This window comes from Xenopus laevis, chromosome 4S (genome assembly GCF_017654675.1).
Source record: "Xenopus laevis strain J_2021 chromosome 4S, Xenopus_laevis_v10.1, whole genome shotgun sequence".
NCBI classification, from domain to species: domain Eukaryota; kingdom Metazoa; phylum Chordata; class Amphibia; order Anura; family Pipidae; genus Xenopus; species Xenopus laevis.
In genome coordinates, this window is record NC_054378.1 from 66,995,212 (window position 1) to 67,208,543 (window position 213,332).

Here is a 213,332-nt window from a genome sequence, read left to right on the forward strand (position 1 = left end):
AGCATATTTATTAAACAGAGACATAAGAACCAGCAACTGCTGGCCAGCAAGACGTATCAATGGCCCTTCAGGGCTCCAGTTTTACTGGGTTATGGTGGGCAGATACAATAAAATGGCAGTGTACAGTAACTTTAGATCATGTACACACTGCCAGTTTTCATTTTGATTCTTAGCCTTTATTTTTTGATTTATAAAAGAAAAGAGAATTTGAAGGAGTATTCTGTTCTCTGGTATATTAAATGCCATTACTGCCTACTTTACAACACAACTACACTAGAGAAAAGGTAATCCAGGTTATCATACAGGCAAAACAGAATCTGGTATAAAATCTTTGGTAGAAAAGCAACATGCTTTTTTTTTTTTTTTTTTTTTTTTTAGGGCTTTGCTTTTAAGGGGTTTTAATAACAACAGCACTGTCTACCTGAAACACAAGTATGAAACAGGTTTCCTTTTCTTTTGAAAAAAAATGAAAAATCAATAAATCTTATTGTGACAAGGGGAATAGCTATTTAAACCCCTTACATTGTTTAACTACATTAGTTGTATTTCTTTATAGATCCCTCCAAAGGGATCGATAGAATTTAGCACTGATATCATTTAATTTGAATTAATTAATGATGTTTAAAAATGAAAATGTGTATAATTTGTACTTCCAGTATTGAGCACATTGATGTACTTGAATGCAATGTTACAGGGTGTATGTACACACTTTTGTATTTATTATATTAGATTTGTGCATTGTGTGAAGTGCATGTATTTTTTCAATAAAACATCCAAAGACCAGGATTGTGTTTTTTTCCTGTAATCTAGATTTAATTCTCAAGACAACCATAAGTACCATAGTAAATGAAAGTATTGTTTCAACACACCCCCTAAAAATACATATTTTAGAAAGACTGAAAAGCCAAAAAAGGAGTGGATTTCTTTTATTGTAAGGATGGAAGGAATGGGACCTATATGCAAAAGGGGATTTATGGTATCTTATTAAAGTGATACCAACACATTCCTATAAAAATCCATAGAAGATGTCATATTTCTGGGGGAGTTTAGAGATGAATTTATTTTTCTGTTGTAGGGACCCATAGGATCAGTACCCTCCCTATGGCTTTAAATTCCTACACTTCATTACTCTCCTTGTTACTAGGTTAAAAGCCAAAGAGTTAATCCCATGTAGTATTGAAACAAAACCCCACGCTTTGGGTGTGGATTATTAACTCTTTTTAATGTATCAATAAAACCAAGATTTTTAAGACCCAAAGTTGCCTGGTGCTCCGTGAGAAATTACAAGTTGCTACATATGTTGTCGTTGGCGTTCACAGAGGCATTGGTCACATGGTAGCACAGGGATTCCAGTCGACTCCTAGTGAGGAAGAGGATGAGTGAGTACTCTCCCCTATGTGTTGTTCTACAGCCAGTGCCATGCACAGGATATCAAGTTCAAGAAATGGCGCTGCAGAAATTTCAGTATGGTGTTGTCCCAGTAAGCATGATGTAACTTAGAGCATCTCAACCTCTTCAAGTTTTGAAACTTAACCCATGTACTGTGTTAGTAAGTTTACACAATGCCCTTTCATGTTCTTTAGCTATTGTTTTCCTTTAGAAAGTATTATGTGAACACGGTACAATTTGTGCTAAGTGAGTTCCTGTTTCTCTACTCCATGTACTTTTCCCCTTGGTCGTGACAGGATTCTGGAAATGTTCAGTTTCCTGTGGAACTCAAAGAAAGGACTGCAAATCCTGTATGGAACACTCTTTCTAGCCGTGCATCTGCACAATACAGGAGAACACCTGTAACATGCTGTAAGGCCAGGATATCTTTTTCCAATATGAGAAATGTTCACATTCACAAGACTGGGAAATTGTCTATTCTCCCCAACATTAATTTGTATTAAAAGAGAGGGTAGTGAAACTTTGTTATGAAGGTTGTCTATAGAAGTGCCCTCTGCTGCTGACAATGGTTTGCATTCAAAAACTTGAACAAATAACAGTGAGAAACAAGTGTCTAAAAATGAAGTCCTTTGTTTATATTATGTTTGATTCCATATAATCTGCCAAAAATTAAGATGAAATTCCAGATGAATACACACCCTTTGCATATCCAAATTTCAGCAAGTACAAAAATCATCTAGAAACATTTGCCAGCTTCCATGATCCTGTACTATAAAGATTTAAGGCATTGAGTTTAGATTTGATTTGACTTTGGATTCGGCCAAATCCTAGCACATTTCAGATAAATCCCAAGGCTCTTCTTGATTCAGGGCATCCCAAGTTGTTTCCCAGTGGGAGGTGAAATCTATTGATTGCTTCTATGTCGGGTAAACTATCAATTGACATGGGATCTTGAACTTACTGTATGTGGTGTCATCTATGAAAAAACATCTGTCTGTTCTGTTCTGATTTGTCTGTTTTCATCCGATTTTCAAGTTTTTTTTGGATTCTTCATCCGATTTTCAAGATGTTTTACCCGAAAACTCAGATTTCTTATGCTTTTTGCCCGAAAACTCCGCAAATGTTGGACTATTGCACGTAACCCAGCACACATAAAAAAATCATTGGGCCTTCTCCCATTGACTTATATGCAACCTTGACAGGTCTGAGATGCTGGATTTTCAGATTCAGACTTTTCCATCCTCAGGGTTTAATAAATTCTGAAATTTTTTTGTGATTTTTGCATTCAGAGTTTAGTAAATAACCCCCTAAATGACTTGCAAACTGACTCATTCTCTTTTTATTTCCATTTTATACAGTGTCCCGACTATTTTTAAAAACATAGTTATGAGTAGAAATGCAGTTTGCAGATCAGACGCAGATTGTTATATTTTTTACATAGAATGCAGCATTTTACCAATAATTTCAGCATAAATGTGGCCACAGTGCAATTGGGTCCAACGCATCAATATGCAAGCAATCATGCATGCATGGTTTTACATTGGATGCAATTGTGCTGAACATTTCTGCTGTCAGGATTGCATCAACGCTCCACATTAAAATGACATCTGCTGGTGCAAGTGCAATACATCAACAGACACAGTCTACTGTGAGAACCCTAAAGCTACAGTCACCATCACAGTAGTTCTAGAATTCCCCAGCATTTCTAGCTCCATCTGCACAATTAGGTACAGGAGGTGGGATGGATGAAGTGGCACTGAACACAACTATGTGGAAATGCAAGGAGCAACTTTGGACTCAAATATTTTTAAGAATGGAATTGCAAGGGGCAGATTTATGCACAGGCTAACCTAGGCTATAGCCTAGTGGCCCATCTAGCTTTTTTCAATTATTATTTTTCTTTTTTTTAATATTTCTTTATATTTGTACTGCTGGGTCTGGTCAGGCACACCAGCTGGGAGAAGAAGGCAGGCAAGACGTGTGCATGTGACCGGATGTATGCAGATTCAGTGATGTCACTGGCACACACCAAACCCAACCTGGTATAGAATGCTCGGGTGCACACAAGTCTGAATCTGCATGCATCAGGCTCCAGTGGTACTTAGAAGGTGTAGCTTAGAAAGGGGGCTGTGTGTATGTAGCTTAGAGGCCCCTAATGTCATTAATCCGCCACTGGGAATTGTGCAACAACAACTGTGTCCATTCTTATTATTGTGCTTGTTATAACGGAGATGTAGCTTATTCAGCCTCAGAATTTCAGAAAACACTATAGTTGATGCTGAGTAGCCCTGCTAAAAAATTGAGCCCTAGTGCCACAGTACTATGCACAAGAAGTTTTTATTATTCATAGTTACAGGGAAAGCTATTTGCTTTACAGGTTATTGCAGTGTTATTGCAGGCCACAGGTAGCTGCATTAGCTTTACAAGCTATGAATATTCACAGGCACAGCTGCATTTGATTGAACATTATTATTAATAATAATCAATACTAAAGTAAGTAGGATTTGCTGCACACTATTATTCACAGCTAAAAGATGTAGCATTTTCTGGGTAGGCTTTTAGTAACCACGGCAGGAAGTTATATTTGCCCTGCAGACTTTTAATATTCACAGTTTCAGGACACTATATTTTCCTTTTGCAAAATCGTATTAAGAAGCACAATGGTCAATACAATTTAGATGAGAGCACAGCACTGGTAAATGTATTCTTCTTTGTACAAAATAAGTTGTCATGTCTCCTTAGCATCACTGTGCTGCACATATATATTAAAATTCATTAATTTGACTGATTACTCTCTGTTCTTTAATTACAGAATTGTCACTTTGCAGGATGTGGTGTTGGAGTCACATTCTTCCCATGATAGTCTGATACTCCTTCTGGTGAGCAGATAACTATAGGGACACTTCATACTCCTTATCATAAAAGCTACAACATGGGGGGGTTAGAGAAGAAACAAAATAACTCCATATTAGCATAAAAAATAATAGGATGGATGCACCTGTTATACTCCTCATAAGTATGACTATTGGGTGCTATTTCCTAGCTCTTAGAGGATGCATTGTCTTAGAACCGCCATTGTTTTTCAGGGCACTATATATATATATTGGTGAACCATGAAAAACCTGTGTTAAATGAGAAAAACTTAAAATCAGGGGATGTAATTCTGTATTATCCTGAGAGAACCTAAAGTGCCCCCAGCCAGAGAATCTATGTAATGTCTGTTACTTCCTTTATCCAATCATGAGCAGTTATTATTTTCCTAGCGTGATATATATATATATATATATATATATATATATATATATATATATATATATATATATAAATAAATGTAAATGAATCTTGTGACTGTGAGCTAGAAATATACATTCACATCTGTACTTTTGTAGCCCTGAAGGTGGCACTCAAGCCTCATATTTTGTCTCTTGCTGATAACAGCATAAGTGTAGAACGCACGCAGTTCAGGGTGCGGTTCAGGGTGCGGTCTAAATGAGCCACCAGAGCAATGCACAGCACTATAATTCTGTTTGATATTTAGCATTTTATATTCATGTGCTTTTCTAGCTAGAAACATAGCATCTATGAAACAAGCTGATATCTTTTCAATCACATGTTTCATTTTACCTTTTATCTCTGTTGTTAGGAAAAATGATTTTGCCCACTTTTGACATTTTCTCCATGGCTTCCTATTAAAAAATTCAATGTATTAGCATTAAGGGGCAGATTTATCAAGGGTCGAATTAGTGTAAAAAACGTTGAAATTTGATCATCGAATTGCATTACTTCGATATTCGAAGTCAAAGTTGTTTTTTATCGAATTTGCCCATATTCGGTAGAAGTAAAATCGTTCAATCGTAAGATGAAATCCTTCGAATCGATAGATCTGAACGGTTTAATCAATCGAACGATTTTACTTCGACTTCTAAAAACGTAGCCAAATATTGGCTATGGGTTCTAGGAGGTCCCCATAGGCTAACATAGCAATTCGGCAGGTTTAAGGTGGCAAAGTGTTGAAGTCAAACTTTTTTAAAGAGACAGTACTTCGATTTTCGAAGTCAAACTTTTTTACTTCGAATCAAAGTCGAATTTAGGCCTATTCGATGTCGAAGTACCCAAAAAATATTTCGAAATTCGAAGTTTTTAACTTCGAAAATTCACTTTGACCCTTACTAAATCTGCCCCCTAACTGTATATCATATACTTACAGGCATACTTATGTGTGAATCCTCGTATATGTACATTTATGGCAATACGTAGCACAGCATGTTCTGATTTTCTTAAAGTATAGTACCTCTTGCTATTACACATTATCTGCCCTGGCATAAGCATACACAAACAGATGTTGTAATTAGATGCTATGGGATTTTGTTGATAGGACAGGTTTAAAAATGTTGATCATGTTTAGTTAATAGATAATGTCTGTTCATATACAGACAGTCTGAAGATGATGATAGAACTTAAGTGGCAAAGGAAGCTGTTCCCGACTTGTTTCCAACTGCCATGGAATGATAACATTTTTAAGATAGCACTTGATTCAGCTGCACTTGATGGGGGGTGGTGTCAGCAGCAAAATAAGACCATGCTGTGCCCCCCACCAAAAAGAAAAAATGTAGAGGGGCCTGATGCGCATGACATCTACCACTCTGCTTATTTATACTATAGTTCCCAGGGACACCCAGCGACTGCAGCGTCTGCTTACGCTATAGTTATGTAACTGCGTGGTGTATAGGCAACCTCATTCCTGCCGCATACCTTGTCCATCATTCAGAGGTGAAAGGTACAAAGCACAGGACATGTAGCCCACATCAGGGCCATGTAAGGACAGAGTTGAGCTGCTCCTCCTGGCACTGATCTCTGCACAGAACACCAGGGGCACAATTGCTCATCCCCCAGGGTAGGAAATTACCCCTTATATGGTAAATAGTAGTAAGGGGATAGCAGGTACTAGGTGACGATATGGATTTTCCACAGGCATTTTGACACCAAAATCCACCTCATCTACATGCAGACAATGCTTCCAAGTGCAAGCAGAGCAGGAGCAGTGGGGGGAGCAGATTCTCGCCTGCATTTCTCCACAGGCCATGATCTGCAATTGTGTGGCCTTTAACTTTGAGCTGACCTCCTCTGTCGCCAGTTTACATATCCTTTAGGGAACACCTCACTGGAATCCATCAGGTATTATTGTCTTCTTTATGTTTAGATACCACAATATCTTGTCAGGTATGGCTACCTTTAGTCTAATTTGATTAACTGACTCAGTAAATGTCTCATATAGACGAATAAATAAGGCCCCGAATGTCCTATGACATGTAGTGCCTGTAGTGGCATGAAATACTTAAGACAGTACAATGTTTGGCTGAAATAAACAAACTTAATGCCACTGGGAAATTTTCTTTATTATATCTATTCTATACATATTTGTTACCATTAACTCAAAGAAGAATATCAAATCTTTGCAAAGGTATTGTTGCCAGTTCTGCACTTAAAAGTTCAGTTCCTGAGAATATTGGAGCCAAATGATTGTTGATGATGTGTGGTTTCACACAAAACCTGCGGGTTAACCACTGATTGGGTGGGTTAAGGTTGCTATTTGGCCAACCCTTGATTGTTAGTGTTGGGTGCGGGTCAGACCCCTTCACTGCTCCAAAAGATTCCCAGTCCTGGAACCACATGCAGAAATAGTGGACAGAGCAGGAAAACACAGGTATGGGTTGGACATCGGTCCGTGGGTTAGGGTCAGATGTGGGTCAAGGTTTTGTGGGTTAGGGTCGGATGTGGGTTAGGGTCGGATGTGGGTTAAGGTTTTGCGGGTATTGGTCAGTAGGGATGTAGCGAACGTCGGAAAAAAAGTTCGCGAACATATTCGCGAACTTGCGCAAAAACGCGAGCGGTTCGCGAACGGTTCGCGAACCCCATAGACTTCAATGGGAAGGCGAACTTTAACATCTAGAAAAGACATTTCTGGCCAGAAAAATGATTTTAAAGTTGTTTAAAGGGTGCAACGACCTGGACAGTGGCATGCCAGAGGGGGATCAAGGGCAAAAATGTATCTGAAAAATCTGCCTGTGTGTGCTTGGAAGAGATAGTGTAGGGGGAGAGCTGTTAGTGATTTCAGGGACAGATGATAGTAAGTTTGCTGGCTAGTAATCTGCTTGATACTGCTCTGTATTGGAGGGACAGAAGTCTGCAGGGATTTGAGGGACATTTTAGCTTAGGTAGCTTTGCTGGCTAGTAATCTACTGTTCTCTTTAAACAACTGCCATACGTTGACCTTGTAGGCATTGTTTGCCCAGTTTTTTTGGACGCAGCCACTGAAGCACAGTTGCCAGAAAAAATATGCCATATAAATGCTGAAAATAGTCATTTTTCGCCATACGTTGACCTTGTAGACATTGTTTGCCCAGTTTTTTTGGACGCAGCCACTGAAGCACAGTTGCCAGAAAAATTATGCCATATAAATGCTGAAAATATAAATTTTTTTGGTTGCAGCCACTGAAGCACAGAGGCCAGAAAAATTATGCCATATAAATGCAGAAAATATGCATTTTTTTGGTCGCAGCCACTGAAGCACAGTTGACAGAAAAATTATGCCATATAAATGCTGAAAATATAAACTTTTTTGGTTGCAGCCACTGAAGCACAGAGGCCAGAAAAATTATGCCATATAAATGCAGAAAACATGCATTTTTTTGGTCGCAGCCACTGAAGCACAGTTGACAGAAAAATTATGCCATATAAATGCTGAAAATATAAATTTTTTTGGTTGCAGCCACTGAAGCACAGAGGCCAGAAAAATTATGCCATATAAATGCAGAAAATATGCATTTTTTTGGTCGCAGCCACTGAAGCACAGTTGCCAGAAAAAATATGCCATATAAATGCTGAAAATAGTCATTTTTTGCCATATACGTTGAGTCAACGTATGGCAAAAAATGACTATTTTCAGCATTTATATGGCATATTTTTTCTGGCCTCTGTGCTTCAGTGGCTGCGGCCAAAAAAACTGGGCAAACAATGCCTACAAGGTCAACGTCGTTGACCTTGTAGGCATTGTTTGCCCAGTTTTTTTGGCCGCAGCCACTGAAGCACAGAGGCCAGAAAAAATATGCCATATAAATGCTGAAAATAGTCATTTTTTTGGTCGCAGCCACTGAAGCACAGTTGCCAGAAAAATTATGCCATATAAATGCTGAAAACATAAATTTTTTTGGTTGCAGCCACTGAAGCACAGAGGCCAGAAAAATTATGCCATATAAATGCAGAAAATATGCATTTTTTTGGTTGCAGCCACTGAAGCACAGAGGCCAGAAAAATTATGCCATATAAATGCAGAAAATATGCATTTTTTTGGATGCAGCCACTGAAGCACAGTTGCCAGAAAAAATATGCCATATAAATGCTGAAAATAGTCATTTTTTGCCATACGTTGACCTTGTAGACATTGTTTGCCCAGTTTTTTTGGTTGCAGCCACTGAAGCACAGAGGCCAGAAAAAATTAAACCAGTAGGGTTTGCACCCTAGTTTGTAACGGTGGCGGAGGGAGGAGGAGGACGCTAAAGGACAGCTGTGTGTGGAGTCATGAGGCTTGAAGAGAAGGACAGCTGCATAGAAGTCAGAACAAGTCTTCCGGCGTGCAGTAACCCTCCGAGATCCACCCCTCATTCATTTTAATAAAGGTCAGGTAATCGACACTTTTGTGACCTAGGCGAGTTCTCTTCTCAGTTACAATCCCTCCTGCTGCACTGAAGGTCCTTTCTGAGAGCACACTTGAGGCTGGGCAAGACAAGAGGTTCATGGCAAATTGTGACAGCTCTGGCCACAGATCAAGCCTGCGCACCCAGTAGTCCAGGGGTTCATCGCTCCTCAGAGTGTCGATATCTGCAGTTAATGCCAGGTAGTCCGCTACCTGCCGGTCGAGGCGTTCTTTGAGGGTGGATCCAGAAGGGTTGTGGCGCTGCCTTGGACAGAAAAACATTTGCATGTCTGACGTTACAGACTGGCCAAAGGGCTTTGTCCTTGCAGGTGTGCTCGTGGCAGGATTACTGGCACCTCTGCCCCTGGAATGTTGATGAGTTCCTGAAGTGACATCACCCTTAAAAGCATTGTACAACATGTTTTGCAGGCTGGTTTGTAAATGCCGCATCTTTTCGGACTTGTGGTATGTTGGTAACATTTCTGACACTTTATGCTTGTACCGAGGGTCTAGTAGCGTTGCGACCCAGTACAGGTCCTTCTCCTTAAGCCTCTTGATACGGGGGTCCTTCAACAGGCATGACAGCATGAAAGACCCCATTCTCACAAGGTTGGATGCAGAGCTATCCATCTCCGCTTCCTCATTATCAAGGACTGCATCATCCACGGTCTCCTCCCCCCAGCCACGTACAAGACCAGGGGTCCCCAAAAGGTCACCACTAGCCCCCTGGGAAGCCTGCTCCTGTTGGTCCTCCTCCTCCTCCTCCACAAAGCCACCTTCCTCCTCTGACTCCACTTCTGGCACCTCTCCCTGCGTTGCAGCAGGTGCCTGGGTTCGTTCTGGTGATTCCGACCAGAAATCGTGCGCTTCCAGCTCCTCGTCACGCTGGTCTACAGCCTCATCTGTCACTCGTCGCACGGCACGCTCCAGGAAGAAAGCGAAGGGTATTAGGTCGCTGATGGTGCCTTCGGTGCGACTGACCATATTTGTCACCTCTTCAAAAGGTCGCATGAGCCTGCAGGCATCGCGCATAAGCACCCAGTAACGGGGGAAAAAAATCCCCAGCTGTGCAGATCCAGTCCTACCACCCAGTTCAAAAAGGTACTCGTTGACGGCCCTTTGTTGTTGCAGCAGACGTTCCAACATAAGGAGCGTTGAATTCCAGCGAGTCTGGCTGTCAGAAATCAAACGCCTGACTGGCATGTTGTAGCGCTGCTGAATGTCAGCAAGGCGTGCCATGGCTGTGTAGGAACGTCTGAAATGGGCCGACACCTTTCTGGACTGGGTGAGAACGTCCTGGAATCCTGGGTACTTGGAGACAAAACGTTGGACTATTAAATTTAACACATGTGCCATGCAGGGCACATGTGTTAAATTGCCTAGTCTCAACGCTGCCAACAGATTGCTTCCATTGTCACACACCACTTTTCCGATCTGCAGTTGGTGTGGGGTCAGCCACCGATCGGCCTGTGACTGCAGAGATGACAGGAGTACAGATCCGGTATGGTTTTTGCTTTCCAGGCACGTCATCCCCGAGACAGCGTGACAACGGCGTACCGGGCACGTCGAATAGCCTAGGGGGAGCTGGGGGTGCACAGGTGTGGAGGAGGAGAAGGAGGACCCAGCAGCAGAGTAAGAAGAAGAAGAAGACGAGGTAGAGAGCGATGGAGGAGTAGAGGTGGTGGCAGAACCGCGTGCAATCCGTGGCGGTGACACCAACTCCACTGTTGTTGTTGAGCTACCCATTCCCTGCTTCCCAGCCATTACCAAGTTCACCCAGTGGGCAGTGTAGGTGACATACCTGCCCTGACCATGCTTGGAGGACCATGCGTCAGTAGTCATATGGACCTTTGGCCCAACACTAAGTGACAGAGATGCGGTAACTTGGCTCTGCACATGTTGGTACAGGTGTGGTATTCCCTTTTTAGAAAAAAAATTGCGGCTGGGTACCTTCCACTGCGGTGTCCCAATTGCTACAAATTTGCGGAAGGCCTCAGAGTCCACCAGCTGGTATGGTAAAAGCTGGCGGGCTAAGAGTGCAGACAAGCCAGCTGTCAGACGCCGGGCAAGGGGGTGACAGTCAGACATTGGCTTCTTACGCTCAAACATGGCCTTCACAGAAACTTGGCTGGTGGCAGATGACTGGGAATGGGAACAGGTGGTCAAGGTGGAAGGCGGAGTGGAGGGTGGTTCAGACGGGTCAAGGAGAGCAGAGGTAGAGCAGTAAGATGCTGGACCAGAAGGAGTGTGGCTTTTAGTTTGCCTGTTGCCTTTGAGGTGTTGCTCCCAAAGTGCTTTGTGCTTGCCGCTCATGTGCCTTCGCATAGAAGTTGTACCTATGTGGCTGTTGGGCTTACCAAGGCTCAGTTTCTGACTGCACTCATTGCAAATTACAATGCTTTTGTCAGAGGCACACACATTAAAAAAATCCCACACTGCTGACTTTTTGGAAGTGTGCGATCTGGCGGTAACAGTAGAAGTTGGCGGAGTTGGCGGTATTGGCGGCAATGGCGGGTGCGTTGGCCGGCTGAACACAGGTGCCGATACATGTTGTTGCCCTGCTGATCCCTGCGGGCTGTCCTCCCTGCTTCTTCTAAGTCTTATTCTCCTACTGCCTCTCTGACTCTCCGTCTCTCCATCTGAACTACCCTCCTCTTGCTCTCTTCTACTAGGCACCCACAAAACATCAATCTCCTCATCATCATTCTCCTCAGATGCATCAATTTCTTCTGACACATCACAGAAGGAAGCAGCAGCGGGGACCTCCTCCTCATCACTCATTATGTCCATCTCTATCGTGTTCTCTGCCAGAATTAAATCTGGTGTAAGGTCCTCATCTCCTTCATCTTCTTCTGGCAATAATGGTTGCGCATTACTCAGTTCAAGAAACTCATTGGAAAATAACTCCTCTGACCCCAGTGAAGAAGGGGCACCGGTGGTGGAGGAAGTGTTACGTGGGGTGGCCATAGCAGTGGAGGATGAGGAGGATGTTGTGGTAAAGTTAGAAACGGTAGAGGATGGGGTGTGCTGTGTAAGCCAGTCAACTACCTCTTCAGCATTTTGGGAGTTCAGGGTCATTGGCTTTTTAAAACTGGGCAATTTGCTAGGGCCACAGGATTGCATAGCAGCACGGCCCCTAGCACGGCCTCTGCGTGGCGGCCTGCCTTTGCCTGGCATTATTTTTAAAAAAACAACAACAACAACAAAAACTCAGTTGGTTTTTCTGGAAACGATAATACACACAGCTAGATGGCGGGTTGAAGAAAACACTGTGCAAATAATGCCTACAAAGTCAACGTATACACTACTACAGCGGTGGATACGGATTACGTAAAATATATGAATGCTGCTTGAAAAAAAGTAACTCAAGTGGTTTTTCTAGAGACGATAATATTATCAATATTTAGACAAAATGTGAACAAGGTCACACAGCTCGATGGCGGGTTGAAGAAAACAGTGTGCAAATAATGCCTACAAGGTCAACGTATACACTACTACAGCGGTGGATACGGATTACGTAAAATATCTGAATGCTGCTTGAAAAAAAGTAACTCAAGTGGTTTTTCTAGAGACGATAATATTATCAATATTTAGACAAAATGTGAACAAGCTCACACAGCTCGATGGCGGGTTGAAGAAAACAGTGTGCAAATAATGCCTACAAGGTCAACGTATACACTACTACAGCGGTGGATACGGATTACGTAAAATATATGAATGCTGCTTGAAAAAAGTGACTCCGGTGTTTTTTCTGGAGACGGTAATATTATGGATATTTAGACAGAATGGGAACAAGGTCACACAGCTCGATGGCGGGTTGAAGAAAACAGTGTGCAAATAATGCCTACAAGGCCAACGTATACACTACTACAGCGGTGGATACGGATTACGTAAAATATATGAATGCTGCTTGAAAAAAGTGACTCCGGTGTTTTTTCTGGAGACGGTAATATTATGGATATTTAGACAGAATGGGAACAAGGTCACACAGCTCGATGGCGGGTTGAAGAAAACAGTGTGCAAATAATGCCTACAAGGCCAACGTATACACTACTACAGCGGTGGATACGGATTACGTAAAATATATGAATGCTGCTTGAAAAAAGTGACTCCGGTGTTTTTTCTGGAGACGGTAATATTATGGATATTTAGACAGAATGGGAACAAGGTCACACAGCTCGATGGCGGGTTGAAGAAAACAGTGTGCAAATAATGCCTACAAGGTCAACGTATACACTACTACAGCGGTGGATACGGATTACGTAAAATATATGAATGCTGCTTGAAAAAAAGTAACTCAAGTGGTTTTTCTAGAGACGATAATATTATCAATATTTAGACAAAATGTGAACAAGCTCACACAGCTCGATGGCGGGTTGAAGAAAACACTGTGCAAATAATGCCTACAAGGCCAACGTATACACTACTACAGCGGTGGATACGGATTACGTAAAATATATGAATGCTGCTTGAAAAAAGTGACTCCGGTGTTTTTTCTGGAGACGGTAATATTATGGATATTTAGACAGAATGGGAACAAGGTCACACAGCTCGATGGCGGGTTGAAGAAAACAGTGTGCAAATAATGCCTACAAGGTCAACGTATACACTACTACAGCGGTGGATACGGATTACGTAAAATATATGAATGCTGCTTGAAAAAAAGTAACTCAAGTGGTTTTTCTAGAGACGATAATATTATCAATATTTAGACAAAATGTGAACAAGCTCACACAGCTCGATGGCGGGTTGAAGAAAACAGTGTGCAAATAATGCCTACAAGGCCAACGTATACACTACTACAGCGGTGGATACGGATTACGTAAAATATATGAATGCTGCTTGAAAAAAGTGACTCCGGTGTTTTTTCTGGAGACGGTAATATTATGGATATTTAGACAGAATGGGAACAAGGTCACACAGCTCGATGGCGGGTTTGAAGAAAACAGTGTGCAAATAATGCCTACAAGGCCAACGTATACACTACTACAGCGGTGGATACGGATTACGTAAAATATATGAATGCTGCTTGAAAAAAGTGACTCCGGTGTTTTTTCTGGAGACGGTAATATTATGGATATTTAGACAGAATGGGAACAAGGTCACACAGCTCGATGGCGGGTTGAAGAAAACAGTGTGCAAATAATGCCTACAAGGCCAACGTATACACTACTACAGCGGTGGATACGGATTACGTAAAATATATTATGGCTGCTTGAAAAAAGTGACTCCGGTGTTTTTTCTGGAGACGGTAATATTATGGATATTTAGACAGAATGGGAACAAGGTCACACAGCTCGATGGCGGGTTGAAGAAAACAGTGTGCAAATAATGCCTACAGGGCAAATAATGCCTAAAAGGTCAACTTATACACTACTACAGCGGTAGTAAAATAAAAAAAAGTAAAATAAAAAAAAAATGAATATTAAAAAAAAAAAATTAAAGTTGGTGCTGCTGAACTACTAGGAGCAGCAGATTAGCACACCAGTCCCACTCCCCAACACTGCTAGACTAATAGCACTGGGCTCTTATAGTAGTAGTAGTAGTAGTAGTAGTAAAACAACAAAAAAATAAATAAAAGCAGTCCTTACAAGGACTACTGTTATTGCAGCAGTCAGCAGATGAGATCAGAAGCAGGACAGCTGCCCACTGCAGCTACATACAGAGCACTGCAGTAGAAGGTAGATTACTAGCCAGCAAAGCTACCTAAGCTTAAATGTCCCTCAAACCCCTGCAGACTTCTGTCCCTCCAATAACAGAGCAGTATCAAAACGATTACTAGCCAGCAAACTTTCAACTGTCCCTGAAATCACTAACAGGCAGCAGCTCTCTCCCTACACTATCTCTTCAGCACACACAGGCAGAGTGAAAAAACGCTGCAGGGCTTCGGTTTTTATAGGGAAGGGGAGTGGTCCAGGGGAGAGCTTCCTGATTGGCTGCCATGTACCTGCTGGTCTGGGGTGAGAGGGCAAAAAAAAGCGCCAACAATGGCGAACCCAAAATGGCGAACGTCGCGCGACGTTCGCGAACTTCCGGCGAGCGCGAACACCCGATGTTCGCGCGAACAAGTTCACCGGCGAACAGTTCGCGACATCTCTATTGGTCAGGTGGGGAATAAGGTTTTGTGGATACGGGTGAGGTGGAGGTTACATTTTTGTGGGTAAGAGTTGGGTGTGGGTTGAGTTTTTCCTGACTGCACATCACTACACCCCGTGGCTGCAGTTTTATAAAAAGTTTCTTATGTTGAAATTTTCTTGGAGCCTAAATGATCCCAACTGATTGATTGGGTTTTGTTTCCTGCTGTGTTGTAATGGAATGCCTTAAATGATGGCATTCAAGCAAAATAAACAAAAATATGTACAATCGTAAATATACACATCATTATGTGTAATGGATAAATTCAGTGTGTAAAATCCTGATATAAGGTAAATACATTTTGTTTATTTTGCAACTGTTTACACCATTTTCTTACACTGCTTTATAAAAAAAAGCCCCTAACTGTCACTGTATAGAACTCTGCAAGGAAAGCCTGGAGAAGAAAATGGCAATGTGGCTCTCTTATGGTAGTAAAATGGTTAGTCCAAATTCCCCTTTCTTTGCTGATTCTAGAAACACTCGTTCTCCTCCGATTACACTCCGAGGACCTTTCCTTCAGATAAAGTTGAATTAGCGCTAAAAAGCTTAACGTGAAGGCAGAATGTAGAGGAGCATCAGACGTCACTACCAAGCACCCGGAAGAGAAACATGAGGTTGGGAAGCAACGCTGGTCGGGGCCGGATCACTGCGAGTGCGGGTGGACATTGGACTGGCGGCTTTATACTATACTATTATACTAAAGGGTTTTATACTATATTCTTTTGCTCCATATTTAAGCCACAACTGAGGATGGGAGATACAGACAAGGATTGATCTAATAGATGGGCACTTTTTTTCATTTAAACGTCTGTGAGTACCCAAAACAACCACAGTTTGTGATTTGAATTTTCCACATATCCGAGTCACTTGAGTCTGCCGTACATGCTATCTCTGTACAATTGAGAGTTTTGGAAAGCGGGCTTAGAAATATACTACACTATATACTACTATTTGCTGTACTGCTTACTCCTCTTAAGCTTTTTAGCTCTGATTCAACTTTATCTGAAGGAAAACTCTTATGGTAGTACCAAGGGCCAGAACTCAGTGCCCTTTATTACCCTCCTTTACTGTGCAATGATAAATATTGAACATAAGAAAACCAGTTATAAAAAGAGCCCTTAAACAGTTGGCCTTTGTTGTATATTGGGCCAACTGAATTCTTTGTGCACTCATCAGCTGCTTTTATTTCAAAACTCACCACATCTTTTTTTTTTTCAATAAATGTTAATGTCAAATACTGTATGTCTGAGTGTGCTAATTTTTGTTGTTATGGATCCACCATTGTGCATGACGCCATGCTTGTGACAGCTCATTAAACAAAAAGCACTCTATTAACTCCCACATACAGGTTAAACATTACATTCTGAATAGAAGTACATTGTCAACAGAATTTAGAATACTCTTTCATACAAAGCAATCATTCTTCATAAAAAACCCTCAATATTCTTTCTCGCCCTTTTTTTAAACATTTCTTTTCTTCTTTTGCACAAAGGTTGCACTATAAATAAACCCTAACATTTTAGCCTTTCTTTAGACTGGGCAAGCAGAAAGTGAAGGGTCACGGAAGAGCCAAACTCAGCCAATGGGCATTGTGCATAAAAGAGTCCATTTAAGATCCGGCACTCATTTTTGTAACACAATGGTTTAAACAGAAACACTTAAATAAACAGTGACCCATGCTAAGAAATGCCATTTGCTACTTGCTTATGGAGACAACAACCTAATTATTTAATTCTAAAATTATCCCTGCTGATTCATCTACAGAGCTAAGTGGCATTTGAGGGAACTGTTAAACATTAGCATACAGCGTTCCAAGTTTACTTCATGTTTGGAGTGGATTTAGCTCAAAATAGTTGTTTGTAATGAATCAGCAGACACATATTTTTGGCCATGTTTTTGTACATTATCAGTTTAAATACTTTCCACATCTGCAGGGCTACTCAACCAACAGTACTTTTTGTTACATAAATATTAATTAACAAAATCATCTTGTTTTGTATGTGCCAACTGATTTCAGCATAATTCACCATTAAAGGAGTTAGATGTATGAAAACATCTCTATTTCTATGCCTATTCATGTAGTTTATTATTAAACCTTATATAATATAAACTTCTGTACTAAAAGTGGTCATAATGCAAAAATTCGGTTTACTTGAATTCAACCTGATGGCATGAGCACTGGAGCATGAAAGGACTGCTTAGAGTTGAAATTGGACAAACCATTCTTTAATACCAATATTTAGTTCTCTGCAAATCTCTGCATCTATGGTAAGTTATTCACTAACTAACCATGGCTAATATGCTCATGATATATCATTTTGTCTTTAGGTGTACTGGACTTCAATCACCTTTACTATTTTTTCTGCAACAACCAATATGCAATAAATTTTTATTTGATGGTTTAATAAAAGTAAAATAATGGTAGTGTCTGGTTGGTTGGTTACTTTAGTCCATGTCAGTAAATGAGAAGTAATTTAAACATATAGGGTGTTATTTACTAAACTCTGAATGCAAAATCACGAACATTTTGTGATTTTTTCTATAAAATCCGGCTTTTAAAAAAATCACAAATTTTTCGGAATTTTTGGAAAAGTCCAAATCTAAAAATCCGGCATCTCAGACCTGTCGAGGTTGCATATAAGTCAATGGGAGAAGTCCCAATGATTTTTTGATGTGCGCTGGGTTTTTGGCATGACCCCGAAGTTTTCTGAGTTTTTGGGCAAAATTCAGAGTTCTCCGGTTAAAAATTAGAAAAAATCGTGAAAATCTGATGAAAAATCCAAAAAAAAATTCAAAAATCTGATTTTTCAGATTTTTTCCCGCAAACAAAATTTTCAGGAAAGTGTATTAATAAATAAGCCCAAAAACCCATGCGGATTTGGTAAGAGTTTTTTTCAGATAAATTCGGACTTTGATCAATAACCCCCATAGTCTAAAATGGCAGCTTACTAGTAATGGTTATGTTCATTGCACCAAATGCACAAAGGTTTTAGAGTATCCCTTTCACTCTACATGTATATATTTACATTGGTTTCCATAGATATAAGCTTGTAAATATTTGTATCTGAAGGGATTTAAAAAAATCCCCCATTATTGATGAAGAAATACAAAACATATTTGCTTTTGTCAGAGAAGGATTATGTTTTGAATATCACATGGTCACATCTGGGATGCATTTTGGATCCATGCTGTTCTATAAATGTAAAATGTTTAAAATGTACAGTTTTACAATGTCAAGGGAATATTGTATGTTTGAATGTAACATGTTGTTACAATTTTAACCATTTTAACCCTGCTGGCAAACATCAAATTTATGGCACCTACTGTACATAAAAGTAGAATCATGCCAGCGCCATAGGTGGTGCACCACATGTCCACTGACAACACACGGACGGGTATTTCAAAGGCTTGGCAGTACATAAATCTATGTTCATTTTACTCAAAGGGAAAACTTTACACAGATAAGCTGTGATTATAGAAATTGTCCCATTCACAATGTATCTTCCATTATTATTTTTATATGATTATACATAGGAATCAATGATTTATTAAATTGGTTCTTTGCGCGAAAAAAGAGTTAGGTAACTTTTTTTGTACAATCTTGTTTTAAAATAAGTACAAAGTTAACAGAAATGGTAATATATTAAGGGGTAGATTTATCAAAGGTCGAAGTTAAAATTCGAATGAAAAAAATTGGCTAATTTTTGTGTACTTCGACAAGGGAATAGTCCAAATTCAATTTGAATTTGAAAAAAATTAGAAAATTCGAATTTTAAAATTTATCATGTATTGTCTCTTTAAAGATTTGACTTTCTAAAACCTACCGAATTGCTGTTTTAGCCTATGGAGGACCTCCTAAAAGCTATTTGGAGTCAATTGGTGGACATTGAAAAATCTAAGGTTTTTTTTTTTTTGGAAAATCCGTACGATTTGAATTTGATCGAAAATTTACCTATTCGTTCGAAAATGGACCTATTCGGCCAAAAAAACTTTGATTTAATTTCGGTTGGTCTTTTTGAATTTCTCAGATTCAAAAATCGACCCTTGATAAATCTGCCCCTTAGGCATAGTCTTTAAAAATTCAGTGCTTACTGTAAGTATGATTTTTGAAAGCAGTCCAAAGTTTTCTAAATGGGCATTTTAAGCAGAATGAAGATATTTTCAGCTCCTTCTTACTGAAGTAAAATTATAGGAAAGTGGTTGGCAAGCTCTACATAGGCTGGCAGATTTAATTTGGTAGTCTGATTTTTACCATCAGAATTTTTATTCCATTTAAAATCAAAACAACTTGTTGCACATCATACGTATCCTGTATGGATGCAGTTTTGTATTTTAAGTAGCATTGTTTTTTCCCCATAATCCTAGTGTCTTTATGTGTCTGGCAAATTAGCATTTACCACTAGAGTGGAAATTAATTAATTCCAAAAAACCCCTGAGTTTTCAGGTTGAAAATCTGAAAAAATTTGCATGATATCAGATGATTTTTAAAAATGTTTGAAGGTTTTCCAAAACTTGACGTTTTCTGGATAATGTATTGGGAAATAACGGGAAATAACTTGTGTCGGAGTATTTTTCAGAAAATAATGGGTTAAATTCAGATTTTGATAAATAACCCCCTTAATGTAGACATGTTTCCAATGAAAAAAAACTAAGCATGTGGGAACACAATGATTGAGAAAGAATGACTTGTTTATATAGTGCAAGTATTAATATATCTTTGCTATTTTGGGAGGGAGGGGAACATGCTTTTGGGATTTCATATTGTGTTCTCACATGAATCTGAAAGATTTATCAGCTGTTCCAGACAAGGTTTAAGAAACATAGGTTTAATTGCAGAGAGTCTGCCTTACATCTTTCATGAATGTACTAGTCCACCACTAATACCCCTACTACTACTAATCATCCCAGCTTTCTATTATAACTGCCCATGCTCATTTTATATCTGCACAAAAATTCAGACTGGAATCTTAAACAGCTAAGTAATGCTTGGGAAATATTTCACTGATAACCTTAGCAAGAGCTCAAGCTGAATAAACAGGTTTCCCCAAATAATGGATGTTTTCAACAAGGAGTTTGAGGCATAACATGGGAAGTTTGAACAGGTAATGTTTTTATAGAACAACCCACAACAAACACACAGTATATCTGAGATTTTCAGGAATATGCAAAGGAAAAGGTCATCAGACCTGCTTCTTGATAATTAACAGGGAGCATCAATGATGGATCTCTGTGGGTGCAGACTTAGGAGCAGATTGATTAAGGGTTGAAGTGAAAGTTAGAATTTTTGAGTTTTTTTAAGTGGAATTCGACTAGGAAATAGTTAAAATTCGATTTAAGTTTTTTAAAAAAAAAAAAATTGAATTTGAATTTTGAAATTTATTGTGTACTGGCTCTTTAAGAATTTCAAATTCAACTATTTGCCACCTTAAACCTGCTGAATTGCTGTTTAACCTATGGGGGATGTCCTGGGATAATTTTGGAGTTGTTTGCAGCCTTTCTAAAAATCATTTGAGTTTGCAGGTCGATCCCATTCACCAGAGTTTGACAAATTAAAATATTTTGATAGATTTCAATTGGTCGTTTTTTCTAATTTCAAGTTCACAAGAGTTTATGATAGATTTTACAAACTCTCATGAACTCTAAATTCGACCCTTGATAAATCTGCCCCTTAATGTGGCACACATGCAGGTTTCATTTTACACACACAAAGGGGCCAATTTATTAACATTTATATATTTTTTCACAATTCTAACTTTTTAGTGCTAAAAATTTTGTATGTGTAGAATGGCTTTAAAATTTTCAATTTATTAAGCGTAAAAACTACTTCATGTAAAAGCTGTCGAGGTCATGTAGAAGTCATTGGGAGTCTTTAGCAAATTGTCAACTATTTAGTTACTTTGAAGTGTTTTTATTTTAAAAGCACAAAATAGTGAGCGCAAACAAGAATTTTGAGGTTTTTGTATTCTTTTTGAGATTCATTTCTGCATTATTTTCCCTCGAGCTAGTTCTTTTAATAAATAAGTAGACATTCGTACTTTTTTAAACTGTGAATTTAGTCAAGTTTGAAAAAACCTCTAAAACAACACAAATTAAGATTTTGATAAATAGGCCTCACATAGTGTAATATGTCCATGTATGCAATGACACTAATAACTAAAAGCTATTATCATTAAATGGTTTAATTTCTTTGAAACAGTGGACAGTTTTATGCTATATATTTAGGGGTCTATATACTATATATATAAAGCCTCATTTTTTTTCTGGTTGAGTTTTTTAGGGGGGATTTCAGGGAGATGTATTATGCTCCAAAGCATACTCAGCTAAAACCTGTCAAAATCGTGTAAGAGTAAATGGCAGATGTCCCTTTAACATTTGGAACATGTTTCTTGCCTTCATAAAAAGGGCATTAACTCAAGGTATGAAAACATAATTATGCCTCTTTATAGATCCCTGGTAAGGCCTCATCTGGAGTATGCAGTTCAGTTTTGGACTCCAGTCCTTAAGAGGGATATAAATGAGCTGGAGAGAGTGCAGAGACGTGCAATTAAACTGGTTAGAGGGACGGAAGACTTAAATTATGAGGGTAGACTGTCAAGGTTGGGGTTGTTTTCTCTAGAAAAAAGACGCTTGAGAGGGGACATGATTACACTTTACAAGTACATTAGAGGACATTATAGACAAATGGCAGGGGACCTTTTTACCCATAAAGAGAATCACCGCACCAGAGGCCACCCCTTTAGACTAGAAGAAAAGAACTTTCATTTGAAGCAACGTAGGGGGTTCTTCACAGTCAGGACAGTGAGGTTGTGGAATGCACTGCCGGGTGATGATGTGATGGCTGATTCAGTTAATGCCTTTAAAAATGGCTTGGATGATTTTTTGGACAGACAGAATATCAAAGGCTTTTGTGATAATAAACTCTATAGTTATTATAGATATGGGTATATATAATTTGTGTGAAAGTAGGGAGGGGTGTGTGTATGGGTGCTGGGTTTCATTTGGAGGGGTTGAACTTGATGGACTTTGGTCTTTTTTTCAACCCGATTTAACTGTGCAACTATGTAACTATGATCTTCAAGGGTTTTGGACTGGTTTTCGATAATCCAAAAACGTTGCCGTTTTCTGGTGACAAGTCAAAAAAAGTCACGCAATTTGATTTGACGCATGATTTTGACTCCACTTTTTGTTCATGCTGTTTTGTTTGTATTTATTGGTAAATTAAGGCCATTCGGGTTTGGGAGCTTGGTCAAATTTGTTTTTTATATAGTGAGAAAAAGTTGAGTTTTAGTAAATACTGCCCTTAATGTTAAAGGATATATTCTCCTTTTAATAAGTAATGTACTAAAAAGTCTAAAACTTTTCGATGTCTCGATTATTACCCTACAGCAACCAATCAACATAGCCAAACGAAGGGCACCAACATGTTGTTATTTGCTTTAAATGTGTTCACATTGACATCTGAGGCATATAATAACATGCCAGTGTGAAAACCCAAGGAAAAGATTCAATTTGAGGAGATCCAAATTCAGTTCCGTTTTTTTCCCCATACACTTCGACAGAGTTTTCACATGATAAGCCATGAGATAATTATTTCTGAATTAAATTGCATCTCAAATTGAACCTTACCCATGACTTTTCACGTGATAAACTTTTTTCTTAATGAAAAAATTGGAACTAAATTTGGAGAAAAGTTTTTCTCCTTGAATTGAATCTCATCCATGAGCTTTTACGTGATAAACCATGACATACATTTTTCTCAATTAATTGATTTTGGCCCAATGTAGGAAAACAAGGAGAATAAGGATATATTCAACTCTATGATGTTGGTTTATTAACATTCAAACTTTGGATTTTGCTCTAAAACTCATATTATAACTTGAAATCAAGTATTTTTTAAGCTAAGAAAACTTTAAAAACTCAAAAGTAAAGCTTTTCATCTTAAAGCTTGCAAGGTCATGTAGAAGACAGTGGGAAATGTCCTAGGCAAGTTTTTTTGGATCTTGTAAACAAATTCAAGATATTCAAGTTTTTCCATGATTTAATCTATTGTTTTTTTTTTTTTAATAAATATGGCAACATTCGTGTTTTTCTAAATAGTGGGTTAATTTATATGGAAAAAAGCCTCTAAAATGACATAAATCCAAAATTTGATATATATATAGGGCCCTAAACAATTCCATTAGACCAGTGATCCCCAACCAGTGGCTTGTGAGCAACATGTTGCTCTCCAACCCTTTGGATGTTGCTTCCAGTGACCTCAAACCAAGTGCTTATTTTTGAATTACTGACTTGGAGGCAAGTTTTTGTAGAATAAAAACCAAACCACATATTCTTCCAAACAGAGCCTCAAGTAGGTTGACAGTCCATATAGGGACTACCAAATGGCCAATCACAGCACTTTTTTGACACCCCAAGAACATTTTTCATGCTAGCGTTGTTCCCCAACTCCTTTAGCATCTGAATGTTGCTAACGGGTTCAAAGGGTACGGGATCCCTGGATTAGACAAATCCAGAGGAATAAATAACATGTGCCTTTATAAACAAACAGCAATTTAAATTGCAGTTATCTCATGCTATTATGGCTTTATTGTATTTGTATCAGTATAAGGTTAACATTTAACACTTTATATTCGATTACATTATATTCTAAACATTCCATATAAAATTACCATATTTCAAAGAGAGTGCTGATGCTTTGGTCCTTAATGCACTAATGGATTTGTTCAAGTGCAATACACAACAGGATCTCTATGTACTGTCCTGTTCTGTTCAAAGATCTGAGTACATTTTGATACTTGTAAAGATGCCTAGGGGCTCACTGTTTAATCTCCACAGGATTATATGGATAGACTGTATGGATTTTATGCAGTGATTTGTCAGTGGTAATCTTTATTTATTGCAGTCTAGTTCTTTTGTCAGACACTCTGGTGTGATGATTCAATAAGGCATCCACAAAATAATCCCTATCTATTCCAAACACAGAGCAGGAGCTGCATTCCACCCTTCTCCTCTGTATAAATATTTAATCAGGACACGTAGCGCTTTAATCAGCATTAAGTACCAGTATCTCCACCACTTAGTGGTGAGTTAAAAAGAAGATATTTTTTATGGGTTGAGGGTTTATGCTTCCATCTGCTCCTAATGTAAACAGTAAATGGAGCATCTCTTGTTTTTTCATAGAAGTAAGCGTCAGGACAATTGAAATCTCCAAAATACTTAACCCAAGGTTACGGTCACAACACTGGAACAGGTGCCAAATAGTCTGGATACTTAGGGTTTACAGTTCCAACATATATACACATAACTGAGCCCCCTGCAGAGAACATTTGTCATTACTGGATTAACGCTTCATTTGTATGTCCTAATTAATACTGTTGCAGAAATTGTATATTCCCTGTATCCCTGTATCACCAACAGCTGACTTACTGCTCTGTCTCAGTTTAAACTGTTGCTGCTTTGCGCACTAACATTGGTAATGAAGTTCAGCTATTATTTTTGTTCAAAATCGCTATGAATTATCTGTGTTCTCGTCTGCAGTTATGGAACCACTCCATTCACTTGTGTGGTTATCAGATTTGGATCTAGCAGGGTGGATACTGTTATACTAGGCAACTGCATACAGAGGGTAACTCACCTTACCATACACAGGCAGATTTAAGCAGCACATTCAGACAGAATCTGGCTTTCCAAAGGGCAATATGGGGCCTTCCAAAGGGCAAGCACAAATGATAAATGGCCAAAAATTGACCAGATACAGGGTAGGACTGGGTGGGGGCTCTAGGCCTGGAGGGGCTGCTGCCTCAGATCCCCCTCTGCCCCTCCTTCCCACCGTGCACTGCGTTTTTGCCACAACCAGAATAAAGGAAGAGGTGCAGGGCCTGGATCTGGGCCAGTGTCCAGACGGCCCAGTCCTGACCATATATACTGTAGATTTGGCAGGTATACAAAATTAATTTGCCACATAAGCAGATCTTTCAATGGCCAGCTTAAGTCTCTGATACCATTTAAATGGAATGAATATTTTACTTTGCATAGATTGAGGTTTATTTTGTCTAAGGAGCCACAATCACCTAAAATGCATAACTACAAATATATTTCCTAACCAAAGTTGTGTGGTGATTTCCAGTGACCACAGTTACCAGTCTATCTCCAATTGGGCTTTAGCCCAACATTCCTACTCTAGAATTTGAATGCAAAGAATATGAACCTTTATTTTCTCACTTTAAATACAGTGCAAGGCATTATCATTATTGTCCTTTGGGAAGCAGCCGCAGCAGTTGCTTTATCAGAGTAAAAGAATTATATTCCATTTTAATCATTGGAACAAAACAAATTTCTTCAATTACAACACAAGCAGAATGTAAGATGAGTGAAAGAAAAGTTTGTGATGAAATGTGGCAATCATTAGATATGGAACTGCATGCTTTCTGCAAACAAACTTTATTACTATCAAATGAGTTTGGGAAATCTGCGTTTCTCATTTGCATTTACAGTAGAACCCCCATTTTACATCCCCTGATTTTAAGTTTTCCCTCATTTTACGTTGTTTTTTTGTGGTCCCACCTACAGTATATTTTATGCATAATACATTTCCTGGATTTTACACCATTTTTTTCTGGTCCCCTGAAAAACGTAAAATGGGGGTTCTACTGTATTTATATAGTTGTTGTTACTCCATCCTATATAAAGATTTTTGTAAACTAGTAGTTTTTCTTTTTGTGAGATATTATTCTGTATGTAGGGATACCATATAAAGTTTTTATCTCACTATAAAGTGCATTTTTGTTGGGGATGCTGGAAACTTCTGTGTTGATCGCTGATCCTTTTTTATGCCTTAAAGACCAAGTGGGTAATGTAATATAAGTTATGCCTTTGAGCAAACAAAATTTTCTTTGTGCAGATTTAATATACCTTATTATGGTTTGTGCCAGTGTGCAGTGAATCTAATAATAGTTCTTACAAAAAAAGTAAAAAAGTTATGTTTGCTCCAAAACAACACCTTTAAACACTTCTTAAAAGTGTGCCATTAAAATTTTCAATGCAAGTAAAGTTTGAGGAAGAATATTACATTGCAAAATGTTACTTTTTCTTATCTGTACAATTTGTTTTTCTCTTACGATTTTATTACATCCCTCCGCAAAAGTATTGTGAAAGTCTTATAATACTGGGCCCATGAACATTTAGTGCTTTATTTATCAAAATCTGAATTTTTCTGATAATTTTATAAAAAAAGTCAGAGCAAACTAGAATCCACAATTTGACCTTATTTATTATTAAAAAAGCACGGTTTAATCGGATCATGGAAAAACTCAATAAAATCGAGTGAAAGTCTGAAACAAATTTTTTCCTGAATCGCTAGTTTTTTTTGGGGCTTTTTCCCTGAAAAGCCTGACTTTTTTGGATTTTTGCCAGAAAAGTCCGAAATATACGGGCTTATTCCAGCGCAGACCACAATAACTTCCAAATAGTATAGGGACCTCTCCCATTGACTTATATACAACCTTGGCAGGTCTGAGATCCCGGGTTCTCGGATTTGGACTTTTTCTATCCTCAGGTATAATAAATCTAGAAAAATTTGATTTTTTAAAAAAAATTTGATTTTATAGTAAAAAAAACTCAAAATTTTCGAGTTTTTGACATTTGGACTTAAATAAATAACCCCCTTAATGTTATCAAATTCTTTCTCTTTCCTGACATAAAGAGACCATTCATTTTTCATGAACTCTTTATTCATTGTATTGATGTTCAATTTTAATTTAAATTCAGGGCATACTGCCACAGTCACCCATGTAACCCCTACAGATCTTACTATGAGTATGAGGTTAGAGGTATATTGCCCTTCCACCTTGGATTTTTACTGACCCTTAACTACTATGTAGGTGTGTCTAAATTTAGGTACAGTGTTGGATTCCCTATGCTGCTGGGTGGCACATCATGGAATCATGCTTAGTGAACATCAAGCTAACCTGAAGTCTGCACATACACACAGGGCCTTTGACAGATTGTACATTTTATGTGAAGCTATTAATATGTTTTTATAGTTTGATACATCTATGGAAAAAATGTCTACTTATTTAAACATAGTGATCATATAATCCTCTATGGAATTGTTCAGTGTAAAAATAAAAACTGGGTAAATGGATAGGCTGTGCAAAATAAAAAATATTTGTAATATAGTTAGTTAGTCAAAAATGTAATGTATAAAGGCTGGAGTGACTGGATGTCTAACATAATAGCCAGAACACTACTTCCTGTTTTTCAGCTCTCTTGGTTTCCACTGATTGGATACCAGGCAGTAACCAATCAGTGACCAGAGGGGGGGGTTCATATGGGTCATAAATGTTGCTTTTGAATCTGAGCTGAATGCTGAGGATCGATTGCAAACTCACTAAATCCTTATGTCCCATGTGGCCCCTTCAAGTCACTGACTAACTCAGATTCCGACAGCTGCAAAGCAGGAAGTAGTGTTCTGTTTTATTAGACATCCAGTCACTCCAGCCTTTATACATTACATTTTTGGCTAACTATATTAGAAACATTTTTTTTTATTTTGCACATCTATTTACCCAGTTTTTATTTTTACACTGAACTGTTCCTTTAAGAACCTCTCTTCTGGATCCATCCCAACATGGCCAGTCTTTGATCATAGCTGAGATTTTCTAAATACTTGCATACTTCATTACATTTTTTTGTAATTACAGGAATATCATGCAACTGCTAAAAGTCTATCCCAGAGTACCTAGATGGATTGCTACATTTAAATGTTTTTTTAAAAATTATGAATATATATAATGGTCTTTCTGGGAAATTATGAGGTGATGGTCCAGAGAGTCACTACGTATTTTCATCACAACCCTGAAAATATAATATAAGCCAAACCCACATCTGCCCATCCTTCTAAATTGTTTTGTCATAGAGCTCAGTCCATAAATAAATACTAATAATGCTAATTAATTACACCTTTTCTTTTATTTGAGTGCCCAAATAATTATGGAGATGTGACCTGAGTAAATCAGAGCAAAATATCATGCCAAGCTTCTAAACACACAAATGTTAAGTGAGGCTGCTTGTTATTCTTACAGTCCTTTAATATACAGTATACCCAGAGGACAGGATCAGCCCCCATTTAGCAAATAATGGTCATTAAACATTAATATACTAAGATGCAGTTTTAAGACAATCATGAACAGTCAACAAACAAGAACCTTATAGTACTGGTTCTATTTATTGTGGAAATTTCTTGTGAAAAATAAATCGTCATTATATTTTCACTATTGTTAGTTATGTTTTTCTTGGATACCTTTGCTTGGTAACCCTTAACAAATATTTTGGTGGCATGCTTTATATTTTGGTAGGGTTTGAAAGAGAAACACGGCATTCTCTATGTATTTTGGAAAGAAAAATATTCTCTGAGAAAGTAAAAACAATTAACTAAGTAAAGGCTTCTTGTAGTTCTCTGAAACACAGCTATTTATTTTAATCCTGAGTTATATATGACCCAGGTGACCATATAAAAACATATGCCAAGTCCTCTGTTGATTCTATCAAGGCCACAAGATTTACAACTGTAGGTTTTTAGAAGCAACATTAGCTTTTTCCCTCTACTGACTGTAAAAACATATATTGTGTGAATGACACAATGTTACAGGAGCATTCTACAAAGAACTAGTAAATCCAAGGCCAAAATAATGTAAAATACGCTTAAGTTAAACACTAATTACTGCTACAGTTTGGCTGTGCTGTGAACTAAGAAACAATCCTATCTGCATCAATCTAACAGACATCAGGGGTTCAACATGCTATAATGGAGTAGCATCATTCTGTGACAATATTGGGCCCGATTTATTAACATTGCTTTTTTCAAGATGTTCTGTGAAGTTTTCTTTTTTAAAACACAAAATTGTCACTAAACCACAAAAACCTATGATGTAAGGTACGCCATCTAAAAGATGTTGAGGTCATGTAGAAGTCAATAAGAACTGCCCTTCAAATATTTATTTATTTTGAAGTTTTCTTTACTTGTAAAAGCACGAAAAGTAAGCATAGATTTTGAGGTTTTCGTATTCCTTTTTGGATTTTGGTTTTTATTCACTTGTGCTTTTTTTTATATTAAAATCTTTTAATAAGTAAGCAGACATTTGTCATGGTTGAAAAAAATGCTACAGATAAATAGGCCTCAGAGTGTCCCTAGCAGTAATGAGCCTTTCTGTCCTAATGCATACATTTCTGGTAGTGCTTTTACTACTGGGTCTCAGTGTCCTTAGAACTTAGAACTCAGGAACAACATGTTCTGGTTTTGGCTTGGTTAAATAGGGGGTTCATTTTAGGATGATTAGATTCAAATGCTTTTTTTGGTTTCAATGATGTGTTTGATCAAATATTTATATTATAAATAAAATAGAATATTTATATTATATTATGATGAGCCTGATTTTACACGTAGCATTATTATCAAGGCTGCAGAAGGAGCACACAGCCGGAAGTCATGGCACACAAAGAAGGAGTGGTGACTTAGGGCAACAACATTGCTTAGAAGACATCAATTAAAACAAAGTTCCTTCTGCACAAAAAATAGATCCTAGGGGAAAAATATTAGCACCTTTAATATGTCCTTTACAACGTTACACATTGAAGAATGAAGACAGGAAGTCACAATATCTGTTATTTGTTAAGTTTATTATTTTGTAAATAACCATGTTACAAACAACAGGTAGTGTAAAAGAAAAGCTTTGTTAAAGCCTTACAGGATTTTTAAAGGAAAACTATACCCACAAAATAAATACTTAACCAACAGATAGTTTACATCATATTAAGTGGCATTTTAAAGAATCTTAAAAAACTGGAATATATTTTTAAGTACATATTGCCCTTTTTCATCTTTTCTCTTGTGCCCCATTTTATGATTTTCTCTGCGCTCCCCCAGAAATACTGCAGCTCAAACTGGAACAGGAAGAAGTGTGGAAGCAAAAGACAGAACTTTGTCTGTTCATGTGCTCATGTGATCTAACATGTTTGGTATGTTTGTGTGCACCATAAATTGTAGGATCCCAGGGGGTGGTCCTTATTTCTTAAAATGGCAATTTTCTATTAAGGATTACCCAATGGCACATATTACTAAAAAAGGAAATTATCTTGAAATTTTTTTTTTACATGAAGCAGGGTTATACATATGACATTTTTTTTTTCAAATTTGCTTACATTTGCCTGTAAATTTCCATGTGCTAGAAGAATTTGAATGCATGTGAATGACAACACAGCTTTGAGGAGGCTGGTAATATCTGTACGACAATATTCTGGAGTATAACCAACAAGAAAAAAGTCAGCTTTTGCAAAAAAATCGTGTACAGGTATGGGATCCGTTAGCTGGAAACCCGTTATCGAAAGCTCTGAATTACAGAAAGGCCGTCTCCCATAGAAATAATAAAAATTCTAAAAAAGTATTTCTTTATTCTCTGTAATAATAAAGCAGTACCTTGTACTTGATTACTAAACTAAGATATAGTTAATCCTTATTAGAGGCAAAAACCATCCTATTGGGTTTATTTAATGTTCACATGATAGTAGAAATAAGGTATGAAGATCCAAATTACGTAAAGATCTGTTATCTGGAAAGCCCCAGGTCCCAAGCATTTTGGTCCCATACCTGTACAAATCTACTATGCATATTTTCCAATAGGTGTGAGCAAATGTTTTTATTTATACATTACAATTCCTAAAATTGTAGTAATATATGTGTCTTGTACATATCCCCCAAACAATATTTTAGGCAATATTTTTTCTATAAGGTTTTTATATGTACTTCCTACAGATACTGCATGAAACCACTAGTGAAACCAAGATGAAGCATGAAGGAGGTCAGTTAATAGAGCTATGCAGGGTCCAGTATCAAGTGTGGGGTTCAGCAGATCTTTTTTAATCCACAACTCTTCTGTCATCTGAGAGGTAAACAGAAGACACCATAATTTCAGGTATGGGTTTTAGCACACTCTTCATGAAAATAGCTACTAATTTACATTTTTCCCCTTAAAAATGTACTCCTAGTCACATTTATTCTCAGGTTATGACTTGCTGGCTGAATAGCTAAATAGTTTAAACAGTAAAGTTTCTTATACAATTTGGCTGTTCAGTGAAGCTATGAGTTGAAGTTTAATATCAGAAGAATATCTGGTCTCTTATTGTACCTATAATAGCTCAGTGCAGATCACTTATGTAAGCATCCCCTGCTCAACTGGGGTGTGCAGATTTTGCACACTTTTATCAAATACAGTGACATGCAGTGTTTTGGATTTGGTGCCCAGTGTAATGAAGAGGCGAATAATGCATGCAACGCCGTTCCTGGGGCTGCTGCCACCTGAGGCAGCAGCCCAGAAGCCGCCCTCCCTCTATTGCTCCGCGCTTAAAAATCAGCATGAGAGCGGGTCAATAGGGGTCAGCAACGCTAGTGCATTGAGCGCAATTGCGCTCTTTGCACTAGCAGAGCCGAATTTCCAGGTTAAAACCCGGAAAATCAGCTCTTAAAGTTACAAGAGGCAGCTTTTTGCCACTCTCTGCCGCCTGAGGCAGACTCACCTTGCCTCATGGTAGGAGCGGCCCTTAGTGCATGGCACTGAGCATTATGTTAAGATGTGATGTATAATCTTTTTAAAGTGCTGCAGAATATGTTGGTGATATGTAAATAAAGGTTAACAATAACAATATTACATTAATACCAAACAATCCAAAGTTAACTGTTGCCTGATTCCCAGCTTTTCAACAATATCAATGGCTCAAACATCTTAGTGGTCCCATGACATAGTATTTTCTTGGTTCAAGCTTGCAGTTCTTTAGGGTTGCTAATGTTGTACTAGCTTCATCCTTTAACCCCTGTGCTTCCATCATTTAGACGGGTAGCAGTTGCATCAACAGCTTAAACACAACTTGCCTGTGTCTCCATGAAACCTCTTTTCTCATTCTGAAAGCAGTGTAAGTGGCTAATCACTACTGTATATCAGTGGAACCTGCAAGCACATAACCAGCAACTGCAAACCAGGTTCATCTGGCAGGATATTATCAGCAGACTGTAACTGTGCCAGAAGACCTCATGATGTTTACAAGAGAAGTGTCCTATTTAGTGTGTTCCACATAAAGCAATCCACACTGTGGGCAACTTCTTTTTCACTGACTGAAAGTTGCCTTGTGTCTTTCAAATGTGAGTCATACCCACAGTCTAGACATTTCTATTGACATTGTTAAAGGAATTGTTCAGTGTGAAAATAAAATCTGTGTAAATATAAAGGCTGTGCAAAAATGTTTCTAATATAGTTAGTTAGCCAAAATGTAATATATAAAGGCTGGAGTGAACAGATGTCTAATAAAACAGCCAGAATCCAACTGCTTTTCAGCTATAACTCTGAGCTAGTCAGCGACTTGAAGGGGGGCCACATGGTACATTTCTGTTCAGTGAGTTTGTAATTGACCCTCAGCATTCAGCTCAGATTCAAAAGCAACAGATATGACCCATGTGGCCCCCCTCAAGTGTCTGATTGGTTACTGCCTGGCCTGGTAACCAGGGTAACCAGTCAGTGTAAACCAAGAGAGCTGAAAAGCAGGAAGTAGTGTTCAGACTGACATGTTATACATCAAATCACTCCAGCCTTTATACATTACATTTATGGCTAACTAACTATATTAGAAACATTTTTTATTTTGCACAGCCTATCTATTTACCCAGTTTTTATTTTTACACTGAACAATTCCTTTAATACAAAAAAATAACAATTAATGCACAGCAAATGCTATTTTTTTATGGGGGTGGCTTTGGCGTTTAACTTTGTATGGACCACAATAGTACAGGGCAAATGATAAATACATCTGCTCTCAGTTATATGTGAAACTATAAATGATTTAAACATTTTGTCTAAATTACCTATGAAAGGAAACCTAAAATCAAGGCTATTAGGGATCTCAAGCTGAAAAGTGTTCTACGTTACCCTAAAGTAACCCCAGCATCATATCACTAAATCAAAACAAGTGACAAAGTCGCAGGCAAATAATGCACTACTGTTTAGTGGACTATTGCTCATGATAGTGTTTTTCCCTGGCAAGCACACTTCTCTTAAAATTCATTTTCCCCAAACTCTTTACATTTTATTGCAAACTGTTTCAGCTTTCCAGCTATTAAATTTTAAGTGGTCAGCACTATGCTGGTTTATTAGTAGGAGAACAGGCAATTGTGGTCCAGTTTTGTTGACTTGTGATTTTACCAACTTGTAATTTGCTGACTGATGAAATAGATACAAATGTCTTGTAGGGAGTCTCCCTCTTATTTGTTTGATCCAACACAAACTTTATACCACTTCAGACTAAAAGCTGACTGAGGTTACTTGAAGTCAAAAGCCTGAGAAGTCCAGCTCTTTTCATAGTCTGCATTGCAAGAAAATGGCAAGGATAAAGATTGTGTTACTTAGAAATTGGTTTGCATGCAAAATCTAAGCATCTTCTAAGATAATTTCACTTGCTTCTTTCAATTATTGCAGGTTATGAAAATAAAAAAGCTTTTTTTTTTTATATGTAAGACATAATATGTGTAATATACAAGATATATAATATGTAATATGTATTATATAACATGCATTGTATAACATTTAATATGTAAGACAGTGATCCCCGACCCCAACCAGTGCTCGTGAGCAACATGTTGCTCACTAACAACTTGGATGTTGCTCCCAGTGGTCTCAAAGTAGGTGCCTATTTTTGAATTCCAGGCTTGGAAGCAATGGTTGGTTGCATAAAAAACAGGTTTACTGCCAAACAGAGCCTCCTATAGGCTGCTAGTCCACATAGAGGATGCCAAATGGCCAATCACTGCACTTATGTGGCACCCCAGGAATATTTTCATGCTTGTGTTGCTCCCCAACACTTTTTACATTTGATTGTGGCTCACAGGTGAAAAAAGGTTGGGAATCCTTGATGTAAGATGTAACATATGTTATAACTTTTTTTTTTATAAATGTACATGTATGTTGTTGTTTGTATAGCATTACTTATGTACTTAGCTCAGCACATTCAAACAATACATAAGTACAACATTTTGGGAAACATTACAAAAACATGACATAAATAACCATATGCAATACAATATATGTGATCAATTACTTTAGGGTCGTAGGACCATGTAAAAAGTGGAAAAAAAGGCTGGAAAAAAAACTAGGTAGGCCTCAACTCTCATGGACCCTGATGACCCTGACCCACTCTCTGTCTGACTCCCCATTGCTATCCCTTACCTCTCCCCGATACCGCCATGAAAAAGCACAAAGTATGTATGGGGAGAGGAGAGCTTGTGACACTGACATATGGAACTGAAGTTGGATCCGAAGATGAGTGGAAGGCAAGGTGCAAAATGCAAAAAAACAGGTGCACCCTGAAATTTGTTTTGCACTTTGCATTATACATTACACTCAGGTTGTATTACTGCAGATAGGTAAGTTTTAATTCAGTACAACAAGCAGAGTGCAGACAGATTTTGCACATGCACTCTAAGCAGGAGTGTCTATCTATCTTTTTATCGATCTATCTATCTCTCTGTCTGACCCACAAACCCTTAACCCACACCCTACCATAACCCACAAAATGTTGCCATTGTAGGACCCATACCAGCGTCATCTCACTCTGTTCACTACTTCTGTGTGTGTCTCTGGGTCCTAGACACAAAATCACCTGGTGCAGTGGAGGAATGTACTTCCCCAGCCTGACCAGCACCCAACCCTAATCCACAATGGTTGACCAAATTTCAACCCCAACCAGTGGTCAACCCACAGGTCACTGTAGGTTTCGGTCAACCAACACATCATTACAGATATGGGATCCGTTATCTGGAAACTTGTTATTTAGTTCTGAATTACAAGAAGGCCATCTCTAATAGAGCCCATTTTAAGCAAATAATTCAAACATTTCTGTAATAATGCATGAATCATTATTGGTAGCAAAACATTTCTATAGGGTTTAATTAGTTTTGAAAGTATATTTATCAGGTGATCCAAATGAAAGAAATATCCCTAATCTAGAAAACCCCATGTCTCAGGCCAGGGGCGTTTCAGGACTTCTTGCCGTCCTGAGGCAGTCTTTCTGATTCCGTCCTCACACCCAGAGCATACTATTTCCAGCACCAGAGTGGGTTTAGGGAGGCCGCATCGCTAGTGCGGAGAGCTCAATTAGAGTGCTCCCACAACCCCCCTGTTTTGATATTGTATATTTAGCCGGAAGCTGTGGCATAGCTTCAGTGGTTGTAGCACCCCATACCCCCTCTTTAAACTAGTGGTGATCCTATGCTTTTAAAATTGGGCGTTTGTTTTGGGAATATCTCTCCTTTAAAAGCCTGATTGCTGGCTGGGGAGGATTTAGCCCTCAGTGAAAAAACAGCATTCAATGGACATTGATTACAGGTAATGCTAGAATGCACATATAAAATAAAATAAGTTAGGGACCGCCATTTGGGGTTTACCTTGACGTGGTATGGTGGCTTATCAATTTTATGATCATAACTTTGTAACAAAATAACCCCTATTTGGGTACATATGCAATAGCATTTATTGTACTTATATATATATATATATATATATACTTTAAAGCCTTTAGAGTGCTCCCACAACCCCCCTGTTTTGATATTATATATATATATATATATATATATATATATATATATATATATATATATATATATATATATATATATATATATATACGGCCAGGGTAGGTTATTACAGATGCCTTATTCTGGTAAACCTCAGGTCTTAAGCATTCTGGGTAACAAGTCCTATACTTGTACAAACTAGCCTAATGCAGATATGGATTTTCATTCAAATGTTTACAGTGCATCGTACCTTTGTAATATCCATCTATATAGCTCAAGGGCAGTTTCTTAAAGTTGATAGCATTAAATGAGACTCCTTGCTTTTCCCATGGTGATCTTTATGTGGCATGTTCATGAGCTGGAACTGATTGAACTAATTAACTAATTAAACTAATGGAACACATTTGTATAATGTTGCCTCTGAATCAATAGCAAAGTATTATTTATGAATTTACTTTACAGTAAAAATTGTTTTGCAGTGCAGAGTGCACACATACATATATATTTACTTGTTTTAAGGGAACCAAACAAATGTGTACTATTATGTTTCCTGATCACAAATACATATATTTTATTATCTGTCAGAAAACCCTCTACATAACATATTTGATCTTACAGTGCTACTGCTTAAACAGTGGCTTGAAACTACTACCTGTTTGTGTTTTTATTTGCTGCAGTTGTCAACGGGAGAACCAAGGCAATTCAAGCTCTGTTGCGAATAATGTTAAGTGAAAAATAAAAATGTGATTCTTAACAAAGTTTACCTCAAAACTCATAAATTACCCAAAATACCTGTAGGCTTTTTTGGCCTTGTGTCCAAGGCTGCCAATTTTTGGCCTAGTTACTGGGGAGGCTTGGTCTTATATCACTGGGATGGCAGCCATTTCAAAACAGCCCAAAATGGAGCTGTAACAAAACTGCAATGATACAGTCCCCATATTTTAGCAGATAAATACCAAAAGATGATATTTGCATAGCTATTCACTTGTAGAATTTTGGTTCCTTAAATCTACTAAAAATCATTTAAACATGAAATAAACCCAATAGGACTGTTTTTCCTGCAATAAGGATTAATTATATTTTGGTTAGGATCAAGTACAAGGTGCTGTTTTATTACTGCAGAGAAAAGGGAAGTCTTTTTTTTATTTTAATTATTTCGTTAAAATTGAGTCTATGGGAGATGAACTTCCAGTAATTCTGAGCTTTGTGGATAATGAATTTCCAGATAACAGATATATAACTGTAATGTATAAAGCATGATTTTTTTTCTGTATGTCAATAGCACAGCATCAGCAAAAGAAGACATCTATATTATTGGTGCTGAGCACATGATGGCAGAGACATATATAATAGAAAATAGAAAACAATATAGCAAGAGAAACTGTATGGACCAGATGTGTGGCATGAGCAAGTAAAGCCTAGCCTGGCATGTACCAGATTCACAATAAAATGCACAAAAAAAATCTTCGAGGAAATCCTCTGCCACTCCATAAAGCATTACTACAGTTGGATGGACAAAGCAGTTATAGTGCTGCACTACCTATTCTATACAGACTAGCTATCTAAAACGTACACTTACTCCGGGATCTACAAGAGGAATTTAGACTGTTTTATATGGGATGGTAATTCCAGTCTAGAACAGAAGGAAATCTGTTTGGATTACACATTTAAGTTGTAATGAAATTGAAGACATAGGAAACAAAAGATATATTTGTGGCAGACCTTTACACTAAGGTGCACCTGTTTAATTTCTTTAGTACATTTTGTAGAGGCAGCTCCCGCTGGAAAATAGCATGAGCATAATGAGTCAGTAAATCAAATGCTAGCGGCAGTGGTAGGTGTTGTTAACAGGAGCTTGGATGACCTCCGGTTATAGCTCTCTTGTGGCCAGTGCAACTACTGAAGTATATGAGTGTGACTGATTCAGGCTTAGAATTAAATGTTTATTTTAATTTACTTTTTTTTTTACAATCTGCAATGTGAAAGCGTCTGGAATTATATTTGTATTGCTGGGACAGTTCTTTAGATTGCTAAGCTTCCCTATTGGTGGTGCTGTTAGTGCTCGTTTCTGTCTTTTTTAATACAGGAACATGATCCAAGAATGTACTCACATGGAAAAGTTACGATTCTGCACATACTGTTTGTAACCACATAATAATACATTAAAATATTCATTGGACAATCACAAGCATGTTTCAGCATAACTTAATTCTAAACATCTGCATGAATAAAGGTTTATAGCTTTCTCTAACTCTTGACATGCTTATGATAAAGATGTTGAGAAAGCACATTCTGATAGGTGGTACAAACACAATTTTATTAGATAAGGTAAAACCATATATCCTAGTTGTTGCAAATGCAGGACACTGTTAAAATCATCAATCCTTAAACCTATAGGCACCAGATTGCAGTACAGATGATGATATTTCAAAACATTTGTGTCTACCTATAATGTGGTGCATGCTGCATGCCTAGGACTGGATAAATGCAATACTCATTGGCACAAGGGAGCCTTGTTATTATATTGAGACTATGCAATATTCCATATGCACCAGAGGCACACCTCTCATTGAAAACTGTGCCTCTTATAGCACTATACACTTGGGGGCCCATTTACTTAGCTCGAGTGAAGGAATAGAATAAAAAAAACTTCGAATTTCGAATGTTTTTTTTTGGCTACTTCGACCATCGAATTGGCTACTTTGATGTTCGACTACAACTTCAAATCGAACAATTCGAACTAAAAATCGTTCGACTATTCGACCGAAGTACTGTCTCTTTAATAAAAACTTCGACCCCCTACTTCGCCACCTAAAACCTACCGAAGTGCAATGTTAGCCTATGGGGAATTATTTGGGGTAAATCCTTCGACTTCGATATTCAAAGTCGAAGGATTTACATTCGGCAGTCAAATATCGAGGGTAATTAACCCTCGATATTCGACCCTATGTAAATCTGCCCCTTGGCATCTAGCACCTATTTATAATGGAGGAGCAAACAGCGTCTCACAGTGCTAGGTGTTGGGGTGCAACATCAGAGTGACTGTTTTCTGCACCTTGTTAAATGAGCCCAAACATGTTTAGGTAGAAAATAACTACAGAGTAAGCTTAACTTTATAGAAGTAAAATCTCTAGATGCACAGGCACCAAGAATTGCAACTCCGACTAGCACAGACTCCACCTCCTTAGACAACACCACAGGCAAGCCCCTGGTAGCGCAGATTTAAAGGTGAATGAAAAATATCCCTGTATGCCAGTACCCTTAAGGAAATTTCCAAAATAAACTGGCATATCCTCAAAGACAAGTCACTGAAAAAACTTTTAATTTCCTTTATATCTTTTAGCTTCTTTATCTTTAAGACACACATTTTTTGCTGTATTGAATTAAATACATTGTTGTAATGGTTTACATAACCTTCTCCTGTATCCCTCAGAATGGGTTTAGCCACTGTCAACTAAAACATATTTTGGTTCCACTGCTGCATTGTCAACAAATCATCCAATAAAATCTGTGATTATTTCATGATTGATCATTATTAGGCACAAGAAAATAAAAGATCAAGCAAATACAATACAACACATCCTTAGTTCTTCTTCATCGAACTGTACAACTACTGAAAACATAAAATAGTCAAGTCTAAAAACACTGTATTTTTTGCAAAGATGCTGCCCCTGAAAGTTTTTGACATAAGATTATTCGGTTGGGTTTATGTAGAAAAGGCACATAAACATTATCTGAACTTCTAGAAATAATTATAAATGTGTTTTCTACACAAACATACCTAATTCTACAGATTGAAAGAAAACTATGATACCTGTACGAGTAATTTCACAAAGTCCCTTAGACACACACTTTAATGCAACCACTCCCTCACCTTGTCCCATTGTAAAATCATGGATTCTGAGATTTAGGGGGTTATTTATCAAAGTCCGAATTTATCTCAATATTTTCTGCTACAAACTCTGATGTTTTTTACGCTTATTTATTATTACATTTTCCCAAAAATTTGCTTTGCCAGAAAAAAATTTGATTTTCACAAATTTTTCAGACTTTTTCATCCGATTTTCATGATTTTTTCGTAATTTTCACCTGAAAACTCTGAAAACTTTGGGGTATTGCCCGAAAACCCAGCGCACATCAAAAAATCATTGGGACTTCTCCCATTGACTTACAGTATATGCAACCTCGACAGGTCTGAGATGCCGGATTTTCAGATTCGGACTTTTCCATCCTCCAGTCCGATTTTATTTAAAAAAAATCACAAATTTTTTGTGTTTTTTGCATTCGGAGTTTAGTAAATAACCCCCTTAAACTCCCTTAGCTTTCCATAATGGCTTTTGCATGGGTCTTCAAGTCCAATCCATTCATTCAAAAAACACAGGTTATGGTGTGGTTGTATTACATTGTGCAATTAAGAGATATTACTCATACAATCTGTGGCATCAGGCATGTTTCTGTAGAATAAAATACATTTATATTTATTTCTGGAAGTTCAGATAGAATTTATGTACTCTTTCAAAATAAACCCAGGTGAATGAGCTCATGTCAAAAAAGTGGGCATATTTTCCTTTAAATGCTTGAAAAATAAATACATGGGGCATTACAGCCATGTAGTGAGGTACCTAAGGACATAGTTTCCTTGTAGGGGGTGACAAGTAGCCATCCATAGGACAAGGTTGGTAGTGCAGATAATTGTAAGAGCAGAACTCTTCTTTCTGCTTATCCCATGTCCTTGGCTTCATTGTTCCCCTGTATTTCCTTGCTAAATTTTTTTTTATTGCTAAATCCTTTTGTCTTCTCTAATAATATAGCTCACAGTTTTAAAAGTAAAGAACGATAGTGGAAGGGATATTTAATAAAAATTTGAAAATATGAGCAATCGTCTACATTCTCTTGGCGACCCTGAGACCTTTGACAAAATGTTTAATTTGCCTTCATAATTTTTCATGGCAATTTAAAACTTTAATCTCTGCAGAGCTTTAAAATAGTGATGGGCGAAACGGCGAAAAAAGTTTCTATGTCGGCGTCAGTTTTTTTGACACCCGCAAATTTTTGCGGCGGTTTCGCGAATTGCGGGAATTCCCGCCTGCCGAATAAATTCGCCCATCACTACTTAAAAACTAGTACTGTATAGGAATAATAACTTGGTCGTCTCTAACCCTGTGTTATAATATGCCCCCAATGAGCTTTCTGTGATTAGTTAACCCATTCATTTGTTATATTTTGATGCACTGGGTATCTGATTTCAGATTATGAAATAAATAACATAGTGTAACAGTAAATCAAATCACAAGAGAAATCAAGACAAAAGAATGTCAGTGGTTCAGTACCTAATGCACAGAAATAGACCAAACAGAAAAAACGAGGGAATCCCAGGCTGTAAAAATACATATTTGACTTAGTTAATCATTGAGAATTATCCTGTTAAACCACAATAGCTTAATGTTTTATCTAGGTATCCTAGCAAACAGAAATATTTCCACATCTCAATACAAATTCCACTGGTGAGAGCTGAACAGATTCCATGAACTCTTGACTTCTGTAAGGGAACATAATCTTGCAATGTTATTCATCTTAACTGCTTGTCTGCTAGATGGTCAGTTTACACATCAGATCCTAGTAAAGTAACAAAATAAGAATAGTGCAAAGACATGGATTATGAGGGAAAAGCTCATAAGGATATGATATTCCTTATATGAGGATACCCATTATTCAGAAGGCCTAGAAATGCGGTAATGCCATTTACCTATTAAAAGAAGCAACTCTTCATTTTTGAATAACTGCTTTTTCTCTCAAATAATAGAAAAGCTAGCATGTATCCATATTGGTGGCAAAACCATCCAATTTTTTTTACTGTTTAAAGGACATGTAAACAATTCAAACAAATTAATGTAAAATTGCTCAAGTTTTTAATTCAAATTATTCTTTGTAATTTTCAAGATATTAGTCTTTTTAAAGAGAATAGTCATCTAACATTTATTGTATTAGGAAATATTTTTTTCCTGAATGTAGATAGTCGGCTGAAATACCCAGCACGTGGAGCTATTGTTCCAAATTCATCATATTAGTGGTTTAATATTACTAATATTTTACAAAAGATTTAAAAAAAATATGTTAATTGAAATATCTAAAATGAAGAAAAGCATGCAGAGTGCATAATTCATTTACAATATAGCTTTGGGAAAAGGTAACGGTACAGCAACTTTCCAATAAATATTTTTACAATTTATTTTCTATTTTAAAGTTATATTGTAATTGCACATGTTGCACATGTAATTGCTACCAGTATCTTTGTTCCACTGTACTATTGAAACAGTGCAGCAGTAATTAGCTCCCCCCCGGCCAAGACTCCATTACCTACAACACCTTTAAAAAGAACTCCAGCTTCATTGTGGCAGCTCTGTCCAATGCAAGAACTCAGTGCAAGGGGTGCACTGCTGATGCCTGGGCAAGTTGCAAAGTATGAAAAACATGGTGGCCCGCACCTTTTGTTCGGCCATTTTCAGGCAATGGTTGGCTGGACAAAGTACATGCAATCACAAGCAAAGCTAGCATTTTCTTTTTAGATCAGGATCTTTCATACCATCTATCTGCAGTCACTCGGCTTTTATGATAAAATAAGTTCCAGCCTCAACCACTGTGATATTTGTGTGCTGTACTGAAAATGATATAGCTTGTTATTTTATTAATGCACTAATCTTACATGTAGGGGGTTATTTACTAAGCTCCGAATACCCGAAATCCAAAAAGTTTGTGATTTTTTTTATTATAATAGGCTTTTAAAAAAATCACAAATTTTTCAGAATTTTTTAAACCCCAAAGGGCTAAAAAGCCTGAATATAAAAACACGGCATCTCAAACCTGCGAGGTTGCATAAAAGTCAATGGGAACAGTCCCATTGATTTTTGGTTGTGTCGGGGGTTTCGGGCAATTTCACGATGTTTTCGGAGCTTTCGGGTGAAAATTCATGAAAATTCACGAAAAAATCGTAAAGAAACCTGAGTTTTTCCTGCAAAATTTCGGGGAAATGTAATAATAAATAAGCGTTAAAAACCCAAGCGGCTTAGATCGGAGTTTGTAGCAGCTGATAACCCCCGTAATGCATCTGTACAAAGAGGGGGTTCTTACTTAGTCCACCACTAAGATGCAATGTGCTGATGTGATGACCTGCAGTCTGCATTGTTTCCAGGATGTGCCTTGTTCCCAACTGGAGAAACAATTAGAATAGTACTGTAACTATACTCAAAAGAGGCATACTACAAATTAACTTTTGCTCTCTCTCTCTCTCTCTCTCTCTCTCTCTCTCTCTCTCTCTCTCTCTATCTCTCACCCACACATAGGAAGCGCACGGGGAATGGTTTTTAGGACATAAGTATCTTGCAAAAGCTTTCTAGATATACATAGAAAACCACAGCAATCACAAAATGCTCAGAGGAAAACACGTGTGTCACATTGCATAGAAATTATGACTTTACGCTTTATTTATCCTGTGACAATGCAAATTCTGTTTTCTTTTAACTTATATTTACTGCAACTGTAAAATTAAACCTTCTTAACATTTGTTTCTTTGAAATTAGAGCTAACTTCAACTATCAAATAATCCTGTTTACTGCTAGAAAAGAATTCCGGGGACTTAAGAAAATTTCACCAAGATGCCCTAAGGTTCTCAGGTTGAGTTCTGCAATTCAATACACTGGCATATGCTTGCAATCAATATTGCTGATGGAAGCCATGATTCCAAATATTATAACACAGTGCATTTTGCCCATAATCTGATAGCTGATAACAATCATTTAGCCTTCCAAATATGTTCTTTAATTACTTGATATTAGATGTCAGATTTTATTCTGATTCATGTTTGTTATATCGTGGTATACTATTTCCTCCAACCCTCTAATCAAATTAATTATAGAAACAGAGGATTGTCTCTTTGCAGCATTATTATAGTTATTTAGGCAATATCCTGTTTTTGACTGAAAAGCAATCATTTAATCAATAGGACTTAAGAGATACAAGCGTTTGGCAATAGATTATTTTTTAGAATTTAGCCATTATGGCTAGTGGCGTTAGAGGGGATGTAAATCAATAGTTCAGATGTTTTATGAATTTACAAAATAAATTCAAGAGTGTGGTTGACAATGAGTCCTACTCCACTCCCTTAAATTGGTTGTTTGTCAACCCAAAACTTTTAGGACTTTTTTAGAGACTTAAAACCTAACTTTATTCTACACATTAAAACCAAAAGCGATCATTTCAAAACAACCACCACCTTTATAGGATTTTGTTTACAGAAGTAACTATTTTTTGCCTACTAAAACATTTTTTTTTTTTTTTCATTCCCATAGCTTAGTGCAAGCTGTAATGCAGTGACAAACGTAACACAATAATATTCCAGTTTATGAAAAGTAAATTAATTTACTGCAATGGCTTGTATTGTGGCCAAGTAAAGAATAGCCAGATCATCCAAGATTTTAGACAAAGTTAGTCCAACAACCTGCAGGGTTAAACTTAAGTTTTAATTATATACTGTAGCATCTTTGTATGGGCAATGGTTACATTTTTTCCCTGGTTGTACAGCTCTGCGAAGTGTGGTAAATTAAGGATAATCAGATGATGTACTACCCCATTTTAATTTAAGGAAATAAATAAGAAAGAGTATACTGTATAAGCCATCACAAAAAAGGAAGTGAATGTTACTTCTCAAGAAATGTACTTTTATTAACATAGGTCCTAAACTGTACCATTGCAATAAACCATAGCAACCAAACATTTGCTTTATTGCCTAACTGACGCTGTTTTTTTTAATGGATTATTGGTCTAGTGCAATATATTACTTACTGCCAATTTTAATAAGATGAATAGACTTTAATGGAATCTCTGGCTCCATTGAGAGCAAACACAAAGACCATATATAACTTAAAATGATAAACACCCCCAGTTAAAAACTATATCCCCCAAATGAATACATAAGCAACAAATAGTTGATATCATATTAAGTGGTATATTAAAGAATGTTACCAATCTGGAATATATATATAAAGTACATATTACCCTTTCACATCTTTTCCTTTCAGCACCCATTTTATGATATTCTCTGTGCTGCCACAGAGATCATCTGACTAGAAATACTGCAACTCTAAGGGGCACATTTACTAAGGGTCGAATTTCGAAGTGGTAAAACTTCGTAGAACATTGTAGAAATTCGGTAGCCTAGGTTTTTTTTTTTGAGTGGATTTAGGCGTTTTCGATCGAATTCAAATCGTTCAATCGAACGCAGAAATCGTTCGTATCGAACGATTTGAACTATTTAATCGATTGAACGATTTTCAAAAAAAGAACTTTGACTTCTAAAAACTTAGCCAAATACTGGCTACAGGTTCTAGGAGGTCCCCATAGGCTAACATAGCAATTCGGCAGGTTTAAGGTGGTGAAGTGTTGAAGTCGAAGTTTTTTAAAGAGTTTTTAAAGTACTTCGATTTTCGAATGGTCGAATATTCAAAGTTTTTTCCATTCGTATCTAATTTTGGCCTATTCGATGGTCAAAGTACCCATAAATTACTTCGAAATTCGAAGTTTTTGAATTCGAAAATTCACTTAGAATTCACTTCGACCCTTGGTAAATGTGCCCCTAACTGTTACAGGAAGAATTGTGGGAGAAAAACACAGAACTTTGTTGGTTAATTGGCTCATGTGGCCTAACATGTAAGGTTTGTTTGGATTGTTTGTGTGCACTGTGACTCATAGGATCCCAGGGGGCATACCTTAGTTCTTAAAATGTTTTATAGTAAGGATTACCCAACGGCACATACTATTAAAAATGATATTATGAAAAATGTTTTTTTTACATGAAGCAGGGTTTACATATGAGCTGTTTTATGCAATATTTTTATAAAGACCTACATTGTTCTGGCGTATAATGCCTTTAAAAAATCTGGACCAGGTACAGCACCCCGATAGCTCAAATAAGGTAGAGATAGGCATGATAACAATGAAAAACTATAGAGTGATAAAAAAAGAAAGTGTTAACCCCTTCTTTTACTTCTTCAGCTTCTGAGGATACTTCATGTATTTTATGTTGTTTGTGGTGGGTTCATGACCCAACAGTCATCATTGTATTAGTGTAGACCCTCTTCCACATACAACAAACTGCTAGATCATAGCACCTTAATCTTTTTTTGCCAAACACTGGACAATATTTTCCCAGCACTATATAAATCTCTGAGCTTTCTTATAAACTGATATGTCAGTATAATTTGCACGGCTATAATAAATGCTCATAACAAACCTCTCCAAAGCATTGAAGCTGCTGGTATTTGTACAAGGTAAAATACAGTTAATAGTGCTGTTCACTTCAACGTCACATATATATTTCTCTTTTGTATTACAGACACATTTCCATTGCTACCCTGTTTCTTACCATGCCTTTCATTGTGAGATCTGCCAAGGGAGAGTTTCCATGGAAATCTGGCCAAACATGTAAATCAACGGCTAAAAACCCCACAGGCCCAGACTTCTTAATTTGATCCAGGTGATTGTATAAGTATGTATATATATGTTGGCCCCTGGAAATATAACATAAAAAAGATTTATCCTCTAGGATGTAAACATTTGTACATCTGTGTTGGAAAAGAAAATTCATCAAAAGATGCAATTACCAAGTTCCAAGCAAAAACACAGATCATTTTCATTAGCGATCAGTAGGACATCAGCAGCACATGCTCATAAAAGGGCGAAGAGTTATCATTGCACAACTATTTTCATGGATCTTAGAAAGAGCTGTGAATAGTTTTAAAGTGAAACAACTACAGTTGCTGAATCATTATATATATATATCCAAAAAAACAAAAATGCACCAGGTGCTGCCACAATATCGAGTATCCAACAGTCCACAAGTAGTTCGCAGTGCACACTGGAATTTGAAAAAACGTAATTTATTTATCAAATTTAAAAGAGAATTAAACACGCATCGACGTTTCGGTGCGGGCCTTGGACCGTTATCAAGATATATATATATATATATATATATATATATATATATATATATATATATATATATATATATATATATATATATATATATATATATATATATATAGTGAATAAAGTACACTTTATTGTAAAATATTATAAGTCACCGAGGAGTTCAATGACATGTCATGGAACTCCAAGGTTACTTCTAATATCCTCATATTTTCCAACAAGGGGTACTTTATTCATTATAATACACAAGTTTTAGTGAGTCATGTGTCAAAAATGACATCACTACTCACCGTTTATAACTGATGACATCACTACTCACCGTTTATAAGGATATAATTTACAGGATATTCATGGCTTTTGTGTATTATATAGTGAATAAAGTACCCCCTCTTTTGTAAAACATAAGGATATTATGTTACCGAGGAGTTTCATGACCATATAAAAAAACGAGACCGAAGGCCGAGTGTTTTTATACAGGTCATGGAACTCCAAGGTAACTTCTAATATCCTCAAATTTTACAACTGGGTGTACTTTATTTATTATAATACACACATTACAATGAGTCATGTGACTGAAATGACATCAGAACTCACCGTTTATAAGGATATCATTTACAAGTTATTCATGGCTTTTGTGTATTATAAGCATATATGCACAGTGGAATAAAATTTTCATTACTATTATATATATATATATATATACTGTAAATATATATATATATATATATATATATATATATATATATATATATATATATATATATACTTATTTTCTTTCAAACCATGAGTGCCAAATAGTTTATTAAAAGATCCAAATATAAAAATTACGAAACTAATCAGAATATTAATATGAAAACCTCAAAATCCTTGCTCAATTACAAATGAAAAAAAACCAAAAGCTCTAAACGCTCAAATTAAAGAAAAATGTTACAATTTGATAAGGATAACTCCCCTTGACCTTAAAAGCTTTTAAATGGTGAATTAGCATTATTCCTGATTTTAACAGAGGAAAAATAGTTGAATTTCGAATGGTTTTTTTGGCTACTTCGACCATCGAATGGGCTACTTCGACCTTCGACTACGACCTTCGACTTGGAATCGAAAATAAATCGTTCGACTATTCGACCATTCGATAGTCGAAGTACTGTCTCTTTAAAAAATTCTTCGACCCCCTAGTTCGCTACCTAAAACCTACCGAGGCCAATGTTAGCCTATGGTGAAGGTCCCCATAGGCTTCCTATCAATTTTCTGATCGAAGGAATATCCTTCGATCGATGGATTAAAATCCTAATTAACCCTCGATATTCGACCCTAGGCAAATGTGTCCCTTAATAATTCATGTGGAAAAGAAAAATAATTGAGTGTTTGTAATTGGGTCCCATGAAATGCATATAACTTGTCCATACAGAAATTATTCATCACTCAAATTATTCCCTACCCCAGTGAAATTTAGAATGCAGACACATTTCATAGTAGCTGAGGAAGAGGCAAACTTGCATGAAATGCAACAAGATATTTCTGCACTGCATTTGTGATGCAATCCCACATTTTATCCTGAATAGTGTGATGAATAAGGACTGTCCATCTGTATATCATCTTTTGAGGGAGTTTTCATCAGAAGCTATTATATATGCCGGCAAAGAAATTAGTCCAGCACCCACTGTTTAGGATAAAACGGCCTTTATTGGACCAAGGGCATTACAGCAACGTTTCAGACCAACTGGTCTTTTATCAAGCTGATAAAAGACCAGTTGGTTTGAAACGTTGCTGTAATGCCCTTGGTCCAATAAAGGCCGTTTTATCCTAAACAATGGGTGCTGGACTAATTTCTTTGCCAGTATTGCCAGTGGAAAGTGGCCATTGGAGGACGTGCACCCAGCCAAAGAAGTGAGTGGAAGTTGTGCTGACTACTAATCTGCCGCTATTATATATGCCAACATGTTTTTGGTGTGTGGGAGGAAACTGGAGTACCTTGAAGAAACCCACACAACAGACCCCAAATGAAAGTGTATTTGCTGCAACCTAGGATTTGGTGGCAGGCTGGGACCCTCTCTAGGTAGAAATATATACAAACAGGTTCATTTTGCTTAAGAAGAGTTTGATTTTAGTGTTGTGTGATTGTGACTAGGGCCTTAGAATATGAGGGTCTGATTTGAATATGTAGCCTGAACCATGCAGTCTTTTCATGTTAATACACTGGCCGGTATTGAAAACCCTAGTGTTTAAACTTTTTTTCTAACCATCAAAATTCCATTACCGTCTATAATTACGGAAGTTTGCAGGCAGTTTTGTAGGGCAGTAAGTACTTATTTTATTATTGTGGATAGTAAGAAATTGGGAAACAAATTGTCTTGTATTGTTAGGCCCCGATGGTTTAAAGGGAACACAGATTGCAATAAAGGGTTTATGGACTGTACTTTAGTAAGGGTCTTATGAAATCTAATTTCAAACATGTCTTTTTAACAGCTCTATAAAATCGCAATAACAATTGACCAACCATTGTCTAATTTAAAGCAAAATTCTGAAATTCATTTAGCTGCACATGTACATAGAACCACACACTAATGAAATCCCTAAAGGAATCTGGCATATGCTCACCACATTGACTTCTGACCTCCCAGCAGCTGTATATTTATTCTTTGAATTCAGCCATTTAGCTACATGTTTTTTCAATTATAATTTAACATGTGTACTCTGCTAAAGTATATCACTCAGAATGAACTCCACTTGGAAGGCATTAAAATAATTAATTCACATCACTAGTCACATCATTTTAAACTTTATGCCTTCTTGGAATTGAGTTGTGGTAATTTAAAATGTTAAACAATAGTTTTTTCATATTTTCTTCTTATGGTACTCTCCTTTCAGCTTCTCTATAATCACTTATTTATGCAAACATATTTATTCATATATATCTAACTTAATGGGACTGTACGGCATAATGGATTATCGGCAGTCGATATTAACTAAATAAATCATACAGAATCTGCCTACCAGCTTGTACTAATTGTAATGTTTCAGGTATATATCAGCATTCAAAGTATATGTCAGTATTAATGTTATGTATTGTGGCTATGATAGTGTCTACAACAGAAAAACTGCCTACATAATAGCCAAAATAATTTCAAAAGGATGATTCATATTTCTGAATACAATATATTAAAATAACATAATACACTATAATACTTCTGTTTCTCATGTGTCTGATTCAGAGAGAAGCAGTTTGTAGCCTTGGTAATACTTACAGTCATAATACTAGGTAATGCTACAGCCTATCACTGAAAAATAAAAATTGATTTAATTGTAAAAAAAAGCAAAGGTGGAGGGGTGACAATTTATTAGCCAACCTGGGGCATTATTATTCTTTCACATTTAGGGGGTTATTTATCAAGGTATGAATTCATCTCAACATCGGCTGCTACAAACTCCGATCTAACCCGCACGGGTTTTCCACGCTTATTTATTATTACATTTTTCCGAAAATTTCCTTTGCGGGAAAAGCTCAGAATTTCAAGATTTTTTCGTGAATTTTCCCGAAAACTCAGAATTTTTCTGAGTTTTCCTCCGAAAGCTCCGAAAACATTGTGAAATTGCCCGAAACCCCCGACACAACCAAAAATCAATGGGACTGTTGCCATTGACTTTTATGCAACCTCGACAGGTTTGAGATGCCGTGGTTTTATATTCAGGCTTTTAGCACTCGGGGTTTAATAAATTTCGAAATACTCGTGATTTTTCTTAAGCCTATTATAACACAAACAAATCCCTAATTTTTCAGATTTTGGGGAATTTCGGGCAGAGCTTAGTAAATTACCCCCTTACTTTAGTTATCAATTAACTGTACTGCACGTGCACAAAGCATGGGGCAAATGCAAGGGATCTTTAGGGGGTGCCATTTGGGATTGGCACACCCTAGTCATTAAGCCTTTCCTTCGCCATTAACTGGGAGGTGTGACAAAAATAGACTATCAGAAGATCTGCATGAAGTAGCATTCCATCATGCACAGGTATTGCAAAAATATGTTACCGGTAATTTTTAATATGTTAATAAATATTCATTTATCTCAAGGACAAAGCAGAGGTAGGGAAAGAGCACTTGAGAAAGGAGGTTGTACCTCCGAAACGTTGTGTGTGGATCTACACACATTTGCCAAAGTGTGTGCCATCTGATTTTCTACTATACATGAAATACAGTAGGTCAGTAAATCTTCCAGTTGTACAAGTCATAAGGCCTCATAGTAACAGTACAATAACTTGACATGAGACACAATTTTAATGCATTGTACTGTTCACTCATTCAATCAGCTTGTCCTGTTTTCCATGTCCATGTTTTTCTTCCTATACTTGGCAGTCTGTAAGACAAACAATGCCAACATAACAGAGGCAGTACAGGTATGTGATCCGTTATTGTGAAAGCCTCTATCCAGAAAGACCCGACTTAGGGTGGCCATACACATAGAGATCCACTCGTTTGGCGTTGTTGCCAAACAAGTGGATCTCTCCCCAATATCGCCTTGATGTGGGCGATATCGGATTGATCCAATCGTGGGCCCTAGGGCCAATGATCGGATCATGAAGCAAGGAGTATGGGTGATCGGATCGCGGGACTGCATCAATGAACATATGCCACTCCCTCTTTGTAAGACACACCCCCACTCATCACTCCCCATTTTACAAATACACCCTCAGTGAATATATTAATGAATGTAGTGTCGATTCCATGTACAATACCCCAGAATTCATAGTAGGATGGCATAAAGACAATTCCATGTACAATACCCCCAGAATTCATAGTAGGATGGCATAGAGGCAATTCCATTTACAATACCCCCAGAATTCATAGTAGGATGGCATAGAGGCAATTCCATGTACAGTACCCCCAGAATTCATAGTAGGATGTCATAGAGGTAATTCCATGTACAGTACCCACAGAATTCATAGTAGGATGGCATAGAGATAATTCCATGTACAGTACCCCCAGAATTCATAGTAGGATGGCATAGAGGTAATTCCATGTACAATACCCCCAGAATTCATAGTAAGATGGCATTGAGGCAATTCCATGTACAGTACCCCGAGAATTCATAGTAGGATGGCATAGAGGTAATTCCATGTACAATACCCCCAGAATTCATAGTAGGATGGCATTGAGGCAATTCCATGTAAAGTACCCCGAGAAATCATAGTAGGATGGCATAGAGGTGATTCCATGTACAATACCCCCAGAATTCATAGTAAGATGATATCTGCTGCCTGCAGCCTGATTGCTCTCTCCTGCGCCCCTGCCTGTAGAATTATGCAGTGCTGGGACCTGGTAAGCTGCTTCACTTGGATTTTTATATTTTCTGCAGACGGGACGCTTCATGGGGCAATTTCTAACGACGACAAAGTCCTGAAACGGGGCCTGTCCCAGTGAAACGGGGGCGAATGGTAAGCTTAATATGAATCCTTAAAGAGTCATTACAGATCTTCTTTTCTTTCTTACGAGATTTTTTAATAACCTTGATTTCCTAACCTTGAACCTATAGCAAGCAATAAGATGATTGCTTTTAAACAGGTGACCAGTACATGCTACTTGCTGATTGGTTGATATAGGATACTGTTCCTGGTAAACTTAGTGACTTTTATTACATACTGTAACCCCTAAGTCTCTTAAATGCTTTAGGTGCTGTGGTGGTAGAGATACAGCATTTAGCTTTTGTGAATTTTGTAATCGCCCTAGGCAGAATACTTTGCGGTGCCATGCGAAATACATTTTTCTTTTTACTTTTTTTTTGTTTTGATTTCCTTTGATTGATTCCTTTGATTCTTTAGTATCTGAATCTATTCAAAAGCTTTCAATGAGTAACAGACAAAGGTGATTAGCAGCAAAGACATATCGGCAGATCTTTATTTTGCTGCAGATGTACGAACATTTCTGGCATTTTATCATTACAGTTATGGCAAATTAAAACTGCTTCCAGTAGGCAAAGGCATAGCAAGGAAAATGAAGTACTGACCTGGCTTTAGCTTCATTTTCTAATTCAATAAAAGCACTGTGGCCGTGTACAGTATGATCAATCTTAAAGAAACAGGCAAATGAACTGCCTATCCATTTACACAGTTTTTATTTTCACACAAACTGTTCCTTTATGATATAGTATAAGAATCCACGGACTCCAGAATCAAAGTAGATTTAAGGGATTATTTATAAAAGTTTAATTTTTCACTAGAAAACGCTAAAATAGAGTTTTATTATTCCCAGATGCTGCAAAAAGCCAGAATCTGAAAATCTGCCATCTAAGACCTGTCGAGGTCCTGTATAAGCAAATGGAAGAGGCACCTATCTCAAATAGGTGCCTCTCCCATTTTCTTGCCAGAAAATCCAACTTTTTCTGGGTTTTCAGGTAAAAACTCTACAAACTTTTGGGAAAAAAGCTCGAAAAATTTGAGCAATTTGTGAAAAAGGCAGAAAAATTTGAGCAATTCCGGTGTTTGCTTGTTTTTATCAAGTTTTTCCATGATTCGATTAAATAAAGTTTTTTATTAATAAATACGCTAAAATCAGGCATGTGAGTTTGGTCATGGTTTTTTTAAATAAAATATGAGAGAAATTCGGATATTAGTAAATAACCCCTGTACTTAAATGTAAACCCAAACTTGTAAAACAACTTAATTGTAAAACTAAGTTGTTTAACAAAGCAATACATGTGTTGCATTGCTTTCTTTGTTGAATAAAATATTGACACTGTCAAGTCTAAGATATGCTTTGTTCAAATTTTGAAAATTTGGCCAGCGGAGAGCACTTTTCTTTGGAGTCTGTGGGATAATATGAATAAGCACAGATATTGCACCTATCTAAGATGTCCATACACAGGCAGGCATTTGCCTTTGTCAGTGTTGAATGGCTCAGAAGCCTATTGGCCTTGTATGAGTCCAAAAAGTTCCCTTGTTTGGTGGATATATACTCTTTATACATGATTCAACAGTTAAATACATACATGAAGGAACAATACAATTGGGAGATTTTTTCATGTGAAGACGATACATCCTCACCAATCCGATACCAATGAAACCATTTTTAAAAATATGGTACTATATATTTTTCATTTATAGTTGCAATGTACAGTAAACCAATACATGACATATCTTAAGGATTAAAATTGAAGCACATAATTTGCTTGTGATTAATAAAAAATATATTTTGTTTTAAAATGTGTTTTCAAAAGTAAAACACTTTTGGAGAATACAGTACCTAAATTAGGGAGAGTGTATTTTAATTATTTATTAGAATTCTTACTGGTAAACAAACCTTTATAGGTTTTATGAAGCTGTTCCAAAAGTTGAAGGCATTTATAATTGAAAAAGGTCAGTTGGGCATCATGTTTTATGCTTTGAAAATCGAGGCCCACCGGGGCTGCTGTCTCTGAGCCCCCTGCCACTTGACCTGCCACGGTGCCACGATTGCGCATGCGCACTGGGGTTTTTTTTTCCTGCGATTGTGCAAGCACACTGTTTTTTTTTCCAGCGATTGTGAATGCACACAGTTTCTTTGCCGCGATTGCACATGTGGGCATGGACAATTTTTTTGCCGCAACATGAAGATCATATTGCAGGGATCGTGTTTGGCCCGGTGGAGCCCACTGGGTTTTTTCTCGTTGTCCTGCCGGCTCAGTCCGACCCTGAGTCCAAATATTTCAAAGCCTGTCAGAAGTTGTGTAAAACTAGAAACTATTTGATACACCTGTATATATTGGCAAAGTATTGTTATCCATGTAGAAGTCAATGGCAGATTGCAGTTTTCTGCAACAAATCTGAAAAATTCGAATTTTTTTCACAATTTTATAAAAATAAATTTCCCGCACAATAAACTTTTTGGAAAACTTTAAGAAATAGGGGGCGGGTTGGGTGGGGTGGGATTCCGTGTGGATTTGGTTGGAGTTGATTTCAGATTTATTAATCAATTTTCACGACAATTTCTTTTATGGCAAAAGACTCGATAAAACCGTAAAAACATCTGAATCCTATGTTTTTTTGCCCGAAAACCAAGATAACTTTGGATTATTGTAAGAAATCCAGCACAGATCAGGATATCATCAAAATGTCAATGGGACATCTGCTATTGACTTCTACATGAACTCGGCAGGTCTCAGTTAGAGTACTTTTTTATTCTAACTTTTAACACCATTGGAGTTTAATAGTGTTCTGTGAAAAGGAATTGTATCCAAGTTTAAGTCAACGCAAACATGAAATTAGTATTTGCCTCCTGTAGAGGAGCAGTAACAGGAACTGGAATTTGCGTCTTCTAGTAAAATCTTTGCCCCCTATTCCCAAGTGCCATATTGTTCAAATGCCCTATAATTGGGGCTGCTTCTATTTGATATACCGTAGAAAATGTTAGCTCATTGGAACAATGAATGCCAAGTTCTTATTTTTTTTTATATATTTAAAGGAAACTTGAAATCCAAAATAAGAAATAATGTATTTTTAAGTATAATACCTTGCCAAAAAGTTTCATGTGGTATCTGCAATAAAAGCTAAAGAAGTACACTTAGTCAAAGCCACGTGCTTAGCCGGAATAACATCCAGCAATCCTAATGTGTCCACTGACCTTTTCCAGTTACAATATCTGACTCACTGCTGGACAGAAAGGATCAATCTCAAGCTGTGCGGGAACCTAAATGAGGGTTTCATTTCATACAGTAACAATTCAATTTCAGCATATCAATTAGCTTGCAATCCTGTGCTAGGTCTCGAGTTCTCTCTAAATTGGCTAGAAACATGTTGTACAGTATATATATCATTTAAAAGCAGATGATTATTCAGTTACAATGATATCCTTGTAATAAACTGTATAACTTTGGAAGACATTTCTTTTTAAGATGCTGACATGAATTCCTGGGTGTACCTTTCCTTATTTATTAGCAGTTTAAATTTTCACTTAACTGTTTATTTGCCTCAAAAAGAAGTCCAGAAGTGAGCCTATACATGCACTTGGTTTCCCCTTACTTAGTACCAAAGTCACTGTTCACATTCAAACGCCCCTTTTAACTTATATCAAAACCATGTGTTTAAAGTCCCATTCTGAGCATTTTGGAGTCTGATATTTTTGGAGTTCACTGACAATGTAAATAAGAGTATTGCATTTAAGTTTCTATTGAAGTTATGTTTTACATAGTAAGTTAGGTTGAGAAAAGACACACGTCCATCAAGTTCAACCTTTTAACTTTTTTTTAACCTGCCTAACTGCTAGTTGATTCAGTGGAAGGCAAAAAACCCATCTGAAGCCTCTCCAATTTGCCTCAGAGGGGGGAAAAAATCCTTCCTGACTCCAAAATGGCAATAGGACTAGTCCCTGGATCAACTTGTACTATGAGCTATCTCCCATAACCCTGTATTCCCTCACTTGCTAAAAAGCTATCCAACCCCTTCTTAAAGCTTTCTAATGTATCAGCCTGTTCAACTGATTCAGGGAGAGAATTCCGCATCTTCACAGCTCTCACTGTAAAAAACCCCTTCCGAATATTTAGGCAGAACCTCTTTTCTTCTAATCGGAATGGGTGACCTTGTGTCAGCTGGAAAGACCTACTAGTAAATAAAGCATTAGAGAGATTATTATAACACCCCCTTATATATTTATACATAGTTATCATATCACCCTTTTAAGGTGGCCAGTCTTTCCTCATAGTTAAGATTTTCCATACCTTTTACCAGCTTAGTTCCCTTCTCTGTACCCTCACTACTACAATAATGTCGTGTTTGAGCACTGGAGACCAAAAATCGTATATTCTAGATGGGGCCTTACAAGTGCTCTATAAAGTGGAAGAATTACCCCTTCCTGCCGTGAATCTATGCCCCTTCATGCTGCTGACTGGCATTGCTTGCTGCAGCCAAGTTTATCATCTACAAGGACTCAAAGGTCCTTTTCCATAATGGATTTGCCTAGTGCAGTCCCATTAAGGGTATAAGTGGCTTGGATATTTTTACATCCCAGCTGCATGACTTTACATTTATCAACATTGAATCTCATTTGCCACTTAGCTGCCCAGATTGCCAGTTTGTCAAGATCATGTTGCAAGGATGCCACATCCTGGATGGAATTAATTGGGCTGGATAGTTTTGTGTTATTTGCAAACACTGATAAATTACTTACAACACCTTCCCCTAAGTCATTAATGAACAAGTTAAATAAAAGTGGACCCAATACTGAGCCCTGGGGGACCCCACTAAGAACCTTACTCCAAGTAGAGAATGTCCCATTAACAACCACCCTCTGTACCCGATCCTGTAGCCAGTTTCCAATCCAGGTGCAAATGACTAAATTAAGCCCAACAGACCTTAGTTTAGAAAGCAGTCATTTGTGGGGCACGGTATCAAATGCTTTGGCAAAATCCAAATAGATCACATCTATTGTTCCACCACTATCCAGCATCTTACTTACCTCATCATAAAAAGCAATCAAATGTGTCTGACATGACCTATCCTTCATAATGCCATGCTGATTGCTGCTCACAATGCCATTTTGTGCTAGACGTATATGTTTTTCCACTTTTGTCACATGAAACTAACCTGTTTTGAGGCAACAAAAGCACTTAGCATGTCAAGTGTGGAAAGATACTTTTTAACCTGTAAGTTGGCCAAACATGGACTATTGGACCCAATTTGCAGTCAACCAAACACATTTTATTGCAATTTTGTTTCTGCCACTAGCTAATGTTATCTACACCAGATGCCCTTTTATATGTTATCAAATATTATTAATATATATATTATAAATATTGGGAAAACATCCCAAAAGAAAACACCATTTGTTCATGGTCTTGCCCTTGCCCGCAACTTCTCCAGACATGTGCTATGCAGCATATGAAATGTGCTTGGTTTCTTAGAGATTTGAGTCTTAGGGTGGTAATCTAATAAAAGTTTGCTAACATTTTATTAACGTAATCATAATTTGCTGTTCAAATGTTTGAAAGGAAACATTTAATTGGTTTACAGTTAGTAAGGTTAGGTAGTTTGATGTCTTTAATGATATCACTCTCTTTGATGGCCCTTTCATATATGGGCTCATTTAATTTTCCCCAGGATACAAGTGCTAGCGCCAGGGCCACCATTAGAAATCACAGGGCCCCGTACAACAACATTTTTGGGGACCCTGGGCCCTGCCCACACTCGCGCCCAAGCCCCACCCCATATCCCGCCCACTCCACATCCCAGTTAAAAGACCACAGAGACATCAGCGCTAAAAAAGTAACCACCCCACACACAAGTTATAAAAAGCTATTGATGGTCAGGGCTCCCTTATAAGTTAAATAAAATTGGGGCCCCAAAAAATATTTTTTAATTTAAAAAAAAAAACATTGGTGGCAGGGGCACCCTTACAAGTTACAAAAAAAATTGGGACCCCAAAAATTTTTTTCTTCGGGTCTTTTGGCCGCTTCAGGACTTTAATTTCGGCTGTTTTCTTGACTTCGGGTCTTTTTTCCACTTCAGGACTTCAATTTCGGCTGTTTTCGTGACTTCGGGTCTTTTCGCCACTTCGGGACTTCGGCTTCGGCTGTTCGGCTGTTCGGCACTTTTACATCCGGCAACCTGCGAAATGGCCGCACGGCTCGGGCGCTCGTAAGGGGGGCCCAGCTCTTTCAAAAATGCAGCACTGCCAGGCCCCCCTTCAGGCCCGGGACACTTGTCCCCCCTGTCCCCCCCTGATGGCAGCCCTGGCTAGCTCCCTAATGAATGCAAGAGTACATTCATTAGTGCTTAGTGCCCATCTAACAAGCATTTTTGCCCCAGGGATTGCTACATCTAGGATTGCTAAATCTAGGATTGAAAATATATCTCAAGCTGTACCCTATCTGAATGGTGCACAAGTTAGTGGAGAGGTAGGGAGCAGGAGAGGGGATGTCCATGTGCCAACCTACTCTGACCTTGCATGAATATAGAACAAAGGTTTCTTCTAGTTGTAAATTAGATATATTCAAATCTTAAAATGTTTCTTTAAAAAGTTGAAAAAAATTGTAAAAATAAAACAATGCTTTTTTGCAAATGTTAGGGAGAATAACTATTGCCATGAAAAGATGCCTGTTCCAAACTAATTGATAATATAAATAATTCACATTACTTTATTTAAGAAATGTTTTTGCATTCTTTAGTACTGCACAGTTGCTTTCTGTTAAACGAGAATTGAGTCATTGGTTTCTCAGTCTTAATTAGCCAATCAAGATTATAGCAACACTAACTAAATACATTTTAATTATCATTGTACCTGGAACAAGTGCTGACAGTTCCATTATTTCACATGCAGTAAACAGGCACCTATCCAATATGGCAAACTTGGTATGGGATTTTATTTCAAATACTTCCCAGGAAGGATCTTTGCAAACACAAGACTCCTCACAATCAACACCCCTTCCTGTTTATTGTTTTATAAATTCCTCCTGACAGTTGGCTGTTTTCATTTGCCAAAACCACAACAAGAGGGCCCAAGGTTTTTCACATGGAGCATTCACTCTCTGCATTTCTCCAGAAATCACACAAAGGTGGTTTTGTTGCTGCCTAACTGGAGTTTTGTGTACCTGAAATGTAAAAGTATTCAAATACCAGCCTGACCACACAGGCTTCCCATGCTCTGAATTCAGTTAGAAATGCAAATTCCTTATAGTTTTCTATAGTTTTCAGCAAAAGAACTGAACATATTACTTCAAAAACAAAGAGTCAGCAAATTCCACAGAGTTGCACAAGAGACGTGTAACTACTGTACATCAAACATACAGACTACATACAAATAATGAGGGCCATGCTCATTAGAGAGTACAATCTGAAAGAAAAAGGATGAGATGCATGGTGTGATATATTTAATAGTTATATCATTTAAAACAGTGAAAAAAAGCTTCATAAGACCTTCACATAGCTTAAAGAAGATTTAATAAATGTAACAAATCCAGGAACAGATTTATCTTAAAATATTATGTCTACATACAGCTTCAACTTGTCAACAAACACAAACCAATGACAAACAGATCTGTACATGAACAGAATTTTCTAAACCAGGATAGAAGTTTGCTTCCAATAGAACCAGTGGATCTAGCCCAAACCATGGAAAACCATTATTCTCACTCTACTTAACTTTGTGGCTGGTATTACACATTCCAGCAGTTTGCATTCTCTTGCCAAACCAAGACTTTTCTGCCAGACTGCCTTCATTTTGTACCTAAGTTTCTAGAAAGAAAATAATTGTTCACAGTCCATTAGTATGGGTAGAATTGACCCTCAAAGACATGTAAGCTTCATGATCTAATGATTTCAACAAATCAGCTAAGTGTGCAAATACTTTTCTGAATTTTCAATGCCTATACTATGATTGAGACATGTAGTATTTTACAGGTTATTCATGGCATCTCCGTAGTATAAGTAGATATGAATTTTAACAGGCAACATGGAAACATGGATGATGAATGATGGTTGCTTTTAGGCTAGCAGCTGTAAGACAGACCCTCTAGGAGAGGAAAGCAATCATTCTCTATTATGTTACTTATTATCAGTCCAGCATATAAGTAAAAACACACCAGGCAAGTTTTAACTTTTTTTTTTTTTTTTTAATAAACCTCCAAAACAGCTAATATATTTATGAAGCTAAATGATGATTGATAGTTTCGCTTCCCTGGAGGCTTTGCTGTAACTGCCAACTGTATGTTAGCTTCTAAAGCTTCTTTCAATTTTCCACTTTCCTTGTTGAGTGGACTTGTCTTGTTTCCAGTCTTGACTGCATATAATGTAGAAATGTGAAAAATGTATATATGATTCATTAAAATTAATTTGTCCTCTTATTTTTCTTTACTTGTCTTTTATTTTTTTCTTTTGTCATTTCCTTTCCTTCTCCTTTCTCTTATGTGTTATGCAGTTCTTCTTTTTTTTTTTTTATTGATCTATACTACTCTTTATACTACAAAGATTTGATACATGTTTATTTATCATGTCGTCTGCCATGTATGCTATTCAGTTTAGACTTAGCAACATCACTGTTAGTAAAAGAGATGTACTCATTACTGTCTATGTTTGTGAGATGACTGAGACGATGTTAACGGATATGTTGTAATGCACGATTTCCTCAATAAAAACTATTGAAAAAAAAAATTAATTTGTATCCAATAAAAAAACAGGAAACTGCAACTAAAGTTGTTAAAGACACTTCAGTGTAGTCTGTTCCAAATTAACTTGATTTCTTTATCAATACATTTTATGACAGTAAAAGAGAGGGTTACAATATATTACTCTTACTGGTAGCCAACCCACAACTTAGAATTAGCTTTGCACAAAATGAATGATTTCCCATACATAATTTTTTGGGATATATTGTTATAAACACAGCTTTTAAAAGCACAATCAGACTTTTTGGCTGAAGAAATGTCGGTTTAGTCCAAAGCAAATGGCTCACCTGCAATATATGCCATCCTGCTTAAGCTATTCTCAACTGATTTAAACTGCTAATTCTTCCCACTGCTTCAAGCCGATGTAATTTTTTTAATAATCAATTATATTTTAATGCTTTCTTTTTTTTATTATAGTATTTTTTATTTTATTTTAAATGTTTACTTCCAAGAGAGGGTCCCGACAGAATTTGGCGATTGGAATTTTGTTTACATGCAATACAGGAAGGCAGCTGCCACTTCTTTATTCTCTTTTTATCTTCTTAAATGAGCATTAACAGCAAAAAGCCTCTTCTAATTTTAAATAATAAATTAAGCCAAAATCAATTGACTGGTGATTTGTCTTGATTCCATGGTTCCTTATCCAAGTGATAACCTGGTAGTTATCAAACCAAAGACGTTTTTTAACTCATTGGACAAGCACTACTGTTCGTATTTCATCATCAGACTAATTAGAATGCTTGTGAATTTAGAAAAAGTTATTTATACTTTATAAATACTATTTAAGTAAAGACTAAAGCTCCCCATAGACGCGCCGATTCTTCTTGCCGAATGACCGATTTTAGGGAAGTCCGACCAATCCTTTGAAATGATCGTGCGGTTAGATGGTCAATTCGTACGATCGTACGATCGTTCCGAGAAAATCGTGGTCTCACGATGCGGATCTGATCTTTTAAAAATCTCAACATCTATGGCCAGCTTAAGCAGTACAAAACTAAAGGTGCCCATACACTGAGAGATCCGCTCGTTTGGCGATGTCGTCAAACGAGCGGATCTCTCCCCGATATGCCCACCTTGAGGTGGGCAATATCGGGCTGATCCGATCGTGGGCCCTAGGGCCAACGATCGGATCCTAATGAATAGCAATGGGCGGTCGGATCGCGGGGCCGCATCAACGAATAGATGAGGCCGTGATCCGACGGGATTTTTTGTCCCATCCGATCGAGATCTGCCCGACTTTCGGCCACATCTCGATAGGTGAAGCCCATCGGGGGGCCCCATACACGGGCCAATAAGCTGCCGACGCGGTCTGTCGGCAGCTTTTATCGGCCCATGTATGGCCACCACAGTACTGCCATCAGTAAAGTTAACAGCCTTGCTGGTAGTAAATATTGTTTGGTTTTGAAATACTGTTAATTATTTAAATATTAGCGATGAGCAAATTTTTTTACCACAAATTGAATTCGCATTGAAATCCTACATTTCGCTATTTGCAAAACTTTTATCAAAACTGTCGCCAAGACAAAAATGTCACAGAGAAAAAAAATTCGCCATAAGAAAAATCACACAAAAAGTCTGAGACAAAAAGGTCACCCAGACAAAAAAGGCACCTGACGGAAAAATGGCCATTGACTTTAGTGCATTTGGAATGAAATTTGCGTCCATAAATAATTGTTGTGCCTAAAAAAAATTTGTTGCCTATTGACTTCAATGTGTTTTGCAAATTTTTTGCCATTTTGTGATTTTTTTGGGACAGATTCGCTCATTGCTAATAAATACTGTTAATAAATTAAGTGATTTGAATGCACTGCGTATAAAAATGAAGCCTGAAATAGCTATACAGGTCTTGAAGTGCAATGCAAAATTCATTTGACTTTCATAATGGTCTACTGAATAAGTTATGGACTTTTGTGTGCCAAGCCTCATTTTGAAAGTTTTAGACATTTAAGGACCAATTTATCAAAGGTTGCATTTAAGTGGTTTTTGAAACCACGACTAAACGATCCGAATATAAAAAGTACAAATGAAAAAAAGTGCTGAACGATGCACTAAAAAATATGAATACCTTAAAAACCTCTAAAATTGAGTTTTTCACAAAATTCTTAATGGTTGAATAGTTGAAAGATTTTTACTTCGAATCGTTCGAATCAAAGTCGAATGGTCGAATATAGCCTATTCGATGGTCGAAGTACCCAAAAATTTACTTTGAAATTCGAACCATCACTCGAGCTTAGTAAATCTGCCCCTAAATAAATCTCTAATTTTTGGAACTTGTTTTTTAAAATGTGATAACCAAGAATTTTTAGAGATTCATGGAAAAATTGAAATTCAGTTATTAGTAAATGACCCCTTAGCCTCTGTTACATGGGACAAAGGATTTTCTTAAAAATGAATTATTTGTTTGCACGTTTATTTTGTACCATGATGAATGCAGGATTATTTCCCTTGAGAACTTGATGCATTGGTGATCATAAAGAAAAGTAAGTTTTTACTTTTACACTTGATATTTTACTAGCCCCCTATAGTTACGCCACAACAATCTGGGAGGTTTAATCTCAGTAAAGCAATTTGTAGGTAAAATTAGTCCTGATATAAATTCGTAGTTTCGTATTTTATGAAATGAAAGTAAGTGTAGGAAGAACCAGATCATGGATAACTTTGATGCTGTTTTCCAGGTACAGTATCACATTGAATGAAGAATTAATAAAAGCAAAGCTGTAGAAACATGTAATGTTTACAGAGCCTGTTTCTCCGTATGCATGGACTTTATTGAATGCAGAAGAGCCACTGATTATTGAGTCTGTAATGGAATTTAAGATTAACATTACTTAAATGTTGATTGACTGTCTGTGGGTTATATTACGGTTTACTAAAGCCACATCAAATATTACATGGATAAAGATGTGTTTTCTGCATGACATGATTCATCATGAGATTACTCATTACTGATTTGTAAAATACATGTAATTACAATTAGAAAAGAACTAAAACTGACACGCTTACGAGTTTGGATCATGTCTAGAGACTCTCCAAAACAGAAGTACCATTCTTTAAGATGCAGTTAAAAAAAGTAAATGAAATCTATTTAAACTGAAAAGAAATTAGCAAGAAATTTGATATGTGTCACACTGCATGGAACACAATGTGATGTGTTTGGAAAATGCTGTAATAAATTGTGCATATGAAGATGTACGAAAGTAGCAGCAGGTGTTTAAACAAAGCGAAAGACAAATTAGGCTGGGAAAATCAAGCAACGGCAAATTATAGTATATTTACACGCTCCCACTATTGCAAGGAAAGACATGTTTTAGGAACAGGCACACAGTTTGCTTCAGGTCTGCTAACTATTACTAGATTTGTGCTTTCAAACAGTAGGCAGATATTAGATCTGCTGACTGGGTTCTGTGGGTTACTAAAACTTAAGAAAACAATTGTTTATGCCCATTAACCCCTTTATATTGGAAAAAATGAAGAGAAGAGCTCTAACACCACTAAACTGCAGTGGGTTTTTAAATGGGATCTTGATGTTATGCTACTCAGCGAGCACTTTTAAAATCCACATTCATTTTTGTTTTTAGTGGTTTAGAGATATTAGCAGTTTAAGGCAGTTCTAGACTGCTTATAGCAGACTTCAACTCAACAACTCTCGTTGAAGCGTCAGCGACCCTATCTATGCATTTTGTATGTTCAGGTATTAATTAACCCTTGGGTTGCTCACTGTAAGGTGAGCCTAAAACCTGGTATTACAATAAACAATATCACGGCTTAATCAGTCAAGTATAACAGATGCATTGGAGAATAAATCAGAGTCATTATAGGTACAAATTTCATTTATTGGCTAATGTCACCTCTTATTCCCACAGAGCAAATTCTCATCAGGGACTCCATATTTTATAGAATTAACCGAGGTTCTTCTAGCCTTGTTGGTAAACTTTGTTAAGCTTATTTTGTCATTTTTAATGACAAAGCATTTAACCCAGCATTTGTTCTGGCTGCAAACAACATCAGTATTGAATTGCAAACTGCTGACTAATGCTGGAATGAGCAAGTTTGAGCAAGGGAAAGCTTAAAACTGAATAGAGGCTTCATTAGGGATGGCATTTGGCCCAAGGTTTGCATTTTGTATAGATGAACACTTCTCATAAAATCAGTTGCCATTTACAATCATAAACTGTGTAACTTACTTTAAATGGTTCTTGATCACGGTTGATCTTTTTTCCCACTATGATTAAAGCAGCGTGATCTTCACGCAAATATTTTCTCTGCATATTATTATCAGAGAAATACAATTATAACATAGGAAGAAATAACAAACCCCTGACTAAACGTTATACATAACACTCATTAACAACCTGCAGCCCTTAGGTCTTGCTAAATTCCAACTATTGCATCGCATCTCATTATTCATGTATTGAATGCAATTACATACTGTCAACTTAAATGTTCATGATTTAAATCAGTCCAGCAGGTATTGCAGAAATACTACTTCTATCATCCTTCGACTGTAGCTAGTATTCTTTCCTCATATATCATGAATATGAAGTTAAACTGCTGCTTGAGGCTGTAGGACGGTGGAGTCATATTGCTTGTAAATGTTTGTATTGTTTTTTTCCTTTTACACTTCTGAGTTCTGTGGTCACATTAAAGTCTGTCGAGTCTAGTGCCTTTACATTTTCATGGGCTTTTTTTTAACTTCTTAGGTGGAGCATTCCTAAATTCCAAGTTACAACTGTATCAAATTCACACTACATATGCATAACAATTAACAACATGCAGGCATGGAATCTGTTATCAGGAAACCAGTTATCCAGAAAGCTCCAAATTATGGGAATGCCATCTCCCATAGATTCTATTTTAATCAAAATTCAAATGCTTAAAAACTATAATTGTTTTCTGTAATAAGAAAACAGTATCTTGTACTTGGTACTAAATAAGATTTAATTAATCCTTATTGGAGGCAAAACAATCCTATTGGGTTTTATGTTTAAAGATTTAAGGTATGAAGATCAAAATTTCAGAAATATATCTTTATCCAGGTTCCGAGCATTCTGGATAACAGGTTCCATTCCTGTACCACAATGTTTTTATAATTTGCTTCTGATATCTTGGTCCAATATGCATATTAAATATTAAAACATGTTATAAATAAACTAAGCAGTCGTTTACCCAAAGCAATAATGGATGCCATGTCTAAAGAATACCTACCCCCATTACATAAAGATGTTCCACAAATCAGGGCTAATCTGGATGTGATTGGATGATGGTCCCCTTTTAGGCCATATTCCTTCAGGCTGGCTCCAATCACAACTTAAGTCAAAATATATGCAATAAAAGCAATAACCATTAAAACTAGCTCACAAAAGAAGTCAATTAATGTACCGTAATAGATTTTCTTGATAAATGATTCTTCCAAAGCAGATACTATCCCACAACACTTAGGGGCCGATTCATCTAGGGTCGAATATCGAGGGTTAATTAACCCTCGATATTCGACTAGGAACTAAAATCCTTCGACTTCGAATATCGAAGTCGAAGGATTTAGCGCAAATGCTACGATCGAACGATCGAAGGATTATTCCTTCGATCGAAGGATTATTCCTTCGATCGAAGGATTATTCCTTCGATCGAACGATTAAATCCTTCGAATCGAACGATTCGAAGGATTTAAATCCAACGATCGAAGGAATATCCTTCGATCAAAAAAGTTAGCCAAGCCTATGGGGACCTTCCCCATAGGCTAACATTGACTTCGGTAGCTTTTAGCTGCCGAAGTAGGGGGTCGAAGTTTTTTTTAAAGAGGCAGTACTTCGACTATCGAATGGTTGAATAGTCGAACGATTTTTACTTCGAATCCTTCGATTCTAAGTCGTAGTCGTAGTCGAAGGTCGAAGTAGCCCATTCGATGGTCGAAGTAGCCCAAAAAACACTTCGAAATTCGAAGTTTTTTTACTTCAAATCCTTCACTCAAGCTTGATGAATCGGCCCCTTATTAGTTCAGGCTGTACATATAGATATTCAGGCAATAAATAAATAGCCAAGATTGTGATGTAAGCGGCGTAACCAGTTATTATTTATAAAGTATTTGCACTTCAATTAAAAAATGGTCCCATAATGAAGTACTGTAGTGCTGCTGTTTTTTTGGATATGTTAATTATCAGTATGGAGCATGCGGCTACAGTAGTGGGCTTATGAAAACTGCTGCCAACAGGAGCATATAATAAGGCTTTTTGGAAAGAGAACCTATGTGCCCCTGCAGTGATGATTTAAACTGTTATTCTGGTCAAACTTGTACGAATATAACCACAATTTGTGCTCTTTGTGATGAACTTAAATACTGGTGCTAAATCCGTTGCTCTAGAGTCCATAAATTATTATGTAAAGAATTTTTAACATATAGCACTCAGATCCAGCAAATGTGCTTATAATTTTTTTGTGATGCAAACACATGAAGTTTTGGGGGTATCCTACCCCTTTCATTAATTAAGCCAATAAGTACACACTCTGTAAACTGCATTCATAGTTCAAATATAATAATACTGCTAAAATAGTACAAACAGAAACAGTGAAATACCCATCAGTGTCATAAAGAAAGCAGAATAGTGCTGCTAAAGGAGTCCCATATTATATTCTAGTCAGTCTGGACCATGTGGCAATTCCAAGGTTCCCATAGTAGGTTGGATCAATAGCTGCAAGGAACTTGGATAAAGTTTTTTTTCCATTTTTTTGTGGCGGAGTCCTTGTAATTGAGCATTTAAAAACAACCAAGCAGGCCTAATTCTTCAGTGGAATTAATGGGAAGATGTTACAGCACCTTTAGGTACAAGTGCAAAGCTATTATCACCAACCAAGCTCTATGCTGTAATATTATATTCTGCCCTTACAATAGCAGATTTAAATTTAATGAGAACAGCTGTATAAGCATTGCCTTTTATAACCAGCAATTAATTTACAGAGCCAGTTGTTTAACAGCTGTGGTCAAAAATGCCTGATTAACTGCCCCACATGCCTAAAATACAGCTGCAAGCAACCACTTTATATTAACTAAGGATCCAGTGTGTACCTGCAGCCACAGCTACGGCACTAGTTCTCGTCTTTATGTTATTGGAAAATGATTGTAATTTAGGCATTTCCTTAGGCTGTCATCACCTTCTCAGCCAGAGCAGACCTCTAATGTTCTACAGGTCCCTCTGGATTTCATTTCCAAAAAGAAAGCCATAGTTTAAGCGAATTCCGATGTACCTTTTAACTGCTTTTACATTTTTATAAAAGGTGTAACATTTCACAATTCCAATCAGCTGTACTTAAATAACTGCAATAAATTCAATATCTTTCATGTTAAAAAACGGATTTCTAAGGAGCATGTTAGATTTTTTTAAACAGCAACACTGTGCACAATGTCCATGTTGTGTACAACATGGAACCTTTGAAATGCAACCTTTAAATAAAGCCAAGGATGGTGTCATAGCAGCAATGAAATATGGTTGTACCAATGTACTGAAATACAAAAATCAGTTATTCTATTTGTTTTTATATTCATTGCTAATAACAGTTTTTGAATTTGTGAATCTGGGGACATTTTTATCTCAATCAGTGCCGACCCTCACGAATGCCAGTGCTAGAGTGTTGAGAGCTAGTTTTTTTAATAGAATCCCTAGACTATTTTCATATACAAATTTAGTTAATGACACCTGCAGACGTCCTTTTAATAATGTATATTTTAAATTTGACAATATGTGGTCTAAAGATGAAAATATATATAAATGTATAAGTGGAGGCTTAAAGGTCAGATTAGTCAGATTAATTAGTTAATTAGTCAGATCAATGGTGCGCTAAAAAATACGAACCCCTCGAAAAATTTCAGACTTTTCCGAAAACCTCTAGAAGTCGGAATTCATTTAAAGAAGTTCAATAAGATCAGCAAAGCTCCCATTGTCTTTTATTGCACCTCAAGAACTTTGACTTTTTACCATAGAGGTTTTTGTGGTTTTTAGAAATATAGGAAAACCACACATTTTTTGAGATTCGTGGAAAATAATCTCAGTTGTTAGTAAATGGGCCCCTTATTGTATATATGTGTATGCATCCTGTATGTGTTAAGAAAGAGAGACAGAGAGTCCATATAGCCCCCTCTCCTCATATTATCAATCTTGTGTATGGGAAGAGGAATAGTTTTTAAAAAAAAGGCCAGAAACACTGTTCTATTTTGTAAACCATGTATTCATATATATATGCAAAGTCTAGATCTAATCTATGTGTCTTTCCTCTCTCCATCATCCATACATCTATCATCTGTGGAAAGAACAGGAGTTGATATGAGTGGTATATACTACAGGTATGGAATCTGTTATCCGGAAACCCGCTATTTAGAAAGCTCCGAATTACAGAAAGGCTGTCTCCCATAGACTCAATTTTATCCAAATAATCCAAGTTTTTAGAAACTGGCGTAACTGGGGGGTCCAGGGAACAGGTAGTGGGCAGGAGGGCAGGTGCCAGGTAGGGAGCCCTGTGCGTTACCCCTTCCGAGGATTTTTTTCCAGAGGGGCCCGGCACACAGTAGTTAAACCACTGATCTATAAGCTGGATGTCTTCAAACACAACATAACTAATATTACAGTTGGGGGGATGCAACTTTTGATAGACTTCACTGTAAAGACTTATTAAAGGAGCATTCTTCAGACTTGAGGTCATGAATTTTTTTTTTAGAACAATCTACTAGATTAATTAGATCACAAAAGATCACAAAAGAAATCAGTTAATGTAATACATTTGCTCCATAAATTTGTTCCAAAACAGATACTATTCCACATCACTTATTAAATATCAATTTGGATCTATAAACAATATATGTCTGTATAACGAACCTATACATCCTTCCATCTAGCCATCTTTCCATCCATCCATCTATTTGTCTGTAGTCAATGGTAAGTAAAGTATGGCCTTTCATTATTGATGAAGTTAGTTGTTTTTAATCACAAAAATAATAATATTACAGTAGGGGGATACAGCTTTTGTATACAGATAGACTTCTCTCTAGAGACTTATTTATTAAAGGTCAGATTTTAGAGGTGTTTGAAACCACAACTAAACACAAACTCTAAAACCATGATTGTCATTGAATTTATAAAATGATCCGAATAAAGTAAGATATTAAAAATACAAATCCCTTGAAAACTTTGAATGTGAAAGTTCAAACTAATTTAAAGAGGTTCAATAGGATCAGTGCAGCTCCCATTGATTTCTATAGGACATCGACAAATTTTACTTGGCAAAGTTTTGCCTTAGAAGTTTATACACTAGGGGAGATAATAATAATGCTATGTAAATGAAATTTGCTGCAGAAATGGTTTAATAAGCTGTGTAAAATAAATGGTGAAGGTGTGTGTAATTTTACGCCATGCGAAAACCCGAATTGAAACTATTAATTTATATTGCTTCTGGCAGAAGTCACATAAGAATTAACCTGCAAAAATTTTACTCCGTGCCTTTGCGATGTGTGGTGTATTATGTTTTTTTAGACAGAATAATAAATAATTAATAAATCCCTTAATAAAGCTTACATTTTTTAGAGGTTTTTTTTTGGAGATATAGGAAAACTACACATTTTTCAGGATTCGTGGGAAAAAAATTAAATTGTTTGTAAATGGGCCCCATCAGGTCATGAAAAATCTATTTAGATGATAGCAGCTAGCTAACATAAAGAAATTGGAGTCCTTGGAAAGGGCTGGGGGCCATAACAACATCTTGAAGGGCCACATCCATCCCAGCGGCCTTCAGTTGGCAACCCTGCTCCAGTCTAATAAAAATATGTATTTGCAATTGAGTAAACTTACTATGGGAGCTGGGGTATTTTTATTTTTGGGGACAAAATTAGTGCATCCACTGAGAGACACTGGCGATCTAAGACAATTTATGTCATCCTCTGCATCCTTGCATGACATCTCCTTAGCAAATCTCTTGGAAAGGATGTAACTTAACTCTCATTTGTTTGGTGTTCCTATAAAGTACAGTATTTACATACCTAAACCTCTCGCATGGGCATCAATGAGTGAAACAGCCACTGGAAGTCCTTCTGGAAGGCCAAGGTCTTTGGCAGCGGTGGCAGTTAGACAATTCCCTGTGGAAGCTCTGTGAGACATGACTTGGTTTCCTGGGCAGACAGTCTGTTGATTAACAGACGATATACAGAAGGCTTCTGAAATGTTGCATTCACATTTTCAGATCTACATCAGTCATCTCTATATGCTTAACAATTTCAGGACCTGCACATTTTGCTGTATAATATGTATAACCTTTGACTACTGAGCAGTAGGCAAATAAAATATTAAAATATAACTGTCCATTAGCCAAGGTATCAGTATCCCAACACTACCCATTTATTCTTTATCTTGTACAGTATGCATACATGTATGTACCCTTAGATGTTTTCCTTACCCTGCATATAAGCCAATATAACTTGATCAAATTGGGGTCTGGATGTGGGCCTTATCTTTTCAAGAACTTCATGTCCAGTATTTCTTTGCGTGATTTGTAATGTGGCCTAGTGGACAAACCCCATGCTTAATGCTTAGGAAACACCCCAATCCGTGGCATATTTTAAAATCAATACAAATAATAAAGGCTATCTGTAAAATAAATGTTTCAAACATCCAGTTTGGTGTTTTCTCTAAGAATATATGGTATATGGATTGCAAGGAACTAGCATGTTGAAAAGAAAAGATTGCAGTATGCATCTAATTTAAATGGGAATTAACCATATAGAGTGTAGTCTTAGTATGTGCCTAGTTTCAATGTGAGATGGCAACATCTTTTTAAAATACATATGGTGCCTGTGTTTTTTAAATGACTCAAAATTCCCCATTAAATAGGGAGGCTTATGAAAAATGTAACATGAAGGGCTGTTCTTAGGGTCTCTCGGTACATTGTTAAAACGAGCCACCTACTGTATGAACAAAAATGCTGAAGTTCAACATTAGTACTAACACTGCAGCTTTATAAACTGGAACATTATTATACTGTTTTCTTTGCATAAAATAAAATGCTCCCTTTTATAAAATATGCCCTTAATGTACTGCAGCAGAGATTGTAATGTGGTCTTCCTGTTTTATTGGTAAAACAATCCCAGTTATGGTTCCCTATGCTAGAAAATTTCCTAAAACCGAGTCACTTCTATTTCTAATGCCACAATGGAATGTAGTAGGGCTTAGCAACCCCAGCAATAACAATGGACTAACACTTCACCATTAAAGTACCTTGAGGAGCCGCCCTATTTGCAAAAAACTTTTTAGCAATGAAGATCTGTGCCTCTGAAGATGCCCTGTTAGACCCACATTTTTTGTTGATTCACTGCATATGCTCTGCGCTCTGCGCTCCACTGCATCAGTTACGTGAGCTCAGTGATTGATTCATAATATACAACAAATACACAAAATGTAAAAATCATAATAAAAGGCTGATTCATCATTAATTCATATTCACAGTACATGGCAGCTCAGTGCCTTAAAGTAAAATAATCATTCCATTAGCATTAGCTTTTATGACAGGCAAAGCTCTTTCTAATTAATGGTTTCAGCTGACCCCTAAGCCTATATTCCCAACAGCTGCCCAGGACATACTGAGCATGTGCAGTGTCACTGACATTCATAAGATGGCCTGACAAGATGGTGAGCTCCTGTGGACAACTTTAAAGGTCTAGCTCATTACTGTTATAGAGCTGCTATATCTCTCTGTTGTGCAGTAAGTTCACTATATAATATACAGAACTTTATAGACTTTAGTTCTACTAAAACATCCCTGTAAAGAAGCCTGGCGTCTATTTGACTAATATGTGAAACAATTTAGTAAATGTTTTCATGAAGTAGCAATGTTTGTTTTGTTTTACTGTACATGTTACGTTTCAGCTTTCATAACATTCATACTCAAATCTACAGTATAGCAGAAGCAACCACATGCTGAGGAAGCTCAGGCTAGACCTCAGAGATGGCTTGGCAAATCACCCAGGCTCTCTTGTCACTACATCTCCATGCCAATACTCAGCCTTAAAAAACAATCTATAACAGTGAAAGGTCTCAATTCAGTTCTATGTGCTTATTTTGATCTTTCAAACCAAATTAAATGTCTGAAAAATAGGTTTGCTATTTACTTTAACATTAGTCCAGAAATTACCAATACTAGAGGTATTTTCCAATTTAGAGGTATTAAACTACATTTATTATTATAAGTGAAGCTTAGAAATTGCTGTCAAAACATTTACAACTTCTTGACAAATTGCTTGTCATGTACCTTGTATTTGTCAAGAAGAAGCAACTGCTTGATGAATATAAGGCACTGGGCAGCAAATACTGAGGCAAAATACCTCAACGCAATCAATATATTCCCTGAACCTTAAGGGACAACTTACCTTTTATAGGAGACAAATTACTAGATTTCCCTCCTGCCTGCAAACCATATAATATTTAGAGACAATATTTCTGAAAGTTATAATTTTTTTTAAGATTTAATCATTGGTGGTTAATAATAAAGAATACTCTATATAAAGAAACAAAAGTACATCTTGATAATTCACATACAGTAAAAGCAAGGAGACATGGTGGCTCAGCAAGGCAACAATGCTAGCTACTCTCCCACTGCCTTAAGTTCGAGTTTGACTAATGAAACATCTGCTTGGAATTTGTATATTTTCTCTTTTTATAGGATTCCTCTTGGTTTTACACTACAAAAACAAACAAAATGGGCCTGAACCTGTGAAAGGGAGCCTAGATTGTCCTTTTCACTTGTGCAGAAACTTGTGAATTATAGCCAATCTATGCAAAGAGCTGTCTACTATATTGATGTGAGCAACAATTTAACTATTTTTTCCAAATGAATTCAAAGGGCGTCCGAATAATTTTGACGCGTGACAATTATTTTTTTTTTGACATGACAGATTTTTTGGCGACGACGCAGTTTTAGACACAGCTGCAGAAATTTATTAGCTGCTGGCAAAATGTGGAAATTCACCGCAAATCGATGCCTGCCAAATTTATTCGCCCATCACTATTCATTAGGATCTTTCCCAATCATTGGCAAAAGTCTTACAGATGACTGAAATGTAATAGAGGTCATACGCAAATTGGATCACCAGACTTGACAATCTGGTAGACTACTCCATAGGCAAGGATTTTGGGGTATGGAAAATAGATTACTAATAACAGTGTTATCAGTAAGAAATTAAAACTATACACCCAAAATGAATACAGATAGTTTACACTGACCTAAAACTGTCATTGTAACTCTGACTTACCTATGCAGAGTTACACAGACAGGCTCATGGGCCCCATCTTTGGATCCACTTTTTTCTGTTATAAATTATGGAGCTTTTCAGCAAATGGGCAGTTGCCACTATTACAGACTGGTCCTAAGTGCACATGCACCAAAAAGCTCAAGTGACGGTGGTGATTTTACAAAGGAATCAAAAGATACCAAAGATGACGCCTATGCACTCCACTTCACAACTTTGCATCAATAGGTCAGCGTTACTGCCAGGGACACTTTTTCTAGTAAGACTATATGGGGAGGAATCAGGAAGGGGGGTCAATGGAGGGTAGTACATGGGGGATTTTAACTTTAGGGCGGTTTCGTTCTCCTTTAAGTAAATATTGCCCTTTTACATATTTTCCCTTGAGTCATTTTGTGACGGTCTTTGTGGTCCCTCGGAGGTCACCTGACCAGAAATACTGCAGCTCTAACTGTAACAGGAAGAAGTGTGGGAGCAAAAGACAGAACTTTGTCAGTTTATTGGTTCATGTGACCTAACATTTATGGTTTGTTTGTATTGTTTGTGTGCACCATGAATCATAAGACCCCAGGGGTGGCCCTTAATTCTATTTAGGATTACCCAATAATAAAATATATTTTTATGGAAATGGTTTATTTTGATGAAGCATGGTTTTACGCATGAGCCATTTTATGCAATATATTTTTTTTATAGAGGGCCTACATTGTTTGGGGTATATTTTTCCTTTAAGAGGTTAATAAATACGTTTGTGATCAATAACTATATCAGTACCACTTGCACAAACAGTAAACATATTTAGTAACATGTTGAATACTGTATTTGCCTTAGCCTAATCACCTGTTATTGGTTTTGATTGGTCTAGTGCTCTTAGAATAATGCAAGCATACAGTATGTATAGTTGCTTGATTTGGCTTTCTGAATTATAGCAAATTTTCTCTATGGGAGAGTTTTTTTCATTTTGTAGCCAGGGATATGAAATACTGAGGTGTTTTTGTTGCTTAGAGTTGAGTAAAAATGTTTATAATATCCCATTTATAGCCCAAAAAGTGGGTTACTAATTGCACTATTTCATACACATGTACTCTGACCAATAGAATCAGGGGAACCACAAGATTTGATTTTACTTCTTTACTGAAACCCTTTAGAATATCTAAAACATGCTTGAATTTCAAATATTAAGTAAACTTTTTGGGTATTCCAGATTTTAATACAAAACCAAAATGAAAATTCATCAGACATATAGCAGATAACACATTTCGATAAGCTATTATTATGCTGGGCGGTATATAACTGAACCAGTGCTCTAACTTAGGGCTTAGAGTTTAAAGGAAAACAATACCCCTCAAACAATGTAGGTCTCAATAAAAAGATATTGCATAAAACAGCTCTTATGTAAAACCCTGCTTCATGTAAATAAACCATTTTCATAATAATATACTTTTTTTAGTAGTCTGTGCCATTGGGTAATCATAAATAGAAAATTGCCATTTTAAAAAATAAGGGCAGCCCCTTGGGATTGTATGATTCACGGTGCAAAGAAACAAACCAAACAAACTATACATGTTAGGTCACATGAACCAATGAACAGACAGAGTTATGTCTTTTGCTTCCACGTGTCAGGTGATCTCTGAAGCAGCAAAGAGACCATCACCAAATGGGGGTTCAAGGCAAGAGATGTAAAAGGGCAATATTTACTTAACCATATATATTCCAGTTGGATAAGATTATTTAATATGCCACTTCATTTTATATAAACTATCTGTTGCCCAAGTATTCGTTTTGGGGCTATAGTTTTCCTTTAAAGAAGTTGTTTCAATAGTGTTGGCTAGATTATAAACTTCATGAGGTCTATGAAATGTATTTATTTTCTTTTAAGAAAGAGAAAGAGAGAGAACAAAGCATCTAAAATAATCCTTCCTTCCCCATGAAAAAACAAACTGCAGTTTAGCACTCAGCATATTTTTTTGATGTCCTAAAATGATGAATTACACTTGGTGTAACAGAAGGGTCAGACTGTCTCAAGCAGTTGGGAACCAGATGTTTTTCTATAAATCATGTTCGTACAGTCTGTTCAACTGTTCAGAAGGGATATAAGGATATGTACTAATATAACCTGTCCAAGGCTGTACTGAAATATAATATCAAAGGGAAGTCCATCTATTCTTAGCAACACAGCACTTAAGCATAAGTTGAGCATTTCTCAATTGCATTTATTTGTTGAGAATTATTTAATTTTCCATTCCGCCTCACTCCAATGCTTTACTTGATAATGTAAAAGTGAACATTCAGTTTGTTTTCAATATCTTTGTGCTCGTCCCCTACAGTTAATCCTTCTTACAAACCCATTAATAGAAAAAATGAATTAGATAAATTATTTTAAAAACAAATAACATAAATAATAAAGACCAAATAAGGCAGTGTTTAGATTGCTTGTTTGCAACGTGGCTCAATGGTTAGCACTGATGGGGTCCTAAGTTCAATTCCAAACTGAGCCCTGTCCTTACTATGTCTGTGTGGGTTTACCCTGGGTAGTCTCCATCTTCATACAGGCAGGCTCGATGGCTTCTGATGATACTGGAACTAATGTGCACGACAGTGATAGGGAAACCAGTTTAATTGGGACACTAACTAATGTTAGATAAAGACAAATTCTAGTTAACCAGAATACCTCTAGAACCTGTTAAGGTAAATATCTTGTTTTTAAAACATCTACATGTAAGTGTAGTTCTCTCTTTTTTATTAAAATTAATCTGTAAAATACAACTATACCATGCAAACAATGAAAGTGTGATTTAAATTCTTTGTTCCAAAATGTGCATTTTGTACAAGTTAACCTGTCCTCTGGGAGTTATACTGGGTAAGCAATTGCACTTGGAGGATTTAAAATCTTTTTTAGACTTTAATGCTTTAAGCTAAATGTTTCACTTCATTGTATATTTTCACTGTATGGAGAGACAACGTCTCTCTAGGGATTCTCAAGTACATTTAGCAGTGCAGGAAGCAGATGTTTTTTATTTGATATGCAAAGCTCTGTTGAAATTGTCGAATGCAGTTGTTACCACTATATTAGTACAAATGTTAGAAATGTATAAGCGGCAATGAATACTTACCTGTATCTGCCTAACAATTTAAGGTAATGCAATCCTTGCAGCGTTGGCTGGTATGTGAGGCATTATATATATAGTACAGATATACAGTATATGAGTAAAGAGATAATTCTAAAAAAGTAAGCTGGTGCTGTTGAGACCTTCAATTGAAACATTTATTCATACCTTCCACAATCCCCAACAGGTCCTAAAAATTCATTGATAGTATATAAAAACTCTCCCTCTTCAATAGTAGAATTCTTTTGAATTGTCTCTTATTTTACAAATGAGCATCTTGCAGGATTTAAAAAGATGGCCATGAAGGGTTCGCTTCATTTAGTTAAATAAGGCTTGCCTATTGTCTGTAAGGAATGCAGTATATAGTGGTCTGTGGGATACTCTACTTTAGCTTTTGGTTAATTGTGTTATTTGAGAGATTATTTTGAGATTTTAGCAAAACTATAGAGGAATTCCAATTCGGAATCACATTACTATTCAAATGATAAACAAAGGTCTGGTGTAGAGAGGTGCCCATTGCTCAAGGGCTTCTTTTATCTTTTTCTCCCTCTAACCCACTTGGCCCCCTCCCTCAGGAATTTCCTTTGGTTGTTGGCTATTGCACATGCTCAGTACTTCTCCTCTCAGATTACTAAACATGCCCTCCATGCTGGCAGCCAATTAAAAGATGGCGTTTAGGGATGTAGCGAACTGTTCTGCTGCGAACTAGTTCGCGCGAACTTCGACCGTTCGCGTCCGCCGAATGTTCGCGAACGTTTGGGAACGTTCGCATTTTGAGTTCGCGTTTGATTCGAATACAAGTCGTTCGACCATTCGACCATTCGAATTCCTTCGACCGCTAAAAATCGAACGATTTCCATTCGTTCGAACGATTGTAAGCATTCGATCGAATGAAAAGCATTCGATCGAATAGCTTCGATCGTTCGATTCGAATGAAAATCCTTCGATCGAATGATTAAAATCCTTCGATCGTTCGAATCGAACGATTTTAGCGGGTGTTCGAAGTTCGCGAACTGTCCGCGAACGTTCGCATTTTTTGCCGGTGTTCGCGAACGGCGTTCGCGAACACCAAATCGGCAGTTCGCTACATCCCTAATGGCGTTGCTGGTTTCCTCAGAAACCCTGCTCTAGCATATGTACTCTAGGGTTTACATGTCTTTTAAGCATCAAACTAAATATTACATAATGCAAGGCTCTAAATGGCCATATAACTGGTTTAATCTCTTAGTATGTGTATAGCTAAACTGAATGTACTTTGGGGATGGCAGTATTCTGAAAAGATGTAATGATGTAGGTTGCTTATTAGATTTCTAGCTGATTTCATTTGAATACAAAATAATTTTTGCTTTAAAGTCAGAACAGATTGATGTACTGCCCCTTTAACAAACCAGTGCAGGCACATATTGTAAACAACAGAGATATAATTTAAGGCCAAAATATTAAGAACCAACTCTCCCAGGGCCCATGTTGTCTGCAATAATAGAAGGAGTGCAACGCTGCATGGCTAACATTTGTTTTACTGAGTTTCAAAGAAAAATGTATGCTTCTTCATAACAAAGCTGAACGGGCAATAGGGGAATATCAGATATGGAGAAATGGAGCGGTCAGCATGTATTTTCATTGATTTTACTTTTCATAATTTGATAATTGCAACCTGAACCCTACAGAGACTCAAGCTTATGTGCCCACATGAGCAAACTGCTTTCTGAGATGTTAAATGGAATTCTCAGTAAATCATTTATTGTTAAAACATTAAATTAATTTTGCTCAGTAGTAAATATGCATAAATGTACATTTTAACAGGTGTGTGGTTAGATGTCTGGATTGGACAAATGGAGCAGGATTAAATCAAACACACTTTCCTCATGTAATTTTTTGGTGCTATTTACTTAATTTTGCCTGGAATTCAGAAACTGTAACTAAGCTGCTTAGTGACTTTCCACCCTTTAGTGAAGGGTGGTGTAAAAACATTTGAAACTGGAATTAATGGGAGTGATCTTGCAGTAGTGCTAGAGCCTCTTCCAGCCCATCCCTCATGAACACAGTTCTGCCAAACAATGATGCAGAATAATGACGCACTGCAGTTATTGTATCATTAAATGACAGACAAGTCAAGTGTCACTCACATAGAATATTGCCAAATATTGTTGCAAGGTGGGCGCAAAGGATTGAGCATTGAATACCCCCAGTAATGGTTGTTTTAAGGAAAATATTGAGATATTTACAGTCAACAAGCTCAGAAAAAGTGCAAAGTGCTGACAGAAATGCATGTTTTCCCAGCAAGCAGAGACTGCACAGCTGGAAGGCATTTAACAGAAGTTCCCAACATTTTGCTGCTGCTGCAACTTTCTTTCCAAGCCATCTGCACTGAATATAAACATGTAGCCATACATTTAGTGGAATACAAATAATAATATTTATATATATCCTTGAAAAAGGTCCCAATTGGGACCGAAATGTCGGGCATTGATACCATGCAACAATAAATAATTTAATTTTTATAACAGGGAGTGCTGGCCTGAGAATAATGTGTATAAATAAATATATATATATATATATATATATATATATATATATATATATATATGGTGCAGTGGTGCACACCGTTAAATTTTGTGAAACCCGGGTGCCAGTAAGGTAGGTTTTATATATATATATATATATATATATATATATATATATATATATATATATATATATATAGAATAACGTCACTCTCAGGATTTGTATAACAAAAAAATATTTTTGTTATTTTATTACACAAATCCTGAGAGTGCTGTTATTTTATATATAATACACAAAAGCCATAAATATCTTGTAAATTATATCCTTATAAACAGTGAGTTCTGAAGTCATCAGTTATAAACTGTGAGTTCTGATGTAATTTCTGTCACATGACTTACTGAAACTTAGTGTATTATAATAATACAGTTGCAAAATATGAGGATATTAGAAGTTACCTCGGAGTTCCATGACCTGTATACGAAACTCCTCGGTAACTTATAATATCCTTATAATAATATCCTTATATTTTACAAGAGGGGGTACTTTATTCACTATATACTTTATTCACTATATAATATACACTCGATTTTTTCTAGCTAATTTATTGATAAATAGGGAAAAAATGTGGATGGGAGTTTTTTCTAGCTAATTTATTGATGAATAGGGAAAAAATGTGGATGGGAGTGTGGTCAAAGTGGTTTTAGTAAAATAAATATATAAATAAGTAACCCCCTATATGTTTTTGTTTTTTAATTGTTACTATGCACCCAGCACTCGGGGAGGTCCATTTATCAACATTATCATTTTAGTACTTTTAGAAACCACAAATACAGTAAACTCACTTTTTTTAAAACCAGGAATGCTGTGATTTACTAAAAGATCCAATTATATAAAGCATGAATAAAAAAAACGATAAACGATGCACTAAAACCCTTATTTTTTTAGAACAATTACTAGCAAAAAAAATCAGAAAACCCCTAAAAGTAAGGATTAATTAAAAATGGTCCAATAGGATCAGCACAGCTCCCACCGACTTCCATGAGACTTCAACAGCTTTTACTAGGCGCAGTTTTTCTTCGTTTATACACGAGAAAAATCAAAATAAGAGTTTTATCAGAATTCAATTTTTTTAGAGATCTGCCAAAAATAGAAAGGCAAATGTTAGTAAATAGATTTCTTAGTGTCCATATGCATTGGTCTTTGCACTTCAAATTGGAGTGCTGTATTCATAAGGAGTGTGAAAGCATGTAGGCATTCCTTATACCACCCCTCTAACTTCAGGAAGTGGCCAGAACAAATTACTCCCCCACACCTTTTCTGCTATATATTCTGTATGATGACTGAAGCATTTTGGTAACCCAATGGTTATGTCTGGACCCAGACACAATTAAAATATATGTAGCCTTTATAATTTACTGTACATTTCTGTTTTATTGATTTATATATATTATTCTGGAAAAGACTGCAATATGTTGCTATCTCTTGTTAATATGGTCTGAAAAGCACAATTTCATCTGTAACAAAATATATGATTTTATTTCCTGTATTTCCTGTAAGAGGGTAAAATATATTAAGGAAACTGCCTGCACACTTGGTATCTATATCATTATTTTGTCTTCCTAAATCATTTGATATAACATGACCCCTATTTTTGTGGTAGTCTACAGAAATCATAAGAGACATACATTTCCAGAAAAACTATTTTAATAATGTAAATAATGTAAAACATATTGATTTTGCTTATGTCCTTTTAAATAAGACCAGTGTAAGGGGCTACTTCATCAGGACTACACATTATACTCATGACTACATACATATTGTCTCTAAAACATTTTCCCTGCAGAAGATCGAATATGTACCCTTTATAAGGTGTTTGATTGATAAGCCAGTTCAATGACTACAGAATTTAAATAACAAATTCCAAAGATATTGTTTTACAAAACATAACGTTTTAACAACACAATCAGTTTGACCACAGTCTGCCCCTGTTGGTTTTCCCAACCTTGAGTATAACGTTGGATCAAACCCATATTTCCTTTTCAGAATACCAGATTATTAAAGTAGAGTTGACTATATAAGGAATTGAATTCAAAACTTCTGCATTACAAAATCTTAAATAAATCACAATGAAACAGGTTGCAGAGCATGGTTGCGCCAAAACCAGTGCAGTCTGTAGCAGCAAATTAGGAATAACATCTTTAACTATGTTTTTTTTATTAATGTGTAAGGTTATAGTGAATTGATTGACACCATTACTCTAACTAGTAGCCTTACCCCTATATGTGCTCCAGATAAGACCTGTTATTGTCAGGGGGTGAGCAGCAGTGTGGAGGCAGGGTACAATATAACTGTAAGCAGTATATCTATCAAAAACAGGCATCAGTGATTCTTGAAACATTAACCAGAACTGATTTATTTAGAACAATGATACAGAGCACAGTCATTGAGTAATCAGAACATACTCATAATACAAATCATTAGCAGAGGCTTGAAAGTGGAATATAAGTCCACCCAGAGCTTCTCTTCTAACTCCAGGGGCACCTCTTATGTGGAACCCTAATCCATACAACCTCTCACTAGGTTCCCGATTAGGCAACAATGCCCGTGGAAATCTAATCTCTACTAATAATCTTTGGTGGAGCCAAGAGCTGCTCATATAGGTAGACCTAAGCCTGGCTGGCTCTCCTAGAAAGATCTGTAACATGGTCTAGCTGCCCTTTACTAAACCTTGCACTGCTAATGAATCCTCAGTGAATCCCATCCACTTGGGGGCAGCCTCTGGCAAAAGTCTCTAGATTCACATGGCTTACCCTTTTATATGAAAGCTCACTGTCACCTAGTGGACAAATTTGGGAAAGCTAAGGGTTGTGCTTTGACCCAGCAAGGAGAGAACTACTCTCTCAATAGACTAAGTGACCCTTTAGTTGCCAAACCCTAGGGGAATGCAGAATAAATGAGGACTCCATTTATCAGTCTGCTACAAATGTTAACTTTTAAATAAATAAGGTAAAAAATCCTTAATCTTTTACTGTTTTTTTTTTTTTACAGAATTAACATCATCTCTTTCTAATCTTAATATCTGGATTAACTCTATTTGCTAAGAGCATGTTAAACAGGATTCATTTCAACAGAAGATTTTTTTTTTCTTGTCGGTTATACTTTATGGTCTATTTTCTACCATAATCTTTACTTTATGGTCTATTTTCTACCATAATCTTTGTATTGCAGTTAGTGGTACAACTCAGAATAACTAATTGTATAATAACATTTTATTTATTTAGTACTAAGATATTGCATACATAGGAGGAGCAATTGTAATGTAGCTGTACGTTTTTGGAATCTAGGAGATGCCAATGTATCCAAAGGAAACATACACAAACCTAAAGAAACAGGCTTACTGAAAATATTGAGAGTTCTGGTAGAAAAAAAATTCTCAGGGTTGTTCAATTTCAATAAATGTGTTTTTTCTTTTTTAATTTTAAACCTTGAATACAGTCTTCATTTTTATGCTGCTGTACTTAGGAGTGCTCCTATCTTGCTGCATACCAAATGTGTCTGCAGCAGATAAGAGCACAAAGTAAATCACATTCTTAGTTGAGCTTCTAGACGGTTCAGGGGGGGACATCATTAGGGTAATATAATTTCTAGGAATGTAATAATTATATATTTTCAATCTGAAATACCATTTGTGGTTCCAAAATATTGTCTAACTTAATAGCCCCAAACATATGAAAGATCGAACAAGGTAGCCAAGAAACGAGGTCATTATCAACTGGGAAACCATTCTGAAAACTCCATTATGTAAACTTTGTTGGAATACATCTGCCAAAAGAAGTTAAAATAGCCAAGAAAAACTTTGGAGAAAATGTAATAAAGAGTATGATTCATAGAATGCAGAAAATGAAGATCATAAAAATGTACATTGATTTTAAATGTAGGTGTTAATTTGGAGTATATATATTTTTACTTTATGTTTCTTTTAATGTTAACTTCCACAAAGCAGTACGTGGAATTGCAACTGCTCCCAATGATGTCATTTTTAAAATGAATTAGTGTACATAGGAATTACTTGAAAAACATAATTGGGAGCTGACCCACATACTGGTATGCTACAGTTCCATCTGTTGGGATACTGCAGATGCAGATGCACTCCACCGTAACACATTGTAACAAATACCAGGGCATAAAGAATATTTTATCATTGGGCAATTTTAAAGCAAGCAAAGCATGTACACATATAAGAAGTCATCTTTTCATGGCCTGATTCCACAAAATGCATTTTTTTAACTTCTCAGCTATGTTGTGTCTTTAATTTCAGTCCTTGGCTCAATTTCATGAATGTATTATTACTGTCTCTTCCCATTAGGCTTAGACTACAATTCTAGTTCATAAAAAAACAGGGAAACATTGTACTGGTGTTACAAAAAACAAAACACTACTGGCATTAAATGCTCACAGCCTGTGGCAAAGAAAACTAAAACTAAAAGGGAATTCCCACCCTCTGTCCTGATTCACGGATCCTAATTATGTAACCAGATATTATTACACGTATGGAAAATTACACCAGAAGCAAAATAGAGCCCATGTTTGCAAATCATGATGTGCAAAATTGTTACTACCATCATGTGAAGTGTCACATATCATAACAAACTCACTACAGGTATGAGACCTGTTATCTAGAATGCTTGGGACCGGGGGCTTTCCAGATAATGGATCTTTCAGTAATTTGGATCTTCATAACTTAAAGGCGAAGGAAAGTGTTCTTGCACTTGGGGGTGCCAAATGTTAGGCACCCAAGTGATTTATTGACTTACCTGAAACCCCAGGCCGGTGCTCCTATCAGCAGCTGCGCAGTAGAGAAAAGCTGAACTTTAACAAAAAAAGTCAGCTATTTTGTTCTACTGCGCATGCGTCTGCCCCAGGAAATTTGAAGAAAGAAGAAACTGGAAGAGGATCACTCTGTGGTGCTCGCTGGAATAACCCCGGGCCGGTGCAGTTTTCTGCTGATAGGAGCACTGGCCTGGGGTTTCAGGTAAGTTAATACAATCACTTGGGGGTGCCTAACATTTGGCACCCCCAAGTGCAAGAAAACTTTCCTTCTCTTTTAACACTACTAGAAAATCACGTAACATGAAATAAACTCAATAGGCTGGTTCTGCTTCCAATAAGGATTAATAATGTATTGGTTTGAATCAAGTACAAGGTACTGTTTTATTATTACAGAGAAAAAGGGAATCATTTTTAAAAATGTGGATTATTTGGATAAAATGTAGTCTATGGTCCAATCCACAATTCAGAGCTTTCTGGATAACAGGTTTCCCATACCTGTACTCAAAACATTTACCATCATATAGCAATACTAGCCCAAACAGGGAAAAGACTGAATCCATTAACAATTGTCAATAGCTGAGTTTGTCCACTGAGTGGATACCTCTATTCAAAACATTTCATTGTAGTACTAACAGCTGCTTCCCTCAGTCTCAACACCAGGCAACCCTACTGGTTAATATTAAGTCATGTCAGCAATTCAATAAAGATTTATTATGCAATAGGGTATAACATTGGGCCCAGATGACCTACACAATCTTAGTTAAAGTGGCAAGGGATTTGGGGAACTGTGCTGAGTTGAAGGGAACAATCCTCTTCTTCCAACTCTCAGCACTAAGCTAAAAAAATATGAAGATTTTGTGCACATCACACGGTAGCCGTGCCCACCCGCAGTAGCAGCACTCCAGTTAAATCTTCTTTAAAAAACCTTTATTTGAACATTGGCTATGACCAAGCAATATGCAGACCACCAGGTCTTTTATTAAGCACTTAGAAATTGAGTGTCAGAAACATCTATACACAAGCTGCCTCTAGCACCCTATGTTGTATAAAAAATGACAACATTATTTGTAAGTGGGATGGACATGTGAATAATATATACACAGCTTAGCCATAGAGCAATTTGCTAAGCAAAAGTGCAAGTTCTGTACTCAACATAACAACCAGAAGATGGACCATGTGTAGAGACAACTAAAGGTCTATTGCAGACCCTTTATGTTGGATGCAGGCACTGTTCCTACTTGCATTCTTCTGTCTAACTGGAGTGTGATCTTGTCTGTATCTGTGTCCATTATGCAAAGGAAAATACCCATTAGGTATTAGGAACAATTCACCAAAAGCTTAAACAGGTACTAGAAAGTCCGTGTATGCTATTAGATCTAATTTAAAATATTATAATTCCTGATGATTTTATTTTTAATTTCTTAATTTTGATTTCCGACCCCCTACTATTGACTTCCCAACTACTGTCTATCCAATTTACTTCCAAATTGCTGCCAAATAGTATGGAATGTAGTTACTATACATATAGTCCTTCCTGTCTGCTAGAAAAGTCTATTTTATGAATTCAAGGAATATAAAAACTGCCATTGTCACTATACAACCCCCTATTGGGTGATCTATTCATTAGTACTAGGTTCAAACAATTAGGTCAGCCTAATCATCATTAGCCTGGTAATCTGTTCATTTTCTGACCTAGCCAAAGGTATAACTATGGATGTTTTGTCAGCATAAATTCCTATTAATTCTATTACATTTGAAAGGTGCATATGGCGCCTTTATGTTATACTGTATGTTGGTGGCAAGATTTGATCTCCTGGTTGGGAGAAAAAAAAATATATTTATATGTATAGCTATAATAACATTTAAAACAGACTATATAAAAATGATATCATAATTTGTAAGTAGACATCCAGGTATTGCTATACTATGTGCTCTACCAAGACTAGAAGTAATGTTTGTGTAAATATTTGTCATGTATTCTTCTAACCATTTTCCATTTATATTAAATGAAATAACACTGTTAGAATAAAGATTGTAGTGCACATAATACAGTAGCTTGACTGTGGCTGGATTATATAGTTCAAATATTAACCCACTCCACATTAGGGATATTACAGTGCAGGGCTTTATAACCGTCATTTCTAACATAAACACCAGTGAAATCTAGAGGTTCAGATTTAATCAGGACTGATTGCTCTCTTTGACCTTTGACTCTACAAAGCCATAGTCAATGGCTGAACATAACCTTCTTTCTCAGTATGGTCCAAACAGTGCACATTTAATGGGAGAATTAAAGACAGGCATGAGAATATGAATTACATGTATCGAACATTTCTAATAATATTTCAAATAATGACATTTGTAAAATTTCAAAACCCGATATCCAGAAAGCTCAGAATTACGCAATGGCTGTCTCCCATAGACTCCATTTTATCCAAGTAATCCAAATTTTTTAAAAAAAGATTTCCTTTTTCTCTGTAACAATAAAACAGTAGCTTATATCTTAGTTGATCCCAACTAAGATATAATTAATCCTTATTGGAAGCAAACCCAGCCTATTGGGTTTATTTAATGTTTAAATGAAAGCATACCTGTATTATACTTCTGAATTAAAGAACCCTCCTTTATTACCTTACAGTATGACACATAATAAACAATTCACTTACCTATTTTTACATAGTTGCCCTCACAAATATCATCTAACCCAATTTGCTTCCAAAATTTATCATCCCATCCATGATCTAGAGCAGTGATCCCCAACCAGTAGCTCGTGAGCAACATGTTGCTCTTCAACCCCTTGGATGTTGCTCCCAGTGGCCACAAAGCAGGCGATTATTTTTGAATTTCAAGCTTGGAGGCAAGTTTTGGTTGTATAAAAACCATGTGCACTGCCAAACAGAGTCTCAATGTAGGTTGTCAGTCCACATAGGGGCTACCAAATGGCCAATCACAGCCCTTATTTGGCACCCCAAGAACATTTTTCATGCTTGTGTTGCTCCCCAACTCTTTTTTCTTCTGAATGTTGCTCACGGGTTCAAAAGGTTGGGGATCCCTGATCTAGAGAATATGTCCATTTGCATTCCAGTGTGCAAAATAATCTAAAAATAGAGCAAAACAGTATAAAAGTAGGGTATAGCATAAACATTATGTAATAGTTTATGAAAGGATTCTCATTTTGGCTTTTAAACAGTACATTTGATCATACTAGTGATAAATATGGGGGGGTTTGTGGATGCACACCTATGGCCAATTTCAAAAAGTATAATTTCAAAAAGTATAAAGCCCTGTCTAAGTAATTCAAGTAAATATGCCAGTGCATGTAATTTTGAAACAGGGTTTTTTTGTTACAAAGTTATGATCATAATATTGATAAGCCACCATACCACGTCAAGGTAAAACCCCACATGGTGGTCCCTAACTTATTTATCTTTAGTCATAGTAAACAAGGTACATTACCTCTCCGTAGTAACAATTCTTTGTGTAAACATCTCCTGTGCCTTGGTTTCAACTCTGTGCTAGATCCTCCCCCGCCAACTGCTGAGCGGCTTTTAAGAGGGAGAGACTGCCTTAACCAACGCCCATTTTAGAAAAGTAGAAGTCAGGTGTTGTAATTAAATAACCCAAACATTAGAAGCAAGGTAAAGACTTAATTAAGGCAATTAGTGACTTTCCTAGAGAGCAAATAAAAAAAAGCAGTTTTCAAATGCTTTGATTAATTGGAAATCTTTTCTGTGTGAGGATGCACAGCATATTTCTCTCATCTCAACTCCTGCAAAGACGTAAAGTCATCACATTCCATATTTCATCAGAACATAATGACAGCTTGATGGCATTCTGAGCTGTGTTCTGAGTGCAATATTATGTTGGTATTTGAAATAGCATTGTGATTGTATTGTTGTACACTGTCTTAATATTTACAATACCGCAAAATTAAAAAAAGATGCACATTTTGATATGCCGCATCATTATTTTTAAATGTAAGATATGTGATAGACATGTTTCCCATCCTTATACCATCTGTGGTTAGTTTTTTTTTTTTTTGTAAGGTTCAATTTATCACCATCATTTATTTGTTATGTTAGAAATTAATTTATAACAAACAAGGGTTTACAGAGAAAGACGAGGATTAGAGGGCTCTCACAAGAGCTGACAATCTAAATATTTATGTGAAAACTAGTAATATTACTTTATAGACATAACTGTAGTAAGACATTTTATAAATTGTTACAGTTAAAGGAAAACTATAGCCCTGAACGATGTAGATGTCTATAAGTAGAAGTACATACCGGCGTAGGACAACCCAAGTTGGAAAAAGGGGCAGCCAAATGGAAGGCGGATGATGGACTTCTGGCACTTGCCCTTCCATCACTCTCGAGAGTTGGTTAAAGCACAGGGGCCCATAGCTGCTCTGGAGCTGAGTTTTTGACAGAGGTGGGAGTTGAACCGACAACCTTTTGGACCAGAGCCCTGCGCTGTACCGACTGAGCTATTCAGACAGGCTCTTTTAGGAATGGGCCTCAGTTTGGTATTGACTGTATTAAGCAGAAGATGTACTTCCGGCCCTGCCGGTCAATGCAGAGGCACAAGGGGACAATGGGTTATTACAGTCATCCGGAAATTCTTCCAAAAGGTTGAGTTTCCTGTGGGGTAATGGTTAAAGCGCCTGTTTCTACCTGTGGGGTCCTGAGTTCAAATCCTGGTTGGGTGACTTTTCAGATTTCTTTATGCCTGTACAGAACCCTTTATTGTGTGCAGGCTCGCCGATGGCATTTTCTTAATGCTGCATTCAAGAGTGACTGCTACTTTGGAGACAGTTAAATCAGCACCCCCACATGACTGTTCTATGGCGCATGCAGCAAATCCCCTGTTTTCTTTACCCAAAGGGCCCAGCGTGCGAGTGCCAGGGGTGCATTTAAGGGAAAGGTGCCTTTTCTTCAGGCTACATTAATGAGTAACCAATATTTCACATTTGTTACAGCACCAAAACTTCCTTCGCTAATCAGCTTCTCAAATGCTTAATTTCAAGAAGGTTCATCTGTGCCATCTTCTGCATCTGCATTCAAGAGCGACCTCTACTTTCTTTTCAGCAGAATCGCACCAAAGCTGCCCTCGCTAGTCAGCTTCTCAAATGCTTTTTTTTTTGTTAAGCTTGGCCACAGAACACTGTCCTCATTAAGCAATTTGCCAAGGTCAACTTCAGCCTGATGCTAGGCAAACCCCAAAAAGAGTTCTGTATGGGGAAAAAATACCCAAGTTGATGCAAAGGTAAGGTCAAGGTGCCAGATGGGGAAGCCCTGGCCTGAAGTAGAAGAACATACTGGCGTAGCTTTGAAGGACAACCCCAGTTGGAAAAAGGGGCAGCCAAATGGAAGGCGGATGATGGACTTCTGGCACTTGCCCTTCCATCACTCTCAAGAGTTGGCTAAAGCACAGGGGACCACAGCTGCTCTGGAGTTGAGTTTTTGGCGGAGGTGGGAATTGAACCCACAACCTTTTGGACCAGGTTATTGACCAGAGCCCTGCGCTCTACTGACTGAGCTATTCAGGCAGGCTTCTTTAGGAATGTGCCTCAGGTTGGTATTGACTTTATTAAGCAGAAGATGGACTTCCGGCCCAGCCGGACAATGCAGAGGCACAAGGGGACAATGGGTTATTACAGTCATCCGGAACCTTTTCCAGAAGGTCAAGTTTCCTGTGGTATAATGGTTAAAGTGCCTGTTTCTGCCCGTGGGGTCCTGAGATCAAATCCTGGTTGGGTGACTTTTCAGGTTTTTTTTATGCCTGTACAGAATCTTTTATTGTGTGCAGGCTCGCCGATGGCATTTTCTTCATGCTGCATTCAAGAGCGACTGCTACTTTGGAGACAGTTAAATCAGCACCCCCACATGGCTGTTCTATGGCGCATGCAGCAAATCACCTGGTTTCTTTACCCAAAGGGCCCAGCGTGCGAGTGCCAGGGGTGCATTTCAGGGAAAGGTGCCTTTTCTTCAGGCTACATTAATGAGTAACCAATATTTCACATTTGTTACAGCACCAAAACTTCCTTCGCTAATCAGCTTCTCAAATGCTTAATTTCAAGAAGGTTCATCTGTGCCATCTTCTACATCTGCATTCAAGAGCGACCTCTACTTTCTTTTCGGCAGAATCGCACCAAAGCTGCCCTCGCTAGTCAGCTTCTCAAATGCTTTTTTTTTTGTTAAGCTTGGCACAGAACACTGTCCTCATTAAGCAATTTGCCAAGGTCAACTTCAGGCTGATGCTAGGCAAACCCCAAAAAGAGTTCTGTATGGGGAAAAAATACCCAAGTTGATGCAAAGGTAAGGGCAAGGTGCCAGATGGGGAAGCCCTGGCCTGAAATAGAAGAACATACCGGCGTAGCTTTGAAGGACAAACCCAGTTGGAAAAAGGGGCAGCCAAATGGAAGGCGGATGATGGACTTCTGGCACTTGCCCTTCCATCACTCTCGAGAGTTGGTTAAAGCACAGGGGACCATAGCTGCTCTGGAGTTGAGTTTTTGGCAGAGGTGGGAATCGAACCCAAAACCTTTTGGACCAGGTTATCGACCAGAGCACTGCGCTCTACCGACTGAGCTATTCAGGCAGGCTCTTGTAGGAATGGGCCCTTTTTTTTAAGCTTGGCACAGAACACTGTCCTCATTAAGCAATTTGCCAAGGTCAACTTCAGGCTGATGCTAGGCAAACCCCATAAAGAGTTCTGTATGGGGAAAAAATACCAAAGTTGATGCAATGGTAAGGGCAAGGTGCCAGATGGGGAAGCCCTGGCCTTAAGTAGATATAAAAATATATTGCATATTACATATACTAAGGGGGAGGGGACTTGAGGTTATTTAAAGTGTTTCTAATGGGTTTAGTTATCACTTGAAAAAAGGACTAGTTCCTGAAAAATATCGTAATAAATACCAATAAAGGGTGATCGCAGAGTAAACACTGTCGGTTCCTGGTCTGTTTCTATCTTTGTATTGGTAGATTACATAAAACAACTCATATGTAAACCTCTGCTTAATCTAAATACACCATTTTCATACAAATATAATTTTAATAGTTTGTGTCAATGGGTGATCCTAAATAGACTTTGCCATCTTAAGTAGTAAAGGCCTGGACCATACCATTCACTCTGCACACAAACAAACCAAGAAAACAAGGGTTACTGTACATGTTTGGTAACATGAGCCAATTAATGGACGAAGTTCTGTCTTTTGTTTCCACACATCTTCCTATTAAAGTTGGTCAGGTGATCTCTGAGGCAGCACAGAGAATATCCCAAAATGGTGGCTCAAGGTAAAAGATATAAAAGGGCAATATGTACTGATATCTATAATCCAGTTTTGTAAAATAGGCCACTCAAATAATACAGAACTGTCAACTTCTTTGGATGGAGTTCTGGGGGATTCTTTGTGGTGTGTGCAGTACACATGTTACCCACTCCCACAAGTTCTGGGCAGGCAAGGGAACCAGAGCATACACAGAAGGAACGGGTAAGAAGCAGAGCTTAGTCAGAGGACAGATGGAGGTTGATAACCGAGAAAGTAGCAAGGTACCGAATCAGAATCCATAAACGCAGTCAACAACATTGTTAGAACAGGCAGCGCACGTCAAAGTCAGGATCAAACAATGGTCAGACACGGAACCAATACAGAAATCGCTCCCAGGAACTTAGATAATAAATCCTATGTTGGGCACCAAAAATAGAGCACAGCACCTTTAAATATTTGAATTTTAACCGTGCATAATGACATCATATTCCGTGTCACAAATAAAAGGATGCAAGCAATGCGGGTGTCAGGATGAAGCGGCATGCAAGAGCAGAGGCAGCAGGCGTCTCCGCTGCCCCCTAGGTACTCTTTCATAAACACTACAAACGGTATAGTGAAAACTTACTCTGCATGCACGCCTGGAATTTAAGAAGAACCTGTACATTAAAATCAGGAGAATGCTTAAAAATGTGGGCGAATGTGATAGGATGACACAAGACCGGGTGTAGAGGAACAAAATCAGGTAACTCAATGGGGGGGGGGGGGGGTAACAGCTCTGTATTATATAAAACTATATGCTGGTTAAGTATTTATTCTGGGGTATAGTTTTCTAAAATAGAATCTATTACATTATGTGACATCAGAAAAATAGAACCTGTTGCTCAGGAGCAACATAACAGTGTATACACCATTTTTACACAGTACAGTATGTTTTAAAGCATATTATTACATTATACACAGGTATGCCTACAATCAATACACATCATAATGTATAAGCTTTAAGCAATGATGAGTGGTGTTCAGACATGATGTGTGTTGTATTTATGTTTCTTTTTAACCCAGCTTTATAAACAGGCCCCTTAGTGTGCTTGGCAGTTTATTTGGAATTTAGATATCTGGTAGTGGATTTTTCCGTACCCTACAAGAGTTGTATTCATATAACATATGGCAGTTGCTTACATACTTCTTGGTTTCAAGCCCAGCATTTGGTCAACTCATAGTTATTTTTCAGATAGATGCAAATGTTGTAGAAACAGCCACCCTGCTTTAGTTCCAGCAATATTCTGACATTGGATAAACACCAGCCATAGTTCTCTTCCTAATTGGCATTTAGGCTGGGCTCCCTTAGCTTATAATTTATTTGAATAAATTTGAATTTATTTGAATCTACAGTATATCAAGCCTGAGACTAAACCCAAAGCCCAGTTCCGGAGACACTTTTCCCATAAAATGCAGCAATGCAGGGAGTGCCAGCATGTTTGTTGTATTCTGTTGTTGTAACAGTTACAATTAAAAAAAGGTTGAAACAAAATTTATAAGCTGTGTTATGTTTTGTAGCTCCAGACTCTTTTTTCTTTAGTGGAAGAGGGGGCTAAATGGCTCTTTGGATAGTAATGGTTGCTGAACCCTGCCATAGGAGAATAGTTAGGACCAACATGTGGATTTTACCTTGATGTGGTATGTTGGCTTGTCAATTTTATAATCATAATTTTTTATAACTAAAAACTCCTGTTTTTGAAAAAACATGCACATATTACTTATGAAACAGGGGAGCAGAGAATGTGCACTGATCAATCTTTTGTATGAATATGTATAGAAAGACTGGTGTCATATCAACCCTATAATTCACACAATGTCCAAGACATTGTGACATTTTCAAAAATAAATATTCACTCCTTATGTGGTTCCAGACACTGGGTTGATTTAGAAAATTATATTGTCATCTTTTGAATTCCAAGGCATCCAATTTTCCTCTCTAATGTCACGGCCAGCACCCAATACCAGAACAGGTGCCAAGTACCCTGGTCTCGGCTCGGCTTCACCAGTAGTGTGACCACCGTTGGGCTTCGGGAGGAGCCCTCAGCTTACTTGGGTGCCACCTGGACTTAACGAGGGGTACAAGGCGAGACGTTCTGGCTAGCAGAGGGGCACGGCAGGTAGATAGTCTTTTGGGCCGAAGGTCACGGTACAAACGGAGCAGGCAAGAGAATCGTCAGAAAGGCAGGGTCGAGGCAGGCAGATATCAAGAATCGTCAGGCAGGCAAGGGTCAAACCGGGTAATCAAACAGATGGGGTCAGGCAGAAAGAGTAGTCGAGATGCAGGCAAAGGTCAGGATTCGGATATCAGAATAGTCAGGAACAGGCAGGGATCAAAACCGGAATAACAGATACAAATTTCACAGGAACAGACAGCACAAGGCTTCAGGAACCACCAGAATCAAGATTCTATCACGAGCACTGGCTGGGAGTAAGAATGGGCCTTAAATACCTCCAAATTCCGCGCCAAAACGCGTGCCAATGCACGCTGACGTAATCGCGCCAGCGCGCCTGTACCTTTAAGAGAAGCGCAGGCACGCCCTAGAGAACCAAGATGGCGCCGGCGCTGGAGGCCGGAACAGGAGCGCGGCGGCGTGGCGGCTGTCCACGCCGCCGCACCACTAGACCACCAGGTAATTTTATTACAATAGCTTACAAGAAAACTGTTAGTGGAATATTATATTATAAAGAGAAAGAAAACACTGGCTATTTGGCTTGTGACATTTGATTTGTAAGTGGTTTTTACCACTTTGTTTTTCTTCAACAGCCTCGATGACAAAGCACTCTTAAATCAATTTCAGCTGTATACAATTGGTATAACAGCCTGGTCACACAGATGAAAAATTTGAAAGGTTTAACGGCAGCCATCTTTTTCTTCTTCGGTAATCTTAGGTAGTGATGGACGAATTTATTTGCCAGGTGTGAATTTGCGGCGAATTCCTGCGATTCGCCGCCGACGAATAAATTAATAAATACGCGAAACCGGCGAAAAAATTTGCCGGCGTGAAAAAAACGTTTCGCAAATTTTTCTCCATTATACAAATTTTGCGGGTTCTTCTTAGAGGGTCTTCTTCTGCCGCTTCGGCAATTCCCATGACTTTTGACGCATGCACAGTTGACAATAACTAGAAGACTGCTCCAACTGCACATGCGCACTTACTTCCCGAAGAAGACCGAAGACAAGAAGATGGCTGCTGCTGTAAACTTCAATGCCCTGAATCTGCATTGAGGGGCAAGTAAAATGTTAAGGGCATTTGCCCGGGGTAACAGCTAGGCTGGGGGAAGGAGGGGTCTATGTAGGGTAGGGTTTTTTTTAATAAGGGGTTGAATTCTCCTTTAGGGCTCTTACACACGGCCGTTCCGACCTGCGCTCCCCTGCGTTCCGTTTGTTGGCGTTCAGCCGCAGGGGAGCGCAGGAATAGACGCAAGTAATGATTTGAAATGGGGCTGTACTCACTCAGGCGCGTGTAGGCGCCGAACGCAGGTTCAGACGCAACATGCTGCATTTTTCCTGCGTTCGGCGCCTACACGCGCCTGAGTGAGTACAGCCCCATTTCAAATCATTACTTGCGTCTATTCCTGCGCTCCCCTGCGGCTGAACGCCAACAAACGGAACGCAGGGGAGCGCAGGTCGGAACGGCCGTGTGTAAGAGCCCTTAAGGTAACAGTTTGCATGTGTGCCAGTCTGGTGCCACTTACAAATTATCTCGTTTGGGGACATAAAGACAACAGTATTGATCTGAAATACCAAATTGGAAGGAAAGCTTTTGCCAGTCAGACCAGAGGTAAGTTGAAAAGAGAACTATAATACAAATGAACGTACTGTCCAACAGTGAATCTGGGTCTCTTCATTATAACTGGCATATTTATATCAATTTGAAATGTAACAGTATTCTTATAATATTCCCTTATAATGATTTGCAAATAAATAAAGACAGAAACTCATATAATGGAAACCTTTTATTTAACCTCAGGAAAAAATACCCTTCAGGCAATGTGCATGATAATTCATGTGGCTAAGTGCTTTAATTAACTTAATATGTGCTAGATAAACCCTTTAAAACAACACACACTTTCATAAATATATCCACTTGTGTGTTCACATTATGTACAATATCCAGTCTTTGCATCAAATTACAGATAGCACATACTAATTTAACAATGACTAACGCTAATAAGATTTCACAACTAAACTTGACATTTACTGTAAGTAACCAAAATGCAGAAGACGTGATTGCATTGTTTGATTTTTGCAAGCATTTTTCAAAAATGTGCATTTTCATTTAGCTAAATTATCCATAGACTGTGTATAATGAAGGCAATAAAAACAACCACATGTCTATCTTTAGGAAATGTCCGTGAGGCTGCATACATGTATTTTTAATTGCATTTATAGAAACAGAAATATTAATGAAGTGTTTTTATAGAATGTACTTATGTTTGGGTGCCCACACCCACTCTGTCTGTAGCAACAATCCATTAATTAATCATTATAAGATATTCAAAAGCAAAGTATTCTGCCTAGATATTTATAAGCAGTTTGTTACTTTGGGCTCTTACACACGGCCGTTCCGACCTGCGCTCCCCTGCGTTCCGTTTTTTGGCGTTCAGCCGCAGGGGAGCGCAGGAATAGACGCAAGTCATTATTTGAAATGGGGCTGTACTCACTAAGGCGCGTGTAGGCGCCGAACGCAGGAAAAATGCAGCATGTTGCGTCTGAACCTGCGTTCGGCGCCTACACGCGCCTGAGTGAGTACAGCCCCATTTCAAATAATGACTTGCGTCTATTCCTGCGCTCCCCTGCGGCTGAACGCCAAAAAACGGAACGCAGGGGAGCGCAGGTCGGAACGGCCGTGTGTAAGAGCCCTAAGAGGCACATTTATCAAGGTTCAAATTCATGAAACTCACATGAATTCGATTTTACTCGAAATTCGATTGGGGGGTAAAAAAAAAACGAGTATGTCAAACTCAAACTAATTTAAATGACCTGAAAACTGGAATCACATTTAATTTGAATTAGATCAAACTCGATTCGAGTTTTTTCTCTGAAAAAAACTTAAATGTCAGGAAGGCTCCAAACATCTCCAAATTGGTCACTGGACCTCTTCTATTGACTTATACAGGAATTTGGCAGGTTTTAGGTGGCGAATAGTCAAATTTGAATTTTTAAAGGGCCAGAGTATGATAAATCTTGAAAATCAAATTCAAATTTTTTAAAAAACTCAAATCAAGTTTGGATAATTCCCTAGTCGAATTTGACAGTTTTGACCATACAAATAATTAGAAAATTTGAATTTGAATTTTCAGTTCGACCCTTAATTAATCTGCCCCTTAATATACTTGGTTTTAATATGAAACATAGGCTTGGCCCAGACTGTGGGGCAAATTCACTAAAGGGCGAATTTTCTACTGTGAAGGCTTCGCCACACTTAACACCACTCCACCAGCCATTAATTCGCTACCACTATGCTAATCGGCAGCGGAACACAGGATATGATGTCACTGACATCAGATTGAGGAGGATGTACCTTCATTTTATCAGTTTGCCCGGTCTAAGCTGGCGAAGGAAACTCTGGCAAAAGAGGTAACGTTGTGTAAAATTTGATCTTCAGTGAATTTTTGGAGTAACCATCGTCCACCTGAGTGAAAATTTGCCTGGCGATAGGGCGCAAGATTTCGTTAGTGATGAACTCTTTCGCTAGCGATTTGTCTTCTATGCCTGTTAGTAAATTGGCAATCTCCCTGCGGATGGAATTTCTGTCAAAATTTCGCTAGCCACTTCCCCCTTTAGTAAATATCCCCCTGTGCCTGATAGGAATACAGGTGGTAATATTGGGCTCCATAAACTGTGAGAAATAATCAGTCAGATTTCATTGAGAACACTTTTAAAGAATACTTGGGTGCCAGGGATTCTTGAGCTCAAATAATTTGCATCTTTCACAATTAAATAGTTAATAGTGGATGGATTCAAGGTGTAATTTGCCACTACCCTTTTTATTTGCGCAAGACTGCTGCAAAATTTCCCCACAAAAGAACGTGTAAAAAAACTCCGTCTAAAATTAATTTTAAACGAAAAAAACATTGCAAAAAAAACATCCATTGACTTCAAAGCATTTAACAAAATTGATTTGTTCATCACTAGAACTTGCAATGACTGAGTTCCAATAGTTAAGAGACTTTACTGTACCTTAAACAAAGGTGCATAGAAAGAATTTTTTTTTTTTTTTCTAAATTCATATCCTCTATGTTAAAATTATTCATACAGGTAATTCCTACTATCACATATACAGTGTAAGGGTTTGGGTAGCTGGGATCAGCTTTCTGGGGGGGGGTAAAGCAGCCCAAGGCACAATCACAATTCATAAGAGGGTTGTTTCTTTCTGGCAGTTTATTTTCACTTGCAGCAAAACAACATAAACAATGCAAAATAAAATCCTTGCCACTTAATGGGCTTCTAACTAATACATGTAAGTTCTCCTAACTAACCAGGAGTAGGCCTACTGCCTTTCTCCTCAAACCAAATGAAAAGGGAGTACAAACAAAGTTCCAACCTTGTAACCTTGCTCACACAGACAGCTTCCCAGTTTCTTTCTTTCTCAGACTGCAGCTCTCCCACTCTGGCTTGAGCTGCCTTTTTAATTTTTCACCTGAGATGCCTCAGGATAACACAAAAAACCCGGGCTGGATTAACAGTCCTGGAAACACTCTGTTAGGACAAAATCCAAATATATCAGGTTGTATCCAAGGACAAACTTTGGTTTCCCCACAGTTCAGCACTTGCAGGTCCTCCTCCACCTGTTTGAGACGATCTCCAAGTACAGAAAATAAAGTGCTAGAATCCTCAAAAATTCATTCCCCCTCCTCAATGAATTTTTGAGGATTCTAGCACTTTATTTTCTGTACACTCTGTTAGGAACCTGGGGCATAAATAAGATCCGTCCTGGACTTTCCCAGGTATCCTAGTGGTGACCTCATTACAACAGTCATATGAAAAAGTTTGGGAACCCCTCTTAATTCTTTGGAGGTTTGTTTATCATTGGCTGAGCTTTCCAAGGAGCAACTTCCTTTTAATATATAACATGCCTTATGGAAACAGGAGTATTTCAGCAGTGACATAAAGTTTATTGGATTAACAGAAAATGTGCATCATAAAAAATTAGACAGGTGCATACATTTGGACACCAAAACAGAAATATTACATCAAAACTTAGGGCCATATTTATCAAGAGTCAAATTTCGAATTGAAAAAACTTTGAAATTCGAATTTAAAAAGACCAACCACAATTAAGTCAAAGGTTTTTTTTTGGTCGAATAGGTCAGTTTTCGATCAAATAGGTCCATAGAGTTGTACAAATCTAACTAATAGCGCATTCGATCAAATTCGATTCAAAGTTTTTCCCCAATTCGATTCAAATTCCACCAATTGACTCCAAATGGGTTCTAGGAGGTCCCCCATAGGCTAAAACAGCAATTCATCAGGTTTTAGATGGCGAATGGTCGAAGTCGAATTTTTAAAAAGACAGTACATGATGAATTTCGATATTTGAATTTTTTTCAAATTCAAATCGAATTTGGACTATTCCCTAGTCAAAAGTGCACAAAAAATAGCTCGAAATTCAAATTTTTTTCATTCGAAAATTCACCTCGACCTTTGATAAATCTGCCCCTTAGTTGAGCCTCCTTTTGCAAATGTAACAGCCTCTAGACACCTCTTATAGCCTTTGATGATGCATGGCGGTATTTTTGACCATTCGTCTATACAAAATCTCTCCAGTTCAGTTAAATTTGATGGCTGCCGAGCATGAACAGCCTGCTTCAAATCAGCCCATAGATTTTCGATGATATTCAAGTCGGGGGACTGTGACGGCCATTCCAGAATATTGTACTTCTCCTCTGCATAAATGCCTTTGTAGATTTCTAAGTGTGTTAAGGGTCATTTTCTTGTTGGAATATCCAACCCCTGCGTAACTTCAACTGTGACTGATGCTTGAACATTATCCTGAAGAATTTGTTGATATTGGGTTAAATTCATCCGACCCTTAGCTTTAACAAGGGCCCAGTCCCTGAACTAGCCACACAGCCCCACAGCATGATGGATCCTCCACCAAATTTGACATTAGGTAGCAGGTGTTTTTCTTGGAATGCGGTGTTCTTCTTCTGAAATACAAAGCACTTTTTGTTATGATCAAATAACTGCATTTTTGTCTCATCAGTCCAAAGCACTTTGTTCCACAATGACTGTGGCTTGTCTAAAGGAGCTTTTGCATACAACCAGTGACTCTGTTTGTGGCGTGAGTGCAGAAAGGGCTTCTTTCTCATCACCCTGCCATACAGATGCTCTTTGTGCTAACAGCTGAATTGTAGAACGATGTACAGATACACCATCTGCAGCAAGATGTTCTTGCAGGTCTTTGGAGGTGATCTTTGGGTTGTCTGTAACCATTCTCCCAATCCTCCACATATGCCGCTCCTGTATTTTTCTTGGCCTGCCAGACCTGGGTTTTAGAGCAACTGTGCCTGTGCCTTCCATTTCCTGATTACATTCCTTACAGTTGAAACTGAGATAGCTTTTTTTAGCCTTCCCCTAAATCTTTTGAGGCTTGCTTTGAGGATCCCATGCTTTCACTCTTCAGAGGAGTGTCAAACAGAAGCACAACTTGCACAACACCTTGCATACATTTTCTCATGATTGGACACACCTGCCTTTGAAGTTCAAGGCCTAATAAAATAATCCAGCCAATTTGGTGTTGCCAGTAATCAGTATTGATCAATTACATGCATTCAAATTATCAAAATTACAAGGGCACCCACATTTTTGCGCAGCCAGTTTTTCACATTTGATTTAATTTCATACAACGGAATACTTCTTCACTAAAAAATTTTGTTCAGAAAACACCCCAGTACTCAGATATTCCTGGGAAATGAAAGACATACCACTGTTATCTTTTTTGTTGAAATTATTATGCATGCTGAGTGGGATTCCCAAACTTTTTCATATGACTGTAATATATGGAAAGTGATAATGACATGCTACAGGTTTAGGATTCACTCTGGGAAATGTGATAAAAGTCACAAAAAAGAAAAAAACGCACAAATAGCATAAATGTTTGCATTTTGCAATGTAATATTCTTCATTAGACTGCTATTGCGTTGCAAATTTTAATTGTGCATTGTATACTTGTAAAACGTGATTGCATAATCTTTTGGAGCAAACAACTTTTTCAGTAAGTTTTATTACATACATTGCTCAATGGCACAAACTATAAAATTCACATTGGAACCTGATTTTTTCAAAGTAAAGATGCGCTAGCGTTCAATTATGCCTAGCCTAACTTCGTTACAGGTCTTCCCTCAGGCTAATTAACATACGGCGGGAAATTATAAAGTTGAATGAACGTATATGTTGCAGCAAATACATTACATTACACAAGTCCAGGGAAACCTTAACAAAGACAATTAGAAAATGTAGGGGGGAACCTGGTTACCCGGTTTTTTGGGATTTTTTTCCACTAAAAATATGATGTAAGTAACAGAGGATTGAGGAAGATCAATGCACTTCAATGCACTTCACCTGGTCTGAACTGGCGAAGGCAAGTCTGGTGAAAGAGGTAACGTTCAGTAAAATCCGCATCTTAGTGAATTTGCGGAGTAACGTCCATTCACCAGAACGAAAATTTGCTTGGCAATAGAGTGTGAATGACCGCTGGCGCCTGTCTCTTTCGCTAGCAAAGTTATACCTGCGTCTGTAAATCAGCGAAGTGCCTGAAAGCAGTAATGCTGCTGAGTCGTCGCCAGCGTTAGTCACTTCGCCCTTTAGTAAAAGCAAAATGTTGGAGGTTGTGGTTCTACAACAGATGCAGAGCCAGAGGCTGACAATCCCTGAATGCTGCCATTACTCATCCAACTGAAAACTGCTTGTAAGCTGCATAGATTTCTGAACTGTGATATTTTGGGGAAACAAGGTAATTTACATTGCTGCAGATTCTTTTTCTAGGTGACCTGTTCTACTTTCAATAGGCAACTTCTGCATGTGTTTAAAAGAAAGATTCTATTGTTGAGTTGACAAGTCCTGTTCATTCTGTTTTCTGTCACCCACACACAATTTCATTTCCTGCACCCCAAATAATCAACTGTTCATGCAGCTGTCAGCTTGCATTTTCATATATTTACTTATTCATTTTGTGCCTTTTTAATCACCATTTTTCTGTTTGGCTTTCACAACTCTTCAAAGGCTGAATTCTTGGCACTGAAATTGAAGAGATTTAAGTTTACAATTTAAGCCGATATTATAAACCACTGAAAGGAATAACTGTAGGGTTAGAGAAGCTGTGTGTCTGGCCAAGAAAAGGGACATAATCAAAAAAAGGCTTCAGCTCAGTTTGGTGGACAGCAGGTTGGGCAACCAAAGTATATACTATAAACAATTGTCACAAAATAATAATCTCTTTATGGTGGTCCCTCTTGTGCTCTACAGCAAAATACAAAATAATAACAACAAATTAAATTCCAGCCTTACAAATAGCCTGGGTGCAGGAACACGGAGCGCTTCATTTTCCGAAGTCGCCCGAAGTTTCCTCGTGAGGCAATTACGGTCCACTTCGGAAAATGAAGCGATCCGTGTGCCTGCCTCCAGGCGATTTTCATTTTAGCCAGCGGAAGGCAGATTGGGGAGATTAGTTGCCCTAATACTTCCCCATATCTTCTACGACCAGTAAGGGGAAAAGTTGATCACACAATGTACAATGAGTTGAAACTGTATGCCAAAAGGTCCTACATGTCAGGTGTTATTTCAATGGGAAAATATAAAAGAACATAATTACCTGGACTCTTAAGATGTGCTCTTTTAGTACAATGCACCCTTGATCTTCCATTATGAGTACATCATGAGTACATCATAGGCTGAAGAGTGTGCTAAGGTCAAAAGGTTGGCTAAATGATATTAGTGTTTTGAGTAAGGAATGAATTGCCTTTGAAGTTGGAGCTCCAATATTTACAGTCATTAGATAAGATGCAATTTATCACTCTGCATAATGCCCAGTTGAGCATTTAAGTCTGTTTGGGCAATTAAATGTGAGCATAAGGAAAAGAAATCTGGCTAGAGGTGTAGAGTGCAGATATGCTGCTATTGCTTGTTGAAAGAGCACTAAATTGAACAAATTTGCACACGTATTAATGTCTGTGCTGAAGCTGTCATGAATTGGTTTATATGCTTAAAGTATCAAAAATAATATGAACTGTGAACAGTCCAGTATGAAGGGAGCAGCTTGCAGTGGAGATATAATCACTTAGAACTAAACAACACACACTTACACACATACATATAATGGTATAAATGTATGTCTACATGTTAAACATTATTTTGTTTACGTTTAAAAGAACACATTGTACTAGATTTTTTCTCAGATACTTTGTGCAAGTGTCACTGTGTACCTCACTGGATACCTGCATCCATTCACAGTTGATACACACATTAACATACATATGCCTTGGAGACCCAGATGACACACATTACTTGGTTTTCTGGTTTGTAGAGAAGGTGGATATTGTTTATCTTCTTCGGGATCAGCATATAATGTACTTATGAAGCATAATTCTTTTTCAGTTCCTATATCACCATGTATGGGAAAAGAAACCATGAAAGTGTTGTTTCACATCCATAAGATTTATAATTGTATAAGTAGCTTCTGAATTATTGATGTCCGTATTAGTCAGCAACCTATGTACAATAATAAATTGTATCTGGTATCAGTGCAATCTAATGTTGCAGCCACACTGGATTTTGGTTTTATGCAGAACATGGATACAGTTTTGTTGCACCATTTCTAGACATGCTGAAATGGTTTTCACCCAGAAATCCTTTCTTAACCTTGCAATTATAACAAATAGTGAGCAGGAAAAAAAAACTTCATCAGGAAAAGAAAACTTTCGAAGTAATCAACTCTCTACAGCTGGGATATCATAAACATTAGACCAGACCTCCTATTATGGCTCTGGGAAAGCTCTGGGAAGGAAAATACCATAGCAGACTGCACTTAGAATCACAACATAATAAAGCAGACTTCTATATCCTGCCTTGTGCTTGTACAAAAATGGTTTTATTTTCACTCAGTCAAATCATGTATATACGGTTTTGTTTGCTATAGTAAAGTACAGTATTGTATTGTAATGCTAATAAATACGTCAGGGTGGCAGAAAATTATAGACCAAAAGGGGGGACATGGGCAAAGCGAGTATCGGCTTCTAGTACAGGTGCATATAACACTTAAATTCAGGACCCATACTTTTATCCTCTGTTTATTCACCTTCCTTCTTCCCTTTTTCTATTTTAATTTTATCCTCTCTTGTCTGCTCCAATTTTACTCCTAAAATTACTACTGTCTTTTTAACCTTTCTAAATTTCTGACTCCTGTTTCATGATCTTTCTACTTTTTATTATGGTTCTTCCCCCCCCCCCCCTTCTTTTGCACCACCCCTTGGTTTGCTTCGTTCCACTTCGTTTTCCTTTAAGATGAACATATCGGGGGGGGGGGGGATTATGATGCTTTGGATGTATTTATGTCTGTCAGCATTGCTGGGCACAGTTTTCCTTATCACTTGTCCCTACTGGGTTATAACCCCTAACATGAGGCAGAAGGAAGCTTGCCATATAAGCACAAGGGACATACGGAGGAATGTAATTAAAATCACAAAGAGCAAAACAATTTGCACCAATAAGACTAAAAATCCACATCTCGCAATGCAATATTGTTCCTTAAACTGTTATTACATTGCAAATTTTAATTGCACACTCTTAAGACGTGCTTGAAGGTGTCGTAATCTTTTGGAGCAAACATAACAACGTTTTCATTAAAGGAGAAGGAAAGGCTAAAACTAAATAAGCCTTATCAGAAAGGTCCATCTAAATATACCAGTAAACCCCCAAAGTAATGTTGCTCTGAGTCCCCTGTCAAAAGAAACACAGCATTTCTTTCCTTCTATTGTGTACACATGGGCTTCTGTATCAGACTTCCTGCCTTCAGCTTAAACCTCATTGCCCTGGGCAAGAGCATGCTCAGTTTGCTCCTCTCCCCCCCCCTCCCTTCTCTACTGTAATCTGAGCCCAGAGCAGGGAGAGACTCAGGCAGGAAGTGATGTCACACCACATTAATACTGCAGCTCCTATGCTAAACAAACAGACAGTTTCTAGAGCTTTTTACTCAGATATGGTAAAACATTCTACAGAATAAATATAGCATTCTAGCTTGCACTATTGCAGCTAATCTATTGGCAATAAACTGCCTTAGTAGCTTTCCTTCTCCTTTAAGAAGTTTTATTACATTGACTGCATATTGGCGCAAACTATAAATTTGCAAACGGTCTTCCAGTGTCAGAAAGTGGTCATTAAACAGTTTCCGGGTTTGCAAAGCTATATTAAATCCACTCAAAGCAAAATTTGTTTGTGCAAAGGCATAACTTTTTGCATTGCGAATAGTTTTTCCGTTAGTGACTTTTATTACATTCCCGATAGTCTAATATCACTGGGTGGTGAGGACAGTCAAACATGGCTGTACATACAGCAACTTACTAAATTTTGTTTTTTATCCATAGTGATACCACATAAGAGCAGCATGCTGGTTCCCCCGTATTAAACATAATTTTGCTGAAAAAATGGGAGTACAGTCGTCCTTTAATATAGATTCATATTTATTTATTTTGTAAGTTCTTCTGGAAAGATCATATTTCCTTTATGTTGAATAATAGTTGCATAATCACATTTCATCTGCATTGAAGGCAAGTGTTGATTCCAACAAAGATAAATACATACATTAAATATCAGAGGTAGCTTTCCCTGACCTGCATTTCCCCATATTGCCTTTCATCCATTAACTGATCAGATTCTGCAGCTTGTGTTACCTACCCACTTTAAGCTTCAGTAGGTTTACATTTTTTATGTGCTGGGGGGACCTACTGTACCTATTGAGGTATTTAGGTTCCTAATTGACAGATTATTTTTAAAGATTTTGGAGTTTATTTCTGAGAATTATAACTGTATGCAGAAGGCTATTGTGTACTATTTTATCTCAGTTTAAACATAATACAAAATATGATTTTTTTTTTCTAAGTCGACAAACATGAATTCTGAGTCTAATGAGCTAATGTTCCTTAAATAAAAGACTACATGAATATCTCAAATTTTGTATCTGGTACAAGCCAAACTGCAAAGGCTAATCTGTTGTTAGATATGGCTGCGTGGAGGAGTAGCATGCCAATAGGAGACATTCTCAGATTACATAGTTTTGGATGAAACTTGTGTTACAGACACTTCACACTGACCCTTGTTCAATAGTTTATCAAGTAGCCTTTAATTTGTCAAATTAAGACGCATTGCCATGGCTCAGTTGGACTTCAGTGATGACTTCATGCTTTGGCTCCCAGTCCAATGTTTGTGGCTGGATGCCAGTAATACATCTGCAACCTCTCCTGCATCATTTCTCTGACTTGTCTGACAATAGAATGTAAGAACAGCCAACTACCAGACAGACATACAGTGAATGCTTCTGGTAAATAGAGTAATGCATGTACTCCACACGTTCTAAGTGCAATTATATATTACGTGCAATGCTACGATTTTGCTGTTAAGGTAATAAACATTCATTTAGTTTTAGTTTTTGCTGCATTAAATAAAATCTCTTTCCCATATATTCTGGGGAAAAAATGAAAGTGGCTATTAGAAAAAATAGGAAAACACAACAGCATTTTATAATGGTTGATTTGATTCAATTAGTACAGTATTTGTGTTTTGCCTTGCTTTAGCTAGGAAATGTCAGTGCATATTGTGGACATTCAAAATTTACAAACATACCTACGTCTTCACAGGCCCAGGTCTAGGGCATCAAAAATCTGGGTGCGGTAGGCTGCACTATAGAATTTGAATCTTCTGCCTTCTCAGTCCCTTCTCAGTCCCCAGTGCCGGATATCGGCACCTGCAGCGATGAGGCAGTAGGGGTGCGAGCAGGGTGTGTGAGAGCGGGTGGTAGTGTGAGAGCAGCCTAGGGGTGCTTCAGACTAAAGCACTGCCCTGCACATTCATATCATTTATGATACACATAAACAGGTTAATATTTGCGTTATCTGTCCAGTGGCTTGTTAGATGAACAGGTGAACACTGGCTACCTCCATGGATGGCTAAAAAACACAGATTCTATATGATGCATGATCTGCCTCTGCTGTATGTACATTCTGATTAGAGGCATAGGCAGACTAGATACATTGAATGCAACCAAAAAGAGCCCTAGGACAATATGGCTACAAGAAAATGCTCAGTGGTGTGGGCAAGAGAATATGCAATATAGTCTCCCTTGTCTAAGGTGCTACAACCCTTTGGGGCAAAATTACTAAAGCGTGAAGCGGCTTACGCTAGCGCAAATTCGCCAGCGTGACGTAATTTTGTTACTTTGCCGATTTACTAACGGGCGCTGACGTAAATTTGCTAGCGAAGTGGACCTACTCTAGCGCTACTTCGCACCCTTACGCCAGACGAAGTTGCGCTATGGCGAAGGGATGTAACAACGCTAATTCACTAACTTGCGCATTTTACTGAACGTTACCTCTTGTGCCAGACTTTACTTCCCAGGTCATACCAGGCGAAGTTCAATACAATAGATAGGAGTTTGTGCAAAAATAGTTGACATTTTTTCTAAGTCCCAAAATACACTGGCGTCTTTTACTTTTTTAAGGGTGATAGTATGAAAACTAGAGTAAATATTTTTGGGGGTACCCTCCTTCCCCCTACATTTCCTAACATATGGCAACTCAACGATACAGTAGGCACATGTGTAGGGCAATAGAACACCTTTATTTTATTTTTTAAAGGTTTCCTGGGCTTGTGCTGTGTAATGTAGTTGCTGCAGCATGTACATCCATTGTACTTCAACTTTGCGCCGTATGCAAATTAGACCTCGCTAGCGTAACTTTGCTTTGCCTGATGAAGTAACAGTAGCGCAACTTCGCTACCGTTCGCCTCCCTGAGCCCAACTTCGCATTTTAGTGAATTTGCGTAGCGCTGGTGAAACTACACCTGGCGAAGTGTGGCGAAGCTGACGCTGGCGCAAGTTCGGATCCATGTGAATTTGTCCCTTAGCATCTTAGTGGCAAGCAAACTTGATCACATTTGTAGGATGCATTGTGTCACATGACAAACATCTGGCATCAGAAAAGCTTTGTATTTGCAGACTTGCTTTGTGAAGCTGCCCACTCATAGGTCTCTGATTCTGACAATTTCTTGGGAGTCAGATTGAATCCCTGGTTTTTGGAACTTGGCCTGTTCTAACCTAGGCTTGTGTGCTGCTTGCCCTGATCTATGCTTGTTTTTGGATAATTTTGCCTATTGACAGTTCTAGACCTGCATCTTACTGTACCTCACCTGCCTGGCCATTGTACTGCTTCCTTCTTGGCTACATCTCTTGGTTCCATAACATGAAATGAGTTGAATTTTGTCCATGACATTATTACAGTATGCAACCACGGTAAAGTTCGTCCAAAGGGAGAAATAACTATTGTGTAATGATACTGTGTGATGATACTTCTAAGGCAGCTAGGTAGCACTTTAAATAAATAAACTGGACTGGAGCAAGGCTGTTCTATTTTAAACTGCAAATTACTTTACTTGGGATGTATACCAATATATGTGATAATTATCCAGTAACACGTTATTCTGGAACCTCCAAATTACAGCATGGCCCATCTCCCATAGACTCTGTTTTAATCAAATAATTCACATTTTTAAAAATGATTTCCTTTTCCTCTGTACTAATAAAAAACAGTATTTGATCATAAGATACTGTATAAATAATCCTTATTGGGGGCAAAATAATCCTATTGGGTTTATTTATTAATTGATTTTTAGTACCCTTAAATGTATGGGAATCCAAATAAAGGAGCAATCACCTATGCAGGTGGATTGCTGCAAAGTAAATACAGGTATAGGATCCATTACCCAGAAACCTCTGAATTACAGAAGGCCATTTCCCATAGACTACATTCGAAACAAATGATTTTGCATACAATTTTCATATGGAAAACATGTTCAGCTGAGGAATTTATAAATAAATTATTTGGTACAGTATCTAAACAAATGAAAACAAAATATTAACAACTATTTGTAAAAGAGACTTCTTAAAGTCCATTGGCGTTAAGTGAAATTTTACCATGATTGTATCATTAAAAATATAACATTTTACAAACAGGTTCATAGCAGTTTATGAAAACCTACTGAATATTACATGGAGTGAGTGTGCTGGTGTGAAATCAATATTGTTTTTACACAAATGTTTAAACTAGTTCATTGCTACTGAGAGAGAATAAAATTCTGTGTAAGCAGATTTTCCCATGAGCCCCCTTGACTTGGATGGATTCTGTTCTCAAGTTAGCCTTCGTTACCAGTACCCTGACCTTGAGGCAGAACCACCTGATTGGCTATAAGAGCAGTTCTTTGTTTTTCTGTGCTGTAAAAATATATCTCTCTTTGTGAGTTCAAAATCCATGGAGCTTATGTCAAATAAACTTGATCTATTACCTTAAAGGTTTCGCTGGTAACTGAATTTCCATGACACTACCATGGTGGCAAACATATGAATTGGTTTTAAAGAGACACTGAAACCAGAATTAAACTTTTTTTTACATCTATCATAACATTGCCTTTATGTATTATTCCTATGCTTTTAAATTCTCCATGCTCCATCTGATTCTCCATGTTCCGTTATGAGGGAGCTGCCATATTTGTCCAGCGGTAGTCATGAGCTTTAGAATATCTAACTAACAGGTTGAGAAGGGACAAGCAGGTTGGCTAAACAGTCAGGTTTAGGAGCAACAAGTAACAATTTCTTACAAAAGTAGATGAGTAGATCAGTGAAAAATGATCAACATGATCTACTGTATATGGAACTTTTAGGGGCAGATTTATCAAGGGTTGAATTGAAAATTTAAATTTTTAAATTCGAATTTCAAGTTTATTTTAGGGCCGATTCACTAACTTCGAGTGAAGGATTCGAAGTTGAAAAACTTTGAATTTCGAAGTTTTTTTTGGGCTTCTTCGACCATCGAATGGGCTACTTCAACCTTTGACTACGACTTCGAATCGAAGGATTCGAAGTAACAATCGTTCGACCATTCGAGGTACTGTCTCTTTAAAAAAAACTTCGACCCCCTAGTTTGCCATCTAAAAGCTACTGAAGTCAATGTTAGCCTATGGGGAAGGTCCCCATAGGCTTGGCTAACTTTTTTTGATCGAAGGATATTCCTTCGATTGTTGGATTAAAATACTTCGAATCGTTCAATTTGAAGGATTTTATCGTTCGATCGAAGGAATAATCCTTCGATCGTTCGATCGTACTATCTGCCCTAAATCCTTCAACTTCGATATTCGAAGTCGAAGGATTTTAGTTCCTAGTCGAATATTGAGGGTTAATTAACCCTCTATAGTCGACCCTTAGTGAATCGGCCCCTTAGTGTCATTTTACTAGGGAATAGTCTAAATTCGATTTGAGTTTAAAATAAAATAAAATTTATCATGTACTGTTCCTTTAAGAATTTTCCTATTCACCATCTAAAACCTGCCAAATTGGTGTTTTAGCCTATGGGGTACCTCCTACAATCATTTGGAGTCGTTTGGTGGACTTTTGAAAATCTATTTTTTTGGTGAAAAAACTCAAATCTAGTTTGATTCAATTTGAGTTTGCTGGTCAACCCTATTCACCTGAATATAACTGCATTTTTTCAATATATTTCGATTGATCTTTTTTTTAGAATTTCGAGTTTATGGGAGTTTATGCAAGTTTTTAGAAACTCCCATAAACTCAAACCCTTTTGAAAATTCGAATTGAATCTAATCAGCCTGTATACAGTCACATTTATCTCCAATTTGTAGTGTAGAGATATCTGTGATTGGAATCAAGCTACTGGAGTCATGGCAATAGCCCTCCCAGTGAAAGTACTTATATGCAACCACAGATAGCCGTGTTGTTATAGCTAAGCTAATATTGGGTATAGCCTCACACATAAATGGGAGATTCTAATAAAAATCAGTAATAGAAAAATATTCTCAGTATTCTCTCTTAGAAAATTCCTTTGCATGCATTTAATATAGATTTTGTGAACCTGGAAACTGTTTAATGACAACTTCTGACAGTGGAAGAAAGGCAAATGTTATAGTTCGCACCAGTGCACAGTGTATGTAATAACACTTCGTACTGAAAAAGTTATGTTACATAGTTACATAGTTAAATTGGTAATTGATTTATTTCATACAATTGTGCTTTGTTTTTGTTTTACAACTGGCAAGAAGAGTGTTGGAATAAATCAGGGCAATTCTTTGATCTCCCAGACTTCTTAACTTAAAAAGCAACTGGAGACACCACAAGGTAGGCATAAACTTAATGCAAATATTAAAATCTCCAATTGCATTCAAGTGCTGTTTTACTGCAATATGACATAAATTTGTAATATTCTGCAGATTTTTTTTCATAAGCCTTTTTGAAACTTATTTGTTGTAATGCATACATTGTCTATTGCACACCATATTAAAAAAAGCAAATACAAAAGACATCTGCCATTTTAATATAAAAATGGCATCAGAATTAATTCAGTCACTGAGATATGAGTCTTTAACCTCAAAATGTCATTAATCACGGCAGTGACTTAGAAAGAGACAAATGTGTGACAAGAGAAGGATGTAGATAAAAGGTGCCTAATTCTCTTTATTTCAACAGAGGCTTGCCTGGTAAAATTTAACTGATTGGGCTAGAATGTTATGTATGTATTTATGTATATTTTTATTTGTACAGTATAGAGCTCTTTGAGTGCAAAGCATTGCGCAGCAAAACTATAAATTAGTATTAACAAACAAGGGGTCACTGCAATAATAATATACTAGTAGCAGCATGATAAATGTTTGATGAAATCAGAATGGTGGTGAAATCAATAAGAAGGCATGTAACATAGACAGGACTGTTGAATCTAGCATGGTAGATGAATATAGAAAATTAATATAATAGAAAGTGAAAAGAAAAAATTATAGAAGAATTAAATTACCCGGGTTATGAAGGGCCAGATCTGTTTCGCAAAACACAATTTAACACAGTTATCTAATGTAGGGGGAATTGGGATGAGGCATAACCTAATTCAGCTGCAAAATAGCTGTAACTGACTTTTGGTCAAAATCTAAGGATTTTATCTTGGGTTTTTCTTCTAAGCAAAGGTTGCATCTTGTATTATTCACAAGTGTTGTGTATAAAGAGGTTTTCATTAAGTTGTGGTATGTTAGTGTAGTAGATACTGCTGCTGAAAAACAGCACACACAATGTACTAACTTTTCTCCTTTCTTCTCATTTACAGAAAAACTCTTCCTTTCCCTAAACTCAACCACACACAACCCGTAATGCTTGGGACCAGGGGGTTTCAAGATAAGGGGTCTTTCTATAATTTGGATCTCCATTCTTCTACTCAAAAATAATTTAAACATTAAATAAACCCAATAGCATTGTTTCGCTTCCGATAAGGAATAATTATATCTTGGTTGGGGTCAAGTACAAGACTTATTTTATTATTACAGAGTGAATATGTTTTAAAATTTAAAATTATTTAATTAAAATGGAGTCTACGGGAGATGGTATTCCTGTTATTCTGAGCTTTCTGTGTGACAGGTTTCTGGATAACAGATCTCATACCTGTAATTTAATCAAACCAAGATCCCTTCTATCCTCTAATCGGATAGAAAGAGTGGGAAGCCAAATGTATTTTATTTAGAAAGAGAATGGAGCATTCAGACTGAAGCAAACTGAAGTACTGTTTAAAGAAATACTACTGGGCCCACTTACATTGCCAGTAGTTTTACTATATGCTCCAAGCTTTTATAACTAACAGATAATGGGGCTTTAAATTGCATCAGTGCAGTCATCCATTTCTGACTAGTAACCTATTCCCTCAAAATTAACTGGTTACTTGCTACTGGCAAACACATTTACACAGTAATAGGGGGTTCAATATAAGGGAATAAAATTATTGTAATTCTGTGTATATATAAAAGCAGTACAATATAATCACAAATTTGAGTGCATTATAGTGTTAATTTGTAAAGAGGAAGCTGATAGCTATGTATAAACATCTTTGAAGAATGTGGTTCAAATTCAGAATTAAATGATTGCTGATTTAGCCCTAATTTGAATATGCAATGACATGGTGCTTAACATTTATTAAATATGTTCACAGTATCCTTGGCATGTCAACACCATTCATTTTAACTTTTAAAAAACAAGTTTAATCTGTATATTGTTCCAGACTCTCTATGCCACTGTCTGTCCTGTTGCTGCAATCTGATACTGCAAATCCACAAGGGCCTGAAACCTTGAAACCCTTTTTCTGTGCTTTTAATGAAACTGGATACCGTTCTTGCTGAAGCTGTATGAGACACAACTTTTATTTTCTTTGATATCAGCCTAATTTATCATCTTTATCATCTTTCTGATCTTCATAGAATTGATACTGGTTGTGTTTTCAAGAGCCAAGAGATTTGCATCACAGGAATGTAAATGTTTTATGAATTTCAAACACAATGGCTTATTATGTTCAGCCTAACACTGTAACAGATGTTGAAAAACAATAAGAAAACTCCATATTAGACAACCCTTATTTCTCAGTGTCACGTTCATTTTCTTGACAGCATTACTGAATATGAAACATCTGGTTTCTAATTTCGAAGTAGGTTTGTAACAAAGCTTCATAATCGGCTTTAACAGTACAATAACATGTTGACATGTAATTAAAAATATTGTAGTAATGTACATTTATTTATGTGTGCACATAATCATGTACAGTTGCTGGGCTATACCTGGCATAATATAGAGGACTGGTGCATCAATGTAAACATGGCATTAAATAGAACACTGCTCCTCTGTGCTCATGACCAACTTGTATCCCATCTTCATATCACAGATGCCAGCAAACAACAAATACTTTGATTTATAAGAAATATTCACATTTTGCTTTCTTAGTTCTATATATTCTGCTGTGTCTCACATCCATTTTTCATCTATATTGCATCTTGCCAATCCCCCTAGAATGCACGTTCTCATTTCCTCAATAACCTTGCATACTTCTCATTGTTCCCTTTCCCATTTTTTATCACCCATTATCCTACATCATGCCTGTCATTGTCTGCCATCCCTCTCTGCCCTCTGTATCTGGTTTTCATCCCCCGATGGCCTTTTGTGCTGCTTATTATTCTATGCTGTTCCTCCCTGATCTCCTCCATAGCCAATGAATGCATACTATTCCCACCCTCCCTTTTATTTTGCTTTTTCTCCATAGCAGCAGAAAAAACTTTCTTTTTAAGTTATTTATTTTATATAGTGAATAAAGTGCCCCCTCTTGTAAAATATAAGGATATTATTAGTTACCGAGGAGTTTCATGACCATATAAAAACACGAGGCCGAAGGCCGAGTGTTTTTATACAGGTCATGGAACTCTGAGGTAACTTCTAATATCCTCATATTTTACAACTGGGGGTACTTTATTTATTATAATACACAAATTTTAGTAAGTCATGTGACAGAAATGACATCACTACTCACCGTTTATAACTGATGACATCACTACTCACCGTTTATAAGGATATAATTTACAGGATATTCATGGCTTTTGTGTATTATATTTATATAGTTACATTTTGTAATAGGCCATGCTGTCATGTTTTATATATATAGTAAGTAACAGAGTGCCTTGCACATACACTTCCATCTCCTCTTGTGCATTTTCATGAGAGATCAGCTGAATCTTAACAAAGGGCCCATAACTATAATGCTGATCACTGCGGTGCAGTAACATAAATGCAGTCACAAATTCCGAAGAAAAACACCACAAAGTCAAAATGCAGCTCTAACTGTAACAGGAAGAAGTGTGGGAGTAAAAGATAGAATGTTGTCCATTTATTGGCTCACGTGACCAACATGTATGCGTGCTCTTGGTTTGCTCCCCTGCACCATAAATTGTAGGATCCCAGGGGGTGGCCATTGGTTGTTAAACGGCGATGTATAAATATAGACTAGAATTAAAAGTCAGAACTGGAAAGTCAGCTGATTCTGGCCCTGGTTTTATCTAATGCCTTATCCAATGCCTGTAAGAAAGAAAATAAGGATTTTTTTTTCTACTGCATGATATAATGGTGATAATGGTAATTTCTAGAATTAAAATAATTTTAAATGCTTTCATATTTAACTTTATTATACTGAACAAGATATATGATTACATTATCAGCTTTCTCGGCGGTCTCTGTTTTCTTCGTCTTACACTACATTGCTCTCATTAATCAAGGCATGGATAGCTTAAGAACATAAATGACTTCGTTTTATAGATAATCTTGCTAAAATATTTGATTTTTCTTGTCCAGTTAATTTCTGTTATTTATCCAAGCCTACTATTTTGTCAAGCCAAGGCAAACTATTATGGAATATATAAAAAAGGCTAAAAGTATTTCCCATCTGGTTATAGATGAAGTAGAGTATTTATATGTATTGTCCGAAATATATGTCATGGCTAAGTGAAAGATCATCCACCTTTTTTTTTTTTTTACATAAAATTTACCAAATTTTAAATAATTTGCTAAAACCTGCTTGTAATTTCTTTAATCCTTCCCTCCACTATGAAATCTAGCATTTCAAAAGGGATAGTTGAGTAAGAGGCTTGATTAATTGCTCAAGGGTTGAAAGCAGATGTTTCTGAAGAGGTTCCTAGTATTATTATATTATTGCCTATTTTACAAATGATGTTATTTTTTGTACATCGTTTAAGAGACCTCACAATTGTGCTTAATAAAACAACAATTATATTCTCCTATAAGAAATTACATCATCTACATATGCTGAATAACTTTATAGCTATTCTGTGTATGGCTGTCACAGCTGTCAAAATCCATTTAAAGCTCTGTAGGTTTAATCATCAGGACCTCATTTTGTTTGAACTACTTTTCATACAGTGCTGTTTAAAATAAGCATTTCTGTAAAAGAATAAAGAAAATTATATGAAGGAGAGCCCACCACCACATACGAAAAGTAATTGCTGGAATGCCTTTGAAGGTAGTAGGGAACCCTCTCAGGCTACTCATGACAAGCTATGTGCAATTATATCGAGTATAATATTTAATACAATATCTGCTGACATATATTATTTACACTCAAGCTGTAATATAAGCTTATTATTAGTGTCTGTGCATATGATATCTTGCCAAACCTCTTTTACAGTCCCTAAGCTTTCTACTAAAAGCAGTCAGGCTATAAAACCTATAATGCTGCAACTGAGTTTTTACCAGTCCAGCAAATGCACCCTAAAGTGGAAATATAACAATATAAATTAAATCTGCCTTATAAATAGTAATTGTATTTGTTTTTGGTTTATCTATTTAATGTCATTAAATGAACATTGGTATAACTCACTGGTTCCATCATGGGACATCATTGTGGCTTTTGTCTGCTGGCAGTCAGGGACAACTAAAATGCTTCGGTCAATGGATGGACAGTGGTCTTGTCACTTGATTTTATCAAAAGCAGTCACAGAGACAGACAGAGGTGTTTTGAGCACTATTGGTTTTCCCTCTAGCCTTTAAAATGAAAGAGATGGACTTTTCACCAGTTACTAAAATACAGGATAGTTTCTCCGAAGACACTTTCCTATCAGTTTAGGCAGATGAATCCTTCAGGAGAGTTAATAGGGTAAACTGTCTATACCTGTCAATTGTTCTAATGCCAAGCTGAATTGACTAGGCTCTGTTCACAGCAGCTGATGGAGGTTGGGTTGGTACTGATATCAATTTGAAGGGCAGGAGTAAAGAAAAGCTGCAGCTTATCAAGGCACAAATCAGGAGACTAATAGAATCTGGGAAGGAACTAGAATGGCTTGAGCGATACCTCACTTATACATACGTTCACTATTAAGTTACTTGTTTTGAAAGACATGTTTCCACATGACATATACCTGTATACCTTTAACTGTGTCTAAATGTGTATTTAAATTGAACCTTGCCTTGCATGTACAGCAGTTAAAGGCTATCTGTAAGCTGTGGCCTATGTATAATAAACTTTTTAATTCACAAAGCATATAAAACAAAAAAATAATAGCTCAATAGAGACATGGGCACTAAACGTTCTGAGGCAGGCTTCTAATTCAGAGCAATAAAGTGCAAGTGCTTGATTTATGTATTCTTCTGCACCAGGAGCTTTCCATAATAAATCATTTGCACATTCAGCCAGAATGCTTTTAGAAGTTGATTTATTCCACTTAAGTAATGGAGGCAGAAAATGGACTTAAACAATTGATATCAACCTTTCAAAGAAAATGACCACTCTTAAACTAAAGTTAATTATTTCCATTAACATGAAACTGTCAAGGTTTGTTTCAGGTCATTATTACTGCTGACCTTTCACTGTCTGCACCTTCTTGCTAGATAAAGCTTCATGTTTATAAAGAAGCACGAATCCAACAGTTAAAAGCCAGACAGACTTAATTCACCAGTGCAGATAACAGGCAAATGCCAAATGCACACTTCAACCTGGTGAACAAAAGTGACTATAAAATAACATTTTGCAAAATTGGAGACAGATATTACTCCAAAACCCCTATTTTGGTCAAATCTGAAATTAATTTTTATTCATATGAGTTCTAGGACTATGTTCCTTTAAGAGATCTTCGGCCAAATGTTTTCTGTTTTTTTAAAGTTGCCATCAGGTGAAAGAAGTGGAGCAATGTAAAAACTGCAATTTTTAGCATTTTGATAAAGTCCACCACATAGAAAACAAGGCCATTCCTGACTCCAAAAGTGCAAACAGACCGCAATCAGACCAGTTCCTGAATAAACTTTGTATGAAGGTTTAAAACCCTTAAAAAAGTATGTTCACTAGAAGAATCTATTGGTGAATAAGGCATTAAAGTGTATATTATACATTATCATTAGTGATGGGTGAATGTGACCCGCTTCGTCAAAAATTCGCATTGAAGTCTATTGGCGACAAATTGCGCAACAAATTTTCTCGGGAGTCATTTTCAGGCAAAACTTGGCAAAAAATTTTGCTCATCACAAATTAACATATGTCCCCCTAATCACCTGTCCCACAGTTCCAGTTTGATCAGCCTTTTTTCATAACTGAGCCCATCAATAGGCTTTATCAGGTAGATAACATGATTCCTTGCAAAGGTTTTTTCGTCCTATATTCATCTGAAATGACCACTATAGTCCACTATATTCTAATAAAGAAAATATGCAATGAATAGTTTCCAGTAGTGTACATATTATTTTAGGAGACAAAGCACATGCTTACATACTCACTTCCTTTAACCAAAACAGCTTGGGTGGCTACATTTTAACAGACATAACTCCACCAACATTGATTTGTGTGATTTATGCGATCCACCTGACATCCAGCCCGATGGTCCATCCACATTATTATGTTTCTTTTATGTTCACCTTCAGAAAGAAATATAGCTCATTATTAAAACATTTAAATGGATAACATGCTGTTATTCACCATCTATTTCTCTAAATTTCTTTTAAGTTTTTATTTATTTTCAAATCTGGCAAGTAGGCACATTTAATGATATACTTATAGGAGCTCAGTTATTTTTACAGGTGCTAATGAAAGATCAACCAATGCTAAGGCTGGAGCATTTTTATATTTGAAGGGGTTCAAAGGATTTATAAATAAAGGTACAGCTGTATGTCTTGTAAAGTATTCTTACATATTCCTTTCCTCTACGCAATATGTTGGCACTATATAAATACATGTTAATAATTCCTGTAAAACAATGGTATGAAATCTATTTACCAGAAACTCCTTAAATTTCCATAATAATGTATTGGCATGGTTATTATTATCATGTATTTATAAAGCGCCAACATATTCTGCATCACTGTACAATAAATGGATGTATACACTGAACATCCAGATTTATATACAAAGCAACCAATACCCGAAACACAAGGTAAAGACAGCCCTACCAAAGTCTTATAGAAACAAGCAATTTTTTTTTTTATGGATTTGTTTTACCTCTGTAACAATTAGGCAGTACCTTGTGCTTGATAGCTTCATATAAATCCACAGTGGTGCCTGATTTTGCACTTTGCACCTTGCCTTGTGATAGGTCAGTGCTTCATGCTAGCTTTTTTTTTGCAAGTAAAACAGCTTTCATGGGTAATGTAATAAAAAGGGCAAACCTTACCCAGGTCAGGTATCCCAAACAAAAGTCTTATCAGTAAATGCTGTCTTCTGATTGGTTGCTATGCGTTACTTCCGGTTAATCCTCAACCAAACTTAGCACCTTTTATTATATTTCTGGAGGGCTCACTGTGGTACACTGGTCTGTTTCTAGCTCTATGTTGTCCTATTCTTGCTTCATGAGTGGGAAACAAAATGTCATAAATCACCACCATTCAGAGAAAGGCATTGTATAGGCATTGTTCCTCCAGGGATTGAAAGCAATAAATAAGAATAATATGTTTCTGAAACAATGAAATTGTGGAAAAAGTGGCAGCATTCACACAGGAATTTAAGCAAAGATGCTTATATTGGAAAAGAACGATATGCAAAAAATGAAAATACTGTACACAATAGCAGCTATGAGAGTAAAGTTGGCCATAGATGCAAAGATCCGATCATAAGAATCATCGTACGATCGGACTTTCCCATCTCCCGACCCGCCACTAACCATTCAGATCAAAGTCTTACCAGTCAGATTAGTTAAAGAACAGATCAGCAATGTTCTGCCCCTGACAGCAATCGTACGATATCTATGTCCAACCAAAGCTAGTGACATTCTCCCACTGAATCGTACGATCTGCAATACACGCAGAGATATTATCGGCAGCCGACAGAAATTTCCTAACCTGTCCGATCGACCAAACGACCGATCTCCGCCGTACGAAAAATGTCGGGACTCTCCACACATGGTTCGAAAATCGTACGAATCCTCGATTCGTACGATCAGATCTTTGCGTCTATGGCCAGCTTAAAGATGGGCATACACGGGCTGAGAAAAGCTGCCGACAGACCGAGTCGGCAGCGTATTGGCCCGTGTATGGGACCCCCTGACGGGCTTCCCCGATCGGATGGGACTAAAAATCCCATCAGATCGCGGACGCATCTGTTCGTTGATGCGGTCCCGCGATCTGACCGACCGCCTCAAGGTGGGCATATCATGGAAGGGATCCGCTCGCCAAACAAGCGGATCTCTCCGTGTATGGCCATCTTAAGATATGAATACAATGAGGATATGTCTATTGAATATTCCAGTTATAGAGGGTTTGCACTTCTCTTTGCGTGTAGTGTCTATGTAGGGTATGTATATTATATGGAAAAGTAGCTGGTTACTAGAAATACGGTATGTATCCTGCATGCAACTTAAAACCAACATGACAAATAAAAAAAAATATTTCAAGCTTGTGAGCACAATCAAAAACCTTCTATGTATGTATGTACTGCAAATGCTGCCTAAAGCCTAGTATATTACTTAAATATTCTTAAAAAAAACCTAAATATCTGAAGTTTGCAATGCCGATTAGGAATGACATGAGAATGTACGTTTACCAGTGGTTGAAAAATGATTGGAAGACTTAATTAATCCCATCATTTAAACAGTAATTATTGTTTTAAGAAAGTAGCTTTTTCCACTTTGATAAAGGCTAGCTTTCTTTCCATATGACCGAAGAACTTCACAGAACACCTCATTTGTCAGACAATTTCAGCACATTTGAGAAGAATGCATGTTTGAGACTTTGCAGCTAGAATTAATATATACAGTACACTCAAAACCAAGATAAAGGAAATGAAATGAACAGGAATTCATTATACAAAAGATCTGTATCAATGGGGTTTTAGATATATCATTTTTAATTATAATAATATAATTGTATATTATATTTAATTATATTTTGAGGAAAAAAACTTGAATTTTTCAAGATTTATTATGCTGAAGTTGCTAAAAATTGGAATTCAAAAATACTCCTGCTAAAACCTGTCAAAATCATGTAGAAGTCAATGGCAGATGGTCCCTTTAACAATTGGAACATGTTTTTTACCTTCAGGCTTCTCGATAGTTTCGGGCTGTTTCCTCTGGTTCTCAATTGATAATCTGATAATCGGAGCGACAATTCAAAAAAGTCACACAATTCTATTTGGCGCTCAATATAGTCGCAATTGCACAAATTTTTTTAAAGAAGTTTTATTGGTAAATTAAGGGGATTCGGGTTTGGGAGTTTGGTAGAATTTTTTATTAAATAAAGTGAGAAAAAGTTGAGATTTAATAAATAATACCCTTAGTCTGATGTAGACAATGTTATTCTGATACAGTCTATACTACCACTGTGGATGAACTACGCCTCTGAGTATTGTGTCTAAATTCAACTACAACATTCCAGAAAAAGTTTATACTCATGTGCACTAATGAAGTATTTTGATTTTATGGAAAACTACATATAGTTAAAATCATACTCAAACCCATATAAGCAAAGCAATGACTCATGGGGGGGCATAATACTATCTAATATGTGTAAATAGTAGCACACCTGCAAATTGGTATAGATCGATCCTAGTAGTGCAGATCCTACAGTCCTTGTCTCTTGAGGTTTGCTGTGCTATTAGGTACAATGTCAATGGGTGACTATTAGAGGTAGAGTCATTGAGATCAACTTTCATACCTGTCATTTTTGCTTAATGCAGACAATGGGCCAGATTCAATTTAGTGAGAAAAAGTTATCTCATGGTTTATCACATGAAAAGTCATGGACAAAATTCAGTTTGAGGAGAAAAAAAACTTCTACTTCACTTACAGTTTTTCCCCATAGACTTCAATGGAATTTTCACGTGATAAACCACAAGATATGTTTTTCTGAATCAAATTTAATTTCATCCTTGACTTATCGTGTGATTTTTCGCACTGAATTTAATCTGGCCCAATGTTGGTTAAAAAATCAGAACCCTGTTGTGAAATAGAATACAGTTCTGTGCTCCTCTAAAACACCAACATATATGAAGATGGTATATGCACAAATTACTGTATGATGCAATGACATTAAATGCTTTATATAGTATAACAGATAGAGACTCTACCTTCTGGATTCCCTGCCAGTGGCTGGAACCAGGACCGCCATCAGAAATCGCAGGGCCCCATACGACAAAATTTCCTGGGCCCCCTGGGCTGCACCCACCTACAGGTCCGCCCTCCCCACCCCCACAGGTCGGTCCCCTCCACACAGTAAAAAAACAATATTGGTTTTGGTGGCTAGGGTTCCCACATGTTAATAAAAAATAAAAAGATATTGGTGGTCAGGGCCCCCCATAAAAAAACATTTGTGGTCAGGGCCCCCATTTAAAAAATATTGGTGGCTAGGACCCCACATGAGAAAAGAAAAATTGGTGGCCAGGGCCCCCCCACATTATGAGAAAATTGGTGGCCAGGGGCCCTTAAACGTCCATGCCTTCCCGAAGTCAGCAGCTCTCAGAAAGATGGGGGGCCCGGCTAATCAAGTAAGTGTGGTGTGGCAGGGCCCCCCTTACCCTTGGGGCACCCTTCAACTCTCCCCCCGGTCCCCCCCTGATGGCTGCCCTGGCTGGAACTGTGTGTCAAGTACCACTAAAGAACACATAGCATCGAAACCAAGTCCTCGAATAATGCATCTAGGGTCTTTGGAATGTACATCTTGCTGTTAAAATAAACTCTCTGCTTGTCAGACATTGCAGAATAACTCAAAGAGATGAACAGAAACGCAGAATCTATGGCACCATGACCTTTTTAATGCTAGGGATGTATATTCTACGTTTGATGTCACTTTAAGGGTTAAGAACTTTGTAGTCGTGCATCACTGTTTACACTGCCCTAAAAATCAACAGAGATGACGAATGAGCTTGTTGCTTCATTTATTGACAACAGTAATAATAACAACATCAATGATATATTGCTACAGTACTCTACTTGCATTTTATTTGCCTTGGTGAATAGCCAAACGATACTGGCCATGTGACCTGCATAAAGAGTTGGTAGGCAATGTTGTATTCCCATAGGGTTACATGTAGGGTACGTAGGTACATCTGTGTCAGGGATTTCTATTCAACTATCTACTACACTTAAAAGAATAATATTCTGCTAATAAACACATAATAAAGACAATAGGAGGAGATTTTTTTGTCCCTGAACACATTTGCAAGTTTTATCATTAATATAATTCTTTATAGTTCTTTAAACAAAGTGTAATATCCTACCTGGAGTCAGACCAGTGATCTGGTGTTTCTATGCTGTCTGCATTACCTGCCCTATGTGAGCAGATAGCTAAGGCCCTGGTTCACTCCTATTGCTTTCCTTGCAATTGCAAGTAAGCATGGCTTGTTTCACCTGTTACCAATCTGGCCACAGGTGATCAGTGTAAGCCATTAGGCCGCCTATAAAACCCCCTACACTGCACTGACTCATGGCCCAACGTAGGTCTATTTCCTGGGTATGAGTCTTGACTGATTTTTTGTTCCTGACATTTGCCTGTTTTTGACCTTGCTGTATCGCTGCCTGAACTGACCCATGTCTGTTTGGCCACTCTTCTGGATCCTGACTTGGTACTATGTTACTGATTGGTTTTGACTCAGGCCTGTTTATCCTAACTACGCTCCTGATTCTGTACTGCACTGTCTGCTTTGTACTGTCACAGTCTGTTCCATGCCTTCACTCTCTGTTCCTCCTGTATACATTACAGTTCCCTTGCCTGCCCAGAACATTGTCCTTGGTCCTCTCACTTTAAGACCTGGCAGCATCTGAATAGTGGAGGGCTCCTTCCGAAGCCAAATGCGGCTGCTATAGGTGGAAGCATAAGCTGAGGCCGGGACCTTGGAGTATTTTTTGGGTTTGGGATACCATACGTGCCACAAAGAATAGAAAAGGCCTATCAGCAATATGCTGTTTTTTAAATAAATGTGTTAATACATGATGGATGTTCATTCCTCTATTTTTTGTTCAATCCACAGTATGCCGTTTTTGTTTGATTTCAGCAATGCAGAAGTGCACTCATTAATGTTTTAACAGAATAATCAATAACATGAGTACAGACAGCTGCCCCATCATCCACGGACATAATGAATGATTAAACAAATGGATTTCCTAAGGGAATGCGGACCTTCTTCTAATTTCGCTTTTCATGTTTATTGAATACTAGAAAACAGCTAATGATGTTTATGCACAGCTTTAAGGCAAAATAGTCATTGTGTGTAGCAAATCTAAGAGTGTCAATGAGCAAGGTAGCCTTGATTGTTATTAATCAGCAACTTTTTCATTGAAAGAACTTGCATATAATTATAGTGAGGTTTTTTTTTGGAATACAGAAGATTTCTCAGGCCAAATGGGAGACATAATGCCTTCTGTATCAGGTTGTGTATGTTATAGTGGTCCCTTTTTAATGGAGAAGGTTCAGGAAACTGACAAAGGTGGATCTTATCTGGGTACTCTGACTTTGGAAGAACAAATGTTTTTAGCTGTAATACTGGTTTGAGGTAGCCATCTCAGTGCATTGTGCCTGATTCTGAGCTTTGAGAAGGAGCCAGCATATGCTTTGAGACAATTATTGTTTCTCCCCATCCCATTGTATTTACCACGACCTAGGTCATGCTCCCTAGCCCTAACCTTGTTGTAAACATGAGAAGCACCTAAGCAGGAAAAAGCAGGGTTTTGTGTAGGGGTGGTTACACCATTTCAACCATAATATACATTAATGCTAGGGAACCCTGGAATTACTGACAGACTGGGTGTGGCAGCAGTTCCAGGGTTCCACTAGCAGATATGTCAATAATTGCTGCTGCTTGCAGCAAGTGAATAGCACTAATAGTGAATGCAGTAATGGTGGAATTCTGGCTAAATGCTATATTATGGCAGTTTGCACTATGCACTGTGTTTGTAAACAAACATGTGTTTATCTTATGGAAAGAAAATAGGTGGGACCAGTGGTACATCCACTGCTAAACAATTCACCTTTCCAATATGATGATGCTGACTCGTCTCTTACAAACTCAACTGGCAGACTGTTTTAGTTATTATTTATTAATATACCTATTATTTTTATTTGCCTTGTTTAACATTAGTTATTTTAAATAAATGCAAATACCTTGGTAACCTGGCAACACACCACTCAAATTTCATCAGAAGATTTCTCATAGTGGTCAGGCTGAGGTTCCTATATTTTGATTGACTGTTCCACTTAGTCCAAACTGGTCGCCCAAAGCCTCACGCACACTTGCTATTCCCACATCTATCCCCACATAGTAGACTTCTTCCCCTTTTTGTTTCTGCATTCTCTGTGTACCTAAAATTGAATACGGCCAGAGAACTTGTTTATAATGCACTTTAAAAAGAAAAGAATAGTCATACCGCAAGGTTCAGTAGTTTAATTTACATGGCACATAATTAGCATTATAAACTAGGTAATGTATGCATTTGTTAAAAATGATTGTCAACCCTCGAGGATATATGTTTGGGGGAGCATTGATTGCTCTTTTTATCAATGAAGGCTTTTAGTACTGTATAACATACATGATGAATTAAGTGTTGGTAGCTTCTATCAGAATTAATTGATTTCTGAAGTCTTTCCTTGTTCCACAGAGGAAACCTTGTAATGGAGCATACCGAGTTCAGTAGATTAATGTCTTATGTTTCCATTCATTTCAAGGATAACATTTTCTCTAAAATTTAAATTGAACTGTGTTATCAGTCCATTACTGCTTCTTCTATAGACAATTTCTTTGTAAAATCATTAACAGCAAGTTCCTGAAACCATGATCTATTGTTGAGGAACTTCTAACTTTGTTGCTAAATAAGATAACTTTGAGACACAACAAGGAAATTATACAGTTTCATGTTTTCCCAGGGATTATTTATAGCCCTTTTCTTATTTCCTTTTTATTGCACAACCGCCAAAGTCAAGATCAGTAAAAAATTGTCAGTTGCAGAAGCACTTGTTCTATAATGCAGTTTTTCCTGTTTGCTTGCAAGTGATGCCTTTAAAGTCGCACAGTTTCGAGATATAATTTACACCAGTTTGTATTTGACAGTTGCATTACACACAATTTCAAAAATATGTCTCTATTATAATTTTATTCACTAATTTTATTATAATTTTATGCACATGCAGGGAGTTATCGGTTCTGCTTTTTGTATACATATCACATGCTGGATGATTTTAGGGCTAGTAAAAAATTGATTTGCTTCCGCTAACAATTTCCAAGGTGCAGTAAAAAGACCCTCACCCATGAAGCCATTAAATCGGAACCAAGTTTATATTCCACTAATTTGGACACTGTTTTGTGTAGCTCTAGTGAATACCATTCAGGTTGTACTGTTTCTCATGCTTCAATAGTCTTTGTTTTCTAATGCTTCAAATGTATACACACGTACCAAGGTCTGAATGTTTCGTTTTTTCCGATAAATGTAATATCTGCATTTGAGCAGACTAAAAGAGCTCTGTAGTTGGTTGAAGTTGGATCAGACATTGATCTGTAGGGTATACTTGAATGTGTAATATCACTTTGAACCTGTTGGCCTAATGGACAGAAGGCCAGGACATGGACCTCCAATCATAGCTGGTACCTCGACTATGCTTTACTGATGGATCCATATAGTATATAAATAAAACACAGTAAATATATTTTCAATTACAGGTACACATAAATGTTTTGTAAAGTTTATTTATCCAGTATTACTAACAAAGGTATTCCTGTTTTAACACATAAGGGACCTGCAGGGCCGGAACTAGGGGTAGGCTGAAGAGGCACATGCCTAGGGCGCAGTGTTGGTGGGGCACTGGCACGTGCCCCTTCCGCTTGCCTACCCTGTGTTCCGGCCTTCTATAACAGCTCACAGCACAGGACTTAATACTTTGCCCTGCTTCTTCCCAGACCCGCTCCTCCTGCGATGCGCTCATACCACTTACACCCGCCCACCGCACTGGTTGTGCAGTGCTGGTAGCAGTGCAGCGGGGAAATTTATTACAGAGGGGGAGGTGCAGGAGGGAGGGTGGTGAGCGGCGTGTCCTGCCTTGGGCGCATTAAGTGCTTGGCCCGGCACTGGGGACCTGCACAATTCAGTTTAGGGATACTTGGATCAAGTCCAAAAACAGTAAATTTTTTATGTCACATTTATACTATACAAGCATGTAATGGGAGAACACTTGGGGGCAAATTTACCTAGGGTCCAATATCGAGGGTTAATTAAAAAATGAAATCCTCCGACTTCGAATATCGAAGTCGAAGGATTTAGTGCAATTCCAAAATCCTTCGAATTGAACGATTCGAAGGATTTTAATCCATCCATCGAAGGATTATCCTTCGATCAGAAAATTGTTAGGAAGCCTATGGGGACCTTCCCCATAGGCTAACATTGGCCTCGGTAGGTTTTAGGTGGCGAACTAGGGGGTCAAAGTTTTTCTTAAAGAGACAGTACTTCGACTATCGAATGGTCGAATAGTCGAACGATTTTTTGTTTAAAACGTTTGATTCGAAGGTCGAAGTAGCCCATTCGATGGTCGAAGTAGCCAAAAAAACACTTCGAAATTCGAACTATTTTTCCTCTATTCCTTCACTCGAGCTAAGTGAATGGGCCCCTTGATGTAAGCTATGGGGAAGATTTATTAAGATTCGAATAGTAAATTTGAATTTGAAGTTTGGAGTTGAATTTTTGGTCAAAACTCACAAATTCAAGTTGGGAACAATCCAAACTCGAAATTCGAAATTTCTCATACCTTAACCCTGGAAGTAACTTGGATTCGATAGTTCGCCACCTACAACCTGCTGAGTCCATGTAGAAGTCAATGGCAGAGGTCTGTTGACCCATTTGAAGATGTTAATATCCTTCCTGATTTTGTTTTGGAGAAAAAAACTCGAATCAAGTTCAGTTCACGGCACATTCAATGCAGAGCTCTTGTAATATGGTAACAAAGAATACAAGGGTGCGTTCCTTTGGACCACAGCAGTGGACTCACTAACAGCGGGGATTTTAAAAAATGACTTTAAAAAGCACTATTTTGTTAATATGAATTGGGCAAAAAAAATGTACTTTCAGGGTGCAGCACTGCTAAAAATGATGCACAGAAATCAACTGAATAACTTGAAAAGTAAGAGTCCCTTGTGGGTGATTCAAGAACTATTCTTTTTCAAATGTCAATGTTACCTGCAGCAAAAATTTTAATTGTTTCCACCCTTCCATTGCTTTCTATGAAAAAAACGTTATAGTGAGGGGTGGAAATGCCAGTGGGGCTTTATTAAATCTTGTTTTTAATGACAACAAGAAGTAGCTTGTTTTCATAAATGAATACACTTTTCAGTATGCATAAGTCCGAAGAAAATAATAGTAATATCTTAATAGACTAAGGGGGTTATTTTCTAAACTCCAAATGCAAAAATCACGAAAAATTTGTGATTTTTTTTATAACATCTGACTTTTAAAAAATGACAGATTTTTCGGAACTTATTAAACCCAGAGGATGGAAAAGTCTGAATCTGAAAATCCGGCATCTCAGATCTGTCGAGGTTGCATATAAGTCAATGGGAGAAGTCCCAATGATTTTTTGATGTGTGCTGGGTTTTGTGTAATACCCTGCAGTTTTCGGGTGAAAATTCCAAAAAAATCATGAAAATCGTGAAAATTGGATGAGAAATCCAAAAAAAAATGGTGAAAATCTGATAAAAATCCGAAAAATCTTGAAAATCTGATTTTTTCCGACAAAGCAAATTTTCGGGAAAATGTAATAATAAATAAGTGTTAAAAACCCAAGCAGATTTGATCGGAGTTTGTAGCAGAAAATATTGTGATAAATTTGGACTTTGATAAATAAATCCCTCAATATATTGTCAAAAATATAGTATTAGGTATGATTTAATTTCTTTCTGGACAAAGGTACTCATTTATTGAAAAAAATCAATTAGGAAATGTATACTCCCTTTCGTCTGGCTTGATTAAAAGCCAAGACAAGCTGGCCAGTCACAGACACCAAAACAAGCCAGCTGACCTCCATTTAAAAACTCTCTATAATGAATCTTAATTTAGACAGAGCTGTCAGCCTTCTATAGCTACAATGTTTAAATGTTACTTTGAAATAAAATGAAAGTGAATATTAATCATTTCTTCTTCCAAGTTTGCCTGCATGTTAAGTGCATTCTGGGCCACAGAGGTTGTTTAAAGGACAACAAGGATGGAACATGATCTTCTTGTCTGCATGTTAAATACAGTCTGATGCCAGAAGAGAGCACTCCTTTATCAGAACTACCATTTAATATCCTTAATTCACTCCACGTTGAATGCATAATATTTAGGTATTGGATTTATGTTTAGCCTCGTGAAGACCCACCCTATTGTCAAAACAGGAACACTAAAACAGTTCAGTAAAACCTGTTCCCCGTAAGTATAATTCAGATGAATTTCCCTTTTAAATTTGTTAGACTTTTTTTTTAAAGCTTTCTGTTCCAGAATCCTTCATTTATAATATGCCAAATGTCTTCTTTTATCAATATAGTTTAAGAAGAAGTTGATTAATGCAACAGGCATCCACGGCTAAAGTTTATGATTTATTAGATCCTCAAATACGTTTCACAAGGGTTAAATCCATTGACCTGCAGCATTGTCTCCTCAACATAAATAAATAAATAAAAAAATTCATAGCCAATAAAACATTAGCACTCAAAATGATTAAATTCAGGGTCAGTGTCCCCTCTGGAGCCTACGACATTACTAAATAGGAAAAAAACCTATCCACCGGGCAGACTGATAGATACACCAGTGACTCCCTTGTCCCTGTATCAGTTTGGTATTATTACAAACACAATCTTAATTATTTTATTAGGTAGTTAAAAGCATCTGCTCTTGTGCACATGCCTGGTCATGCTACTGCTTAATGCCTCGTAACCGTCCTCTTAGCATTCTGTGCATGTAACACCGGCGCCTGCAGAAATGAAAACCAACATTTCCAGTCTCGTATAAATCCTCCCCTGTGCAAAACTCCAGTGCAGGACATTACAAGGATATGCATTCTCTCTCATTAAGTATCGTAGGGTGGTTTGGGATCTTTCAGGAAAGACGGGGACACCATGCTCAGAGTGAGTTCCTCGGTCAGTAAATATACTAATTTAATTTATAAATTAAAATTGTGAAATATATAAGCAAGTTATTTTCTATTATTATACAGAATGTTTATCTTTTTAATAAGGCTGTGTCTAAAATGGGCATGAAATAGATGGTTCTATTGTATAAATACATGTTAATTACAACAATACCTGAGCCTGCAGTAATTTAGGATGAAATCTACTGAACCATAGGATTATTAGGTTGTAAACAATATGGTCAGCTAGAAGATGTGTATCTATAAAATGTATTATGAGAAAAATGCTACAGTTGCTGGAATAATACTGATGTGTAGTAACAATAACACATTGCCCTCATTGGTCCCATTAGCTTTAAAGCTCACAGACGTAGATAGTGCTTTGGTTAATCAGTATTATGGCATGGGGCTGCTGTGCCAATTTCCCTAGACAGCAACACTATTTTATAACTCTATTGAACGAAGGCTACACAACTATAGTTACTTGTGGCTTTGCTTGAGCTTAAAATGGAGTGCTATATAAAGCCTTTATTCTTGGGATACAGTAGGATTGTAATGCTTTATTTACTAAGGGTGCTGCATTTAACAGGTGCAAACAATCTTTGAAAATGCCATGTCTGCACTGTCTATGGCCCACATTGTATTTAAAGAGAGGTGTTTTGTGACCCAGCAAAAGTAGCAAAAAAACCAACTTTTTCCCCCAACCCTTTGAAAAACTGGCCTGATAACATTGGCAGAGTTTTGTGGCCACAGCAGTTTTTTTCAATGCTAAGATTGCAATTGGAAATAATCTTCATGGATGGTAACCTTATTTTAGGGATGTAGAGTATTGGCTTTAGCATGGTCTTTTTCTTATAGCTACAACCTTCGGCTTTGGTGCACAAAAATCCCTCTGCATAATGTATAAAGTGACAAAACAATCAGGCAAGGGGTTATATAATGAATATCAAATCATCTACCTATCAAGGATGAAACATGGAGTAGTTTCAGTTTCCTTGTTTGCCCTGTCTAGCGCAAGAAACAGCAAAGACATAGACAATATGTAAATTTCAATAGAATTCTTGGCTATTGTATCTTCATAGGAAAAAACTGAGATTATGAGACTTCAAGGGACATTTTAAGGTACTTCATTCACACCATTAAGAGGTACACTTTATGGGTAATGGACGTGCAAAAGAATTGCAGACTACATGTACAGTACACAGAAAGTCTGCCATTACAGTGCAGATGAAGACTCTGAAGAAGTCTTAGGCTATGGACACACATACGTTTAGCCAATGTGGTTTGCAACACGGTTTTTAAAAAAGCTGACCGCTGTGTAAATACGCTAACAGAAGCGCCATAGCCTTAAATTGAAACCACTACGCAGTGGTCGGCTCTTTTAAAAATTACGGAACGCGTCAGACTATGTGGGCAATCAGTTTATTATGGGGGAAATTTACCGATTTACTAACAGTCGCTGGCGTAATTTCGCTGGCATAATTTCGCCAAGGAGATCTCTGGCACAACTTCGCACTTTAACGCCAAACGAATTTTCACTCTGGCGAAAGAGCGTTACTACGCAAATTCACTAAGTTTTTGATTTTACTGACCGTTACCTCTATGGCCAGACTTGCCTTCGCCACCGCAGACCAGGTGTACTGCAATACAGTAGATAAGAGTTCCACAAAAAAAAAGTTGAAAATTTTTCAAAGTCCCAAAAAATGCTGAAGTTTTTTCCTTTTTACAGGGTGATAGGCTGAAAAATATCGATTTTTTTTGGGGTACCCTCTTTCCCCCCTACATTTGATAATATATGGCACCTAAACTAAACTGAGGGCACATGTGTAGGACAATATAACACCTCTATATAATTTTATTAAGGTTCCCTGGCCTTGTGTAGTGTAATGTATTTTGTGCAGCATATACGTCCGTTGTTCTTTAACTACACGCCATATGCAAATTAGCCAACGCTAGTGTAACTTCGAACTACTGAGCGTATTTTCGCTAGCGTAACTTTGCCAGCGTTTGGTACCCTGTGCGCAACTTAGGATCTTCGTGAATTAGCGTTGTCCAGGCAAATTACGCCTGGCGATGTGTTGCGATGTGCTCAAAGTGAATTTGCCCAAATATATCTATAAAGTAGTTCTCAATCCTTTAATGTGGTCCTGTACAAAGGTTAAATAAAAACAGCCATTATCAAATATCTAACTGAATAAGCAAGAATTTAGGTGTTTTTGCTTGAGTGTTGCTTGGTTTTGCTTTCAGTTGGTTAACACAGCACAAAAAACTTGCTCTTATTCTCAAAATCCTGGAAAACAAAATATGAAGCCTTTTTTATTCATCAGAGTACAAAGTTTCCCTTGACACAGGTTAAGTCAAACAGCTGTAATGAATAATAAATATTTACATGACCATTTTAAGAAGCAGTCTGAGTCAATATTAAAGATGTACATGTCTGAAGAGGCAGACGTCCAAGTTACAGTAAACATGGAGCTTTGATCCAGACCTTGCAAAAGTGACTTTTAATTTTTTAGGTATTTTATTTTTTGAGTAAGACTGAATATTACATTTCCACTCAATCTGAAAAGATTCTATTTGTGTGGAAACTTTATGGGGCTAGCCGCATCTAGGTGATTTTGCATGTTTTTTAGATATAGAATATGTTTCACGATAAAACAAGAATCATACGTTTGGATTAAAACATGTTGCCAAAGTGTTGGAGGGTTTCATCGTTTCTTGAGGAAGAATTTCTACATCATTGACATCCTGAAGTACAGTATTTCTTTTTGTTGCCCTCATACTATGGAGACAAACACATCTGTTCTTAAACAGTAATTTCTTCCAGAAAGTGTTTTTACATAATGAAAAAATAATTAAATTCTAAGCCACTTTCCAATATGCATTAAAGCGATGGTTACCCCTAGTCCAGGCCTTTTTTCAATAGTCAATGCATTCATGCAAATGTGGGGCCTAGGGTACCCGATTGGCTTGGTGCAGAACTACATACATTTATAGTGCAGACTGTCCCCTTAGGAAACCATGGAATCAATAAATAATGGTCACACATACAGTATGACATAGCTACAAATAATGCTGTCAGTTACTGAGCATAGGGACCCACTCACAATATACAGTACACATAGGTGCAAATTTACTAAAGGGCGAAGTGACCTGGTGAAAATTTGCCAGCATGACGTCATTTTGGAACTTCACTCACATACTAACGGTCGCTGGTGTAGTGCAATAGAGTAGATAGGAGATCCTCAAAAAATAGTTGAAAGTCTTTTCCTTTGTCAGGGTGATAGGCTGAAAAAGAGCGTAAATTAGGGGCTTCCCCCTACATTTCCTAACATATGACACCTAAACTATACACTGGGCTCATGTGTAGGGCAATATAACAACTTTATTTTATTGTATTAAGGTTTCCCAGGCTTATGAAGTGTAATGTATTTGTTGCAACATATACGTCCATTGAACTTTAACTTCCCGCCTTATGCAAATTAGGCAACGCTAGCGCAACTTCGCTTCGCTTGGCGCAGTAACGCTAGCGCAACTTTGCCAGCATTCAGCGCCCTGGATGCAACTTTGGATTTTAGTGAATTAGCGTTGTCCTGGTGAATCTACACCTGGCGAAGTGTTGCGCTGTTTGCAAAGCCGTCACTGGCGAATTTTTTGAGGTTAGTGAATTTGCCCCATAGAATAGAAATGTCACAATATAAGGCTGATTAGTAATGAATACAGATAGTTACTACATGGTATCACAGAAACCAGTGCAACTAGCACCAGAATTTAATAATCAGCCTTGACCATCATCTTATATTACAGGCCAACCTCCTTTCTGATTGATAATTTGCAAAGATCTCTAATCCTAGTTTCTCAACAGCTGCTCAGAGCCCACTTAGCATGTGAGTGTCGCAGAAACTTTCCAAGATGGTGATCCCCTGTGACAAGTTTGAAGTTCTGGATCATTGCTGCTATTGAGAAGCTGAAACTTTAGGCGTGTGCAATACGTTCAGTATATACAATGTGGCCTTTTTAGCTATATTTATCTTTAGGGTTTAGTTCTCTTTTAAAAAATAACACAATTGAGCCACAATTAAGACCACAGTTGGAAAAGTTATACACTTGAGGGTTGGGAAATGTTTGGAAAATATCTATTAAGCAAACAACTTTACTTTTAAGTAAATGTAAAAGCAAGTATTTTGATCTAAAGCTATCTACTTGTGAATGTTAATATAGTTTAACTAACCACTTTTGAAAACTATATTTTTTCAGAACACTTATTTTTTCGTGTATATAAACACACTGTGCATTTTGACCTAAGTGACTAGTGGCGCCTGCCCCTTTAAAGAAAATCACATACAGTATGAATTGCGGCAGATAGAATGAAGTCCTTTGCAGATCTGTATGTTTATTCATTGATATACTCTAGTGAAGGGGAAATCTGGAAACTTAACTGTTACTAGGGTTGCCACCTTTTTTCCCTATAAATAACATTGGGATCAGCCATCATTTTTACCGGCCAGGCCAGTAAAATACCGGCCAGGTGGCAAACCTAACTGTTACCTGTTTGTATGTCGTTTAGCTGCATTCACATAACTAAGTGGTAATTATTGAATTTAAAAAAACCCTGGCTTCAATGAAGCAGCCGGTTTGGTGTTAGACACTTGCTTTAACTGAAAGATTATGCTAAATTGCAATGTCTCTGTTTGTCTGGAAATTCCTGTTTGAAAGCATGCTGTGTGTGCCTTTTGTAAGCTTGTTTCTGATTTGTCAGCCTTTCATAGTTTGTGATTGGCCCAGCTTCTTTGCCCTGTAGGCAATTTCTCATAAGAAAAAGTTCAAATGTAACTTTATCTTTGCTTCGTAATCTGTCCTAGAAGAGAGCACAGAAACGTAAGGTCCCCATAGACGCACAGATTTTAGCAAAGTCCGACCAATCGGTTAGTGGGATTCGAACGATCGTACATCTTACGATTTTTCGGCCGACATCTGTCAGGAAATTGACCGGTCAGGTTAAAAAATCTTTGTCGGTCCCAGTGGAATCTATCTATGTCTGCAGGGCCAAGCAGGCAGCTCCCCTTTGTTTTCCTGGCAAATTGATCTTTTTAGTTGACGGTCAATATGTACGATCATTCCGAGATAATCGTGGTCTCACGATGACGATCGGATCTTTTAAAAATCTCAACATCTATGGCCAGCTTTAGCCCCTTTTATATGCTCTGTCTTTCTTTCTGCTCTGTTTTATCCATTTGCAAAGCAAGATTATTTTTTCACAACTACAAGGTGGGTAGAGGATGAGGCGCGACTGCTCAGAATCTCAGATAACTGAGGTGTAAAAAACAACAAATGCTGCTATTATTTGCTTTGCAAAATCATGTTTCATAAAGTAATTACCTGCAAGTAGCTGATGAAATTATTTGAAAGAGTTCCTGTTTGAAGAGGAAAAAAGGCTTTGAACAAGTACATTTACAGGATATTTTGAAAAAGTGAAAGTACATTTACAGGATATTTTGCAACTCTTTTTTTATCCTTTATTTATATTCATTTATATATCACTGACATAGTTGCCATTACTGTACAGAGATTTAACATAATTCACACCAGTCCCTGTTCCAATGTTACTATCTAAGGTCCCACTCCATAGTTACACGCACATACATAGTCCACACAAGTATGGCTGAAAGTGTTATAATGCACATGCATGTGAGCTCATTTATGGCAGGGACAGTCTGCTCTGGTCGCTCTGTGCATCTTGCTCATAATTTTCTGAGCACAGTGATGTCAGATGCAAGGTAGCCCTGTATGTAATACCTACAATAAGTACAATGGCTAAGTGCACAGCTCTCCTACTCCTTGGAGTCCGTGGGGTCTCCTAGCCTGCAAATCTGAATGATAAACAAGAATGCATGGCAGGAAGAGGATCCCTTCCCAGCATGTGAGGCAACAGAGGAAGAGGGTAAGGGGCAGGTTGTTCTATGGCTTTGATTCATTGATGATATATTTATGTTTTGGGAGGAGACTCAATTCAAAGGTAACATTATATTGATGTATAATTGACATTGTGAAACAGTAACATTTTTGCATTGAGGATTTAGATCACGAGGGAATGAATTCCACTGAGGTGCAGTAAAAGAAGAGGTATACTAACAGCCTACTCTATGCAGCTATTTGTCATCCTCAGTCCCTGATTAAAGGAGTTGTTCATCTTAATAACTTTTAATATGTTTTAGAGAATGATATTCTGAGGCAATTTGATGTTGGTTTTCATTTTTTATATCGGAGCCCCGATGTGGTCTGCGCTCAACTGGCACTTGCTGACTTTGACGTCAGAATGAGGTGCAAGTTAAGAGACAGATATGAGACAGAAGTGCCTATGTGCACCACCCTTAACCCCCATGAATTAAGAACTGTTCAATGAGATAGCATTGTTTTCACAGGGGTGGCCATATGTCTTTGTGCTCCATTTTCTGCAGCAGTATATCAGAAATTACCAGTGTCCCACCAATCCAGTCCGACCCTGATCAAAAGTGTCCCTATCTTTGTACTGGCTATAAAAATGCAATGTTTTGAAGCAGGGTTGGAAGGTGACATATCACGCTGCTTCACATACTGCTGACACTGCTCATGCAGGAATCTGTAGAACTGAAGTCAATCTGGATTTAGCTCCAGCTGGTGTGCTCTGACAGAAGAGGATCTGAACAGTACACAAGATGGTGCCTAGGAAGTCATAACTATGTATTTACATGCCATGACTATGATGATGTCATGTGATAATTAGCGGTAGGTTTTGATTTGGTCAGGCACATTGTTAATGGAATAGTGTGATTCCCCTCGAAATATGCTGCTGCTTGCTTGGAGTTTGCTGGAGGAAATTGCATGGCTTCGAGTATGTGCATAGTACAGTCATCACAAAAAAATTACTGCAAGTATTTTTCACACAAAGATCATCTTTGTAATCACTAGATTCCAGGTACAAAGTTACAATATGGAAAAAATCTGATAGCACTTTGAGCAAACTGACAAAAATGTGATTTTACAGCACAGTCTGATAAGTCCAACACTGAATCCATACAAGAAAAACCCCAGCAAACTAACTAAAAGCAAATATGCTTAATGAATCTTTAACTACTAGGTCAATGAAACATTGATTTTTCGTATTCAGCCTAAACATTAATCACACTGATACTTACAAAGATTGTTAAAGATTGCTAAACCGAGAGAAACTGATTTGTGTTTCTCCTGAAATTTAGACTAGACAAATGTACAGGTTCTACAAAAAGCAATAATTTAGTAAGATACTGTACTTTAGTTATATATACTGTACATGGCAGGTAAATAAAACATTAAAGTAAGGATTGTGGTGTGCATTGTTGAGTTTTATGTAGGAAGCTCGTCGTCTTTCTTGATACCGAGAGCGTAAGCTGACAAGGCACAATTGGAGAAAGAATAATTTTAAGTGGATAAATATGAGGCCCATAGTAAACTAGAACATTGTATTTCTTTTTTAAAAACACAGTATATAGTTCCCTAGGTTCTTGCATAGGTACTTTTGAGGTATGGATGGGTGAATTTGTTCGCCTCGTTTCGCAGAAAAAATGACGCCCATAGACTTGTATGGTGGCGTGCGTAAAAAAAAACTAAAAAGACGTGCGTCAAAACAATTTCACTGCGCGACAAATTTTTTTTGACGCCCATAGACTTTAATGGGCTTCTGCGACATTCCGCCGGAGGCAAATTTTTGGCGAAACGAAACAGGTTAAATTCGCCCATCCCTATATATGACATTATGACAATGCATCTTGGGTTGGAAACTCCCCAACACACGGAAAAACCTGTTCTTGTAGGAACAATTCTTACACTGCATTGTTGTTGTATTGTTTGAATAAGTCAATGGGCTTTGCCTATTTACTACAAATGTTTGAGTCACAGTTTTATTTAAAAAAAAAAAAAACAGTTTGTGATCTCAGTTTCATTTTTGTTAATGGGACAAGGTCAGTTATATATTAGTCCTACTTCTCAGAGTGTGGTACGAAACTAATACTGTCCTAAGGTTTACATATAAATATAAATGTAACTTATGTAACTAGCAGACCATAAAAATATACAGAATTTCTCAAATGACTCATATAACGTCCGGTAAGGAAACCTTAATGTTTTTAGGGATTGCATTACATAGGAATGTACTAAATTCAGTATCTGTAAAGCCTGAGGATAGATTAAAATGACAGTACACATTGGTGATAGAAGTAGTCAACATCAGGGGCATATACCTATAGACACCTTTTTTTCAACATGAGCAAACTAAAGAGAATTTATAATAAATCCCACTAATATGGGAAAAAAATACATTAAAAAATTACATAAAAAACAGTAACGGAACATTAGCTTGCTTTCACACTTAATACCTTCCTTGTACATGTTGAGATATAATAAGCTCTTTTTTACAACTCTCTCCATTATTTAGTCATTTAATAGGGGAAAAATGATACAGAACAAATAAATCTATAAAACTATAATACATTATTCATCACTAATGCTGCCTATGGAATAAAACTACATTTTTAAACAGCTTGATTCTTTCTTTTAGTAACTTTTTGCAGATGTCTAACAAAGCCCCAAAAACAAGGCATGTCTAGTGATTTTTCTTTAGTAGTGGAGCTGAAAACAACCTCTTTAGTGTTGTGACTTAGTCAGTTCAGAGCAGCCCAAAAGTGCAGACAGAACTGTATTTAATAGTCACATTATTGTGAAAAACAAATTCAGCCTAAGTAAAGAACTTTTTCTTGATTTATAGGAAAATCAAGTAAAAGTTGGAATTCCTTGCAGTGCTCCATAAGCTGTGTGGACAGTTACCAGATTGTACCCAATTGTGTGAGCTATGGCAACTTTTCAGCAAAAAAAAAAAGGCATAAAACTATGAAAAGGCTTTCATCCCTATGATAAAGATCAGTTTTTCTACAGTTTTTAGTACATTTTTCTGACAATGTTACCAAAAGGCCTCATAGTAAAAGTATTTGGTTATAAGCAGAACAAAAACAGTACTTCCAAGTTCAAGATAATGTGCTCAAAGCATAGAGTAATAGACCCTAGTTCCCACAGCAGTGAGTGAGGATGCTAATATTAATTTGCAAAGTATAATTGCGTATCCAAATTCGTAAGTGCTTATTAGTGGTTCCAGGAGTAAGGTATGGACCTGAAGAAGTCTCTAGTAAAATTACCAGGTTTATAATTTAAATATTTTTTCTTTGTTATTATTAAATTACCATTAAATTGAAAGGTTCCAGATTCAATCCTTATAAACATTTCTAGATTTACATTAGGAAATTAAATGTCCCCCTCTGCCTGCTCTCCCCGCCCACGACCTTACACTGCCAGCTTCTGCCTTTATAGGCGTGTGCCCACCCCGCCTCTTTTGTGATGACACCAGCAGGATGGCGCAGATCTATAAATAAAGGGCATGAGGCATGTGCGGGCGAGCTCTGATACGATGTTGGCGGTTTGGGTTGGGTGTGGGTTGAGACTTTCTCGACCCACACATCACTAGGCGCAAATTAGTTTTTGGGGTAACAGTTTGAAAAGGTTTCACTATTCGAATTGATGCACTATTTTGTCATGACTTTTTCTGGCATCAATTTTTTTGAAGAGATTTATTGGTAAATTAAGTGGATTTAGGTTTTGGAGTTTGGTCGAATTTTTTTTTTTTTTTTAAATTATAGTGAGAAAAGGTTGAGTTTTAGTAAATACCCCCCATATGTATACATTATAAGTATGTATAGGTATGTATAAGTATTGATGATTTGGGGAATATAAGAAAGTAAATATTGTACTTTTGCTGGGGGGTTTACTTACAGATGTTGGTGTAGATAGAAATGAACCTCAGAGAAAAGAAAGCAAAATGTCAGATTTGCTGAGGGATAAACTTCATAATTATAAGTACTGTAAATACCACATCATGCATCACTAAGTAACTTGTTGTGCATTAACTTACATAGTGATTTTCTTTCTTCATCACTGGAGTATGAATGAGCATATTCTAATGGCTGCATAACTGACTGATTAATAGGAACATATAGTGATCTTAAATATTTGTCCAGACTCCTCTAAAATGCATGTGTCTGTGTCTGTCAGTCTGTGGTCTGAGAAATGTATGTCTCACTCTATGTATTTTCAATACAGTCACATGTTTTATTTAGAAGCCATTTATTCTCCCAGACTACTAATCTAGGTAGGCCCAATGTTGCAAATTCTAGACATCATCTATAACTGCTAATATATCAGGCTGAAAATGTGTTTTTATCATTAGAAAAAATATTTAGGATCTGCTGTTTTCCTGGTCTTAATATACTTTTCCTTACTATTAGGTACTACAGAAAAAAAAAACCAAACAGCACCTGTTAAGATCTAATCTATTAAAATACTGTATACATTTATTGGTGTAGTACAGGATTTTTGAGATAAGAGATCAAGCTCCCAGATGTGTAAGCTTGCCATACAGGGGTGTATTCTGGCTGCAGACTCAACAGCCTATGAGGTAACATAGTGTTGTCTTGAACCTATATGATGGCTGCCATGATTGATATGTAAGTGGGACCAATGTCAATCAATAGACTGAAAAATCCTGTTGGATAAGGACTGCAGCAAGGCTAAGAATATGATCGCCTTCCTATGGCCTGCACAGAGCAACAATGTGATCCATCTTGGATTCTTGTATTCACCTGTTGTTCATTTATTTTCGACACAAAGTCCAGTACCACACACACAGATGTCAAACAGTAGTACACAGCACTCCTCTCCATCTAGCATCTTTATCAAATACTGCATTTCAAGCAATGTGTCTTACTCCAGAAATTGTGTCTGCTATGGAAGGTGTCTTTTGAATTGCATCTCTCTTCAGGTTGGGGAATGTGTAATTTACAGCTCTTGGTGTAAATATTATGAATGTGTGTTATTCACTGTGATTACAATGTAATTCTCCTACCGCACACCTGTATTTCACCAATCCTGCAAGCTGGTGGTGCGTTCCTTCCGTTGACCCGGCCAGGTCCCTTAGCAACCAACGTGTAAAAGAAACGGATCCGCACACACACCGATTAGTGCAGTCGGGGATTATCCCCTTTTATTCAGCCACCAAACATCAACGTTTTGGGGGGGAAACGTTGATGTTTGGTGGCTGAATAAAAGGGGATTATCCCCGACTGCACTAATTGGTGTGTGTGCGGATCTGTTTCTTTTACACGTTTGTTATTCACTGTGAGCACTTCTCATGTACCTAATTCCATGGAACAAACCCTGGAATTACCATCAACTTGAAGGTGGTGGTAGCTCCAGGATTCTCCTGCGTCAATTGGAGCACTTGCAAGCAATCTGGAATAGAAGTCGGGACAGATGCACTGCTGTCAACTGTAACTAAGTTCAAGGAGTGTCTTTTCATGCAAGTACCTGAAATGAATAGTGTATTTGTGCACAATGGCTGGGTCCTATTTTGTGAGAACACATGTGATTGCAGTTGCAAATAAGCACTATAGTAATTTTTTTTCACAGTACTCTGCCTATCAAGCAATCTTAATACTTGAGTATTACCAGGGATAATTTAGACCTACAGAGTAAAGAATAAGAATAAAAAGTCACAGAGGACTTTGATGACACTATGTGCAAAAAAATGATCATTTGTGCAAAAAATGGTAACATTTAATTCATAATTTTTTGATTCTACAGACTCCTTCTCCTGACAAATGGTATTGCCATAAACACAACAAAAATGCAGTAACATGAATTGTCCTTTTTTGGTAATTATGTAACCTGTCTAGCTATGTATACTCCTATGTTAAATATTTTTGGCTGCACTCATTTCATTATTTTGTGCCTTATTCAGTAACTCGGCATAAACCATAGTCAAATTGAATTATGGAATTCGTTTATTTTAACCATGTTAAGTGTGTTAAATATTGTTCATAGCTAACAAATAAACTACTGTTATACCGATAAGATATGACTCGATTCATTAAATATCTCCATCATGTTATAAAGTGTCTTGTCTTTTCCTTCTTTCTTTTTTTATTGACTTTGATTCCCAAACTAATTCAAATTCAAGATCAAAATGGTTCCGTCAATAGAAACTGTCTTGTAAAAATGTGCAAATGCTAGATTATTCGCATTAATCATGGAATTCCATGATCAAAACTTAAATTCCTGTGTGTGTGCTTTATTTCTTTTTTCTTAGCAACAGCCATTCATGTAAGAAGTCATGTGCATGCCTCCAAAGTTAGCCCTTTTGATTCTTCGGTTTCATTCTCTTCTTGCTGCCCTGTGCATTCTTTGAATTTGTTTTAAAAAATGCAAGCTGAAAAGGCTCTGGGTTTTTAAATAATGGCTCTCAAAAGCATCGCACATTCCCAGCATATACTGCATCTATTTAAACTTCTAACCATGCAGTGTAAGAATCTGCTTACTGAGATGCTAAGATGCGCAAAATACTGTCCACAACTGAATCCATATTACTTAATAAAATAGTGCACTTGAAATTAAGAACTATTTTTTCACTTTTTAAAGCTATTGTCTAAATGAATGCACTTCAATACTACTTTCATATAATACTAAATAATAATACTTTTTAAGTGATTACTAAAAAGCTTATTTAAGAATATACCCCCATATCTTATAAAGGGCAGAAAGCTTGCTAGGAAATGCTACCTGCTATAAGTGATTACATTTTTAGCAAACTTTGCAACTTATATTACATAACCCTGAAAGGGTGCAAAAATGCTGCTTTATTGCCATTTAGAAATGTCCTATACTAGTTCTGAGTGTCATTTTCAATTTGCCCCAGATCTCATGCATAATGGCCTTGGTGAAAGATGTAGCACTTTTAGGTCTAAGAAAAGCCTTTAATTTCCACCAGCCTTCAACATGCAGTAAGTAGAGGGCCCATTCTTGTGCTGTGCCTATAGGTTTTCCAAATTGTCCATCTAAATGGCCTTGATACCATAATATGCTTTTTAACAGCTACATACAAGATTAGACACATTAGGGCAAAATTTTGTGGCACCCGCAATTTCAAAGAGATGAAAAAAAAATGCATTGTGGTTTAATAAAAACCATGGTGAATTGTGCCTTTAAGTCATTTAAGTGTATAAATATTACATCTCATTTGTAACTTGCTAATATATTTCTCCTCAATATATTCTTTGGTCAAGACATATATAAGTTATAACAAAAAATGACTACATTTCAACAAAACATCCTCATTTAGAGACACACCAGAACATACATTTTCTGACCTCTGAAAAGCCATAAGAACAATTCAGTATTGGAGTAGCTTTATTTTTTAGACCTTTTGTATTCTCACCAACATATTAACTTCAAGAACAGTGAGAACTTTGATTTGTTTGACCTATGTGCTTATGTGCTATTAGTTTGGGCAAGGCAGATTTTAATTGCTCTTACTGCTTTGCCAGACAGCATTTTATCTAATAATACAGACATTTATGACAGGCAGTAAGCGGGTGAGTATAATGCTCTTGAATCTTTTCATTTTTAATTTGTACTTACTTTTTCTGTCCCACGCCCTTCTATGTTATATTTGACTTTTTATATAAAAGCAAAACATTTGATATTTACATTTTAACATAGTTACAGTTAATTTGGGTTGAAAAGGGGCAACAGTGCAAGTTACTTGCCTGACTGCTTTTTTTTGTATATACCTAGATTACTTTGTTCAGTCAGATCGCCTTGTCCAATATAGATATCAAACAACTAAAGTGTGTACAAACAAGGGTTTCTATAATAAAACACAGTGAAGAATAAAGCTTATTAAATGTTATATATTGGGGAAAAATGTTGTTACATTTACAGTTTGAATCTGTTCTTTAGTACCTATAAATAAAGTGTTTCTAGGCAACATTTACACAAAAGAGGTTTTCACTCTTTAGTTCTGTTGAAAGAAACAAATGGAATTTGACCTCTTTTTATCTTTCTGTGTTAAAACTAAAAGCATTGTATTCTGCACAGCTTATCTGGTATCTACTATGTAAATGTGTGCCCTGTAGCCCAATGTCAGCTTGAATGGGTGCCCCCATGGCTGCATGGCAACTTGTTTATATATAAACCACTATAGTCCTGATAGAAACCACACACTTTGGACCAGTCTGGTGTAACAGTATATTAAGTTTAAATAAATTCAAAACTTATTCATTTGCTGGTATTACTGGTCCTTGTACTGTATAGGTTGGAGCAAAATAAATAGAGACAGATATGACTGGTACTAAGTTAAGAACAGTGTTCAGATGGGAGTGAATTTCAGATGAAACTATATGATTCTAAACAGGAACCTCAAAATTAATATCAGAAAATACTACTGTAATGTAGGGGTAGTGGATGCATTGAACAGAATTTAATCAGAATCAATATTGCCTAAAGTTAAAATTTTTAATATGGTTTGGCCTGGGATGCAAGGGGCCCATCAAAAAACCTTAGACCATGGGCCCACTTTCTAAACTATTATTCTTCCTCTCCCCACTCAACCTCTTCATTATCTTAGTCTTTTATGCCTACTTACTATATTCTTCCATTATTAAAGGAGAAGTAAACCCTTGCTACTAAAATCTCAAAATCCCCTACCCCCTACCCTACATAGACCCCCATCCCTGCTCCCCCCCCAGCCTAGGTGCTTCCTTTGTTAAATGCCGCTAACTCTTTACTTACCTCTTGTTGCAGATTCAGGGCATCGGAGTTCACGGGCACCATCTTCTTCTCTTTGGTAATCTTCATGAAGTAAGTGCAGTATCGGAGCATGTGCAGTTGGAGCATTTTTCTATCTTGCGAAAACTGCGCATGTGCTGAAAGTCATGGTAATTGCTGAAGCGCCAGAGGAAGACCCGAAGATTACCGAAGTGGCTGAAGATGGCGCCCATGAACTCCGATGCCCTGAATTTGCACCAAGAGGTAAGTAAAGAGTTAAGGGCATTTAGTAAAGGTAGTACATAGGCTGGGGGGAGCAGGGAGGGGGTCTATGTAGGGTAGGGGGTTAGGGATTTTAGTAGAAAGGGTTTGTCTCTCCTTTAAGCATGAAATGGGGGATGACCATGACATACGCTAAATGGTTAGAAACATGAGGGCCCACTGACACCTGGGCTCACCGGGAGTTTTCCTGGTATCCCGGTGGGCCAGTTGACATTGTGGTTTGGTTTGTCAAAGTTGAATACTACCAGCCAACATGAATATGCCGAGACTTCCGGGGGGGTGGACCCGAAGATGGCCGCATTTTAGAAGAGCTCCTAAGTCGAACCAAAATTGAACTCCATCACAGCATCCCCCAGATTGCTGGCAAATCGATCCCGGGACATAAGGATAGTAAGGAGAATTAAAAAATCTATCCATTCTGCTCATCCCTCAAGTGCATACCCCGGAAGTAAGCGCTCCCAACTCGCGGACCCGAACCAGACTATCACAACATGAATATGCCATAACTATGGTTTTACTTGGGTAAGCAACTGGACAAATGTTGTGTGATTTTGGTACATTGTCTGACATCATAACAAGCATTTATGGCTGCAAGTGCAGAGTGCAAAGTGTGATTTCCCAAGCAAATTGCCATGATTTTTACTCAAAAGTGTTGCAGTGTTTTCCCCATAATTCCAGTGTGACTGCAGTTGTGAAGGGAAGATGCACCTGACACAACTGCATTCAATGCATCAAAATGCAGAGGCACTTTGAAGCAAATTGCATACAGTTGAAAATAGGAAAATGCCTAATTTCCAAAATATGGTGTGTGGTTCTAAGTATGCTATGTCTGTTAATGCTGGTAGTTTGTTGGAACTTTGGAGCTACTGCCACCTTTGACATGGTAGTAACAACAGAAGGCAGGAGCACAAAGCACAAGTATGTACAAGTGCAAGGAAAGGATTTTCACTGACACAAGAAAGTCTTAAAAGTATTCCTTATTAATGCATTAATAATTAGTTACAAATTCCAGGACTTCTCGCTACAACAAATACTCTTGCTATCCCTTTGCTTATCTTCTTAACTGCATATACTGTAGCACACTACATTCAAGGATCCCAATGTGTTTTGCAGTATCAGCTACTTTATAGGACGCTTCAACATTTTACCCTGCACATAATCACCATCCAGAAACATTAGTAACAACCTAAAAAACTAGAATAAAAAAAAAGTAGATACAAAAATGTAAGATGTTTTTAAACAGTGATCTATTTCCATATCATATTGAAAGACAAATAACATTATAGCCGAGGGGAAATGTACTTGGCATTTGCTCTTTAATATGACATTTAGCAAAAAATTTATCTTTGCTGATTCTAGAAAAAAGGAAATATATGTACCAATATTAAATAGTAACATTTCTAGCCTCAAGATATGAAGGGTGTGAAGTTTCTGTCTAGTTGTCTATAATAGTTCTGGCAGATGGCAAAAATAACTCATCTAGTATCTAAATGTTTGTTTAAAAAACACCTTTTAAATATAACAGATCATATCATGGTACACTGTGCATTATTACTTTTATATGCCACATTTTATTTTTTTATACCAAAATTGCCACCTGAATATGTCTCATTGTCTGCTGCCAGGTCTAGTGTGGTATTGCTTGCAATATTTTAACATTTAGGGGGTTATTTACTAAACTCCGAATGCAAAAATCACAAAAACTAATTTTTTTCATAAAATGTAAAAAATCACGAATTTATTAAACCCCGAGGATGGAAAAGTCAGAATCTGAAAATCCGGCATCTCAGACTTGTCGAGGTTGCATATAAGTCAAGGGGAGAAGTCCCAATGATTTTTTGATGTGCGCTGGGTTTCATGCAATACCCTAAAGTTTTCTGTTTTTGTCAGGTGAAAATCCAAAACAATATTGAAAATCGTGAAAAAAAAAACTGATTTTTTTGCTGCAAAGTAAATTTTCGGGAAAATGTAATAATAAATAAGCTTAAACAACCTGAGTGGATTTTCTGAATGAAAAAAATATACATATATCTTTATAAATATGCTTAATATGCTTTGTAAGGAATTTCTGTTATTACAATATATGGCATTAATTTCCAATACTGTAAACAAAAGAGTTTACAGTATTGGCAATTAAAAAGCTGTACAAGTATGGGATTCATTATCCGGAAACCTGTTATTCAGAAAGCTCCAAATTACAGAAAGGCTGTCTCCCATAGACTCCATTTTACACAAATAATCCAGATTTAAAAAAATACATTGTACTTGATCCCAGCTAAGATAGATTTGATCCTTAATGTAAGCAAAATCAGCCTATTGGGTTTATTTAATGTTTACATGATTTTCTAGTAGACTTGGGGGCAGATTTATCAAAGGTCAAAGTGAATTTTCAAAGTAAAAAACGTCAAATTTCAAAGTAATTTTTGGGTACTTTGACTAGGGAATAGTCCAACTTTGATTTTAATTTGAAAAAACGTTGAAATTCGAATTTTTTTTAAGTAATGTCTCTTTAAAACTTGACTTCGATCATCTGGAAAACTCTGGGCCCCAAGCATTCTGGATAACAGGTCCCATACCTGTATGATAAATTTGCTTTTCAAATTAAACATGAAACAGAAATTCTTTTTTTTCCTTAACACATCCATATAGACAAATCCAAGAGGTCCTCTGCACTCAACCCATTATCAATATATTTAAGACAGAAACATTTAGCTACTAAAAACATCCTTACCCTTTAAGCAATACAGGGATTGTTTGTCCATATATTGCAATATATTTAACCTGGACAACTACGTCAAAGTCATCCCTTATTTATATGAACAACAGTGGTGTTTCTGAAGCAAACACATTCGTTTTACAAGTGTAGGGCAACACTATATTATATTTGTATTACTTTAAAACAATTTCCTTTATTGATGTTACTGTTCCTTTAAGTTAAAAAATGTATTCATGTTTCATTTCCCGGTGACACTTGCCAGAGGTGGAAGAGCCAATAAGCCAGCAATTATAATAACCAAAGTTCTATTCTAAAATAGTTAGAATTGTGACTGTTAATAGAATGGTGTTGTTAATATGTGACCCTTTTTTATACATATACCGTGTATATATATTTGTGTTTCTTATACAGTTTAGAAGATACCCTTAAATGAATTGGCTACCTAGGTGGCCTGTAGCAGATGAAAGATTTTCATGCTCTAGTCTTTTATATTATTCATTCCATTTTGTTGACACATATAAAAAGCCTTTCTTTTCTAAGGCCTTTTATTGGTGACAAGGACAAAGAAGTTAACAGATACTTTTACAGTAACATAAGATGTCCAGGTGTTTCCGGCTTTTGTGTGCTCTCGTTTATAGCAATGTATCAGTCAACAGTGGACTTTGTACATGTCCTTAGCAATGTTTAATCTGAAGGGCACTCATTAGTAAAATGAGGAGGGGCAATCATTCAGTTGTTTTTTGTTGCTGAAAAATAAAATTAAAACTTTGGGTGGGTCGTTTTAGCTAGAAATTTGAATCTCAGAAGATGTAACTACTGTTAAAGGGATACTGTCATGGGAAAAAAAAATTTCAAAATGAATCAGTTAATAGTGCTGCTCCAGCATAATTCTGCACTGAAATCCATTTCTCAAAAGAGCAAACAACTTTTTTTTATATTCAATTTTGAAATCTGACATGGGGCTAGACATATTGCCAATTTCCCAGCTGCCCCAAGTCATGTGACTTGTGCTCTGATAAACTTCAATCACTCTTTACTGCTGTACTGCAAGTTGGAGTGATATCCCCCCCTCCCTTTTTACCCCCAGCAGCCAAACAAAAGAACAATGGGAAGGTAACCAGATAGCAGCTCCCTAACACAAGATAACAGCTGCCTGGTAGATCTAAGAACAACACTCAATAGTAAAAACCAATGTCTCACTGAGACACATTCAGTTACATTGAGAAGGAAAAACAGCAGCCTGCCAGAAAGCATTTCTCTCCTAAAGTGCAGGCACAAGTCACATGACCAGGGGCAGCTGGGAAATTGACAAAATGTCTAGCCCCATGTCAGATTTCAAAATTGAATATATAAAAATCTGTTTGCTCTTTTGAGAAATGGAATTCAGTGCAGAATTCTGCTGGATTAGCACTATTAACTGATACGTTTTGAAAAAAACATGTTTTCCGATGACAGGATCCCTTTAAGATGATGATTAACTCTATTCTTGCTTACCTTAAAGGAATTAAAAATAATAAATAACTGAAATTATTATTATTTCTTATTTATGAAGCACCAACATATACCACGTCGCTGTACAATACAGGGTGTACTCACTGAAGATACAGATTACATACAAAAATACATACAAACGTACAAAAATACAACTGATATATCAGACAAAATGTACAATAAAAAGGGCCCTGCCCAAAAAGAGCATACAATCTAAAAGGAGAAGCAGTATGAGACAGACAGCATTGGGAATGGGTAATTTCAGGACTAAGCAAAGTAAAAGTGCATAATTACAATCATAGTTTCTCTTGCTGAGAAAAGGAGCAGAAAGAATTCAATTTCTTTTCTGGCACTATGCACGATTGTTTTTCATTGCATATCTGTGAGCTCAGTGTAATTAAGCCTTGTATTGTACAGGTATTGGACCTGTTATCCAGGGTGCTCGGGACCTGGGGTTTTACGGATAATGGATCTTTCCGTAATTTGGGTCTTCATGCCTTAAGTCTACTAGAAATTCATTTAAACATTAAATAAACCCAATAGGCTGGTTTTGCTTCCCATAAGGATTAATTATATCTTAGTTGGGATCAAGTACAAGCTACTGTTTTATTACTACAGAGAAAGGAAATCATTTTTTAAATTTTGGATTATTTGGATAAAATGGAGTCTATGGGAGCCAGCCATTCCGTAATTCGGAGCTTTCTGAATATCGGGTTTCCGGATAACGGATCCTATACCTGTGTATTATTTCCCAGTGGGATGTAAAAAAATGTGGCAAGAATTTTGCATAAAACTTGTAGAAAACAAATAATAACAAAATAATTAAATAAAATGATTGATTTCCAAAAATTACATTTTAGCAGCAACACAAGAAATTCAGTCTTGGCAGCCACCGTCCACATGCAGTCATTTAGCTTGCGCTACCCCTGTTTACTAGCATAATAAAACAAAATGTTCACAGGTAGGGCTAGACTTTGTAGTGGGCCAACCTTCCAATTAAATCAATAAAATACTACTTGGAATGCAGGATCATACACTAGAACATGGTTTTGGGTATCTGATCAACGAATTTAGATTTACTGTAGCTTTACTGACAATATATTAACTAGCTTAGTTGTCAATATTCTTGTGTGGGACATGTTTTAATGAGATAATGTACATTGGATCTACAGAAACAATTCAAATATGGACCTTAACAGCTGGGGTTCTGCACATAAGAGAGAAAATCAAACAAAAATAAAAAACAAAGAAAGATTATAGATTTAAAACATGTTAGTCCCTAATTGGAACTTTAATATGAAATTTTTTTTTTCTAATGTGAGACAGCTGAAGGGTTAAGGAATTCCCGACACTGTGTCTATTTAACATACATATATAGTAAGCATAGTTCCAGACATTCAATGTTTTGGAAAGCGTGTGCCTTGTTTGAATAAGAAAATTACAAGCCTTTTAGCTGAAGAAGTACATTTTGTGCCAAAACAGTGTCAATACCAACTTTTTCCTATTTATCTAATCTAATATTTGGAAGGGAGAAATTGTTAGTGCTACCCTTGAAAGTCAACATAAAAAATATATATATTTGTGAGCAAATGATTAATCTCACAGATAAAATATATCATTGTTTTTGTATGGTCCCTGCAGTTCATTTTTAGATATGGAAATATTGAAATGTCAAACAATGAGACACTTTGATATTCACAAGGCATGTGGGCTTGACTCTGATGCATCTTTTAAGTTTTTCTTGAAAGAAAAAATATCTCTTCAACAATTAAGTATGTTCCACCCATTTTGTGTTTTAGTCTATTGGCACCCCTTAGTGCTCTTGCACGTCTGCCCATGGTCTTGGAAAACAGACACTGAGGGGCAGATTTATCAAAGGTTGAATTTCATAGTTATGTGAATTTTATTTAACTCTAATAAATACGAATTTACTCACAACCTGAATGGGAGGTTATTTGTAAAAAAAAAAAAAAAAAACCTCTTAGGGGCAGATTTACTAAGGGTCAAATTTAAAGATTTAAAAAACTTCGAGATTCGACCCTCGAATTGAAATCCTTCGAATATCGAAGTCAAAGGATTTTTCACCGAATTTAGCGTTTGAACGATCGAATGGAAATCGTTAAATCAAACTATTAAATCCTTTGAATCGAAGGATTTTTAGCGATCGATTGAAGGATTTTTATTCAACCAAAAAAAACCTTAGAAAAGTGCTCTGGAAGGTCCCGATAGGCTAATATTACACTTCGGTAGCTTTAATTTGGCAAAGTATGAAGTACATTTTTTTTAAAGAGACAGTACTTCGATTATCGAATGGTCAAATAGTCGAACGATTTTTACTTCGAATCGTTCGAATCGAAGTCGAATGGTCGAATATAGCCTATTTGATGTTCGAAGTACCCAAAAATTTACTTCGAAATTCGAACTTTTTGAAAATCGAACCATTCACTCAAGCTTAGTAAATCTGCCCCTAAGCGTCTAATATTTGATCGAATACATAGTACATAGTAAGATAGGCTGAAAAAAGACACATGTAAATAAAGTTCAACCTTTTATATTTTTTTCAACCTGCCTAACTGCTAGTTGATCCAGAGGAAGGCCTGAAAATTCTAATCAAAATTGTATCAAATTCGAATCGAGTTTTCCTCCGAAAAAAACCCTCAAATGTCAGGAAGGCAATTAACATATTCAAATGGTTCAACAGACCTCTGCCATTGACTTGTAGATCGGCAGGTTTTAGGTGTGAATATTTGAATTAGAACTGTTTCCAGGGTCGAGGTGTGATAAATCTCCCATTCAAATGGTGAATTAAAATTCGAATTTGTGAGTTTTGACCAAAAAAAAAAATGTGAAAATTTGAAATGGCGTTACCATTTATTTCACATTTGTAAAACAAAAAAAACTATTTACCAGAGAAACACCTAAAGTAATTCATCATTATTAAGTTAATGCAAAAGACTATAAAACAACATTTCCCTAGCACTAAAGAATAACTTTATGCTACTAAACTTAAACAAAATGGTAAAGAAACCATTGCAATTCTAGGTTTGGAAAACCAATCCTTTGATTGCTGAAAATACAGCAAAAAGTGATGAGAATTCCTACACTAATATATTGTGATTCGATCTATTAGATCTTTTCACAAATGAATGGTTACATAGAGAGAACCACATTATGAAATGATTTGTCTGACTGACAAATCTTCTATTCCCAGTTCATTATTAGCTGCCAAAAACAAAACGTAGCAGTCTTTTATTATCTTTGGTCTTCTCCAATGATATACAATTAAAAATGTTAAACTAGGAAAATATGTCAATAGGCTGCATATTGTCTATGTTTAGAATCAAAGAATCTTTGGTAGGTATAAATGCTTTCCCTTCCTTTTATGAAAAATAACATCAAAGATTAGTACTGTATTTATTTTATGTATATCTATTACATGAGTGCCTCTATCACACCATGCCAAAAAAAGGCAGACTTTGTTTTTGCCAACTGCAACTGAGCACAGTCTCACGTGAACAAAAGTGCCATCAGTATGTCTCTTTTTCATCTCCCCAACTTCATTCTCCTGAAGGCAAGCTGTAATCAGCCAGAAGCTGTTCAAGTGCTTCCAGACACTGACACAATGCAATGCATATCTTTACAGAAAGTCCACCCATGTACAATATGGAGCAGTATGTAATTAAAAAAAAAAAGATGCCTCTTCTGATTCACTTGGACCATAATAGTCAACTAGAATACAATTCTAGAGCTGTGCACATTCAGATATACATATATTGGTTCAACCTTTCCCGGGAGCCCTGTACATATAATTGATGGATGGTATGGGTCTAACTTGTCCGCTATTGATAAAGCCAAACAGTGTCCTGCAAAGGGCAGATAACATATACCCACAGGCAGCCAGAAACAGAAGTGGATTCAAACCCTTCCATAAATGCAGAAAACATTTCTCTTTGGTTTCAGACCAGGTCCCTTGATCTGCTAAAAGCTAATAAATTTGTATAATATTTCCTTAATATCATTGAGGAATTCAACCCTTACTTTGAACAGAGCACCATATGTTTGGCTAAATCAATAAGCTGAAATGTACAGGACCAATATATATATATAAATGGTGAATTCTGATTTCATCTGCCTTTAAAAACATGAAATAATGTGTATTTCACTATGTCTGCTGCATTTGGAGGGAATGTTTGGTCTGCACCTGTGCAATACAAATAAACGAGTGTGTTTCCTGGCAGCAGGGCAATACTGGCAGAGAAAAAGCAGGTACAGGAATATTGTGCTGTGTGAACTGAGTTAACCTGTAATTAAACAGACTGCTTATGTCCCAATTCAGGGACAGTGCAAGCATTTAGCCCAGACTCTGAATACAGACTGTTTTATTTATTTTTTAACTGTCTGCCCAATCCTGAGCAAATGGCAGACTGACAAGAGACAACTACACCTATGACATATAAACTTTTGCACCCATTTTAGTAGAACAATATATTTGGTGGGATGGACCACTTTCCCCATGATCTAGTGCAAGTTTCTCTGTATTTTAGGCAAATCAAATCATGGTCAGATTGCATAAGTATCAGTTGAATATGGACAAAGTTGTATTGTAAGTTACCCTCAGCAAAGTTTAAAAAGTTAATGACAGACAGTTATATATTTATTACCCTAAAACCACTTTTAAGATATAGTAGGGCACAATATTAAACTACAGTACAAACATGACAGAGTCTATGTTGCAAATGCACACAAACAAGCTAATAAGAGTAAGGTGCAGCACTTGTCCCGAGTGGGGTCAATTACAATAACATTTTAAACAGGAACCAATAAATAGATAAATATAAAACAGCATGATTATAAGGCTTGCATGACCACACAATCTGAAAGACAGAATTAAAAAATATTGTGTAAACTGAGGAGCTCAGCTGCCATGCTGGCAAATGACTTGGCATAGGAATCAAGGCAATGCTGTGACTCAAGGAAAAGTGACCTAATGCACTAAAATATTAGTGACTATGCCAACATTCTTGTACCAAGGCAGGTCACAGATATCGCTGACTCAGAAATCAGGGATTATATGGCAGTACCTTCCAAAGAAAGTCAGTGCTCCCACAAAGGTTGGCACCCCTGAGCACACATATTCATATGATGCCAGAGAACAAATTGTGGAGTAAACAGACACTCTTGCACTTGCTCACAATTCTGAATACCAATTAAAAGTGCAAACGAAAAGGACATTTTGTGCACAGAGCCCTCAAGATATAAAAAGGAAATGATACTGGGAGTCAGTAATTAGTGTCTTGCAGTGCTTAAATGTCAATGATAATTAAACCTGATATCCAGAAAGCTCAAAATTAAGGAAAACCGTGATAATAATGTCCAGAGGTGGGCCAAGCTGGTCTGATACCCTAGTCAATCCTGCCAGCCAGGGTTGACCCCCACCTTGTTCACATGTGTGTGTGCAATTGACCATGAACACAATGCCAATCATCACACTGTGCATGCGTGCAAGATGGAGCACGCACAATGATGACCTGACAGCACAGCGCTGCAGAGAAAAAGCAGCAGTTGGTGAGGGGACAAGGCCTGGAACAGCAGCAGACAGCAGAAAAGGTGCGTATCTTGCACCCCCTGCCACTGAGCCCTAGGCATGTGTCTTCTGCCTACCCTAATTCCAGCCCTGATAATATCCTTTAGAGTCCACAGATTGTGTTTTAAGCTGTTAATTAATTTTTTTTTTAAATTACTTAATTTTCTCTGTTTTGTCATACGTCAAACGTTTTGTCATATTTAAAAACAATTATGTTGGGTTAGGGGCCTGTTTATCAAGCCTTGCATTTTTCTGATTGAGCAAACAATTTTAATTCAATAACTTGAATTTTCAAGATTTATTATGATTCTAAGCTGCTAAAAATCCGAAATCCAGCTAAAACCTGTCAAAATAATTTAATAGTCAATAAGAGATGGTCCCTTTAACAATATGAACATATTTGATGCCTTCATGGTTCTCAAAGGTTTCAGGCTTTTAGAGCTGATTTTTGTTCGATAATCCAAATGATTCGAGTTTTCGGACAAAAGCTCAAAAAAGTCGTATGATTCAATTATCCAATCGAGAAAGATACATGCTTCGATTTGAGTCTTGATTTCATCGCAAGGCTTTTTCACACTGATTTTTTCAAGAAAAAATATTTAGTTAATTAAGGCGGTTCGGGTTTGGACGTTTGTGCGACTGAACTGAAAAGGCTGAGTTTTAGTAAATAGGCCCCCAAATATTTATAACAAACAAGGGAAAGTTGTGCTCACCACTAATATTTAAAACCATTTGGCGGGGGTGCAATGAGGCTGTGACCACATTATCAATATATTTAAGACGGAGACATTTTGTGCATACTGCTACTGAAAAATGCCTTACCCTTTAAACAAAACAGGGATTGTTTGTCCATATATTGCAATATATTTAAGCTGGTCAACTACGTCAAAGTCAAATACTCAATAAATTCTCCAAGGCATGCTAATAAGTACAAAAATATACTTTATTTACATCAGCTGTTAAAATACATGAGAGATAACCCCTCTAGCACCTAACGCGTTTCATGCTTACCCAGCACTTAGTCATAGGCACCCCATATCTGGCCAGTCCTATGCTCAATTTTCATCTGATTTATCTGATTTAGACACCAGTGGGATCACCTGACTATAGCTGGGAAGGGTATGGACAAACAATCCCTGTTTTGTTTAAAGGGTAAGGCATTTTTAGTAGCAGTATGCACAAAATGTCGCTGTCTTAAATATATTGATAATGGGTTGGGTGCAGAGGACTCTTGTATTTATCTATATGTATTTTGTGGTCACAGTCTCATTGCACCCCCGCCTAATGGTTTTAAAAATTAGTTATAATTATAGTTTGTTATAGTTTATTATAGTTATACAGGAGCAGTGACCAGCTCCATGTTGTAGCTCCCACCCTTCCCAGCTATAGTCAGGTGATCCCACTGGTGTCTAATAAAAGGGCAGCCAAGTTTGGGAGTTTTACTTTGAAAGCAGCTAGTAAGTTGCAGGTAAAACTTAGTCCCTTTGTAAAATGTATAATGAAGCAATAGAATTCTTAATGAATCAGATAAAATTGAGCATAGGACTGGCCAGATATGGGATGATTTTGACGTAGTTGGCCAGCTTAAATATATTGCAATATGTGGACAAACAATCCCTGTTTTGTTTAAAGGGTAAGGCATTTTTCAGTAGCAGTATGCACAAAATGTCTCTGTCTTAAATATATTGATAATGGGTTGAGTGCAGAGGACTCTTGCATTTGCCCCCAAATATTTATATTTTAAGAAGACTTAAGGTATGGTGATCTTAAATACAGAGAAAACCCCTGTGTCTCAAGCATTCTGGATGATAGATCTCATACATAGACTTACTGCATTTTAACTGCTTGGTAATTAAACTGCTGTGAAGTTGTGATTTTTGTGACAGTTGATTGTGAACCAAAAAAACTGGTAGATCTAAATATCACACAGAAAGATATCACCACAAAACAGAAGAAGCTGTTGCAAAAATGAATGGAACAGAATTGAAAACTTTAAATTATAAAAAGATCATGTGCTAAAAAGGCTACTATGTCTAAAGAATAGGAACATTGTAATGTTCATACACATTCATTATCTAATTTGATTATGTTTTTTGCTGCTTTACAGCTGGCAGTATAAAGCTATTTTTCACTCCACTCCTTTCTTTGTGCTGTGCGTGTGACACAGAGTACAACCTTTTGTACTTTGACAGCTTGGTGCTTGGCCTTCAGAGACATTCCACTAATTATTAAGTACCAAGAAGCCCAAGGACGAGGTGTCCAAGACAGAGCAAAAATAAAAGCAAAAATTCTCAAAGACTTTAAAAACAACCCTGGCAATTTCAATTATGTAGGGAATATATTTACATACTGTAAAATTTCCTGCAACTTATACACTTACACAATGTGTTGAAAAGGTTATGTGATATTAAAGAAAATATCAGAAGGTCAAAAATTAAAATGAAACCTTTTGGGTACTGCTTGCTAATAACTGAGAGCTCCCTGTCCAGAGTCTGGTTTATGCGTATTTGAACAGCTATTGCATTTTTAATATCAATGTTTTTGTATGGTTAATTCCTAGATGGTGGCATTGTTCTATTGATTTCTGTAAAGGGTATTGAATAGTAAGTTTGGAACCAAAATAACTAATGAATTTGTGTAATCAGGTGGCGAAGCTCTACAGTACATTATATACTTTCACAAGTATAGAAGGATAAAGAATTTTTAAGAAACTTATCCTGCCAATTATGACCAATCATATTAACAAGGTCAAAAATAGAAAACTGCCTGCTTGGAGTTTGCCCAAACATAAATATCTTATTCCACAATTGTTCATAACAAACCATACTTTTCTGCTAAAGTGTGAAATAAACACTTAAAAATATGATTCAATATGGAACTTCCCATTATAAAACTGCACAAACCTCTTGCTTTCTATAAAGCTTACCAGAAGCTTACCTCTTGCTTTTCAGAAAGGGATGGGCGAATTTGACCCGTTTTGTTTCGCCAAAAATTTGCCGCCGGCAAAATGTCGCAGATGGCCATTAAAGTCCATGGGCGTATTTTTTTTTTTTTGAATTGTGACGCCATACAAGTCTATGGGCATAATTTTTACGGTGAAACAAGGCGAAATAATTTGCCCATCACTATTACTTCTGCATACCCTCAGCTTAATATTCAATAGCACCAACAGTATCTTAAAATAAAAAAATATGCTTTGATAACAGCATCATCAATTATTTTCCATCATTTCTATGCAAACAACTCTGTCCATTCCTACTGTAATGCAAATTATGACATGAAGTTTGATCTGTTGCACCCAAAGCATTGGCAAACATGTTGTGCAACCAAATTTCTAAATCAGACTTATGAAATCATAATTCACACATTTAAGATGACCAAATGGAAATGGCATTGTCTTCTTACGCTAATTTGAATTGTGCTCATCCCATGTACTGCATATTATTATCCAGACTTATAATTAGCCCATGATTGCAAGGTTATCAAAAGTTAGTCTCAGTGACAGTAATATATGTTTCAGACATTAAGGCACTTAAAACTGGATGATGCCATAAAGTCTTTTCAGTTGTAATTATGTGAAAATGAGAGAAGCAATATCGTGGATGAAGCAATATCGTGGATGTATAAAAACCAATAACAGAGTTGTATAGTCTGTCCATATATCTCAACAGTATACACTATAGAGAGTAGCTTTATTGTGCACTTTGTAAATTGGCCTAGAATGGAGAGAGGTGTACAGCTGGAAATGTATGTGGTTTCCTGGTTATCTTTAGAGATTTCCAGATTATTTCAGTAGCCAAGAAAAATAATTTCTTCAAAAGTAAAATGGAGACATTTTCAAGCTACAGTAAATATGGCCACTTGCTCGAATATCTTATTATATATTATTAAGAGGTCACCTGGCCACCTGTACCTGTTTCTGTCGGCCGGTATAAGGCAACCTTTAAACATGTAAGCCAACCCTTGAATTAAAGCCTTTTTTTTTCATTTGGGGAACCCCTCCACTAATGCAAATCTTTTTACATGTTTATTTTATTCTGTATTTTAAAGAAGTCTCTTAACTGTAAAACTGTAGCACTAGTTTTCCTCATATGACATTACGGTTCCTTTAAGGTCAATGGACTATTTATATATATATATATATATACAACCGGTTTTACACTGACTATAAAAAAGCTTTGTGCTATTTAGGCTTATTGTCTCAGTACATAATTCAGTTTTTATTAATGCTTTTGGCTGAAATGCTTTGTCCTTGTTATTGAGTGCTGAAGTAGCGAACATTTGCATTAATAACAGGGAGTGTCTATATGGCTCCTGTTATCTTTGTAGCATCGAAAATAACTTGTTACAGCAAGCACTTTACTGAGTCTTACAAAATGCACCTTATAATTTTCCCTTATTTATGGCTTCTATGTACAAGTGTTTACTTGAGTTTTCCAGACAGGTTCCTTATGGCAATTTTTCTGCAGTATGTTCATCATTTTTGTTACAACAATATAGTCCTGAGTCTAAATTTCAACTAGTTTATTTTAGAGGGAAGGTACCAGCTGCTCACAAACAAACTAAGCATTTTATTTACTCATTCTGCAAACAGTAATAACAGCATTTGTACACCAAACACGATAAACAGTTATTGATACTGTATTAATAAGGAATGATTTGGGGAAACCAGATGTAAACAAGGTGGTACAAAACAGAATGGCAGATTGCCAGATCTGGGTCAGGGTGAGTAAGAGAACCAGCTGGTTTGCTTTTCAGTATTCTTGGTTGCATGATATTGCTTATTTTTACAGCCTATGCAGCTTATGATTTTATACAGTGATTTAATGTATGTGTCACTTTTCACAGTCGAGGTAGGTGGTATATTGTGAGTTGCATTCAGTAAGTTTAAGCTGTTCTTTTAATGTTCTAGCAAACTTTTTATAGCTTTAAAGGCAATGTGATACTGAGAGACTTGCTGGAAAAATACAGCTGCAGCACCTCTTTGTTGCAACAAGTGGAAACTTGAATTTATTTGGTCAAACAACCAGGCAACGTTTCGGACTTACTCTTGCCCTTTCTCAAGCATTGGCAAGGGTTTCCAGACTGCTTTGCACCCAACCTACAAGGTTAAATAAGGTGGTTGAAACACACACAATGTTGTCTATTTTGGATCCTGAGAGACTTGAGCACCTCAGTCTCAGGGAGAACCAAAGAGATTAATAAGTCTGCAACTATTGAATGTCACTTCACCTTGTAATATAATGCAATGGTATTACCTTCAGCAAGCATAACTTATATTGCAGTATATTCTGAATTCTGAGTTTCTGAGCAGTAAAACTAAAATGTGCCATATGTCGTCCAGCTCTCTAATCTAATATGATTTGTACTGGGCTCCTTTAGAAATCATTGATGGGATTATTTATCAATGTTCGAATTTGAAATTCTGCCACAATTCAAAAATATTTTGCAGAAAAACTCACAAATTCCAATAATATTTTCAAAAACTCAAATGTCTGGTATTTATTAAGCCCAAAAAATTTGGGGGCAGATTTATCAAGGGTCCAGTTTCGAAGTAATGGGAGTTTTTTTGAACTCCCATAACTTAGAAATTCAAATTAAAAAAGACCCATCAAAATTTATCAAAAAATCGAAGGTTTTTTTGGGTGAATAAGACCATTTTCAATCAAATTTAAATTGAAGTAACAGCGCATTCGATTCGGCAGGTTTTAGATGGCGAATGGTCGAAGTCGAATTTTTAAAGAGACAGTACATGATAAATTTTGATATTCTAATTTCTCGATTTTTTCTCAAATGCTAATTGAATTTGGACCATTCCCTAGTTGAAGTTCACAAAAGTTAGCTCAAAATTCGAAATTTTTAATTAGAATTTTCACTTCGACCTTTGATAAATCTGCCCCATGGTGTCTAAAATGTTGTCAAGTTAATGAAGAAGAATTAACTGCTGCAATCTAAGAGGCCTGTTGAAAGGGCCATAGTTGCTGGGATATAACCCCTACTTCTAAGGGCACATATATATCAAACGCAAAAGGATATGCCAAAAACGAATTAAGTTAAAAAGCTAGTTTTTATTTAACATAGAGTTAAAAGAATAGACATACAGATCAACTGGTATTCCGCCTTACGCATTTCATACCCTCTGCTACTTATTCATGAAGATGTCAATGGGAGTAGTCCTAGGCTAAACTCAAGACATTTTTTGTAAACTCACAAATTAGAGTTGTTAAGCATATAAAAGCGAAAAAAAATTGTAAAATTGATTGAGAAAGACATTGAGGATCTATAGATGCCCAGATGCACAATAGTGTGGGGGATTGGTTTCGCTTTAGAGGGGAAAGACAAAACCCTTAAAGATGTAGGCAATGCATAAACTCATCAGTAGAAATGTTGGGTTTGGGTGCCTTGTGGCAAACCTACAGGCAGAGGGAGTGGATTAAACCATTTTAGCAAATTTGAGAATGCACTCCAAAATATAAGACAAAACATTTTTAAAAGTATATATTTTTTACTTTTTTAAGTCACATTGGACTTTTTAAAGTGCCTGCTTATATTTGCTGAAATGTTGAGGGAACAAGTAGGTACGTTGATCACTTTATGGAGGCATTATCATTTTAGGATAAGAAAACAACTGATAATAGATGGTTTAGAAATGGATGAAAATACATGGTTACTGTCTCTGGAATTAGAGGGATAATAAAACTCGCACATGAGGAGGCACATTTATCAAGGGTCAAATTTAGAAGTCATGTCTCATAAACTCCCATAAATTTGAAATTTGACTGGTCGAAATTTATTAAACGACCCGAAAACGTCGATTCGAGTTTTTTCCAGAGAAATTGATCCCAGCACCTCTCCCATTGACTTAAACAGTAATTCAGCAGGTTTTAGGATGCAAATTTTTAAAAGGCCAGAGTATGGTAAATCTTGAAAATCAAATTGGAATTTTTTAAAAAAACTCGAATCAAATTTGGATAACTCCCTAGTCGAACTTGACTTTTATCAAAAAAAATTTGAATTAGAATTTTCAATTTTTAATTCAACCCTTGATAAATCTGTATAGAAATATGCTCTTACCTTTTAAGATTTAACTAAGGTAATTAATGGATCAATACAAACAGAGACAGAGAAAGTATGCAAAAAGAGGAGACTGATTGCCAGTACACAGTTTCTTTTATATAGCGTCTAAATGCCATTCAGTCTTAATAACAAAGAACTACTTACAGGTATATGTTAATTAGCTGAGGCTTAAAAAATACCTGATTCCTCACTAGAACTCCAGAGTTAAATGCAACATAATCTTACTAATTAGTCACTCTGATTGCTGGGGGACAAATGTAGGTTACAGACAATAGGGCACTAGTATATGGTCACAGCTATAGTGTGGGTTAGACCAAGTGCTGGCAATTTCCTTCTGTGTTTTGGGTACAAAGACAGTATGAATCTACAGCATCAGGTTCAGTAAATAAAAGTGGGGCCGTTTTTTAAGGATTGTGAGGAATTGTTCCCAACCTGAGTATTTTGGAAGACAGATTGTTATCTGATTCACCAAGAGTATCCTAAAAACTGTACAAAACAAATAAACTTAAATGAAGATAGAATAAACCCAATTATGACTTATAACAGGAGTCCCCAAGTTTTTTTTACCTGTGATCAGGGGCGGCTTAATTAATAGGCTACCCTAGAATATAGCCTAGGGGCCTAGGGAAACTTCTAGCTTTTTCAGTTATTATTTTTATTTTAGTTTCTTTCAAAAAATGTATTTTCATCTGTGCTACTGGGCTTGGGTTCAGTAAAACACTGACTGAACCTGATATGACTTGCCTTGTCTGGCTGCCTAGTATTCTCCAAATAGCTGCCAACCATGCACCTGTCCTGACCAGACCAAACCCCAGCAGTGCAGATAAATATTAAAAAAGCTAAATGCCCGCTTGTGTCTACAGGTGCGCCCTGACCCTGGAGAGGGAATATCCTAGAAGGGGGGCCTCTGGAAAGTGTAGCCTAGGGGCCTCACGTCTCATTAATCCACCACTGCCCATGAGCCACATTCAATTATAAAAACAGTTGGGGAGCAACATAAGCATGAAAAATGTCCTTGGGTTCCAAATAAGGGTTGGCTATTTGTTAGCCCCTATGTGCACTGGCAGTCTAAAAAAGGCTCTGTTCGGCAATGCATTGGGTTTTATACAACCAAAGCTTACCCCCAAACCAAAAATTAAAAAAATAAGCATCTGCTTTGAGCCACTGGGGGCCATAGCTAAGGGGTTGGTGAGCAACATGTTGTTAGCGAGCCACTGGTTGGGGATTGTTGATTTATAATAATAAGTGGATGGAAATACAGAGGATTAGGTCAGAGCACTGGAATGTACTCCTTAAGGATGAACAGGGTCCACAAGATAAAAGCCCAGTGTAGGCTTCTGTTGTATTATGTTTCTATGTATAGGGTTCCCTTATGCCACTCTCCACCTTTTTTCATTTGGTGCAAGTTTCAAAGCCAGTCTTCACAAACCATTGCCCTGAGTGCAAGCACTCTAGCATTTGCAGCTAACACATTATTAATATTATCACAACTGTCATCGCCCTTGAGACCCTACTTAATCCAGTTACTGAATACCATATTAATTTATGAAAGACAATTTGCTATTATAATTTTTTATTGCTTTTGATATATTTACATTTTTTTTTTATTCCACTATTTTTTATTCTACTAAAGATTGTCAGTTGCAGGCTGGAAATAGGCAGAATAGGAATGTTAATAATTCAAAAACCATACCAGATTTAAATCTGTATTTAGAATAGGCCTGTCTGTAACATACTAAAAGTAAACTTCTCCTTCAAATTTTGTAATGCATCTCTAAAAGTGTGCTTTTCTAAACTAAGGACCAATGATACCAACCATCTAGCAAGGGCTTAACACTGAGATAAACTGTTCAGTTTGGGTCAATTCCAGAACAATCCTGGGCATTATTTCTAATTTCCTTGCCTCCTGCTTAAAATCATTGGAGGAGAGGACAGGCAATTCTATTTTTATAAGATAAAAAATTATATAAGTTGCAATGAACTACAGCTTTATTGTATAACTTATACTACATCATTACAACACTTCATTACAGCCATTAGATGTCATTAGATGCACAACCCAAGCGGATTCAGAATTTAATTTCAGATGCTCTGTTAAAACTTGCAAGCACTATATGTTCATAAGGATGAACCAAAGCCAGAATTTGGCCAAAAATCAACAGTTCCCTCATACTCCGCTAAACTAAATCCAAACCCTTAAAGGAACAGTTTACTGTATGTAAATATGAAAATGGGTAAATAGGCTGTGCAAAATAAAAGACGTTTTCAATATAGTTAGTTATCCAAAAATGTAATGTATAAATGAGTAACTGGATGTGTAACATAATAGCCAGAACACTGCTTTTCAGCTCTTTTGGTTTCCACTGATTGGTTACCAGTCAGTAACCAATCATTGACTTGAGGGGGGGCATATGAGTCATAACTGTTTGCTTTTGAATCCCCTGGGCACCCCTTAAGTCGTTGACTAGAAAGCTGCAAAAGAGCAACTGTATGCTGAACTGTAACTGTCATATGAGTTAGTTAACACTGGGTAATTGAAAGAAACAATATGCAAACTGAGTTATGGATTTTATTCAATATTCAGAAAACTCTTTTGCTGAGGATTTGGAGGCAGATTTACTCGAGGGCGAAGTGGCTAATGCCTGCAGGGACATTGGCAATTTACTAACTTCACTTCGCTAGCAAAAGAGATAGCCGCTAGAGGTCATTCGCACTCTATCACCAGGCGACAATTCGCTCTGACGAATGAACGTTACTCCGCAAACTCAATGAAATGCGGATTTTACTGAGCGTTACCTCTTTCGCCAGACTTGCCTTCACCAACTCAGACCAGGCGAAGTGCATAGATCTTCCTCAATCTTCTGTTATTTACATCATATTTTTTAGTGGAAAAAGCCTCTGAGTCCAAAAACAGTGTCTTTTCCTTTTTTCAGAGTGATAGCCTGCAAAAGTCCTTACATTTTTTTTTGGGTAACCGGGTTCCCCCATACATTTTCTAACATACCAGTAAACCCCCGATTCTCTAAAGAATCGTTAATGAAAGAATGGTAACAACAGTGAGGCAGCAAAATGCGATGGGTGCTGATTCACTCGGCATCCCCAGGCAGCAACTGGCGACGCTAATTTGTGGGGATGTAGAGTGAATCTGTGCCTATTGCTTGTTATTACCTATCTGCTATTAGAATTCTTAAATTTTGAGTTTATTGGTAGTAAAGTGTTACTGAAAAATTTCTTTATAAACAACATTTTTTGTGAAAATGTTCTCCTGTCCTTGAATGAGTTCTCCCTGGTGAGCTGTACTTAAAATCTTGACTTTAACATCAGATGAACGCTGCACTCTTGAAAATGCAACATAAAGTTGACCATGACCAAACACAGGCTCAGATAGGTAAATGCCGACTTTATCCAATGTTTGTCCTTGTGATTTGTTGATTGTCATGGCAAATGCAGCCTTAATGGGGAATTGTCGTCGTTTAAGTTTAAAAGGTAATTCCTGGTCAGAACTGGTAAGGTCAATTCTGGGAATCAAAACAGTATCACCGCTATGGGATCCTGTAAGCACTTCTGCCTTGATAACATTTTGTCTCATGCTCTTCACAACCAACCGTGTACCGTTACATAAACCTTGCTTAGTGTTAGGGTAGGGGCACACGGCGCGATTTCGCCGCGATTCTGCGCTGGGCGAGTTGTCGCTGCGTTTTTTAAGCCGAAATAGCTTTGCTAACTTTGGCGCTGGCGTCAATGCAAATCGCGGCGAAATCGCTGCGCTAATTCACACGCGGCGATTCTTTTTCTACTGTCGCCCGGAAACGCTCAGCGAGGCAACTTCGGACGACAATAGAAAACGAATCGCCGCGTGTGAATTAGCGCAGCGATTTTGCCGCGATTTGCATTGACGCCAGCGCCAAAGTTAGCAAAGCTATTTCGGCTTAAAAAACGCAGCGACAACTCGCTTAGCGCAGAATCGCGGCGAAATCGCGCCGTGTGCCCCTACCCTTAAGGTTTCTTAACAGCATGACTATTGTTCCTACTTTGAGTATAAGATTGTGTTGTGGTAATCCAGCATTGTTGATAGTGTTTAAATATTCTAATGGGAAGTTAAGTTTCTCACTTTCGTCTTCAGAATCAATACAGTCAGTACTCAGAAAGACACAGCTTTGTCCAGGAAGTAATGCAATCACTTGGTTGTTTATCATGTCAACATCAATATTTTTTGGAGATAATATAGCCCGTTTTGCTAAAAATGGCCACCCACGCAGGTACGCAACCGGTTCCCCTCCTAGAGTGACGCTAGCGCCGCCATTAGACAAACTTGCAAAGGAGTAGCAAGATGGCCGACGCTTATACAGACTTTAGTGGGCGGATGACAAACTCGCAGAGGAGTAGCAAGATGGCCGACGCTTATACAGACTTTAGTGGGCGGATTTGGCAGTGGGCGGATGACAAAGTCGCAGAGGAGTAGCAAGATGGCCGACGCTTATACAGACTTTCGTGCAGGTACGCAACCGGTTCCCCTCCTAGAGTGACGCTAGCGCCGCCATTAGACAAACTTGCAAAGGAGTAGCAAGATGGCCGATGCTTATACAGACTTTAGTGGGCGGATGACAAACGCGCAGAGGAGTAGCAAGATGGCCGACGCTTATACAGACTTTAGTGGGCGGATTTGGCAGTGGGCGGATGACAAAGTCGCAGAGGAGTAGCAAGATGGCCGACGCTTATACAGACTTTCGTGCAGGTACGCAACCGGTTCCCCTAGTGTGACGGTGAGCGCATCTGCCTCCCTAGATCCTAACCTTCCAGCGGTCGCCGCCTGAGTGAGCAGGAAAGAAGAGGCGGCGGGAGGCAGAAGGAGACGGTGAGCGCATCTGCCTCCCTAGATCCTAACCTTCCAGCGCATCTGCCTCCCCGATCCTAACCTGTTCTGATCCTAACCTTCCAGCACATCTGCTAATCGAAGGCCGCATCTATGTCTTTCGGCTGAAGTTGCGCGCGCATCTCATAGATCCTAACCGAAGTTGCGTGCGCATCTGCCTCCCCTCCACTCGGGACATAGATAGGCCTTCGGTTAGTATATAGGATGGAACATAAACTATACAGTGGGCTCATGTGTAGGGCATTATAACAACTCTATTTTCTTTATTTAGGTTCCCTGTAATTGTGTAATGTAATGTATTTGTTGCAGCTTATACACCAATTCAGCTTTAAATTTCCCGCCGTATGCAAATTAACCTGAGCGCAAGACCTCTAGCACATTTGCACTAGGCAGAAATGAACACTAGCGCATCTTCGCTTTTAATTGCTCGCATTGGTGAAGTAACGCTAGCAAAACGTTGCCAGCGTTCTGAGCAAATTTTCGCCTGGTGAAGTGTAGCGATAAGTGCGAATCAGTCGTAAATCTCCCCCTTGGTATTTAGTAACATCAACAATTATCGATTATCCAAGTTCATATAGATAGTATACATTTTTGCATAGAATATATAATAGGATATATATTATAATTAAGTTTAAATGTTATGAACTGTATGACTTAATACCTCATGCATAGGCACAGCGCCACTTGTAGCCTGAATAAATATATATACAGTATATATATATACATATATGAAAGCCTGAGAACTGTGTCCTGTAGGGCTAGTGTTGAGGGTATAGATGGCACTCACTGACCCTATATTGGTCATTGTTTGGGCTGTTACACCAGCTGCTGCTAAGGTGCAACTAAATAAAGCCAATTAAACCTCTAGTGGAGGGAAAAATATTAATGGTGTCATTGTGGCATTATATCTTTGACACAGTATGTGTTGTAGGCAGAAAAAAACAAATGTTTTGTGTGTTTTTTTATATATATATATACATATATATATATATATATATATATATATATATATATATATATATATATATATATATATATATATACATATATATATCTATCTATATATCTATATATATATATATATATATATATATATATATATATATATATATAAAATAAAACAGATACGAGTACTGAGAAATACAGTTTTCATATCAACAGTTCAGCCTGTGAGTGCCATCATTCTTATGCACATACACACACACAAATGACAAATTATATATAGGTATTTACATTATGACCTCTTTTTTAATAAAGTTTATGGCAGGAGATAGTTTCTTCATTTTCTTTCTTTTTTGAATTCTCTGTATTTTCTACAGGTTTGCCAAAGACAACACAATGGGGCAGATTTATCAAAGGCCAAAATGAATTTTCGAATTAAAAAACGTTGAATTTCGAAGTAATTTTTGGGTACTTCGACCATCGAATAGGCCAAATTCGACTTCAACTTCGAATTGAAAAACCTTACAAAATTCGACCAGTCGAAAATCTAAGTACTGTCTCTTTAAAAAACGTTGACTTCGCCACTTCGCCACCTAAAACCTGCCAAATTGCTGTTTAGCCTATGGGGGACCTCCTAGAACCTATCAGAGGCTTTTGGGCAAGTTTTGAGAAGTCAAAGTTTTTTTTAAAAAAAATCCTTCGAATCGTTCAATTGGCTGTTTTCGCAGTACTCAAATTCGATGGTCGAACTTCGAAGTTTTTTTACTTTAGATAAATATTCTTGATAAATATGCCCCAATGTGTACCCTCACAAAAAAATTACAAATTATATTGCCAAGCACTTTATAAACATTCTTTTACAAAAAAAAAGAATTAGACGATTCAAGTAAAATGCAAAGACAAAACATATTTTAATTCAGTGACAGACAAGAAGGAAACACCATGTACTTTTGGCTGTCCTTCAGATGTAACCTTTTTGCAAACCAAGGCACCATCTGAGAGCTTCAGGATTATGAGACAGCAGACAGAAAGTTTAAATATACTTTTGCACCTCTTTGCACTTCATGGTGTTATGCCTAGAAGGAGTTTGTGTATATCACTACAATGTTTTCATAACATCATGTTATTAAGCTTTTTTCCCAATATTTTACTTCTGCATGCAGAATACACTGGGCTAAAAATGCCCTCATATCCACTTATTAGTGATGTGTGGGTCAGGGTTTCTCTGACCCGCACATGACCCTAACCCGCCCTGCTAATACCCGCGCCTGCCCGCACCCGCCTCCGGGGGTCCTTTTATTGACCCGCGCAGACCCGCCTCGCCGATAACGCTACAATGATGTCACAAAAGGGGCGGGTGAACAGACACGACACTATAAAACTGGATCCCGGAAGTTGGATGCTGGCATTTGAAGGTGGCGGACGGGGAGAGCAGGAGAAGAGCTCAACCCGCACCCGCCATGAGCACTGTGAGGTCGACCCGAACCCGCCCGCGGTTATCGGGTCGGCCCGCACATCACTACCACTTATGCTTTTTTTAAATAAACTTTGTTTTTTATTTTATCAAGCAATAGTTTGATTTAAATGGGTTGTTTGCCTGTAATTAACCTTTTAGTATTATGTAGAGAGTCAAATTCTGAGACAATTTGAAACTGGTTTAGATTTTTAATTATGTGTGTTTTTTGAGTTACAGACTTCGTATTTAGGTTATATTTCAGCAGCTCTCCAGTTTAGAATGTCAGCAAGTATCTGGTTACTAGGCTCTAAATTACCCTAGCAACCAGGCATTGAATTGAATGAGAGACTAGAAAGATGAACAATAAAAAGTTGCAATAACAATAAACTTTGTTTTTTAGATGTCGGGTTGGTGACCCTCATTTGAAAGCTGGAAAGTGTCAGGAGAATTAGGAAAATAAGTCAGAAACTATGAAAGCCAATTGAAAAGTTTAAATTAGCCATTTTTTAACATACTAAAAGTTAACTTAAAGGTGATCCACCATGTTTATCACTTTATGTATTTAAACAGATGTGTGTAGCCATCACTATTGAATTTCCCAAAATAAGGGGCTTTGACTACCCAGACAACAGTTACAACAGTAATCGTTAGTGGAGACACAAATATAAAGAGTCATGTATTTGTATTATATGTGTGTTGCACTCTTTGGGGTTATGTAATATAAGACACATGTTTGCCCAGGTGCAGTAAGCTATAGCAACCAATCCACAAGTAGCATTTACTGGTCATCTGTTCAAAAGCAAACATCTTATTGGTTTTTATCACTTTCTGCTCCTGGGCAATGCCTTTTTTGACATATAGGGGGTTAACTTTAACTGAGTTAAAGCAGCTGTCTCTGATGGTATCAATCAATGGGTGCTTATGACCCTTACCTTGATTACTTTGGGTCATGCTTCCTTAAACACTTGCATTGCTGAAAAAAGTTTAGATTAAAATGGACAGTGTTTATTATAAATCACACTATTAACATGACATGCATACTTATCTACCAATATGTTAGTATGCCCCTTGATACAGTTTTTTTTTCTATTCTGTATCAAATAATTATTTAGGGACTGGTAAAAACACAGAGAACAGAAGTAATCTACTTCAAACAGTTCTATATACTCTGCTTTTCATTCTCCATGTCTGTTACGGTAATGATTACATTGGTTATTTTAACATTAAGCAGTCCCAATCAATAGGGAACACTAAATAAGAAATTCATTCATCACACAAATAGTGTGTTAGAGCTGAAAATGTGAGACTTTTAGTATAATAAAGCTGAATCAACAACAAGAAAAAAAAAGTTTTCCATGGCAGAATAAAATGGTTTTTCAAAAGCCATAAAATGTGTCTCCTATATTGCTGGCATCTGTTGGACCCTAAAATGTCCTGTAAATGGTGGTAGTAAAAACATATTGTAAGCTTAACACCTGTGTCGGTGTTTTTAATTAACTTGGTGCAGTAGTGACTTGGAGCTTAGAAAAGGAGCGTGGCTACAAGGAACACATTTCAAGACTTATTTTAAAATAACTTGCTTTCTTTCGGCAGGCTACATAAATTTTTTCTTCCCCTAACTTCACCAAAGTTCACCATACTTTGCTAGGTGTATTTTCAGAACAAATCTCCATATTTATTAAAAACCTTCACTTTATCGAGAGAAATGTGGTGAATATTATTATCGTGGTTGTCAAGATACCTCATGGAATGGGTCTTAGGTGGTGATAAATTCACAAATCCGGCTCTGGAACTTTTCCCCATATCTCATACCCATATACTAGAGATTCTTCATTTGAAATGGAAAGACATTCCCCTTGTATGTAAACCAAATCCACTGTATAGAGACTCAATCTTTAATTGGAAACTTTTACATTCTAGTCATGGTTTTAATCATACGTTAACCCCTTTTATGCCCATTCACCTCCTTTGGGGTAAAACTAAACCTGGTTACTCTTCCTGTCTTGTACATTTCAAGAAACGTCATCTGTTTCTGATTAAGGATGTAGTTGATGCTATAAATGGGAATCTCCTTACTTGGGCAGGCCTGAAAAATCAAGCAAACTTAAAAATCCACTACCAATATATGATTATTAAAAACGCAGTTCTTTCGGTTTCTAACAAAAGGTGGTTTGCCATCCAGAATCATTGGATAGCGGATAACCAATCTGAGTGACAATTTAGGGCTTCTAAACATCAACTATTTGGCTCGTACTTGGGGGCCCCCCCTCTGACCAGAAACACCCCCTTTCAGATAGGGCTTTGAGATTTTCAAACTACATTTTAAGGGACATTACCCCTACTCAGTTAACTTCTTCATTGGTTAAATTTAATAAATGCTTTTTCTTGGAGGACTGGAGATCTCAACATTTCAAATTAATCCATCTTGGTTATGGTAAACTTTTTCATTCTTATAAGGGTTTAAGTCAGACTTCATTTTGTCCCAAATGTAATCAGGAAAATGTAAACCTTTTTCATTATCTTTGGAGCTGCCCTCACATTACTCTAGTCTGGCAAAAAGTAAGAGATTTTATTAATGTTAAGTTGAAAATAAATCTAACTATATCTCCAGTTTATGCCCTTTTGAATATTGGCACCCCTTCTTTTTCTTTGAGTAAACATTGTAAATCTGACCCTGTTTTGATCTCAAACTTAATTTTACGGTTTATGGCGGCAACTAAGAAGGCCCTATTTCTGTTCTGGATTTCAGAGTCTACCCCCTCAGAGTATATCTAAACCAGTTATGCTGGCAAGAGGCCATAAAAATTAAATTTGAAGAACCACACATTAAAACTATGTTTTCTAATAATTGGTCTCTTTGTTTCGATCAAATAGACTCTAAATACAAATCTAATATTCAAGAGCTATTACCGATTTAACTATTCTAAAGTCTGGGCAACATAATTAACTCGGTGTTAACTTGTGTTTCTGTAACTCCACCATGCGAGGTTTAGGTTTGTTTTGGTTATGTGTTGCTTTTGTTAGTTTATACAGAAGATCTGGTAACTAAAAATTATTATATCCGTCATATGTACACTTATTTGAGGCAAGTATAATCCTCATGTTTTCACAATTGTATTACTGTATATACTCGTGTATAAGCCGACCCGTGTATAAGCCGAGGTACCTAATTTACCTAAGAAAACTGGAAAAATGTATTGACTCGTGTATAAGCCTAGGGGCCGCATGTCAGATTTCAAAATGTGAATGTGTAAATGTGTAATCATGTTTTATGGCATAGAAATCTATCTAAAACTATTTAAAAGAGCCTCCCCATAATTCCATCAGCAGGAACATGACACTGCAAAAATATGCTTACCCTGAGAAGGATCAGTGTGGGCCAGGTTATAAATAGCCATTGAACCTCACATACTGGCACCCAGTACATTTGAATGTTGGAGTTCCCTGTGACTCCCACCATAAGTCACAAGCTTGGCATGTTTCTATCTGACAACAGCAAGAACTTGCCAGGCAGCATTGTTCTCCGCCCTATGTACCTGGCGTAATGATGACAGAATGAAAGGGGAGTGACAAGGCAATTTATATGTACATGTACAGCTCCACAGATAGCACTCTGCTGCTGGCAAACTTGGAATCAAGCTTTAGGACCTTTTAACAATGGCCGCCAGGGGCCCTGTGAAAGAGCTGCAGGACGGTTCACTGTGTCCACTCTCCGGGCGGCGCGTCCTTCCCTGCCGGCGTAGATACCGTAGATACGCTACCCACGTGGCGGCCATGGGCGCCGCCATTTTGGGAGCGAACGCCGGCAGGGAAGGACGCGCCGCCCGGAGCTCCTGGACCTGCTCCGGGCGGCGTCACAGACAGTCCTGCTGGGGCCGGGTCACAGGGGGTCGCACTGCTGGGCATATCTACGGTATGACCCGTGTATAAGCCGAGGTTGAGTTTTTCAGCACATTTTGGGTGCTGAAAAACTCGGCTTATACGCGAGTATATACAGGTATTCCTTTGTGGTGGAAACAGCACGTTAAATGCATTTAAATAGTTTAATCATACTCAATTTACGCTGTGTAAAAGTAATTCTGTATGTTTTGGAAAACCCAATAAAAATGTTGAAAAGAATATTATGCTGGCCATACAATAGTAGCGGAGACAATTCCCATGGAGAAAAGCAGCATGGAAAGGGCTGTTGATTGCAATTTAAAAGTGGCTGCTCTATCGTTATAATGGGAGTTTGCCAGCCTGAACCTGGCAAAGTTCACTTTGGTGAAAAGGTAACGTTCGCACCTTGATAAATTACCACTGGCGAAAATTCTCTAGTGAAAATTCCCTGGCGAAACAGTTCTCCAGTGCTGAGGTTTCTTGCTAGCAAATTGTTTTCTTCGACATTTTAGTAAATTTCGCCAAAAAACACAATTCACCCATTAGTAAATATGCCCCTATGTAAAAAGGCGTGTATTTCAGTCCAGGAAGGTTCTGGTTCAAAAACAATGTGGGGGTTAAAAGCAAACATACCTAGAAGAAACATGGATATTGAATCAATGGCCACAAGTCAACATCCTATCCTTTCCAACATATTCTACTGGCCACATACAATCACCATAAAGTCAGCAGAACAATTATTTTCCTTTAGCTTCCCTGCTAGGAGGGCTCGTAGGTGGAATTCTTAATAATTTTCATGTTTTGCATGCAATTTTTTTTTAGATATGACATAAAAGTCAACTGTGTGCACTTGTATGCTAAAATCTATAAATTTGTTTTAATTCTGATCATTGATCGATTTCAGATAAAAAATATCTTCTGAAGACAAGTATGCCTATGTGGACATATCCTTATTATCCAATTCCCACCAAACATAAGATCAAGACAACTATTATTTCAACTGGCTTGTTTTGACTGTTCATCATAAGGCTACTGCATGGTTAGGTTGGTCTTGATATAGCAGGCATAACGAATCCTGTTATGACAAGTGAGTCAGGAACCCTGGGACTTCTTGAAAATTGCTCCCTTTTGTGAACCAGAAGCCCCTGTCAGGAATGGTCTTTACCATCGCCTATTTGGGGTTCAGGAACTTTCTGTTGCAAACTGAGAGGGAACCTGAACACAGCAAATTACTATCTGTATGGAATGGAGTGCCAGCCTCCCAGTACACCTTACAGTGAACTACTAAATTTATATGTAGCTGATTTTCTCAAAATTATCTCAAAAAGCATTGTCTTGTGGAAATAAATGTTTTATGTTTAATCAACTTAAAATGCAGTACTTTTTCTAAGATACTCTTCACTATCCCCTGTAGTAGCGTGACCAAAGGAAATGGTAAAAGGGTCAGTTTTCCCTTTAAGTTCTCCATAAAGAAACACAACCTTCAAGGAAGATGTCTTTTCTGTTTAAAGGATTTTTAAATGCCAGTTACTCCATTCTTTTCATCCAGCTCACAAATTGGAGCTCCTCTTCCACAGGAAGGCTGTCCTGTGGAATGGTTTTTAATGGTAGTGGAAATCTTAGGAAGGTCTCTCTGAGTGGGGCACAGAGAAGTATGGCTACCTGTGTGAGGAATTCTCAGAGGGGCTGGGGTGACACCTGCCATTGCAAGGTGCAGAGGGAACCATTGACCAAGTGACAGAGAGTATGTCTGATTGAGGAAAGCCAGGAGGCTGAGCAATCCCCAAAATAGTATCGTAAGTACAGGGGTGACCCCAACTTATGTGGTTTTACTGGTAGTCCACAAGGGGTCCAGTTTAGTAAAGGAACTCATCAAATGTGTAGCACACTGTGGGCAGGATTTATTAATTGTCACCCCTACATTTGAATAAACTGCTTAAATGTGAAGAAAGTGTCTGTTGTGGATGCCGCTAGCTTATACCCCCTATTGGAAAGCTGTCTCTCTTCATTCTGTCTTCAAGAAAAATTCAGATTCAGAGTTATTAGGGGCTTCCTTTGCCTAGATGTGTTAGAGCTCACTCTTTCAAAATAAGCACAAGTTCTGTCAGTTTGTGAATCAATATCTGACTCCTGCATGTAGAAAACAGATTGCTGAGAGAGGGATAGTTAAGCCTATCTTGATTAATACAACATTTGTAATTCATTAAAAATATAAAGCTTAGAAAAAATGTTAATTTTCATAGTTTTCACCATAGTTCTCCTCTAAAATAACTCCCAGGGAATGTAATGGTTTTTTTTTTCATTTATGACTCTCTTATTTTATGGGTCTTGCTACACATGATTTTATGTTTCAGGAACCTGATGCTGCTTGTGATTGGCTAGCAGGAAAACATTTCCACTGGTTATGAAGTGTCTTTTTAAAGTGTGATATCTTTTCACAGAATCAGTACTCTGAGACCAACCACAAATGTTAGCAGTGCATTACAGAGCAAGATTACAAATGAAACTCAATATCTTGTGGATTCAAGGCTGGTTCTTAAAAGCAGCTTGATGGCATTTTATGGCACATAATCAAGTAAAGTATCGATTACATGTTCTCTCTCTCTTAATCACTCAGTGTGCATGCCTATGAATATTTTACAGCTTATGCAGAACTGCCAGTGATGATGGCAAAGTCACTCTGAACTATATGATGCATGGCGCTGTTCTAAATCAGAAGAGATATGTTGAAGAGCTGACAGAATAACCCTTTGTCTACTCCACTAGCCAATTGTCATAAATAATAAACTCATACCCATGGTTATTTCTTTGCCAAGATATAATCACTTTTGTTTTTGTATGTATGTATATTTTTATGTATATAGTATTACTTATGTGTGCAGTGATGTACAGCAAAACAGTAAATCCATAGAATAAACAGGGGATCATTATACAATAATTACAAAGTACGGTTACATTAAAGATTAACCCTCATATGTAATAAAAGGCAATTGGGTTAATGTAATAAAAGTTGCAAAGAGAAAAACAATTTGCACCAATAAGAATAAAAATTCACATCTCGCAATGTAATATTCTTCCTTTACTGTTACTGCATTGCGAATTGTAATTGCACATTGCGAATTTTCATTGCGCACTTTTAAGAAGTGCTTGAAGCAATCTTTTGGAGCAAACATATCAACTTTTTCAGTAAGACGTTTTATTACTTTGACTGCACATTGGCACAAGCTATAAAATTTGGAAACTTTCTTCCACTGTCGGAAGTGGTCGTTTCCGACTTGACTTAATTCATTCAGATGGGTTTATGTTAAAAGGTCAATAAACATCTGAACCACCGCAAATTAACATTTATTTTTTACACCGATATACTGGTTTTCAAAGATTGAGAGGAAACCAAAATGGTCTGTATCTGACTCACAAAAAAAGTAAACCCTGGGAAGAGGGGCAGCATCACAGGAGCCACCTGGGGTGCAAAGAGCAGAGAATTGGCACTGACTATAAAGTCCAGCAACCTCTTACCCAAATTATGGTGACCAACAGGATGGACATCACTGGTATAGGCCCTGCATGCTGTGCACTGAACATACATTCTGACCCATTGCAGCACAACTAACAACCACACACTGGAACAAACTGCCAACAAGAGCAAAGGGAGAGTTATAAGGAAGGACAGAGACGGCAGAAGTATTTACTGCGTGGTCAGTGCAGTAGTATGGGGTACGAGAAGCTTTAGGCCCCCCCCCATTATTGTGTATTCTTTTAAAGGAGAACTAAACACTAAAAATGAATATGGCTAGATATGTGATATTTTATATAGTGAACTTACTGAACCAGCCTAAAGGTTCAGCATCTCTATAGTAGTAATGATTCAGGCTTTCAAAGCTGTCAGAGGAGTTTCTCATCTTGGATTTTGTTTGAAGTGTCTGCGACATGCACATGCTCAGTGGGCTCTGAGTAGCTGTTGAGAAGTTAAGCTTAGGGGTCGTCACTTATCATTAAGCAGAAAATGAGCTTTGTCATATAAGCTTATGCCACAGGGCTGGTTACTACATTCTAAGGGGCAAATTCACTAACCTCCGTAAATTCGCATTCGCTCATATCGCAACACTTCGCCAGGCGTAGATTCGCCAGGACTACGCTAATTCACCTAAATCCGAAGTTGCGTCCAGGGCGCGAACTCTGGTGAAGTTGTGCTAGTGTGACTGCGCCAAGCGAATCGAAGTTACGCTAGCTTTGGCTTATTTGCATACGGCAGGAAGTTAAAATTGAATGGACACATATGTAGCAAATACATTACACTACAGAAGCCCAGGGAAACCTTAATAAAATGAAATAGAGTTGTTATAATGCCCTACACATGTGCAAACTGTATAGTTTATGTGCCATATGATAGGAAATGTGTGGGGGAGACCGGGTACCCAAAACATTTTTTACAGACTTTTGCAGCCTGAAAAAGTAAAAGACGCCAGCATTTTTTGGGACTTAGAAACTTTTTCAACGAAAAATTGAAGAAGCTCTATACATTCCATTGCACTTCGCCTGGTCTGAGCTGGCGAAGGCAAGTCTGGCGGAACAGGTAACGTTCAGTAAAATGCGCATCTTAGTGAATTTGCGAAGTAACACTCTTTCGCCAAAGCGTAAGAGTGCAAAGTAGCGCTAGAGTCTATCTGCTTCGCTAGCGCCGTTACGCCCGTTCGACACAGTAACGAAATGACGATTCGCCAGCGTTAGTCACTTCACCCTTTAGTAAATTTGCCCCTAAGTGAGTTGGTTTCTGAACTGCCATGTACCAAATAAAATGTGAATTATTTACTAATCAGCCTTATATTGTGACATTTATATATGTGCAGTATATTGTGTCAGTCCCTAAGCTCAGTAAGTGACAGCAGCACAGAGCATGTGCAGTGAATCAGCAGAAAAGAAGATGGGGAGCTACTGAGACATCTTTGCATCTACTGAGGCACAGATCTTTACTGCCTTGGCTTTGTATAGAGGCCCTAAACACAATGTACAACATTTCTGTCCAATTTTTTTTGTTAAAGAGATACTGACACCAGAAATTATATTATATTATCTATCATAATATTGGCTTTGTATGCTACTTATAGTTTTGCCATAAAGTATTTGCCCAATGCTTTTACATTACCTGTCTGATCTGAGGGGGTTAGCATTAGAAACTTTAACTGACAGGCTGAGATGGGACAGTCGGGTTGCAAAACAGTCAGGTTTAAGAACTTTAACTAACAATAACTTACAGAAACAAAACTCTCAGCAAAAAACAATCAGCATGACCTATAGGTAACTTTTAACGTACATTCATATTTAAAAAGTCGTTTTTTAATGTCAGTATCACTTTAAGCTTTAGTTTTCCTTTAAGGGAGGGGTGCAGTGTTGTACCAGGGCCCTCCATTATTATGTTTCACCCCCTGCATAGTATCCCCCCTTACATACATGCATAACACAATACTGTGTAGAATTTAATATTTTCAGTATATACCACAGTATGTACAACCTGCAGCCCCTCAGCGGCTGTTCATGAGGACTATATGCTAAATGTCCCTAATACACCCAAAGCCTTTGTGCATTTCCAGGAACCCAACTGCATGAAACTTTGCTCTCTGTCTCAACTCATTTACTAAAATATATCAATATTTGATACAATATCAGATACCTATGCAAAGGCTTATGTTTCTAAGATATCTCAGCTTTTTCTTACCATATAACATTTTCTGCTATAAATACATTGTAAAGCCATAATGCATTTGAGAATATGCACCCTTCTCTGGAATACTCATTAGAACAGCAATGCCGGTAAACCAAGCTCTGTTCCAAAATGCTGCACATTAGACTGTACGTTAAATTTTAAAGCAATCTAGTTTCTAAAGAGGATAAGTGATGTTTCAGGTAAACGGTGTCCCTGCTGGTATTGTTGGGGGTTTCTGGGAATGAATCTATGGTGAGCGGCACAATTCCCATCATTGCTGTGACTCAGCGAGGAGTCCTGGGTGGTCACATGACTGTGCTGATTCAGAGGTCAGAGAAAGTGAAAAAAACAAGCGGCACCTTGTCAGAAGCATGGCCCTACAATAGGGGAAGCTTCAAACAGCTGCCACGGAATAAGGCCCCAGACCTGTCCCTTTCTTACCCCCAATCCCCCCACCTCCAGAGACTGGCTTTGTTCCTGACAGACTCATTCCCTTCAGTCTAGTGTGGTATAAATTACAATATGTGTCGTGTTTTAGTCATCAGGCACGATGAACCGTTATTGAACGGAATGAATAAACAGCAGCATTTGTTGCAGTAGTAAATGTCAGTGCTGGAGCGAGCACATGCCTTGTAAACAAGTGGTGATAGGCATCTGAAAGGGAACTTCTCATCATGTTATTGGAGGAGGGGATTGTGTAATATATAGGGACTGGGTCTGTGGCCCCATGCCATGATACAGGTCACACGACTCCAAGTTTGCTTTTAATATCACACATGAATCTGTGCAGCTGTTGCTTAAAGGAGAACTAACCCCTAAAAATGAATATGGCTAAAAATGCCATCTTTTATATACTGAGCTTTTATTGAAACAGGCTTAAGTTTCTAGGGATGCACCGAATCCAGGATTCTGCCTTTTTAAGCAGGATTCGGATTCGGCCGAATCCTTCTGCCCAGCCGAACCCTAATTTGCATATGCAAATTAGGGGCGGGGAGGGAAATTGCATGACTTTATTGTCAGAAAACAGGGAAGTAAAGAATGTTTTCCCCTTCCCACCCTAATTTGCATATGCAAATTAGGGTTCGGTATTCGGCCTAATCCAAAATAGTGGATTCAGTGCATCCTTAAAAGTTTTAGCTTGTCAATAGCAGCAATGATCCAGGATTTCAAACCTGTCACAAGGGGTCACCATCTTGGAAAGTGTCTGTGACACTCACATGTTCAGAGGACTGAGGGTCGTTGCAAATTATCAAGCAGAAAATGAAGTTGGATTGTAATAAAAGTTGACACTGCAGGACTGTTTATTAATAACGATGATGCTAGTTGCACAGGTTTCTGTCCTGCCATGTAGTAATTTTCTGCATTAATTACTAATCAGCTTTATATTATGACACTTGTATTCTATGGGACAGATTTATCAAAGGTCGAGGTGAATTTTCGAATTAAAAAAATATGGATTGCAAGCTATTTTTGTGTACTTCGACTAGGGAATAGTCCAAATTCGATTTGAATTTGAAAAAAATCGAAAATCTAAATTCATCATGTACTGTCTCTTTAAAAATTTGACGTTGACCATTCGCCATCTAAAACCTGCCAAATTGCTGTTTTAGCCTATGGGGGACCTCCTAGAACCTATTTGGAGTCAATTGGTGGACTTTGAAAAATCTAAGTTTTTTTTGGGAGAAACTTTAAATCGAATTCGATCAAAGCGATATTCCTTTGATTTGTACGATTCGAATTCGGCCGAATATGGACCTACTTGCTCAAAACTGACCTATTCGACCAAAAAAAACTTCGACTTGATTTCGGTTGGTCTTTTTGAATTCGAATTTCGACGTTTTTTCAATTCAAAATTCGACCCTTGATAAATATGCCCCCATGTGTACTGTATATTGTAAGGGGGTCCCTAAGCTCAGTAAGTGACAGCAGCACAGAGCATATGCAGTGAATCAGTATAAAAGAAGATGGGGAGCTACAGGGTCATCTTTGGAGACACAGATCTTCCCTCCTAAAGGGCTGTGGTTGCCTTGGGCTGGCACAGACACCCAAAACATAATGTGCAACATTTCTAGTCTACTTCTTTAGTTAAGCTTTAGTTCTCTTTTAACTATAACTCCCAGTATGCCTTAGCAGCATTCTTCTGGAAATCAACAACAGCTTGTATGACGGTTGGATATGCCTTACTTATGTCCCTATAGGTTAAGTTCAATCAGTCAGGTTTAGAGGGAGACCATACACCTACCAATAATTACTTTATATAATATTGATATATGTATGGCCAGCTTTACATGCATTTAGTGGGAGTACAGGGAATATGCCTTAGCATGTTGATGCCCATGTGAATCTGCCACACTGGAGTAAAATTGAATCCAGTTTTTTTTTTTTTTGAAGCCCTTCTGCCCCATGTCACTCAAACGTTACCCTTTGCATTAGTAAAGTGACCATACAGGTTCTGATTTTTTGCAGTTTCAACCTTGTGGTTTGACCATCAATTAATTTATGGCACCTGGTATAATCTTGTAAAACCATAATGTGATGTGAAAGCTCACGAGTCTTATGACAGAAGTAACCACTGCTTAGATTAGGAGTAGTGATGAGCAAATCCACTCAAAATATATTGAAATCAATACGTATATTTTATTTTTTTGCGCAAAATACATTGGGGTCAATCAGTGGTTTATGATCAATGACCACATTTTTTTTGTGGCAAATATTGACATTTTTTTCATGGTTTAGTGAAAATATTAGCAGATGGTGAAGTTAGTCATTTTACAGTGAATCCATGCCTCTTAAAAAAAATGAGCTCATCTCTAGCAAGAATAGAAAATCAGATAATGTTGGAAATAATGTATAAATGTATAATATAAGGATATTTTATAAAGAGCACAAGTCATGGACATCTGAGGTACAAATATGGGACATTACAATACCTTAAATCTTCTAAAAAAATAATAATTTAACCCAGTTGTTTTTCCTCCAGTAAGGATTAATTATATATTAGGTTGGATTAAGCACAAGGTACTCTTTAATTGTTACAGAAAAAAAGGAAATAATTGTAAAAAAAATGTAATTATTTGCTTAAAATAGACTCCCATAAAAAATGTTAGCTCTAAATAGACTCCCATACATGTACCTTATCAAACTCTTATATTTTATTTATTATAATACACATCATGAATATCCTGTAAATGATGGTGCTTTGTGATGTCATCGGTTATAACTGGTGCTTAGTTCTGTCACTTTATTCGCTATATAATACTCAAGTTTCAATGTGAATATCCCATTTATTGTGACCACCTGTGCCACAATGTTTTGGGGTGCCACCCACCCTTTGTCTTTGTCCTGATGAGGGGTGGGTTGTCTCTCCCTTAAACGGTGATAAACAGGTGGTCACAATAAATGGGGTAAGTGCCCCACTGCATAAAAATAACTTGCCACATCACTAAGCGACTTGTGACATCACTAAGCGACGTGTGACATCACTAAGCACTCAACACAGCTGGTGCATCACTAAACACCATATAATATGGCAATGCTCCACCTGTTTAGAGAAGCCTGTCTGTTGTATCTGGTGATACATTTTACATGTTAATTATAGATCTTGTTCATTATAGTCATTTAATAGAGACAGGCATCAGACTTATAAGATAAAGATGTATTTTACAGAACAAAAACAAATGCAGTGTTATTTGTGCATTGTGCTTGTGGTATCCAGACTACAGGTTCCTGTGTTTATAAACATTAACAAGAAGCATTTTCACATTCTTTTTCCCAGCCCCATAAAAATGACTCATCTGCACTTAACCTGTTTAAACACAATGTTATTCTTTCACTGAAATGGGAATGTAGCTGTAATCTAACAGAAACATATTATAGGGAAAAAAGGGGATTTCCATTCTTGGAGTAGGTCTGGTGACTGGCTGGACTTCATGTGGAAAGTCCCTGAACAGAATTACATTGCAGCTATCCAGAGCCCATATGGACTTTATTTGCAAGATTAAGTTCTATGAGCAATCTGCATAGCCAATAGAATTAGAGAGAGGGGGGTGGGGGAGGGGGGTCTTGCTTCTAAAACTCAGAGACAGAAATATTTTTGTGAATTTTTTACGGAGAGAGAGAGGAAAGTCCCTGGAGGCGAAACAGTAATTGTTTCTGACCTTCCGCTGCTAAGGAGGCGTTAGTAAAAGACCAGATTTAAATGAAGCTTGACAAGTACAGAGACCCAATCTGAGTCAGAAAGAGATGGCCACTGGATAAGATCAGTCTTTGTTTATGACCCCGTCCGACTTTCTTTCCCACACCGTGACACATCAGAATCTCTCATCTGTACATACAACCTTTCACAAAGCAGCTGCAGCATTAACAAATTGTAACCTTGTGCATTACTCAGACACTTTATAGTATAGTGCAGAGTGGTGGGTTGCTATATCATACGGCACGTGGGACATCTGTAAATGGGAAAAAGATTTTTAAAAACCTTCCTAACCCTCTTACCAACATACCCACACACTACTGGTTTACCAATTTTCTCTATACTCACTCGTATTTTGTCAGGCAGAATCTTTACAACCACATTGGTTACTATACTTAATGGGGGGAAATAAAATTCATAAATGGGAAATGCAAAATTTCACATTTTGCAATGTAGTACTCTTTATTAGACAGGTATGAATGACATTTCAAACATCAATTCCGCACAGAGCACTTAAAGGTCTGCTTAAATGGATATTGTCATGGAAAAACATGTTTTTTCCAAAACACATCAGTTAATAGTGCTGCTCCAGAATTCTGCACTGAAATCAATTTCTCAAAAGATTTTTTTTTATATTCAATTTTGAAATCTGACATGGGGCTAGACATTTTGTCAGTTTCCCAGCTGCCCCAGTCATGTGACTTGTGCCTGCACTTTAGGATGGAATTACTTTCTGGCAGGCTATTTCTCTTACTTAATGTAACTGAATCAGTCTCAGTGGGCTTTTACTATTAAGTGCTGTTCTTAGATCTTCCAGGGAGCTGTTATCTTGTGTTAGGGAGCTGCTAACTTGTTACCTTCCAATTGTTCTGTTTTTAGGCTGCTGGGGGGGAGGGGCGTGATATCACTCCAACTTGCAGTACAGCAGTAAAGAGTTATTGAAGTCATATGACTGGAGGCAGCTGGGAAATTGACAATATGTCTAGCCCCTTTTCAGATTTCATAATTGAATATAACAAAATCTGTTTGCTTTTTTGAAAAATGGATTTCAGTGCAGAATTCTGCTGGAGCAGCACTATTAACTTATGCGTTTTGAAAAAAACATGTTTTCCCAAGACAGTATCCCTTTAAAGGAGAAGGAAAGTTCAAATCACTGGGGGAGTGGCAAATGTTAGGATTGCAATTGCTTACTTATATTTCTACACAAAAATAACTTTTCAGTAAAAAAATATTACAAACACTGCGCACAGATACAAAAATTACCCCCCCCCCGCCCTCGAGGAGACCAACCCCGGGATACCACTCCTTCCCTCAAACAATTAAACATTAGGACACTGTTTTGGGATAAAAAGGCTGCAGAGCATTTTATTAAACAAAACATTGCTTATGTATGATAACATATTACCTTCACTTAAGGCCTATGTTTAAGGGAATGTTTCCTGAAACGTGTAATGCAATGCTGTTACCCTCAAGTTGCAATAAACTTCTTCAAACTTATCCGGAGTGCCGCTTGAATTGCTCACTCGGACGTAACATATTACCAACCTCCATATAGTGTACAATTATGGGACCTGTTATCCAGGATATAATTTTTGCAATACGAAAAGGGTCAAATTCGCCCATCCCTACCGTTTGTATAACAAACAACCAACCAGGCCAAATTCTTGTACCAACTCATGACAAATACTCTTGCTCCGCTAACCATGCCAAGCCCCTTGGTGAGAGGGAGATTGGCAGGACTGCCCAAACTGGACTGCTAACTGTCCGTACTAACTGTCTGTACTAATTTTTCTATGAAACCTCCCTCCCTAGGAACATTCACAGAGAACCCTCCTCTGGCCCTAACCAATCACAACTCAAATTTTCATGGGAACAGTGTTAGTGTGGGGGTGCCTGCTTCCTGACCCTGTTATGCCCCTTACAGTTTCTACGGGTCATTGAGTTTCATTCTTTCACTGGCAGATAATGTTGCTTAGTAGTTTCCAGGTTCACAAAAGCTATATTAGATTTGCATAAAATTGTTCGCGCGCAGGAATAAATGTTCGAATTGTGTATATTTTTCTTAATAACTTTTATTACATTACCTTCTGTCTTACGTCCTCTCCTAGTGGCACACATTGCAAAAGGTCTCAGCTCTATGTTATCAGTGCACTGCCATGGCACAACATCAACCTGTTGATTTCAGCATGGAAACACAAATGTATGGGAATGGATCAACCTTTTCTTCAGGCAGAGAAAATGCCTCATTTTGCAACTGGTTTTAGGGTGATAGCACACAGGACACTGTCTACCATAGAAAATCATACTTCCCATAGGGTGACAAAGCACCTGAAAATACATTTCTATAGCAATGAATGAAAAATGCAGCAGGTAATAGCAGTGATTCCAATTTACTGGTACAGAATGGTATTTTTTGGCATTTGGAAATTGTGCTCTCTCACAAAAAGTAAACTTTTAGGTTGACATCCATCTTTAGTCCATTACCCCTATCTAACAGGTTAGGCGTGGTTCAGGGGAGCCCTGCTTGATTTTCAATTTCCCCCATTTCATTGGACACAGGGTGGGTGTATCAAATGCATGACTGGCATGAAAGGGGATCTGGGGACACTCCTTTTCTAATGTTTAAACTCTTTGTGGCTGTATGCAATTCACTTAAATAGCTTTTTCCTATCTGTCCTTAAATCTGGCCATGCTTAATCATTTTATATAGATGTTTTATAATAATTTTTGTCAAGCTAATGCCAGCATAAATATTTATTCAGAATGTAGGTCTAAATGGCATTTTGAATAGAGGTTTTTGTTGAGAGCAACAGGGTCAAAAGCATTGCCAAACAGTTGAGAACTACAACCCCTACCATTCCTTACTATACAATTTAACAAAAACACACATATGTAATAATGTGAAAGTTCTCTTATACATGTTATACATGTTATACTTTATTTTATATATTTAAGATGAATAAATCATGCAATGTTTGCAACTAAGTGTCTGATCATATTGACCAACTGAATACTGGATTTTTTGTCTGTGTTCAAGAACATATATGTTTATGCTCAATGTTTGGCTGCTACATGATTTCTACAGCTGGTCCCTGTCAATATTCTCATAACTTGGCCACTTTCCATCTTCCCTGACAGTTTCAGATCATCAATTTTCCATCTCTTTTCTTAACCTGATTAAATAAATTGGAAATCTTTTAAGGGCCAACATTGTCTGACATTTGCTAAGAACCAGGTGTTCAACTTAAATTTCCTTCAACTGTGAATTGATCTTGGGTTGGTTTATTTGTAAAAAAATACTGAGAAAGTTGGAATTTATAAAAGGCCAAAGTAGTGACAGTAAAATACTACTAAGTTTTTTTATGTTTTTCATGTTGATTCATGTTGACAATCAATTCCATTGGGTTTATTTAATAATAATAATTTCATGGGAAATACCCATGCATACCCAAAATATGGCTAAAGAACATTATACCCAGAGAGACATGTTCATCAGCATACATGGATTTATAAAATGTGCCACACTACTTTTTTTTTAAAGGTTATGTTTTATTAGTTTTTATAAACATTACAACAACATTTTTATATATCGATAAACATGTGTACAGTTAAACATGTGTCACTGGTATTGGATGATTTACTTTCAAATATTTCAGCTTATTTTGAGGTTGAATTAGTCTTGAAAGACATTACAGGTACAAAGTAAAAAAGATGCATTATCAGGTTGTATAGTGATCTCTTGGTTGTACGCCCGGGCCCATTTCCCATTAAGGACTCCATACCTTCTTGAATTTATTTGCTGTGCCTCTCGCTTCATGGTTAAGCTTTATTTTGGGTATCATTGAATCAACTAAGTTTATCCAGGAGTCCTTTGTGGGAAGGAAGGGTGGGCCCCATCCAGTGCATAATTACAAATTTTTTTGGCATAGAATAGCAGTGTCCTAAGCCTCAATCTTGCACAGGCAGTGGGCACTAGGTACTCCACTACACCCAGAAGACATACTGTGGGGGAGAGTATCTGTGGGTATTCCAGGGTGCTAAGGAAGCCATTATGTGCTACCAGTAGACGTTTATTACTGGGCAAGTCCAGATCATGTGTAGAAAGTTGGCTTCTGGGGTCCCACATCTGGGGCAGGTGTCATTGTCCTTCTTACCCATTGCCTTTAGTTTAAGTGGGGTTGTATAGTGCTGGTGGAATACTTTGTTTTGTATCACTTTATCCCTCATTGCTATCAAACTTTTGTACATAGTTTCTGTGGCCTCATCCCAATCATCCTGGGTTAGCTCTGGAATGTTTGTTTTCCATTGTGCTTGAGCTGTATGGAATGGAGGGGGGACACTGGCTAGAAGGTTTCTGTAGAGCCTGGACACCAACTTTACAGGTTGTTCAGCTAAGAGGGTCTCCTCTATTGTCATTGTGGCAAGGACTGGAGAAAGTGTACCAAACTGGGTCTTAAAAGTGTGCCTAATTTGAAAATATCTAAATAATGAGAGGTTCTGAGAGGCTATTTAATTCATTGCCTCGGCCCAATACAGGAAGTCCTTCAGGTTTCGTAAGTGGGGTAGGTTGGAATTACCGCATAGTGGTAATAGGGGGTTGAGACGAATAGGCCCTTTCTTAAATAGTTTCAACACTTGGGTCCAGGGTCTATGGGGTGTGGAGATGGTGGATGGCAGACTGCCCACAACAAAAAGTTTTTGATGGGGAAGGTTCTTTAGTCCTTCCAGTGACCCTGTTATATTCGCCTGTAGCGTAATATAGGGGTTATATGAGTCCAGGTGGTACCACCGATGTAGGTAATACACTTGGGCCGTCACGTACAGCTGGAAGTTGGGTAAAGAGAGTCCACCATCCTCCCTCTCCACTGTCAATTTCTCCCAGGCAATTCTCGGTACTTTGGTACATAAGTAAACCAGATTCAAGTTTTAAGATTATGGGATCAAGGTTACAATTGCTGAGTGCTTAACTTTTGCCCCCACCCCACATTATTGATCCCCTTTAGAAATGTCTGCTACATTTTGCTGTAATCATTGACAATATGCTCATATCAGTATATTAAAACTCCCAATAACAACAATGATTTTAAATCTTTGCTTGGGCCTGTGATAAATTGCAAGGCCATCCATTAGCAAAAGCATTGGATTATGAATAATCTTTCATATTCAAACTACAGAGTTCTTTTGGGAGTCTGACAAATGTTCAGCCTGTACAGGCCCTTGTTACACTGAGTGCTCATTGTGCTTCAGCTAGAAGTGTACAGAACCCCCACACGACACAAAGCTATATATGGACAAACAATATTTAATCCCCTGGGAAACTCTTCCAACACAATTTCAAATTATGAGTCACAGCAATGAAAAAAACAACTGCATAAATGTTAATTATTATTAATACAATATTTAAAAAAGAAGAATATATATTTAAACACTTCTTATATCAACTAGTAATAATAAATGCATACTTTATGAACAAATATTATGAGAATGAAAGCCCATTATGCCTGAATGTCTTTATTTGGGTATTAAAAGTAAACACACTATATATATAATACATACATTGTTATAATGTTAATGTGAATAATATTTATACAATGTTATAGGTGTGCTGTCCTCCTATATTTTTAAATCATTAATTATAGTCTGTGCTCCCCAAAACCACTACTCATGTATCATGGAGATTATGCAAATTGATATAAAAATGTATGTAAAAAGCATAAAAGAAATTGGAATACAGTGTCCTGCATTTACGTGGCCATCCTTGGTCTGCCTGATATTCTTTTGAATTTATTTTGAGACCGTTATTTTCTTTTTATTAAACCTTTTTTCGATTACTCAAAACTTTGTTAAAAATACAAATTATAATATCATGTATAGTGTGCAATATATCAACATTTATTTTGACCCTGGACACAAGGACATAAGCACTTTGGGTCCAAAAGCACACCCCCTAGTCCCATTAAAAAAACATGTGCAGATTGAAAATCAGGATCTGATGCAGAGCATGGAATAAAACTTTAAAAGTGGCCTTTATTTTTTTCTCTTTTTATAGATTTTTAATTGTTTACTTTCTTTTGCCAGTTCTTTTAAATGGGGGTCACTGGCCCCTTCTAAAAAACAAATGCTCTGTAAGGCTACAAATTTATTGCTATTGCTACTTTTTATTTTTATATCATCTTTCTATTCATATTCCAGTCTCTTATTCAAATCTATGCACGGTTGCTAGGGTAAAGATTCTTACTTCCTCAACATTTTGCATACGTCTTCTTACTCTGTTATTTAGGTGGCCTCTTCTATATGTCATTCATAGTCATAAAAAAAGCAGTACAGCAAGGGACAGACAGAAATTGCTTTCAAATACATTTACAAATAATTTTAAAAATGTAATTTTCTTTCATTTGCAGAACAACTTTAATGACAGTAAAATACCATCACTTTTATGACAGTTTTGCTCTGACAGAAACATAGATCAATGGAGGGCACTCTATTTTAGCAAAAAGCAGCACAATATGTTACAGTAAATCCAGGTGCAAAAGAACCCAAAGGCACCTCATATAGGTAGCAGAGAACATGCAATTTTCAATAATGAATATGTGCACTAAAACAACACAAACAGGGTCATATTGCACAAAGAAATCTCTAAATAAGAAGGTAATTAATTACATGAAAATCTCTCAGTATATACAATACACATCAAACACATTAGCAATAAAGTGTTAAGTACATACCACCACAATGCAGTAAAGATAAAAAAATATACAAGGAAGCAGATACACCAGCTAAAGAATGACGTTTCGGCATACAGACTTTTTCAAGGGCAATTGTTTCGGTTTTCATTTTCCCTCCTATCTTGTCTCCTTTCCAACCCAAACATCACTTATAAAGTAATGCACTACTAAACTTAAAATCATTATATACCCGCCTTTCTCCCCCTCCTCTCCGTGTACGCACTTGCGCGCGCGCGTCAGTGCACACACTGAAAGGTTGTGGCAAAATACTACGTGCGCTGATGCACATGCGTGTGCTAATGTGCATGCGCATTTGCGCACAAGAGCGGCGGCGAGGTTGCCAGAAGGAAGGCCCTGAGGCAATAGCTCTCAGGGTCCGAAGGTGGGGCCCTGAGACAGAAGCCAGGAAGAAATCCAGGTTGCGGATCTGGGTTGGCGGGGCCTACTAGAGCCGGGGGCCCACAGGGTTTTTTCCCGGTGTCCCGCTGGCCCAGTTCGACCCTGGACCATTAATTATAAAAAGAAGTGAAACATTTTTTTTGGAAATACAACAAGACAAACAACTTTCAGAAATACAAGACAAACAACTTATACCTGTATATAAACCTGTATATAAAGAATAAATCTGATTACGCATGATAGAGAATTGCCTTTGACAAAGCATGTTTATGATTTAATACAGCTGTATATTAACCATGTAGTAAAGGCCAGATTTATGCATATGGGCTTAAACTTAACCAGTTGTTGAGATAAACATGCAAATGTTTATAGAAGTGCTAATACTAATGACATATGGCACTTGCTCTTTTATTCATATCTGCAGAGGAATTACTTTACCCAGTTATCTGAATAATGTGCAAAGTGTTGGCTGAAGAGTTGTGGTACCTGGAAGCGTTCTGTTCCGCACTGCAATGTTTGGTTGCATTCCAAGCAGCTGTCCTTTCTGGTTGAAAGCCCATAACATCCCAATTTTAGCATGATATTTTTTTGTTGCTAGACTGGATCACAAATATATCAAGCATGATTTTACTAAATGACTAAATCCTACAGCTATCTATAGCTCAAATTAACTCAACTCTAAGGGGCAGATGTATTAAGGGTCGAATATCGAGGGTTAATTAACCCTAGATATTCGATTGGGGAATTATAATCCTTCGACTTCGAAGTCGAAGGATTTTGCGCAAATCGTTCAATCCATCGATCAAAGAATTATCCTTCGACCAAAAAAAGATAGCCAAGCCTATGGGGACCTTCCCCATAGGCTAACATTGACTTCGGTAGCTTAAAGAGACAGTACTTCGACTATCGAATGGTCGAATAGTCGAACAATTTTTAGTTTAAATCGTTCAATTCGAAGTCGAAGGTCAAAGTAGCCCATTCGATGGTCGAAGTAGCCAAAAAACACTTCGAAATTCGAAGTATTTTTACTGCTATTCCTTCACTCGAACTTAATGAATGGGCCCCTAAATACAATATCAATCAATATTAAAGAAATAATAGAATAGAATCGATATTGCTTTAAAAAAAGGGATTTTGTAACAACTAATCCAATTGTCCTTTAATCTGAATATGCCTATACTCTGTGTCTGGTAAAATAAGGTTTACAGATGCAGAGACTCCAAGATGTCTAATTTGTGAAAATTAACTAGGCATGAAAAATCAGTTTGATATTTCAATAGAATCCAACATCTACGTGGATATACTGTAATGGTTTACACCTAACAACACTTTAATTTGACAAAAAATACTGTAATAGCGAGTTAATGAGTAAAACAAAATAAATATTTAAACCAAGAATACAATTTTATTTAAAAAAAAAAAAAAAGTCACAAACGGTACCTTTTGTGTGAATTTGTATTCTCATTATAGAAGTTATAATATGCCATTAGTAAAACCTTGAAAATGTCTGGGACTAGGAATGATATTACACACAGAACAACTCTGTTCACTGTCATTCAGCTAGTTCTCTACCTAGACACAAAACCGTTACACTGTTTATTATTACTTGATGACGGTTTCACGTTATTTTCCATTTTTGCTCATTCTGCATCCCACCACTCAAAATGATGTGTATAACACAGTAACAAGCAGTAACTGTGGCTGAGATTGCATACATGTAGGGTATAACTGGACCATGGCAAAAAATGTTTTTTATAAACATCTGTTATGTAAATGTGTACCCTATGGCTCAATTCCAACTTGAATCTCTGCCCACAATGCTACATAGCAGTTTGTTTTTATAAACTGTAGTTCTGTTTCTGAAGCAAAAGTTTTGCCTTTTTTGTTGTTACTGATTCTTTAAAGGGATGATTCACCTTTAAGTTAACTTTTAGGGGCAGATTTATCAAGGGTCAAATTTCGGAGTACTGGGAGTTTTTTTGAACTCCCATAACTTTGAAATTCGAATTAAAAAAGACCAATCAAAATATGTTAAAAAAAATCTAAGTTTTTAACTTTGGATAAATAGGCTGTATTCGAATCGTTCAAATCAAAGTTTTAGCGCATTCGATTGAATTTGAATCAAAGTATTTGCCCCAAAAAACTTCGATTTTTCCACCAAATTACTCCAAATTGGTTCTAGGAGGCCCCACATAGGCTAAAGCAGCAATTCGGCAGGTGTTAATGGTCAAAGTCGAAGTTTTAAAGAGACAGTACATGATAAATTCCAATATTCGAATAGTCTAATTTTTTTCAAATTCGAATAAAATTTTGGCCTATTCCATAGTCGAAGTACACAAAAATAGCTTGAAATCCAAATTTTTTTACTTCGAATTTTCACTTTGACTCTTGATAAATCTGCCCCTTAGTATGTTATAGAATGTCCTAGTAAATTTGCATGTGGTCTTAATTATTTTTTTTATATATAGTTTTTAATCATATGCCGTCCTCTGCTGATGCTGGCAGCCAAAAATCCACTGCTCTGTAATATTACAATTTTATTGTTGTTACTTTTTAATCCTGTCTATTCACTCCCTCTATTCTTAGTCCAGTCTCACAAACCACTGCCTGGTTGCAAAGCTAAACAAGACACTAGCAACCAGATATCTGTAGCTACTGAAATTCCACACTGGAGAGCTGCTGAACAAAAAGCTACACAACTAAAAAAAAAAATTGAAAACCATAGGGTTTGACAGGGCATTAGCTTAAATTAGATCTTTTTGAACTACAGAAAGTCCATTTTGTATGTAGTTGCTGTATCTGCCATTTATAATGGCCTGTGGGCAACACAAATAATCACTACATCTCATGCACACAATCATCCATTTTTGTATCTAGTAGTCTTTGTAGTCTTTCAAAACCCAGCAAGGTATCACATTATTAAATTAGTAAACAAGATGGGAACTGCATAGCAGAGTTTGTGATGCAAAGCTAGTTTCCTGTTTATTGGTGCCACAAATATGTAGGTCCGGGCCAAGCCGACTGGGTGCCCTAGGCCCCCCGTTGGCACCCAATTCTTACCTCGTGCACGCATGTGCAGTACGTGAGGGGAAAGCGATGGAGAGCGACAGAGAACAGAGTGAGGAGGAAAGGAAACATAGACTAAAGGTAAGCAGAAGACAATTTAACAGGTACCTACCCAGTGCCAACCTAGTGTTGTGCCCTAGGCAGGTACCTCTTCTGCCTACCCCTAGTTCCGGCCCTGCTGATATGACCATTGGAAATGCAGAGTTTCAATCAGACAAAACACAACATCCTTGTATGCTGGATTGATTTGCTACAAAAGAATTTTGGTTGAGGAGAGACAGCCTCATCCATATGCACACAGAAGGAATTCTGAAAAGGAAGCCCAAGATTGTTCCTAAAATTTCTATTCACATGCAACACCCTTGAGTCTAAGCCTCACTCACTGGGTTTTAATAGTGGATCGCCTTAAAAAGCATTTTGTTGAGGACACATCATCATTCGTATGCAAAGTAGAAGGAATTCTACTAAAATATCTGTTCACATGGCAGACTGAGCCTTACCCACGGAGAGAATGCATACATGTATTTATGTTTTCATTTTGCAGCTCTCCAGCTTAAAATTAATGTTTGTTGATTGTGTTTACATTTCCTAGCAGACAGGCAGTGTTTTGGAAATTAGAATAGGATAGGGCCTCAATAAATGAAAAATGCCAACAGTAAAAATGTAGCCTTATAGTCTTGGCTTTTTCAGACAGAGATTAGGAAGGCAAATAAATTTAGTTCTAAAGACTAGGATCAATAACATACTTGATTTAAGATTAATTTACTTTACCCTTTAGCCACACCCAAGAAATACACAGCACTCTACACAGGAGACTGCACTATGGTAATTGTTATCAGTGTCTGTAATAGGGCAATAACTAGGGGTAGACAGAAGAGTGATGTGTTTAGGGCACAGCAGTGAGGGGAGGGGGTGCTAAGCTTTCTGCCTCATTTATTCCAGGACCTTAAGTCTTGCACAGAAACCATCTGATAAGTAGTGATGGGCGAATTTGTCCGTTTCGCTTCGCCATGATTTCCAGCGAAATACGAGAAACTGGTGAAAAATTCACAAAACAATGATTTTGACACCAGCGACAATTCTCCAGGGTCAAAATTGGCGCCAGCGTCAAAGTTGACCCCAGCGCCCATTAAAGTCATTGGGCATCCGTTTATCGTCCCCAGTGTTTATCGTCCCCAGAGCCGGCGTAAGATCAGTCGCCGGCGTAGAAAAAACTTTGACACCGGCATCGAAATCGTGATGCTGGGGAATTTTAGCCAGCCATTTTTAGCCGAATTTATTCGCTGGCGGAGATACGGACAAATTCGCTGCGAATTCGCGCCTGGAGAATAAATTCGCCCATCACTACTGACAAGCATCCCTCGACCATCCACTCACTCCGCCCCATCTGCATCTCTGTACAGGGGCAGGGTTGAGGTTGGTGGCCAGGTTGCCACCCGGAACATTTGGCCCGCTATTGCTCTATAATAACATTTCTGTGTGACCATAAGGATCAATGAATCGAAATAATTGTGAGGAATTACCCTGGTGCTCAAGTGAGGGTGTGATGGTGATGCCCACGTTGGATCCTAATAGCGCGGGTGCAGGCTCTGCTTCTGGGTTTGATGCGGTTCATAACAGCATCACGCACCGGTGCAAAACTCAAATATTTAAAGGGCTCTCACTTGAAAATTCATTGCCCAACATAAGGTCTATTTCATAGTTCCTGGGTGCATTTCTTGTCTGTTCCTGGTGTCCTGTTGACCTTGCCTTCCTTAGCTTTGTCTAATTTGCTGCCTGTCCCGACTCTTGCCTTGTTTTGACTACTCACTTGTATCCTGTTCTGTACTGCAATATTGGTGTGTTTGACCTAGCCAGTGACCCCGACTATACCTTTTTCTCCAATAATTGTACCTCATCGTCTGACTGTTACCAACCCAACCTGGCTTTCGACTACGCTTCTTGTTTCCCTTTCTGCTACTTCACGCTTGGTTCCCTTGCTCGCTCAGAACACTCTCTTTGGACCTCTCACATTAAGACCTGGCGAGTAGCCAAAGGCGGCTGTTATAGGCTGAAGGGTGAGCCGTGACTGGATCTTTGGGGTCTGTTCTGAGTTTGGGATACCCTGCGTTACATTAATACAGTCAGGAAAAAACATTCGAAATTTATAATTAGCTTTTTAGACCCCCCTAATTCTGTTTTGCACTTTGTGAATTTCTGTGTAAGGCAGTTTCTATGATGTTGCTCAAAGACCTTATACACTTAATGCAGTTTAGTAGAAGTCAATTGGTTTTATTTCAAATGTACATATATAAGTAACCAGATCTAATTTCTCATGAAAAATTGGTCTGAGATTATCCTTTTTCAACTATGAAGTTTAAATTGACTGAACTCCTGCCAAGTTAAATAACATAATTATAGCACTGTCTACAGAAAAGGAACATGTTTCAGTCCTGCAAGAATCCATGCAAAAATATGACTGTGCAAGGTCTGTACATTCATCACTTACAAATGGGTCACCATGACCTTTGCACATCCTTTTAATATTATTTATGCTAGGTGCCCAAAAAGATGTGGTATTTGTAACGACTTCCTCTCTACAATTTTTGCTTCCTTAGATCAATATTACTGAACACAAAGAGCATCTGGCAAAACCTGCTGCTGGAGACAGTTTTCTGAGGATATTTTGACTGATCGTAAAATTTTGAACATATCAAAGGCGCAAAAAAGAGGTGACCTAGATTGACTCTGTTTTGCAGTTTGAATGTAATAATTTCCTTCCAATCTGGTTCTAAAAATATCAAAGCTAGTGTCTCCTCTAGGTAATTTCTGCCTGGAAACCAGCTCAGTTTAATAATCATTTTGGCTTGTCTGCTCAGACTTCTCTCCTTGTTTTTTTCTATAAATATGGGAATGTTCTATGGTTTATGAAAAAAATCTTAATTAGGGGTGATCTACTAGGGAAAACTCAACTTAGTGGTTCCTGCTTCTGTCATTGGGGCAGATTTACTAAAGGACTAAAGTGGCTAACACTAGCGACTTTTCGCCAGCATTGCCACCCGCAGGGAGATTGGCGATTTGATAATGTCCCACATGCTGAAAACCTGTTATAATAATAGTTAATTAATTAACCAAAACAAGTGCTTATTCTGTTGCCTGTCCCACACTTGTTGCCTGTCCCACATTTATTTCATTCCAGAACTGTAGACCTGAGGATTGATATCCTTCTTTTCATTGAGTTGCTGATGAATATACTGTATAAGGTTTATCATTTCTTTCACTGGGGTACCACTTGAGATTACAATATGTGGCCATTGGAAAAAAATTACTCAAAAATATCATAGAATAGAAATACTGCACTATTTAAGGCTTGTTTCAAGCTATTATTATTTTAATATAACCCTATTTTTATTCGTCACAGGACAATTATATTTAATATAATATCTAAATCATATCTTGCCATATCTGTAGATCATAAAATTCAAAAACAAAGTAAGTTGATATTAAGAGGCAGACGTTCTGCCTCAAAGGAATTCTGCCTCAAGAGTAAACTTTCATAATTTATGTTCTATGAATGATTTAACCTCATACAGCTTTTCTCATGTTTACATTATGTTTTGGCATAAAGAGTGCAGCATGTACCATCAAGGCAGAGTTTATTAATAGAGTGTACACAATGGAGTTAAGAGTAGCTGGAAGCTAACATAAAACATGCAAATGTCAACCATAAAATAACAGCTTGACTCACCCACACCCAAGATATTTGGATAGAATAGGAGCAAGGGGTGTCTCAGGGAGACAATCTGAGACACTAATGTAACCATGTAACCATGTCAAATTCATTTTTGAGTGGTGGAATTTATTATGGTGTATGAGTTAAAATATAATAATGCTATAATTAATAGGACAACAACATACAGATCTGTAGATGTTAACAAATATTTTGATATAGAAAATGTAATGGCAATAAGAGTTAAAATGTATTTTTTTTCACATAATTTCAAAATAAACTGGCTGCACTGACATGCTGGGATTCAGGGGATACAAGTAACTATTTTATTGTACTCTGTAACTTATGATAAAATGGATACCACCCTGCTGAAATATCTCTACAAGCACTGATTAATATCATATCTTCAGTATTGTTTCCCATCTCTGTTGCCCAACATTGCTCCTAAGGGATTAGTATGGGTGCAGAATGCAAACTCTATCATTCCTCTGAAAGATAAGCCGGGGAAGGTATGTTGTATGCACTGTGCAACTATAACATGCCACTAAAGTATTATTATTTTCCTTTTTATATAGCAGCAACACAATTATTATTATAGTTATTAACCATGTTAAAGGAGACATATTGTTTAAAAACAAAAATCTGCCAGTGCATAATACTCCTCTAACTATAGAACGAACATACTTAAAAAAATATGTGTTTGGGGCTGATTTATTAAAATATTACACCAAAACCCAACTAGCCCTGCCCATCTTTTCCACTTCCTGACTTCTGAATTCTATGGCTGTGCAGTGCAGCTGGCGGGACTCAGCACTGTAGGATAGGAACCAATCAGCAGCTAGGCTGATCTGATAGAGAACTGAAGCCTGTGTGACTGCAGGACTGTCATTGGCTGTCCCCCTCCTAATGTGCTTGTGGCAGGGACCGATAGGACACACCCACCCCTTATTTGAAACACAGACATGGACCATTACAGATCTATGAGGAGCTCCAATAAAGGGGGCATTTTTGAAGATAATATTTTTAGCCCAACGTAAAACCAGCACTGTGTTTTATTCATTATTGCATACAATTTTTTTTTTTACATATCCTATAAGTCTCCTTTAAGGTGTGAAATAAAACAGCAATGGAGAAATGTAAAAAAAAGTCGGTAATCTGATTATAGTTTTGGGTTTGTTGGTTATCCAAAGCTGAAAAACAAATCAGTCTGACAGTTGCCCATAAATGGAATAAACCACTCATTAGGGCAGGTCATGAAATAAGTGCCTCTTTGTGTTTCTCAAAATGCGATAAATTGGACTGGTTCAGTTCTAAACAAGATCAACAATTAAAGCGGTGGTTCACCTTAAAGTTAACATTTAATATGTTATAAATGACTAATTCTAAGCAACTTTTCAATTGGTCTTCATTCTTTATAGTTTTATTTGCCTTCTTCTTCTCGACTAACTAATGACGTTTTTAACTGCTAAAGCCAACAATCATTTCTCACTACTAATACTGCTTGATCTCTCAACCGCATTTGAAACTGTAGATCACCCTCTCCTCCTTCAGTCCCTCCATTCGCTTGGCCTTTGTGACACAGCCCTGTCCTTGTTCTCTTCTTACATCACCAATCGTTCCTTCAGTGTCTCCTACAATGGAGTATCATCTTCTCCCCTACCTCTTTCTGTTGGAGTTCCTCAAGGCTCTGTCCTGGGACCATTACTATTCTCCCTCTATACTTCCTCCCTCAGCAAATTAATCAACTCGTATGGTTTCCACTACCACCTCTATGCTGACGATACTCAGATCTATCTCTCATCTCCTGATCTCAACCCAGAACTCCTAACTCACGTCTTCTCCTGCCTGTCCGCTATCTCTACCTGGATGTCACAACGCTACCTTAAATTAAACCTCTCTAAAACTGAAATGGTTCTCTTTCCTCCAACTAACACCAATAACATCCTGGAAGTATCCATCATAGTTAACAATTCCACTATCACCCCCTCTCCCCAGGCCTTGGGGTTATCCTAGATTCTGCCCTGTCATTCACTCCTCATATCCAGTCACTTCCGTCACTTCCACCTAAGGAACATATCCAAAATACGATCATTTATCACCCAAGATGCTGCCAAAATTCTTAGTCACTCTCTCATCATATCACGTCTAGACTACTGTAACACTCTTTTAACTGGCCTCCCCCTCCAGAGACTGTCACCTCTCCAGTCCATAATGAACACTGCTGCGAGGCTCATACACCTCAGCAACTGCTCCTCGTCTGCCTCGCCATTCTGTCAATCCCTGCACTGGCTTCCGTTACCTTTCAGAATCAAATTCAAATTAATAACACTGACTTTCAAAGCACTTCATAACTCTGCCCCACCCTACATCTCTGAACTCATCTCTGTATACTCACCCAACCACTTACTATGCTCCTCTACTGACCTGCTACTCAACTCTTCTCTCATTACCTCCTCACATGCTCGCATTCAAGACTTTGTAAGGGCTGCACCCCTCCTCTGGAACTCTCTCCCATGGTCTGTCTGACTTTCTCCCAACCTTTCTGCTTTCAAGAAATCTCTTAAAACGCACTTCTTTCGAGAAGCCTACCCTCACTCTGCTTAGCTACCAAATACAACACCACATACAGTACCACATTTCCCACTTAATTCAATCTTGCCCACTACCACTCCTTGTGTATTACTCCCTTCCCTTTAGAGTGTATGCCTATGCATAGGCCCTTCCTCACCTTTTTGTACCGGTATTGATTGTGATGTATGTAACTCCATATGCTACTTTGTATTACTCATCTTTTTATTCAGGCCTCTCCTATTCATATTCCAGTCTCCTATTCAAACCAATGCATGGTTACTAGGGTAAATTGGATCATGGCAACCAGATTGCTGAAATTGCAAACTGGAGACCTGCTGAATAACTCAAAAACCACAAATAATAAAACATAAAAAAAAATTGCCTCTGATGTCTGCACCATACTAAAAGTTAATTCAAAGGTTAACAACCCCTTTAAATAACATTGGGGTCCATTAAAAAACCTGTCTGTTGACCCAATATTCATGTCCAGCAAATACATTTTGTGTGGAACCAGGAACTTGATAAAATTATTATTTTGAAGCAGAAGATAAATTATTAATACTAATGCAGATACAAGGTAGCAATTGCCCTGTTTTTCCAAATAACATTCAATTATGTACTCCATTGTAATGGAAAATGCCCCCCCCCCTTAGCTAGAACAGTTGGAATGACATGATTCATTTATCACAACATGTGGGGTTATTTTTTTTTTTTTAAAAAATGTGGGAGTTATCTTTCATTTCACAATTCTAATCACAAGTAAAGTTGCCTGCAAGTAAATGTTCATTTGATAAATTCTCTATATTTATCAAACAAACTGGATTACTATTTAAATACACATCTTCTGCGTTATAGTATTCAGCATACCATAGAATATTCATTATTTAACTGGCCATAACTAGTGATGGGTAAATTTATTCGGCAGGTGCGAATTTCCGCGTTCAGGTGGCGCGAATAAATTTGCGAATTTGCCGGCGTCAATTTTTTTGACACTGGCGACAGTTCTGACACCGGCAACAATTACACGGATGCCCATTGACTTTAATGTGTGTCAAATGTCGCCGGCATCACAATTCGTTTTTGCTCATTTTTTGCCCGTTTTGCGAATTTCATGGGAAAGCTAGATGGGACAAAATCACTAGTCATAACTGGTCTAACATAACAAATACAAAGACTTCCAACAATGATAAATATCAGTATTAAACATAAGACTGATACTCCAGCTGGATCAGTTACAGGTATGGGACCTGTTATCCAGTATGCCCGGGACTTGGGGTTTTCCGGATAAGGGATCTTTCTGCAATTTGAATCTCCATACTTTGTCAACTAAAATATCACAACACTCATCAAACCCAATAAAGGTGTTTTGCCTCCAATAAGGATTAATTATATCTTAGTATGGATCAAGTACAAGGTACTGTTTTATTATTAAAGAGAAAAAGGAAATCATGTTTAATTAATTATTTGATTAAAATGGATTCTATGGGCAATGGCCCTCCCATAATTTGGAGCATATGAGAATCCTAGGCAGTGTTGCATGCAATGAAATCTCTGAAGTACAGAGAAATCACAGAATAAAATAAAAATGTGCAGTATGCAGGTATCACATTGTGCTCTAATGATTGCTAACATTGGCATTTGCATTAATGAAAGATTCAAAGATGGAATACATGGAAATACCCTCAGAGGGAGACTCTTTGAAGTGAATGTGTTTATTTGTTACAGGATATGGCAGGAGTTACAGGCCTCAGATCCTATGATTCCAAAATGATTCACAGCACTGAAGTACAATATGTCTGCAGGGAAAATAAACAGTCATTTGCTTTTTAGTAAGAGCCTGGTTTAAGAGCTGGACAGTTTTTTTTAGGTATAACCCCTTTGATGCTGGATGCTCCTAACTTAGGTTACATCTGAGAAATAACGGTCACTTCTAAGAACAAAATCAAACTAGCAGTGATCCTAGTATTTAGACTACCTAAAGCTGCTTTGGTTGTCAAGATGAATACAATGTTCACTGATGAGCTGAAAGAACAGGTTTTGTTTTACAAAACTACAAATGTCTAAAAAACGACAAATGTACAAAAAGACTACAAATGTCTGCTTCTAATGGTGGTGTGAGGCTTTAACTTAAACTTAGATATGTTCTGTTGTGGCCAGCAACACCCCTCATTAATTAATAATGCCTAATGCCAAAAATTAAGGTAATACAGGTATCAGTTTATCTGGAAATCTTGTGGTGAAGTTTTGAATTAAGCAAAGTTTGTCTCCAATTGACTCCATTATAATCACATAATACACAAGAGCCACAGCGCTACGAAATATGCCGGCGCTATATAAATAAAATTTTAATAATGTCATTTCTGTCATCTGACTCACTTAAACTTGTGTATTATAATAAATAAAGTACCCCCTGTTTCAAAATATGAAGATATTAGAAGTCACCTCCGAGTTCCATGACCTTCGGCTTTGTGTTTTTATATAGTCATGGAACTCCTTGGTAACTTATAATGTCCTTATATTTTATAAGAGGGGGTACTTTATTCACTATATAATCCAAATGTTTTACAAATCATTTCCTTTTTCTTTGTAACAATAAAACAGTACCTTTCACTTGTTCCAAACTAAGCTATAATTAATCCTTATGGGCAGCAAAACCAGCCTATTGGGTTTGTTTAATGTTTACATGATTTTCTAGTAGACTTAAGGTATGAAGATCCAAATTACAGAAAGATCCGTTATCTGGAAAACCAGGGCATTCTGGATAGCAGGTCCCATACCTGTACCAGACTTTGCTATAGTAATAAATTAATATATTTAATAAAAAAGGTTAGATCAGATCATGTATGTCCTGCGTACTACTAAACCATAAATGTAATAGTTTATTTTTTTTAACATGAAGTTTTTTTTAAAATAAACCCTAACCCTAGCCAGTCTTTACTAGACAGTGTGAAAATAAAATGAAAAAGTAGCATATATTTCCTCTACAAGTTGCAGGAATACAAAGTACTAATTTTTGCAAGCCAAAGCGTCATTTGGCAAAGTGCATTAAAACTCAAGCATAAAAATGCTGAGATAGCATTGAATTAAATGGATTTATTTAAGTAATTTAGAAAAACTAAGATGTTGTTGCCAGCAGCTTTTCAAATCCAGGGAAATTCTGGCAGCTTTTTTTTGTTTGAACATATACATCTTATTGGTTCACTCTGAAACACCAAGAAATTCACTGCAAATAAAATCAGTTTTTCTTAGACAAAAACAGATGGGAATATAAATCATGTACTACAAACACTTGGTAAAGAAAAGGTGACAATCAGTTTTCATTTAGGTAAAATGAGTGTAAAAAAGGATATATATATATATAATGTAAGAGAAGCACTGGGAAACAGGTTGATGCAGTGTATTTCCCTCATATGTGTGGTAACCTCAGCAAATGTCAGTTTTGCAATGGGGAAAAATGATGTTTTATTTTACTTTTGTTCATCTTAAGTAAAAGCTGGCTTAAGAAATCCTGGAGTCAATGGACAAAGGTGGCTGAATCCTCCAGTCCAGTAGGGTGCTCCTAGTAAATTGGGTTCCCAGACAGGTAGCTGCATGGTGATTTGGCTGCAGCTGCACTGGGGTTGGCTCCCTACGAAAAGGAGCTGGGTTTTTCAGAGACAGAGAACCTTTGGGAAAGCAGGGGCTGCTATTCCGTTGGCTATGTAAGTGTGGAAAAACTCGTTTTGTTACTTTGTAAGGGATTGGGGCACAAGGCCCTTGTCCTAGGTTAGTCAGGGAAGTACCTGAGTATTATTTATAGCTGGACAGGCTTAGTTTTTTTTTGTTTTCTGTATTTTGTCTCACTGAAAAGCGTCCAATAAACTGGCCAAAGACCAGTTGTGCTGAACCTAACTGTCTGTGCCTCTGTTTTGGAGTGTCTGGAAAGGTACACAAATGTCTATTCCCCAGTGAGACCATGGTCCAACTACCTGTAATCGCTATATATATATATATATATATATATATATATATATATATATATATATATATATATATATATATATATATATATATATATATATATATATATATATATATATATATAGTGGTGAGCACAACTTTCCCTTGTTTGTTATAGTTATACAGGAGCAGTGACCAGCTCCATGTTGTAGCTCCCACCCTTCCCAGCTATAGTCAGGTGATCCCACTGGTGTCTAATAAAAGGGCAGCCAAGTTTGGGAGTTTACTTTGCAAGCAGCAAGTAAGTTGCAGGTAAAACTTAGTCCCTTTGTAAAATGTATAATGAAGCAATGAAATTCTTAATGAATCAGATGAAAATTGAGCGTAGGACTGGCCAGATATGGGATGACTTTGACGTAGTTGGCCAGCTTAAATATATTGCAATATATGGACAAACAATCCCTGTTTTGTTTAAAGGGTAAGGCATTTTTCAGTAGCAGTATGCACAAAATGTCTCTGTTGAGTGCAGAGGCATCTTGTATTGGTCTTGTATTTGAACAAAAGGATTGCATAAAAATATGAGGAATTAAAGCCTTTTTCTAACACAATCACTTCATTTCAGGGGCTCAAAAGTAATTGGACAATTGACTCAAATTTCATGGGCAATTCCTTTATGTCTATCAATGAAGCAGATACAAGCCCTGGAGTTGATTTGAGGGGGTGGCGGTGTTTGTATGTGGAAGATTTTGCTGTGAACAGACAACATGCAGTCAAAGGAGCTCTCCATGCAGGTGAAACAAGCCATCCTTAAACTGCAAAAACAGAAAAAACCCATCCAAGAAATTGAAACAAAATTAGGAGTGGCAAAATCTACAGTTTGGTACATCATGAGAAAGAAAGAAAGCACTGGTGAACTCAGCAATTCTGAGCGAGAGAATGACACTCTCTCTCTATGTATGCAACACTAATGCTACCTTATCCACAGTTGAACCTTGCTTACAGTAGACTCATTACACTCATCCTGGATGCACCCTATGGACTATGGGCTCAACGTTAGACATATAATTGGGCATCAGTAGTTTGATTGTTGTTTGATTGGGAAAATATTGTTACAGTCAGGGTGCATTCATCAATATACACCAGTGTTTGGTACTTGAGCATTCTTGGTCCTCCTCCTTTAAACTTTTTTATTTGACTGTTCTTATTTTATGGTCTAAGGCAAATTATATGCTGTTCTCTTGTATCGATCCAGATACACCAATGTCATTGTTGTGCACCCTACGGAGCACCTGTGGTTCCAGAAGGGAAGCTATACTGGAATTATAATGAAACAATGGAAGTGCACTTTTACTGCATGTGTTGAGCTATGTTTGCACTGACATGAGTGTGTTGTGAATTAGCTCAACAATTTCTCAACAAAAACAGGGATCTAGGGGCCAGCCGTAAATGAAAACATGTCCCCATTGTATAAAAACTGATGTTTATGCGGCATTACCCCACCTGTTTGCATCTTTACTGCTTAGTTTGGGACCTAAAGTAGTTATAATTCGAGTCAATTTTGGCAGAGAAGTTACAGGTGCACTTTACTGGGTAAATAGTTACCCCAGTAAAATATTCACCATTCTCATGTTTACTAAAGTTATTCTCTAAATTAGGCACTAGAGAGAGAAACAAATAACTGCTTGTAGAACATTTCTGCCATCTGCTTAATATAGCTAACTTGTTACACTCAATTATGATTATATATCTAATTGCATTATACAACAGCCTTAGTCACTGCTGACTGTTCTCCCATTTGATAGCATCTCGTGAAATAAAATCTGTCTTCTCTATTAGTCACCCCTGACTGATGTTTTATTTAAGTGACTGTTAAATAAAGCTGTTTTGAATATTTCATGCCCTAGATCAGGCAGAACGCATCCATAGATTGCTGGCTGTTGGTGAAGTATGATAACTGTAGGTTACAGTATATGCATGGGCATATAAATATGGTACTGCAAATTTTGGGATTCAAGTCAAATGCAAGAAAAAGGTTACTGACATATATCCTCCATATGCAATAAAAGGCACTAAGTTTGCCCAGGAGCAGTAACCTATAGCAACCAATAGGATATTTGATTTTGAACAGGTGCCCAGTAAATTCTACCTTATGAATGGTTGCTATGGGTTACTGCTCCTGGGCAAACTTACAACACCCCCTATATGTTTTGGGGTTATGTAATTAAAGGCACTAAGTTTGCCCAGGAGCAGTGACCCAGAGCAACCAATCAGCAGGTAGCATTTACTGTCATCTATTTAACAGCAAACATCTTATTGGTAGCTATGAGTTCCTGATCCTGGGCAAACTTTGTGCCTTTTATTATATATGGGGGTTTGTGTTTAGATCACTTTTTTTTTATTTTCATATGTATAAGTCTAATGGAAAAATGAATATATACATGCATATACAGATATGGGACCCGCTATCCAGATTGTTTGGGACCTGGTGCTCTGTTTTACTACTTGTTTAAAATGGAGTTTATGGGAGATGGCCTTCCCATAATTTGGAGCTTTCTGGTTAATGGGTTCTGGATTACAGTACCCATACATTATTTCGATTCCCCTGTCTTCCATGAGGGTGTTCTTGATTCAGCTTGCAACTTCTGCGTTGCCTGTGTTACTTCTATTTCAGGGTAACACAAGCCAAGCGTTATTAGATAGCCTTGATTCAGGCAAGGAGCAGAGTACCTGCTAAATACTGGTTATTGTGCATCTACACAACATGTTTTGGGCAGCAAGGGCCTTTTTTAAGTGTGTACAAAACACAAAGAAAATGCTTTAAAGAATCACATAGGAAGTCCCACATCTTAATTAGTATATTGAATCACATTTAACCCTAATACTATGGGTTATAAATTAACTCTGGAAGGTATGTATAAAATTTCAATAAAACCCATAAAGGTCTTTAAAAGTCCATGTAAACGTGAGGATGGCATGTGGTATCCTCCAAATCCATCCATTGAGCCAATACTTGTGTGTAAATGAATGTGCACTCACTCCGAGGAATTCCCAATGATGAGGTGAAATCAAACTACGCATAAATATAGATAAAAACAGTAAAATAGTTACATAAAGGAACAGCTCATTAAAAGAGCCTACCTACAGGGAACCTTGTTGCGACTGCCCAGTCAATGTTACAAATTGCTCACATTTATCAATAAGTCTTACCCTTAGACATTTTCCAGAGCCGGTACTCGCAACAAGGTATTATAAATCAGAGTAGTAGTCAATATATGTGAAAGAAGAGGATACATATATAAGCCATTTGACTACAAAAAAGGAGATAAGCTCCAATAATCATTCAAGCCTGAAGGAGCCAATGTATTCATTCTTTTAATCCAGTACGTCTCCCGTTGTCCAAGAAATTTTTTCATATCTCCTCCTCTTTTGCATGGACTATCTTTTCAAGTACCAGTCACCTGAGCTGGCTTAAATTATGGCCTCAATTGTAAAAATGTCTAGAAACAGGTGTATCGGTAGCCGAATCCATTTTTCAAATTGCTTATATTATTCCTGTGTTCACCGGTCCTATGTATGCCATACTGCATGGACATTTTAACATGCACACAACATACTTAGCATCACAGGTAGAAAAGTCTTTTAATGGGAGAACCTTTCGTGGGATGATTAACTGTATTGCCCTACATGATCGAGGGACAACAAATAGAGCTAAGGCATGGAAATGTACCTTTTTTAGATCTGGTAGTATTATTGATACAATCAGAAGTATATTTCTCAAGGATTGGCCTTTAGTATAACAGAAGAGGGGTGGTTATTTATAAAGGCACCCATATTGGGTATATTGGCTATTTTTATTTCAGCCTGACCACATCCTTCCTTACCTTTTACATTACAGGTCCTGTTATCCAAAATGCTCGGGACCTGGGGTTTTCTGGATAAGGGGTCCTTCTGTAATTTGCACTTGAATGTAAGAAGGCACTCCTATCAAAACAAGGTGCTGATCCCAAAAAGTCTCCAATATAAGTACAATCAGAAAATCACAAACTTGAATCGCACGCTCTTATTAAGAAAAAATGGTTTATTTACAGAAAAGAAAATTGCTACAAAAGCATAATCATTAGCCCGTAATTTGACTATTAGCCAAACCAGGCCATAAATGAAGTACTTTGTAGTAGGATAACACTCTAGATTTAATAAGCACTGACAGATTTCACTAAAGAATGGCAGCAGAGATAGTCTCCCATACCCAGCATAATTCATTCACACATGATGTGTATTATGGTCCTTCAAGACGAGAGTTCTCAAACCAGATTTACATAAGTAGCTTTCACATAGAAAGTTGTTTGTTGGCAGACAGCTCCCACTATTATCATCACCTGCATCACCTTTAAACATAAAAGTGTTACACTCTGAGAACCAAACTCACATTTCCAGCTGTGCCCACAGCCAATCCACATCAAAGGACAGTTACTCGTGAGTACAGTATGAATCATATGCATAAACTGCACACAAAGCCTGCATCTTTCTACATTTACCGAGTCACTTTCCAGATCCATTTCATCTTTTTTTTTTTTCTGAGCAAAAACCACTTATTCTTTTGTCTGTGGAATAGTTTTAGTTGCTGGATTGAATTATATCAATGCTGAATGTTTTCTGTAGGAACTGTTGCATAAAGAGATTATATCTCTATCCCTATAATGTTCAGAGCTATCCAATGTACCTTCCTTTACACTAAATAAAACAAATCCTGCCCTGTCAGATGCCAGCCGACCTGCGGCGTGTTTTGTTTCCTCCGTTGCTTGGCAGCTGAGCTGTTTTTGCTTATTTACATCCCTTGGGTTATTTCACAACCCTTTTTTGTTAGCATGCAGTGTTCTTTTATAATTCAAACATCTGGTTTGGATTTCAGTTTTTAGGGCTCTGTTGAAGGTGTGCTGTTAGCATTTGGATTTGCTATGCCGGCAGCCTGCAGATTATGCTGTCATCTCTGTTACAGATAAATAAAAATCTGAAAATTATACTCAGCTGGGTGGATTATATGTGGACTTTACTGAAGGACAGTACAAAATATATTGCAGACCTGTAAGACATACCCAAGAATTGTTCTCAGAAAATGTTACCCATTAGCAATAGAGTTTAAAAACAAATTTGCTCACAAAAATCCACTTTTGAACAATATATATGGTTTGAATTCAGTTTGGAAAGAATTTTTTTTTTTCAAATTCTAATTCACGTTTAAAGGGATTGCTCGCCTTCAAATGAACTTTTTATATGATGTTCACATGGACAATATGCAGTTGGTCTTAATTTTTTTTATTTTTTGTGGTTTCAGCAGATATCTTGTCACTAGGGTCTTATTTACCCTAGCAACCAGGCAGTGGTTTGAACGTTAGATGCCAAAGACAAAACAGCAACATTTATTCATTTCCTAACTCAGGTTCTCTAGACTAACCTACAAAGGAAAACAATGCCCAGAATAACTAACAAGGAAAGACAAAAACTCACCATGTAAACTGGTTTCAGATTTAAGAAAACGCACATAAATTGGCATGCAAAAAATATTCCAAATCCTTGACTAATTCTCTAATTTTACTGAATAACACCTCTGTGATATTTTTATTTCAATGTAAACACAGAATTAGTTGTCAGATGATGCTTGTGCCCCTAAATTTTGAAATAGTGCTACACTACTACACACAATAGTGCACACACACACTTAACTGGGCCATTGCAGGACTTTCTTCTTCTTGGCCGCTGTTATTTTTGCCTTATGTTTGAGATCATTGTCCTGCTGACAGATGAACTTCTTCCAACTATTTTAACATAACACAAAAACATCTGCTAATGAAAAAAAAACCAACAATATAATTCGACTATTCGCCACCTGCCAAATTGATGTTTTAGCCTTCCTGAAAATCATTTTTTTTTTCCGGAAAAATTCAAGGTGCATTTTTTTTTATTAAAGGTCGGATTTTAGTGCTTTTAGAGGTTTTTGAACCACGACTCAACTCACAAACTCTACAACCAAGATTGTCATTGAATATATTAAAAGTTCCGAACTTGCTGAAGGATCCGGGAAAAAAAATTGAAAGCCAATAACCGCTAACATTTATTTGGCAATGTTTGGCATGAAAATCTTTTCAATTGAAAAATCTCAAATTTTTAGTACTTTTTAGAAAACTTTTCTTGATTCTTGGGGAAAAAAAATTGCAATTCGATTGTTAGTAAACACACCCCTTAATGTGTCCCTATATATTAAGATTTAACCCTCATTTGATGTCAGAGTTAAAAGGGCTGGTGCTCCCATAGCTTCCTCTTATGAATTGTCTCTCTGCAATACGCTATGCATTGGCCAACATCTAAGACTTGCAGAACAGGTTAAGGCATCTTTCTCTCTCTATTAGAATATTTATTTATTTATTTATTAAATTACAAAATACTTGCATTACAGACCCAACATGTTTTTTCTAGAAGGAAGTGTTCTAGTATCAGTGCCTATAAATAAAAATTATTATAGAGGCAGGGCAAAAAAAATCCCATTATTTCCACACAACAATTTGCAACACTATGAACATTTGGACAAACACAACGGGTGGTTCTGAATACTACAAGCTATATGGCTGGTCAGTGTTTTACCTTTGTATTGATCATAAATGAGCTCTTTCCACTTTGTGGGAAGCATGCTGATAAGTGCAATTGTTTTAAAATGTTCAATTTAATTTACAGTAACTTTCAAACCTTGAAACCAAATGTTTGATGCTGGCAAATGAGGTTAGGTCACAGTTAGGTCTTGACACCAACAAAAAATAACAAAAATAGATTAACAATAGCATATCAATTTAGTAGATATTATTTCTATATTTTTGTGGAATCACTATTGATGGACAAATCATCTATACAATGGAAATATGTACATATACAGGCATGGGATCTATTTCCCAAGAAAGCTCTGGGATATGGCAATGCCATTTACTATAGTGTCCTAGTTAAACAATTGTTCGTTCTAATTGATTTCTTTTTTCATTGTAATTATAAAACAGAACTGTGTACTTGATATTAAGTAAGCTAGCATGAATCCATTGTGAGGGCACAATAATTCTATTCAGTTTTTTTTTTTAATATACTTGATGCACCATGCTCTAAATCACATGGATTAATAGTAAACCTTATTCAAAATATGAACGAGTAAACAAAAACTGGTACAGCAAAACATTTATCTTTTAAATGCATTTAGAATAGCAAGACAGTTACTGGAAGTGAGTAAGAATTAGGTGTTGGCAGTTTTACATAACAATTACTGAAATGTGTTAATGTATTTAAAACACACTGGTGGCAGAACCCCAATAAAGATCCACTGGCTGTAATGAGATTTATAAGAGCAATCTATACACAAGTATGTGTCTTGCATGTTTTTATGTCTCCGTGCAAGTGCAGGAATGAAATAGATAAAGACAATTTTTGTGATAGAGTATTACTACTAAAAGTGAGGAAGGAACCTCTTTTCAGGCTATGTGATAATAATGGTGAAGATTTCCTGTGGCCGTTAATGAGTGTTCTCATATACGAGTGTTCAGAGGAGCCCAATGTGATACATGGAAATGGTCACATGAGTTAAAAGATAGTGAATTTTCTGCTTTTAAGGCAGAAGGAAATTCAGAACCAGTTCCTGAGAAGGAAGGGAGATAGGGTTGCAGGGAACAATTTTGCACCCAGTGGTGTTCTTGCATTTGGTCCCAGGTCCTACTTAACAGTCAATAAACCTGTTTTGTAATTCTAATCATAACTCAAGGTTTAGTAACTTGATGCTATGACTGAAAAAATAACATGCAATATCTAATGAAGGTAAATGAAGTCATTCACCATGATGCATGTGATAGACTTTGCTTACAGGCATATTGCCATTATTTCATTCCTTTAAAAAAAAAATAATAATACCATTTTATTTTGTACACAGATTTTCTGGCAGAAGAGTTCAGTTGGCATATTTAAAAAGGGAGTTACCCACTGGCAGCAGAGAAGAAACCCATCATAACAAATACAGTTTTGCTTTCATTATTAAACAAAGGCTGACTGATATTATTACCACTTAACACTTAAAGTGATACTGTCATGGGAAAACGTGTTTTTTTTTTTTTTTCAAAATGCTCAGTTAATAGTGCTGCTCCAGCAGACATCTGCACTGAAATCCATTTTTCAAAAACGCAAACTGATTTTTTTTTAATATTTAATTCTGAAATCTGACATGGGGCTAGACGTATTGTCAGTTTCCCAGGTGCCCCTAGTTATGTGACTTGTGCTCTGATAAACAGCAGTCACTCTTTACTCCTGCACTGCAAGTTGAAGTGATCAATAAATTCGTGATATCGCTGCAAAAATTTGCGAGACAATTCCGACACTGGTGACAATTCGCTGCCGTCAATTTTGACAATAATGGATTTTGTGGTGAAACAGGACAAATTCGTCCATCACTAGTTAGGAATAAAAATTTAATTGGGAGGGAGATATTTGCAGTGTAAACAGTCAAATTTAGAATAAAAAACTACACAATAAAATCATGAGTACTTTTGTATAGCAACACATGATTCTAAAGTACACCGCATGCGGAGCATGACCAATTTTCCTCTTGGGTTGTAAAATCTTCCCTGTTTCTTCAGGAAACTATAGAGGAATTTCTGGTATTACTGGCATTATTGTATGTGCAGAATGCTATGGTGACATATTGTATGCTTAGGAAAATAATATTCTAAGGTTATTAATAAATCAACATTGAACACTCTGAGTGTGCTTCAGAACACCTGCATGTATAGAAAGCGTCTCAGGAAATGTGCTGAGAGCCATATGCAGAACTATACGTCTCGGGTATGTCAATTATTATATAGTTATAACACTTAATATTCATATATATATTTGTGTTAGTTCAATGAACTGCAGTCCTGATTTTCATTGGAGATGTTTTTTTCGGACTTTGTATTATGGACTTACCACATGGAATCTATATGGACTATACTAATAGACATTTGTACATTGTGGACTACTTAGCATACTAAATTGAGACAACACCATATTGGAATGCGGGCTGTGTTTGTAATTACCACCCCCTCACCTCTCCCTTAAATACATGTTCACTATGCTGTACTCATTAGGCTTGATAAAGGGCCCGGAGAGGTCCAAAAAGTTGCTTTGTTTGTGAAATGCTTATGGGCTAAATAAATCGCCTATTTTCATGCAGGAACTATTTTTGGTGTGCTTCTGGATCTTGCCTATATTGTATGCTTTGGAAAATATATCACATGATAATGCATTTCACATAGTAATGCATCTTCGGCATCAGATAATGACTTTCTGTATCTTATTAAAAAAATTGGCGCTAATGAAAAAGTAACCTGTCTGCAATACATTTGAAACAATTACTTTTTGTCAACAATAGTTGTTGGCAAGTAGCACTGCGGGATGTCTTACTCCACCCAAAAGTTACCCATGCCTCATATCATTTCTGTGCAATCCATTTGAAAGGACCAGTAACATCAAAAAAAAAAATGTTAAAAATTCGTTAGCACACAATGAAAAAAAAACACCTACACAAATTATACTTTAAAAAAGCAAAGTCCGTGGGAGGGTCTTCGCAATTTCCCATACCGGTCCCTTAAAGACTACAACTCTCTACCAACTACGTTAACCACCCCTCATAAAGCTTGGATGTTAGCCCTCAAGGTGTTGGGTTGTGAGCCTCCAATACTGTCCCCCCACTTGCCCCTGTGGGGAAACTCCCACTTACCTCACCTCAGAACCCTGCCAGACTCTGTATTCTGGCCACTCCACGGAATTAAGTGCCTAAAGGACCTCCTTGACCCGCAAACGTTCCACACATTCCCTGCTCTTCAATGCAAGACCCACCCCACGCCTATTCTGCTATTCCAATATCTCCAGTTACGACATGCCTTTCACTCCCAGTTTCGCTCCCTTACCCCCCAGCAATCCTCCCCGACTA

General features: G+C 37.3%; 1 protein-coding gene across 1 annotated transcript; it reads right to left on the reverse strand.

The window, feature by feature from the left end:
• Positions 1–41,427: 41,427 nt before the first annotated feature.
• On the reverse strand, positions 41,428–187,351 carry LOC108714984 (FGGY carbohydrate kinase domain-containing protein-like). The gene is made up of 10 exons (XM_041591497.1): positions 187,090–187,351; positions 87,307–87,381; positions 70,947–71,075; positions 66,134–66,235; positions 60,386–60,543; positions 52,805–52,866; positions 46,243–46,387; positions 44,245–44,319; positions 42,918–43,032; positions 41,428–41,441 (listed from the first exon to the last, which is right to left on the reverse strand). Exons 1-10 carry the CDS (start codon positions 187,349–187,351, stop codon positions 41,428–41,430), a joined length of 1,137 nt encoding a protein of 378 aa, XP_041447431.1.
• Positions 187,352–213,332: the final 25,981 nt, after the last annotated feature.

Bases quoted from the DNA above. Each gene is read 5' to 3' on its own strand.
- LOC108714984 (XM_041591497.1), bottom strand. From the start codon at position 187,351: ATGACAATAGAGGAGACCCTCTTAGCTGAACAACCTGTAAAGTTGGTG. The intron at 87,382-187,089 runs GTAAGAAGGACA...TCACTGCTCTAG, and splicing joins ACTTAAACTAAAGGCAATGG to ATCATGGATGGGATGATAAA. The intron at 46,388-52,804 runs GTCAGTACTTCA...TTATATTTCCAG, and splicing joins GAAAATGAAGCTAAAGCCAG to GGGCCAACATATATATACAT.